Source organism: Pseudophryne corroboree, chromosome 2, assembly GCF_028390025.1.
Source record: "Pseudophryne corroboree isolate aPseCor3 chromosome 2, aPseCor3.hap2, whole genome shotgun sequence".
Taxonomy (NCBI): domain Eukaryota; kingdom Metazoa; phylum Chordata; class Amphibia; order Anura; family Myobatrachidae; genus Pseudophryne; species Pseudophryne corroboree.
Window position 1 is genome coordinate 38,950,299 of NC_086445.1, and position 268,511 is coordinate 39,218,809.

The 268,511-nt window shown below is 51.0% G+C and overlaps 2 protein-coding genes across 6 annotated transcripts; one reads left to right on the forward strand and one right to left on the reverse strand.

The window, feature by feature from the left end:
- Positions 1-1,016: 1,016 nt before the first annotated feature.
- Positions 1,017-210,132, forward strand: FAM168A (family with sequence similarity 168 member A). Of its 5 annotated transcripts, none has more exons than XM_063951189.1 (10): positions 1,017-1,163; positions 45,293-45,433; positions 152,679-152,766; positions 178,217-178,333; positions 185,864-185,944; positions 196,987-197,112; positions 198,205-198,347; positions 200,263-200,437; positions 200,779-200,909; positions 207,584-210,132. In XM_063951189.1, exons 3-9 carry the CDS (start codon positions 152,697-152,699, stop codon positions 200,889-200,891), a joined length of 825 nt encoding a protein of 274 aa, XP_063807259.1. In that variant the 5' UTR covers positions 1,017-1,163; positions 45,293-45,433; positions 152,679-152,696; the 3' UTR covers positions 200,892-200,909; positions 207,584-210,132. The 5 variants fall into 5 exon arrangements, with proteins under 5 accessions (XP_063807259.1, XP_063807260.1, XP_063807262.1 ...); XM_063951190.1 differs by having other exon boundaries at positions 1,017-1,158; XM_063951192.1 differs by lacking the exon at positions 178,217-178,333 and having other exon boundaries at positions 1,025-1,163.
- Positions 210,133-216,651: 6,519 nt separating this feature from the next.
- LOC134996423 (E3 ubiquitin-protein ligase TRIM11-like) lies at positions 216,652-220,009 on the reverse strand. The gene has a single exon (XM_063951188.1). It carries the CDS (start codon positions 220,007-220,009, stop codon positions 218,426-218,428), a length of 1,584 nt encoding a protein of 527 aa, XP_063807258.1. The 3' UTR covers positions 216,652-218,425.
- Between the last annotated feature and the right edge of the window lie 48,502 nt (positions 220,010-268,511).

A 268,511-nucleotide genomic window follows, 5' to 3' on the forward strand; every position in this document is an offset into this window, starting at 1 on the left:
TCTCTCTCAGTCAGTGTATGGCTCTGGGGGTCTCTCTATCTGTGTATGGGGTCTCTCTCTGTCAGTGTATGGCTGTGGGGGTCTCTCTCAGTCAGTGTATAGCTGTGGGGGTCTCTCACTCTGTGTATAGCTGTGGGGGTCTCTCTCTCTGTGTATGGGATCTCTCTCAGTCAGTATATGGCTGTGGGGGTCTCTCTCTCTCTGTGTATGGTGTCTATCTGTCAGTGTATGGCTGTGGCGGTCTTTCTGTGTATGGGATCTCTCTCAGTCAGTGTATAGCTGTGGGGGTCTCTCTCTCTGTGTATGGGATCTCTCTGTCAGTGTATGGCTGTGGGGGTCTCTCTCTCTCTGTGTATGGTGTCTCGCAGTCAGTGTATGGCTCTGGGGGTCTCTCTCAGTCAGTGTATGGCTGTGGGGGTCTCTCTCTGTGTATGGTGTCTCTCAGTCAGTGTATGGCTGTGGGGGTCTCTCTCTCTGTGTATGGGGTCTCTCTCAGTCAGTGAATGGCTCTGGGGGTCTCTCTCAGTCAGTGTATGGCTCTGGGGGTCTCTCTCAGTCAGTGTATAGCTGTGGGGGTCTCTCTGTCAGTGTATGGCTGTGGGGGTCTCTCTCTGTGTATGGTGTCTATCTGTCAGTGTATGGCTGTGGCGGTCTCTCTCTGTGTATGGGGTCTCTCTCAGTCAGTGTATGGCTCTGGGGGTCTCTATCTCTGTGTATGGGGTCTCTCTCAGTCAATGTATGGCTCTGGGGGTCTCTCTCAGTCAGTGTATGGCTCTGGGGGTCTCTCTCAGTCAGTGTATAGCTGTGGGGGTCTCTCTCTGTCAGTGTATGGCTGTGGGGGTCTCTCTCTGTGTATGGTGTCTATCTGTCAGTGTATGGCTGTGGCGGTCTCTCTCTGTGTATGGGGTCTCTCTCAGTCAGTGTATGGCTCTGGGGGTCTCTCTCCCCAGTCAGTCAGTGGCAGCAGCAGAGGGTCTCCCCCCGGCGGCCGGAGGTGATGTCACAGTGACAGCCGCCGCTCGGCAGCAGCAGCAGCGCCTCCTCCTCCTCTCCCTCCGCCGTCTCTCCTCCCCCTCCATCCACAGACACGGCGAGAGCACAGCAGCAGCGCTGACACAGCCCGGAGCACCGCAGCGGCTCAGCCAGGACGGAGACCCGGTCAGGTGAGGGTGACTCGGGGCCGGGGGGGATGCTCTAGGCCGTGGTGCGGGTTCCCGGGGGAGCTGCACGGGGCAGATGCGGGAGAACATGGGGGAGGGGCGGCGGATGCTTATATGGGGGTAGGGATATTTGGTGGGAAGGAGGGGGGACTGTGTGCGGGGACATGGGGGTGGGGGGGCGCTGCTGGCGGGTGTTGTTGTATGGGGGGGGACACTCCATGTGAGCATGCTCATTCCTAGGGTGGTGCCAGGTGTGTCTGTGTGGGGGTACTAAGGGACACTGTGGGGACAGAATTAGGTGCAGGATTAAGGACACTGGATGACAAATTTGTGGGCATGCACGTAGGTGGGGGGACGCTGCATGGGCAGATGCATGTAGGTGGGGGGCAGTGCATGGACAGACGCACGTAGGTGGGGGAGAATGCGTGGACAGACGCACGTAGGTGGGGGACAATGTGTGGACAGACGCACATAGATGGGCGGAATGCGTGGACAGACGCACGTAGGTATGGGGGGCAATACGTAGACAGACGCACTCAGGTGGGGGGGATGCGTGGACAGACGCACTCAGGTGGGGCGGATGCGTGGACAGATGTACGTAGGTGGTGGGCAATGCGTGGACAGATGCACGTAGTTGTGGGGGGGAATGCGTGGACAGACGTATGTAGTTGGGGGGGATGCGTGGACAGACGCACGTAGGTGTGGGGTAATGTATGGAAAGGCGCACGTAGGTGTGGGGGGGATACGTGGATAGACACACGGAGTTGTGGGTGGGGAATGCGTGGACAGACGCACAGAGTTGTGGGGGGGAATGCGTGGATAGACGCACGTAGTTGTGGGAGGTAATGCGTGGACAGAGACGCACGTAGGTGTTGGGGAATGCGTGGAGAGACGCACATAGATGGGTGGAATGCGTGGACAGATGCACGTAGTCGTGGGAGGTAATGCGTGGACAGACGCACGTAGGTGGGGGCGATGCGTGGACAGATGTACGTAGGTGGTGGGCAATGCGTGTACAGACGCACTAAGGTGGGGTCGATGCGTGGACAGATGCACGTAGTTGTGGGGGGGGGGAAATGCGTGGACAGACGCATGTAGTTGTGGGGGGGAATGCGTGGACAGACGCACGTAGGTGTGGGGTAATGCATGGAAAGGCGCACGTAGTTGTGAGAGGTAATGCGTGGACAGACGCACGTAGGTGTGGGGGGCAATGCATAGACAGACGCACTCAGGTGGGGGCGATGCGTGGACAGACGCACTCAGGTGGGGCGGATGCGTGGACAGATGTACGTAGGTGGTGGGCAATGCGTGTACAGACGCACTCAGGTGGGGTCGATGCGTGGACAGATGCACGTAGTTGTGGAGGGGGGAAATGCGTGGACAGACGCATGTAGTTGTGGGGGGGATGCGTGGACAGACACACGGAGTTGTGGGTGGGGAATGCGTGGACAGACGCACGGAGTTGAATGCGTGGACAGACGCACGGAGTTGTGTGGGGGGGGGGGATGCGTGGACAGACGCACGTAGTTGTGGGAGGTAATGGGTGGACAGATGCACGTAGGTGTGGGGGAATGCGTGGAGAGACGCACATAGATGGGCGGAATGCGTGGACAGACGCACGTAGTTGGAGGTAATGCGTGGACAGACGCACGTAGGTGTGGGGGGCAATGCGTAGACAAACGCACTCAGGTGGGGGCGATGCGTGGACAGACGCACTCAGGTGGGGCGGATGCGTGGACAGATGTACGTAGGTGGTGGGCAATGCGTGTACAGACGCACTCAGGTGGGGTCGATGCGTGGACAGCTGCACGTAATTGTGGGGGGGAAATGTGTGGACAGACGCATGTAGATGTGGGGGGAATGCGTGGACAGACGCACACAGGTGTGGGGTAATGCATGGAAAGGCGCACGTAGGTGTGGGGGGGATGCGTTGACAGACACGGAGTTGTGGGGGGGAATGCGTGGACAGACGCACGGAGTTGTGGGGGGGAATGCGTGGACAGACGCACGTAGGTGTGGGGTAATGTGTGGAAAGGCGCACGTAGGTGTGGGGGGAATGCGTGGACAGACGCACGTAGTTGGGGGGAATGCGCGGACAGACGCACGTAGTTGTGGGGGGGAATGCGTGGACAGACGCACGTAGGTGTGGGGTAATGTGTGGAAAGGAGCACGTAGGTGTGGGGGGAATGCGTGGACAGACGCACGTAGTTGGGGGGAATGCGCGGACAGACGCACGTAGTTGTGGGGGGGAATGCGTGGACAGACGCACGTAGGTGTGGGGTAATGTGTGGAAAGGAGCACGTAGGTGTGGGGGGAATGCGTGGACAGACGCACGTAGTTGGGGGGAATGCGCGGACAGACGCACGTAGTTGGGGGGAATGCGTGGACAGACGCACGTAGGTGGGGGGCAATGCGTGGACAGACGCACGTAGGTGGGGGGAATGCGTGGACAGACGCACGTAGGTGGGGGCAATGCGTGGACAGACTCACGTAGGTGGGGGGCAATGCGTGGACAGACTCACGTAGGTGGGGGGGCAATGCGTGGACAGATGCAAGTAGATGGGGGCAATGCGTGGATAGACGTACGTACAGTGGAGACACTGAGTAGACAGGCATGGATATTGGTTAAGGAGACACTGTATACAGACACTGTGGACAACCGTAGGTAGAGGGGACACTGCGTGGATAGATGTTTGTAGGTGGGGGGGACACTGTGTAGATATGCATGGATATTGATTGGGGAGACACTGTATACAGACACGGACCTAGGTGAAGGGACACTGCGTAGATAGCCAAGAACCTAGGTGTGGGGACACTGCGTGGGCAGATGTTTGTAGGTGGGGGGGGAACTGTAGACAGGCATGGCTATAGGTTGGCGAGACGCTGCGTGGACAGACATATGTAGGTGGGGGGACACTGCTTGGACAGACATATGTAGGTGGGGGGACACTGCGTGGACAGACATATGTAGGTGGGGGGACACTGCGTGGACAGACATATGTAGGTGGGAGGACACTGCGTGGACAGACATATGTAGGTGGGGGGACACTGCGTGGACAGACATATGTAGGTGGGAGGACACTGCGTGGACAGACATATGTAGGTGGGAGGACACTGCGTGGACAGACATATGTAGGTGGGGGGACACTGCGTGGACAGACATATGTAGGTGGGGGGACACTGCGTGGACAGACATATGTAGGTGGGGGGACACTGCGTGGACAGACATATGTAGGTGGGGGGACACTGCGTGGACAGACATATGTAGGTGGGGGGACACTGCGTGGACAGACATATGTAGGTGGGGGGACACTGCGTGGACAGACATATGTAGGTGGGGGGACACTGCGTGGACAGACATATGTAGGTGGGAGGACACTGCGTGGACAGACATATGTAGGTGGGGGGACACTGCGTGGACAGACATATGTAGGTGGGGGGACACTGCATGGACAGACATATGTAGGTGGGGGGACACTGCGTGGACAGACATATGTAGGTGGGGGGACACTGCGTGGACAGACATATGTAGGTGGGGGGACACTGCGTGGACAGACATATGTAGGTGGGAGGACACTACGTGGACAGACATATGTAGGTGGGAGGACACTACGTGGACAGACAGAATGAGCTGGGGAACACAGTGTGAACATCATGAATGGACATAAGTGGGGAAGCACAAGTCTACTGGCAAGGTCGCGTGTGGAGGGAAGCTGCACGGACAGAGATTTGGGACACTGAAGGTACAGATACAGACAAGGGTGTTGGACACTACATCGACAGGCCTGGGCATTGGTAGGGGTATACTGCATGGGCAGGAGACAGGCCAGAGCACAGATATGGGGACACTGCTGTACAGGCCTTGACCCAGGTGGTGGACAGGCCTGGGCATAGGTGTGTGTGTGTGGGGGCACTGTGTGGACAGGCCTGGGTGTAGGTGTGTGTGTGTGGGGGCACTGTGTGGACAGGCCTGGGTGTAGGTGTGTGTGTGTGTGTGTGTGTGTGTGTGTGGGCACTGTGTGGACAGGCCTGGGCATAGGTGTTTGTGTGTGGGGGCACTGTGTGGACAGGCCTGGGCGTAGGTGTGTGTGTGGGGGCACTGTGTGGACAGGCCTGGGCATATGTGTGTGTGGGGGTACTGTGGGGACAGGCCTGGGTGTAGGTGTGTGTGTGGGGGGGTGGCACTGTGTGGACAGGCCTGGGTGTAGGTGTGTGTGGGGGCACTGTGTGGACAGGCCTGGGTGTAGGTGTGTGTGGGGGCAGTGTGTGGACAGGCCTGGGCATATGTGTGTGTGGGGGTACTGTGGGGACAGGCCTGGGTGTAGGTGTGTGTGTGGGGGGGTGGCACTGTGTGGACAGGCCTGGGTGTAGGTGTGTGTGGGGGCACTGTGTGGACAGGCCTGGGTGTAGGTGTGTGTAGGGGCAGTGTGTGGGCAGGCCTGGGTGTAGATGTGTGTGAGGGCACTTTGTGGACAGATCTGGGTGTAGGTGCGTGTGGGGGCACTGTGTGGACAGGCCTTGGTGTAGGTGTGTGTGGGGACACTGTGTGGACAGGCCTGGGTGTAGGTGTGTGTGTGGGGACACTGTGTGGACAGGCCTGGGTGTAGGTGTGTGTGGGGACACTGTGTGGGCAGGCCTGGGATTAGGTGTGTGTGGGGACACTGTGTGGACAGGCCTGGGTGTAGGTGTGTGTGGGGGCACTGTGTGGGCAGGCCTGGGATTAGGTTGTGTGGGGCACCGTGTGGGCAGGCCTGGGTGTAGGTGTGTGTGGGGGCAGTGTGTGGGCAGGCCTGGGTGTAGATGTGTGTGGGGGCAGTGTGTGGACAGGCCTGGGTGTAGGTGTGTGTGGGGGCACTGTGTGGGCAGGCCTGGGTGTAGATGTATGTGTGGGGGCACTGTGTGGACAGGCCTGGGTGTAGGTGTGTGTGTGTGAGGGGGCACTGTGTGGGCAGGCCTGAGTGTAGGTGTGTTGTGGGGGGGCGCTGTGTGGACAGGCCTGGGTGTAGGTGTGTGTGTGTGTGGGGGGGGCACTGTGTGGGCAGGCCTGGGTGTAGATGTGTGTGGGGGCACTGTGTGGACAGGCCTGGGTGTAGGTGTGTGTGGGGGGGGGCACTGTGTGGACAGGCCTGGGATTAGTTGTGTCTGGGGACACTGTGGACAGGCCTGGGTGTAGGTCTGTGTGGGAGCAGTGTGTGGACAGGCCTGGGATTAGGTGTGTCTGGGGACACTGTGTGGACAGGCCTGGGTGTAGGTCTGTGTGGGGGCAGTGTGTGGACAGGCCTGGGATTAGGTGTGTGTGGGGGCACTGTGTGGACAGGTGTGTGTGTGTGTGTGAGCACTTTTTTTGGCAGGCGTATGTATAAGGGGGCACACTGCATGGAAAGCCCCATGTATGGATGGACATCAGTTTGATGGGTAAAAGGGGTTTCTTAAAACTTCTGACTGGGTCATGTGACCCTGTTCGGGCAATGAGTCTGGTTCTGTTTCTGGCCTGGTATATCTGGGGCTTCACCTCTCTGCCTGGACACCTAGTCATACAGTTCCTGACCACGATTTGTGGACAATACCATTAATGTTACGCTTGTAGTGTCTGCGCTGCACACCTTTCTATGGTACGATGTTTCCCATATATTATCCCTTCGCAGCGGATTGTTATTAGTACATAACGGTATCATTGCTGCATTGTGACTTTGCCAGCGATGAATAACAAAGCAGTTCCGGTTGTGTCTTTGGAAGAAGTACACAGTATGCTGCATTTATTTCAGTGTATGATATCTGTCCCGTTTGTTGGGAAATGGCCCATTGGGACGCTCCATTGCAGGATTGTCCGGTTACCCCATTTTATTATCGCTGCCTGGGTGACGTAGCAGAAGGTGACACCGATGCGAGTGTCTGATACCGCTGTGCTTTGGTTACATGACCAGATATTAGTAAGGAGATGTCTGTGCTTTATTGTCTCTATTGTGATTGGTTCACAGGTGGATTTTGGTGCAGTTGTGCAAGGTGTATTGCACCAACCTTACTATATATACACGTCATACATGATAACTAGCATACTGTACATACATACACGCATTCCGTACATGCCACTTTCTGCAAATCAGTATTTCGTGTATGATGTAATGTGGATGTTTTTTTTTTCCTTTTTTGTATTTTTAATGGGTGCACTTGCAGATATTTTTGGGACTAGTTAAAAAAAAAATAAAAAAATCTTGTTTTGCTGACTGGGAATCGGGAAGTGGCTGCGTCTGAGGAGTAGGATATTGATGGTTGGCACTTGCATTATTAATGAGCAATGCATAGCGGCTTCCTGAGCAGATGGGGGAACTGTCCCCGACTCGCACACACGCTGGGAGATCTCTTCCATGGAGGGGTATGCAGTGCGTCCCCTGCATGCAAGGTGTATATAGCTCGGGGGCCTATCGGCGGCCGGGTTAACCCTTTCTGTGCGGCATTGTGCTGTGATGGAAGCGTCTGAGGATTACTGGGGATTGTGTGTCTTGCTTTCAGCCCGAGCCTTTTGTTCTGGGTTTAGCGCCGCTGTGTTTTGCTTCTCTCTCACTCCTGGGGGCTGCAGTTTATCCACACATCGTGGGGTTTTTTTTTTTTTTCTTCGTCTGCTGCGATTCCCATACAGTACATTGAATTTCGCTCTACGCTCCTTTGTGTTTGAAGGGCATTCGACGTCTTCCAGCAGATTTGCCCTTGGTGGAAGGTTCTCCTGTGATTTTTCTGCTGCCTGCAAGCAGACATTTCTGCAGTTCAGCTCTCCTGATCCAAATACCTGTAATGTTCTGGATGGTTAAGCCCGTCATAATGTATGGTGTATGTACAAACATGAATACACATTCTGTAATCTGCGGCGCATTGCTGGGGAGACGGACAAGCTGCGCGTTCGCCTGCGGGATACGGCGCATATACAGAAGACTGAGCTTTCCTCAGTGCTTTTTTTTTTTTATTCCAACCAACAAATGCGTTTTGCGCTGGTATTAAAGATAAGGTGCCACAACTGGGCAAAACCATGTTGCGCTGCAGGTGGGGCAGATGTAACGTGTGCAGAGAGAGTTAGATTTGGGTGGGGTGTGTTTAAACTGAAATCTAAATTGCAGTGTAAATATAAAGCTGTTTAAGATTTGTGGGCTGCATGCAAAAGCAGCCAGTATTTACCATGCACAGAAAACATATAAATGTATTTGCTCCCCCTTGCATGGCAACATGGTTTGCTCCAGACACAACGTTACTTGCTTTTTTTGCTTTACTTGCAAACATCAATCAAGCCCATAGGGGTATATTCAATAAGAGTCGGGTCCGTTCCGACATGCAGTTGTCTGAATGGACCCGACAACCCCAATTCAAAGAGCGGCCAAATCCGACTGTCGGATTTGGCAGTTCCCGGTTTCCTGACCTGCTGCTGCTGACAGCGGCATTAGGGGGAGCTGTTAGCTGCACGGGGGGTGGGAGATGTCAGTGGCGCCTGTGGGGGAGGTGTCTGGGGCAGTGGGGGGAGCAGCAGGAGACGGAGTGGATGGGGGAGGAGAGGAGGAGACGGGGGTAGCAGCGGCTGCAGCAGCGTAAGTGGAGGCTCACGGCAGCACCCACCCAGCTCCAGCATCTCCCTCCGTCTCCTGCTCTCAGCTCCCTCATCTCAATCCGACTTTTTTTAAAGTCGGATTGAGATTGTCGGAAACGGGGCTAAAACCTGTCTGGTTTGGCCCCGCTTCCGTCAATGCACGCTGATCGGCGGCTGAAGCTGCCGATCAGCGTGCATTCCGACAAGTCAGGTTTCCCGGCTTGTCAGACAAAATGGGGTCGTAATGAATAGGTCGGAACCCCTTCCGACCTAAACCTGTCGGAAGTGCCGTCTTTCCAACAAGACGTCAGCTTCCGACAGTTATTGAATGATGGTAATCGGGCTTCCAAGGTGTGAGGTTCATTGTCCGTGTGGCCGGAGAGCCCCAGCCACGAGGGAAATGGCCGCCGCGGCACTGAAGGGGTTAACCCCTAGTGCCCGGCGCCATTTTAAGAGACAATGGGTGCTTGGCGCCATGTTTGAAAAGTAGTGGGCGCTAGGCGCTGTGTGTATAAAGTGTTTAAAACTGTGCAAAATTGTATTTTAAATGTGCCGTGGTCCCGGACCCCTCCGGAGACCACGGCAGTGAGGACAGCCCCGGCGCGCTCAGCAGTGTGTGCGCGCCGGGGGAGAGGGCAGCCGCTGACCGCCGGAGTCCGGGAGCTCCGCTCCCGGCAGCGGTCAGTGCAGCCCCGGGTGCACTGGAGTGTGCGCGCCGGGGAGAAGGGAGAGCCGCTGCTGGGGGCCGGGAGCTCTGCTCCCGGCGCCTCAGCCCAGCACGGGTGGCCAGCCGCGGCAGCCGGGACGAACGTCCCGGGCTGCCGGGCGGCAAGGGGGGTGCACCGCACACGGGGACCGGGCTAGCCGGCTCCCTAGCGGCGTGGGTGCAATTAGGCTGGCGAGCAGGCTGATGAGCGCTGGGGTCCGGGAGCTACGCTCCCGGCGCCTCAGCGCTGCAACAGAGCCAGAGTCACGGCGGCCGGGACAAGTGTCCCGGGCCGCCGGGCTTCAGTACAGGGGGGTGCGCCGCTGCGTGCGGCGAGGCCACAAAGCGAGTGCCCCACTGGGGGGACAGGGAGAGCCAGCTCCCTGGACCCCAGTGGCAGGCATTATAGGCAGGCTGGAGGATGGGGGGAAGCCAGCCCCATACCTCCAGCACTGAGAGAGCCCTAGCAGCCAGGCTGCAGGGCTAGGGGAGCCAGCACAGACAGGGTCCTAGCAGCCAGGCTGCAGGACTAGGACACAGTATTCCACAAACCAGACATTGTGTTAAATAATAGAAAGTACAGTGTGTTGTAAGGCACTGCAGTGCCTAGGTATGTGGAGCCTGTGCAGGCTCAGAGTGTATTTAAATGTATAACATGTACAGTGTGATTTAAATGTAATGTATTTAAAGGTAAATTGCACTTACTTGGTTGTGTGTCCCAGGAGGGGGGAATCCATGGCTGTGCAGGCTGATGGATTCTCCCAGACCTTTTCCCCAAAAACGGAATGCTTTCCCATCCAGCCTCACACTTCCAAGGGGCACAGGGAGAGAGAGAAGCAGCTCAGCTATGAAACAAGCTGAGTGGTTTCTTGGAGCTCCATGGAGATCACCCGTAGTGGCCAAGAGACCTGGACCGGGGAGCCAGGCTGCCCAGCTCTGGAGCCCAAATCCAGGCTGCAGCCAGTGGGCTGGGTCCCGGGCAGGTTTCTGGAAGTCAGTTTAGGAGGGAAAACTTTCCCCCAGCCAGACTGAACGGCACCGGGGAGTATCCTGATTCTCCAAGATGGGAGAGTCAAAGGAGACCGACCACTCCCCACTGTCCATAGGGGACAATGTTAGCTGTGCATGAGACCAAGGCATGCACAGCTCATGGGTAAACATTGATTGGTTGTGCACCACAGGGCGGGCTTACCCCCTGTGGTAAGGGGTCTTGGAGAGGGATAAAAGGAGGGCAGTTGGCCCATAGGAGGGTGTATTATTCCATCTTATTCTGCTGAAAACATCTGATTGTATGCTGTTAACCCTAGCAATAGGGAGGAGCCTTTTTAAAGGTTATTGAGCAATAAACATCTTTGCCTCAAGAAGACTGCTTCATCTTGTAACCAACAGGGTTAGGCCAAACCTAGCCCCGTCCTCCGGCTGTCCAGGGAAGTACCTAGCGTCTCCAAGCTCCGCCTTCCGCCAGCTACCGGTAGAGGCCTAGCAAGTGGCTAGTGGGGATTCGTCAGCACCACACAGCTGTGGTAAGGCAGTGTGTCAGCACATACAGAGCAGAACCGTGGTTCCAAACGCCACGGCAGGTTAGGAGTTTGGTGGTGGCAGCGAGAACCCGCCCACAGCGCAGTGGGTGGAGTCAGTAACAGGCAGTTACTGACGGTAAGCGGGAATCCCCTATGTGGTCAGGCCTCGTGCGGCTTGACCTTCCATTCTGTGCGCAGCCAACGGGACGCAAAAGCGACGAGTGCTTTCGTACGGTACCGTCCTGTCACAGAAATTGGTGGCATAGTGGTGGGATATTCCCAGGCGGCTTTTCATCACCCGATTGGAGAAGCCGAGTTACTCAGGAGAGGAGTAACTGCAGCGCAGGAGAACGCACAAGATGGCGGAATTCAGCGGAATGTCCAAGGATGATCTGGAGATCGTATGCCAGGAGAAGGGTGTGGATATCCCTTCCAATGCGTCCAGAAGCGTCATGAAGGCGGCGCTCAGGAGCTGGGAGGAGTCCCATCGGGCGGAGGTGGAAAGCACTGACGGCGTCAGCATTGCAGAGGACGGCCCAACAGTGGACCTTCGTAAGGAACCGGTGAGAACCACAAGCCCCGCCCTCTCTCACAGCAGCAATGTTTCCCAGCAATCCCTAGCAGGGCCAGGATCCCAACGTCCCAGGGGGGGGCGGCCCGGATACCCTAGCAGATCGGCTAGCGGAATTGGGGGAAAGGGCAACGGAGCAAGAGCGCTTGATCATCATCCAGATGTGGCGTGATGAGCGGGCACCACAGGCCGTGGTACCCCGGGAGCCGTTGTCAGCTGTTGTACACAGGTCAGGACGAGTTCAGTTTGCAGACAGTGATGGGGACATTGATGGACATTTACAAGTTTTTGAGAGGACTTGCAAACTACACGATCTACCCAAGTCAGAGTGGGTGAGACACCTTGTGCCCACTCTGCATGGAGAGGCCTTGGAGGCCTATCGAGGAGTGGCCACGGAGGACTGTGGGAACTACGACGAAGTCGCGAAGGCCCTCCTCCTGCGATTCTTCATCACTCCAGAGTCTTACAGGAAGAAGTTCAGAGACTTGCCCAAGAATCCTAGCAGCACCCATGAGCAGTTCGCCACCCAGCTGTGGCAGTACGTGGTGAAGTGGGTGAAGGATTCGGAAGCCACTACATGGGATGCACTGATCGACCTGATCTGCAGGGAGCAGTTCTACCGCAGGTGCGCCCAAGAAGTGAAGGAGTGGGTGCTAGATCGGGAGCCACCCAGCTTAAAGATGGCTGCCCAGTTAGCAGACAAGTATGTGGCAATTCGGCCCCAGGGACAGAAGCGCCCAGCCAGCAGCCAGCTTCAAAAGACTGCACCACCAAGGGGACCCCCCTCTTCAACTCATCACCCCCAAAGACAAGCATCTTCCAACCCGGGTGCTCTTGGCCAGCAACCGCACCGCAGAGTCCCTGCAACTGATCAGAGAACATCGGTGCCACGACTGGAGAAGAAGTGCTACGGCTGTGGGAAAATCGGACATCTGAGGATGAACTGTCCTGCATCCCAAGCACCCCAGACTCGTGCCCCAAATCCGAGTGCTGGAGCCCGGATCGCTTGTTTGACGAGAGGAGATGAGCCTATAGAGACTGTTCCCCCTCCAGTCAGTCCGATGGAGTGTGGCGAGAGACAGGTGCACTCTGCGGAGAGAGTCACCTGCATGGCCAAAAAGCCCCTACACAATATGTGGAGGCACCTGCAGCCGGTCCACGTGGGACCCCTGCAGGGGGAAGGCCTAAGAGACTCTGGGGCCTCAATCACTGTGGTGAGCCCCCACCTTATAGATCCTGCTGCAGTATTGCATGGTCGCACTGCCACGGTCACCCTGGCAGAAGGAACAGAGAAAGCGGTTCCCATGGCAAGAGTCTACCTGGACTGGGGAGCTGGGCCAGAGTTGCGAGAAGTTGCCGTCATGGATGGTCTCCCAACTGATGTGGTCCTAGGAAATGATCTGGGTGGTGGGATCGTCACTACGTTTGTTGGCGCCATTCCCCGGAGTCAAGTTCCAAACCCACCGTTGACATCCGCTACTCCAGCACAGCCCAGCCCAGAGGAAAAGACTACAGCGGCTAGATCAGCACATCGACCCCGCATGCCTTTTGCCTCTGGTATGCCCACGTCCACTAGCAACGCAGAGGATGTCGGTTCCAGCTCGTTTGATCCTGTGGGGGTGCCCAATGATGCTCCTGACCCAAGTGGTTTGCCAACTCCGGCGGTGAGTATGAGAAACCACACTGATTTTTCCATGACTGACCCCTACCAGACTGACCCTAGTAGTCCCCACCTAGATCCCCCTGTAGAGTGTCCCAATTTAGGAGAGATTGAGGGCCACAGGCAGGAGTTTAGGGAGGCTCAACTCTCTGACCCATCCCTGAAAGGCATGAGGCGCCACTCTGGCAGCGGCCTTGACAGGGTTGGGGCAGGAAGTTTGCCCTGGCGGGAAGGGTTAAGGTACAGGGTAGCCAGGAAAGTGGGAGGGGATAGACCAGATAGGGAATGTGTCCAACTGGTCCCCTCAGGGAACGTTCCTGCGCAACCGGTGTCGGTTGCCAGTGAAACCCCTTTGGACAGTAACCCGGGGACAGACCGTACCCTGAAGTGCCTGACACAGAACTTACCCTGGTCTGGAATGTCGGATGACGCCCAGACCAACTGTAAGGCTGGTGCCATGCGTTGGCAGCCGGGGCACTCCAGCGGTTGTGTTGTCTCTGGGCCTCTGCCCATAGGAGAACCCTTGCAGCAAGTTGCTGTGGACATAGCAGGTCCCCTGCCTGTGCGCAGTAGATCGGGGAAGACACGCAGCCTCCGTGTAGTGGATGCCACACAGGATCCAGAGGCTGGTGGTCTGGCCGCCATCACTGTGGCACAGGTAGCGGACGAGGAGGAAGGAGTAGGCCTAGGTGACAGGGTAGGTTTCCCGAGTCATAGGTCGACGGAGGAGGATTGGAGGGCAGGTCTGACAGTTAGGGCAGACAGTTGCCAGATAGTTATGACGGAGGTGCAGTGCCTGGGGCACCATGTGGGAGGAGACAGGGGTAGGCCCAAACCAGAGGGGGTGGAGGCAACCAGAGGCTATCCCCGACCCACATCACCAAGACAGGTACTGACCTTAGAACCTGTAAGGCCCTACGGACATGTTGTCATTGACTTTAGTCCTGTAGTGAACCCCTTGACAGAGATGGCTAGGAAGGGCATTCCCAAGTCAGTGGACTTTGCACCCGCTTGCGAGTTGGCATTCCAGTCATTGAAGGAGGCTCGGGTACCCGCTCCAGTGCTGATGGCGCACATTCTTGACCAGGACTGTGTGTTACGAACTATTGCGCCACTGCACGGACTGGGAGCAGTACCGAGCCAGAAAGAGCCATATGGGCAGGAGCACCCTGTGGCCTGGTTGAGCAGTATACTGCTATTGTGGGGGGTGGGGTATGCCACAGTTGGGACACCGTGGGTGGCTACTTGTTTGTAACCGGCCCCCCACCGTGGTGACTTACCACCTACCTGTTAGGTGGCTGCAACCTACCTTGGGGGAATTGGACAGACTTTTGTGGTGGAGCCTTGAACTTGGACTTCAGGTGGACTATTTGAACATTGTGCACCCACGAAGAGAGGCCCACTACACTATGGATGAACTGTCTAGGCCAGAGCCTACACCCCCCAGGTAGCGTCCCCTTAACCCCAACGGACTGCGGGACCAGGACCCAAATCGTTGGGACATGGGTCCCTGGTTGACCCGCTTGAATGGGGGGGGAGGAGTGTGGCCGGAGAGCCCCAGCCACGAGGGAAATGGCCGCCGCGGCACTGAAGGGGTTAACCCCTAGTGCCCGGCGCCATTTTAAGAGACAATGGGCGCTTGGCGCCATGTTTGAAAAGTAGTGGGCGCTAGGCGCCGTGTGTATAAAGTGTTTAAAACTGTGCAAAATTGTATTTTAAATGTGCCGTGGTCCCGGACCCCTCCGGAGACCACGGCAGTGAGGACAGCCCCCGGCGCGCTCAGCAGTGTGTGCACGCCGGGGGAGAGGGCAGCCGCTGACCGCCGGAGTCCGGGAGCTCCGCTCCCGGCAGCGGTCAGTGCAGCCCCGGGTGCACTGGAGTGTGCGCGCCGGGGAGAAGGGAGAGCCGCTGCTGGGGGCCGGGAGCTCTGCTCCCGGCGCCTCAGCCCAGCACGGGTGGCCAGCCGCGGCAGCCGGGACGAACGTCCCGGGCGGCAAGGGGGGTGCACCGCACACGGGGACCGGGCCAGCCGGCTCCCTAGCGGCGTGGGTGCAATTAGGCTGGCGAGCAGGCTGATGAGCGCTGGGGTCCGGGAGCTACGCTCCCGGCACCTCAGCGCTGCAACAGAGCCAGAGTCACGGCGGCCGGGACAAGTGTCCCGGGCCGCCGGGCTTCAGTACAGGGGGGTGCGCCGCTGCGTGCGGCGAGGCCACAAAGCGAGTGCCCCACTGGGGGGACAGGGAGTGCCAGCTCCCTGGACCCCAGTGGCAGGCATTACAGGCAGGCTGGAGGATGGGGGGAAGCCAGCCCCATACCTCCAGCACTGAGAGAGCCCTAGCAGCCAGGCTGCAGGGCTAGGGGAGCCAGCACAGACAGGGTCCTAGCAGCCAGGCTGCAGGACTAGGACACAGTATTCCACAAACCAGACATTGTGTTAAATAATAGAAAGTACAGTGTGTTGTAAGGCACTGCAGTGCCTAGGTATGTGGAGCCTGTGCAGGCTCAGAGTGTATTTAAATGTATAACATGTACAGTGTGATTTAAATGTAATGTATGAAACAAGCTGAGTGGTTTCTTAGAGCTCCATGGAGATCACCCGTAGTGGCCAAGAGACCTGGATCGGGGAGCCAGGCTGCCCAGCTCTGGAGCCCAAATCCAGGCTGCAGCCAGTGGGCTGGGTCCCGGGCAGGTTTCTGGAAGTCAGTTTAGGAGGGAAAACTTTCCCCCAGCCAGACTGAACGGCACCGGGGAGTATCCTGATTCTCCAAGATGGGAGAGTCAAAGGAGACCGACCACTCCCCACTGTCCATAGGGGACAATGTTAGCTGTGCATGAGACCAAGGCATGCACAGCTCATGGGTAAACATTGATTGGTTGTGCACCACAGGGCGGGCTTACCCCCTGTGGTAAGGGGTCTTGGAGAGGGATAAAAGAAGGGCAGTTGGCCCATAGGAGGGTGTATTATTCCATCTTATTCTGCTGAAAACATCTGATTGTATGCTGTTACCCCTAGCAATAGGGAGGAGCCTTTTTAAAGGTTATTGAGCAATAAACATCTTTGCCTCAAGAAGACTGCTTCATCTTGTGACCAACAGGGTTAGGCCAAACCTAGCCCCGACCTCCGGCTGTCCAGGGAAGTACCTAGCGTCTCCAAGCTCCGCCTTCCGCCAGCTACCGGTAGAGGCCTAGCAAGTGGCTAGTGGGGATTCGTCAGCACCACACAGCTGTGGTAAGGCAGTGCGTCGGCACATACAGAGCAGAACCGTGGTTCCAAACGCCACGGCAGGTTAGGAGTTTGGTGGTGGCAGCGAGAACCCGCCCACAGCGCAGTGGGTGGAGTCCGTAACAGGCAGTTACTGACGGTAAGCGGGAATCCCCTATGTGGTCAGGCCTCGTGCGGCTTGACCTTCCATTCTGTGCGCAGCCAACGGGACGCGAAAGCGACGAGTGCTTTCGTACGGTACCGTCCTGTCACAGTCCGCTTCTGTTTAAACTCCCCACAAGCACAGGTAACATGACTGGAATGTTCCTCTGGTTTTTTTGTTTTTGTCAACCAAGGAAATCCCAAGGGCAATTTGTTTTACAAAATCCAGGTCCATGACCATCACGGTATTTCAAGTGACCTCTGACATTATAGCAGCCCAGCGCGGTTGCCCCGTCATCGCCGCCTTGCAGATCTCCTCTTCTGTTTTCCAAGGACTATAAAGTAGCATTGTATGGTAAATGTGTCCTCGCGTCACCTTTCAAATGAGCAAAAAGTCACAATGACTGAAATGTAGAAATGCAGTTAGCTGTCCCCAGATATTGCCGTGAGTGTATGGCGGTGGTTCCCAAACGTCTTTGAATCACGGCACGCTAGAGTTTCCGAATTATTTTCATGGCACCCTCAGGCCAAAAGTTTCTTATTGACAAAAGTAGAAATAAATATTAAAGTAAGTAAATTGTGTTTATATGTCTTTCTTAAGCTGCGTACACACTAGATCAGTGGTTCTCAAACTCGGTCCTCAGGACCCCACACGGTTCATGTTTTCCATGTCACCCAGCAGCTGCACTGTGCATCACCAACTGTCACATTTTAAAAATCTACAGGTGACCTGCAAAACGTGGACCATGTGGGGTCCTGAGGACCTGTGCACTAGACGATAAATCGGACAGTTTGTCATTTTGAGCCGAATCGGAACTACAAATCTTCCATTAATGGTTAATGACCATACGACGCAAGATACATCTTTCGGTCGTTTGAAAGATTGGACAGTGCGTACGCATCGTGTGTATCATTTGTACCGTCTATTGCAGGCTTTCCCAACCACGGTCCTCAAGGCACACCAACAGTGCAGGTTTTAGTGATATCCAGGCTTGAACACAGGTGACTTAATTAGTAGCTCAGTTATTTTGATTTAACCATCTGTGCTGCAGCCTGGATATCCCTAAAACCTGCACTGTTGGTGTGCCTTGAGGACCGTGGTTGGGAATGCCTGGTCTATTGTGTACCCAGCTTTAGGCTCAGTTATGTGGTGAGGGATGAGATTTGCTTCTGTTTGTCCACATAGTTTATGACTAGAAGACGCAAGCGCTGGTTTTGCCCATTACCGTGACCATAAATAATTTGAATTGATTCTGGATCCCAACCCAGTGCCCCCTGCAAGCGCCCCGGGGCACCCAGTTTGAGAACCACTGGTTTATGGTCATTGGACGATTGCCCTAATGGATTCTCACTGATGTCTTTGTCTCATTATTATTATTAATAACTTTTATTTATGTGGCGCCACAAGGTGTCTGCAGCGCCATGCAATGAAAGCTAAATTACACACTGTATATATTGCATAAAATGCAGAGGATAAATATAATCCAAATAAACCAATGGGCGATGTGGGTAGAGGGTAGGATAGAGAGACTCGCTAAGCATTGAAAAAGCGGGCAATGTAATGTCACACGGTGGAGGGAGGGGGGAGCAAACCACAATCAGCTGCTGATTTAGGGTAAAGACAGAATCAGATGCAGCAATGGGAAAAATATAGACGGAAACAGATGAGCACTAGTGGCCGGGGTACTGCTAGGAGTTGAGAACGAAGAAAGTGGGCCCTGACCGTGAGGGCTTACAGCAGTGATTTCTTTTTCATCCACTAGGGGTCACTGGAGTACTCTTGGGATATGGACGGGCTTCCGTAGGAACACAGCACTGAATATTTAAATTTAGTAACACTCCACCCCTCCATATCCCTGAGCACTTACTCAGTGTTTTTTCTGTGCTGAACGTGGCAACACATGCTTAGCTGAAGTCACGGTTTTGTTGAAGAAACTTTTATTTATTTTTATTTTTATTTTTTCTACTGTTTGACCACATCCCTGTCCCCCTTCCAAAAGGCAGGGTCAGGGATAGTGCAGCTGCTGATTGCAGCACGGGCGTGTCGGGCCTCTCTGAAAGAGCTCCCTCACAGCCCTCACATCCTCCTGCACTGGCTGGCCGGCGCTTACTGAAAAGCCCCGTCGGAGCCTCCGCACGTCTGCAGGAGTGAGGTATGTGAAACGGGGCGGTCAGCTCCCGCTGCCGCCCCGACGTGTGGAGACATAGTGCTGGGTGACGGCAAGGAGCGGCTCTCCCCTCTCAGCCTCCGGCATCTTCCCGCTCAGGCGCCCGCCCATTCCACCCCGCTCAGGCGGCCGCACGTTCGTCCACAGACCTCCGTGCAGGCACCGCGGCTCTCTCCACTCAGGCGCCCGCACGTTCGTCACAGACCTCCGTGCAGGCGCAGCGGCTCTCCCCTCTCAGGCGCCCGCACGTTCGGCCACAGACCTCCGTGCAGGCGCAGCGGCTCTATCCACTCAGGCGCCCACACGTTCGGCCACAGACCTCCGTGCAGGCGCCGCGGCTCTCCCCGCTCAGGTACCCGCCCGTTAGGCCACAGCCTCCGGCCAGGCACCTCGGAACAGCAGCGCTACCTTGGTAGCTGACACGCTATATATAGGAGCCCACCGCTGGGACACACGTAGCGCTCTACGATACCCGCTGGGGGCCCACACGCTGCGCTGCCGCTGTAATAAGATAAACAGCCATTACAGGGGGGACATATCAGTGAAATACTGCAGCAGCAGAGGGATTGTTACAGTATAATCAGTGAATGCACTGTGATTATGTGTATAAGTATAGCAGGGCAGCCATTTTTAACAGCTTCCTGTGTCTTCCTCTGTGATTCCAGAACGTTCCTGTCCTACATCTCTTCTCCACCGGAGGCGCAGGGGTGTTCGTGGGAATTTGGGATCAAATTTCATAGTACTGGCCACGTGTATTGCACTGGGCCAGATATATATACAGAGCCACCTTATTGCTATTTTACTGAGTCGTGCAGGTGTCTGTGTTTTGTGTATTGTATTGTCTGTCGCCATAATGAGTAAGGCACCAGCAAAAACTAAAAAGCATATTTGCAAAGTATGTGGCAGTGTGTTACCGGTTGGATCTACCACATGTAACGTATGTTTTGTGGATTCCGTTCAGAATACCATTTCTGCTCCGGTTTTGCAACCAATTTCATCACCGGACCCTCCGTGGGGTATGTTAGTAAATGTACTGGAGAAATTTCAGACTGAAATGACCGCTGCTCGTCTGGAGCGAGAAACGCTAAGATCTGAGTCTAGGGTGAGACCGCCAGAACTACCGGAGGCGTCTCAGCCTTGCGTAGGGTCCAAATCCATTTTGGGCAAACGGGATAATTTTCATATGTCTTATGATTTTCCAGTGTCTGCTATGTTGCAGTCTGACGATTCCATCCCAGACCTCACGGAACACGATGAGGGGGAGGAGGGCGAAGTGGAGTCAGACGGCGAGGATGTTAACAGTTCCGGCATTGATGATCTCATCAGAGCGGTACGGCAGTCGCTAAGGTTTCCTGAAGCTGAGCAGCCTCTCACCAATGATCAGGTCATATTTACTAAACGACGGAAGACGCCAGTAAGTTTTCCTGTGTCGGATTCTCTAAATCAGATGTTAGTAGAATCCAGACAGAATCCAGATAAACGGTTTTCTATACCTCGCAGATTTAAGTCTAGTTATCCGTTTCCAGAATCGGTAACGGGTACATGGGAGAATCCACCAATAGTTGATTCTTCAGTGTCAAAGCTTACCAAGAAATTAACCATACCAGTGCCATCAGCTACTACGCTTAAAGATCCGTCAGATCGTAAGATAGAAACTATGCTTAAATCCATGTATGTAGCAGCAGGTGTGATGCTAAGACCTGGATTGGTTGGCATTTGGGTCACTAAGGCGCTCATAATATGGCTTACAGAACTCAAATCGGCTTTACATGACGAAAACCTGATAATTCAGGTGAATCAAATGATTGAGGCTGTAGAGTATCTCTGTACAGCGTCTACTGACGTCTGTCAGCTCACTTCTCGTATTTCATCTTCGCTAGTTACGGCACGAAGAGCACTCTACCTGCGTACTTATCAAGCGGAGGCAGAGGTCAAACGAAGTATAGAGGCGTTGCCTTACGATGGCAAGAAGTTGTTTGGTCCAGAATTGGACGCATGGATTAAGGAGGCTACGGGAGGTAAGTCTGTGTTCTTACCATTGCCTCCACCTGCGCCAAGAAGAAGGTACGCTGGACCTTCGTTCAAATCCTTTAGACCTCAGCCCTTTCGAGGACGTGGCAGAGGATCAGCCACGCCTGCTAGACGTGGTCGAGGACGTGGTTTCCATCAAACCAACACAACTCGCCAAGACGCTAAGGTTACCGACAAGCCAGTGGCATGACGGGTTACCAGCCCATCTCGGTTCTCCAATTGTGGGAGCACGCCTTCAGACGTTCCATGGGGCGTGGTTCCACACATCCGCGGAGGGCTGGATTCGCAATTTAGTGTTAAAAGGTTACAAAATAGAGTTCGACTGTCTGCCGCCTCTGCGGTTTTTCAAGACAGGATTGCCTCTGTCGGACGACAAGAGGAGAGTTTTGCAAATTGCCATTCAGTCCTTACTGGATTCGGCAGTGTTGATTCCGGTCCCTGTACACCAACAGGGTCAGGGTTATTATTCAAGCCTGTTTGTGGTCCCGAAGCCGGATGGCTCAGTCAGACCAATATTGAACTTAAAGGGCCTCAATCAGTACGTAACTTACTACAGATTCAAAATGGAGTCTCTACGGTCGGTGATTGCGGGGTTAGAGACCAAGGAATTTATGATTGCGCTAGACCTCAAGGATGCGTACTTACACATTCCAATTTGGCAGCCTCATCAGAAATTCTTACGATTTGCAATACGCCAGAACCATTACCAGTTTCAGGCTCTGCCGTTTGGCCTGTCATCAGCGCCTCGGGTATTCACCAAAGTAATGTCTGTGATGATAGCTCACCTCAGATCCCTGGGAGTGACGATAGTTCCGTATTTAGACGATCTGCTCATCAAAGCTCCGTCTCAACAGATACTTACCCAACATGCGCTGCTAACTTACAATGTATTGGTTCACCACGGTTGGATTGTCAATTTCAAGAAATCACATCTGATTCCGTCTCAACGCCTTCAGTTCCTAGGTATGATTCTCGATACGGTCAATCAAAGGATTTACCTACCACAACAGAAAGTACAAATGCTACGCCATCTAGTACAATTAGTACTCAAACCACGCACAGTGTCGGTACACTTGTGCATTCGCCTGTTAGGCACAATGGTGGCAGCTTTCGAGGCGCTTCAGTTCGGGAGATTTCACTCTCGTCCATTTCAGCTGAACGTGCTTGCCCAGTGGTCGGGCTCGCATCTGCAGATTCACCACAGAGTGAGGTTGTCACCAATAGCAAGAGTTTCTCTGCTATGGTGGCTCAAGGAACACAATTTAACCGCAGGAAGACGGTTCGGAGTTTGCAATTGGATAATTCTAACTACGGACGCCAGTCTCAGAGGTTGGGGAGCGGTAATTCAAAATTGTCAGCTCCAGGGTCTCTGGGCGGATCACGAAAAATTGCTGTCAATAAATGTTCTAGAACTCCGCGCGATTTTCAATGCGCTACGACAAGCGGTGCACATGGTTCGCTCTCAGCCTGTCCAAGTGCAGTCGGACAATGCGACAGCGGTCGCATACATCAACAAACAAGGAGGAACGAGAAGCCGCATGGCAATGCGGGAAGTAGCTCGAATCCTCAATTGGGCAGAATACCACCAGGTGATATTGTCGGCCGTGTTCATTCCGGGAGTGGACAACTGGGAAGCGGATTATCTCAGTCGTCGGGATCTTCACCCAGGCGAATGGTCATTAAATCCAGAAGTGTTTCACATGTTGGTTCAGCGATGGGGTTATCCTCAGGTGGACCTGATGGCATCTCGACACAATCATCAAACGCCCCAGTATGTGTCCAGAACAAGAGATCCAAAGGCAGTCGCGGTGGATGCTCTCACTGTCGCGTGGCCGTACAGTCTGGTGTATCTGTTTCCACCGTTTCCGCTGCTCCCTCTGGTGCTAAAACGGATCAAAGGAGAGTCGCTCACAGTCATACTAGTGGCGCCTCATTGGCCTCGGAGAGCTTGGTTCTCGGATCTTCGAGGATTACTCGCAGACGATCCGTGGCCGCTCCCGATACGTCCAGACCTGTTACAACAGGGTCCTTTTCTTTACCCCGATTTAGCGCGGCTGCGTTTGACGGGGTGGCTGTTGAGACCGCCCTCTTAAAAAGAGAGGGCATTCCAGATTCAGTTATACCAACCATGTTACGAGCTAGGAAGCCGGTTACGGCAGCTCATTATTACAGAATATGGCGTGCCTATATAGGTTGGTGTGAAGCTCGGAAATTTCCGACATCAGCTTTCAAGTTATGCCGCCTTTTGTTGTTTCTACAATCAGGCTTAGATGGAGGTTTGCGTTTATCTACACTAAAGGTGCAGGTATCTGCTTTGTCAATTTACTTTCAAAGACGATTGGCTCTATTGCCGTCTATACGCACCTTTCTCCAAGGTGTAATCAGGGTACAGCCTCCTTTCATTCCACCTACAGCGCCATGGGACTTGAATCTGGTTTTGGAGTTCTTACAGTCTTCATATTTTGAACCCTTACAACAAGTGGATATAAAGTTTCTCACTTGGAAAACAATTTTTCTCTTAGCCTTAGCTTCGGCAAGGCGTGTTTCGGATTTGGGTGCCTTGTCATGCAAGCCACCGTATTTGGTGTTTCATGATGACAGAGCGGAACTTCGGACGAATCCCGCCTTCTTACCAAAGGTAGTGTCATCTTTTCACATCAATCAACCAATAGTAGTTCCTGTGTTGACAGCACAGTCTGGAACTCTGGATGTGGTTCGTGCGTTACGCGTTTATGTAACCCGAACGTCTTCAGTTCGTAAGACGGATACGTTATTTGTTCTCTATGATGCTGCCAAGATGGGTTGGCCAGCATCTAAACAAACTTTATCCAGATGGATAAAACTGACCATACGCCAGGCTTACCTTCATGCTAGGTTACAACCGCCTACGTCAGTAACCGCTCATTCCACACGTTCTGTGGGAACTTCATGGGCAGCTGGTCGTGGGGCTTCTGCGACGCAGCTTTGCCGGGCGGCTACATGGTCTTCAGTGCACACGTTTGTGCGCTTTTACAAGTTTGATACTTTTGCGGCATCAGCATCTAGCTTTGGCCGCCTAGTGTTACAAGTGCCAAACTGCTCTCCCGCCCACGGGGGAAGCTTTGGTACGTCCCAAGAGTACTCCAGTGACCCCTAGTGGATGAAAAAGAAAATAGGATTTTGGTACTTACCAGGTAAATCCTTTTCTTTGAATCCATAGGGGTCACTGGACGCCCACCCAGAGCAGTTTACTTACTTGGGGTTAGTTCTGAGGATCTTATGGTAACACATTTTCACCGACTGGTTCAAGTTACAAGTGCTGGTTAGGGTGTCAACTGTTAGTTGTCAGTAACGTTATGGGTTAACTTCGTTATTGTCAGTTATGTTATATGTAATACTCCATTATTAACCTCTCTTAATTCCTGTTCGGCTCAGTAAAAAACACTGAGTAAGTGCTCAGGGATATGGAGGGGTGGAGTGTTACTAAATTTAAATATTCAGTGCTGTGTTCCTACGGAAGCCCGTCCATATCCCAAGAGTACTCCAGTGACCCCTATGGATTCAAAGAAAAGGATTTACCTGGTAAGTACCAAAATCCTATTTTTCAACCGTTTTTAACTCGGGGCACACTGAACAATATTTCAAATTGCCAAGGCACACCATCAGCTCGCCACGGAAAAAATAACACACATTGGCCCTCACAGTAAAAAAAATAATCCACACATTGGCCTACACAGAAAAAACAACCACATTGCTCCCCACATAAATCATGTTGCTCCCACATAAATAAATCACATTGCTCCCCACATAAATTATTCACATTGGCCCTCATTCCGAGTTGTTCGCTCGGTAAAAATCTTCGCATCGCAGCGATTTTCCGCTTAATGCGCATGCGCAATGTCCGCACTGCGACAAGTAAATTTGCTATGTAGTTAGGAATTTTACTCACGGCTTTTTCATCGTTCTGGCGATCGTAATGTGATTGACAGGAAATGGGTGTTTCTGGGCGGAAACAGGCCGTTTTATGGGTGTGTGGGAAAAAACGCTACCGTTTCCGGAAAAAACGCAGGAGTGGCCGGAGAAACGGGGGAGTGTCTGGGCGAACGCTGGGTGTGTTTGTGACGTCAAACCAGGAACGACAAGCACTGAACTGATCGCACTGGCAGAGTAAGTCTCGAGCTACTCAGAAACTGCTACGAGGTGTGTAATCGCAATATTGCGAATACATCGTTCGCAATTTTAAGATGCTAAGATTCACTCCCAGTAGGCGGCGGCTTAGCATGAGCAAATCTGCTAAAATCCGCTTGCGAGCGAACAACTCGGAATGAGGGCCATTGTTCCCCCCCATAAATCCTATTGCTCCCAACAGGAGAAATAAAATAACAAATATTAGCCCCCACCGGTCAGCTGTCCCTCAGTGGCGGGGGTTGTTCATAGTGGAGTGCTGCATAGTGGAGTGCTGCGAATACTGAGCAGCTCGCAGCGGGCGGTCGGACAAGTGTGGATGAGGGTGGGCAGGGAAAGTTGTGGATGTGGGTGGGAACTGAAAGATGTGTATGCAGGCGGGTGGGCTGGCTGGGTGGTGAGATGCGGTGGCCGTGACCTATGATGTCACACCGCTGCATCTTCAAGGCATCAGTCACAGGCAGGGCACGACTGATCCTCTAAGAAGAGCCTGGGCCACAGTTTGCTCTGAAGATGCAGGCAGCGACTCTGGCTCCACGGCACACCTTGCAACTGGTCGCGGCACACTGGTTGAAAAAGCCTGTCTTACAGTCTATGAGGAAGGAGGGTAACCAGATGGTTGACCTGGGGAAGATGGTTGGAGGATAGCCAGAGCTATGGAGTAGAGCAGGGGTGGGCAATGGTAATAAATAGAAGTTGGAGTCTGCAGTGCTAGATTGCAGGCAGCGATGTGTCGTGTGATTTATAATTGGTGCCAAATGCTACTCACACTTGCAGCAAAATACTGGGTAGTTCAGTCAGTATCCAAGCAGGTGTGGACGGTAAATGATGCCAGTATTCCATTGTCATCCAATTCATGTGGGTGGGATCCTGATTAGGAGTATAGGATATAGGGGCTGGTAAGTGGCTGCTCTCGGTGTATAGTCCAACATTTGACACTATGGGGATTGCCAAGCAGTGGGATTGACCAGCTTCATCCCTGGAGATAAGAGACGGGGGTGTTAGTAAGAAGTTATCAAGCAGCGGAGAAGTTGCCCATAGCGACCAATCAGGTTCTACCTATTATTTTTTTTAGAATGTACTTGATAAATACTACCTTGAAGCTGGTTGGTTGCTATGGGCAACTTTTCAACTTGTCCATTTCCTCACTATTTTCACTGCTTGATACATCTCGTCCTGGGGTTCAGTTGCATATAATATAGTGGTCCCTCCGTCTTACATATACAGTAGGGAGTGTAAAAATGAAGGGAAGTTTTATAGAACAAAGTCCCTGCTAATTGGGGTAGCAGCCAGGAGATACCGAGTAATGTGGCTGGATGCGTTTCCCGGTGGTGAGGACCATTTGTAGCAGCATGGAGTTGGACGACATTGGGGGGAAATGGGAGGCAATCACGAGACCACCTGGATCCCGCCATTCACAACGCCGACGCGGGAATCCCAACAGGCGGTGATATACCGCCGCCGGAATACCGGTGCCACAGGCTTCCCTCCCTCTATGGGTGTTCACGACAGCTATAGAGGGAGAATCAAACCTGTAGTGAGCGCAACGAGCCAAAATTGCCCGCTGTCGTGATCATAACAGCTGGGGTTCCGACCGGCGGTAATACACATGTATTCCGGGGAAAACTCCAGGAGGGCAGAACATGTGGCAGCTGGCAGTGTGGTAGTAGACGCAACCCCCCACCAAGTTTGTCCTTACCCTGCACAGAGGAGTAACGCATTACAATGGGGTCGATTCAATTCACCGACAGTTGAATAGCGCCGGGAATTAGCTCCCGGCGCTATTCAATACAGCGACAAGTGCCCCTCAATTGTCAGGAATTCTTCTCTCACCCCGGGGGGACGAGAGAAGAAACCCGACAAAAGTGATGCCGCGCGGCCGGCGCAAGGCTGATTCTGTCGGGAATCAGCATCGCGCCGGGGAGTTAAGTCGGAGAATGCCTGTTCTCCCGACAATTCAACCTGTTAAGTCGGCGAGAACGGGCCGTCGCCGACTTAACTGGAGCTGAATTGAATAGCGTCGGGAGCTAATTCCCGGCGCTATTCAACTGTTGCTGAATTGAATCGACCCCAATGCCTAGCATATATGCCCCTGTGTTCTGGGTAATTGTGGTAAGGAGACTTCTCAGAAGTCCCGGTCACACTATAAACGTGCCGGCGTTTGGCCCGTGCTGTGATCAGCGTTCATTGCAGGTACAATTATTTTCCTTCTACTGCCCTATACTGTGGGTAGATGGTTCCAACTACCTGTAAGAGGAACCCGCGCGTGGCTTTAGATTATCACAAGACGCGTATTCTATATTTGTTCTGTCTAGAAAACATTAAAGTCAAGTGTCAGAACCGGACTTGTTTTTCTATAAAATGTCCTAAAATAATTTCTCATCTCTGCAAAGGACCAGGTCCAGTGTGTCGTCCTATTAGTCGGCGAGGCCGTTTTACATCAGCGGCTCGCCGGGTACATAGGCGTGAAAAGGCCGCTTGTCCCAGTTATAATCCGATGTGTGACCGCGCGTGTCATTGTCGTCCTAGCGTGTTACCAGGGTTCTCTCTGCATATACATTCATGACCATTGCATGTTTCTGCTACATTCGCACGAAGCTGCCAATTTCATCCCATTTCATCATCCTGTTTTACATTGCTGACCGTTTATGTCCTCTGTACATCATTATTACTGACAGTCCTGCACTTTTATTTACTGACGTGTACAAATGTCTAGTAGTGCTTCAGCTATCAGCATGCGGCACTCCAGCTGTTGTAGAACTACACACCCCAGCATCCCCTGCCACAGGTTTTGCATGTACTAATGGCAAAAGTATGGCGGGACATGCTGGGATTTGTAGTACCACAGCAGCCGGAGGGCCTCGTGGAATAACCTTGATGTAAACCATGAAAGCCGTAACCATTTTCCCCCTGTGATGTCCCCTCTGTCACTACCTAATATATTCTCTTACTAATGATTTTATTCCGTGTCATCGCCCTCTTTGCAATTCCAGAGCAGGTCATGTGTACGAGTGTAAAAAAAATAATAATAATTTATATATATATATATATATATATATATATATATATATATATTATAATGCACGTATGTGTGAAATAAAATACCACATATAATAAAAAACAAACAAAAAAAACCCCTCATTCTGAAATGGTCACACAGAGACCCCTCCCTTTCCAGCCTTTACATTGCATTATCTCTCATTGCTACCCCCTGCGCGGTGTATATCGTGTCTATATTCAGCCGGCAGGTGATTGGTGACGTCTCCGGAGCTATATAAGGGGGTAGGTACAGCCGGAATGCCAGGAGATGTCCCTTTGTCCCATTGTGCCGCACAGCTGCCGTTTGACCTTCCCGCTGCATTGTTGTGTGTGATTGTCCGTGTATTGTAATCATCCTGCAGCTTCTGTGCTCTTGTTCTGCAATCAGCATTTACACTCTCTTCTCTCTTTATTTCAGCATTTAATTACCATTATTTTGTGTCAAGGGGGTTGTGTTACAGGCTTTGCTGAAAGCTTTTTGCATTTTTTTTTTTTTTAATGGTTTATTCATCCACTCTTGTTGGTTGTTTGGTCCCTCGATCGAGCTGTTTTCCAGATTGTGGAAATAACGTTAAAAAGGCCGTGATAGATCCGTTATGACTTAACACATTTGGCGGCAGAACGAATACAGCTCTGTAACGTGTATATATGTATTGTACACAGGCGACGGTGGCAGCCATTTTGAATTGGAAAGGCATGAGTACACTGGCTATCGATTGGCTAAGAAACCAGTGACATCACTGAGTGTTTTGTGTGGCGTCTCAAGTGTGATGTGTGCATTTTGTCAGCATAGATTCTTATGAGAGCTCCAGATCTACCTGCCCCCCACCCCCCATCTCATATTGCCCTTTCTATTTATGTCGTACCTGCGTTTAACGTATTGATATTTAGAATAATAAAATAAAAGGCATTTGCCGCATTGTATGGAACCAAACCCTCCTCACGCTGGTACACCAGTGGGCTCTCTATATATAGTCTGTCACTGGTGTTTAGGAGGTGAAGGGGTGGTGGTGGGGGGGGCTGGTAAATCATTCTAAAAATATATAAAGCATTTGCGAACATGGCGCTGAGTTAGAGAACATGGCTGAATCATGATGTGGTGACAGGATCGTTTTATTCCTACAAGAGTGAGGTGATGCCAGGCCTCGTCCAGCCAGCATGCGATTTATAGGGAGACTGGTCATACGGCTGTGAGCGGAGCACTGGAAAACGTGGGGGTAGAAGTTATGCCTGACTCAGTGTATTCCAGGTCCAGCCTCGCTGCATGCACTGGGAACATTGCACCACAGATACTTATTATAACACTCATATAACTGTATATAAGCACCAATGAGACGGAGATACAGAGAATTGACTTATTCCCGTGCCCCTTTAGGAGAAAACCCTGCGCTTTACCAGGTGACCGCATTTTGCACACAGAAAGGTTTTGGCAATTGCGCACCATAAATTTTGCAAAGAAAACCGCCTTGGTGGCTACGTCGGTGGATTCTTATTTGTGTCTAGCTTTGCATTGTAAATGAATGTAACATTTTGTTTAATAAATAGCTCCACTTATAATGTAGTAATAAAGGCGGCTAATTCAGATTTGATCGCTGCTGTTCGTTTTTGCCCAGCGGGCGACCAGGTCTGGCATCTCAGCCCAGTGATCACCTCTGCCTGATTGACAGGCAGAGGCGTTTGCTGGGTGGGTGGGAGGGGGCGGGCTGGGGGCGTTGGGCTGCCGTTTTGGGGGCACGGTTGGGGCAACGCAGGCGCTGCGCTGGCTGGGAGCTACTCCTCAGGTACAAAAGCATCGCCGCCATGCAATGCTTTTGTATCTGTGTGTGTGGGTGGGGAATCAGAACCAGACATGTGGACTAACCCTGTGCTGTGCATGTCCCCCCCCCCCCCCCCGCATGTCTGTGAAAGTGATCGTAGATGTACTAAATTTACCACATCTGCGATCAAGTCTGAATTACTCCCAATGTGTGGTTTAATATCTTAACATTAGAAGACCAGATTTAATGCACTGATCACACAGTCCTATAAGTCACTGCTTATTCTCCTCCTACACTGACCTTAGGTCAGGGGTGGGGAACCTTTGAACCTTTGGCCCTCCAGCTGTTCATGAACTACACATGCCAGCATGCCTTGCTACAGTTTTGCTATTTGGCAAAGCTAAAACTGTTGCAGGGCATGCTGGGATGTGTAGTTCAGCAACAGCTGGAGGGCCGAAGGTACCCCATCCCTGCCTTTGGTACACAGGCATTTCCAATGATGCGTAGCCCTACGCTGGAGTTGGAAAATGGTGCCCTTCATCTACATGGCTTGCTTCATACATGGTCTGTGCACTGAGCAGAGCCTGTAGGCAAGCCAGCCGGGTTTATTTTCATATATTTGCTTGTGTCATCAGGGAAATGTTTGCAGGTGCTGAGGCAGCACAATAGCTGCTGCAACGTAGGGTATTCAGGGTGCTGCTTTATTTTGTAGTGTGTCGCTGCGTGGGCTTAGCCCTTTATTTGTGACTGTGCAGTACATTCTGAGAACCGGATGGCACGCTTATAATTGGTTCAAGCCTCTGAAACATCTGGATTATTTAGAGGGCATGGAAGGTGTGGCTGGAGACCAGGCCCACATGGCCAAGATGGCAGCCCTGGCACTGAAGGGGTTAACCCTCGTTCTTCTGCATAATTTTGGAATGGACCAATCAGCCCATGGCAAGAGTCTGCCCGGACTGGGTATCTGGCCAAGAGTTACGAGATGTTGCCGTCATGGATGGCCTCCCAACCGATATAGTCCTGTGGGAATGATCTAGGTGGTGGAATTGTTTACTGCTTATGCTAACGCAATCACTAAGAGTATAGCTGCCAGGCTGCTGTCATCATCATCTACATCAGCACAAGACCACAGCTGTCTCAACAGGCGTCTGTGACGGATGTTACTAGCAGGTCCAGCAGACGTTACCAGGCTGTGGCCGGAGCACGGGGAGAAGGTAAGGCATCGGTTCCGCTTAGAGGAGGAATACGGACACAGCCGCACTGATTTGGGAGGAGACTACCATCACCACGGGTGCTCTAGCGCTAGGCTTTATGGATCAGAAGGCGCCAGGAATAGTTTGAGGCTGCGATCCCTAGGGTTGATGCCAGCAGTGGGGAGTCAGACACTTTCCTGGTCGCCCCTCCCCCCAGTTCATGACCAGTTACCGAGCGTCTCCCATCATGAACTGATTGCCTCACTTCTGCCTCAGACGCTACCACGAGGGGACTCGGTCGCAGCATGGCACTGCGTTTGTATACACTAAGGTTTGACCGCTAAGAGTCTGGGTCGCAGACAGGAGACTAACTCAAGCAGCGAGTGACCACATTGACTTCCCTGTGACTGACACCAACCAGACTGACCTTAGCAACCCTCAGCTAGACCCCTCTATAGAGTGTTCCAACTTAGGAGAAGTTGGGTGCTGCAGGCAGAACTTTAGGGATACAGACTATGGTCCGGGATGTCCTGAGGCCAGCCCAGGTGTCGGTTCATCAATGCATTCGCCTGTTGGGAAAGATGGTGGCCTGTTACGAGGCTCTCAAGTACGGGAGGTTCCACGCTCGGACCTTCCAACTGGATCTTCTGGACAAGTGGTCGGGATCTCATCTCCACATGCACCAGAGAATTCGTCTGTCGCCGAAGGCCAGGATTTCACTCCTCTGGTGGTTACAATTACCTCACCTTCTGGAGGGCCGCAGATTCAGGATTGGGTCCTTCTAACCACGGATGCGAGCCTTTGGGGCTGGGGAGCAGTCTCTCAAGGTGTAACTTTCCAAGGACGGTGGTCAAGCCTGGAAGCTGGCCTGCCCATCAACATCCTGGAACTAAGAGCCGTCTACAACTGTCTTCTTCACGCGGCCCCTCTTCTAAGAAATCAGGCCATTCAAGTGCAGTCGGACAACGTAACAACAGTGGCTTACATAAACCGACAGGGCGGAACGAAGAGCAGAGCGGCAATGTTAGAGGTGACAAGAATACTCCTCTGGACAGAAAAACACGCGTTGGCGCTGTCAGCCATCTTCATTCCGGGAGTAGACAACTGGGAAGCAGACTTCCTCAGCAGACACGATCTCCATCCAGGGGAGTGGGGTCTCCATCCGGAGGTATTCAAGGAAATAACAGACCTTTGGGGATTACCCCAAATAGACATGATGGCCTCTCGTCTCAACAAGAAGCTTTGGCGTTATTGTTTCAGGTTGAGGGATCCACAAGCAGTGGCAGTGGACGCCCTGGTGTCTCCGTGGGTGTTCCAGTCAGTGTACGTGTTTCCACCACTCCCACTCATCCCAAGAATCTTAAAGCTCATAAGGAGAACAAGGGTTAGAGCGATCCTCATTGCTCCAGACTGGCCAAGAAGGGCTTGGTACGCGGACCTTCTGAATCTACTGCAAGAAGAACCGAGGCCTCTTCCTCTTCGGGAGGACCTGCTGCAGCAGGGGCCGTTCGCCTATCAAGACTTACCGCGGCTACGTTTGACTGCATGGAAGTTGAGCGCCTGATTCTTTCTCATAAGGGCATTCCGAAGAAGGTCATTCCTACCCTGATACAGGCTAGGAAAGGGGTAACGTCTAAACATTACCATCGTATTTGGAAGAAATATGTCTCTTGGTGCGAATCCAAGAAGTTTCCTACGGTGGAGTTTCATCTCGGATGTTTTCTCCTCTTCCTGCAGGCAGGTGTGGATATGGGCCTGAGGTTGGGATCTGTGAAGGTCCAGATTTCATCCCTCTCCATCTTCTTCCAGAAACAATTGGCTGCCCTTCCTGAGGTTCAGACTTTTTTGAAGGGAGTTCTGCACATCCAACCTCCCTTTGTACTGCCTACGGTGCCTTGGGACCTTAACGTGGTGCTGCAGTTCCTCCAGTCGGATTGGTTTGAGCCTCTACAGGAGGTTGAGTTCAGATTTCTTACATGGAAGGTGGTGACGTTGTTGGCCTTAGCTTTTGCTAGACGCGTGTCCGAATTGGGGTCTTTATCCTGTAAAAGCCCTTACTTGATCTTCCACGAAGATAGAGCTGAGCTCCGGACACATCAGCAGTTTCTTCCGAAGGTTGTTTCGGCATTTCATATCAATCAACCTATTGTGGTGCCAGTGGCTACTGACTCCTTAATCACATCAAAGTCCTTGGATGTTGTAAGGGCTCTGAAGATATATGTGAAGAGAACTTCTCGTCACAGAAAGTCGGACTCTCTGTTTATCCTATTTGATCCCCAAAAAATTGGGTGTCCTGCTTCTAAGCAGACTTTCTCTCGCTGGATTCGGTTCACTATCCAGCATGCTAATTCTACGGAAGGACTGCCGTGTCCAAGATCTGTTAAGGCCCACTCTACTCGTAAGGGGCGGCTGCCAGGGGTGTCTCTGCAGTGCAACTTTGCCGAGCTGCAACTTGGTCTAGGTAGAACACCTTTGTAAAGTTTTAAAGTTCGATACTTTGACTGAATTTCAGATCATCAGAGGCCAATCAGTTCTGCAGGAGCCTCCGCGCACTCCCTCCCGTTCTGGGAGCTTTGGTACATCCCCATGGTACTAATGTGGACCCCAGCATCCTCTAGGATGTAAGAGAAAATAAGAATTTACTTACCGATAATTCTATTTCTCATAGTCCGTAGTGGATGCTGGGACTCCGTCAGGACCATGGGGAATAGCGGCTCCGCAGGAGACTGGGCACAAAGTAAAAGCTTTAGGACTAGCTGGTGTGCACTGGCTCCTCCCCCTATGACCCTCCTCCAAGCCTCAGTTAGGATACTGTGCCCGGACGAGCGTACACAATAAGGAAGGATTTTGAATCCCGGGTAAGACTCATACCAGCCACACCAATCACACTGTACAACTTGTGATCTGAACCCAGTTAACAGTATGATAACAGAAGGAGCCTCTGAAAAGATGGTTCACAACAACAATAACCCGATTTTTGTAACAATAACTATGTACAAGTAATGCAGACAATCCGCACTTGGGATGGGCGCCCAGCATCCACTACGGACTACGAGAAATAGAATTATCGGTAAGTAAATTCTTATTTTCTCTAACGTCCTAGTGGATGCTGGGGACTCCGTCAGGACCATGGGGATTATACCAAAGCTCCCAAACGGGCGGGAGAGTGCGGATGACTCTGCAGCACCGAATGAGAGAACTCCAGGTCCTCCTCAGCCAGGGTATCAAATTTGTAGAATTTAGCAAACGTGTTTGCCCCTGACCAAGTAGCTGCTCGGCAAAGTTGTAAAGCCGAGACCCCTCGGGCAGCCGCCCAAGATGAGCCCACTTTCCGTGTGGAATGGGCTTTTACAGATTTTGGCTGTGGCAGGCCTGCCACAGAATGTGCAAGCTGAATTGTACTACAAATCCAACGAGCAATCGTCTGCTTAGAAGCAGGAGCACCCAGCTTGTTGGGTGCATACAGGATAAACAGCGAGTCAGATTTTCTGACTCCAGCCGTCCTGGAAACATATATTTTCAGGGCCCTGACTACGTCCAGCAACTTGGAATCCTCCAAGTCCCTAGTAGCCGCAGGCACCACAATAGGTTGGTTTAAGTGAAATGCTGAAAACACCTTAGGGAGAAATTGAGGACGAGTCCTCAATTCCGCCCTGTCCGAATGGAAAATCAGATAAGGGCTTTTACAGGATAAAGCCGCCAATTCTGACACGCGCCTGGCCCAGGCCAGGGCCAACAGCATGACCACTTTCCATGTGAGATATTTTAACTCCACAGATTTAAGTGGTTCAAACCAATGTGACTTTTGGAACCCAAAAAACTACATTGAGATCCCAAGTGCCACTGGAGGCACAAAAGGAGGCTGTATATGCAGTACCCCTTTTACAAACGTCTGAACTTCAGGGACTGAAGCTAGTTCTTTTTGGAAGAAAATTGACAGGGCCGAAATTTGAACCTTAATGGACCCCAATTTCAGGCCCATAGACACTCCTGTTTGCAGGAAATGTAGGAATCGACCCAGTCGAATTTCCACCGTCGGGCCTTACTGGCCTCGCACCACGCAACATATTTTCGCCAATTGCGGTGATAATGTTTTTGCGGTTACATCCTTTGATCAGGATAAGGATGACTTCATCCGGAATGCCCTTTTTCCTTCAGGATCCGGCGTTCAACCGCCATGCCGTCAAACGCAGCCGCGGTAAGTCTTGGAACAGACAGGGTCCTTGCTGGAGCAGGTCCCTTCTTAGAGGTAGAGGCCACGGATCCTCCGTGAGCATCTCTTGAAGTTCCGGTTACCAAGTCCTTCTTGGCCAATCCGGAGCCACGAATATAGTGCTTACTCCTCACCATCTTATCAATCTCAGTACCTTGGGTATGAGAGGCAGAGGAGGGAACACATACCCTGACTGGTACACCCACGGTGTTACCAGAGCGTCTACAGCTATTGCCTGAGGGTCCCTGGACCTGGCGCAATACCTGTAGAGTTTTTCCCAACGGTTTATAATCCTGTGGAAGACTTCTGGGTGAAGTCCCCACTCTCCCCGGGTGGAGGTCGTGCTGAGGAAGTCTGCTTCCCAGTTGTCCACTCCCGGAATGAATACTGCTGACAGTGCTATCCCATGATTTTCCGCCCAGCGAAGAATCCTTGCAGCTTCTGTCATTGCCCTTCTGCTTCTTGTGCCACCCTGTCTGTTTACGTGGGTGACTGCCGTGATGTTGTCCGACTGGATCAACACCGGCTGTCCTTGAAGCAGAGGTCTTGCTAAGCTTAGAGCATTGTAAATGTCCCTTAGCTTCAGGATATTTATGTGAAGTGATGTCTCCAGGCTTGACCATAAGTCCTGGATATTCCTTCCCTGTGTGACTGCTCCCCAGCCTCGCAGGCTGGCATCCGTGGTTACCAGGACCCAGTCCTGAATGCCGAATCTGCGGCCCTCTAGAAGATGAGCACTCTGCAACCACCACAGGAGGGACACCCTTGTCCTTGGTGACAGGGTTATCCGCTGATGCATCTGAAGATGCGACCCGGACCATTTGTCCAGCAGGTCCCACTGGAAAGTTCTTGCGTGGAATCTGCCGAATGGGATTGCTTCGTAGGAAGCCCCCATTTTACCCAGAACCCTTGTGCATTGATGCACTGAGACTTGGCTCGGTTTGAGGAGGTTCCTGACTAGCTCGGATAACTCCCTGGCTTTCTCCTCCGGGAGAAACACCTTTTTCTGGACTGTGTCCAGGATCATCCCTAGGAACAGAAGACACGTCGACGGAAACAGCTGCGATTTTGGAATATTGAGAATCCAATCGTGCTGCCGCAACACTACCTGAGATAGTGCTACACCGACCTCCAACTGTTCCCTGGATCTTACCCTTATCAGGGAATCGTCCAAGTAAGGGATAACTAAAATTCCCTTCCTTCGAAGGAATATCATCATGTCGGCCATTACCTTGGTAAAGACCCGGGGTGCCGTGGACCATCCCTACGGCAGCGTCTGAACTGATAGTGACAGTTCTGTACCATAAACCTGAGGTACCCTTGGTGAGAAGGGTAAATTTTGACATGAAGGTAAGCATCCTTGATGTCCCGAGACATCATGTAGTCCCCTTCTTCCAGGTTCGCAATCACTGCTCTGAGTGACTCAATCTTGAATTTGAACCTCTGTATGTAAGTGTTCAAAGATTTTAGATTTTAGAATCGGTCTCACCGAGCCGTCTGGCTTCGGTACCACAATAGTGTGGAATAATACCCCGTTCCCTGTTGCAGGAGGGGTACCTTGATTATCACCTGCTGGGAATACAGCTTGTGAATGGCTTCCAAAACTGCCTCCCTGTCAGAGGGAGACGTCGGTAAAGTCGACTTTTGGAAACGGCGAGGGGGAGACGTCTCGAATTCCAATATGTACCCCTGAGATATTACCTGAAGGATCCAGGGGTCTACTTGCGAGTGAGCCCACTGCGCACTGAAATTCATTGAGAACGGGCCCCCACCGTGCCTGAGCTTGTAAAGCCCTAGCGTCATACTGAGGGCTTGGCAGAGGCTGGAAAGGGTTTCTGTTCCTGGGAACTGGCTGATCTCTGCAGCCTTTTTCCTCTCTCTCTGTCACGAGCAGAAAAGAGGAACCTTTTGTCCGCTTGCCAACAAAGGACTGCGCCTGATAATACGGCGTCTTATTTTGAGAGGCGACCTGGGGTACAAACGTGGATTTCCCAGCTGTTGCCGTGGCCACCAGGTCTAAAAGACCGACCCCAAATGTCCCCTTTCAAAGGCAATACTTCCAAATGCCGTTTGGAATCCGCATCACCTGACCATTTTACTGGTAGAATTGGACAACGCACTTATACTTGATGCCAGTCGGCAATTATTCCGCTGTGCATCATGCATATATAGAAATGCATCTTTTAAATGCTCTATAGGCAATAATATACTATCCTTATCTAGGATATCAATATTTCCAGTCAGGGAATCCGACCATGCCAACCCAGCACTGCACCTCCAGGCTGAGGCGATAGCTGGTCGCAGTATAACACCAGTATGTGTGTAAATACCTTTTTTTGGATACCCTCCTGCTTTCTATCAGCAGGATCCTTAAGGGCGGCCATCTCATGAGAGGGTAGAGCCCTTGTTCTTACAAGCGTGTGAGCGCCTTATCCCCCCTAGGGGGTGTTTCCCAATGCATCCTAACCTCTGGCGGGAAAGGGTATGCAGCCAATACTTTTTAAGAAATTATTATTGTTATCGGGGGGAAACCCACGCATCATCACACACCTCATTTTATTTCTCAGATTCAGGAAAACTACAGGTAGTTTTTCCCTCACCGAACATAATACCCCTTTTTTGGTGGTACTCGTATTATCAGAAATGTATAAAACATTTTCCATTGTCTCAATCATGTAACGTGTGGCCCTACTGGAAATCACGGTTGTCTCTTCACCGTCGACACAGGAGTCAGTATCCGTGTCGGCGTCTGTATCTGCCATCTGCCTGACGGCCTATGAGACGTCTGGACAGTCACAAGCTGAGTAGCCGGCTGTCTCATGTCAACCACTGTTTTTTTATATAGAGCTGACACTGTCACGTAATTTTCAACAGTACATCCACTCAGGTGTCGACCCCCTAGGGGGTGACATCACTGTTACAGACACTCTGCTCCGCCTCCACATCATTTTCCTCCTCATACATGTCGACACACACGTACCGACACCCAGCACACACACAGGGAATGCTCTGATAGAGGACAGGACCCACTTAGCCCCTTGGGGAGACAGAGGGAGAGTTTGCCAGCACACACCAGAGCGCTATATATGTATAGGGACAACCTTACAATAAGTGTCTATCCCTTATAGCTGCTTATATCTGTTATTTTGCCAAATAAGTGCCCCCCTCTCTTTTTTACCCTGTTTCTGTAGTTGCAGGATGCAGGGAAGATTCTGGGAGCCTTCCTACCAGCGGAGCTGTGTGGGGAAAAATGGCGCTGTGTGCTGAGGAGATAGGCCCCGCCCCCTTCACGGCGGGCTCTTCTCCCGCTTTTTTCTGGAAAACTGGCAGGGGTTAAATACATCCATATAGCCCAGGAGCTATATGTGATGTATTTTTTGCCAACTAAGGTAAATTCATTGCTTCCCAGGACGCCCCCCCCCAGCGTCCTGCACCCTCAGTGACCGGAGTGTGAAGTGTGCTGAGAGCAATGGCGCACAGCTGCAGTGCTGTGCGCTACCTTATGAAGACAGGAAAGTCTTCTGCCGCCGATTTATGGACCTCTTCTTGCTTCAGCATCTGTAAGGGGGCCGGCGGCGCGGCTCCGGGACCCATCCATGGCTGGGCCTGTGATCGTCCCTCTGGAGCTAATGTCCAGTAGCCTAAGAAACCCAATCCACTCTGCACGCAGGTGAGTTCGTTTCTCTCCCCTTAGTCCCTCGATGCAGTGAGCCTGTTGCCAGCAGGTCTCACTGAAAATAAAAAACCTATTTAAACTTTTACTCTAAGCAGCTCAGGAGAGCCACCTAGATTGCACCCTTCTCGTTCGGGCACAAAATCTTAACTGAGGCTTGGAGGAGGGTCATAGGGGGAGGAGCCAGTGCACACCAGCTAGTCCTAAAGCTTTTACTTTGTGCCCAGTCTCCTGCGGAGCCGCTATTCCCCATGGTCCTGACGGAGTCCCCAGCATCCACTAGGACGTTAGAGAAAATAGGATTTTGGTACCTACCGGTAAATCATTTTCTTGTAGTCTGTAGAGGATGCTGGGCGCCCGCCCAGCGCTTCATTTTCCTGCTATTATTATTTGGTTCAGTACAACTTTGTTTAGTTATGTACTGCATTGTTACTTGGTAAGTAATGTTTCAGCAGTTGCTGAGTTTTTCAAGCTAGTTAGCTTGATGTGCCTTGTATGTGTGAGCTGGTGTGAATCTCGGCACTATCTGTGTTTAAATCCTTCTCTCAAAGATGTCCGTCTCCTCGGGCACAGTTTCTAGACTGAGTCTGGTAGGAGGGGCATAGAGGGAGGAGCCAGCCCACACTCTCAAACTCTTAAAGTGCCAATGGCTCCTGGTGGACCCGTCTATACCCCATGGTACTAATGTGGACCCCAGCATCCTCTACGGACTACGAAAAAAGGATTTACCGGTATGTTTCCAAAATCCTATTATATCTATAATATTTTGCTGTAAAGCACTGCAGATCCACTGGTTTGTAAAGCCGAGTATATACTTCTATGACTTCAAGAAGTACTGTACTGCTGATGAACATCTGTATGCTGTACACTCTAAGCCAGCGGTGGCAAACCCATGGCTCTCGAGCCGCATGCGGCTCTTTCTACCTTCGCATGCGACTTCCCGACTGCAGTACCGGGCACTCCTCAGAACGAGCCAATAAGAGCTTGCGGACCGGCAGCCAATCAGGAGCCTTAGCTGTCGGTCTGCGAGCTCTGATTGGCTCACGGACCGGCGCCTAATTGGAGAGAGACAATGCCGCCGGAGACTGAGGGGCAGGAGAGGCACACGCTGCGCTCTCCTCCCCTCATAAACCGCAGAGCAGCAGTGCGGTGAGCAGCACTGGGGGGTGGAGATGCACTGGGGGGACATGTATATCTGGCACTGGGGGCATATCTGGCACTGGGGGGACATGTATATCTGGCACTGGGGGGACGTGTATCTGGCACTGGGGGCATTTCTGTCATATCTGGCACTGTGGGGCATTTATGTATCTGGCACTGTGGGGCGTATATATATCTGGCACTGTGGGGCATATATGTATCTGGCACTGTGAGGACATGTATACCTGGCACTGGGGGCATATATGTACCTGGCACTGGGGACATATATGTATCTGGCACTGTGAGGACATGTATACCTGGCACTGGGGGCATATATGTACCTGGCACTGGGGGCATATATGTATCTGGCACTGAGGGTGCATGTGTATCTGGAACTGGGGGCATATATATATATATATATATATATATATATGGCACTGTGGGGGCATATATGTATCTGGCACTGTGGGGACATATATGTATCTGGCACTGTGAGGACATGTATACCTGGCACTGGGGGCATATATGTATCTGGCACTGTGGGGGCATATATGTATCTGGCACTGTGAGGAGGACATGTATACCTGGCACTGGGGGCATATATGTACCTGGCACTGGGGGCATATATGTATCTGGCACTGTGGGGGCATATATGTTTCTGGCACTGTGGGGACATATATGTATCTGGCACTGTGGGGGCATATATGTATCTGGCACTGTGGGGGCATATATGTATCTGGCACTGTGGGGGCATATATGTATCTGGCACTGTGGGGGCATATATATATCTGGCACTGTGGGGGCATATATGTATCTGGCACTGTGGGGGCATATATGTATCTGGCACTGTGGGTGCATGTGTATCTTGAACTGAAGGCATATATGTATCTGGCACTGTGGAGGCACCCATTTTTTGGCGTTTTTATATGTATGTGGCACTGTACTGGGGCATTATTTGTATGTGGCACTGTACAACGTGACTAAAAACGGGGTTATGACGCAAGGTCATACTCATCCAAACGTCACACCGAAAGGTGTGCGCACAAAAATAGGGCGTGGCTTTGTGACAACTACGCCACGCCCCCATTTTTGCGTGCGCGCGCACGCACATGGTAGTGGCTCTTACACTTGACTACAGATCTTTTCTGTCTCTTTGCGTCTGACTGGTTGGCCACCCCCCCTGCTCTAAGCAATACATTTGTAAAGAGGAAGAGACTTTTTTTTTTTTTTTAAGACCAACAGGGATGCGACAAATCCAGCCCAGACGTTCTGGGTTGAGTCCAACGCCTCGATGCCCCACCCTCTGCTAGCTACCGTGCAGGGCCTGGTCCATGTGAGGGACCAGTGGGAATCAGCCGACGCCAATTAGGAGGCGTGTCAGCAGCGTGCCTACGCTTACACAGCAGTAAGCAGTTCCTGGTGGTGGCAGCAAAGATTGCGCAGTGGGTGGAGTAACAGGCGGTTACTGACTGTAAGAGGTATTCAGTCCCATGGGACCCAAGATTCCTGGACTCCACCTGTCTTGCATCTGCACAATGCAAAGTGGATCATCTTCTAGACATGGGGGTAAGCAACCTTCTTATGCACTCCAGCTGCTGTGGAACTACACATTACACAGTTTCGAAGTGTGGCATCTTGGGATATGTAGTTCCACAGTGGCTGGAGTGACTAAGATTGCGTGCCCCTGTTTTATACGCTACCCTACGATACCAACCCATTGCGGCCTGATAGTGACTACTTATTTCATAAGAAACACTATCGGTTGGCTTAATAAATGCAGGCGGGAGGTGACTGGTTGCGTGCGTGGCCGCTGACGTGTATTTTTAATTTTTTCAACTTTTTTCTGCCGCTTCTCTCCAGTTCAGCAGAAAACCCCTCTTTCCGTGTAGTCTTTGGTTACCGTTCATGCATGAAAATGCCGGGACACAGCCTGAAGGATATCTAAAGGTCATATGCCTTGTATTAATTCATATTGCAGAATGGCAAGGCATTTGCCGGCTGCGAAACATGAGAGATGTCTGCATGGGAGACTCATACACCTCTCCAGCACTTAACTACAACGTCTTCACATAGATCTCTGGATTAACGACCTCTAAAATGTCACAGGAAGAGCTCAGTCTTCTGCCACCGAGCCACGTGTGCCTGGTTTTATACATTGATTCCAGTCACGGTCACTGTACGCTGTCACCGGTAATGTCTGGGTTTCGCACAGCCCACCTCTGCCTACCTGAGTATGTAATGGTGGCATTATAGCAGGGACTCTGCTTTATGCTGTTGAGTTCTGTTGGGCATAGAAAAGGTGGTGAGGATGGCACTATAGCCCTCTGAGGTCTCACAAACATGACTACAATAAATATATTAAGGGAATTTACTGGTGGTCCCGGAACACCTGTTGTGGCTCTTTCTGCTAATAAGTTTGTTGCAGAGATTTGGAAGAGTTTTTTTTCTTTTCCGTCTAACCTTTCAGGATAAGGTCGATATAAAGGGGTTAGAGCATGACCTGGCTTTTCAGAGGTCAGTGCAGGGTTGGGTCATTGTGGGCCAGGTATGGCGCTGAACGCACATCGGCACTTTCCCTGAGCACTTTTGAGGTTATAAAAATGTTGGGGGTCAAGTCTCAAAGGGGTTGGGTCTGCTTGACCGCCGCTGGGTATTCCGGCTGCGCTCGCCACAGGTTAAAGTCCCACTCTATGGGTGGAAAATACCGTGCCATAAATTAGAAAATGTCAGGCTGCCTTCAAGTGCAGGTATTTGGTCCCTTTAAATGTCAGACGATTGTCATAGATTGCTTTCCTGGCTTGGGGTTTGTGATGTGTAGGGAGCAGGTCTTCTTCTCCCCGTGACTGCCTCAGTGATGTGCTTTTTGGAGGTGACTAAATATTCAGCTGATCTCCAGGAAAGAGCGATCTCCTATAAGTCTTACAGGCCCAAGGCCTAGCCCCCTCTGAAATCCGTTTAACAGGCGAGTGACGCCGTTAGCGCTCTGCAGTCTTCTGTATGGGGGACGAAGCCTGTCCCCCCCTTCCCCTCCGGCAACATGATGTCATTACCCCTGTGATGTGGTTACACCAGAGCAGAACATCTTTAAACAATCCTTCCAAACAAGGTTCAGGATTTCTCTGGTTTAATCTGCAGATGGCATCTGAAATATGCAAGAAGCATTTGCCGACTGACAGCTAGGCAGACGAGCCACCTCCGTCTGCTTTCCCGAGCTTAAAGGTGCAGCATCCTGTGTTTAGTCTTATTCTAAAGACGCAGCGTCCATCTTTAGGATTCCTTCATTTATTGGCATTATTTATTTATTTTTTTGTCTTGTCCGTGTCTCTTTATATTTCCATTTAGAGGTTTAGAGCCAACTTCAAATTTAGGGTATTACGGTTTATTTATAGGGGATCTCGTTGCTTGAGTATATTCAGCATGAAGGCAAAAGCTGTGTTCAATCTCAGCTTGACTTTCCTGTGCTGTTTTTTTATTTTATTTTATTTTTGTAAAAACAACGTGTGATGGAGTATTTCCTACCCTACATTAGAAACTGGAAATAAAAATACTTTATGATCACACAGCAGCCACAAAAGGTAAATCTGCCTTAAATGAACCACTCTTGGGCTGGCCGTGGTGTGTGTGTCCCACCAGTTGTCTTGTTACCTAGGGGACTGCAAGCCATACAGTCTGATCAGTGCTGCTCAAGCTTCTCAGCGTATACTCCACACCATAATTTAAAAATGATGCCCCTCACCCACAAACAGCCTTTTATGGGGACCCATTGCCTACTGAAAGTGGAGCCCGTGGTTTTGAGTCTGGAACACTACTGATGGAAATGCAGCCAATCGTGTCCGAGGGCACAAGTGACATCACTGAGGTCTGAGGCACGGAGTGATGTCATTGGTGAATATCAGGGAGAGTAAATTGCTCAGCCTCAAACTGTGCAGGTTTGGCAGAAAGGTGGCCTCCATTTTGTATAACCTTACCCCCCTATATATTGGGCCATTCATTTTTATTTCTTGCCAGTACCCATTGCCACATATCTACCATCGATTGTGAACTATCGGACCCCCACCATCGATGGTTGCTAGCCAATGACGGACACTACTAATCAAAACTCGCTTTATTACAGCAGGTGTAACTCTATCTCGTGTATAAAGAACAAAACAAAAGGTTGCTAAAACATGCAGACAAAAATATATTATATCACCGAATATCACACGTGTCACGCAGCGAAGAAAACGGCGTTATTGGTGCATTCGCATCAGCAAGTCACAAGCGCCCGTCGTCCTCCATTTACAACTGCCCCTCGCCAGCGCCACTACTACGGATTTCTCAGACGTACATATGTGCGTGTCCCGGCCTAAATATGTTCGCGTTTGCGCAAATACGCTCACTGTTCTTGCCCAATGTTAAAACTCCCCTTCCTCCCCCCATCCGGCTTCTCTAGGTGCACGTGGGTGTAAGTGCCACAGTCACCTGTGTCTGCCCGGGCCCATACGTGTACAGCCGCCTCTTGGGCATACACAGAGCTCTCTCTGCATTACACCCCTGTATGTGTAGATTAGGACGGACGTCCGGAGAACGCTGCAGGAGATCAGTCTGGCTAGTGACAGCCGGTCAGTGAGGACGGCTAGATCGGGGTGAGAGTGACAGGTCTCCGTAATAGTTTATTACAGTCTATTGATGATGGGTAGACGTCTTAATCCAGAGCATGGCTGTCGTCAGAAATTGTCGCATTGCAGAATACTAACCTTGCCTGCGATCCTGACAATCCTGGGGGAAGATAAATATACCGTGATTTACTCTACCTTTTAAACAACCTCATGTCTGCTGCGTTTCTGGCTCCTAAGGGGGGAACCTTCCGCGTACAGTACAGATATTTATAGCCAGGGATTGTGCAGGGTGCATTAGATCACGGGTCAGGAACAGGTTAGAGAAGTGGCGGAGAGCATTCATTTCCCTCATCTGGAGTATAAAATGTAGCTGCTCAATCAGATTAGTAATACCTCATCTGGAAAGTCCTTTTATCTGTTTGGTAAGAGAGGAGGTAGATGGGTAACCTGTGATCTCGCAGTGTTGTGCGGCAGCCACGGGTGAGGCTGGAGGGGAAAATCGGGGGCACGGCTGTAATAAGTGCAGAACATTTCCTGAGCTTTCTGTTGAATTCTTTCACAAAATTCTGGACAATTGTATTTGAGGCATAGGGATTTGTTTTATGAGCAATGTTAATATCCTAGTTGGCCGCAGACCGGCACCCCCCGCACCCCACTTTTTTATGGCATAAATTTTAGGTGTATGTCATCTTCTTACTGCGATGTACTCTCTATTCCATGCATTGTTGTTCCCTGTCTTACGGTCACGTTCTCTGTTCCCTGCAGGAGAAGCATTTCTAAGCCTTGGACTTCTGCAATGACTGCAATCTGAACGCTTTATAAACCCCTCACTCAGCTGTGGTCCCTCCTGAGCCTCCTGCATCCGATCGCGAGCGCTACCCAGGGACGGACAGCGTGCTAGAAGAGGTAAGCCGCACAGCTGTGATGTTGGGGTTCTTCTAGTAGACTAGAGAGCATTATTATATGACCCTAGTTACCAGCCCGTCAAAATTACGGAACAGTGCAACAGTAATATCAGCGCTGGCGGCTGTGCCTGCCCAAACGGAGCAACACTTCAATTACTCTGTCGGGCGCCATCTAGTGGCTGCTGGCACCCAAAACACTTTAATTCCCCCCATAGAGGTGAGGAGCAGCCTTTTATTATACAGCATAGACCTGGAACTGAGGGTTCAATGTAGATGTAGGCGGAGGCACGGGGGGCTAAGAGTGGAGGCGGGAGGAGACGTGGAGGCAGAGAGTGGCGGCGGGTGGGGACGCGGGGGCAGAGAGTGGCGGCGGGTGAGGACGCGGAGGTAGAGAGTGGTGGCGGGTGGGGACGCGGGGGCAGAGACTGGCGGCGGGTGGGTACGCTGGGGGCAGAGACTGGCGGCGGGTGGGGACGCTGGGGGCAGAGACTGGCGGCGGGTGGGGACGCTGGGGGCAGAGACTGGCGGCGGGTGGGGACGCTGGGGGCAGAGACTGGCGGCGGGTGGGGACGCTGGGGGCAGAGACTGGCGGCGGGTGGGGACGCTGGGGGGCAGAGTGTGGCGGGGACGTGGGGGGCAGAGAGTGGCGGCGGGCGGGGGCAGAGAGTGGCGGCGGGTGGGGATGTTATGGTTTCAGCAGATTGGATATGGCTTGTGAGTATAACTATGTAGACTTGGTTCTCAGCTTGGGGTATTAGTACACCCAGGGGTATTTGCTGTGACGTTCAGGGGGAGGGCATCACTCTTACTGCATTATTGTGGCATTTGTATTTATAGCACATGTATTGCTCTTCTGCATCGCGATACCTAAACCTTTATCTAATAGTAATTATACTCAGTGCTGATGTATTGCTCGGCCAGTGTTGGGGTCACAGCGCAGATGTGCTGCCAGGGGGCTCCCAGGTGGGAAGTGACTGAGATGCGCTGATGTTGGGGAGTGTAGCAGATATTGTGTGTGCGCGCTTGTATGTGGTGTCATGAGTGGAGCACGGGATGTGTGCGATTACTTGACTGGAGCACAGGACACGTGTGTTTATTTATGTGACTGGAAGATGGAATGCATGTGTGCTTATGTGACTAGAGTGTGTGATATTATGTGGCTGGAGCACGGGACACGTGTGTGATTATGTGACTAGTGCACAGGAAGTGTGTGATATTATGTGGCTGGAGCACGGGACACGTGTGTGATTATGTGACTAGTGCACAGGAATTGTGTGATATGTGGCTGGAGCACGAGACGCGTGTATGATTATGTGACTAGTGCACTGGAAGTGTGTGATATTATGTGGCTGGAGCACGGGACACGTGTGTGATTATGTGACTAGTGCACAGGAATTGTGTGATATGTGGCTGGAGCACGAGACGCGTGTATGATTATGTGACTAGTGCACTGGAAGTGTGTGATGTTATGTGGCTGGAGCACGGGACACGTGTGTGATTATGTGACTAGTGCACAGGAATTGTGTGATATGTGGCTGGAGCACGTGACGCGTGTATGATTATGTGACTAGTGCACTGGAAGTGTGTGATGTTATGTGGCTGGAGCACGAGACGTGTGTGTAGTTGTGTGGCTGGAGCACGGGAAGTGTGTGTAGTTATGTGACTGGAGCACAGAACCTGTGTCTATATGTAGCTAGAGGACGGGACATGTGGCTGTAATTATGTGGCTGAAGCACAGGACACGTGTACTATTATGTGGCTGGAGCACGGGACACGTGATATTATGTGGCTGGAGCATGGGACATGTGTGATATTATGTGGCAGGAGCACGGGACGTGTGTAATTATGTGGCTGGAGTACGGGAACCGTGTGTAATTATGTGGATGGAGCATGTCCTGTGGCTAGAACACAGGACATATGTGTGTACTTATGTGACTGGAGCATGGGACGTGCGTGTGTTATTATGTGGCTGGAGCACAGGACACGTGATATTGTCCCTCATTCCGAGTTGTTAGCTCGCTAGCTGCTTTTAGCAGCATTGCACACGCTAGGCCGCCGCCTACTGGGAGTGTATCTTAGCATAGCAGAATAGTGAACGAAAGATTAGCAGAACTGCTACTAAATAATTCCTTGCAGTTTCTGAGTAGCTCCAGACATACTCCTAGATTGCGATCACCTCAGTCCGTTCAGTTCCTGGATTGACGTCACAAACACGCCCTGCGTTCGGCCAGCCACTCCCCCGTTTCTCCAGACACTCCTGCGTTTTTACCTGGCACGCCTGCGTTTTTTAGCACACTCCCTGAAAATGGCCAGTTTCCGCCCAGAAACACCCACTTCCTGTCAATCACACTACGATCACTGGAGCGATGAAGAAACGTCGCTCGAGCTTGTGTAAATCTACAAAGTTTTGTGTGAAAGTACTTAGCGCATGTGCGCTGCGTACCATGTGCATGCACATTTTTGACGTTTTTTTACTTAATCGCTGCACTGCGAAAATCGACAGAGAGCGATCAACTCGGAGTGACCACCATTGTGTGGCTGGAGCCCAGGACATATGTGTCAGTAGCATGGGACGTGTGCGTAACTATGTGGCAGGAGCACAGGACGTGTGTGTGTAATCCTGTGGCTGGAGCATGGGATACGTGTGATGTTATGTGGCTGTAGAATGGAAAGTGTGTGTAATTATGTGGCTGGAGAACAGGATGCGTGTCTATATATGTGACTGACGCATGGCTGGAGAATAGGACATGTGTGATATGTGGTTGGAGAATGGGACACGTGTGTGATTATGTGGCTGTAGCATGGGACGTGTATATGTAGCTGGAGCACGGGACGCGTGTCTGTATATATGGCTGGAGCACGGGACGCGTGTCTATATATGGCTGGAGCACGGGACGCGTGTCTATATATGGCTGGAGCACGGGACGCGTGTCTATATATGGCTGGAGCACGGGACGCGTGTCTATATATGGCTGGAGCACGGGACGCGCGTCTATATATGGCTGGAGCACGGGACGCGTGTCTGTATATGTGACTGGATCACAGGACATTTGTCTGTATGCAGCTGGGACACGTGTGCTATTATGTAGAGTGTGTGAGAGAGCCTGAGATGGGAGGGCAGGGGTATCGAGAGATAGATGAGAGCGAGATGAGAGTGAGGCGGACAAGCGAGATGGGAGAGGCAGAGAGAGATGTGGGAGGGAGAGGGAAGATGGAGGGACGGCGAGGCATGGCAAGGAGGGTGAGTGGGAGTGAAAGATAGGAGGGGAAGGTGAGGGAGAGATAGGTGGAGTGAAGGTGATTGGAAGGTGAAGGAAAGCGAGATGGGCGGGAGTGAGAGATGGAAGGTGAGAAGGAGAATGTAGAGGAGAGAAGATGGGGAAGAAAGAAAAACATCAGGAACAGTGTGACCGGACGGCACAGAAAGCCCTCACCGCCTCTCTTCCCGCCCAGTCACAGAATGGAGTTTAGGTCATACGGGACCTGGCCGATTAGGGGATTCCCGCTTACCGTCAGTAACACCTGTTAAGTTACCCACTGCGTAGTGAGCGGGTACTGTGCTGCCACCACCAGACTCCTCCTTGCCATGGCGTCTGGAACCATGGTTCTGCTCTGTATGCGGCGACGCGCTGTCCTACCACACCTGTGTGGCTTCAGTTGTCCCCCACTCGTCGCAGACCTAGACCAGATCCAGTAAGGTAGCCTGGTAGAGGGTTCAACTTGGAGACGCTAGGTTTCCCTGGACAGATGAAGAACAGAACTATGATTGGCATAGTCTCAGGTCACAAGATGAAGCGGTCATCTTGAGGCAGAAGATGTTTATTTGCCCAAATAGTTCTAAAAAGAACTCTGCAATACAGCTGATGTTTACAGCAGAAAGTAGTTGGTATAATACACCTTTACACAGGGCAGTGGCCCTCCTTTTATCTTACTCCAATACACATACCACAGGGGGTGAGCCCACCCTGAGTCTTTTCCATTTAATCAGGATATATTACAAAATATAAATAAATAAATTACATTTTAAAAGGTATAAGTGCATAAAGCAATTTCCTCCTTCCTGTCACACACAAAGTTTGGTGTCCTTTAAACCGCATCCTTTACCACCTGGCAGTTTACAATTCGCCTTTGATACATTTATCACATAGCTTAAAAACACGGTTTGTATTTGATTTCTCAAACAAATGTTCCTCATCCTTTTCCTGCATACACCATGTAGGATTAGTATATCAATCAAACCAGCTATATAAATAAATAAATAAATAGATAAATACAGGTTTCAAACCCAGTCTGACACCTTACATATGGAATAAGGAAATCCCCTGTGATTAACACCTTTGTCTAAGGAACTCACACTCCCAGCACATTACCTGCCGTGCACTGCCTAACATCAAAAAGGTTTTGTCATTCACCAGATCTGCTAGGAGAGGGCAATTAGCATCCCATCTCCTTCACAGAAGATAGGGGATCCTTAGTCAGTCATATATGGGTCTGGGACTCAGGGTCGACAACAAAAAGGTCGACACACCTTAGGTCGACACCAATTGGTCGACACACCTTAGGTCGACATGGACAAAAGGTCGACAGGAAAAAGGTCGACATGAGTTTTTTATGTTTTTTGGGTGTCGTTTTCTTCGTAGAGTGACCGGGAACCCCAATTAGTGCACCGCGTCCCCTCGCATGGCTCGCTTCGCTCGCCATGCTTCGGGCATGGTGCCTTCGCTTCGCTCCGCTCCGCTCGGCACAGATTACCGTTCCAATCGTAGTCCACGTGGATCGTTAAGTATGAAAAGGTTCCAAAAAAGAAAAAAAACATAAAAAAACTAATGTCGACCTTTTTCCATGTCGACCTTGTTCCTGTCGACCTTTTGTCCATGTCGACCAAAGGTGGGTCGACCAATTGGTGTCGACCTTTTTGTTGTTGACCTGGAGTCCGGATACCGTCATATATAGTAAGTGCGTTGTTTCCCTTTAAAAATACAGGTGAGCACATCTTAAATATAAATACATTTAAACATGCAATCTTACAGCTGTGCACAGAGCGCTACATATGACATGTTAAAACCCATCATTTAAAAATTGGCACCAAGCACCCATTGCCTCTGTAACATGGCGCTGGGCAGGGAGGGTTAACCCCTTCAGCGCTGCGCCGCCATTAACCATGTGGCCGACGGGGTCTCCGGCCACAAACAGTTACTAGCGACCTGGCTTCTTATAATGGGTCCAAAATATTTGTGGCCTTACAAGCTGTTTGATTCTGACACTTGATGGAAGCTGTTCCTACAAAAGTGGCTGATGACTTAGAGATTTGTCCTTATTCACTTGCGTTTTTGTACTGTATGGCGCAAGAATCAAGGCGTGACATAAACGCTGCACCACAGATGACTAGTTTCGGGCTTTTGTATTGTCTTTTTCCCCCACCACATGGCGCGCGCGCGCGCACACACACACACACACACACACACACACACACACACACACACACACACACACACACACACACACACACCATTGTAGTGTACGGAGGGCTTAGAATTTGCACTTTTCTGACAGTTGTTGCAGTGTAACTTTGCACAGTGTTGCGCGGCGCGGCCACATTGACCCCCCTATACCATTAATAACCCCCGGGAGGCGCAGTAAGCCCATGCAGTCACAGCTGGGAACCTAACTCTTCTCACTACGTCCTTTAGTTATTTTCCTATTACAGTGTCACCAATGTCTTGTCGGCAGCTCCTCTCTTTTGCTAGGGGCTCCAGTATGCAAATGAGCGGAGAGAGAGAGATCCAGTAGCTTTCTAGTAGATTAAAAAATAAAGCTTGGCGTGTCTGGCGTTACGGGGTGTGTTCTAGAAGACCATGAAGAGGAACATTTGTGCTGTGAGCAATAAGATGATATTGCTAGGTTATCTCGCCTTAAATACTCTGTGCTCTCTTCCCTATCAGTAGGCGATGGAGTGCCGCTTTTATGGTGTTACTGATAAACAGGTGTAGCCCGGTCAGGGTTGGTGTAGGACAGGGTATTTATATAGGTTATGACCGGCATATAGCCGTCACAGTCTTGTGCAGGCCTCTATACACAGCACTCTGCCAGTAAAGCTGACAGCTGGTACCTGGTACACAGGATGACGGAGACTTGCCCCAGGTAACAGGCAGCTGTCAGTGCGGTTTAAATTGAGGCGCATCTGTCTCCTAAATGACATGCACAATGCCTGCGATCTAGGGACTAATTCAGACCAGATCGTTGTGCGAATTCGCAAGGCGTCGGACTATCGATCGACTTGCGCATGTGTACGGATCGTAGTGCGCACGAATGACCCCAAACTGCAAAAGAAATCGGCATCTTTTTTTGATAGCTAAGCATACGCAAGTTTGGGGGGTGGTAACTGGACGTTTTCTGGGAATGTCAGTGAAAACGCAGGCGTTCCCAAGCGTTTTCAGGGAGGGTGTGTGATGTCAGCTTCGGCCCCGATCAGCCGGATTCTTTCGCACTGTAGGAGTAGGTCCTGGGCTGCACACACACTGGAAAAATCATTCGATGGTGAGTGAGTTGCGAACGGATTTGCAGCTGACCAGCGTTTGCAAAGCTTTTCGCACGGCGTACGCAGACTTGCACGGGGCGGATTTTCACTCTGTCTGGGTGGCGACTATCCGTTCGCAGATCTTTGCAAATTCGCAAATAGAGTAACGTTGGTGTGGAGAGCCCCTTGCATTCTCTTGTGCATGGCAGGTTGTGTAGTGGAACATATTGCTGCTGTATGTAAGGCTCTTGTGTTCTAGCAGTGGAGGGTCTCGGCCACCAGCCCCCTGTAGCTCTTAGTGTGACATGATAAACCCTCCGCTCTCAGTCCCGTTGCTGCATTTTTCTCCGTCTCCTTCGCAATGAATGACGCTTCCTGTCAGAGCCCGTCTCTCTGTCACGCACCTTCTGTCTTCGCCACAAAGGATATTTTTTTGTTAATTAAAAAACTAGAAAACGTTTCTGATCTTGTTACCTTAAAATACACTCGCCGGCTTCTGGCGGCTCTAGATCTTCACCTGCTGGTTAATTAGGACATTTCTGATACAAGATTTAAGAACTTCCCGACAGAAAGCGATGGCTGTCAGATCTGTGGGTTTGTGATGCCTGCGCTGTAACCGCTTCACTGCCGAAATGGGTCACAAGCGCCCGTCGCTGCCACGTGAGGGAGCTAATCAGAAGCAGATAGCAGTCGGGGGGGCGTGGCTTGGCCGAGCATGGAGTAGGAAGCTAGGAGTTAGAGCTCCGTATATCCTGCCTTTTATATCCTGCTTTCCCCGCTAGTGGCTACCAATAACCCGGCTCAGACGTTGTGGCTTTTGACCCTGCTCACATTGAGGGGTCTGTGGGACGGTGTTTCTGCTCTGGGAAGCCGCTGGACGCATCGCGGCCTACACCGCTCGGCATCACTCCTTCCGCCCGGCGCCATCTTGGGAATCAGCGGCGGAGTCCGGAGCCGCGCTGGGACGGGGCTCCCTCCACTCGCACCATCTGCTGTTTTCGGCTGAACCGGAGATCGCTGTGTGCCCCTGTCTCCTTTCACCTTGCGTTTGGCGGACTGCAGGCCCCTCTGTGGCGGTGATAGCTGCTGGCGGTGCGGGGGTACATCTGCCTACACGGGCCGTCTCTCCTCACATCCCCTGCCTTCCTGCGCTGCTGATCGGAGCCTCCCAGCCTGCATTACTCTGCCTGCAGGGCTGCCTTGATACCTACAACTACCCTGCTCTACCCACACTGCTGGGTGACGTTTCCATATCTACACTACTCTCTGAGAGGGTCCACTCAAAAGCCTGCTGTTGATTATACTGCCTGACTGCTGACATTACAGATTTCCTTTCCCCTGCCTGGGTTTATTCAACTGCGTGAGACTCTGGAGTCCTGGGGATTTTACAACCTGTGGTGAGCACGTACTGTTTATTCTATATCATTGAATCTGCCCGTCTCCCATCATGGTACGTGGGGTCAGTGCTGCTGCTGCTACCGCTGCTGCTAAACTTGAAAAATATGCTAGAGGCTCTCAATCCTCCTCCCAACCCACCAGGGCTGCTGCTCCCCCATCCCCCTCTTCCCCTTCGGAATCACCACCTCGGGAAGACGACACGTCTCAGTCGACGCAGCAAATTCTCTTAGCCATATCCACATCCGAGCACAGAGTCATGGATAAAATTGGCCAAGTACAGGTGGATATTACTTTAATCAGGCATGACATGCAAAAGATTCGTGAACGGGTGGGGGAGGCGGAACACCGTATCTCCGACCTAGAAGACGTCACCAATCCTCTCAAAGACACAGTTTCCAGCCTCACAACCCAGATGTCGGCAGTTAAGGCGAAGCTCTCCGATATTGAAGGAAGACTGCGTCGTAATAACGTTCGCTTTGTGGGCCTCCCGGAGAGAGTGGAGGGCTCCTCCCCAGAATCCTTCCTTGAAACATGGCTTCTCCGTCTATTTCAACGCGATGACTTTGGTCCTCAGTTCTCTGTGGAGAGGGCCCATCGATTGCCTGCCAGGGCTCCTCCCCCGGGCGCACCTGCACGCACTTTCATAGCCCGTTTTCTACATTACAGGGACCGGGATGCAGTCCTACGGCTGGCCCGTACACAGGGTCCTTTGAAATTTGACAACCATGATATTGCTGTCTACCCAGATTTTGCCGTGGAAGTCCAGAAGTCGCGTACGCAGTTCCTACAGGTCAAGAGAAAGCTTCGTGATCATCAAATTCAATATGCCATGTTATTTCCGGCACGGTTGAGGGTGGTGTATGATGGCTCCACACACTTCTTCAATACCCCTCAAGAGGCGGAGGCCTGGCTTGAGCGCAGACCCAGGCCCCCTATTTAGGGACTGGTTCTCCCTCAGAGGACGCATTGACTGCTGGGTTCTGTACTCCTTCTAGTCCTATAGCGGGAATGATCTTTATTTCTAGGAGCTGAATGCTAGGATATAGCCTTTTTGTAGAGGCATTAGTTGTCTCTACTCCCTAGGGTTGTTATAGGTTCTCAGCCTTAGTTCAGTTAACGGTTTTTCTGGGATCCAGGCGTGTCTAGTTTGGGATGGATATGCAGGGAGGGGGGGGGTTTGGGTTGTTCTGGGTTTGTTCTTTTTTTTGTACATGTATTGTCTTATGTGTCACTGTGCTATTTTTTTTTCTCGAACTGTAATGTGTCCATGATTTCGTTTATGTATGCCTTCTGCTCTCCGTATGCTCCGCCTGTGTGCTGGCGGGGGGTCGTAGGGATCCCTTTGCTTCTCTCCCCTCTATGTTATGGGTTCCTCTCTTTTGCGCGCCTTGCTTGCCTTGGATTTTCTTCTTCCCCTCCCTCTCCGCATTTGCCCCTTGCCCTTTTTCTCCTCCTGTCCTTTCTCTTTTGTATCTATGGCTGCAGGGGTTGATGGGCTCCGCATACTCGGCTGGAATGTGAGGGGCCTGAATGACCGCATTAAGCGGGCGCTGGTTTTGTCTCAGGTGAGAAAATATAGGGCAGATATCATATGCCTTTCCGAAACGCATCTAGTTGGTACTAAAGCCTTGGCTCTCAGGAAGCCCTGGGTGGGTCTCTCCTATCACTCCACCTTCTCTGCTAACTCCAGGGGGGTTTCAGTTTTGGTGCGGAAGTCGGTTAATTTCCACTTGGTTCATAGCCAAATTGACCAATATGGCAGATATGTATTTCTTAGGGCCTATGTTAACCGTACACTTTTACACATACTTGCTGTCTACGTCCCTCCCCCCTACAATAATGAGGTACTCAGGCAGGCGATGTCGTTTCTTGCTACTTCTCCCTCGGCTCCGGTCCTTTGCATCGGTGACTTCAATAATGTTTTGGATAAAGTCTTAGATAGATGGACTGAGCTTCCCCCTTCCCTACCCTCTGCCTCCCCGTCCCCCACTCCGTTCGCAAGGTTGATTTCCGAGCTTGGACTCCTGGATATTTGGAGGTTGAGACACCCTAATCAACTCCAATACTCCTGCCACTCGGCCAGCTTTCACTCGTTTTCGAGAATAGATTTGGCCCTCGTCTCCCCTGATCTCACTGCTAGAATACTGGATGCCCAGTACCTTCAGAGAGGAATCTCGGATCACTCACCTGTGCTGGTGGTCCTGGATTCTGTTCCTCCCCGTGGGGCTAAGCTCTGGAAGTTGAATCCCTTCTGGTTGACCTTGCTAACTGACCACGAGGCCTTGCTTAACGAATGGAGTGATTTTGGGGTTCATAATGCGTCCTGTTCTGATCCACTGGTTAAACATGACGCATTTAAAGCTTCACTAAGGGGCTCCTTCATACGACAAATAGCTAATGTCAAGAAATCTAGTAGAGAAGAGGAGATGCGCCTGGAGCTTGCCTGTTCCCAATCCGAATCTACTTACCTCACTACTAGGACCCTTGATGATCGGGCAAGTTGGGATTTGGCCAGGAAAGCCTGGTCTGACCACTTGCTTGATAAATCAAAGCGCAAATTACTTTTCTCCCAGCACGCCCTGTATTCACAATCGGACACGGGGGGTAGTTACTTGGCATTTCTGGCTAGGGGAGAGAGAACGGGGGGTTCCATTCAGCAGATCTGTGATACTCAGGGCGAAATGGTATATGCCACTCCTGAAATAGCCCAGGTCTTCCAGTCCTTTTATTCCTCGCTATATGCCTCTAGAGTCGCCTATACCCCCACTCAACTACAGCAATATCTTTCAGACATTACCCTGCCACAACTATCTCAACAATCTGTAGATATTTTGGATGCTAATATTACCCCAGAGGAAGTTGAGGCTGCTATTGCCTCCTTCCCTAACAAAAAGGCCCCGGGTAGCGACGGTATACCGGTTGAAGTTTATAAACAATATCGTGCATACTTTGTCCCCTATCTTTTGACTCTCTTTAATACATTGCTGGAGGGCGCTCGTCTACCTCCCTCTATGTCTGAAGCTATTATCGTTGTGATCCTTAAACCGGGTAAAGACCCTACGGCCCCGGAATCCTACCGCCCGATCTCATTGCTACCTACTGATGTCAAAATTTTGGCCAAAATTCTGGCACTTAACACTATTGAGTCTATCACTTCGATCATACATGATGATCAGACAGGATTTATGCCAGGCAAGTCCACCCTCCAAAATTTGAGGCGACTGTTCTGTCACCTGCAGATGGGGGACCGCCCCGAGTCGGAGGCTGTGGTAGTTTCCTTGGATGCTGCCAAGGCCTTCGACTCTGTGGAGTGGGTGTATTTGTGGGAAGTACTTAGACGGTTTGCTTTTGGCCCCAAATTCATACGCTGGGTACAATTACTCTATTCCTCCCCCGTGGCTCGGATATCTGTCAATGGCTATGTGACCTCCCCGTTTGCCTTGTCCCGTGGTACCAGACAGGGCTGCCCACTCTCCCCTGCCCTTTTTGCCCTGGCTGTAGAGCCATTGGCATGTTTCATCAGAGCGTCCCCTGATGTTAGGGGCATCACCATTGACGGACATGAGGATGTCATTGCATTATATGCCGATGACATGCTCTTGTTCCTCAGAGACCCTGATGCTTCCCTGACCTCCCTTCTGGGTATTGTTGATACATTTGGTCTCTACTCCGGCCTGACTATCAACTGGAATAAGTCTAATGTCTTTCCCATCTCTGGTATTCTTCCTGACCCGTTGCCAGATGTGTCCTCCTTGACCTGGACCCTTCGCTTTCAGTATCTTGGTGTCTGGATCACTCCTAATGTTAAGTCTTTTGTACACCAAAACATTGACCAGGTCACGATGGATCTGAAGCGACGGGTTCATGTATGGAAGAAGCTTCCCCTTACTGTCACGGGTCGCATTAACCTTATTAAGATGGTGATGCAACCGAAGTATCTTTATTTATTGCAGCACTCTCCTACTTATATCCCCAAGAAAATATTCACTAATATTGATAGTGTACTTTCCTCCTTTGTTTGGGGCGACAAAACGCCTAGGGTTGCCCTGAGAGCTCTGGTTAAGGCTAAATCGGATGGAGGCTTGGGCTTTCCCAATCTCCGGGCTTATTATATAGCTGCTCAGCTTGCACACCTGTCTAATTGGATTCTCAACAGGGATAGTCTCACATTTGAGAGATTCTTTGCCGAGTGTGTGGGGTCTCATTTCTCCCCTCTCCAGTTTCTTCTTTCTGCCTCTTCTACTGCTGGTCTTCCTCCTTTGCTACGACAATCGCTACTTGTGTGGCGTCAGGCTCACTCCTATTACTCATGGCAGGGCACAGACTCTGACACGCCACTCTGGTTCAATCCAAGATATAGGGAGTTGTTGCAACTCTCACAGGACAACATATGGATTGGGGCAGGCCTTACCACAGTCTTGCAACTATTTGATAACGGTGTTCTCAAGTCTTTCGCACAACTGAAGGAGGAGCTTGAAATATCCAATAGATCCTTTTATCGCTATCTACAGCTCCGCCACGCGGTGCAGGCACAGTTTGGGGCCTCACCCCCGCCCATTTCTGACTCCCCGATTAAAGATATGGTTAGGAATTTAGGTGCAAGACACCAAGTTTCCATTCTATATAGTAGTCTGAATGCACACATCTGTCCGAATATATTTGATCAACTTAAACTCAAATGGGAACAAGACATTGGCCCAATTGCAGATGACCAATGGCTACAGGTGTTGAGCTCACTTAAATACTCCACTCAGTGTATCAAATATCAGCAGGTTTATTTTTATGTTCTACATAGGACATACAGAACTCCAGTTTCTATGTATAAAGCAGGCCTACGGCCTGATAGTACCTGCCCCAGATGTGGTGCCCCTGAATCTACTTTTTGGCACCTATTATGGCTGTGCCCCACTGTGTATGCCTTTTGGGCAGCAGTTTGGGCGGACGTTCTGCTCACTGAACTTACGCTCCCCCCCCTCTCTCCTACTATATGTATGTTTGCGCTAGACTTAGAGGAATCCTACTGCCCTGCACTATACAAATATGTTCTTTGCCTGACTACCTTAGCTAAGGTGATTATAGCGCGTAACTGGTTTGCTACCTCTTCCCCCAGTGTGTACAACTGGCGAGCCCTAGTAAATGAGGTGTCAGGACACGAGAGGTTTACACATAGATCTAGAGGGACCCTACCCCATTACTTTAGCAAGTGGGATAGGTGGAATACCTCCCGTCTGGCTACAACTGGAGCAATATTCTCTGACTGATTGAGGCTTCGTATTTGAATTTACAATGTTGCCGTGACGCTTATTCCATGTGACACTGTGACACAGATGGTATTAATTACTGTATTTTTTCTGCAATGTGTGTTTTTTTTTTTTTTCTTTCTCTTCTCTTTCTTTCTCCCTCTGTTTTGATTGTTGTTCTGGTTTTGTTCTGCATTTAATGTTGTTGTTTTTTTTACCTTGTCCCTGTGCAAAACTCTAATAAAAAATTACACAAGTAAAAGAAGCAGATAGCAGTCATTTGTCGTCTGTGCACCTTGTACGTATTCACTTAACCAACCGCATTTTAGAATTCATGCGCCGTTCAGACCCAATCAGAGATCAGATTTCCACCGGCCGCAGAGCATTCTGGTACGAGCTTGTGTTGGCTATTGTTCCTACAAATCTATGTAACGCGATTCAAGGTGGATCAGACTCTAAATGGTGATTAAAACGAGCAGCGCCCGCTGGATTGGACGCTGGTCTTATATATATCGGACACCTGGAGACCACTTGCGTAGTAAGTGGGTACACGGCTAAATAGGCGTAACTGCGGTGTACATAAAAATGTATACATGTAATCATAATGAGGAGCAAATCGTATCCTTTTCTTCCCCTGCGGGCATCCTTTTCTTCCCATGCGGGCATCCCTTTACTTCCCATGCGGGCATCCCTTTACTTCCCATGCGGGCATCCCTTTACTTCCCATGCGGGCATCCCTTTACTTCCCATGCGGGCATCCCTTTACTTCCCATGCGGGCATCCCTTTACTTCCCATGCGGGCATCCCTTTCTCCCATGCGGGCATCCCTTTTCTTCACATGCTGGCATCCATTTTTCTTCCCATGCGGGCATCCCTTTTCTTCCGACGCGGGCGTCCCTTTTCTTCCGACGCGGGCGTCCCTTTTCTTCCGACGCGGGCGTCCCTTTTCTTCCGACGCGGGCGTCCCTTTTCTTCCGACGCGGGCGTCCCTTTTCTTCCGACGCGGGCGTCCCTTTTCTTCCGACGCGGCCGTCCCTTTCTTCCGATGACTTCTCCCCGATCGAACGCATGTCCAATTTCAGCCGATCAAAACAGCCTCTATCTGGATACCACGATAAAGACCATTAATTAATGTCATTAATCGCATTATCTGCCTGTTTTCATTAGCCAAAAACGCATCGGTGGCTAATAGGATACCGCCGATAGTATCTTAGAATTGATAAGACTGATATCTCAGAGAGAAGATGAAATAAGGATTATTAGTAAAAATATGTAATGGAATAGATTTTCTTGTTTTGTTAATGTCTCATTATTCTGTCTCCTGTAAATCGCAGGCTTTCAGCTTAGCGCAGTGCTGGTCCGTATTAGCGCTGATGCCCTCATTGTGCCAACGTATGATTTTGCGTGCTGGCCCTTACACTGCGATTGCGCTGTGATCTATTTTAGTACAGCGGCCTAGTTTTAAAGCCCCGGTACGTCTACCGTGTAACCTGGTTATGTAATCTTCTGAATGTTTGTTATTTGTCTCATCGCGCTGTCAGCCCCGTGTCCTGCGCCCTTCGTTTTCTTTTGATGCAAATTAGAGCTGTTAGCTGTAAACATTAATTAAAGTGTAATTATCTTACCTTGTCAGGCTGTAAGGGAATGATGAAACGCTGTCAGCGATGTGTACTTCCGACACAGTTCACTACCCGTTATCTAGGACTTTTGGGCAGGAATATATTACCGGCCCTGGGGGGGAAGTGGCGGTCTGCTCAATGCGTCTCTGTAAATGTAATTATACGCACTATTACCGAGTATCATTTACCTAACGTTTGACTACCGCCGTTTTTCTCATTTTAAGCCGCCATGTCTGATACTTGGAGAATCAGTGGTGGAGAAAGTTAAAGGAACATTTAACGTTTCATTTACGAAGACTGCCGAAAAACAGAGCTGTGTGATCTGGCCGTTAGATTGGTATAATATCCCCATACCCACCCATCAGAAATTACTGTAACCAGGTGCCGCATTTCTGCGCACTGACGGCGCTATTTCTGCTCAAAAGTTATAATAAATCATACAGCCCTCGGGAGGTGCCACATTGATGTAATTGGGTCTTATAAAAATGCGATTTTCCTGGGATTTCTCCCACTTTTCCGCTACTGTGATCCTACAGCTTCCGTCACTCTCCTAGGTTCCCTGCCTAGTCTCCCAGTGCTCCATTGTGGATTGCATTGTCCCTAACTTCATTATTCTGCTCGTCTTTGTGTAAGTTTAGTTAGTTTGTCGGACAGATATGATTTTGCCCTCAGTGGGGTAGATAGATTTACTAAAGCTTCTAAAAAAGTAGCAACTAATCCGATTCTAGCCGTCATTTCTCTATTGCATTTTGGAAAATGAGAGAATCTGATTGGCTGCTTTTTGTTTGCGTTAGAAGCTTTAGTAAATCTACCCCCAATTCTCCCCAAAGCCTAGTTGAGCTGTTAGTAAACGCACAACTAGACTTGGAGGTTGCTATAATGTCAGCTCAACTAGACTTTGGGGTTGCTATAATGCACAGGTTCTCAAACTCTGTCCTCAGGACCCCACACGGTTCATGTTTTGCAGGTCACCTGTAGATTTTTTAAATGTGGCAGTTGGTGATACACAGTGCAGCTGCTGGGTGACATAGAAAACGTGAACCGTGTGGGGTCCTGAGGACCGAGTTTGAGAACCACTGCTATAATGTCCCTTTAATCAGGGACATATATGACTTACGCAGGTTCTGTGGCTGGCTGACTTAAAATCTGTATTTAACATGGTTTTATTCCGCCATAGAACCTGTGTAATTCATGTGTCCCTGATTAAAGGGACATTATAACAAGCTGTTATCCCACTCAGCGCTGCTAAACTGTTTCTCAATGCTGATGTGAGAACCCCACATGTGTTTATGCAGAGCAGGAACCATCACTGCTTCAGGGGGTGGATCTATGGGTCGACGGGGTCAAAAGGTGGACACACAAACTGTCAACAGGTTTTTTTTTGGCAAATCTTTTCATGCATACGGGGGAGAGAAGCCGGTTCTTACAGATCTCTTGCACTTAGCACGTGATCCCTCTGCAGAGCCGCTCTCATGGCTGGGGCCCGGTCTGCACGAGTGGCAGCGTTCCTGTAGTGTATGAACGTGCGCCTGCGGTGCCTTGGAAGTGATGCTATGTCAGTGACAGGGACATTCCTCCCCCCTCTCACTCTGATACTGAGCTCTAGCATCACCAGTCATACCCCCTCTCCCCAGGGCATTGCAGCATATGGGATTGTGCAGCCAGCAGCTCCCGCCGCCGCCGGTCCTGAGCCAATACTGCTGGTGACAGAACCTCGCTCACCTCCAGCTATACGTTCTGATAAAAGCGCACACACCATCCATCTTGCATGTCAGGACTCATTTATATCCTTCACGGTGTTGAAGGGACAACGCATTTCCAAACACACATCACTCAGCGCCTCGTAGGGTCATTTCTCATCTTGTTCCTACCTTGGAAAGAGATGTTCTGCGGGGAAATAGCGCAATCGAATATTGTTGTACCCCCCCCCCCCCCCCCCCAGCAATGTTTCAGGACCGATCTGAAGACCTGAGGCTGTGCTACGGTCGCTACAGTCCGGTTCAGCAGTCTGGCAGTGATCCGCCTTCATATAGTCTGAATTCCTCCTTGTATTTAGCAGCCTTGAAAGCCCTTTCTTTGTACGACAGCTGGTTTTGTTCTTTAAGGGTTGCCATAGCCTGTTATATGACGCACTGGAAGTGCCGGCAGTCAGGAGGTGCTTTGCTTTACATGAACATTTATTTTGGAATGTTCTGTATTATTAAAAAAAAAAAAAAAATCGATGTATTTCTGAATAAAGTGACAACGTCTCTTCCTGCTAATACAATCAGATGTTCCGCTATCTCACACCTACACATCGTGGCAGCTATTGTTTAGGCTGCAGCAATATTCAGTCTATGGATTCACTACTCCGATGTAGTGACATCACTGACTTCTGTCCCCCCCCCTTATCCTTAGAATAGAATGTCAGCCCGTCATCAGCTGATGACCCCTTCTCTCTCCGCAGTATAGCAGTCGTTGTCCCCTCCTCCTCCCTGCGTTATAACACCTAGTCCTCCTCTTTCCCTCAGTATAGTAGCCAGTCCACCCATCTCTGCATACAGTATGCAGTACGTGCCCCCCTCCTTTCCCCACAGTATAGCAGCCAGTATCCCCCCTGGATTGTGAGATAGGGAGCCAGTGAGGCAGGTTGCAGAGGGGGAGGCAGGTGCCTTATGGCTGGAGAGGAAAATGAGATGAGCAACAGAGTTAAGAATAGATTGATGTGGGAAGAGAAAGGGAGGGAGGCCAAATAGGAGGAGGTTACAGTAATCCAAGCGGGAAATGAATGTGAATGATACTTTTACAGGCAGATTCCACTAAGCAGTGTATCTGTTCCTTAGCCTGTGGAGGTGCAAGCTTTACCGTGAGATGCCAGTAGTAGCCAATACTTCATTGAATCTGCCCTTTGGTGGCTTTAGGGGAGAGTAATGGCCGGATTCTGGTGACTTTCTGGTGGAAGCAGCAGCATTGCGCAGTGGCCTATAGTAGCCAGTGTCCACCTGCCCCGTCCCCCATGTCCACAGTATAGCAGCCCCAGTGTCCCCCTCTCTCCACATTATCACTGCAAATGTTCCCCTCTCTCCACAGTATAGCTGCCAGTGTCCCCCCTCTCCCCGCAATATAGCAGTCAGTGCTCCCGTCTCCCCGCACTATAGCTGCCAGTGTCCCCTCACTCCCTGCAATATAGCAGTCAGTGCTCCCGTCTCCCCGCACTATAGCTGCCAGTGCCCCCTCTCTCCCTGCAATATAGCAGTCAGTGCTCCCGTCTCCCCGCACTATAGCTGCCAGTGTCCCCTCACTCCCTGCAATATAGCAGTCAGTGCTCCCGTCTTCCCGCAGTATAGCTGCCAGTGTCCCCCCTCTCCCTGCAATATAGCAGTCAGTGCTCCTGTCTCCCCGCACTATAGCTGCCAGTGTCCCCTCACTCCCTGCAATATAGCAGTCAGTGCTCCCGTCTCCCCGCACTATAGCTGCCACTGCCCCCTCTCTCCCTGCAATATAGCAGTCAGTGCTCCTGTCTCCCCGCACTATAGCTGCCAGTGTCCCCTCTCTCCCTGCAATATAGCAGTCAGTGCTCCCGTCTCCCCGCACTATAGCTGCCAGTGTCCCCTCACTCCCTGCAATATAGCAGTCAGTGCTCCCGTCTCCCCGCACTATAGCTGCCAGTGCCCCCTCTCTCCCTGCAATATAGCAGTCAGTGCTCCCGTCTCCCCGCACTATAGCTGCCAGTGCCCCCTCTCTCCCTGCAATATAGCTGCCAGTGCTCCCGTCTCCCCGCACTATAGCTGCCAGTGCCCCCGTCTCCCCGCACTTCCCCGCACTATAGCTGCCAGTGTCCCCTCTCTCCCTGCAATATAGCAGTCAGTGCTCCCGTCTCCCCGCACTATAGCTGCTAGTGCCCCCGTCTCCCCGCACTATAGCTGCCAGTGTCCCCTCTCTCCCTGCAATATAGCAGTCAGTGCTCCCGTCTCCCCGCACTATAGCTGCCAGTGCCCCCTCTCTCCCTGCAATATAGCAGTCAGTGCTCCCGTCTCCCCGCACTATAGCTGCCAGTGCCCCCCTCTCCCCGCAGTATAGCTGCCAGTGTCCCCCCTCTCCCCGCAGTATAGCTGCCAGTGCCCCCCTCTCCCCGCAGTATAGCTGCCAGTGTCGCCCCTCTCCCCGCACTATAGCTGCCAGTGCCCCCCTCTCCCCGCAGTATAGCTGCCAGTGTCCCCCCTCTCCCCGCAGTATAGCTGCCAGTGCCCCCTCTCTCCCTGCAATATAGCAGTCAGTGCTCCTGTCTCCCCGCACTATAGCTGCCAGTGCCCCCTCTCTCCCTGTAATATAGCTGCCAGTGCTCCCGTCTCCCCGCACTATAGCTGCCAGTGCCCCCGTCTCCCCGCACTATAGCTGCCAGTGTCCCCTCTCTCCCTGCAATATAGCAGTCAGTGCTCCCGTCTCCCCGCACTATAGCTGCCAGTGCCCCCGTCTCCCCGCACTATAGCTGCCAGTGCCCCCTCTCTCCCTGCAATATAGCTGCCAGTGCTCCCGTCTCCCCGCACTATAGCTGCTAGTGCCCCCGTCTCCCCGCACTATAGCTGCCAGTGTCCCCTCTCTCCCTGCAATATAGCAGTCAGTGCTTTCGTCTCCCCGCACTATAGCTGCCAGTGCCCCCTCTCTCCCTGCAATATAGCAGTCAGTGCTCCCGTCTCCCCGCACTATAGCTGCCAGTGCCCCCTCTCTCCCTGCAATATAGCAGTCAGTGCTCCCGTCTCCCCGCACTATAGCTGCCAGTGTCCCCCCTCTCCCCGCAGTATAGCTGCCAGTGTCCCCCCTCTCCCCGCAGTATAGCTGCCAGTGCCCCCCTCTCCCCGCAGTATAGCTGCCAGTGCTCCCCGCAGTATAGCAGTCAGTGCCCCCCTCTCCCCACAGTAAGGCAGTCAGTGCCCCCCTCTCCCCGCAGTATAGCAGTCAGTGCCCCCCTCTCCCTGCAGTAAAGCAGTCAGGGCCCCCCTCTCCCCGCAGTATAGCAGTCAGTGCCCCCCTCTCCCTGCAGTAAAGCAGTCAGGGCCCCCCTCTCCCCGCAGTATAGCAGTCAGTGCCCCCCTCTCCCCGCAGTATAGCTGCCAGTGCCCCCTCTCCCCACAGTATAGCAGTCAGTACCCCCCTCTCCCCACAGTAAAGCAGTCAGTGCCCCCCTCTCCCCGCAGTATAGCAGTCAGGGCCCCCCTCTCCCCGCAGTATAGCAGTCAGGGCCCCCTCTCCCCGCAGTATAGCAGTCAGGGCCCCCCTCTCCCCGCAGTATAGCAGTCAGGGCCCCCCTCTCCCCGCAGTATAGCAGTCAGTACCCCCCTCTCCCCGCAGTATAGCAGTCAGGGCCCCCCTCTCCCCGCAGTATAGCAGTCAGGGCCCCCCTCTCCCCGCAGTATAGCAGTCAGGGCCCCCCTCTCCCCGCAGTATAGCTGCCAGTGCCCCCTTCTCCCCGCAGTATAGCAGTCAGTGCCCCCTTCTCCCCGCAGTATAACTGCCAGTGCCCCCTTCTCCCCGCAGTATAGCAGTCAGGGCCCCCCTCTCCCCGCAGTATAGCAGTCAGGGCCCCCCTCTCCCCGCAGTATAGCAGTCAGGGCCCCCCTCTCCCCGCAGTATAGCAGTCAGGGCCCCCCTCTCCCCGCAGTATAGCAGTCAGGGCCCCCCTCTCCCCGCAGTATAGCAGTCAGTGCCCCCCTCTCCCCGCAGTATAGCAGTCAGGGCCCCCCTCTCCCCGCAGTATAGCAGTCAGTGCCCCCCTCTCCCCGCAGTATAGCAGTTAGGGCCCCCCTCTCCCCACAGTATAGCTGCAAGTGCCCCCTTCTCCCTACAGTATAGCTGCTAGTGCCCCCTTCTCCCTGCAGTATAGCAGTCAGGGCCCCCCTTTCCCCGCAGTATAGCAGTCAGGGCCCCCCTCTCCCCGCAGTATAGCAGTCAGGGCCCCCCTCTCCCCGCAGTATAGCAGTCAGTGCCCCCCTCTCCCCGCAGTATAGCAGTCAGGGCCCCCCTTTCCCCGCAGTATAGCAGTCAGGGCCCCCCTCTCCGTGCAGTATAGCAGCTAGTGTCCCCCCTCTTTCCCCGCAGTATAGCAGCCAGTGTCCCCCCTCTCCCCGCAGTATAGCAGCCAGTGTCCCCCCTCTCCCTGCGGTATTGCAGCCAGTGTCCCCCCTCTCCCTGCAGTATAGCAGCCAGTGTCCCCCCTCTGGAATAACCCAGCTGCCTGCGTCAGATATATGATGTGTGCCGGTAACGTACGCAGATCATACACCTGTCCGTTTTCCCCTTTCCCAGTTGTAAGTGGCCAACCCGATTTAATCAGCACCTCGTGTTCATCCATGCAGTGCTCCTGTCCCTATCTCTGCTGCAATACATAGCTAACCCTTTCCTTGTGTGCAGCTATGTATCTGTTCCCGAATGCTGTGCTCCTGTCCTTATCTGTCTGCTGCAATACATAGCTAACCCTCTCCTTGTGTGCAGCTATGTATCTGTTCCCGAATGCTGTGCTCCTGTCCCTATCTGTCTGCTGCAATACATAGCTAACCCTTTCCTTGTGCGCAGCTATGTATCTGTTCCCGAATGCTGTGCTCCTGTCCCTATCTGTCTGCTGCAATACACAGCTAACCCTCTCCTTGTGTGCAGCTATGTATCTGTTCCCGAATGCTGTGCTCCTGTCCCTATCTGTCTGCTGCAATACATAGCTAACCCTTTCCTTGTGTGCAGCTATGTATCTGTTCCCGAATGCAGTGCTCCTGTCCCTATCTGTCTGCTGCAATACATAGCTAACCCTCTCCTTGTGTGCAGCTATGTATCTGTTCCCGAATGCTGTGCTCCTGTCCCTATCTGTCTGCTGCAATACATAGCTAACCCTTTCCTTGTGTGCAGCTATGTATCTGTTCCCGAATGCAGTGCTCCTGTCCCTATCTGTCTGCTGCAATACATAGCTAACCCTCTCCTTGTGTGCAGCTATGTATCTGTTCCCGAATGCTGTGCTCCTGTCCCTATCTGTCTGCTGCAATACATAGCTAACCCTTTCCTTGTGTGCAGCTATGTATCTGTTCCCGAATGCAGTGCTCCTGTCCCTATCTGTCTGCTGCAATACATAGCTAACCCTTTCCTTGTGTGCAGCTATGTATCTGTTCCCGAATGCAGTGCTCCTGTCCCTATCTGTCTGCTGCAATACATAGCTAACCCTCTCCTTGTGTGCAGCTATGTATCTGTTCCCGAATGCAGTGCTCCTGTCCCTATCTGTCTGCTGCAATACATAGCTAACCCTCTCCTTGTGTGCAGCTATGTATCTGTTCCCGAATGCAGTGCTCCTGTCCCTATCTGTCTGCTGCAATACATAGCTAACCCTCTCCTTGTGTGCAGCTATGTATCTGTTCCCGAATGCAGTGCTCCTGTCCCTATCTGTCTGCTGCAATACATAGCTAACCCTCTCCTTGTGTGCAGCTATGTATCTGTTCCCGAATGCTGTGCTCCTGTCCCTATCTGTCTGCTGCAATACATAGCTAACCCTCTCCTTGTGTGCAGCTATGTATCTGTTCCCGAATGCTGTGCTCCTGTCCCTATCTGTCTGCTGCAATACATAGCTAACCCTTTCCTTGTGTGCAGCTATGTATCTGTTCCCGAATGCTGTGCTCCTGTCCCTATCTGTCTGCTGCAATACATAGCTAACCCTTTCCTTGTGTGCAGCTATGTATCTGTTCCCGAATGCTGTGCTCCTGTCCCTATCTGTCTGCTGCAATACATAGCTAACCCTTTCCTTGTGTGCAGCTATGTATCTGTTCCCGAATGCTGTGCATTGGTATTTCAGCCCACTCCCCCCTTCCTTGTTCCGTGTTACAAAACACAGCATGTCTGACTATTCCCAGGCTGCACGGAGAGGCCAGCTGTGCCCCGCATACAGGCTGCTCTGCTGCGTGCCGATTTGTCTTCTGTCGCATTATTTAATCATTCTTCACATTTTCCGGCAGCCAGGAGAAGTCTCCCCGGGACAGAAGGCTTATTTTTATCTCATTTGTTTTATCGGCTCTCCGTGTGGGGCGTAAGGTACTAAGGGGTGCTTGAGGGGAATGTGACGTCTGGTAATGTGTGCCCTGTATATGTGTGTGTGTGTGTGTGTGTGTGTGTATATATATATATATATATATATATATAGTACTCTGTATCCGCTGTGTGCTTTCCTCGTCAAGTCTGTAAGATCTGCAGCAGTCTCCTCCTTGTGTTAATCAGTATAAGTCCCCTTCCTGCCATACAGGAAAGACAATGACGAGGCAAGTAGACGTAGGGAAAGCAGATTTTATTCGGAAACTTGTACGGCTTTGTTTGAGAACCCTACACAGTTTGGGGATTGTTACTGTACCCTGCCCCTCCCACCCCTTCCCCCTTATGCTGCTACATGGGCACCTCTTGCTCATACATTTCCTATAGGTGATCTGTAGCCTGGTGCACCCTCTGACCATAGATGTATTCTTACACGTCCAGCCTCAGTACGCCGTGCAGTGCAAGACGCCTGGAGTGAGTGAGCCTGCAGGTTCAGCGAGACTTTGCTAGCGTCAGGCATCTTTTGTTGCCCGAAATGCTTCTTCGTCACAGCGTAATGCGACTAGGATGCACCAGGAGACTGTGCTGATTAATTTGATATGCAACACATGCATATCTGTGTGCGACTGAGTCTGTATATGAAGCAGAACAGAACTTGGCGTGGGAAATAGCACCGGCCATTGCACGGTAGCACTCCGTATACAGATGCAGAGACTCCGTCGAAAACCGATATACAAGTGTCCCACACTGTTTCCTGGTGCGTCCTAAAGGCATTGCGACTAAGACGCATTTTGGGGTAAAAAGTTGCGACACAAAACGTCTTGTGGGGCGTCTGCGGGCAGAGTCTCACGGGACCTGGCGCGCCAAAAAAGGCCGCAGCAACAATGCATGAGGACGCATCTGTATTTGCACGATGCTGCTTGAACGTCAATAAGACATAACTGTAAATTCCTGGTATTAAAAATGGATAGTTTAATGAATCGCTCATCCATTTGATTTGGAGTTTAAGTTGGAGCCCCTGAGGGGTACTTCCCTTGAGCATCCCTAATAGTGCTCCTCTGTCCTCCCTCCCCCTTCTCCCCTGTAGGCCAGCGTTCCCCTCTCAGATTGCGAGATGATTATGTGTCAACTCTTCACACCAGCTGACAGTGCGCCGTCGTAGTTACATCTCAACTTGATTGTAATCCTAAATTCAGTCAACGCATTGGATTTCAGATCAAGTCTATAAACATTGTTCCGTATTCTAATTAGGATCGCTAATTATTATTTGTTACAATAACTTTATTCTCTCATGAAGAAATGATTAACCTGTCACCGCACCGCAGGTATTGTAACCACCCCTTTAGCGCAAGGAATACGTAAAGGATATATTTTGCCTGGCCTTGAAAACGGAGCGTCGCAGCTTGAGTCCTAAAAACTGTTTGTAATGTTGTTTTATAATGAGACCAGATTACCGCTTTTACTTCGCTTTTGGGAGCCTTTATTTTGGTATCCGGTCTTTAGGTCACATCCGGTAGCTCTACAAGTATTGGTTGACCTGCATTAGGTCGACAGGGCAAAGGTCAACACATGAAAAGGTTGACACGAGTTTCTCACATTTTTTATTTCATTATTTGAACTTTTTCATACTTTGCGATCCACGTTGGCTACGAATTGGGAATAGTGATCTGTGCTGAGCGCGTCACCTTGCCCGAAGCATGGCGTGCAAACACGGTGCACTACTTGGGGTTCCCGGCCACTATACGAAGAAAAAGACACCATTTAAGAACTAAAAACTCACGTCGACCTTTTCTATGTCGATCTTATCCTTGTTGACCTAATGACTGTGTCAGCCTATTTCACGTGTTGACCTAGTCACTGTTGACCAATAGTGGTCGACCTAATGACCGTCGACCTAGTTACTGTCGACCCGACGATCCACACCCTTTATTTTGAGGTTGTTGGAGGAATATCTCTTCCTATGGCTGACTGACTCCAGGACAGTCCGTCACTTTGCCAGTGGTCGTTGGGGGCACTACATTGGGATCCGGTCAGAATGTCACCAGTACATTTTTGTGTTATTTTTAGGGTAAAATATGCAAAATCTTGTATATCAAAGTTGTGAACATGCCGGCATTTTATCTACGTCAACCTTGTGTCCGCGTTGACATTCAGAACCCGCATACCACACCCACTTTGTACTGATTTTGGGCCTAATTCAGACCTGAGCGTAGCTGTGCAACATTTTGCACGGCTACGATCAGGCACACTGACATGCGGGGGGACGCCCAGCACAGGGCTAGTCCGCCCCGCATGTCAGGCCCGGCCCCGTCGCACAAGTACAAAAGCATCGCACAGCGGCGATGCTTTGTACTTGTAGAGTAGCTCCCTACCTGCGCGCTGGCGGGGAGCTACTCGTCGCTGCTCGCTGCACGGTCCGGGCAAGCCTGCATGGCCGAAACCGCGCCCCCTATACGGCGGGTAAACGCCGCCGTCCCACCCCCTCCTACCCAACGACCGCCTCTGCCTGTCAATCAGGCAGAGGTGATCGCAGGGCTAAGACAGCCGTTGGCTGTCTGCCATGCGCTGGCGCACTGCGGCGCCGACGCTTGCGCAGTTCAGACCTGATCGGCTGCTGTGCGATAACGCACAGCACCGATCAGGTCTAAATTAGGCCCTTTGGCATATAGGAGGAAAGTGTGGCAAATTAATGTATTAAATGTGTGCCGCACTGGTCGTCGGGTGAGACCGAGCCCTGGGGTTTACCGCCATAAACAGTTGCCGAAATGGTGGGTCTTGTTGTCCTTTAAGAGCATCAAAATAACAGTTTGATGCTGTTATTTCCATCGTCTAAATCATCCCATTTCTTATCCTGCCAGCGTTTCTGAATGGCATTTATACTCCACATAACATGAAGGCTCCTGCTTCTATCTATAAATCTACCATTATTAAGCAGCGGCTTCAGCAGCCCCGTACACGCACAGTCCCGGGGGTGGGGTTGGCCGGTTTCCTCTAGTAAGTTATGGTGAGTGGTGCAGGTGAGCTGTCCGTGGTGCTGATGGCTCTATAGAGGTTGGCTTACCAGTGGTAGCATTGTCGTCCAGGTCAGTGGTTCTCAACCTCTGTCCTCAAGTACCCCCAACAGTTCGTGTTTTTCAGGTCACCTAGCAGTTGAACAGGTGTACTCATTACTCACGGACACATTTAAAAAGACCCACAGGTGGAGCTAATTATTTCACTTGCACTTCTGTGAGGAGACCTGGAAAACATGAACTGTTGGGGGTACTTGAGGACCGCGGTTGAGAACCACTGGTCCAGGTCACTCTGCCGGCTTAAAGTATTAATTCGGTCCCTCGTGATGAGACCAGGCTGTGCCCGTGTGTGGTAACCCTTTGTTCATATCGTTAAGTTGCTGATTTCCTGTTTGATTATTTGTTTATGTACTCTGTAATTGGGCGCTGCGGAACCCTTGTGGCACCATATAAATAAAGGATAATAATAATATCTCCAGCAGAGTGTCCCCAGTCACACAATACGATCAGTGTGACCATTTATTGTGTCTCACATCACGATTAGCGGTGAGTACTCATCAGTTGTATGACTTCACTGTTCTGTCCTTACTACAAAGACTGTGACATCGTTCTTGATGTTAGTTCAGTGTATGAAGACACCTCGAGAGCTGGAAACCATTCTCCTAATTTCAGACCATCATCATTGATTATTTTTCTGGTGCCGCAGTTTCGGTAGTGTTGGACCGTAGGCGTACGTAATCAATCATGTCAGTCCCTGCCCTATTGGAGACCGCAGTACAAGACACCTTGGTCAATTTTTGACAGAAGCCAAAGTGCCAGCCGGTGTGTTTTTGGACTGTGTTGGCCAAAACAGGAGATCGCGGAGGAAACCCATGCAAAAATGGGAAGGACATACAAACTCCCCACATCGCTAGCTGTCAGACCCAAGATGCCAGCATTGTGGTACAGCAGTTCTGACCTCTGCACTACCATGTGGCTGTTGGGATCTTAATGGCGTTTCGTAGCAACAGTAAATGCTGCCTGCTCCTGTATTTGCAGTAAGTTGGGTGCATTGGGGAATCCTAGGTGGCATCCGGTGAAACACGGTTAGCGACCACCTGTCTGACGTCTTTGGGTTTGGAGGGCCACACGTTGTTTATTTCTGGTCTAGAGAAAAGTGCTATTAGATACACAGAGGACTTAAAGGATTGGTTTAATGAATGTTGCTTTAGGTCAGAGGTAGCCAACCCTGGTCCTCGAGAGCTACCAACAGTTCATGCTTTCCAGCTCACCTGGCAGGTGCACATGTGCAGTCATTTCTAATGGTCACATTTTAAAAGATCCACAGGTGGAGCTAATCACTTAACTTGTGACTCTGTGAGGAGACCTGGAAAACATGCACTGTTGGTAGCTCTTGAGGACCAGGGTTGGCTACCCCCCGCTTTAGGTGGTCAGATACTCCCTAGTTAGAGTGCATCTGGTTGGTGCCTGGATCTGATCGAGGATGCTGGGAACAGACAGCATAGCAGGTGTCTGACCACCTCTGCCAGGCAAACAAAAGTAATGAGGGGTCTGCAGACCATGTCCTCAAAAAACGCTGATCCTATTCTTCTCTCATATCCTGCAGTGTGGGAGCAATTAGCAGCACTATCCGGAATGATCATGATTGACCATACAAAGGCTGTGCTAGCCCTTCATATCCTCATATTGTTGTACCCAGCGCATAGATCAGCCTGTATGGATGGTGAGATTGGAGCCCATCCCCCCCTCAGTCACTCCGTATTCCGGGTTCCCACAGCTTGAGGCAGACTTCCCGCTGAGCCGCCTTAGGGCTCCTTTAATACACAGTCCTGGAGCTACATAAACGTTTCAGAGCAAAGTAAACTAAATGCAGAGAAGAAAACGTTGATACTATTGTAACGGGTTTATAAATCGATTTGCGTTTGCTGATAAATGACATTACATGTGTGTAACATACAGGGTATTCAGACCATGGTTTCATTAGGACAGATTTGAAAAAAAGCTTGATGAATATTTTTGAGCATAGAGGACGCAGGTCCAATAATGGACACATCTAGGCGGAAATTTACTAAAGCTTCTAAAACAGAGAATTGGTGATGTTCCTCTTAGCAACCAATCAGACGCTGTCTCATTTCTCTATCGCCTTTTAGAAAATGATGATAGCATCGGATTGATTGCTCTTGGCAACATCACCAATTCTCTGTTTCAGAAGCTTTAGTAAATTTACTCCCCAGTGTGGTTTTTTTTTTTTTTTTTAAAGCAGACTGCCCTACCGTGCGTGCACACCTTATCAGAGTCACCGTGTGCAGGCGGGTCTCTGCATGAAATGTGCGTTTCTGGGTGTCAACTGGGGTGGCCGTCTTGCAAACGCGCGCATGAGATCTATTTGCTGAGAGTGGGGTGTGCAATTAGGAGTCGTGCCTGTGTTCTTCTAGATGCCCGTTTCTGGCTGGGTATTTCCCTCCCAGCATGGGGCAGGTGTAATGCTGGCTGTTATGGCTGCACGCTGAGAAACAGTAGGCCGTACAGATACTTGCGTTATCCTATAGCAGTAATCTGGACGCTGCGGCCATCTACACTTGAATCCGCTAGTGTCAATCTCCGAGTTGGGGTGGCAGTTTTCTTTCTAGTGTACTGTAGCCACAGGTGAATACCTCCAGTGTACCAATGTCTAAGTGATAGAATTCCGGATCTAATCGCTGTAGGACCTTAATGACCAGTAGAAGCAGGAAAATGTCATCGCTTAGAAGCTCATCGCCCCGTCTGACCATTTATATGCAGCTCACAGGATCGGCGATCCTCACTTCCCCCGCACATTGTCCCCGGTAAGAATAATAAGGTGCAAAAATAACTCCATAAGCAGAATATCTAAAAGTATGTGCATCCAAGAGGCGCAATATCCGATTACCTAAAGGGAGTCAGATTATTCCCATACCAGATACTGGGGAGGTAGGGGAACCTCATCTTTCATACCATCGCCACAGCCCCTACACCTACGTTCTTTACGTGAGGTTACCGTTCTGTTTTTTTCCACCTGTTTGCTCTGCAGGAAGCTTTGTTTCTTCCAGCCTAGTCTGCCCTTATGTATTCCAGTCACGTAGGAACGTTATACGACGGGATAGTTCCTGCACTACCTTAGCGTTTGGTGCCTCCTGTATATATGTTCTCTCTATGGTCAGTGTTGTTTCTAATGTCTGCATCACAGATTTTTTTTAATATACTCACAAAACAAATGGACCCAGGTACCTGGCTAATTCCCCGTCCTCTCTCATTCATACTTTTATGTCAATCACGGACTTTATTTAAGAAGTTGCAACATTACTCCAATCATCAGTAATTGCCTGTAATGACCTTCATTTATAGCAAAACCTCTTTCTATTTGGTTATAGCTCACACCCATTGCCTCCTCCATTTCTCAGTAATCGCGCCCAACCCCTTTACCCTACAGCAACCAGTGAGCCGGGGTCCCTTGTGTGGTGCTAGGATAGTGGAACTGGAGCTTCCTTGGAGTTATATGATTGCAATTAGTCTCCCATGTTTGGTCCATCTCCCTGTCATGACACTGTTTGGCGTTACCAGAGTTCGCTCGGTTCCACTAAACTACTAATCAGTTATCTCCAAATATGCTGCATTAATCCGTAATCTCCCAATATACTGCATTGATCCGTAATCTCCCAATATACTGCATTGATCCGTAATCTCCCAATATACTGCATTGATCCGTAATCTCCCAATATACTGCATTGATCCGTAATCTCCCAATATACTGCATTGATCCGTAATCTCCCAATATACTGCATTGATCCGTAATCTCCCAATATACTGCATTGATCCGTAATCTCCCAATATACTGCATTGATTCATAATCTCCCAATATGCTGCATTGATTCATAATCTCCCAATATACTGCATTGATTCATAATCTCCCAATATGCTGCATTGATCCATAATCTCCCAATATGCTGCATTGATTCATAATCTCCCAATATGCTGCATTGATCCATAATCTCCCAATATGCTGCATTGATTCATAATCTCCCAATATGCTGCATTGATTCATAATCTCCCAATATGCTGCATTGATCCATAATCTCCCAATATGCTGCATTGATTCATAATCTCCCAATATGCTGCATTGATTCATAATCTCCCAATATGCTGCATTGATTCATAATCTCCCAATTTACTGCATTGATCCATTATCTCCCAATATACCGCATTGATCCATTATCTCCCAATATACTGCATTGATCCATTATCTCCCAGTGTGCAGCATTGATCCATTATTATGCTGCAATGATCCATTATCCGAAAAATATGCTTTATTAACATTGATCCGTGTATCCTCCCCCCTCTCTCTTTGTTCACCCCAACTCCTTCCTCCACTCCTTACGTGACTCTGTATCGGCTTTACCTGCAGCCCCACACCCCTCATCCTTTCCTACCCAGCCGTGGTCACTCTGGTCCTTGTTCTGGCTGTCACCATCTCAGGCGGACCTCTTTACTAGAACCTACAAGTCTCGCTCTTCATAGACCACTCTACATTTGAAAACAACAGCAAAACTTGTTTGAGAGAGTGACTGAGAAATGGCAAAATAATTCTGTGATTCTCCATTCTCCACATTTCATGCGCTGATAACGATGGGGTGTTTATGTGAGAAGGCAGATTCTGCCAGTCACAAGAACATTTTCCTCCCAGCACACTGTAAAGAATCGGCAATGAGATTTGAATACTACAAGATAATAGAAATACAGAGATCTCAGATTGTATATATTTGCAAAGATATGATTAAGACGCCTGGCTGTGTCAAGGCGTCTCTGTACTTGTGGCCCCTGACGCTGTGTAATAATAGTACCCATTCTGGGTCATATAGTTGCATATTGTTATGCTATAGGAAAATAGTACCTGGAGGCACTCATTGGTCTGCACCTGCGCAGGGAGCCACTTTTGACCTGCTGGGAATTTCACTGTCTGGAAGGGACATTCCATTAATACTCTGGGAACATCACACTTGTCTTCGTTTGTAAAACCGTGGCGGTAAAATAAGGTTTCTTTTTACATCCGGTTCAGTTTGGAAGTATAGATTTGTAATGAAGCTCAGTAGTTAATGGCTAATTCTTTTAGTTGGGTAAAAAAAAAAAAAAAATGCATTTGAAAACAACAACATCATCTCGTTGATGGAGAAACCGCAAAATAATTCTGTGAAACTCCATTCTCTTTGGCTCCTGCGTTAATAATGATGGGACGTTTATGTGCGAAGGCAGACTCTGCCAAGGGGAAGTCTCTTTAGTTACCCCGTCATGTCTGAGTCTGCCGATTACCCCAATCTGAGCTCCCAGGTCCTCTAGCGATGTAATAATTGTGCGAGGAATGCTGTTATACATTGACTGTACTAAAATAAACCTGTGAATAGTAGGGCGCTGGAATTGCCTGTTAGGTGTCTGTACGCTTCTGAGAATGTGTGACGCTTCGTAGTGCACACTGACTGAGGGAAGATCTCACATGGAGGAGAGAGAAGAGATCTCACAGCACCACTGTAGTAAGGGGTGTGGTATTGAAAGTCGACAGTAACTAGGTCGACAATGTCTAGGTCGACCACTATTGGTCGCCAGTAACTAGGTCGACAGGGTCTTTAGGTCGACATGTTCTAGGTCGACAGGTCAAAAGGTCAACATGAGTTTTTAATGTTATTTTGGTGTCGTTTTCTTCGTAGAGTGACCGGTAACCCCAATTAGTGCACCGCGTCCCCTCGCATGGCTCGCTTTGCTCGCCAAGCTTTGGGCATGTTGCCTTCGCTCCGCTGCTGCTTCGCTCGGCACAGATTACCGTTCCAATCGTAGTCCACGTGGATCGTTAAGTATGAAAAGGTTCAAAAAAAGAAAAAAATTGTGAAAAACTCAGGTCGACCTTTTGACCTGTCGACCTAGAACATGTCGGCCTAAAGACCCTGTCGACCTAGACACCCTGTCGACCTAGTTACTGTCGACCAATAGTGGTCGACCTAGTTACTGTCGACTTTCAGTCCGGATCCCGTAGTAAGCTGGGCTGTCTGTGGGCTGGGGTTCTTTCTTCTTTCAATTATTATTTTTCTCTCTCTCATTTCAAATCTCTGTCTCTGAAAACAGATTTATTACAAGAGATGTAATTATGGAGGGCAGACAATTGATTATTTTTTTTTTCCCTCTTTTGTAATATTGGCTTTGTGAAATCTCTGATGAGACGCAGTCATTTCTGTGTGCAGAGGAAAATGATTGTCTCCTAGTAAAACAATAAAATATGCAGAGCTCTGCTTTCCTGGCTCTGCTGTTCTGCGGAGCCAAGGACTATACATAGGGGGTGTGAGCCAGGCACGCACCCTGAGAGGCACAGGCACACACAAAGACACAGAGCGAGAGGCACAGGGACACACAGAGATACAGAGCGAGAGGCTCAGGCATGCACAGAGACACAGAGCGAGAGGCACAGGCACGCATAAAGACTCAGAGCGAGAGGCACAGGGACACACAGAGATACAGAGCGAGAGGCACAGGCATGCACAGAGACACAGAGCGAGAGGTACAGGAACACACAGAGACACAGAGCGAGAGGTACAGGGACGCACAGAGACACCGAGCGAGAGGCACAGGGACACACAGACATACAGAGCGAGAGGTACAGGGACACACAGACATACAGAGCGAGAGGCACAGGCACGCACAGAGACACAGAGCGAGAGGCACAGGCACGCACAGAGACACAGAGCGAGAGGTACAGGCACGCACATAGACACAGAGCGAGAGGCACAGGCACGCACAGAGACACAGAGCGAGAGGTACAGGCACGCACAGAGATACAGAGCGAGAGGTACAGCACGCACAGAGATACAGAGCGAGAGGTACAGGCACACACACAGACACAGAGCAAGAGGTACAGAGATACAGAGCGAGAGGTACAGGCACACACAGAGATACAGAGCGAGAGGTACAGCACGCACAGAGATACAGAGCGAGAGGTACAGGCACACACACAGACACAGAGCAAGAGGTACAGAGATACAGAGCGAGAGGTACAGGCACACACAGAGATACAGAGCGAGAGGTACAGGCACGCACAGAGACACAGAGCGAGAGGCACAGGCACGCACAGAGACACAGAGCGAGAGGCACAGGCACGCACAGAGACACAGAGCGAGAGGTACAGGCACGCACAGAGATACAGAGCGAGAGGTACAGGCACGCACAGAGACACAGAGCAAGAGGTACAGAGATACAGAGCGAGAGGTACAGGCACACACAGAGATACAGAGCGAGAGGTACAGGCACGCACAGAGACACAGAGCGAGAGGCACAGGCACGCACAGAGACACAGAGCGAGAGGCACAGGCACGCACAGAGACACAGAGCGAGAGGTACAGGCACGCACAGAGATACAGAGCGAGAGGTACAGGCACGCACAGAGACACAGAGCGAGAGGCACAGGCACGCACAGAGACACAGAGCGAGAGGTACAGGCACGCACAGAGATACAGAGCGAGAGGTACAGGCACGCACATAGACACAGAGCGAGAGGCACAGGCACGCACAGAAACACAGAGCGAGAGGCACAGGCACGCACAGAGACACAGAGCGAGAGGTACAGGCACGCACAGAGACACAGAGCGAGAGGTACAGGCACGCACAGAGATACAGAGCGAGAGGTACAGGCACGCACAGAGATACAGAGCGAGAGGTACAGCACGCAGAGATACAGAGCGAGAGGTACAGGCACACACACAGACACAGAGCAGGAGGTACAGAGATACAGAGCGAGAGGTACAGGCACACACAGAGATACAGAGCGAGAGGTACAGGCACGCACAGAGATACAGAGCGAGAGGTACAGGCACGCACATAGACACAGAGCGAGAGGCACAGGCACGCACAGAGACACAGAGCGAGAGGTACAGGCACGCACAGAGATACAGAGCGAGAGGTACAGGCACGCACAGAGATACAGAGCGAGAGGTACAGGCACACACAGATACAGAGCGAGAGGTACAGGCACGCACAGAGATACAGAGCGAGAGGTACAGGCACGCACATAGACACAGAGCGAGAGGCACAGGCACGCACAGAGATACAGAGCGAGAGGTACAGGCACACACAGAGACACAGAGCGAGAGGTACAGGCACACACAGAGACACAGAGCGAGAGGTACAGGCACGCACATAGACACAGAGCGAGAGGCACAGGCACGCACAGAGACACAGAGCGAGAGGTACAGCACGCACAGAGACACAGAGCGAGAGGTACAGGCACACATAGAGATACAGAGCGAGAGGTACAGGCACGCACATAGACACAGAGCGAGAGGTACAGGCACGCACAGAGACACAGAGCGAGAGGTACAGGCACGCACAGAGATACAGAGCGAGAGGTACAGGCACGCACAAAGACACAGAGCGAGAGGTACAGGCACGCACAGAGACACAGAGCGAGAGGTACAGGCACACATAGAGACAGAGCGAGAGGTACAGGCATACACAGAGACAGAGCGAGAGGTACAGGCACGCACAGAGATACAGAGCGAGAGGTAAAGGCACGCACAGAGACACAGAGCGAGAGGTACAGCACGCACAGAGACACAGATCGAGAGGCACAGGCACACACAAAGACACAGAGCAAGAGGTACAGAGATACAGAGCGAGAGGTACAGGCAGGCACAGAGATACAGAGCGAGAGGTACAGGCACGCACAGAGACACAGAGCGAGAGGTACAGCACGCACAGAGACACAGAGCGAGAGGTACAGGCACACACAGAGATACAGAGCGAGAGGTACAGGCACGCACAGAGACACAGAGCGAGAGGTACAGGCACACACAGAGACACAGAGCGAGAGGTACAGGCACGCACAGAGAGACAGAGCGAGAGGTACAGGCATACACAGAGCGAGAGGTAAAGGCACGCACAGAGATACAGAGCGAGAGGTACAGGCACGCACAGATACATAGCGAGAGGTACAGGCACGCACAGAGATACAGAGCGAGAGGTACAGGCACGCACAGATACATAGCGAGAGGTACAGGCACGCACAGAGATACAGAGCGAGAGGTACAGGCACACACAGAGACACAGAGCGAGAGGTACAGGCACGCACAGAGACACAGAGCGAGAGGTACAGGCACGCACAGAGACACAGAGCGAGAGGTACAGGCACGCACAGAGACACAGAGCGAGAGGTACAGGCACGCACAGAGACACAGAGCGAGAGGTACAGGCACGCACAGAAACACAGAGCGAGAGGTACAGGCACACACAGCGAGAGGTACAGCACGCACAGAGACACAGAGCGAGAGGCACAGGCACACACAGAGACACAGAGCGAGAGGTACAGGCACACACAGAGACACAGAGCGAGAGGTACAGGCACACACAGAGCGAGAGGTACAGCACGCACAGAGACACAGAGCGAGAGGTACAGCACGCACAGAGACACAGAGCGAGAGGTACAGGCACACACAGAGACACAGAGCGAGAGGTACAGGCACACACAGAGCGAGAGGTACAGCACGCACAGAGAGACAGAGCGAGAGCCACAGGCACACACAGAGACACAGAGCGAGAGGTACAGGCACGCACAGAGACACAGAGCGAGAGGTACAGGCACGCATAGAGACACAGAGCGAGAGGTACAGGCACACATAGAGACACAGAGCGAGAGGTACAGCACGCACAGAGACACAGAGCGAGAGGTACAGGCACGCACAGAGACACAGAGCGAGAGGCACAGGCACGCACAGAGACACAGAGCGAGAGGTACAGGCACACACAGAGACACAGAGCGAGAAGTACAGGCACACACAGAGCGAGAGGTACAGGCACACGCAGAGACACAGAGCGAGAGGTACAGCACGCGCAGAGACACAGAGCGAGAGGTACAGCACGCACAGAGACACAGAGCGAGAGGTACAGCACGCATAGAGACACAGAGCGAGAGGTACAGGCACACACAGAGCGAGAGGTACAGCACGCACAGAGACACAGAGCGAGAGGTACAGGCACACACAGAGACACAGAGCGAGAGGTACAGCACGCACAGAGACACAGAGCGAGAGGTACAGCACGCACAGAGACACAGAGCGAGAGGTACAGCACGCACAGAGACACAGAGCGAGAGGTACAGCACGCACAGAGACACAGAGCGAGAGGTACAGCACGCACAGAGACACAGAGCGAGAGGTACAGCACGCACAGAGACAGAGCGAGAGGTACAGCACGCACAGAGACACAGAGCGAGAGGCACAGAGATACAGTGCGAGAGGTACAGGCACGCACAGAGACACAGAGCGAGAGGTACAGGCACGCACAGAGACACAGAGCGAGAGGCACAGGCACGCACAAAGATACAGAGCGAGAGGCACAGGCACGCACAGAGATACAGAGCGAGAGGTACAGGCACACACAGAGCGAGAGGTACAGGCACACGCAGAGACACAGAGCGAGAGGTACAGCACGCGCAGAGACACAGAGCGAGAGGTACAGCACGCACAGAGACTCAGAGCGAGAGGTACAGCACGCACAGAGACACAGAGCGAGAGGTACAGGCACACACAGAGCGAGAGGTACAGCACGCACAGAGACACAGAGCGAGAGGTACAGGCACACACAGAGACACAGAGCGAGAGGTACAGCACGCACAGAGACACAGAGCGAGAGGTACAGCACGCACAGAGACACAGAGCGAGAGGTACAGCACGCACAGAGACACAGAGCGAGAGGTACAGCACGCACAGAGACACAGAGCGAGAGGTACAGCACGCACAGAGACACAGAGCGAGAGGTACAGCACGCACAGAGACACAGAGCGAGAGGTACAGCACGCACAGAGACAGAGCGAGATGTACAGCACGCACAGAGACACAGAGCGAGAGGTACAGGCACGCACAGAGACACAGAGCGAGAGGTACAGGCACGCACAGAGACACAGAGCGAGAGGCACAGGCACGCACAAAGATACAGAGCGAGAGGCACAGGCACGCACAGAGATACAGAGCGAGAGGTACAGGCACGCACAGAGACAGAGCGAGAGGTACAGGCACACACAATGACACAGAGCGAGAGGTACAGGCACGCACAGAGATACAGAGCGAGAGGTACAGGCACGCACAGAGATACAGAGAGAGAGGTACAGGCACACACAGAGATACAGAGCGAGAGGTACAGGCACACACAGAGATACAGAGCGAGAGGTACAGGCACACACAGAGATACAGAGCGAGAGGTACAGACACGCACATAGACACAGAGCGAGAGGTACAGGCACAGACAGAGCGAGAGGTACAGGCACACACAGAGACACAGAGCGAGAGGTACAGGCACACACAGAGACAGAGCGAGAGGTACAGGCACGCACAGAGATACAGAGCGAGAGATACAGGCACGCACAGAGACACAGAGCGAGAGGTACAGGCACAGACAGAGCGAGAGGTACAGGCACAGACAGAGCGAGAGGTACAGGCACACACAGAGACACAGAGCGAGAGGTACAGGCACGCACAGAGACACAGAGCGAGAGGTACAGGCACGCACAGAGATACAGAGCGAGAGGTACAGGCACACACAGAGATACAGAGCGAGAGGCACATGCACGCACAGAGATACAGAGCGAGAGGCACAGGCACGCACAGAGATACAGAGCGAGAGGCACAGGCACGCACAGAGATACAGAGCGAGAGGTACAGGCACGCACAGAGATACAGAGCGAGAGGTACAGGCACGCACAGAGACAGAGCGAGAGGTACAGGCACACACAATGACACAGAGCGAGAGGTACAGCACGCACAGAGACACAGAGCGAGAGGCACAGGCACACACAGAGACACAGAGCGAGAGGTACAGGCACACACAGAGACACAGAGCGAGAGGTACAGGCACACACAGAGCGAGAGGTACAGCACGCACAGAGACACAGAGCGAGAGGTACAGGCACGTACAGAGATACAGAGCGAGAGGTACAGGCACACACAGACACAGAGCGAGAGGTACAGGCACGCACAGAGATACAGTGCGAGAGGTACAGGCACACACAATGACACAGAGCGAGAGGTACAGGCACGCACAGAGATACAGTGCGAGAGGTACAGGCACACACAATGACACAGAGCGAGAGGTACAGGCACGCACAGAGACACAGAGCGAGAGGTACAGGCACGCACAGAAATACATAGCGAGAGGTACAGGCACACACAGATACAGAGCGAGAGGCACAGACAGAGATACAGAGCGAGAGGTACAGCCACGCACAGAGACACAGAGCGAGAGGTACAGGCACGCACAGAGATACAGAGCGAGAGGTACAGGCACACACAGAGATACAGAGCGAGAGGTACAGGCACACACAGAGATACAGAGCGAGAGGTACAGGCACACACAGAGATACAGAGCGAGAGGTACAGGCACGCACTTAGACACAGAGCGAGAGGTACAGGCACAGACAGAGCGAGAGGTACAGGCACACACAGAGACACAGAGCGAGAGGTACAGGCACACACAGAGACAGAGCGAGAGGTACAGGCACGCACAGAGATACAGAGCGAGAGGTACAGGCACGCACAGAGACACAGAGCGAGAGGTACAGGCACAGACAGAGCGAGAGGTACAGGCGCACACAGACACAGAGCGAGAGGTACAGGCACACACAGAAACACAGAGCGAGAGGTACAGGCACACACAGAGACAGAGCGAGAGGTACAGGCACACACAGAGACACAGAGCGAGAGGTACAGGCACGCACAGAGACACAGAGCGAGAGGTACAGCATGCACAGAGATACAGAGCGAGAGGTACAGGCACGCACAGAGATACAGAGCGAGAGGCACATGCACGCACAGAGATACAGAGAGAGAGGTACAGGCACGCACAGAGATACAGAGCGAGAGTCACAGGCACGCACAGAGACACAGAACGAGAGGCACAGGCACATGCACAGAGATACAGAGCGAGAGGCACAGGCACGCACAGAGATACAGAGCGAGAGGCACAGGCACGCACAGAGATACAGAGCGAGAGGCACATGCACGCACAGAGATACAGAGAGAGAGGTACAGGCACGCACAGAGACACAGAGCGAGAGGTACAGGCACGTACAGAGATACAGAGCGAGAGGTACAGGCACACACAGAGCGAGAGGTACAGGCACACACAGAGACACAGAGCGAGAGGTAAAGGCACACACAGAGACACAGAGCGAGAGGTACAGGCACGCACAGAGACACAGAGCGAGAGGTACAGGCACGCACAGAGACACAGAGCGAGAGGTACAGGCACGCACAGAGACAGAGCGAGAGGTACAGGCACGCACAGAGACACAGAGCGAGAGGTACAGGCACGCACATAGACACAGAGCGAGAGGTACAGGCACAGACAGAGACACAGAGCGAGAGGTACATGCACACACAGAGACACAGAGCGAGAGGTACAGGCACACACAGAGACACAGAGCGAGAGGTACAGGCACACACAGAGACACAGAGCGAGAGGCACAGGCACATGCACAGAGATACAGAGCGAGAGGCACAGGCACGCACAGAGATACAGAGCGAGAGGCACAGGCACGCACAGAGATACAGAGCGAGAGGCACATGCACGCACAGAGATACAGAGAGAGAGGTACAGGCACGCACAGAGATACAGAGCGAGAGTCACAGGCACGCACAGAGATACAGAGCGAGAGATACAGGCACGCACAGAGATACAGAGCGAGAGGTACAGGCACACACAGAGACACAGAGCGAGAGGTACAGGCCCACACAGAGACACAGAGCGAGAGGTACAGGCACACACAGAGACACAGAGCGAGAGGTACAGGCACACACAGAGACACAGAGCGAGAGGCACAGGCACATGCACAGAGATACAGAGTGAGAGGCACAGGCACATGCACAGAGACACAGAGCGAGAGGCACAGGCACGCACAGAGATACAGAGCGAGAGGCACAGGGAGACACAGAGATACAGAGCGAGAGGCACAGGCATGCACAGAGACACAGAGCGAGAGGCACAGGCACGCACAGAGACACAGAGCGAGAGGCACAGGGACACACAGAGATACAGAGCGAGAGGCACAGGCACGCACAGAGACACAGAGCGAGAGGCACAGGCACGCACAGAGACACAGAGCGAGAGGTACAGGGACACACAGAGACACAGAGCGAGAGGCACAGGCACGCACAGAGATACAGAGCGAGAGGCACAGACACACACAGAGACACAGAGCGAGAGGCACAGGCACGCACAGAGACACAGAGCGAGAGGCACAGGCACGCACAGAGATACAGAGCGAGAGGCACAGGCACGCACAGAGACACAGAGCGAGTGGTACAGGCACACACAGAAATACAGGGCGAGAGGTACAGGCACGCACAGAGACACAGAGCGAGAGGCACAGGCACGCACAGAGATAGAGAGCGAGAGGCACAGGCACGCACAGAGAGACAGAGCGAGTGGTACAGGCACACACAGAGATACAGGGCGAGAGGTACAGGCACACACAGACACAGAGCGAGAGGTACAGGCACACACAAAGACACAGAGCGAGAGGTACAGGCACACACAGAGACACAGAGCGAGAGGTACAGGCACGCACAGAGATACAGAGCGAGAGGCACAGGCACACACAAAGACACAGGGCGAGAGGCACAGGCACGCACAGAGATACAGAGCGAGAGGCACAGGCACGCACAGAGACACAGAGCGAGAGGTACAGGCACACACAGAGACAAAGAGCGAGAGGCACAGGCACGCACAGAGATACAGAGCGAGAGGCACAGGCACGCACAGAGATACAGAGCGAGAGGCACAGGCACGCACAGAGATACATAGCGAGAGGTACAGGCACGCACAGAGATACAGAGCGAGAGGCACAGGCACGCACAAAGACACAGGGCGAGAGGCACAGGCACGCACAGAGATACAGAGCGAGAGGCACAGGCACGCACAGAGACACAGAGCGAGAGGTACAGGCACACACAGAGACACAGAGCGAGAGGTACAGCACACACAAAGACACAGGCCGAGAGGCACAGGCACGCACAGAGATACAGAGCGAGAGGCACAGGCACGCACAAAGACACAGGGCGAGAGGCACAGGCACGCACAGAGATGCAGAGCGAGAGGCACAGGCACGCACAGAGACACAGAGCGAGAGGTACAGGCACGCACAGAGATACAGAGCGAGAGGTACAGGGACGCACAGAGATACAGAGCGAGAGGTACAGGCACACACAAAGACACAGAGCGAGAGGTACAGCACACACAAAGACACAGGGCGAGAGGCACAGGCACGCACAGAGATACAGAGCGAGAGGTACAGGCACGCACAGAGATACAGAGCGAGAGGCACAGGCACGCACAGAGATACAGAGCGAGAGGTACAGCATGCACAGAGACACAGAGCGAGAGGCACAGAGACACAGAGCGAGAGGCACAGAGATACAGTGCGAGATGTACATGCACGCACAGAGACACAGAGCGAGAGGTACAGGCACGCACAGAGACACAGAGCGAGAGGTACAGGCACGTACAGAGATACAGAGCGAGAGGTACAGGCCCACACAGAGACACAGAGCGAGAGGTACAGGCCCACACACAGACACAGAGCGAGAGGTACAGGCACACACAGAGACACAGAGCGAGAGGCACAGGCACAGAGATACAGAGTGAGAGGCACAGGCACATGCACAGAGACACAGAGCGAGAGGTACAGGCACGAACAAAGACACAGAGCGAGAGGCACAGAGACACAGAGCGAGAGGTACAGGCATGCACAGAGACACAGAGCGAGAGGCACAGAGACACAGAGCGAGAGGCACAGAGACACAGAGCGAGAGGCACAGAGATACAGTGCGAGAGGTGCAGGCACGCACAGAGATACAGAGCGAGAGGCACAGGCACGCACAGAGATACAGAGCGAGAGGTACAGGCACACACAGAGATACAGAGCGAGAGTCACAGGCACGCACAGAGATACAGAGCGAGAGGTACAGGCACGCACAGAGACACAGAGCGAGAGGCACAGGCACGCACAAAGACACAGGGCGAGAGGCACAGGCACGCACAGAGATACAGAGCGAGAGGTACAGCACGCACAGAGACACAGAGCGAGAGGCACAGAGACACAGAGCGAGAGGCACAGAGACACAGAGCGAGAGGCACAGAGACACAGAGCGAGAGGCACAGAGATACAGTGCGAGAGGTACAGGCACGCACAGAGACACAGAGCGAGAGGTACAGGCACGCACAGAGACACAGAGCGAGAGGCACAGGCACGCACAAAGATACAGAGCGAGAGGCACAGGCACGCACAGAGATACAGAGCGAGAGGTACAGGCACGCACAGAGATACAGAGCGAGAGGTACAGGCACGCACAGAGACAGAGCGAGAGGTACAGGCACACACAATGACACAGAGCGAGAGGTACAGGCACGCACAGAGATACAGAGCGAGAGGTACAGGCACGCACAGAGATACAGAGAGAGAGGTACAGGCACACACAGAGATACAGAGCGAGAGGTACAGGCACACACAGAGATACAGAGCGAGAGGTACAGGCACACACAGAGATACAGAGCGAGAGGTACAGACACGCACATAGACACAGAGCGAGAGGTACAGGCACAGACAGAGCGAGAGGTACAGGCACACACAGAGACACAGAGCGAGAGGTACAGGCACACACAGAGACAGAGCGAGAGGTACAGGCACGCACAGAGATACAGAGCGAGAGATACAGGCACGCACAGAGACACAGAGCGAGAGGTACAGGCACAGACAGAGCGAGAGGTACAGGCACAGACAGAGCGAGAGGTACAGGCACACACAGAGACACAGAGCGAGAGGTACAGGCACGCACAGAGACACAGAGCGAGAGGTACAGGCACGCACAGAGATACAGAGCGAGAGGTACAGGCACACACAGAGATACAGAGCGAGAGGCACATGCACGCACAGAGATACAGAGCGAGAGGCACAGGCACGCACAGAGATACAGAGCGAGAGGCACAGGCACGCACAGAGATACAGAGCGAGAGGTACAGGCACGCACAGAGATACAGAGCGAGAGGTACAGGCACGCACAGAGACAGAGCGAGAGGTACAGGCACACACAATGACACAGAGCGAGAGGTACAGCACGCACAGAGACACAGAGCGAGAGGCACAGGCACACACAGAGACACAGAGCGAGAGGTACAGGCACACACAGAGACACAGAGCGAGAGGTACAGGCACACACAGAGCGAGAGGTACAGCACGCACAGAGACACAGAGCGAGAGGTACAGGCACGTACAGAGATACAGAGCGAGAGGTACAGGCACACACAGACACAGAGCGAGAGGTACAGGCACGCACAGAGATACAGTGCGAGAGGTACAGGCACACACAATGACACAGAGCGAGAGGTACAGGCACGCACAGAGATACAGTGCGAGAGGTACAGGCACACACAATGACACAGAGCGAGAGGTACAGGCACGCACAGAGACACAGAGCGAGAGGTACAGGCACGCACAGAAATACATAGCGAGAGGTACAGGCACACACAGATACAGAGCGAGAGGCACAGACAGAGATACAGAGCGAGAGGTACAGCCACGCACAGAGACACAGAGCGAGAGGTACAGGCACGCACAGAGATACAGAGCGAGAGGTACAGGCACACACAGAGATACAGAGCGAGAGGTACAGGCACACACAGAGATACAGAGCGAGAGGTACAGGCACACACAGAGATACAGAGCGAGAGGTACAGGCACGCACTTAGACACAGAGCGAGAGGTACAGGCACAGACAGAGCGAGAGGTACAGGCACACACAGAGACACAGAGCGAGAGGTACAGGCACACACAGAGACAGAGCGAGAGGTACAGGCACGCACAGAGATACAGAGCGAGAGGTACAGGCACGCACAGAGACACAGAGCGAGAGGTACAGGCACACACAGAGACAGAGCGAGAGGTACAGGCACACACAGAAACACAGAGCGAGAGGTACAGGCACACACAGAGACAGAGCGAGAGGTACAGGCACACACAGAGACACAGAGCGAGAGGTACAGGCACGCACAGAGACACAGAGCGAGAGGTACAGCATGCACAGAGATACAGAGCGAGAGGTACAGGCACGCACAGAGATACAGAGCGAGAGGCACATGCACGCACAGAGATACAGAGAGAGAGGTACAGGCACGCACAGAGATACAGAGCGAGAGTCACAGGCACGCACAGAGACACAGAACGAGAGGCACAGGCACATGCACAGAGATACAGAGCGAGAGGCACAGGCACGCACAGAGATACAGAGCGAGAGGCACAGGCACGCACAGAGATACAGAGCGAGAGGCACATGCACGCACAGAGATACAGAGCGAGAGGCACATGCACGCACAGAGATACAGAGAGAGAGGTACAGGCACGCACAGAGACACAGAGCGAGAGGTACAGGCACGTACAGAGATACAGAGCGAGAGGTACAGGCACACACAGAGCGAGAGGTACAGGCACACACAGAGACACAGAGCGAGAGGTAAAGGCACACACAGAGACACAGAGCGAGAGGTACAGGCACGCACAGAGACACAGAGCGAGAGGTACAGGCACGCACAGAGACACAGAGCGAGAGGTACAGGCACGCACAGAGACAGAGCGAGAGGTACAGGCACGCACAGAGACACAGAGCGAGAGGTACAGGCACGCACATAGACACAGAGCGAGAGGTACAGGCACAGACAGAGACACAGAGCGAGAGGTACATGCACACACAGAGACACAGAGCGAGAGGTACAGGCACACACAGAGACACAGAGCGAGAGGTACAGGCACACACAGAGACACAGAGCGAGAGGCACAGGCACATGCACAGAGATACAGAGCGAGAGGCACAGGCACGCACAGAGATACAGAGCGAGAGGCACAGGCACGCACAGAGATACAGAGCGAGAGGCACATGCACGCACAGAGATACAGAGAGAGAGGTACAGGCACGCACAGAGATACAGAGCGAGAGTCACAGGCACGCACAGAGATACAGAGCGAGAGATACAGGCACGCACAGAGACACAGAGCGAGAGGTACAGGCACGTACAGAGATACAGAGCGAGAGGTACAGGCACACACAGAGACACAGAGCGAGAGGTACAGGCCCACACAGAGACACAGAGCGAGAGGTACAGGCACACACAGAGACACAGAGCGAGAGGTACAGGCACACACAGAGACACAGAGCGAGAGGCACAGGCACATGCACAGAGATACAGAGTGAGAGGCACAGGCACATGCACAGAGACACAGAGCGAGAGGCACAGGCACGCACAGAGATACAGAGCGAGAGGCACAGGGACACACAGAGATACAGAGCGAGAGGCACAGGCATGCACAGAGACACAGAGCGAGAGGCACAGGCACGCACAGAGACACAGAGCGAGAGGCACAGGGACACACAGAGATACAGAGCGAGAGGCACAGGCACGCACAGAGACACAGAGCGAGAGGCACAGGCACGCACAGAGACACAGAGCGAGAGGTACAGGGACACACAGAGACACAGAGCGAGAGGCACAGGCACGCACAGAGATACAGAGCGAGAGGCACAGACACACACAGAGACACAGAGCGAGAGGCACAGGCACGCACAGAGACACAGAGCGAGAGGCACAGGCACGCACAGAGATACAGAGCGAGAGGCACAGGCACGCACAGAGACACAGAGCGAGTGGTACAGGCACACACAGAAATACAGGGCGAGAGGTACAGGCACGCACAGAGACACAGAGCGAGAGGCACAGGCACGCACAGAGATAGAGAGCGAGAGGCACAGGCACGCACAGAGAGACAGAGCGAGTGGTACAGGCACACACAGAGATACAGGGCGAGAGGTACAGGCACACACAGAGACACAGAGCGAGAGGTACAGGCACACACAAAGACACAGAGCGAGAGGTACAGGCACACACAGAGACACAGAGCGAGAGGTACAGGCACGCACAGAGATACAGAGCGAGAGGCACAGGCACACACAAAGACACAGGGCGAGAGGCACAGGCACGCACAGAGATACAGAGCGAGAGGCACAGGCACGCACAGAGACACAGAGCGAGAGGTACAGGCACACACAGAGACAAAGAGCGAGAGGCACAGGCACGCACAGAGATACAGAGCGAGAGGCACAGGCACGCACAGAGATACAGAGCGAGAGGCACAGGCACGCACAGAGATACATAGCGAGAGGTACAGGCACGCACAGAGATACAGAGCGAGAGGCACAGGCACGCACAAAGACACAGGGCGAGAGGCACAGGCACGCACAGAGATACAGAGCGAGAGGCACAGGCACGCACAGAGACACAGAGCGAGAGGTACAGGCACACACAGAGACACAGAGCGAGAGGTACAGCACACACAAAGACACAGGCCGAGAGGCACAGGCACGCACAGAGATACAGAGCGAGAGGCACAGGCACGCACAAAGACACAGGGCGAGAGGCACAGGCACGCACAGAGATGCAGAGCGAGAGGCACAGGCACGCACAGAGACACAGAGCGAGAGGTACAGGCACGCACAGAGATACAGAGCGAGAGGTACAGGGACGCACAGAGATACAGAGCGAGAGGTACAGGCACACACAAAGACACAGAGCGAGAGGTACAGCACACACAGAGACACAGAGCGAGAGGCACAGGCACACACAAAGACACAGGGCGAGAGGCACAGGCACGCACAGAGATACAGAGCGAGAGGTACAGGCACGCACAGAGATACAGAGCGAGAGGCACAGGCACGCACAGAGATACAGAGCGAGAGGTACAGCATGCACAGAGACACAGAGCGAGAGGCACAGAGACACAGAGCGAGAGGCACAGAGATACAGTGCGAGATGTACATGCACGCACAGAGACACAGAGCGAGAGGTACAGGCACGCACAGAGACACAGAGCGAGAGGTACAGGCACGTACAGAGATACAGAGCGAGAGGTACAGGCACACACAGAGACACAGAGCGAGAGGTACAGGCCCACACAGAGACACAGAGCGAGAGGTACAGGCACACACACAGACACAGAGCGAGAGGTACAGGCACACACAGAGACACAGAGCGAGAGGCACAGGCACATGCACAGAGATACAGAGTGAGAGGCACATGCACAGAGACACAGAGCGAGAGGTACAGGCACGAACAAAGACACAGAGCGAGAGGCACAGAGACACAGAGCGAGAGGTACAGGCATGCACAGAGACACAGAGCGAGAGGCACAGAGACACAGAGCGAGAGGCACAGAGACACAGAGCGAGAGGCACAGAGACACAGAGCGAGAGGCACAGAGATACAGTGCGAGAGGTACAGGCACGCACAGAGATACAGAGCGAGAGGCACAGGCACGCACAGAGATACAGAGCGAGAGGTACAGGCACACACAGAGATACAGAGCGAGAGGCACAGGCACGCACAGAGACACAGAGCGAGAGGTACAGGCACACACAGAGACACAGAGCGAGAGGCACAGGCACGCACAAAGACACAGGGCGAGAGGCACAGGCACGCACAGAGATACAGAGCGAGAGGTACAGCACGCACAGAGACACAGAGCGAGAGGCACAGAGACACAGAGCGAGAGGCACAGAGACACAGAGCGAGAGGCACAGAGATACAGTGCGAGATGTACATGCACGCACATAGACACAGAGCGAGAGGTACAGGCATGCACAGAGACACAGAGCGAGAGGCACAGAGACACAGAGCGAGAGGCACAGAGACGCAGAGCGAGAGGCACAGAGACACAGAGCGAGAGGCACAGAGATACAGTGCGAGAGGTACAGGCACGCACAGAGATACAGAGCGAGAGGCACAGGCACGCACAGAGATACAGAGCGAGAGGTACAGGCACACACAGAGATACAGAGCGAGAGTCACAGGCACGCACAGAGATACAGAGCGAGAGGTACAGGCACGCACAGAGACACAGAGCGAGAGGCACAGGCACGCACAAAGACACAGGGCGAGAGGCACAGGCACGCACAGAGATACAGAGCGAGAGGTACAGCACGCACAGAGACACAGAGCGAGAGGCACAGAGACACAGAGCGAGAGGCACATAGACACAGAGCGAGAGGTACAGGCACGCACATAGACACAGAGCGAGAGGTACAGGCACGCACAGAGACACAGATCGAGAGGTACAGGCACGCACAGAGACACAGAGCGAGAGGTACAGGCACGAACAAAGACACAGAGCGAGAGGCACAGAGACACAGAGCGAGAGGTACAGGCATGCACAGAGACACAGAGCGAGAGGCACAGAGACACAGAGCGAGAGGCACAGAGACACAGAGCGAGAGGCACAGAGACACAGAGCGAGAGGCACAGAGATACAGTGCGAGAGGTACAGGCACGCACAGAGATACAGAGCGAGAGGTACAGGCACACACAGAGATACAGAGCGAGAGGCACAGGCACGCACAGAGACACAGAGCGAGAGGTACAGGCACACACAGAGACACAGAGCGAGAGGCACAGGCACGCACAAAGACACAGGGCGAGAGGCACAGGCACGCACAGAGATACAGAGCGAGAGGTACAGCACGCACAGAGACACAGAGCGAGAGGCACAGAGACACAGAGCGAGAGGCACAGAGACACAGAGCGAGAGGCACAGAGACACAGAGCGAGAGGCACAGAGATACAGTGCGAGATGTACATGCACGCACATAGACACAGAGCGAGAGGTACAGGCATGCACAGAGACACAGAGCGAGAGGCACAGAGACACAGAGCGAGAGGCACAGAGACACAGAGCGAGAGGCACAGAGACACAGAGCGAGAGGCACAGAGACACAGAGCGAGAGGCACAGAGATACAGTGCGAGAGGTACAGGCACGCACAGAGATACAGAGCGAGAGGCACAGGCACGCACAGAGATACAGAGCGAGAGGTACAGGCACACACAGAGATACAGAGCGAGAGTCACAGGCACGCACAGAGATACAGAGCGAGAGGTACAGGCACGCACAGAGACAAAGAGCGAGAGGCACAGGCACGCACAGAGATACAGAGCGAGAGGCACAGGCACGCACAGAGATACATAGCGAGAGGTACAGGCACGCACAGAGATACAGAGCGAGAGGCACAGGCACGCACAAAGACACAGGGCGAGAGGCACAGGCACGCACAGAGATACAGAGCGAGAGGCACAGGCACGCACAGAGACACAGAGCGAGAGGTACAGGCACGCACAGAGACACAGAGCGAGAGGCACAGGCACGCACAAAGACACAGGGCGAGAGGCACAGGCACGCACAGAGATACAGAGCGAGAGGTACAGCACGCACAGAGACACAGAGCGAGAGGCACAGAGACACAGAGCGAGAGGCACAGAGATACAGTGCGACATGTACATGCACGCACATAGACACAGAGCGAGAGGTACAGGCACGCACATAGACACAGAGCGAGAGGTACAGGCACGCACAGAGACACAGATCGAGAGGTACAGGCACGCACAGAGACACAGAGCGAGAGGCACAGGCACGCACAGAGATACAGAGCGAGAGGTACAGGCACGCACAGAGACACAGAGCGAGAGGTACAGGCACGCACAGAGACACAGAGCGAGAGGTACAGGCACGCACAGAGCGAGAGGTACAGGCACGCACAGAGACACAGAGCGAGAGGTACAGGCACGAACAAAGACACAGAGCGAGAGGCACAGAGACACAGAGCGAGAGGTACAATCATGCACAGAGACACAGAGCGACAGGCACAGAGACACAGAGCGAGAGGCACAGAGACACAGAGCGAGAGACACAGAGCGAGAGGCACAGAGACACAGAGCGAGAGGCACAGAGACACAGAGCGAGAGGCACAGAGACACAGAGCGAGAGGCACAGAGATACAGTGCGAGAGGTACAGGCACGCACAGAGATACAGAGCGAGAGGCACAGGCACGCACAGAGATACAGAGCGAAAGGTACAGGCACACACAAAGATACAGAGCGAGAGGTACAGGCACGCACAGAGATACAGAACGAGAGGCACAGCCACACACAGAGATACAGAGCGAGAGGCACAGAGACACAGAGCGAGAGGCACAGAGACACAGAGCGAGAGGCACAGAGACACAGAGCGAGAGGCACAGAGACACAGAGCGAGAGGCACAGAGACACAGAGCGAGAGGCACAGAGACACAGAGCGAGAGGCACAGAGACACAGAGCGAGAGGCACAGAGACACAGAGCGAGAGGCACAGAGACACAGAGCGAGAGGCACAGAGATACAGTGCGAGAGGTACAGGCACGCACAGAGATACAGAGCGAGAGGTACAGGCACGCACATAGACACAGAGCGAGAGGTACAGGCACGCACAGAGATACAGAACGAGAGGCACAGGCACGCACAGAGATACAGAGCGAGAGGTACAGGCACGCACAGAGACACAGAGCGAGAGGTACAGGCACGTACAGAGATACAGAGCGAGAGGTACAGGCACACACAGAGACACAGAGCGAGAGGTACAGGCACACACAGAGACACAGAGCGAGAGGTACAGGCACACACAGAGACACAGAGCGAGAGGTACAGGCACGCACATAGACACAGAGCGAGAGGTACAGGCACAGACAGAGACACAGAGCGAGAGGTACAGGCACACACAGAGACACAGAGCGAGAGGTACAGGCACACACAGAGACACAGAGCGAGAGGCACAGGCACATGCACAGAGATACAGAGCGAGAGGCACAGGCACGCACAGAGATACAGAGCGAGAGGTACAGGCACGCACAGAGACACAGAGCGAGAGGTACAGGCACGCACAGAGACACAGAGCGAGAGGTACAGGCACACACAGAGATACAGAGCGAGAGGTACAGGCACGCACAGAGACACAGAGCGAGAGGTACAGGCACGCACAGAGACACAGAGCGAGAGGCACAGGCACGCACAGAGCGAGAGGTACAGGCACACACAGAGATACAGAGCGAGAGGTACAGGCACGCACAGAGACACAGAGCGAGAGGTACAGGCATACACAGAGACACAGAGCGAGAGGTACAGGCACGCACAGAAACACAGAGCGAGAGGTACAGGCACGCACAGAAACACAGAGCGAGAGGTACAGGCACAGACAGAGCGAGAGGTACAGGCACACACAGAGACACAGAGCGAGAGGTACAGGCACGCACATAGACACAGAGCGAGAGGTACAGGCACAGACAGAGACACAGAGCGAGAGGTACAGGCACACACAGAGACACAGAGCGAGAGGTACAGGCACACACAGAGACACAGAGCGAGAGGCACAGGCACATGCACAGAGATACAGAGCGAGAGGCACAGGCACGCACAGAGATACTGAGCGAGAGGCACAGGCACGCACAGAGATACAGAGCGAGAGGTACAGGCACGCACAGAGACAGAAAGCGAGAGGTACAGGCACGTACAGAGATACAGAGCGAGAGGTACAGGCACACACAGAGACACAGAGCGAGAGGTACAGGCACACACAGAGACACAGAGCGAGAGGTACAGGCACACACAGAGACACAGAGCGAGAGGTACAGGCACACACAGATACACAGAGCGAGAGGTACAGGCACACACAGAGACACAGAGCGAGAGGTACAGGCACACACAGAGACACAGAGCGAGAGGCACAGGCACGCACAGAGATACAGAGCGAGAGGCACAGGCACATGCACAGAGATACAGAGCGAGAGGCACATGCACAGAGACACAGAGCGAGAGGCACAGGCACGCACAGAGATACAGAGCGAGAGGCACAGGGACACACAGAGATACAGAGCGAGAGGCACAGGCACGCACAGAGACACAGAGCGAGAGGCACAGGCACGCACAGAGACACAGAGCGAGAGGCACAGGGACACACAGAGATACAGAGCGAGAGGCACAGAGACACAGAGCGAGAGGCACAGGCACGCACAGAGACACAGAGCGAGAGGTACAGGGACGCACAGAGACACAGAGCGAGAGGCACAGGCACGCACAGAGATACAGAGCGAGAGGCACAGGCACGCACAGAGACACAGAGCGAGAGGTACAGGCACACACAGAGACAAAGAGCGAGAGGCACAGGCACGCACAGAGATACAGAGCGAGAGGCACAGGCACGCACAGAGATACATAGCGAGAGGTACAGGCACGCACAGAGATACAGAGCGAGAGGCACAGGCACGCACAAAGACACAGGGCGAGAGGCACAGGCACGCACAGAGATACAGATCGAGAGGCACAGGCACGCACAGAGACACAGAGCGAGAGGTACAGGCACACACAGAGACACAGAGCAAGAGGTACAGCACACACAAAGACACAGGGCGAGAGGTACAGGCACGCACAGAGATACAGAGCGAGAGGCACAGGCACGCACAAAGACACAGGGCGAGAGGCACAGGCACGCACAGAGATACAGAGCGAGAGGCACAGGCACGCACAGAGACACAGAGCGAGAGGTACAGGCACGCACAGAGATACAGAGCGAGAGGTACAGGCACGCACAGAGATACAGAGCGAGAGGTACAGGGACGCACAGAGATACAGAGCGAGAGGTACAGGCACACACAAAGACACAGAGCGAGAGGTACAGCACAAACAGAGACACAGAGCGAGAGGCACAGGCACACACAAAGACACAGGGCGAGAGGCACAGGCACGCACAGAGATACAGAGCGAGAGGTACAGGCACGCACAGAGATACAGAGCGAGAGGCACAGGCACGCACAGAGATACAGAGCGAGAGGTACAGCATGCACAGAGACACAGAGCGAGAGGCACAGAGACACAGAGCGAGAGGCACAGAGACACAGAGCGAGAGGCACAGAGACACAGAGCGAGAGGCACAGAGACACAGAGCGAGAGGCACAGAGACACAGAGCGAGATGTACATGCACGCACATAGACACAGAGCGAGAGGTACAGGCACGCACATAGACACAGAGCGAGAGGTACAGGCACGCACAGAGACACAGAGCGAGAGGTACAGGCACGCACAGAGACACAGAGCGAGAGGTACAGGCACGCACAGAGACACAGAGCGAGAGGTACAGGCACGAACAAAGACACAGAGCGAGAGGCACAGAGACACAGAGCGAGAGGTACAGGCATGCACAGAGACACAGAGCGAGAGGCACAGAGACACAGAGCGAGAGGCACAGAGCGAGAGGCACAGAGACACAGAGCGAGAGGCACAGAGATACAGTGCGAGAGGTACAGGCACGCACAGAGATACAGAGCGAGAGGCACAGGCACGCACAGAGATACAGAGCGAGAGGTACAGGCACACACAGAGATACAGAGCGAGAGTCACAGGCACGCACAGAGATACAGAGCGAGAGGTACAGGCACACACAATGACAAAGAGCGAGAGGCACAGGCACGCACAGAGATACAGAGCGAGAGGCACAGGCACGCACAGAGATACATAGCGAGAGGTACAGGCACGCACAGAGATACAGAGCGAGAGGCACAGGCACGCACAAAGACACAGGGCGAGAGGCACAGGCACGCACAGAGATACAGAGCGAGAGGCACAGGCACGCACAGAGACACAGAGCGAGAGGTACAGGCACACACAGAGACACAGAGCGAGAGGCACAGGCACGCACAAAGACACAGGGCGAGAGGCACAGGCACGCACAGAGATACAGAGCGAGAGGTACAGCACGCACAGAGACACAGAGCGAGAGGCACAGAGACACAGAGCGAGAGGCACAGAGACACAGAGCGAGAGGCACAGAGATACAGTGCGAGATGTACATGCACGCACATAGACACAGAGCGAGAGGTACAGGCACGCACATAGACACAGAGCGAGAGGTACAGGCACGCACAGAGATACAGAGCGAGAGGCACAGGCACGCACAGAGATACAGAGCGAGAGGTACAGGCACGCACAGAGACACAGAGCGAGAGGTACAGGCACGCACAGAGACACAGAGCGAGAGGTACAGGCACGCACAGAGACAGAGCGAGAGGTACAGGCACGAACAAAGACACAGAGCGAGAGGCACAGAGACACAGAGCGAGAGGTACAGGCATGCACAGAGACACAGAGCGACAGGCACAGAGACACAGAGCGACAGGCACAGAGACACAGAGCGACAGGCACAGAGACACAGAGCGACAGGCACAGAGACACAGAGCGAGAGGCACAGAGACACAGAGCGAGAGGCACATAGATACAGTGCGAGAGGTACAGGCACGCACAGAGATACAGAGCGAGAGGCACAGGCACGCACAGAGATACAGAGCGAGAGGTACAGGCACACACAGAGATACAGAGCGAGAGGTACAGGCACGCACAGAGATACAGAACGAGAGGCACAGCCACACACAGAGACACAGAGCGAGAGGCACAGAGACACAGAGCGAGAGGCACAGAGACACAGAGCGAGAGGCACAGAGACACAGAGCGAGAGGCACAGAGATACAGTGCGAGAGGTACAGGCACACACAGAGATACAGAGCGAGAGGTACAGGCACGCACATAGACAGAGCGAGAGGTACAGGCACGCACAGAGATACAGAGCGAGAGGCACAGGCACGCACAGAGATACAGAGCGAGAGGTACAGGCACGCACAGAGACACAGAGCGAGAGGTACAGGCACGTACAGAGATACAGAGCGAGAGGTACAGGCACACACAGAGACACAGAGCGAGAGGTACAGGCACACACAGAGACACAGAGCGAGAGGTACAGGCACACACAGAGACACAGAGCGAGAGGTACAGGCACACACAGAGACACAGAGCGAGAGGTACAGGCACACACAGAGACACAGAGCGAGAGGTACAGGCACACACAGAGACACAGAGCGAGAGGTACAGGCACACACAGAGACACAGAGCGAGAGGTACAGGCACACACAGAGACACAGAGCGAGAGGTACAGGCACGCACAGAGACACAGAGCGAGAGGTACAGGCACGCACAGAGACACAGAGCGAGAGGTACAGGCACACACAGAGATACAGAGCGAGAGGTACAGGCACACACAGAGATACAGAGCGAGAGGTACAGGCACACACAGAGACACAGAGCGAGAGGTACAGGCACGCACAGAGACACAGAGCGAGAGGCACAGGCACGCACAGAGACACAGAGCGAGAGGTACAGGCATACACAGAGACACAGAGCGAGAGGCACAGGCACGCACAGAGACACAGAGCGAGAGGTACAGGCACGCACAGAGACACAGAGCGAGAGGTACAGGCACACACAGAGACACAGAGCGAGAGGTACAGGCATACACAGAGACACAGAGCGAGAGGCACAGGCACGCACAGAGACACAGAGCGAGAGGTACAGGCACGCACAGAGACACAGAGCGAGAGGTACAGGCACGCACAGAGACACAGAGCGAGAGGTACAGGCACGCACAGAGACACAGAGCGAGAGGCACAGGCACGCACAGAGATACAGAGCGAGAGGCACAGGCACGCACAGAGACACAGAGCGAGAGGTACAGGCACGCACAGAGACACAGAGCGAGAGGTACAGGCACGCACAGAGACACAGAGCGAGAGGTACAGGCACGAACAAAGACACAGAGCGAGAGGCACAGAGACACAGAGCGAGATGTACATGCACGCACATAGACACAGAGCGAGAGGTACAGGCACGCACATAGACACAGAGCGAGAGGTACAGGCACGCACAGAGACACAGATCGAGAGGTACAGGCACGCACAGAGATACAGAGCAAGAGGCACAGGCACGCACAGAGATACAGAGCGAGAGGTACAGGCACGCACAGAGACACAGAGCGAGAGGTACAGGCACGCACAGAGACACAGAGCGAGAGGTACAGGCACGCACAGAGACACAGAGCGAGAGGTACAGGCACGAACAAAGACACAGAGCGAGAGGCACAGAGACACAGAGCAAGAGGTACAGGCATGCACAGAGACACAGAGCGAGAGGCACAGAGACACAGAGCGAGAGGCACAGAGACACAGAGCGAGAGGCACAGAGATACAGTGCGAGAGGTACAGGCACGCACAGAGATACAGAGCGAGAGGCACAGGCACGCACAGAGATACAGAGCGAGAGGAACAGGCACACACAGAGATACAGAGCGAGAGTCACAGGCACGCACAGAGATACAGAGCGAGAGGTACAGGCACACACAATGACAAAGAGCGAGAGGCACAGGCACGCACAGAGATACAGAGCGAGAGGCACAGGCACGCACAGAGATACATAGCGAGAGGTACAGGCACGCACAGAGATACAGAGCGAGAGGCACAGGCACGCACAAAGACACAGGGCGAGAGGCACAGGCACGCACAGAGATACAGAGCGAGAGGCACAGGCACGCACAGAGACACAGAGCGAGAGGTACAGGCACACACAGAGACACAGAGCGAGAGGCACAGGCACGCACAAAGACACAGGGCGAGAGGCACAGGCACGCACAGAGATACAGAGCGAGAGGTACAGCACGCACAGAGACACAGAGCGAGAGGCACAGAGACACAGAGCGAGAGGCACAGAGACACAGAGCGAGAGGCACAGAGACACAGAGCGAGAGGCACAGAGATACAGTGCGAGATGTACATGCACGCACATAGACACAGAGCGAGAGGTACAGGCACGCACATAGACACAGAGCGAGAGGTACAGGCACGCACATAGACACAGAGCGAGAGGTACAGGCACGCACAGAGACACAGATCGAGAGGTACAGGCACGCACAGAGACACAGAGCGAGAGGTACAGGCACGTACAGAGATACAGAGCGAGAGGTACAGGCACACACAGAGACACAGAGCGAGAGGTACAGGCACACACAGAGACACAGAGCGAGAGGTACAGGCACACACAGAGACACAGAGCGAGAGGTACAGGCACACACAGAGACACAGAGCGAGAGGTACAGGCACACACAGAGACACAGAGCGAGAGGTACAGGCACACACAGAGACACAGAGCGAGAGGTACAGGCACACACAGAGACACAGAGCGAGAGGTACAGGCACACACAGAGACACAGAGCGAGAGGTACAGGCACACACAGAGACACAGAGCGAGAGGTACAGGCACGCACAGAGACACAGAGCGAGAGGTACAGGCACACACAGAGATACAGAGCGAGAGGTACAGGCACACACAGAGATACAGAGCGAGAGGTACAGGCACACACAGAGACACAGAGCGAGAGGCACAGGCACGCACAGAGACACAGAGCGAGAGGTACAGGCACGCACAGAGACACAGAGCGAGAGGCACAGGCACGCACAGAGACACAGAGCGAGAGGTACAGGCACGCACAGAGACACAGAGCGAGAGGTACAGGCACACACAGAGACACAGAGCGAGAGGTACAGGCATACACAGAGACACAGAGCGAGAGGCACAGGCACGCACAGAGACACAGAGCGAGAGGCACAGGCACGCACAGAGACACAGAGCGAGAGGTACAGGCACGCACAGAGACACAGAGCGAGAGGTACAGGCACGCACAGAGACACAGAGCAAGAGGCACAGGCACGCACAGAGATACAGAGCGAGAGGCACAGGCACGCACAGAGACACAGAGCGAGAGGTACAGGCACGCACAGAGACACAGAGCGAGAGGTACAGGCACGCACAGAGACACAGAGCGAGAGGTACAGGCACGAACAAAGACACAGAGCGAGAGGCACAGAGACACAGAGCGAGATGTACATGCACGCACATAGACACAGAGCGAGAGGTACAGGCACGCACATAGACACAGAGCGAGAGGTACAGGCACGCACAGAGACACAGAGCGAGAGGTACAGGCACACACAGAGACACAGAGCGAGAGGTACAGGCATACACAGAGACACAGAGCGAGAGGCACAGGCACGCACAGAGACACAGAGCGAGAGGTACAGGCACGCACAGAGACACAGAGCGAGAGGTACAGGCACGCACAGAGACACAGAGCGAGAGGTACAGGCACGCACAGAGACACAGAGCAAGAGGCACAGGCACGCACAGAGATACAGAGCGAGAGGCACAGGCACGCACAGAGACACAGAGCGAGAGGTACAGGCACGCACAGAGACACAGAGCGAGAGGTACAGGCACGCACAGAGACACAGAGCGAGAGGTACAGGCACGAACAAAGACACAGAGCGAGAGGCACAGAGACACAGAGCGAGATGTACATGCACGCACATAGACACAGAGCGAGAGGTACAGGCACGCACATAGACACAGAGCGAGAGGTACAGGCACGCACAGAGACACAGATCGAGAGGTACAGGCACGCACAGAGATACAGAGCAAGAGGCACAGGCACGCACAGAGATACAGAGCGAGAGGTACAGGCACGCACAGAGACACAGAGCGAGAGGTACAGGCACGCACAGAGACACAGAGCGAGAGGTACAGGCACGCACAGAGACACAGAGCGAGAGGTACAGGCACGAACAAAGACACAGAGCGAGAGGCACAGAGACACAGAGCAAGAGGTACAGGCATGCACAGAGACACAGAGCGAGAGGCACAGAGACACAGAGCGAGAGGCACAGAGACACAGAGCGAGAGGCACAGAGATACAGTGCGAGAGGTACAGGCACGCACAGAGATACAGAGCGAGAGGCACAGGCACGCACAGAGATACAGAGCGAGAGGTACAGGCACACACAGAGATACAGAGCGAGAGTCACAGGCACGCACAGAGATACAGAGCGAGAGGTACAGGCACACACAATGACAAAGAGCGAGAGGCACAGGCACGCACAGAGATACAGAGCGAGAGGCACAGGCACGCACAGAGATACATAGCGAGAGGTACAGGCACGCACAGAGATACAGAGCGAGAGGCACAGGCACGCACAAAGACACAGGGCGAGAGGCACAGGCACGCACAGAGATACAGAGCGAGAGGCACAGGCACGCACAGAGACACAGAGCGAGAGGTACAGGCACACACAGAGACACAGAGCGAGAGGCACAGGCACGCACAAAGACACAGGGCGAGAGGCACAGGCACGCACAGAGATACAGAGCGAGAGGCACAGAGACACAGAGCGAGAGGCACAGAGACACAGAGCGAGAGGCACAGAGACACAGAGCGAGAGGCACAGAGATACAGTGCGAGATGTACATGCACGCACATAGACACAGAGCGAGAGGTACAGGCACGCACATAGACACAGAGCGAGAGGTACAGGCACGCACAGAGACACAGATCGAGAGGTACAGGCACGCACAGAGATACAGAGCGAGAGGCACAGGCACGCACAGAGATACAGAGCGAGAGGTACAGGCACGCACAGAGACACAGAGCGAGAGGTACAGGCACGCACAGAGACACAGAGCGAGAGGTACAGGCACGCACAGAGACACAGAGCGAGAGGTACAGGCACGAACAAAGACACAGAGCGAGAGGCACAGAGACACAGAGCGAGAGGTACAGGCATGCACAGAGACACAGAGCGACAGGCACAGAGACACAGAGCGACAGGCACAGAGACACAGAGCGACAGGCACAGAGACACAGAGTGAGAGGCACAGAGACACAGAGCGAGAGGCACAGAGACACAGAGCGAGAGGCACAGAGACACAGAGCGAGAGGCACAGAGACACAGAGCGAGAGGCACAGAGACACAGAGCGAGAGGCACAGAGACACAGAGCGAGAGGCACAGAGACACAGAGCGAGAGGCACAGAGACACAGAGCGAGAGGCACAGAGATACAGTGCGAGAGGTACAGGCACGCACAGAGATACAGAGCGAGAGGCACAGGCACGCACAGAGACACAGAGCGAGAGGTACAGGCACGCACAGAGACACAGAGCGAGAGGTACAGGCACGCACAGAGACACAGAGCGAGAGGTACAGGCACGCACAGAGACACAGAGCGAGAGGCACAGGCACGCACAGAGATACAGAGCGAGAGGCACAGGCACGCACAGAGACACAGAGCGAGAGGTACAGGCACGCACAGAGACACAGAGCGAGAGGTACAGGCACGCACAGAGACACAGAGCGAGAGGTACAGGCACGAACAAAGACACAGAGCGAGAGGCACAGAGACACAGAGCGAGATGTACATGCACGCACATAGACACAGAGCGAGAGGTACAGGCACGCACATAGACACAGAGCGAGAGGTACAGGCACGCACAGAGACACAGATCGAGAGGTACTGGCACGCACAGAGACACAGAGCGAGAGGTACAGGCACGCACAGAGACACAGAGCGAGAGGTACAGGCACGAACAAAGACACAGAGCGAGAGGCACAGAGACACAGAGCGAGAGGTACAGGCATGCACAGAGACACAAAGCGAGAGGCACAGAGACACAGAGCGAGAGGCACAGAGATACAGTGCGAGAGGTACAGGCACGCACAGAGATACAGAGCGAGAGGCACAGGCACGCACAGAGATACAGAGCGAGAGGTACAGGCACACACAGAGATACAGAGCGAGAGTCACAGGCACGCACAGAGATACAGAGCGAGAGGTACAGGCACACACAATGACAAAGAGCGAGAGGCACAGGCACGCACAGAGATACAGAGCGAGAGGCACAGGCACGCACAGAGACACAGAGCGAGAGGTACAGGCACGCACAGAGACACAGAGCGAGAGGTACAGGCACGCACAGAGACACAGAGCGAGAGGTACAGGCACGCACAGAGACACAGAGCGAGAGGTACAGGCACGAACAAAGACACAGAGCGAGAGGCACAGAGACACAGAGCGAGAGGTACAGGCATGCACAGAGACACAGAGCGAGAGGCACAGAGACACAGAGCGAGAGGCACAGAGATACAGTGCGAGAGGTACAGGCACGCACAGAGATACAGAGCGAGAGGCACAGGCACGCACAGAGATACAGAGCGAGAGGTACAGGCACACACAGAGATACAGAGCGAGAGTCACAGGCACGCACAGAGATACAGAGCGAGAGGTACAGGCACACACAATGACAAAGAGCGAGAGGCACAGGCACGCACAGAGATACAGAGCGAGAGGCACAGGCACGCACAGAGATACATAGCGAGAGGTACAGGCACGCACAGAGATACATAGCGAGAGGTACAGGCACGCACAGAGACACAGAGCGAGAGGTACAGGCACGCACAGAGACACAGAGCGAGAGGCACAGGCACGCACAGAGATACAGAGCGAGAGGCACAGGCACGCACAGAGACACAGAGCGAGAGGTACAGGCACGCACAGAGACACAGAGCGAGAGGTACAGGCACGCACAGAGACACAGAGCGAGAGGTACAGGCACGAACAAAGACACAGAGCGAGAGGCACAGAGACACAGAGCGAGATGTACATGCACGCACATAGACACAGAGCGAGAGGTACAGGCACGCACATAGACACAGAGCGAGAGGTACAGGCACGCACAGAGACACAGATCGAGAGGTACAGGCACGCACAGAGATACAGAGCAAGAGGCACAGGCACGCACAGAGATACAGAGCGAGAGGTACAGGCACGCACAGAGACACAGAGCGAGAGGTACAGGCACGCACAGAGACACAGAGCGAGAGGTACAGGCACGCACAGAGACACAGAGCGAGAGGCACAGAGACACAGAGCGAGAGGTACAGGCATGCACAGAGACACAGAGCGAGAGGTACAGGCACGAACAAAGACACAGAGCGAGAGGCACAGAGACACAGAGCGAGAGGTACAGGCATGCACAGAGACACAGAGCGAGAGGCACAGAGACACAGAGCGAGAGGCACAGAGACACAGAGCGAGAGGCACAGAGATACAGTGCGAGAGGTACAGGCACGCACAGAGATACAGAGCGAGAGGCACAGGCACGCACAGAGATACAGAGCGAGAGGTACAGGCACACACAGAGATACAGAGCGAGAGTCACAGGCACGCACAGAGATACAGAGCGAGAGGCACAGGCACGCACAAAGACACAGGGCGAGAGGCACAGGCACGCACAGAGACACAGAGCGAGAGGTACAGGCACACACAGAGACACAGAGCGAGAGGCACAGGCACGCACAAAGACACAGGGCGAGAGGCACAGGCACGCACAGAGATACAGAGCGAGAGGTACAGCACGCACAGAGACACAGAGCGAGAGGCACAGAGACACAGAGCGAGAGGCACAGAGACACAGAGCGAGAGGCACAGAGATACAGTGCGAGATGTACATGCACGCACATAGACACAGAGCGAGAGGTACAGGCACGCACATAGACACAGAGCGAGAGGTACAGGCACGCACAGAGACACAGATCGAGAGGTACAGGCACGCACAGAGATACAGAGCGAGAGGCACAGGCACGCACAGAGATACAGAGCGAGAGGTACAGGCACGCACAGAGACACAGAGCGAGAGGTACAGGCACGCACAGAGACACAGAGCGAGAGGTACAGGCACGCACAGAGACACAGAGCGAGAGGTACAGGCACGAACAAAGACACAGAGCGAGAGGCACAGAGACACAGAGCGAGAGGTACAGGCATGCACAGAGACACAGAGCGACAGGCACAGAGACACAGAGCGACAGGCACAGAGACACAGAGCGACAGGCACAGAGACACAGAGCGACAGGCACAGAGACACAGAGCGACAGGCACAGAGACACAGAGCGAGAGGCACAGAGACACAGAGCGAGAGGCACAGAGACACAGAGCGAGAGGCACAGAGACACAGAGCGAGAGGCACAGAGACACAGAGCGAGAGGCACAGAGATACAGTGCGAGAGGTACAGGCACGCACAGAGATACAGAGCGAGAGGCACAGGCACGCACAGAGATACAGAGCGAGAGGTACAGGCACACACAGAGATACAGAGCGAGAGGTACAGGCACGCACAGAGATACAGAACGAGAGGCACAGCCACACACAGAGATACAGAGCGAGAGGCACAGAGACACAGAGCGAGAGGCACAGAGACACAGAGCGAGAGGCACAGAGATACAGAGCGAGAGGTACAGGCACACACAGAGATACAGAGCGAGAGGTACAGGCACGCACATAGACAGAGCGAGAGGTACAGGCACGCACAGAGATACAGAGCGAGAGGCACAGGCACGCACAGAGACACAGAGCGAGAGGCACAGAGACACAGAGCGGGAGGTACAGGCACGCACAGAGATACAGAGCGAGAGGTACAGGGACGCACAGAGATACAGAGCGAGAGGTACAGGCACACACAGAGACACAGAGCGAGAGGCACAGGCACGCACAGAGACACAGAGCGAGAGGCACAGGCACGCACAGAGACACAGAGCGAGAGGCACAGGCACGCACAGAGACACAGAGCGGGAGGTACAGGCACGCACAGAGATACAGAGCGAGAGGTACAGGGACGCACAGAGATACAGAGCGAGAGGTACAGGCACACACAAAGACACAGAGCGAGAGGTACAGCACACACAGAGACACAGAGCGAGAGGCACAGGCACACACAAAGACACAGGGCGAGAGGCACAGGCACGCACAGAGATACAGAGCGAGAGGTACAGGCACGCACAGAGATACAGAGCGAGAGGCACAGGCACGCACAGAGATACAGAGCGAGAGGTACAGCACGCACAGAGACACAGAGCGAGAGGCACAGAGACACAGAGCGAGAGGCACAGAGACACAGAGCGAGAGGCACAGAGACACAGAGCGAGAGGCACAGAGACACAGAGCGAGAGGCACAGAGACACAGAGCGAGAGGCACAGAGACACAGAGCGAGAGGCACAGAGACACAGAGCGAGAGGTACAGCACACACAGAGACACAGAGCGAGAGGCACAGGCACGCACAGAGATACAGAGCGAGAGGTACAGGCACGCACAGAGATACAGAGCGAGAGGCACAGGCACGCACAGAGATACAGAGCGAGAGGTACAGCACGCACAGAGACACAGAGCGAGAGGCACAGAGACACAGAGCGAGAGGCACAGAGACACAGAGCGAGAGGCACAGAGACACAGAGCGAGAGGCACAGAGACACAGTGCGAGATGTACATGCACGCACATAGACACAGAGCGAGAGGTACAGGCACGCACATAGACACAGAGCGAGAGGTACAGGCACGCACAGAGACACAGATCGAGAGGTACAGGCACGCACAGAGATACAGAGCGAGAGGCACAGGCACGCACAGAGACACAGAGCGAGAGGTACAGGCACGCACAGAGACACAGAGCGAGAGGTACAGGCACGCACAGAGACACAGAGCGAGAGGTACAGGCACGCACAGAGACACAGAGCGAGAGGTACAGGCACGAACAAAGACACAGAGCGAGAGGCACAGAGACACAGAGCGAGAGGTACAGGCACGCACAGAGACACAGAGCGAGAGGTACAGGCACGAACAAAGACACAGAGCGAGAGGCACAGAGATACAGTGCGAGAGGTACAGGCACGCACAGAGATACAGTGCGAGAGGCACAGGCACGCACAGAGATACAGAGCGAGAGGTACAGGCACACACAGAGATACAGAGCGAGAGGTACAGGCACGCACAGAGATACAGAGCAAGAGGCACAGGCACGCACAGAGATACAGAGCGAGAGGTACAGGCACGCACAGAGACACAGAGCGAGAGGTACAGGCACGCACAGAGACACAGAGCGAGAGGTACAGGCACGCACAGAGACACAGAGCGAGAGGTACAGGCACGAACAAAGACACAGAGCGAGAGGCACAGAGACACAGAGCAAGAGGTACAGGCATGCACAGAGACACAGAGCGAGAGGCACAGAGACACAGAGCGAGAGGCACAGAGACACAGAGCGAGAGGCACAGAGATACAGTGCGAGAGGTACAGGCACGCACAGAGATACAGAGCGAGAGGCACAGGCACGCACAGAGATACAGAGCGAGAGGTACAGGCACACACAGAGATACAGAGCGAGAGTCACAGGCACGCACAGAGATACAGAGCGAGAGGTACAGGCACACACAATGACAAAGAGCGAGAGGCACAGGCACGCACAGAGATACAGAGCGAGAGGCACAGGCACGCACAGAGATACATAGCGAGAGGTACAGGCACGCACAGAGATACAGAGCGAGAGGCACAGGCACGCACAAAGACACAGGGCGAGAGGCACAGGCACGCACAGAGATACAGAGCGAGAGGCACAGGCACGCACAGAGACACAGAGCGAGAGGTACAGGCACACACAGAGACACAGAGCGAGAGGCACAGGCACGCACAAAGACACAGGGCGAGAGGCACAGGCACGCACAGAGATACAGAGCGAGAGGCACAGAGACACAGAGCGAGAGGCACAGAGACACAGAGCGAGAGGCACAGAGACACAGAGCGAGAGGCACAGAGATACAGTGCGAGATGTACATGCACGCACATAGACACAGAGCGAGAGGTACAGGCACGCACATAGACACAGAGCGAGAGGTACAGGCACGCACAGAGACACAGATCGAGAGGTACAGGCACGCACAGAGATACAGAGCGAGAGGCACAGGCACGCACAGAGATACAGAGCGAGAGGTACAGGCACGCACAGAGACACAGAGCGAGAGGTACAGGCACGCACAGAGACACAGAGCGAGAGGTACAGGCACGCACAGAGACACAGAGCGAGAGGTACAGGCACGAACAAAGACACAGAGCGAGAGGCACAGAGACACAGAGCGAGAGGTACAGGCATGCACAGAGACACAGAGCGACAGGCACAGAGACACAGAGCGACAGGCACAGAGACACAGAGCGACAGGCACAGAGACACAGAGTGAGAGGCACAGAGACACAGAGCGAGAGGCACAGAGACACAGAGCGAGAGGCACAGAGACACAGAGCGAGAGGCACAGAGACACAGAGCGAGAGGCACAGAGACACAGAGCGAGAGGCACAGAGACACAGAGCGAGAGGCACAGAGACACAGAGCGAGAGGCACAGAGACACAGAGCGAGAGGCACAGAGATACAGTGCGAGAGGTACAGGCACGCACAGAGATACAGAGCGAGAGGTACAGGCACGCACAGAGACACAGAGCGAGAGGTACAGGCACGCACAGAGACACAGAGCGAGAGGTACAGGCACGCACAGAGACACAGAGCGAGAGGTACAGGCACGCACAGAGACACAGAGCGAGAGGTACAGGCACGCACAGAGACACAGAGCGAGAGGTACAGGCACGAACAAAGACACAGAGCGAGAGGCACAGAGACACAGAGCGAGATGTACATGCACGCACATAGACACAGAGCGAGAGGTACAGGCACGCACATAGACACAGAGCGAGAGGTACAGGCACGCACAGAGACACAGATCGAGAGGTACTGGCACGCACAGAGACACAGAGCGAGAGGTACAGGCACGCACAGAGACACAGAGCGAGAGGTACAGGCACGAACAAAGACACAGAGCGAGAGGCACAGAGACACAGAGCGAGAGGTACAGGCATGCACAGAGACACAGAGCGAGAGGCACAGAGACACAGAGCGAGAGGCACAGAGATACAGTGCGAGAGGTACAGGCACGCACAGAGATACAGAGCGAGAGGCACAGGCACGCACAGAGATACAGAGCGAGAGGTACAGGCACACACAGAGATACAGAGCGAGAGTCACAGGCACGCACAGAGATACAGAGCGAGAGGTACAGGCACACACAATGACAAAGAGCGAGAGGCACAGGCACGCACAGAGATACAGAGCGAGAGGCACAGGCACGCACAGAGACACAGAGCGAGAGGTACAGGCACGCACAGAGACACAGAGCGAGAGGTACAGGCACGCACAGAGACACAGAGCGAGAGGTACAGGCACGCACAGAGACACAGAGCGAGAGGTACAGGCACGAACAAAGACACAGAGCGAGAGGCACAGAGACACAGAGCGAGAGGTACAGGCATGCACAGAGACACAGAGCGAGAGGCACAGAGACACAGAGCGAGAGGCACAGAGATACAGTACGAGAAGGTACAGGCACGCACAGAGATACAGAGCGAGAGGCACAGGCACGCACAGAGATACAGAGCGAGAGGTACAGGCACACACAGAGATACAGAGCGAGAGTCACAGGCACGCACAGAGATACAGAGCGAGAGGTACAGGCACACACAATGACAAAGAGCGAGAGGCACAGGCACGCACAGAGATACAGAGCGAGAGGCACAGGCACGCACAGAGATACATAGCGAGAGGTACAGGCACGCACAGAGATACATAGCGAGAGGTACAGGCACGCACAGAGACACAGAGCGAGAGGTACAGGCACGCACAGAGACACAGAGCGAGAGGCACAGGCACGCACAGAGATACAGAGCGAGAGGCACAGGCACGCACAGAGACACAGAGCGAGAGGTACAGGCACGCACAGAGACACAGAGCGAGAGGTACAGGCACGCACAGAGACACAGAGCGAGAGGTACAGGCACGAACAAAGACACAGAGCGAGAGGCACAGAGACACAGAGCGAGATGTACATGCACGCACATAGACACAGAGCGAGAGGTACAGGCACGCACATAGACACAGAGCGAGAGGTACAGGCACGCACAGAGACACAGATCGAGAGGTACAGGCACGCACAGAGATACAGAGCAAGAGGCACAGGCACGCACAGAGATACAGAGCGAGAGGTACAGGCACGCACAGAGACACAGAGCGAGAGGTACAGGCACGCACAGAGACACAGAGCGAGAGGTACAGGCACGCACAGAGACACAGAGCGAGAGGCACAGAGACACAGAGCGAGAGGTACAGGCATGCACAGAGACACAGAGCGAGAGGTACAGGCACGAACAAAGACACAGAGCGAGAGGCACAGAGACACAGAGCGAGAGGTACAGGCATGCACAGAGACACAGAGCGAGAGGCACAGAGACACAGAGCGAGAGGCACAGAGACACAGAGCGAGAGGCACAGAGATACAGTGCGAGAGGTACAGGCACGCACAGAGATACAGAGCGAGAGGCACAGGCACGCACAGAGATACAGAGCGAGAGGTACAGGCACACACAGAGATACAGAGCGAGAGTCACAGGCACGCACAGAGATACAGAGCGAGAGGCACAGGCACGCACAAAGACACAGGGCGAGAGGCACAGGCACGCACAGAGACACAGAGCGAGAGGTACAGGCACACACAGAGACACAGAGCGAGAGGCACAGGCACGCACAAAGACACAGGGCGAGAGGCACAGGCACGCACAGAGATACAGAGCGAGAGGTACAGCACGCACAGAGACACAGAGCGAGAGGCACAGAGACACAGAGCGAGAGGCACAGAGACACAGAGCGAGAGGCACAGAGATACAGTGCGAGATGTACATGCACGCACATAGACACAGAGCGAGAGGTACAGGCACGCACATAGACACAGAGCGAGAGGTACAGGCACGCACAGAGACACAGATCGAGAGGTACAGGCACGCACAGAGATACAGAGCGAGAGGCACAGGCACGCACAGAGATACAGAGCGAGAGGTACAGGCACGCACAGAGACACAGAGCGAGAGGTACAGGCACGCACAGAGACACAGAGCGAGAGGTACAGGCACGCACAGAGACACAGAGCGAGAGGTACAGGCACGAACAAAGACACAGAGCGAGAGGCACAGAGACACAGAGCGAGAGGTACAGGCATGCACAGAGACACAGAGCGACAGGCACAGAGACACAGAGCGACAGGCACAGAGACACAGAGCGACAGGCACAGAGACACAGAGCGACAGGCACAGAGACACAGAGCGACAGGCACAGAGACACAGAGCGAGAGGCACAGAGACACAGAGCGAGAGGCACAGAGACACAGAGCGAGAGGCACAGAGACACAGAGCGAGAGGCACAGAGACACAGAGCGAGAGGCACAGAGATACAGTGCGAGAGGTACAGGCACGCACAGAGATACAGAGCGAGAGGCACAGGCACGCACAGAGATACAGAGCGAGAGGTACAGGCACACACAGAGATACAGAGCGAGAGGTACAGGCACGCACAGAGATACAGAACGAGAGGCACAGCCACACACAGAGATACAGAGCGAGAGGCACAGAGACACAGAGCGAGAGGCACAGAGACACAGAGCGAGAGGCACAGAGATACAGAGCGAGAGGTACAGGCACACACAGAGATACAGAGCGAGAGGTACAGGCACGCACATAGACAGAGCGAGAGGTACAGGCACGCACAGAGATACAGAGCGAGAGGCACAGGCACGCACAGAGACACAGAGCGAGAGGCACAGAGACACAGAGCGGGAGGTACAGGCACGCACAGAGATACAGAGCGAGAGGTACAGGGACGCACAGAGATACAGAGCGAGAGGTACAGGCACACACAGAGACACAGAGCGAGAGGCACAGGCACGCACAGAGACACAGAGCGAGAGGCACAGGCACGCACAGAGATACAGAGCGAGAGGCACAGGCACGCACAGAGACACAGAGCGGGAGGTACAGGCACGCACAGAGATACAGAGCGAGAGGTACAGGGACGCACAGAGATACAGAGCGAGAGGTACAGGCACACACAAAGACACAGAGCGAGAGGTACAGCACACACAGAGACACAGAGCGAGAGGCACAGGCACACACAAAGACACAGGGCGAGAGGCACAGGCACGCACAGAGATACAGAGCGAGAGGTACAGGCACGCACAGAGATACAGAGCGAGAGGCACAGGCACGCACAGAGATACAGAGCGAGAGGTACAGCACGCACAGAGACACAGAGCGAGAGGCACAGAGACACAGAGCGAGAGGCACAGAGACACAGAGCGAGAGGCACAGAGACACAGAGCGAGAGGCACAGAGACACAGAGCGAGAGGCACAGAGACACAGAGCGAGAGGCACAGAGACACAGAGCGAGAGGCACAGAGACACAGAGCGAGAGGTACAGCACACACAGAGACACAGAGCGAGAGGCACAGGCACGCACAGAGATACAGAGCGAGAGGTACAGGCACGCACAGAGATACAGAGCGAGAGGCACAGGCACGCACAGAGATACAGAGCGAGAGGTACAGCACGCACAGAGACACAGAGCGAGAGGCACAGAGACACAGAGCGAGAGGCACAGAGACACAGAGCGAGAGGCACAGAGACACAGAGCGAGAGGCACAGAGACACAGAGCGAGAGGCACAGAGACACAGTGCGAGATGTACATGCACGCACATAGACACAGAGCGAGAGGTACAGGCACGCACATAGACACAGAGCGAGAGGTACAGGCACGCACAGAGACACAGATCGAGAGGTACAGGCACGCACAGAGATACAGAGCGAGAGGCACAGGCACGCACAGAGACACAGAGCGAGAGGTACAGGCACGCACAGAGACACAGAGCGAGAGGTACAGGCACGCACAGAGACACAGAGCGAGAGGTACAGGCACGCACAGAGACACAGAGCGAGAGGTACAGGCACGAACAAAGACACAGAGCGAGAGGCACAGAGACACAGAGCGAGAGGTACAGGCACGCACAGAGACACAGAGCGAGAGGTACAGGCACGAACAAAGACACAGAGCGAGAGGCACAGAGATACAGTGCGAGAGGTACAGGCACGCACAGAGATACAGTGCGAGAGGCACAGGCACGCACAGAGATACAGAGCGAGAGGTACAGGCACACACAGAGATACAGAGCGAGAGGTACAGGCACGCACAGAGATACAGAGCGAGAGGCACAGCCACACACAGAGACACAGAGGGAGAGGCACAGAGATACAGTGCGAGAGGTACAGGCACGCACAGAGACACAGAGCGAGAGGCACAGGGACACAGAGCGAGAGGCACAGAGACACAGAGCGAGAGGTACAGGCACACACAGAGATACAGACCGAGAGGTACAGGCACGCACATAGACACAGAGCGAGAGGTACAGGCACGCACAGAGATACAGAGCGAGAGGCACAGGCACGCACAGAGATACAGAGCAAGAGGTACAGGCACGCACAGAGATACAGAGCGAGAGGCACAGAGATACAGCGCGAGAGGCACAGAGATACAGAGCGAGAGGTACAGGGACGCACAGAGACACAGAGCGAGAGGTACAGGCACACACAGAGATACAGAGCGAGAGGTACAGGCACACAGAGACACAGAGCGAGAGGTACAGGCACACACAGAGATACAGAGCGAGAGTTACAGGCACACACAGAGCGAGAGGTACAGGGACGCACAGATACAGAGCGAGAGGTACAGGCACGCACAGAGACACAGAGCGAGAGGTACAGGCACACACAGAGACACAGAGCGAGAGGTACAGGCACACACAGAGACACAGAGCGAGAGGTACAGGCACACACAGAGACACAGAGCGAGAGGCACAGGCACGCAGAAAGACACAGAGCGAGAGGCACAGGCACACACAGAGACAGAGCGAGAGGTACAGGCACGCACAGATACAGAGCGAGAGGCACAGGCACACAGAGATACAGAGCGAGAGGTACAGGCATGCACAGAGACACAGAGCGAGAGGCACAGAGACACAGAGCGAGAGGTACAGGCACGCACAGAGACACAGAGCGAGAGGTACAGGCACGCACAGAGACACAGAGCGAGAGGTACAGGCACGCATAGAGACACAGAGCGAGAGGTACAGGCACGAACAGAGACACAGAGCGAGAGGCACAGAGACACAGAGCGAGAGGTACAGGCATGCACAGAGACACAGAGCGAGAGGCACAGAGACACAGAGCGAGAGGCACAGAGACACAGAGCGAGAGGCACAGAGACACAGAGCGAGAGGCACAGAGACACAGAGCGAGAGGCACAGAGAATCAGAGCGAGAGGCACAGAGAATCAGAGCGAGAGGCACAGAGAATCAGAGCGAGAGGCACAGAGAATCAGAGCGAGAGGCACAGAGATACAGTGCGAGAGGTACAGGCACACACAGAGATACAGAGCGAGAGGCACAGGCACGCACAGAGATACAGAGCTAGAGTCACAGGCACACACAGAGACACAGAGCGAGAGGCACAGAGACACAGAGCGAGAGGCAGAGAGATACAGTGCGAGAGGTACAGGCACGCACAGAGACACAGAGCGAGAAGCACAGAGACACAGAGCGAGAAGCACAGAGACACAGAGCGAGAAGCACAGAGACACAGAGCGAGAAGCACAGAGACACAGAGCGAGAGGCACAGAGATACAGTGCGAGAGGTACAGGCACACACATAGACACAGAGCGAGAGGTACAGGCACGCACATAGACACAGAGCGAGAGGTACAGGCACGCACATAGACACAGAGCGAGAGGTACAGGCACGCACAGAGATACAGAGCGAGAGGCACAGGCACGCACAGAGATACAGCGCGAGAGGCACAGAGATGCAGCGCGAGAGGCACAGAGATACAGCGCGAGAGGCACAGAGAGGCACAGAGATACAGCGCGAGAGGCACAGAGATACAGCGCGAGAGGCACAGAGATACAGCGCGAGAGGCACAGAGATACAGCGCGAGAGGCACAGAGATACAGCGCGAGAGGCACAGAGATACAGAGCGAGAGGCACAGAGATACAGTGCGAGAGGTACAGGCACGCACAGAGACACAGAGCGAGAGGTACAGGCACGGACAGAGACACAGAGCGAGAGGCACAGGCGCGCACAGAGATACAGAGCGAGAGGCACAGGCACACACAGAGACACAGAGCGAGAGGTACAGGCACACACAGAGACACAGAGCGAGAAGTACAGGGACGCACAGATATAGAGCGAGAGGTACTGGCACGCACAGAGATACAGAGCGAGAGGCACAGGCACGCACAGAGACACAGAGTGAGAGGTACTGGCACGCACAGAGATAAAGAGCGAGAGGCACAAAGACACAGAGCGAGAGGTACAGGGACGCACAAAGACACAGAGCGAGAGGTACAGGCACGCACAGAGACACAGAGCGAGAGGTACAGGCACACACAGATACAGAGCGAGAGGTACAGGCACACAGAGACACAGAGCGAGAGGCACAGGCACGCACAAAGATACAGAGCGAGAGGTACAGGTACACACAGAGCGAGAGGCACAGGCACACACAGAGACACAGAGCGAGAGGTACAGGGACGCACAGATACAGAGCGAGAGGTACAGGCACGCACAGAGACACAGAGCGAGAGGTAAAGGCACACACAGAGCGAGAGGTACAGGCACGCACATAGACACAGAGCGAGAGGCACAGGCACGCACAGAGACACAGAGCGAGAGGTACAGGCACGCACAGAGACACAGAGCGAGAGGTACAGGCACGCACAGAGACACAGAGCGAGAGGTACAGGCACGCACAGAGATACAGAGCGAGAGGTACAGGCACGCACAGAGACACAGAGCGAGAGGTACAGGCACACACAGAGACACAGAGCGAGAGGTACAGGCGCACACAGAGACACAGAGCGAGAGGCACAGGCACGCAGAAAGACACAGAGCGAGAGGCACAGGGACACACAGAGATACAGAGCGAGAGGCACAGGCATGCACAGAGACACAGCGAGAGGCACAGGCACATACAGAGCGAGAGGTACAGGGACACAGAGATACAGAACGAGAGGCACAGGCATGCACAGAGACACAGAGCGAGAGGCACAGGCACGCACAAAGACACAGCGAGAGGCACAGGGACACACAGAGATACAGAGCGAGAGGCACAGGCATGCACAGAGACACAGCGAGAGGCACAGGCACATACAGAGCGAGAGGTACAGGGACACAGAGATACAGAGCGAGAGGCACAGGCATGCACAGAGACACAGAGCGAGAGGCACAGGCACGCACAGAGACACAGAGCGAGAGGTACAGGCAGGCACAAAGACACAGAGCGAGAGGCACAGGGACACACAGAGATACAGAGCCAGAGACACAGAGCGAGAGGCACAGGCACGCACAAAGACACAGAGCGAGAGGCAGAGGGACACACAGAGATACAGAGCGAGAGGCACAGGCATGCACAGAGACAGAGCGAGAGGCACAGGCACGCACAGAGACACAGAGCGAGAGGCACAGGCACACAGAGAGACACAGAGCGAGAGGTACAGGCACGCAGAGACACAGAGCGAGAGGTACAGGCACGCACAGAGACACAGAGCGAGAGGTACAGGCACGCACAGAGACACAGAGCGAGAGGTACAGGGACACACAGAGATATAGAGCGAGAGGCACAGAGATACTGTGCGAGAGGTACAGGCACGCACAGAGACACAGAGCGAGAGGTACAGGCACGCACAGAGACACAGAGCGAGAGGCACAGAGACACAGAGCGAGAGGTACAGGCATGCACAGAGACACAGAGCGAGAGGTACAGGCACGAACAAAGACACAGAGCGAGAGGCACAGAGACACAGAGCGAGAGGTACAGGCATGCACAGAGACACAGAGCGAGAGGCACAGAGACACAGAGCGAGAGGCACAGAGACACAGAGCGAGAGGCACAGAGATACAGTGCGAGAGGTACAGGCACGCACAGAGATACAGAGCGAGAGGCACAGGCACGCACAGAGATACAGAGCGAGAGGTACAGGCACACACAGAGATACAGAGCGAGAGTCACAGGCACGCACAGAGATACAGAGCGAGAGGCACAGGCACGCACAAAGACACAGGGCGAGAGGCACAGGCACGCACAGAGACACAGAGCGAGAGGTACAGGCACACACAGAGACACAGAGCGAGAGGCACAGGCACGCACAAAGACACAGGGCGAGAGGCACAGGCACGCACAGAGATACAGAGCGAGAGGTACAGCACGCACAGAGACACAGAGCGAGAGGCACAGAGACACAGAGCGAGAGGCACAGAGACACAGAGCGAGAGGCACAGAGATACAGTGCGAGATGTACATGCACGCACATAGACACAGAGCGAGAGGTACAGGCACGCACATAGACACAGAGCGAGAGGTACAGGCACGCACAGAGACACAGATCGAGAGGTACAGGCACGCACAGAGATACAGAGCGAGAGGCACAGGCACGCACAGAGATACAGAGCGAGAGGTACAGGCACGCACAGAGACACAGAGCGAGAGGTACAGGCACGCACAGAGACACAGAGCGAGAGGTACAGGCACGCACAGAGACACAGAGCGAGAGGTACAGGCACGAACAAAGACACAGAGCGAGAGGCACAGAGACACAGAGCGAGAGGTACAGGCATGCACAGAGACACAGAGCGACAGGCACAGAGACACAGAGCGACAGGCACAGAGACACAGAGCGAGAGGCACAGAGACACAGAGCGAGAGGCACAGAGACACAGAGCGAGAGGCACAGAGACACAGAGCGAGAGGCACAGAGACACAGAGCGAGAGGCACAGAGATACAGTGCGAGAGGTACAGGCACGCACAGAGATACAGAGCGAGAGGCACAGGCACGCACAGAGATACAGAGCGAGAGGTACAGGCACACACAGAGATACAGAGCGAGAGGTACAGGCACGCACAGAGATACAGAACGAGAGGCACAGCCACACACAGAGATACAGAGCGAGAGGCACAGAGACACAGAGCGAGAGGCACAGAGACACAGAGCGAGAGGCACAGAGATACAGAGCGAGAGGTACAGGCACACACAGAGATACAGAGCGAGAGGTACAGGCACGCACATAGACAGAGCGAGAGGTACAGGCACGCACAGAGATACAGAGCGAGAGGCACAGGCACGCACAGAGATACAGAGCGAGAGGTACAGGCACGCACAGAGACACAGAGCGAGAGGTACAGGCACGTACAGAGATACAGAGCGAGAGGTACAGGCACACACAGAGACACAGAGCGAGAGGTACAGGCACACACAGAGACACAGAGCGAGAGGTACAGGCACACACAGAGACACAGAGCGAGAGGTACAGGCACACACAGAGCGAGAGGTACAGGCACACACAGAGACACAGAGCGAGAGGTACAGGCACGCACAGAGACACAGAGCGAGAGGTACAGGCACACACAGAGATACAGAGCGAGAGGTACAGGCACACACAGAGACACAGAGCGAGAGGTACAGGCATACACAGAGACACAGAGCGAGAGGCACAGGCACGCACAGAGACACAGAGCGAGAGGTACAGGCACACACAGAGATACAGAGCGAGAGGTACAGGCACGCACAGAGACACAGAGCGAGAGGTACAGGCACACACAGAGACACAGAGCGAGAGGTACAGGCACGCACAGAAACACAGAGCGAGAGGTACAGGCACGCACAGAAACACAGAGCGAGAGGTACAGGCACGCACAGAAACACAGAGCGAGAGGTACAGGCACAGACAGAGCGAGAGGTACAGGCACACACAGAGACACAGAGCGAGAGGTACAGGCACGCACATAGACACAGAGCATACAGAGCGAGAGGTACAGCACGCACAGAGACACAGAGCGAGAGGCACAGAGACACAGAGCGAGAGGCACAGAGACACAGAGCGAGAGGCACAGAGACACAGAGCGAGAGGCACAGAGACACAGAGCGAGAGGCACAGAGACACAGTGCGAGATGTACATGCACGCACATAGACACAGAGCGAGAGGTACAGGCACGCACATAGACACAGAGCGAGAGGTACAGGCACGCACAGAGACACAGATCGAGAGGTACAGGCACGCACAGAGATACAGAGCGAGAGGCACAGGCACGCACAGAGACACAGAGCGAGAGGTACAGGCACGCACAGAGACACAGAGCGAGAGGTACAGGCACGCACAGAGACACAGAGCGAGAGGTACAGGCACGCACAGAGACACAGAGCGAGAGGTACAGGCACGAACAAAGACACAGAGCGAGAGGCACAGAGACACAGAGCGAGAGGTACAGGCACGCACAGAGACACAGAGCGAGAGGTACAGGCACGAACAAAGACACAGAGCGAGAGGCACAGAGATACAGTGCGAGAGGTACAGGCACGCACAGAGATACAGTGCGAGAGGCACAGGCACGCACAGAGATACAGAGCGAGAGGTACAGGCACACACAGAGATACAGAGCGAGAGGTACAGGCACGCACAGAGATACAGAGCGAGAGGCACAGCCACACACAGAGACACAGAGGGAGAGGCACAGAGATACAGTGCGAGAGGTACAGGCACGCACAGAGACACAGAGCGAGAGGCACAGGGACACAGAGCGAGAGGCACAGAGACACAGAGCGAGAGGTACAGGCACACACAGAGATACAGACCGAGAGGTACAGGCACGCACATAGACACAGAGCGAGAGGTACAGGCACGCACAGAGATACAGAGCGAGAGGTACAGGCATACACAGAGACACAGAGCGAGAGGCACAGGCACGCACAGAGACACAGAGCGAGAGGTACAGGCACACACAGAGATACAGAGCGAGAGGTACAGGCACGCACAGAGACACAGAGCGAGAGGTACAGGCACACACAGAGACACAGAGCGAGAGGTACAGGCACGCACAGAAACACAGAGCGAGAGGTACAGGCACGCACAGAAACACAGAGCGAGAGGTACAGGCACGCACAGAAACACAGAGCGAGAGGTACAGGCACAGACAGAGCGAGAGGTACAGGCACACACAGAGACACAGAGCGAGAGGTACAGGCACGCACATAGACACAGAGCATACAGAGCGAGAGGTACAGCACGCACAGAGACACAGAGCGAGAGGCACAGAGACACAGAGCGAGAGGCACAGAGACACAGAGCGAGAGGCACAGAGACACAGAGCGAGAGGCACAGAGACACAGAGCGAGAGGCACAGAGACACAGTGCGAGATGTACATGCACGCACATAGACACAGAGCGAGAGGTACAGGCACGCACATAGACACAGAGCGAGAGGTACAGGCACGCACAGAGACACAGATCGAGAGGTACAGGCACGCACAGAGATACAGAGCGAGAGGCACAGGCACGCACAGAGACACAGAGCGAGAGGTACAGGCACGCACAGAGACACAGAGCGAGAGGTACAGGCACGCACAGAGACACAGAGCGAGAGGTACAGGCACGCACAGAGACACAGAGCGAGAGGTACAGGCACGAACAAAGACACAGAGCGAGAGGCACAGAGACACAGAGCGAGAGGTACAGGCACGCACAGAGACACAGAGCGAGAGGTACAGGCACGAACAAAGACACAGAGCGAGAGGCACAGAGATACAGTGCGAGAGGTACAGGCACGCACAGAGATACAGTGCGAGAGGCACAGGCACGCACAGAGATACAGAGCGAGAGGTACAGGCACACACAGAGATACAGAGCGAGAGGTACAGGCACGCACAGAGATACAGAGCGAGAGGCACAGCCACACACAGAGACACAGAGGGAGAGGCACAGAGATACAGTGCGAGAGGTACAGGCACGCACAGAGACACAGAGCGAGAGGCACAGGGACACAGAGCGAGAGGCACAGAGACACAGAGCGAGAGGTACAGGCACACACAGAGATACAGACCGAGAGGTACAGGCACGCACATAGACACAGAGCGAGAGGTACAGGCACGCACAGAGATACAGAGCGAGAGGCACAGGCACGCACAGAGATACAGAGCAAGAGGTACAGGCACGCACAGAGATACAGAGCGAGAGGCACAGAGATACAGCGCGAGAGGCACAGAGATACAGAGCGAGAGGTACAGGGACGCACAGAGACACAGAGCGAGAGGTACAGGCACACACAGAGATACAGAGCGAGAGGTACAGGCACACAGAGACACAGAGCGAGAGGTACAGGCACACACAGAGATACAGAGCGAGAGTTACAGGCACACACAGAGCGAGAGGTACAGGGACGCACAGATACAGAGCGAGAGGTACAGGCACGCACAGAGACACAGAGCGAGAGGTACAGGCACACACAGAGACACAGAGCGAGAGGTACAGGCACACACAGAGACACAGAGCGAGAGGTACAGGCACACACAGAGACACAGAGCGAGAGGCACAGGCACGCAGAAAGACACAGAGCGAGAGGCACAGGCACACACAGAGACAGAGCGAGAGGTACAGGCACGCACAGATACAGAGCGAGAGGCACAGGCACACAGAGATACAGAGCGAGAGGTACAGGCATGCACAGAGACACAGAGCGAGAGGCACAGAGACACAGAGCGAGAGGTACAGGCACGCACAGAGACACAGAGCGAGAGGTACAGGCACGCACAGAGACACAGAGCGAGAGGTACAGGCACGCATAGAGACACAGAGCGAGAGGTACAGGCACGAACAGAGACACAGAGCGAGAGGCACAGAGACACAGAGCGAGAGGTACAGGCATGCACAGAGACACAGAGCGAGAGGCACAGAGACACAGAGCGAGAGGCACAGAGACACAGAGCGAGAGGCACAGAGACACAGAGCGAGAGGCACAGAGACACAGAGCGAGAGGCACAGAGAATCAGAGCGAGAGGCACAGAGAATCAGAGCGAGAGGCACAGAGAATCAGAGCGAGAGGCACAGAGAATCAGAGCGAGAGGCACAGAGATACAGTGCGAGAGGTACAGGCACACACAGAGATACAGAGCGAGAGGCACAGGCACGCACAGAGATACAGAGCTAGAGTCACAGGCACACACAGAGACACAGAGCGAGAGGCACAGAGACACAGAGCGAGAGGCAGAGAGATACAGTGCGAGAGGTACAGGCACGCACAGAGACACAGAGCGAGAAGCACAGAGACACAGAGCGAGAAGCACAGAGACACAGAGCGAGAAGCACAGAGACACAGAGCGAGAAGCACAGAGACACAGAGCGAGAGGCACAGAGATACAGTGCGAGAGGTACAGGCACACACATAGACACAGAGCGAGAGGTACAGGCACGCACATAGACACAGAGCGAGAGGTACAGGCACGCACATAGACACAGAGCGAGAGGTACAGGCACGCACAGAGATACAGAGCGAGAGGCACAGGCACGCACAGAGATACAGCGCGAGAGGCACAGAGATGCAGCGCGAGAGGCACAGAGATACAGCGCGAGAGGCACAGAGAGGCACAGAGATACAGCGCGAGAGGCACAGAGATACAGCGCGAGAGGCACAGAGATACAGCGCGAGAGGCACAGAGATACAGCGCGAGAGGCACAGAGATACAGCGCGAGAGGCACAGAGATACAGAGCGAGAGGCACAGAGATACAGTGCGAGAGGTACAGGCACGCACAGAGACACAGAGCGAGAGGTACAGGCACGGACAGAGACACAGAGCGAGAGGCACAGGCGCGCACAGAGATACAGAGCGAGAGGCACAGGCACACACAGAGACACAGAGCGAGAGGTACAGGCACACACAGAGACACAGAGCGAGAAGTACAGGGACGCACAGATATAGAGCGAGAGGTACTGGCACGCACAGAGATACAGAGCGAGAGGCACAGGCACGCACAGAGACACAGAGTGAGAGGTACTGGCACGCACAGAGATAAAGAGCGAGAGGCACAAAGACACAGAGCGAGAGGTACAGGGACGCACAAAGACACAGAGCGAGAGGTACAGGCACGCACAGAGACACAGAGCGAGAGGTACAGGCACACACAGATACAGAGCGAGAGGTACAGGCACACAGAGACACAGAGCGAGAGGCACAGGCACGCACAAAGATACAGAGCGAGAGGTACAGGTACACACAGAGCGAGAGGCACAGGCACACACAGAGACACAGAGCGAGAGGTACAGGGACGCACAGATACAGAGCGAGAGGTACAGGCACGCACAGAGACACAGAGCGAGAGGTAAAGGCACACACAGAGCGAGAGGTACAGGCACGCACATAGACACAGAGCGAGAGGCACAGGCACGCACAGAGACACAGAGCGAGAGGTACAGGCACGCACAGAGACACAGAGCGAGAGGTACAGGCACGCACAGAGACACAGAGCGAGAGGTACAGGCACGCACAGAGATACAGAGCGAGAGGTACAGGCACGCACAGAGACACAGAGCGAGAGGTACAGGCACACACAGAGACACAGAGCGAGAGGTACAGGCGCACACAGAGACACAGAGCGAGAGGCACAGGCACGCAGAAAGACACAGAGCGAGAGGCACAGGGACACACAGAGATACAGAGCGAGAGGCACAGGCATGCACAGAGACACAGCGAGAGGCACAGGCACATACAGAGCGAGAGGTACAGGGACACAGAGATACAGAACGAGAGGCACAGGCATGCACAGAGACACAGAGCGAGAGGCACAGGCACGCACAAAGACACAGCGAGAGGCACAGGGACACACAGAGATACAGAGCGAGAGGCACAGGCATGCACAGAGACACAGCGAGAGGCACAGGCACATACAGAGCGAGAGGTACAGGGACACAGAGATACAGAGCGAGAGGCACAGGCATGCACAGAGACACAGAGCGAGAGGCACAGGCACGCACAGAGACACAGAGCGAGAGGTACAGGCAGGCACAAAGACACAGAGCGAGAGGCACAGGGACACACAGAGATACAGAGCCAGAGACACAGAGCGAGAGGCACAGGCACGCACAAAGACACAGAGCGAGAGGCAGAGGGACACACAGAGATACAGAGCGAGAGGCACAGGCATGCACAGAGACAGAGCGAGAGGCACAGGCACGCACAGAGACACAGAGCGAGAGGCACAGGCACACAGAGAGACACAGAGCGAGAGGTACAGGCACGCAGAGACACAGAGCGAGAGGTACAGGCACGCACAGAGACACAGAGCGAGAGGTACAGGCACGCACAGAGACACAGAGCGAGAGGTACAGGGACACACAGAGATATAGAGCGAGAGGCACAGAGATACTGTGCGAGAGGTACAGGCACGCACAGAGACACAGAGCGAGAGGTACAGGCACGCACAGAGACACAGAGCGAGAGGCACAGAGACACAGAGCGAGAGGTACAGGCATGCACAGAGACACAGAGCGAGAGGTACAGGCACGAACAAAGACACAGAGCGAGAGGCACAGAGACACAGAGCGAGAGGTACAGGCATGCACAGAGACACAGAGCGAGAGGCACAGAGACACAGAGCGAGAGGCACAGAGACACAGAGCGAGAGGCACAGAGACACAGAGCGAGAGGCACAGAGATACAGTGCGAGAGGTACAGGCACGCACAGAGATACAGAGCGAGAGGCACAGGCACGCACAGAGATACAGAGCGAGAGGTACAGGCACACACAGAGATACAGAGCGAGAGTCACAGGCACGCACAGAGATACAGAGCGAGAGGCACAGGCACGCACAAAGACACAGGGCGAGAGGCACAGGCACGCACAGAGACACAGAGCGAGAGGTACAGGCACACACAGAGACACAGAGCGAGAGGCACAGGCACGCACAAAGACACAGGGCGAGAGGCACAGGCACGCACAGAGATACAGAGCGAGAGGTACAGCACGCACAGAGACACAGAGCGAGAGGCACAGAGACACAGAGCGAGAGGCACAGAGACACAGAGCGAGAGGCACAGAGATACAGTGCGAGATGTACATGCACGCACATAGACACAGAGCGAGAGGTACAGGCACGCACATAGACACAGAGCGAGAGGTACAGGCACGCACAGAGACACAGATCGAGAGGTACAGGCACGCACAGAGATACAGAGCGAGAGGCACAGGCACGCACAGAGATACAGAGCGAGAGGTACAGGCACGCACAGAGACACAGAGCGAGAGGTACAGGCACGCACAGAGACACAGAGCGAGAGGTACAGGCACGCACAGAGACACAGAGCGAGAGGTACAGGCACGAACAAAGACACAGAGCGAGAGGCACAGAGACACAGAGCGAGAGGTACAGGCATGCACAGAGACACAGAGCGACAGGCACAGAGACACAGAGCGACAGGCACAGAGACACAGAGCGAGAGGCACAGAGACACAGAGCGAGAGGCACAGAGACACAGAGCGAGAGGCACAGAGACACAGAGCGAGAGGCACAGAGACACAGAGCGAGAGGCACAGAGATACAGTGCGAGAGGTACAGGCACGCACAGAGATACAGAGCGAGAGGCACAGGCACGCACAGAGATACAGAGCGAGAGGTACAGGCACACACAGAGATACAGAGCGAGAGGTACAGGCACGCACAGAGATACAGAACGAGAGGCACAGCCACACACAGAGATACAGAGCGAGAGGCACAGAGACACAGAGCGAGAGGCACAGAGACACAGAGCGAGAGGCACAGAGATACAGAGCGAGAGGTACAGGCACACACAGAGATACAGAGCGAGAGGTACAGGCACGCACATAGACAGAGCGAGAGGTACAGGCACGCACAGAGATACAGAGCGAGAGGCACAGGCACGCACAGAGATACAGAGCGAGAGGTACAGGCACGCACAGAGACACAGAGCGAGAGGTACAGGCACGTACAGAGATACAGAGCGAGAGGTACAGGCACACACAGAGACACAGAGCGAGAGGTACAGGCACACACAGAGACACAGAGCGAGAGGTACAGGCACACACAGAGACACAGAGCGAGAGGTACAGGCACACACAGAGCGAGAGGTACAGGCACACACAGAGACACAGAGCGAGAGGTACAGGCACGCACAGAGACACAGAGCGAGAGGTACAGGCACACACAGAGATACAGAGCGAGAGGTACAGGCACACACAGAGACACAGAGCGAGAGGTACAGGCATACACAGAGACACAGAGCGAGAGGCACAGGCACGCACAGAGACACAGAGCGAGAGGTACAGGCACACACAGAGATACAGAGCGAGAGGTACAGGCACGCACAGAGACACAGAGCGAGAGGTACAGGCACACACAGAGACACAGAGCGAGAGGTACAGGCACGCACAGAAACACAGAGCGAGAGGTACAGGCACGCACAGAAACACAGAGCGAGAGGTACAGGCACGCACAGAAACACAGAGCGAGAGGTACAGGCACAGACAGAGCGAGAGGTACAGGCACACACAGAGACACAGAGCGAGAGGTACAGGCACGCACATAGACACAGAGCGAGAGGTACAGGCACAGACAGAGACACAGAGCGAGAGGTACATGCACACACAGAGACACAGAGCGAGAGGTACAGGCACACACAGAGACACAGAGCGAGAGGTACAGGCACACACAGAGACACAGAGCGAGAGGCACATGCACAGAGATACAGAGCGAGAGGCACAGGCACGCACAGAGATACAGAGCGAGAGGCACAGGCACGCACAGAGATACAGAGCGAGAGGCACAGGCACGCACAGAGATACACAGAGAGAGGTACAGGCACGCACAGAGATACAGAGCGAGAGTCACAGGCACGCACAGAGATACAGAGCGAGAGGTACAGGCACGTACAGAGATACAGAGCGAGAGGTACAGGCACACACAGACACAGAGCGAGAGGTACAGGCACACACAGAGACACAGAGCGAGAGGTACAGGCACACACAGAAACACAGAGCGAGAGGCACAGGCACGCACAGAGATACAGAGCGAGAGGCACAGGCACATGCACAGAGATACAGAGCGAGAGGCACAGGCACATGCACAGACACAGAGCGAGAGGCACAGGCACGCACAGAGATACAGAGCGAGAGGCACAGGGACACACAGAGATACAGAGCGAGAGGCACAGGGACGCACAGAGATACAGAGCGAGAGGCACAGGCACGCACAGAGACACAGAGCGAGAGGCACAGGGACACACCGAGATACAGAGCGAGAGGCACAGGCACGCACAGAGACACAGAGCGAGAGGTACAGGGACACACAGAGACACAGAGCGAGAGGCACAGGCACGCACAGAGACACAGAGCGAGAGGCACAGGCACGCACAGAGATACAGAGCGAGAGGCACAGGCACGCACAGAGACACAGAGCGAGTGGTACAGGCACGCACAGAGATACAGGGCGAGAGGTACAGGCACGCACAGAGACACAGAGCGAGAGGCACAGGCACGCACAGAGATACAGAGCGAGAGGCACAGGCACGCACAGAGACACAGAGCGAGTGGTACAGGCACACACAGAGATACAGGGCGAGAGGTACAGGCACACACAGAGACACAGAGCGAGAGGTACAGGCACACACAAAGACACAGAGCGAGAGGTACAGGCACACACAGAGACACAGAGCGAGAGGTACAGGCACGCACAGAGATACAGAGCGAGAGGCACAGGCACGCACAGAGACACAGAGCGAGAGGTACAGGCACACACAAAGACACAGGGCGAGAGGCACAGGCACGCACAGAGATACAGAGCGAGAGGCACAGGCACGCACAGAGACACAGAGCGAGAGGTACAGGCACACACAGAGACAAAGAGCGAGAGGCACAGGCACGCACAGAGATACAGAGCGAGAGGCACAGGCACGCACAGAGATACATAGCGAGAGGTACAGGCACGCACAGAGATACAGAGCGAGAGGCACAGGCACGCACAAAGACACAGGGCGAGAGGCACAGGCACGCACAGAGATACAGAGCGAGAGGCACAGGCACGCACAGAGACACAGAGCGAGAGGTACAGGCACACACAGAGACACAGAGCGAGAGGCACAGGCACGCACAGAGATACAGAGCGAGAGGCACAGGCACGCACAGAGATACAGAGCGAGAGGCACAGGCACGCACAGAGACACAGAGCGGGAGGTACAGGCACGCACAGAGATACAGAGCGAGAGGTACAGGGACGCACAGAGATACAGAGCGAGAGGTACAGGCACACACAAAGACACAGAGCGAGAGGTACAGCACACACAGAGACACAGAGCGAGAGGCACAGGCACACACAAAGACACAGGGCGAGAGGCACAGGCACGCACAGAGATACAGAGCGAGAGGTACAGGCACGCACAGAGATACAGAGCGAGAGGCACAGGCACACACAGAGATACAGAGCGAGAGGTACAGCACGCACAGAGACACAGAGCGAGAGGCACAGAGACACAGAGCGAGAGGCACAGAGACACAGAGCGAGAGGCACAGAGACACAGAGCGAGAGGCACAGAGACACAGAGCGAGAGGCACAGAGACACAGAGCGAGAGGCACAGAGACACAGAGCGAGAGGTACAGCACACACAGAGACACAGAGCGAGAGGCACAGGCACACACAAAGACACAGGGCGAGAGGCACAGGCACGCACAGAGATACAGAGCGAGAGGTACAGGCACGCACAGAGATACAGAGCGAGAGGTACAGGCACGCACAGAGATACAGAGCGAGAGGCACAGGCACGCACAGAGATACAGAGCGAGAGGTACAGCACGCACAGAGACACAGAGCGAGAGGCACAGAGACACAGAGCGAGAGGCACAGAGACACAGAGCGAGAGGCACAGAGACACAGAGCGAGAGGCACAGAGACACAGTGCGAGATGTACATGCACGCACATAGACACAGAGCGAGAGGTACAGGCACGCACATAGACACAGAGCGAGAGGTACAGGCACGCACAGAGACACAGATCGAGAGGTACAGGCACGCACAGAGATACAGAGCGAGAGGCACAGGCACGCACAGAGACACAGAGCGAGAGGTACAGGCACGCACAGAGACACAGAGCGAGAGGTACAGGCACGCACAGAGACACAGAGCGAGAGGTACAGGCACGCACAGAGACACAGAGCGAGAGGTACAGGCACGCACAGAGACACAGAGCGAGAGGTACAGGCACGAACAAAGACACAGAGCGAGAGGCACAGAGACACAGAGCGAGAGGTACAGGCATGCACAGAGACACAGAGCGAGAGGCACAGAGCGAGAGGCACAGAGACACAGAGCGAGAGGCACAGAGATACAGTGCGAGAGGTACAGGCACGCACAGAGATACAGTGCGAGAGGCACAGGCACGCACAGAGATACAGAGCGAGAGGTACAGGCACACACAGAGATACAGAGCGAGAGGTACAGGCACGCACAGAGATACAGAGCGAGAGGCACAGCCACACACAGAGATACAGAGCGAGAGGCACAGAGACACAGAGGGAGAGGCACAGAGATACAGTGCGAGAGGTACAGGCACGCACAGAGACACAGAGCGAGAGGCACAGGGACACAGAGCGAGAGGCACAGAGACACAGAGCGAGAGGCACAGAGATACAGTGCGAGAGGTACAGGCACACACAGAGATACAGACCGAGAGGTACAGGCACGCACATAGACACAGAGCGAGAGGTACAGGCACGCACAGAGATACAGAGCGAGAGGCACAGGCACGCACAGAGATACAGAGCAAGAGGTACAGGCACGCACAGAGATACAGAGCGAGAGGCACAGAGATACAGCGCGAGAGGCACAGAGATACAGAGCGAGAGGTACAGGGACGCACAGAGACACAGAGCGAGAGGTACAGGCACACACAGAGATACAGAGCGAGAGGTACAGGCACACAGAGACACAGAGCGAGAGGTACAGGCACACACAGAGATACAGAGCGAGAGTTACAGGCACACACAGAGCGAGAGGTACAGGGACGCACAGATACAGAGCGAGAGGTACAGGCACGCACAGAGACACAGAGCGAGAGGTACAGGCACACACAGAGACACAGAGCGAGAGGTACAGGCACACACAGAGACACAGAGCGAGAGGTACAGGCACACACAGAGACACAGAGCGAGAGGCACAGGCACGCAGAAAGACACAGAGCGAGAGGCACAGGCACACACAGAGACAGAGCGAGAGGTACAGGCACGCACAGATACAGAGCGAGAGGCACAGGCACACAGAGATACAGAGCGAGAGGTACAGGCATGCACAGAGACACAGAGCGAGAGGCACAGAGACACAGAGCGAGAGGTACAGGCACGCACAGAGACACAGAGCGAGAGGTACAGGCACGCACAGAGACACAGAGCGAGAGGTACAGGCACGCATAGAGACACAGAGCGAGAGGTACAGGCACGAACAGAGACACAGAGCGAGAGGCACAGAGACACAGAGCGAGAGGTACAGGCATGCACAGAGACACAGAGCGAGAGGCACAGAGACACAGAGCGAGAGGCACAGAGACACAGAGCGAGAGGCACAGAGACACAGAGCGAGAGGCACAGAGACACAGAGCGAGAGGCACAGAGAATCAGAGCGAGAGGCACAGAGAATCAGAGCGAGAGGCACAGAGAATCAGAGCGAGAGGCACAGAGATACAGTGCGAGAGGTACAGGCACACACAGAGATACAGAGCGAGAGGCACAGGCACGCACAGAGATACAGAGCTAGAGATACAGAGCGAGAGGCACAGGCACGCACAGAGATACAGAGCGAGAGTCACAGGCACACACAGAGACACAGAGCGAGAGGCACAGAGACACAGAGCGAGAGGCAGAGAGATACAGTGCGAGAGGTACAGGCACGCACAGAGACACAGAGCGAGAAGCACAGAGAGACAGAGCGAGAAGCACAGAGACACAGAGCGAGAGGCACAGAGATACAGTGCGAGAGGTACAGGCACACACATAGACACAGAGCGAGAGGTACAGGCACGCACATAGACACAGAGCGAGAGGTACAGGCACGCACATAGACACAGAGCGAGAGGTACAGGCACGCACAGAGATACAGAGCGAGAGGCACAGGCACGCACAGAGATACAGCGCGAGAGGCACAGAGATGCAGCGCGAGAGGCACAGAGATACAGCGCGAGAGGCACAGAGAGGCACAGAGATACAGCGCGAGAGGCACAGAGATACAGCGCGAGAGGCACAGAGATACAGCGCGAGAGGCACAGAGATACAGCGCGAGAGGCACAGAGATACAGCGCGAGAGGCACAGAGATACAGAGCGAGAGGCACAGAGATACAGAGCGAGAGGCACAGAGATACAGTGCGAGAGGTACAGGCACGCACAGAGACACAGAGCGAGAGGTACAGGCACGGACAGAGACACAGAGCGAGAGGCACAGGCGCGCACAGAGATACAGAGCGAGAGGCACAGGCACACACAGAGACACAGAGCGAGAGGTACAGGCACACACAGAGACACAGAGCGAGAAGTACAGGGACGCACAGATATAGAGCGAGAGGTACTGGCACGCACAGAGATACAGAGCGAGAGGCACAGGCACGCACAGAGACACAGAGTGAGAGGTACTGGCACGCACAGAGATAAAGAGCGAGAGGCACAAAGACACAGAGCGAGAGGTACAGGGACGCACAAAGACACAGAGCGAGAGGTACAGGCACGCACAGAGACACAGAGCGAGAGGTACAGGCACACACAGATACAGAGCGAGAGGTACAGGCACACAGAGACACAGAGCGAGAGGCACAGGCACGCACAAAGATACAGAGCGAGAGGTACAGGTACACACAGAGCGAGAGGCACAGGCACACACAGAGACACAGAGCGAGAGGTACAGGGACGCACAGATACAGAGCGAGAGGTACAGGCACGCACAGAGACACAGAGCGAGAGGTAAAGGCACACACAGAGCGAGAGGTACAGGCACGCACATAGACACAGAGCGAGAGGCACAGGCACGCACAGAGACACAGAGCGAGAGGTACAGGCACGCACAGAGACACAGAGCGAGAGGTACAGGCACGCACAGAGACACAGAGCGAGAGGTACAGGCACGCACAGAGATACAGAGCGAGAGGTACAGGCACGCACAGAGACACAGAGCGAGAGGTACAGGCACACACAGAGACACAGAGCGAGAGGTACAGGCGCACACAGAGACACAGAGCGAGAGGCACAGGCACGCAGAAAGACACAGAGCGAGAGGCACAGGGACACACAGAGATACAGAGCGAGAGGCACAGGCATGCACAGAGACACAGCGAGAGGCACAGGCACATACAGAGCGAGAGGTACAGGGACACAGAGATACAGAACGAGAGGCACAGGCATGCACAGAGACACAGAGCGAGAGGCACAGGCACGCACAAAGACACAGCGAGAGGCACAGGGACACACAGAGATACAGAGCGAGAGGCACAGGCATGCACAGAGACACAGCGAGAGGCACAGGCACATACAGAGCGAGAGGTACAGGGACACAGAGATACAGAGCGAGAGGCACAGGCATGCACAGAGACACAGAGCGAGAGGCACAGGCACGCACAGAGACACAGAGCGAGAGGTACAGGCAGGCACAAAGACACAGAGCGAGAGGCACAGGGACACACAGAGATACAGAGCCAGAGACACAGAGCGAGAGGCACAGGCACGCACAAAGACACAGAGCGAGAGGCAGAGGGACACACAGAGATACAGAGCGAGAGGCACAGGCATGCACAGAGACAGAGCGAGAGGCACAGGCACGCACAGAGACACAGAGCGAGAGGCACAGGCACACAGAGAGACACAGAGCGAGAGGTACAGGCACGCAGAGACACAGAGCGAGAGGTACAGGCACGCACAGAGACACAGAGCGAGAGGTACAGGCACGCACAGAGACACAGAGCGAGAGGTACAGGGACACACAGAGATATAGAGCGAGAGGCACAGAGATACTGTGCGAGAGGTACAGGCACGCACAGAGACACAGAGCGAGAGGTACAGGCACGCACAGAGACACAGAGCGAGAGGCACAGAGACACAGAGCGAGAGGCACAGAGATACAGTGCGAGAGGCACAGGCACGAACATAGACACAGAGCGAGAGGCACAGGCACGAACATAGACACAGAGCGAGAGGCACAGGCACGCACAGAGATACAGAGCGAGAGGTACAGGCACGCACAGAGATACAGAGCGAGAGGCACAGAGACACAGATCGAGAGGTACAGGCACGCACAGAGACACAGAGCGAGAGGCACAGGCACGCACAGAGACACAGAGCGAGAGGCACAGAGACACAGAGCGAGAGGCACAGAGACACAGAGCGAGAGACACAGAGCGAGAGGCATAGAGATACAGTGCGAGAGGTACAGGCACGCACATAGACACAGAGCGAGAGGTACAGGCACGCACAGAGATACAGAGGGAGAGGCACATGCACGCACAGAGACACAGAGCGAGAGGTACAGGCACACAGAGAGACACAGAGCGAGAGGTACAGGCACGCAGAGACACAGAGCGAGAGGTACAGGCACGCACAGAGACACCGAGCGAGAGGTACAGGCACGCAGAGACACAGAGCGAGAGGTATAGGCACGCACAGAGACACAGAGCGAGAGGTACAGGCACGCAGAGACACAGAGCGAGAGGTACAGGCACGCACAGAGACACAGAGCGAGAGGTACAGGCACACACAGAGATACAGAGCGAGAGGTACAGGCACACAGAGAGACACAGAGCGAGAGGTACAGGCACGCAGAGACACAGAGCGAGAGGTACAGGCACGCACAGAGACACAGAGCGAGAGGTACAGGCACGCACAGAGACACAGAGCGAGAGGTACAGGCACGCAGAGACACAGAGCGAGAGGCACAGGCATGCTCATAGATACAGAGCGAGAGGCACAGGCGCACACAGAGAGACAGAGCGAGAGGTACAGGCATACACTGAGATACAGAGCGAGAGGTACAGGCACGCAGAGAGACAGAGCGAGAGGCACAGGCACGCAGAGATACAGAGCGAGAGGCACAGGCGCGCACAGAGATACAGAGCGAGAGGCACAGGCGCGCACAGAGATACAGAGCGAGAGGCACAGGCGCGCACAGAGATACAGAGTGAGAGGAGGTACAGGCACGCACAGAGCGAGAGGTACAGGCACGCACAGAGATACAGAGCGAGAGGCACAGGCACACACAGACACAGAGCGAGAGGTACAGGCACGCACAGAGACACAGAGCGAGAGGTACAGGCACGCACAGAGACACAGAGCGAGAGGTACAGGCACACAGAGAGACACAGAGCGAGAGGTACAGGCACGCAGAGACACAGAGCGAGAGGTACAGGCACACAGACACAGAGCGAGAGGTACAGGCACGCAGAGACACAGAGCGAGAGGTACAGGCACGCACAGAGACACAGAGCGAGAGGTACAGGCACACACAGAGACACAGAGCGAGAGGCACAGGCACGCACAGAGATACAGAGCGAGAGGCACAGGCACGCACAGAGATACAGAGCGAGAGGCACAGGCACGCACAGAGACACAGAGCGGGAGGTACAGGCACGCACAGAGATACAGAGCGAGAGGTACAGGGACGCACAGAGATACAGAGCGAGAGGTACAGGCACACACAAAGACACAGAGCGAGAGGTACAGCACACACAGAGACACAGAGCGAGAGGCACAGGCACACACAAAGACACAGGGCGAGAGGCACAGGCACGCACAGAGATACAGAGCGAGAGGTACAGGCACGCACAGAGATACAGAGCGAGAGGCACAGGCACGCACAGAGATACAGAGCGAGAGGTACAGCACGCACAGAGACACAGAGCGAGAGGCACAGAGACACAGAGCGAGAGGCACAGAGACACAGAGCGAGAGGCACAGAGACACAGAGCGAGAGGCACAGAGACACAGAGCGAGAGGCACAGAGACACAGAGCGAGAGGCACAGAGACACAGAGCGAGAGGCACAGAGACACAGAGCGAGAGGCACAGCACACACAGAGACACAGAGCGAGAGGCACAGGCACACACAAAGACACAGGGCGAGAGGCACAGGCACGCACAGAGATACAGAGCGAGAGGTACAGGCACGCACAGAGATACAGAGCGAGAGGCACAGGCACGCACAGAGATACAGAGCGAGAGGTACAGCACGCACAGAGACACAGAGCGAGAGGCACAGAGACACAGAGCGAGAGGCACAGAGACACAGAGCGAGAGGCACAGAGACACAGAGCGAGAGGCACAGAGACACAGTGCGAGATGTACATGCACGCACATAGACACAGAGCGAGAGGTACAGGCACGCACATAGACACAGAGCGAGAGGTACAGGCACGCACAGAGACACAGATCGAGAGGTACAGGCACGCACAGAGATACAGAGCGAGAGGCACAGGCACGCACAGAGACACAGAGCGAGAGGTACAGGCACGCACAGAGACACAGAGCGAGAGGTACAGGCACGCACAGAGACACAGAGCGAGAGGTACAGGCACGCACAGAGACACAGAGCGAGAGGTACAGGCACGCACAGAGACACAGAGCGAGAGGTACAGGCACGAACAAAGACACAGAGCGAGAGGCACAGAGACACAGAGCGAGAGGTACAGGCATGCACAGAGACACAGAGCGAGAGGCACAGAGCGAGAGGCACAGAGACACAGAGCGAGAGGCACAGAGATACAGTGCGAGAGGTACAGGCACGCACAGAGATACAGTGCGAGAGGCACAGGCACGCACAGAGATACAGAGCGAGAGGTACAGGCACACACAGAGATACAGAGCGAGAGGTACAGGCACGCACAGAGATACAGAGCGAGAGGCACAGCCACACACAGAGATACAGAGCGAGAGGCACAGAGACACAGAGGGAGAGGCACAGAGATACAGTGCGAGAGGTACAGGCACGCACAGAGACACAGAGCGAGAGGCACAGGGACACAGAGCGAGAGGCACAGAGACACAGAGCGAGAGGCACAGAGATACAGTGCGAGAGGTACAGGCACACACAGAGATACAGACCGAGAGGTACAGGCACGCACATAGACACAGAGCGAGAGGTACAGGCACGCACAGAGATACAGAGCGAGAGGCACAGGCACGCACAGAGATACAGAGCAAGAGGTACAGGCACGCACAGAGATACAGAGCGAGAGGCACAGAGATACAGCGCGAGAGGCACAGAGATACAGAGCGAGAGGTACAGGGACGCACAGAGACACAGAGCGAGAGGTACAGGCACACACAGAGATACAGAGCGAGAGGTACAGGCACACAGAGACACAGAGCGAGAGGTACAGGCACACACAGAGATACAGAGCGAGAGTTACAGGCACACACAGAGCGAGAGGTACAGGGACGCACAGATACAGAGCGAGAGGTACAGGCACGCACAGAGACACAGAGCGAGAGGTACAGGCACACACAGAGACACAGAGCGAGAGGTACAGACACACACAGAGACACAGAGCGAGAGGTACAGGCACACACAGAGACACAGAGCGAGAGGCACAGGCACGCAGAAAGACACAGAGCGAGAGGCACAGGCACACACAGAGACAGAGCGAGAGGTACAGGCACGCACAGATACAGAGCGAGAGGCACAGGCACACAGAGATACAGAGCGAGAGGTACAGGCATGCACAGAGACACAGAGCGAGAGGCACAGAGACACAGAGCGAGAGGTACAGGCACGCACAGAGACACAGAGCGAGAGGTACAGGCACGCACAGAGACACAGAGCGAGAGGTACAGGCACGCATAGAGACACAGAGCGAGAGGTACAGGCACGAACAGAGACACAGAGCGAGAGGCACAGAGACACAGAGCGAGAGGTACAGGCATGCACAGAGACACAGAGCGAGAGGCACAGAGACACAGAGCGAGAGGCACAGAGACACAGAGCGAGAGGCACAGAGACACAGAGCGAGAGGCACAGAGACACAGAGCGAGAGGCACAGAGAATCAGAGCGAGAGGCACAGAGAATCAGAGCGAGAGGCACAGAGAATCAGAGCGAGAGGCACAGAGAATCAGAGCGAGAGGCACAGAGATACAGTGCGAGAGGTACAGGCACACACAGAGATACAGAGCGAGAGGCACAGGCACGCACAGAGATACAGAGCTAGAGATACAGAGCGAGAGGCACAGGCACGCACAGAGATACAGAGCGAGAGTCACAGGCACACACAGAGACACAGAGCGAGAGGCACAGAGACACAGAGCGAGAGGCAGAGAGATACAGTGCGAGAGGTACAGGCACGCACAGAGACACAGAGCGAGAAGCACAGAGACACAGAGCGAGAAGCACAGAGACACAGAGCGAGAGGCACAGAGATACAGTGCGAGAGGTACAGGCACACACATAGACACAGAGCGAGAGGTACAGGCACGCACATAGACACAGAGCGAGAGGTACAGGCACGCACATAGACACAGAGCGAGAGGTACAGGCACGCACAGAGATACAGAGCGAGAGGCACAGGCACGCACAGAGATACAGCGCGAGAGGCACAGAGATGCAGCGCGAGAGGCACAGAGAGGCACAGAGATACAGCGCGAGAGGCACAGAGATACAGCGCGAGAGGCACAGAGATACAGCGCGAGAGGCACAGAGATACAGCGCGAGAGGCACAGAGATACAGCGCGAGAGGCACAGAGATACAGAGCGAGAGGCACAGAGATACAGTGCGAGAGGTACAGGCACGCACAGAGACACAGAGCGAGAGGTACAGGCACGGACAGAGACACAGAGCGAGAGGCACAGAGACACAGAGCGAGAGGCACAGAGATACAGTGCGAGAGGTACAGGCACACACATAGACACAGAGCGAGAGGTACAGGCACGCACATAGACACAGAGCGAGAGGTACAGGCACGCACATAGACACAGAGCGAGAGGTACAGGCACGCACAGAGATACAGAGCGAGAGGCACAGGCACGCACAGAGATACAGCGCGAGAGGCACAGAGATGCAGCGCGAGAGGCACAGAGATACAGCGCGAGAGGCACAGAGAGGCACAGAGATACAGCGCGAGAGGCACAGAGATACAGCGCGAGAGGCACAGAGATACAGCGCGAGAGGCACAGAGATACAGCGCGAGAGGCACAGAGATACAGCGCGAGAGGCACAGAGATACAGCGCGAGAGGCACAGAGATACAGCGCGAGAGGCACAGAGATACAGCGCGAGAGGCACAGAGATACAGCGCGAGAGGCACAGAGATACAGCGCGAGAGGCACAGAGATACAGAGCGAGAGGCACAGAGATACAGTGCGAGAGGTACAGGCACGCACAGAGACACAGAGCGAGAGGTACAGGCACGGACAGAGACACAGAGCGAGAGGCACAGGCGCGCACAGAGATACAGAGCGAGAGGCACAGGCACACACAGAGACACAGAGCGAGAGGTACAGGCACACACAGAGACACAGAGCGAGAAGTACAGGGACGCACAGATATAGAGCGAGAGGTACTGGCACGCACAGAGATACAGAGCGAGAGGCACAGGCACGCACAGAGACACAGAGTGAGAGGTACTGGCACGCACAGAGATAAAGAGCGAGAGGCACAAAGACACAGAGCGAGAGGTACAGGGACGCACAAAGACACAGAGCGAGAGGTACAGGCACGCACAGATACAGAGCGAGAGGTACAGGCACACAGAGACACAGAGCGAGAGGCACAGGCACGCACAAAGATACAGAGCGAGAGGTACAGGTACACACAGAGCGAGAGGCACAGGCACACACAGAGACACAGAGCGAGAGGTACAGGGACGCACAGATACAGAGCGAGAGGTACAGGCACACACAGAGACACAGAGCGAGAGGTAAAGGCACACACAGAGCGAGAGGTACAGGCACGCACATAGACACAGAGCGAGAGGCACAGGCACGCACAGAGACACAGAGCGAGAGGTACAGGCACGCACAGAGACACAGAGCGAGAGGTACAGGCACGCACAGAGACACAGAGCGAGAGGTACAGGCACGCACAGAGATACAGAGCGAGAGGTACAGGCACGCACAGAGACACAGAGCGAGAGGTACAGGCACACACAGAGACACAGAGCGAGAGGTACAGGCGCACACAGAGACACAGAGCGAGAGGCACAGGCACGCAGAAAGACACAGAGCGAGAGGCACAGGGACACACAGAGATACAGAGCGAGAGGCACAGGCATGCACAGAGACACAGCGAGAGGCACAGGCACATACAGAGCGAGAGGTACAGGGACACAGAGATACAGAACGAGAGGCACAGGCATGCACAGAGACACAGAGCGAGAGGCACAGGCACGCACAAAGACACAGCGAGAGGCACAGGGACACACAGAGATACAGAGCGAGAGGCACAGGCATGCACAGAGACACAGCGAGAGGCACAGGCACATACAGAGCGAGAGGTACAGGGACACAGAGATACAGAGCGAGAGGCACAGGCATGCACAGAGACACAGAGCGAGAGGCACAGGCACGCACAGAGACACAGAGCGAGAGGTACAGGCAGGCACAAAGACACAGAGCGAGAGGCACAGGGACACACAGAGATACAGAGCCAGAGACACAGAGCGAGAGGCACAGGCACGCACAAAGACACAGAGCGAGAGGCAGAGGGACACACAGAGATACAGAGCGAGAGGCACAGGCATGCACAGAGACAGAGCGAGAGGCACAGGCACGCACAGAGACACAGAGCGAGAGGCACAGGCACACAGAGAGACACAGAGCGAGAGGTACAGGCACGCAGAGACACAGAGCGAGAGGTACAGGCACGCACAGAGACACAGAGCGAGAGGTACAGGCACGCACAGAGACACAGAGCGAGAGGTACAGGGACACACAGAGATATAGAGCGAGAGGCACAGAGATACTGTGCGAGAGGTACAGGCACGCACAGAGACACAGAGCGAGAGGTACAGGCACGCACAGAGACACAGAGCGAGAGGCACAGAGACACAGAGCGAGAGGCACAGAGATACAGTGCGAGAGGCACAGGCACGAACATAGACACAGAGCGAGAGGCACAGGCACGAACATAGACACAGAGCGAGAGGCACAGGCACGCACAGAGATACAGAGCGAGAGGTACAGGCACGCACAGAGATACAGAGCGAGAGGCACAGAGACACAGATCGAGAGGTACAGGCACGCACAGAGACACAGAGCGAGAGGCACAGGCACGCACAGAGACACAGAGCGAGAGGCACAGAGACACAGAGCGAGAGGCACAGAGACACAGAGCGAGAGACACAGAGCGAGAGGCATAGAGATACAGTGCGAGAGGTACAGGCACGCACATAGACACAGAGCGAGAGGTACAGGCACGCACAGAGATACAGAGCGAGAGGCACATGCACGCACAGAGACACAGAGCGAGAGGTACAGGCACACAGAGAGACACAGAGCGAGAGGTACAGGCACGCAGAGACACAGAGCGAGAGGTACAGGCACGCACAGAGACACCGAGCGAGAGGTACAGGCACGCAGAGACACAGAGCGAGAGGTATAGGCACGCACAGAGACACAGAGCGAGAGGTACAGGCACGCAGAGACACAGAGCGAGAGGTACAGGCACGCACAGAGACACAGAGCGAGAGGTACAGGCACACACAGAGATACAGAGCGAGAGGTACAGGCACACAGAGAGACACAGAGCGAGAGGTACAGGCACGCAGAGACACAGAGCGAGAGGTACAGGCACGCACAGAGACACAGAGCGAGAGGTACAGGCACGCACAGAGACACAGAGCGAGAGGTACAGGCACGCAGAGACACAGAGCGAGAGGCACAGGCATGCTCATAGATACAGAGCGAGAGGCACAGGCGCACACAGAGAGACAGAGCGAGAGGTACAGGCATACACTGAGATACAGAGCGAGAGGTACAGGCACGCAGAGAGACAGAGCGAGAGGCACAGGCACGCAGAGATACAGAGCGAGAGGCACAGGCGCGCACAGAGATACAGAGCGAGAGGCACAGGCGCGCACATAGATACAGAGCGAGAGGCACAGGCGCGCACAGAGATACAGAGTGAGAGGAGGTACAGGCACGCACAGAGCGAGAGGTACAGGCACGCACAGAGATACAGAGCGAGAGGCACAGGCACACACAGACACAGAGCGAGAGGTACAGGCACGCACAGAGACACAGAGCGAGAGGTACAGGCACGCACAGAGACACAGAGCGAGAGGTACAGGCACACAGAGAGACACAGAGCGAGAGGTACAGGCACGCAGAGACACAGAGCGAGAGGTACAGGCACACAGACACAGAGCGAGAGGTACAGGCACGCAGAGACACAGAGCGAGAGGTACAGGCACGCACAGAGACACAGAGCGAGAGGTACAGGCACACACAGAGACACAGAGGGAGAGGTACAGGCACGCAGAGACACAGAGCAAGAGGTACAGGCACGCAGAGATACAGAGCGAGAGGCACAGGCGCACACAGAGAGACAGAGCGAGAGGTACAGGCACGCAGAGACACAGAGCGAGAGGCACAGGCATGCTCATAGATACAGAGCGAGAGGCACAGGCGCACACAGAGAGACAGAGCGAGAGGTACAGGCATACACTGAGATACAGAGCGAGAGGTACAGGCACGCAGAGACAGAGCGAGAGGCACAGGCGCACACAGAGATACATAGCGAAAGGTACAGGCACACACAGAGATACATAGCGAGAGGTACAGGCACACACAGAGACACAGAGCGAGAGGCACAGGCACGCACAGATACACAGAGCGAGAGGTACAGGCACGCACAGAGACACAGAGCAAGAGGTACAGGCACACGCAGAGATACAGAGCGAGAGGCACAGGCACACACAGAGATACAGAGCGAGAGGTACAGGCTCGCACAGAGACACAGAGCGAGAGGTACAGGCACACACAGAGACACAGAGCGAGAGGTACAGGCACACACAATGACACAGAGCGAGAGGTACAGACACACACAGAGACACAGAGCGAGAGGTACAGGCACACACAGAGACACAGAGCGAGAGGTACAGACACACACAGAGACACAGAGCGAGAGGTACAGGCACACACAGACACAGAGCGAGAGGCACAGGCACGCACAGAGATACAGAGCGAGAGGCACAGGCACGCACAGAGATACAGAGCGAGAGGTACAGGCACGCACAGAGATACATAGCGAGAGGTACAGGCACACACAGAGATACATAGCGAGAGGTACAGGCACACACAGAGACAGAGCGAGAGGCACAGGCACGCACAGATACATAGCGAGAGGTACAGGCACACACAGAGACACAGAGCGAGAGGTACAGGCACGCACAGAGATACAGAGCGAGAGGTACAGGCACACAGAGACACAGAGCGAGAGATACAGGCACATACAGAGACACAGAGCGAGAGGTACAGGCACACACAGAGACACAGAGCGAGAGGTACAGGCACGCACAGAGATACAGAGCGAGAGGTACAGGCACGCACAGAGACACAGAGCGAGAGGTACAGGCACACACAATGACACAGAGCGAGAGGTACAGAGACACAGAGCGAGAGGTACAGGCACACACAATGACACAGAGCGAGAGGTACAGGCACGCACAGATACAGAGCGAGAGGTACAGGCACACACAGAGACACAGAGCGAGAGGTACAGGCACGCACAGATACATAGCGAGAGGTACAGGCACACACAGAGACACAGAGCGAGAGGTACAGGCACGCACAGAGAGACAGAGCGAGAGGTACAGCACGCACAGAGACACAGAGCGAGAGGTACAGGCACGCACAGAGACACAGGGCGAGAGGTACAGGCACGCACAGAGACACAGAGCGAGAGGCACAGGCACGCACAGAGATACAGAGCGAGAGGTACAGGCACGCACAGAGATACAGAGCGAGAGGTACAGCACGCACAGAGACACAGAGCGAGAGGTACAGGCACACACAGAGACACAGAGCGAGAGGTACAGGCACGCACAGAGACACAGAGCGAGAGGTACAGGCACGCACAATGACACAGAGCGAGAGGTACAGACACACACAGAGACACAGAGCGAGAGGTACAGGCACACACAGAGACACAGAGCGAGAGGTACAGACACACACAGAGACACAGAGCGAGAGGTACAGGCACACACAGACACAGAGCGAGAGGCACAGGCACGCACAGAGATACAGAGCGAGAGGCACAGGCACGCACAGAGATACAGAGCGAGAGGTACAGGCACGCACAGAGATACATAGCGAGAGGTACAGGCACACACAGAGATACATAGCGAGAGGTACAGGCACACACAGAGACAGAGCGAGAGGCACAGGCACGCACAGATACATAGCGAGAGGTACAGGCACGCACAGAGACACAGAGCGAGAGGTACAGGCACACACAGATACAGAGCGAGAGGTACAGGCACACACAGAGACACAGAGCGAGAGGTACAGCACGCACAGAGATACAGAGCGAGAGGTACAGGCACACAGAGACACAGAGCGAGAGATACAGGCACATACAGAGACACAGAGCGAGAGGTACAGGCACACACAGAGACACAGAGCGAGAGGTACAGGCACGCACAGAGATACAGAGCGAGAGGTACAGGCACGCACAGAGACACAGAGCGAGAGGTACAGGCACACACAGAGACACAGAGCGAGAGGTACAGGCACGCACAGAGACACAGAGCGAGAGGTACAGGCACACACAATGACACAGAGCGAGAGGTACAGAGACACAGAGCGAGAGGTACAGGCACACACAATGACACAGAGCGAGAGGTACAGGCACGCACAGATACAGAGCGAGAGGTACAGGCACGCACAGATACAGAGCGAGAGGTACAGGCACACACAGAGACACAGAGCGAGAGGTACAGGCACGCACAGATACATAGCGAGAGGTACAGGCACACACAGAGACACAGAGCGAGAGGTACAGGCACGCACAGAGAGACAGAGCGAGAGGTACAGGCACACACAGAGACACAGAGCGAGAGGTACAGGGAGACACAGAGCGAGAGGTACAGGCACACACAGAGCGAGAGGTACAGGCACGCACAGATACATAGCGAGAGGTATAGGCACGCACAGAGACACAGAGCGAGAGGTACAGGCACACATAGAGACAGAGCGAGAGGTACAGGCACGCACAGAGACACAGAGCGAGAGGTACAGGCACACATAGAGATACAGAGCGAGAGGTACAGGCACACACAGAGACACAGAGCGAGAGGTACAGGCACGCACAGAGACACAGAGCGAGAGGTACAGGCACACATAGAGATACAGAGCGAGAGGTACAGCACGCACAGAGATACAGAGCGAGAGGTACAGGTACGCACAGAGATACAGAGCGAGAGGTACAGGCACACATAAAGACACAGTGCGAGAGGTACAGGCAGGCACAGAGATACATAGCGAGAGGTACAGGCACACACAGAGACACAGAGCGAGAGGTACAGGCACGCACAGAGACACAGAGCGAGAGGTACAGGCACGCACAGAGACACAGAGCGAGAGGTACAGGCACACACAGACACAGAGCGAGAGGTACAGGCACGCACAGAGAGACAGAGCGAGAGGTACAGGCACACACAGAGCGAGAGGCACAGGCATGTTGACCTAGTACATGTCGACCTACTTTCTGTCGACCAATAGTGGTTGACCTAGACACTGTCGACCTAAGTCTAATCGACCTAACATACTACACCCGTGTCACCTATCCAGGCAGTTGTCCCTTTCAGACGTTGACTTATCAAAATAGCTGATGTATTCTCTATAAAGTGCTACAGAATATGCGTGCGCTATATAAATAACTGTTCATAAATAGATAATATATAGCTCCGCGCAGCAGCGAGAGAATGCTATAAAGCCAGGGGACCCGGGATCAGCTGTTGGATGAAGTTGTCTGAATGCGTATATCTTATGATGAAGTCACGCAATACTTGTGGGTGGGTTCCTGCCTGGTTGGCCTTACAGGACAGTCCTAATTCATTGTGCCAAGTGGCTGTCCCTTCCCCAACCAAAATCTCCATCATTGGGGGAAATTTACTAAGATGGGAGTTCTATTTAAGATGGGATGTTGCCCATAGCAACCAATCAGATTCCAGGTATTATCTTCTAGAAGGTGCTAGATAAATGAGAAGTAGAAGCTGATTGGTTTCTATGGGCAACATCCCATCCTAAATAGAACTGCCATCTTAGTAAATTTACCACATTGTCTGTACATTTCCTTATCCACTAACCATTCATTCTCTCTCTGTACAATAAAAGCACCTTCAACACGGTTGTCACCAGCCCTTGACTTCTAAGGACAGTCCCAAGTCTCAGAGATTTGTCCAGGGAAATGTCCAATGTCTGCACTGAACAAGCTGCAGCGTGCACTTCCTCTTATCCCGCCGGCTGCGCGTGTTTCTTACCATCTCTTTATTCTCTCCACTTTTCTTATAGCTACAGTACTGAGTGATTCAGATAGATTCTCCATGTCCTTTATATATAGATCTGTGACATACTCTGCAGTGCCGTATGATAAGGGGGCAACGTAGACTGAGGCTGGCGCTATTAAGAGGCGTGCAGATGTGCGGCCTCATTATGCATGTCAGGCTATTTGTATATGAAGATTCAGTCTCTCTCTGCCGGTATCTGTAACTAGGACTGCAGTAATTGGTAAGGGAGAGGAAGCCGGCCTGAGGAACCCTCTGTGATAGCGCAGGAAGGCGATATTTTGGGAGATAAGCGTGAGAGCAGACGGCTGCCTCCTGCGGAATGATGAAGAGCCTGCGTCTTATCTCTCCTCTCATACTACAGGCGGTATTAAGACATGTTTTAGATGTCGCTGCAGATATTGTCTTATCGGCGGACCTCAGGCCACAGCTGCAGCAAACGCTTCTGTGCTTCAACTCTCCTTAGTTAAGATAACCCATAAATCTCATGTGGCGAGGAGTGCTTAAATGAGTGTCGGGATTAATGGAGAAATGTCAGGGTATTTTTTATTTTAATTTTATTATCATTAACTCGGAACCTGTGTTCCAACATTACTGTATTAGATGCATTGGAATAAATGCAGGAATCCCGTTGTTTGGGCAAAAAAGGAAGTGACATCGTAATACAGACCTAATAACTGTGCAGATCAATGGCTTCTGTAACAGTCACCGCATTGCAGAGAGACCCTTCAGAATGTGGCCGCGGTGACCCTTGGTTCTCTGCCGTCGCTGTGTCCTGGCTGTTGATATTATGGCTACGGATGGAATTTGGGCTTTACAGATTGGAAACAGATTAACTTAATGGTAGATGGTTACACGATACAGCTGCACTGAGAGAAGCAGACTACGGAATTGTGATAACTGGAACCTTAAGCCTCATGGCCAAAATCACCGGTGTTCCCCTAGTACCGAGCCCCCCCCACCTACCTAGTTATTATGCAGCCAGTGTGAGTGGTTTGCACCGTCCCTCAGAGTGGCACCTGGTGGGTCTAGAGTAGGCCGATCACAGCAGTTGTGGGGGTGTTAGTTCATTCATCTCCTGGGGTCCCACTGCCTCACCTGAAGGACACTGGCTCCTCTCTGGGTATATTAGCTGTTGGGGTTAGGGGGAGGAGGGCTTACTGTTTACTGGCGTTGCTATATCTGCTAAATTAATATACCGCAGACCGGTGCATCACTGAAAGGGTTTTCTTGTTATGACCCTTTCTCCTGACTCTTCAGGAGCACTAACCAGAAACACATGGACAGCAGGACGGGAATGCGGATGTGGGATGTTTTGTAAAATAGTTCTCTCAGAAATGCATTATGTAATGAGGCAGGTCACCCCGGGCCTTACATACTAGCGCAATCTAATGGGGGTGGGGGCGCTGACCGAGCTCTGCAAATGAAATCGGCGTGTGTTTGGTTTTATACTCCTTTTCCGCTCTCCTGTTCTCCTAAATGTGCTGGTGACCCGAGACCTGGTAATGACGGGCCTGTCATGGGTTCTACTGAACTGTGGGCCCGATTCAGACCTGATCGCCGCTGTACGTTTTTGCAGAGGGCTGCGATCAGATAGCCGCTTGCCAATGGAGAGTGAAAACCCGCCCCGTGCCAGTGTGCGATCGCATGTGTGCGCCGTGCGAAAATTCCGCCAGACAGCGGACAGCTGCGAATCCGTTCGCAACTCACTCACCAACTAATGGTTTTTCCAGTCTGTGTGCAGCCCAGGACCTAATCCTACAGCGCGATACACACAGGCTGATCGGTCCCGGAGCTGACGTCACACACCCGCCCTGAAAACGCTTGGGAACGCCTGCGTTTACTCAGACACTCCCAGAAAACAGGCAGTTACCACCCACAAGCGTCCGCTTCCTGTCAATCACCCTGCGAACGCCCGTGCGATCCAAATTTTTCGCACCATCCTGTCACTGTTTGGCGACACGCCTGCGCATTGCGGTGCACACGCAGTCATTTGATAATCGGCCACTGTGCTTTTTCACACAACATCTATCAGGTCTGAATCGGGTCCTGTGTGGCAAGAGCCCCATCCAGCTCATGCCAAAGCACCAGAAGAGGAACAATTGTGGTGGCGAGAGGGTTAACGACACCAGGGGTCTAAAAATGTAGATTCTTGCGCACAACTTGTCCTGTAGCTGCAGCTCCGCAGGGTATAGGCACGGCAGCTGTGAAGTTATGCCCTGGTAGAAGTACCAGCAGGGTTAAGTCCCTGCCCCCTTACTGGCTGGGATAAAAAGTACAAGTACAGTATAAAAAGTCTACATATAAAAATGGGGTGGTCTTCAGTATGCCGACTGTCGGGATCCCGGCGCACAGTATACCGGCGCTGGAATCCCGACAGCCGGCATACCGACACTTTTTCTCCCTCGTGGGAGTCCACGACCCCCCTGGAGGGAGAATAAAATAGCGTGGCGCGCGTAGTGCGCCACCGTGAGCCCGCAAGGGGCTCATTTGCGCTCGCCACGCTGTCGGTATGCCGGCGGTCAGGCTCCCGGCGCCGGTATGCTGGTCGCCGGGAGCCCGGCCGCCGGCATACCATACTACACATATAAAAATGTATGTTTATTTAGATCAGTAAGTCCCGAGCTGTTTAGCAGTAACGGCGATTCCCGGTCCATAACGCCCGGTATAGGGGGACGTGGTGGGCAAATAATGCTTTATAAAAGCCCACCAGGTGGATGCACAGGGGTGTGGATCAATGGGCCCATCAGAAATAGGTTGACAAGTCAATAGGTCGACAGGCTAAGTAAGTCAACATGAAAAAGGAAGACACCACAAAAGGTCAACAGTCAAAATGTTGACATGGGAATGGTTGACGCAAGGATTTTTTTTGTGTCATTTTGTATGTTTAACTACATGTATGCCAAGTTAGTGGAAACATGTACCCTCGTGGGCTCACTTCGCTCTCCACGCTTTGGGCAAGGCACCTCACTCCACTACCTCTCAGCTCAGCACAGGTTACTATTCCCAATCGTAGTCCACATGGATGGTAAATGATGAAAAAGTTGGAAAAAACAAACTTGTTGCCCATTGTCATGTCGGCCATTTGAACCTGTTGACCTTAAGAACTGTCGACCTTTTACATGTCGACCTTTGACCATGTTGACCTTTTGTACCTAGTGCATTATGGACCTAATGACTGTCCACCTATCATCTGGAACCTGATGCACAGTGCATGTATCTATATGGGGACAGGGGCTGCAGTGGCCTGTTTCAGAGGAGACCGCCGTGTCCATGTTCACGCATCTGAGCAGTTATTTGCTACTGCGCATGCATTACCCTGAGTGTACATGTGGTGGCGCTGTTCCGGAATCGCCAGCGGTGGTACGGTGCGCTGAGATGCAGAAAGTGGCTGTGTCAGGGCTCGCACATTCAGGCGTGCACTAATACACCAGGGGAGGGCTAAAACTGGCGTTTGCGTATTATCGCTCTCACCATTCCGCCAACAGACGCTAGAGCAGACGCAGCAGCGCACACCTGTGTATCAGGCCCTCTGTGAGCCCGGGAAAGATACACCGTCTGCACTTGGGAAGAACCTTGGGCCTGATTCCGATACGCAACACATTGCAGAGCCGCAGGGAAGCGACTGTGCAATAACGTACAAATAAAATGCCGATACAGCAGGAGGTGGCTGTAGGAGATAAGACGTCTCCTGTCATCATCATTTGCAATCCGAGTGCTGTGTCCGAAGACACGGCATTGGATCACCATAGCGACCGACGGTAAGCCGGAGCTTACCCAAGTTCTGCCGGGTCCAGGAAGTCTGTGTCCGCCAACGCAGGCCCTGGTCTCGGCCTACAAAAGTGGGAACAGCACCGCTGCAGAACAGCCCTAGTCGCCAAACACCGCAGCTTGCTGCAGCTATGGGGGGTACTGCGAGCGCGCATGACTCGTCCTGCACACGGGTGGTAGCGTTAGTCCACTCAGATCACCAGAAATCAGTGACCCGCCGGTACCGGGCGGCAGAGTAATCCGGTCATCCTTCTCTTTACCCCTACGTGTTGTATGTTGCACATATCTATTACATGCACTCCATATATGTGCTATGGGAGGCAGGGAATGGTTAATGTGGACCTTGTGCTACGTTGGAGGTTTTGCAATCGCTTGTCCTCCAGTTCACAGATAGGTGGCGCCATTCATCATTAATGTTATCAGAACTCTCCTAAGCATACAGCTCAGGGTGGGTATATACTGTACAGCAGTCAGGGCGGTGATATATACAACTCTCTGTGATACATATTTGCTTGTGTTGTATCATTTGTGCAGTACGAATTGTGTAATGGTTAGCATTACTTCCTCACCGCACTGAGGTCATGGGTTCAATTCCCACCATGGCCCTAACTGTGTGGAGTTTTTATATTCTCCCCGTACTTGCGTGGGTTTCCTCCGGGTCGCCGATTTCCTACCACAATCCAAAAATATACAGGTAAGTTAATTGGCTCCTGACAAAAATTGAGGCGTGAATGTGTCTGTGTATACATGTGGTAGGGAATATAGATTGTAAGCTCCACTGGGGCAGGGACCGATGTGAATGGCCAAATATTCTCTGTACAGTGCTGCGGAATTTGTGTGCGCTATATAAATAACTGGTAGTAGTAATAATAATAATAATAATAATAATTTGTGCTGATTGCCCTTTTCTTTGTGATTTCTTGCAGAAATCTCCGTCTTCCACAATGAATCCTGTTTACAGCCCTGTGCAGCCGGGGGCTCCCTATGGAAATCCGAAGAATATGGCCTACGCAGGTATGGATGAAATGATAACTCCGCTATAAATGTAGATTGGGACCAGAATCCTCGGATTCATCCGTTACTGCTGTAATAGATGTCTTTACTACTAGCCAACTACGCAGCAATAAAACACTTACTCCCTGAACTGAGAGAGGGCCTGGTTCAGTGCGTGTATACAGATCTCTGATCCGGCAATATATAGGCATGCTATAGGGTGTATGGCTGTCCCGTATAGACAGGAAACGGGCTGTTCTGTGACAGTAGAGAACAGTGGGGGGGTGCCGCCTTCTGTGGCTGACTGATACAATGCCGTGGGAGGCCCTGCAATAGGAAATATAACAAAATAATATTGCGTATATCCTCTACACCCAAATGTTCTCCCATCTGCTCAGACCCTGATTCATTCCCTCAGTGGAAAGACATTTAGGAACTATGTGGAAACATTAGGAACCAGTCAGATGGTTGCTCTCATTGTCTAAGGGCCAAGCTACGTTGTGAATTTGGGGAAATGAGCTAGTGGGCAGTGAGGCCATTTCTGCTAGGGGCAGTAGGTCACGTGACTGGCTCAGTAAGATGCACGGCGACCTGATTGGACAGCGATTGTGATTTGCGCTCGTCCAGGCTGGGACATACAGTAGCAAGCGGTCGCAGTTCTTGGAGAGGGAAGCTGCCATTAGTGACTTCTATCTCTCCTCTATATAACCTAGATGAGCCAGAAACGCGCAGTGTCAGTGTACACCGACTGTCTCTCCATTTTGATAGCGAAGTACAGCTCTAAAATCTGATGTCATTTTACACCGAGCCCTAGCGCGACAGTAGTGCAAAGTTACATCCACCCACCAGTAGCTGCATACAGTAAGTCCCTCCCCTGTACAGCCACTGGCAGTATACTTCTGATGCGGCCGCTGGAAGCACACAATGGCAAATCATCACTGTCTGCACTCTGCTTATTAGCAAATTCTGACTGGTAGGAGAGCTGGACCATATGGCACAGTCCTATTCTTTGTACGCATGACTGACGCGTGTCTGACCTGGGGGGAGAGGAGCCCGTGGCCTCCAATGCTGATAGCGCAGCGCGAGGAAAGTGTCTGTTCTGCACACGCATCACGTCGGACCCTTTGCAGAATGTTGCTGATTAATTGCACAGCTCCGCTTTAGTGTATACTGACTGCGTGCTCCGCCAGTGACGCTATATCAGTCAACTTCCCATTCCCGTACTGCGCCCGTCCCCACTGCACTGTTACTGTAACCGGGCAACTGGTGCACTAACGTGATGCGCCACCTGCTGCAGGGTAGTACCATGCTGTGATATGCAGTGCCTGCTCTCCGTATGGCTCAGGGGTAATAACAGCTGTTACTATTATTACTATTTATTCTGTGTATACAGTTCCATTCTGCTTGTTAGATTATGTAGGTTGGCTCTTTATTCACAAATACATCTGCAGTGTTCATGGAAAGAAGAAGCTTCAGATTCGTAGCCCGTTCTAGCGTCGCGTACTTGGCCTGGATCCGCCCGTGCAGATTTACGTAATTTTGTCTGCGTCTAGCGGATGGGTATAGGTCAGGGTCGTCCTAATGTAAGCCTAGTACAGTAAGGTGGCGTGACACTTTTGATCAGCTCCCCTGACGGGATGCAGTCAATTTACCTCCGGTCAAAATCCCGACATGGACAAAATACCGACAAGGTCAAAATACAGACATGTAAACATGCCGACAGGTCAAAATGCCGACATGAGTTTTTCATGATTTTTTTCATTGAAACCGACTTGTTCATACTTTACCATCCCAGTGGACCTGGAGGGGTAATATAATAGTGTGCCGAGCACAGCATGGCGAGCGCAGCGGTACACTTATATGGTGTCCATGTCGACCTATGTCGACATACACACACACACAAAAAAAAGAAAGAAAAACTCATGTTGGTATTTTGACCTTGTCGGTATTTTAAATAACTGGATTTTGTCCATGTTGGGATTTTGACCGTCGGTCAATTGCTGGTGTGGATTTCGACCGTCGGGATTTTGATTGGAGGTATTTCATACCAATCCCCCCCTGACAGTAGCTGGTGCGTTTTTGTCACTCGGGTGTGTATTAGGCTTCTAGGAGCGTGTTTCTGCCCCTTAGCCCCTGCACTAATTATCGTGCCGTTAGCATTCCTTGTCAGAAAGGTATGCAATCCATTTTGTTTCATCACCAACTTACAGCTTTACCCCTCTGGCTGATGGTCCCATCTCAGCATTGACCTATGGCATATTTTATATATAGTATTTAGGACGCCTTTTTCCCAACGCAAAGGGCATCAGACCGCTCTCTCTGACGCTTTGGTCCGGTGGTCAACGTTAAAGGGGAAATAGTTGCGCATGACCCCGGTTATACCTGCTGTCGACACTTACGGACCCTGCAGGACACACCTACTTATCAGCGTACTGATCCCTTACCTGCCTCTCCGGCTATACAGTCCGCACGAGACGTAGGTGTCCTATGTATGTCATTGTCTCTCCAGTCAGTAACGGTACTCACTGTTACATGCTGACAGATTTGCTGCTCCTTTCACACACTGCATTGCGGAGAACGTTGTGTTCTGTGTAAGGTCAGCAGACATACGACGTGCCGGGCTCCCGCCATCACTCTCCTATACACGAAGAACACGGCGTTCCCCAGTGATGGCAGCAGGACGGACGGGTCTCGGCGGATGTGTGATGTATGGGGGCGGAATACTAATGCATCCGGGTTGTATCTCTGTACGACCTTTCTGTGCGCCTGTGATGATGACAATTCAGCGTCGTTCTGCCTGTCTGGTGACAAGGACAGCCGCGTATCGCTGGGAATTATAATTTCTCTAACGTCCTAGTGGATGCTGGGGACTCCGTAAGGACCATGGGGAATAGACGGGCTCCGCAGGAGACATGGGCACTTTAAGAAAGAATTTAGATTCTGGTGTGCTCTGGCTCCTCCCTCTATGTCCCTCCTCCAGACCTCAGTTTGAATCTGTGCCCGGATGAGCTGGGTGCTACTTAGTGAGCTCTCCTGAGCTTGCTATAAAAGAAAGTATTTTGTTAGGTTTTTTTTTATTTTCAGAGAGATCTGCTGGCAACAGACTCTCTGCTACGTGGGACTGAGGGGAGAGAAGCAGCCCTACTCTCTGAAGATAGGTCCTGCTTCTTAGGCTACTGGACACCATTAGCTCCAGAGGGATCGTACACAGGATCTCACCCTTTGTCGTCCGATCCCGGAGCCGCGCCGCCGTCCCCCTCGCAGAGCCGGAAGACAGAAGCCGGTGAAAGAAGCAAGAAGACTTCGAAATCGGCGGCAGAAGACTCCAGTCTTCATACTGAGGTAGCGCACAGCACTGCAGCTGTGCGCCATTGCTCCCACACTACACCCACATTATCTGGTTACTGTAGGGTGCAGGGCGCAGGGGGGGGCGCCCTGGGCAGCAATTAGAGACCTCTTGGCAAAAGTGGGCATATATACAGTTGGGCACTGTATATATGCATGGGCCCCCGCCATATTTTTACACAGAAACGCGGGACAGAAGCCCGCCGCTGAGGGCACTGTCCTCAGCACTCACCAGCGCCATTTTCTCTCCACAGCTCCGCTGAGAGGAAGCTCCCCAGGCTCTCCCCTGCAGAAACACGGTAGAAGAGGGTAAAAAGAGAGGGGGGGGCACATAAATTAGGCGCAAAAACAGTATATACAGCAGCTACTGGGTTAACACTAAGTTACTGTGTGATTCCTGGGACATATAGCGCTGGGGTGTGTGCTGGCATACTCTCTCTCTGTCTCTCCAAAAGGCCTTGTGGGGGAACTGTCTTCAAAAAGAGCATCCCCTGTGTGTGTGGTTTGTCGGTACGCTTGTGTCGGCATGTTTGACGAGGAAGGCTATGTGGAAGCAGAGCGGGAACAAATGAATGTGGGGTCGTCGCCGACACCCGATTGGATGGATATGTGGAAGGTTTTAAATGATAATGTTACTTCCTTGCATAAAAGGTTGGATAAAGCTGAAGCCTTAGGACAGCCGGGGTCTCAGCCCATGCCTGATCCTATGTCGCAGAGGCCGTCAGGGTCTCAGAAGCGCCCACTATCCCAAATTGTTGACACAGATATCGACACGGATTCTGACTCCAGTGTCGATGGCGATGATGCAAAGTTACAGCCTAAATTGGCTAAAGCCATCCGTTATATGATTATAGCAATGAAGGATGTGTTGCACATCACAGAGGAAACCCCAGTTCCTGACAAGAGGGTTTATATGTATGGGGAAAAAAGGCAAGAGGTGACCTTTCCCCCTTCACATGAGCTAAATGAGTTATGTGAAAAGGCTTGGGAATCTCCAGATAAACTGCAGATTTCCAAACGGATGCTTTATGGCGTATCCTTTCCCGCCAACGGACAGGTTACGCTGGGAATCCTCCCCTAGGGTAGACAAAGCTTTAACACGCTTATCCAAGAGGGTAGCCCTGCCGTCACAGGATACGGCCACCCTAAAAGATGCTGCGGATAGAAAGCAGGAGGGTACCCTGAAGTCCATTTATACACATTCAGGTACCTTACTAAGGCCGGCGATTGCGTCGGCCTGGATGTGTAGTGCTGTAGCAGCATGGACGGATACCTTATCTGAGGAACTTGATACCTTGGACAAGGATACTATATTACTGACCCTGGGGCATATAAAAGACGCTGTCCTATATATGAGAGATGCTCAAAGAGACATTAGCCTACTGGGCTCTAGAATAAATGCAATGTCGATTTCTGCCAGAAGGGTCCTGTGGACTCGGCAATGGACAGGCGATGCCGACTCAAAAAGGCACATGGAGGTTTTACCCTACAAGGGTGAGGAGTTGTTTGGGGAGGGTCTCTCGGACCTGGTCTCCACAGCTACGGCTGGAAAGTCAAATTTTTTGCCATATGTTCCCTCACAACCTAAGAAAGCACCGTATTACCAAATGCAGTCCTTTCGATCACAAAAAGGAAAGAAAGTTCGAGGTGCGTCCTTTCTTGCCAGAGGCAGGGGTAGAGGAAAGAAGCTGCACCATACAGCTAGTTCCCAGGAACAGAAGCTCCTTCCCGGCTTCCACTAAAACCACCGCATGACGCTGGGGCTCCACAGGTGGAGCCGGGAGCGGTGGGGGCGCGTCTCCGAAAATGTCAGCCACAAGTGGGTTCACTCCCAGGTGGATCCCTGGGCTATAGAGATTGTGTCTCAAGGATACAAGCTGGAATTCGAAGAGATGCCCCCTCACCGTTACCTCAAATCGGCCCTGCCAGCTTCCCCCTTAGAGAGGGAAATAGTGTTAGCTGCAATTCACAAATTGTATCTTCAGCAGGTGGTGGTCAAGGTTCCTCTCCTTCAACAAGGAAAAAGTTACTATTCGACCATGTTTGTGGTACCGAAACCGGACGGTTCGGTCAGACCCATATTGAATTTAAAATCCCTGAACATATACCTGAAAAGGTTCAAGTTCAAGATGGAATCGCTCAGAGCAGTCATCGCAAGCCTGGAAGGGGGGGATTTTATGGTGTCTCTGGACATAAAGGATGCTTACCTTCATGTCCCCATTTATCCACCTCATCAGGAGTACCTCAGATTTGTGGTACAGGATTGTCATTACCAATTCCAGACGTTGCCGTTTGGTCTCTCCACGGCACCGAGAATATTTACCAAGGTAATGGCGGAAATGATGGTGCTCCTGTGACGGCAAGGAGTCACAATTATCCCATACTTGGACGATCTCCTCATAAAGGCGAGGTCCAGAGAGCAGTTGCTGATCAGCGTAGCATGCTCTCGGGAAGTGTTACAACAGCACGGCTGGATTCTAAATATTCCAAAGTCGCAGTTGATTCCTACGACTCGTCTGCCCTTCCTGGGCATGATTCTGGACATAGGCCAGAAGAGGGTTTATCTCCCGATGGAGAAGGCTCAGGAGCTCATGACACTGGTCAGAGACCTATTAAAACCAAAACAGGTGTCGGTGCATCACTGCACGCGAGTCCTGGGAAAGATGGTGGCATCATACGAGGCCATTCCCTTCGGCAGGTTCCATGCGAGGACCTTTCAATGGGATCTGTTGGACAAGTGGTCCGGATCACATCTACAAATGCATCGGCTGATCACCCTATCCCCCAGGGCCAGGGTGTCTCTCCTGTGGTGGCTGCAGAGTGCTCACCTTCTCGGGGGCCGCAGATTCGGCATTCAGGACTGGGTCCTGGTGACCACGGACGCAAGCCTCCGAGGGTGGGGAGCAGTCACACAGGGAAGAAATTTCCAAGGTCTGTGGTCAAGTCAGGAGACTTGCCTTCACATCAATGTCCTGGAGCTAAGGGCCATATACAACGCCCTACGTCAAGCGGAGACCCTGCTTCGCGACTAATCGGTGCTGATTCAGTCAGACAACATCACCGCAGTGGCTCATGTAAACCGCCAAGGCGGCACAAGGAGCAGGGTGGCGATGGCGGAAGCCACCAGAATTCTTCGCTGGGCGGAGAATCACGTGCAAGCACTGTCAGCAGTGTTCATTCCGGGAGTGGACAACTGGGAAGCAGACTTCCTCAGCAGGCACGACCTCCACCCGGTAGAGTGGGGACTTCATCAAGAAGGCTTCACGCAGATTGCAAGCCGGTGGGAACTGCCACAAGTAGACATGATGGCATCCCACCTTAACAAAAAGCTACAGAGGTATTGTGCCAGGTCAAGAGACCCTCAGGCGATAGCTGTAGACGCATTAGTGACACCGTGGGTGTTCCAGCCGGTTTATGTATTTCCTCCTCTTCCTCTCATACCAAAGGTGCTGAGAATTGTGAGAAAAAGAGGAGTGAGAACAATACTCATTGTTCCGGATTGGCCAAGAAGGACTTGGTATCCAGAGCTGCAAGAAATGCTCACAGAGGACCCATGGCCTCTGCCTCTAAGACAGGACTTGTTGCAACAGGGGCCCTGTCTATTCCAAGACTTACCGTGGCTGCGTTTGACGGCATGGCTGTTGAACGCCGGATCCTAGCAGAAAAAGGCATTCCGGACGAGGTTATTCCTACGCTGATAAAGGCTAGGAAGGACGTGACGGCTAAACATTATCACCGTATATGGCGAAAATATGTTGCTTGGTGTGAGGCCAGGAATGCCCCTACGGAGGAATTCCAGCTGGGCCGTTTCCTTCTCTTCCTACAGTCGGGAGTGACTTTGGGCCTAAAATTGGGTTCCATTAAGGTCCAGATTTCGGCTCTATCCATTTTCTTTCAAAAAGAACTGGCTTCTCTACCTGAAGTACAGACGTTTGTTAATGGAGTGCTGCATATTCAGCCCCCTTTTGTGCCTCCAGTGGCACCTTGGGATCTTAACGTGGTGTTGAGTTTCCTGAAGTCACACTGGTTTGAGCCACTTAAAACCGTAGAGTTAAAATTTCTCACGTGGAAGGTGGTCATGCTTTTAGCCCTGGCTTCAGCTAGGCGTGTGTCAGAATTAGCGGCTTTGTCACATAAAAGCCCTTATCTGGTTTTCCATATGGACAGGGCAATTTCTGCCAAAAGTGGTGTCATCTTTTCATATGAACCAACCTATTGTGGTGCCTGTGGCTACTCGTGACTTGGAGGATTCCGAGTTACTAGATGTGGTCAGGGCTTTGAAGGTTTATGTAGCCAGAACGGCTAGGGTCAGGAAAACTGAGTCGCTGTTTATCCTGTATGCACCCAACAAGCTGGGTGCTCCTGCTTCAAAGCAAACTATTGCTCGCTGGATCTGTAACACGATTCAGCAGGCTCATTCTGCGGCTGGATTGCCGCTGCCAAAATCAGTAAAAGCCCATTCCACAAGGAAGGTGGGCTCTTCTTGGGCGGCTGCCCGAGGGGTCTCTGCATTACAGCTTTGCCGAGCGGCTACTTGGTCGGGTTCAAACACTTTTGCAAAGTTCTACAAGTTTGATACCCTGGCTGAGGAGGACCTTGTGTTTGCTCATTCGGTGCTGCAGAGTCATCCGCACTCTCCCGCCCGTTTGGGAGCTTTGGTATAATCCCCATGGTCCTTACGGAGTCCCCAGCATCCACTAGGACGTTAGAGAAAATAAGATTTTACTTACCGGTAAATCTATTTCTCGTAGTCCGTAGTGGATGCTGGGCGCCCGTCCCAAGTGCGGACTTTTTCTGCAATGCTTGTATATAGTTATTGCTTAAATAAGGGTTATGTTATAGTTGCTTCAGAGTTTATCTGATGCTCTGTGATTGTTAATACCGTTAACTGGGTAAAGTTATCACAAGTTATACGATGTGATTGGTGTGGCTGGTATGAGTCTTGCCCTAGATTTCCAAAATCCTTTCCTTGTACTGTCAGCTCTTCCGGGTACAGTTTCTCTAACTGAGGTCTGGAGGAGGGACATAGAGGGAGGAGCCAGAGCACACCAGAATCTAAATTCTTTCTTAAAGTGCCCATGTCTCCTGCGGAGCCCGTCTATTCCACATGGTCCTTACGGAGTCCCCAGCATCCACTACGGACTACGAGAAATAGATTTACCGGTAAGTAAAATCTTATTTTAATAGGGCGGTATAGGGAACTCCGTATCAGACTTATTGACCCATTCAGAGGAAGGCGAGAAGTCTATAAAGCAAGACCAAGGGACTAAGCTTGGCACAACATTGCTGTCTGACGCTGCTAATGACATGGTTTTGATTCTAACCAGGGCCCGTAGACATACCCCGAGTACTCCCGTGTCCACGGAGGCACATCCCACATGCCCTGGACCCATACTTACCTCTCCTCCAAGCACTACAGAGATCACTGGGAAAATGCCACCAGCAGCGTTCTCCCGGAGCTATGCACAGGGCATGCGAGGGGGAGGGGCCTCCTCTATTCACCCGTCCCTGTACGGAGGGCAGGGACCTCGGAGTATTAGTATCGGATGATAGGAAGGTCAGTGTAGTCTGTAGTATACCTGATGATGTAGGAAGAAGAGGGAGGTCATACTGTCACGTTGTAGGTCGAAGGTAAGAACACACCTAAACTACTGTGACATAGGAAACACTGGGGCCACTGAAATGGGCCTTATGTATTACTCAGCGCTGTGCAGAAATTATCCTTCATTCCCACCAGGGCGTAGGCCGCAATATCCAAACTTACTGAGAATTTCAGAGGAGAGAATGGACAGAGATGGTAACCCGGGACCCCCGAATGTGTGGGTGTGGGTTAAAAGATTGACACAACATAGACAGACAGTCAATAGGTCAACACCAGATAGTCGACAGGGTCGCAAGGTCGACATAGATTTAGGTTGACTGGGTCAAAAGGTCATGCGCAATTGGTCGACACAGAACACATGGTTGTTTTTGTTATTTTGTTTGTTTTGTTCATTAACCCTAAACCTAACCCCCCCCCCCCCCCCCCCCCCCCCCTCCGGGGCCTATGCCTAACTGTCCCCTTCCACAGCCTAACCCTAACCCAATGCCAAGTTCCTGACTCTAACTGACCCCTCTGGCTGGCTAACCCTAGCCCTAACCCTAAAAATCATGAAAAACCACGTGTCTACCTTTTCTGTGTTGGCCACTTGCATTTCGACCTTTTGATCTATTGACCATTGACCCATGGTGTCAACCTGATGACTGTCTGTATCACAAATGTATCACAGGTTCAGCAGCAAAGTGTAAGAGGATTTCTAGAACCAGGGAACAAACGTTGGGTGGAAGGGAGACATAAGGAGGATTATCTTACAGAAAGGGGGACAGATCGGTGGGGTGGTCTCATCAATTGTGGTGCTGACCGCAAAGTAATTTCACATTGCAGCGCGTGCAGCCGGCGCTGTATGCATTTACCTGCGCACCATTTGTGATTGTTGTAAAGAGGTGTGAGGCACTGGGATAGAGGTGTGAGGCACGGTGGTAGTGTGCTCGGGGAAACACAAGAGGGCTGCCAGTGTGAGGGCTGGATGGGTCCTGCATTACGGGGGTGGGGAACACGAGGGGGCTGCCGGTGTGAGGGCTGAGTGGGTCCCGCATTACAGGGGTGGGGAACACGAGGGGGCTGCCGGTGTGAGGGCTGGATGGGTCCTGCATTACGGGGGGTGAGGAACACGAGGGGCTGCCGGTGTGAGGGCTGGATGGGTCCTGCATTACAGGGGTGAGGAACACGAGGGGCTGCCGGTGTGAGGGCTGGATGGGGTGCTGCATTACAGGGGTGGGGAACACGAGGGGCTGCCGGTGTGAGGGCTGGATGGGTCCTGCATTACGGGGGGTGAGGAACACGAGGGGCTGCCGGTGTGAGGGCTGGATGGGTCCTGCATTACAGGGGTGGAGAACACGAGGGGCTGCCGGTGTGAGGGCTGGATGGGTCCTGCATTACAGGGTTGGGGAGCAGTCTGTATTGGGGAATTTTCCCTATAGTGTTGGTAAAGCTGTGACGTGTACTGCGCAGTCTCCAGCCCAGCGGTGATGCGGTGATTATGGGTTTCTCTTGCAGTCTCTGGCTGGCAGTCATCCCCCTTTCATCTAGACGGAGGGCTAGTCTAGAATGTTAATGTGGCTGCAGCTAGAAGTGATTGATTAGATCCCACAGTCCTGGCTCAGAGCACAGGAAGAACATATTGCACCAGTGATTTTCTCTGCCTGCTCCTATAAATTAGACTTCTCCGCTGTGCCGGCTGGTCTCTCTCCGGTCTCCCCCTTCTGGCCTCTCTCCGGTCTCCCCCCTTCTGGCCTCTCTCCGGTCTCCCCCCTTCTGGCCTCTCTCTGGTCTCCCCCCTTCTGGCCTCTCTCTGGTCTCCCCCTTCTGGTCTCTCTCCGGTCTCCCCCTTCTGGTCTCTCTCCGGTCTCCCCCTTCTGGTCTCTCTCCGGGGTCTCCCCCCTTCTGGTCTCTCTCCGGTCTCCCCCCTTCTGGTCTCTCTCCGGTCTCCCCCCTTCTGGCCTCTCTCCAGTCTTCCCTCTTCTGGCCTCTCTCCGGTCTCCGCCCTTCTGGTCTCTCTCCGGGGTCTCCCCCTTCTGGTCTCTCTCCGGGGTCTCCCCCCTTCTGGTCTCTCTCCGGGGTCTCCCCCCTTCTGGCCCCTCTCCGGTCTCCCCCCTTCTGGCCCCTCTCCGGTCTCCCCCTTCTGGCCCCTCTCCGGTCTCCCCCCTTCTGGCCCCTCTCCGGTCTCCCCCCTTCTGGCCCCTCTCCGGTCTCCCCTTTCTGGCCCCTCTCCGGTCTCCCCTTTCTGGCCCCTCTCCGGTCTCCCCCTTCTGGCCTCTCTCCGGTCTCCCCCCTTCTGGCCTCTCTCCGGTCTCCCCCCTTCTGGCCTCTCTCCGGTCTCCCCCTTCTGGCCTCTCTCCGGTCTCCCCCTTCTGGCCTCTCTCCGGTCTCCCCCCTTCTGGCCTCTCTCCGGTCTCCCCCTTATGGTCTCTCTCTGGCCTCCCCCTCCCCCCCCCCCTCCAGGTCTCTCTCCGGGCTCCCCCTTCTGGTCTCTCTCCGGTCTCCCCCTTCTGGTCTCTCTCCGGTCTCCCCCTTCTGGTCTCTCTCCGGTCTCCCCCTTCTGGTCTCTCTCCGGTCTCCCCCTTCTGGTCTCTCTCCGGTCTCCCCCTTCTGGTCTCTCTCCGGTCTCCCCCTTCTGGTCTCTCTCCGGTCTCCCCCTTCTGGTCTCTCTCCGGTCTCCCCCTTCTGGTCTCTCTCTGGTCTCCCCCTTCTGGTCTCTCCCTTCTGGTCTCTCTCCGGTCTCCTTCTTCTGGTCTCTCTCCGGTCTCCTCCTTCTGGTCTCTCTCCGGTCTCCCCCCTTCTGGTCTCCCTCTGGGCTGCACACAACCGTGGAGCTTGGAGTGATTTTATCCCCATACTGCCCGCTTCACTGAGTAATGCGGGAGAGTCTCCTACACTTCCAGGGGCTGTGGGAGACTAACCAGAAAATTGAGAGTCTCCCGCGGCTGGCGGGAGGGTAGGCAGATATGCAGCACATTGGCTTTTAAAGGTGAGACAGTCACCAAGCACACCTGTTGTAAAGTAGCTAGGAAAACGTCAGACAACGAGGTTCATGAGGAGATGTGTATCACTGACAGATTAATGACAAAATGTATCAAATACACAGAAGGAATTAGTGCAGTGTACTCTCCATTCCTAGATGTGGGGTGCAAATATCTCATCATAATAATATATATATATATATATATATATATATATATATGTTTGGAATTTAGTGCAGGAAATCTAATTGAGCTGTCAGTGATGTGTTCAGATTCAGTCTAAGATTAAACCTCTGTTTCCATGACGACGGGATAAACTCTGCTCCGTCACCATCGATACATCCAGCTGTCAGTAGTTGGATCGTTGCCATGGAAACGCACATTCCACGCAGCCCGGGACATTGCTATATTACACCCCGCCACGGAGCCGGTTGTCATTCCTACACGCACACTGTAGCAGACGTGGGCCGCCCGCCGAACTGCCTGACTGGGCATGCTGAGACTTGTAGTTCAACAGCTGGAGAACCACACGTATACCTCAGGCTGAGCTGTAGTAGCTACATTTTAAACACCAAGCCCTAGAAGTGGTCTTCAGTGGAGCCGAGCGCAGTGGCTTGTCTATAATGGGTGCACACTGGGGGGGGACCCACACCGCACACATATTTTAATACTTAACCTCTCCGGAGTCCAGCGTCGGGCGCTGCAGCCGCAGTGAAAATCTCAGCCAAAATGGCAACAGCGCATGCGCGGTAGTGAATTTGGTCTCCGGGACATGGCGGGCGCCATTTTTCCAGAGACCTGCACAGGGACTCCCTCCCCTGGATTTGCTCATTGGCTGAAGTTTCAACCAGTCATCGTTGGCGAATGCTCATTAGGATGCAGGAGCCGCAGTTAGACCGCTCCGCAATTGCTGGTGGAAGCTACAGGTGACCTACAGCTAGATAAATGGTCCAGTAATAAGCGCAGTCTTCTGGATCGGATGTATAAGTCTTCTCTTAATTCGGATGTCCCTGCTGATGGAAATTCATCCCTCAGAGCAGACAGGATTACTTCAGTATACATATTCGAACCATCTAATATAGGTGAGATGTGTACACATAAAGGTATCTTTAGGTCTTCAATTACCCCAGTGTCTAAGTCTCGGGTTGGACTCGGTATAAACCAGTATGGCTCCCCTTTGGATTTGAAGTCACCTGGGTACAGGTCTAGTCGTTCCTCCAAAGGTATATTTAAACCATGAGGTCACACCTCCACACCCGATTCACCGTCACCGAGGTAAGTAAACACCGGTAACGTCCACAGGTTGGATGTCTTCCAAACAGATATTTATTCCAAATGCAAGATAAAATAGTCCCCAAGCCGAACCCTCCGTAGCAGTATGGACCCACAGACAGGCCTCCTCCTTCTCACCCAGGATGAGTGGATCTGGTAATGTCCTTAATAGACGGAAGTCCACAGTCGGAGAGAGTCCTCTTTCACAATCAACGCTTTTCTGACCAGAAAGGTCCTTCCTCAGGGTGTCTAGGTTGACATGTTCTGAATGTGAGCATACCTTTTTGGAATATTTCAACCTAAATATAAAATGTACGGTCAACATTCTGACCGGCTACCTACCGAAGTGTTACCGGGAAACAGGTTATTAATGCCGCGGAGCTGTTTAGCTGGCCATTGCGTCCTCTGCGGTAAGTTGGCCGTAGTGTTGGGATAACGTAATTCCTGCAAAACAAATGCCCTAATCAGTGTAATTCTCTTTGCCCTGATTTGACTGAGACCGGCCCAATTAGTGTTATTGGAATCTAGAACATAACGGAAGAATTTTTATTGATGTAACCGTGCAGATCACCATCTTCTGGGTATTGCAGTTCGTTCAGGCGTACAGTGCACCAGGTCGTTCTTCATACGCGATCATTGATCTGCCAACGTGCCACACACTCGCTGCTACATGCCGCCCCCACGCCAGTGTCTTGGAACATGCCGCTGTTTGGTTGAGAAGCATTTTGGTAAAATACCAGTGATCACGGCAGCGCCTGTCTGTAGTGACGCAGTTGTCTGATGATAAACCAAACCACTGCCGGAAGGAAACGTGCCGGTAACACACCGCCGTACTTGTGGGAGCCAGTATCAGTCTTCATTCTTCTTCCGTCACTTAATCGCAACTTGGTTCGTCGCCAGGTGCCTGTAACACCGCGCCCTCACTTATCGTACCACTGCGGAGTGGAAAATAACTAACGATTCGGTTTCTTACTGCTAATGAGTAGCTCTATTACAGATGGAGCCCTGCTCATCTATCTCTTTTAATAGGATTAATTGAGCCAGGGCAGTCAGAATTAATCCCCTGCTGTATTGTTCTCTCTGTATTGTATTGCATATGCGAACAATAGATGAAAGGCTTATGCTAATAAGCATTGGTGCACCTAGGTGCAGCAGAGATGGCTAGATGAGCAAGGCTCCATCTGTAGTTTTTATTATTTCGGGTGTACGACTTAAAAATCTGAACAGCAGTGTTACCTGGAAATGTCCCCGATTGGCATGCGCGCTCGAGCGCCCGAGACTTGGATCCATAACCTCAGTATAAGTCGTGTCACGTTCCGGTACTGCTGAGACGGGCAGAAAGGCCGCAGTATCAATTTCTGCTAATTGTGAATGACATAACTTCATTATCCAATCTGCCAGACACTGCAAAATCTAATGAGCTTTTATGGCCACTAAATTTAATTTGAGACTACTTGTGCAGCAATCTAAATTTGATAAAGGAGATTTCTGGAATCGTGCGTTCTTTCGCCTCCGCTGCTGTAATTGGAAAGTTTAGGGTTTTTTTTGCTTTCTGTCTTTCATCGTCCTGGTAATGTCAGGGGAGCGCAGCAGTTTCATTGAATGTGTCTTGCTTTTTGTTTGGCGATTATTATTTAAATTGCTGCTGTATCAATATCCGGTCTCCTGAGACGCCGGCTGGGGGATCGTCCCCACCACCGCGCAATTCGTGTATTGATCCTCTGGTCATCAAAGCCGCTGAAATGCCGCAATTTGACCACGGATATCCAGCCAGAGAGCAGAAAAAATGTCACACACACACACACACACACACACACACACACACACACACACGTGTGTATCTCTCTCTCTCTCTCTATATATATATATATATATATATTTCTCTATCGTCCTAGTGGATGCTGGGGTTCCTGAAAGGACCATGGGGAATAGCGGCTCCGCAGGAGACAGGGCACAAAAAGTAAAGCTTTTCCAGATCAGGTGGTGTGCACTGGCTCCTCCCCCCATGACCCTCCTCCAGACTCCAGTTAGATTTTTGTGCCCGGCCGAGAAGGGTGCAATCTAGGTGGCTCTCCTAAAGAGCTGCTTAGAAAAAGTTTAGCTTAGGTTTTTTATTTTACAGTGAGTCCTGCTGGCAACAGGATCACTGCAACGAGGGACTGAGGGGAGAAGAAGTGAACTCACCTGCGTGCAGGATGGATTGGCTTCTTGGCTACTGGACATCAGCTCCAGAGGGACGATCACAGGTACAGCCTGGATGGTCACCGGAGCCGCGCCGCCGGCCCCCTTGCAGATGCTGAAGTCAGAAGAGGTCCAGAATCGGCGGCTGAAGACTCCTGCAGTCTTCTAAAGGTAGCGCACAGCACTGCAGCTGTGCGCCATTTTCCTCTCAGCACACTTCACACGCAGTCACTGAGGGTGCAGGGCGCTGGGGGGGGGGGCGCCCTGGGAGGCAAATGTAACCTATATAAAGGCTAAAAATACCTCACATATAGCCCCCAGAGGCTATATGGAGATATTTAACCCCTGCCTGGATTCACTAAATAGCGGGAGACGAGCCCGCCGGAAAAGGGGCGGGGCCTATCTCCTCAGCACACGGCGCCATTTCCTCTCACAGCTCCGCTGGTCAGGACGGCTCCCAGGTCTCTCCCCTGCACTGCACTACAGAAACAGGGTAAAACAGAGAGGGGGGGCAAATTTATGGCGATATTTTGATATATATAAAGCAGCTATAAGGGAGCACTTATTATAAGGCTATCCCTGTTATATATAGCGCTTTTGGTGTGTGCTGGCAAACTCTCCCTCTGTCTCCCCAAAGGGCTAGTGGGTCCTGTCTTCGTTAGGAGCATTCCCTGTGTGTCTGCTGTGTGTCGGTACGTGTGTGTCGACATGTATGAGGACGATATTGGTGTGGAGGCGGAGCAATTGCCAAATATGAGGATGTCACCCCCTAGGGAGTCGACACCAGAATGGATGCCTTTATTTATGGAACTACGGGATAGTGTCAACACACTAAAGCAGTCGTTTGACGACATGAGACGGCCGGACAATCAATTAGTGCCTGTCCAGGCGACTCAAACACCGTCAGGGGCTGTGAAACGCCCTTTGCCTCAGTCGGTCGACACAGACCCAGACACAGGCACTGACTCCAGTGGTGACGGTGACGAATCAACCGTATTTTCCAGTAGGGCCACACGTTATATGATTTTGGCAATGAAGGAGGCGTTACATTTAGCTGATACTACAGGTACCACTAAACAGGGTATTATGTGGGGAGTGAAAAAACTACCTATAGTTTTTCCTGAATCAGAAGAATTAAATGACGTGTGTAATGAAGCGTGGGTTGCCCCTGATAAAAAGCTGATAATTTCAAAGAAATTATTGGCATTATACCCTTTCCCGCCAGAGGTTAGGGAGCGCTGGGAAACACCTCCTAGGGTGGACAAGGCGCTAACACGCTTATCTAAACAAGTGGCGTTACCCTCTCCTGAGACGGCCGCACTTAAAGATCCATCAGATAGGAGGATGGAAAATATCCAAAAAAGTATATACACACATGCAGGTGTTATACTATGACCAGCTATAGCGACTGCCTGGATGTGCAGTGCTGGGGTAGTTTGGTCAGAGTCCCTGATTGAAAATATTGATACCCTGGACAGGGACAATATTTTACTGTCGTTAGAACAAATAAAGGATGCATTTCTTTATATGCGTGATGCACAGAGGGATATCTGCACACTGGCATCACGGGTAAGTGCTATGTCCATTTCGGCCAGAAGAGCTTTATGGACGCGACAGTGGACAGGCGATGCGGATTCAAAACGACATATGGAAGTTTTGCCGTATAAAGGGGAGGAGTTATTTGGAGTCGGTCTATCAGATTTGGTGGCCACGGCTACAGCCGGGAAATCCACCTTTCTACCTCAAGTCACTCCCCAACAGAAAAAGGCACCGACTTTTCAACCGCAGCCCTTTCGTTCCTTTAAAAATAAGAGAGCAAAGGGCTATTCATATCTGCCACGAGGCAGAGGTCGAGGGAAGAGACAGCAACAGGCAGCTCCTTCAAAGGGACAGAAGCCTTCCCCGGCTTCTACAAAAGCCACAGCATGACGCTGGGGCTTCTCAAGCGGACTCGGGGACGGTGGGTGGTCGTCTCAAAAATTACAGCGCGCAGTGGGCTCACTCGCAGGTAGATCCCTGGATCCTGCAGATAATATCTCAGAGGTACAGGTTGGAATTAGAGACAGATCCACCTCGCCGTTTCCTGAAGTCTGCTTTACCAACGTCCCCCTCCGAAAGGGAGACGGTTTTGGAAGCCATTCACAAGCTGTACTCTCAGCAGGTGATAGTCAAGGTACCTCTTCTACAACAAGGGAAGGGGTATTATTCCACTCTTTTTGTGGTACCGAAGCCGGATGGCTCGGTAAGGCCTATTCTAAATCTGAAGTCCTTGAACCTGTACATAAAGAAGTTCAAGTTCAAGATGGAGTCACTCAGAGCAGTGATAGCGAACCTGGAAGAGGGGGACTTTATGGTATCCTTGGACATCAAGGATGCGTATCTCCACGTTCCAATTTACCCCTCACACCAGGGGTACCTCAGGTTCGTTGTACAAAACTGTCACTATCAGTTTCAGACGCTGCCGTTCGGATTGTCCACGGCACCTCGGGTCTTTACAAAGGTAATGGCCGAGATGATGATTCTTCTTCGAAGAAAAGGCATATTAATTATCCCATACTTGGACGATCTCCTAATAAGGGCAAGGTCCAGAGAACAGCTAGAGATGGGATTAGCACTGTCTCAAGAAGTGCTAAAACAGCACGGGTGGATTCTGAATATTCCAAAATCCCAGTTAATGCCGACAACTCGTCTGCTGTTCCTAGGGATGATTCTGGACACGGTTCAGAAAAAGGTTTTTCTCCCGGAGGAAAAAGCCAAGGAGTTATCCGAGCTTGTCAGGAACCTCCTAAAACCAGGAAAGGTGTCTGTACATCAATGCACAAGAGTCCTGGGAAAAATGGTGGCTTCTTACGAAGCAATTCCATTCGGCAGATTCCACGCAAGAATTTTCCAAAGGGATCTGTTGGACAAATGGTCAGGGTCGCATCTTCAGATGCACCTGCGGATAACCCTGTCTCCAAGGACAAGGGTGTCTCTTCTGTGGTGGTTGCAGAGTGCTCATCTATTGGAGGGCCGCAGATTCGGCATACAGGATTGGATCCTGGTGACCACGGACGCCAGCCTGAGAGGCTGGGGAGCAGTCACACAAGGAAGAAACTTCCAGGGAGTATGGACGAGCCTGGAAACGTCTCTTCACATAAACATTCTGGAACTAAGAGCAATATACAATGCTCTAAGCCAGGCAGAACCTCTGCTTCAGGGAAAACCGGTGTTGATCCAGTCGGACAACATCACGGCAGTCGCCCATGTGAACAGACAGGGCGGCACAAGAAGCAGGAGTGCAATGGCAGAAGCTGCAAGGATTCTTCGCTGGGCAGAGAATCATGTGATAGCACTGTCAGCAGTGTTCATCCCGGGAGTGGACAACTGGGAAGCAGACTTCCTCAGCAGACACGATCTTCACCCGGGAGAGTGGGGACTTCATCCAGAAGTCTTCCACTTGCTGGTAACCCGTTGGGAAAGACCAATGGTGGACATGATGGCGTCTCGCCTCAACAAAAAACTGGACAGGTATTGCGCCAGGTCAAGAGATCCGCAGGCAATAGCTGTGGACGCGCTGGTAACGCCTTGGGTGTACCAGTCGGTGTATGTGTTTCCTCCTCTGCCTCTCATACCAAAAGTATTGAGAATTATACGGCAAAGAGGCGTAAGGACGATACTAGTGGTTCCGGATTGGCCAAGAAGGACTTGGTACCCGGAACTTCAAGAGATGATCACGGAAGATCCGTGGCCTCTACCTCTAAGGAGGGACTTGCTTCAGCAGGGTCCCTGTCTGTTTCAAGACTTACCGCGGCTGCGTTTGACGGCATGGCGGTTGAACGCCGGATCCTAAAGGAAAAAGGCATGCCGGAAGAAGTCATTCCTACTTTGATTAAAGCAAGGAAGGAAGTAACCGTGCAACATTATCACCGAATTTGGCGAAAATATGTTGCGTGGTGCGAAGATCGGAGTGCTCCGACGGAGGAATTTCAACTGGGTCGATTCCTACATTTCCTGCAATCAGGATTGTCTATGGGTCTCAAATTGGGATCTATTAAGGTTCAAATTTCGGCCCTGTCGATTTTCTTTCAAAAAGAATTGGCTTCAGTCCCTGAAGTCCAGACCTTTGTTAAGGGAGTGCTACATATACAGCCTCCTGTGGTGCCTCCAGTGGCACCGTGGGATCTCAATGTGGTTTTGGACTTTCTAAAATCTCATTGGTTTGAACCACTAAAGAAGGTGGATTTGAAATATCTCACATGGAAAGTGACCATGCTTCTAGCCCTGGCTTCGGCCAGGAGAGTGTCAGAACTGGCAGCTTTATCTTACAAAAGCCCATATCTGATTTTCCATTCGGACAGGGCAGAACTGCGGACTCGTCCGCATTTTCTCCCTAAGGTGGTGTCAGCATTTCATCTGAACCAGCCTATTGTAGTGCCTGCGGCTACAAGTGACTTGGAGGACTCCAAGTTACTGGACGTTGTCAGAGCATTAAAAATATATATTGCAAGGACAGCTGGAGTCAGAAAATCTGACTCGTTGTTTATATTGTATGCACCCAACAAGATGGGTGCTCCTGCGTCTAAGCAGACGATTGCTCGTTGGATCTGTAGCACAATCCAACTTGCACATTCTGTGGCAGGCCTGCCACAGCCTAAATCTGTAAAGGCCCACTCCACAAGGAAGGTGGGCTCATCTTGGGCGGCTGCCCGAGGGGTCTCGGCATTACAACTTTGCCGAGCAGCTACGTGGTCAGGGGAGAACACGTTTGTAAAATTTTACAAATTTGATACTCTGGCTAAGGAGGACCTGGAGTTCTCTCATTCGGTGCTGCAGAGTCATCCGCACTCTCCCGCCCGTTTGGGAGCTTTGGTATAATCCCCATGGTCCTTTCAGGAACCCCAGCATCCACTAGGACGATAGAGAAAATAAGATTTTACTTACCGATAAATCTATTTCTCGGAGTCCGTAGTGGATGCTGGGCGCCCATCCCAAGTGCGGATTATCGGCAATAATTGTACATAGTTATTGTTAACTAATTCGGGTTATTGTTGAAGGAAGCCATCTTTCAGAGGCTCCGCTGTTATCATACTGTTAACTGGGTTTAGATCACAAGTTGTACGGTGTGATTGGTGTGGCTGGTATGAGTCTTACCCGGGATTCAAAATCCTCCCTTATTGTGTACGCTCGTCCGGGCACAGTACCTAACTGGAGTCTGGAGGAGGGTCATGGGGGGAGGAGCCAGTGCACACCACCTGATCTGGAAAAGCTTTACTTTTTGTGCCCTGTCTCCTGCGGAGCCGCTATTCCCCATGGTCCTTTCAGGAACCCCAGCATCCACTACGGACTCCGAGAAATAGATTTATCGGTAAGTAAAATCTTATTATAAATATATATATATTTATATCTATATATATATACTGTATGTATAGCTAGAGATATATATAGAGATAGATATATGTATAGATATGTATGTGTATAGTTGTGTGCGTGTTTATATATTATGGACCAAATTTAATGAGTGATATTTTTGTTATCACCTGATACGGATGATGCATGATGATCCAGCCAATCAGCACCTAACTGTCATTCTTTCAAACACACAACAGTTAGGAGCTGACTGGCTGGAGCACCGTTTATCATTCGTAACAAGTGATAAAAAGAATACCACCTGTTGTTAAATCTACCCCTCTGTGTTTTTAATCCTGGTGGGCTATTTTATGTTCCCCTATACAGATATGGGATCCTAGAAGATCCTTTTGGACAATTTCCGTTCGGTGTGCAGCACTTTATTACATCGCCACTTTTACCTGCCCCCACCTAGCAGACGCTGACGTAGCCGCGCATGATCCCCCCCCCCCCCCCCCCCATATATCTCCTCTGCCAGTTTATATTCCACCTATCTATATTTCTGTATGTATCAGTTTGCTGAATTGCACAGCCGTGTTAATTTTAGACCCCCCTCCGCAATGACACCACGCGGACATGTGGCTTTGTATTGGATGGGGCGAGCTATATTTAGCTGTGTCCCCTGAGAACAGGCAGCGGATGCAGATCAGCAGATATACATTGGCTCATATTGCAGTCTCCTGTACTCCTACATAACCTTTATAATTGTATTATTGTATGTCTGTATAGGAGTAGGGACAGTTACGTCACTCGCGCCATTAATTCTGGAAATTGGTGTAGGCCGTACCCCTTATAAGTGATCCCAGCCTTTGTATGTATAGGAACGGCTTTTTTAAACCCAGACCCGATGTTTTATAGGCCAGTTCAGATTTTCAGGATTGACTGACAGATGTGATTCTTCTCGGCAATCTGGGCAGTGGCGATGGTAAATGTGGCCTGCGTCGGGGCTTGCGGACAGGCCAATGTCACAAGATTTTTCTGACTCTGGGATATTATGACTTTAGGAAGTTCTATCCGCTGCGCACAGATGTCCTCACATCGCACCCCATAGCCACGTTTCGGCGTGCCACGGACTTTTTCCTAAAGCATCGTCTTAATCTGCTGCTTTTATTATGACAGAAATACTGATCTTAAACTGTCGGTACTCTATTAGCGCATTAATACGCACGATTCAGAACAAAGTGCGCAATCTGGATTAGAAGGCAAACGGCTGAGGTTCTGTGTGAGTGACTTGCGCCATGCGTCGTCGTGCATTATCTGCTGCATTATACCAATAACAAATGCTGATCCTACGTAGCTACTACACTTATGGCAAATTAAGATGGAAATAAGTACTTAAGCTCCGGAATTGCTGCCTGCGGGAGAGCACCTAGGTCGCCCCAAGTGTCTCGCCCCATGTGGTGCAGAAAGAATAGGTTTCTGAGGACACAGCTGTAATTACCGGTCCTGTAATGCACGCGTACATTTCACATTTTCTGCCATACTAAAAGTGACGGAACCCGTTGCTATGGGTTACATTACTCTGTCATATGTTGGCCAGGATATTATTTAAATGGCAGTGCAACACGGGCCCTAATCCTATTATCTGGCTGAGCTACGGCAGTCAGTGTGTATGAGGTGCAAGGTGTGAAGCCTCCTTGCCAGGGAATGTCAGGATGCGTTTATTCACCAGTAAGAGCCAGTCAGTGACCGTCCTGGGAAATGGAGATACATTTGGTCTGTCTCTGGCCCACAGTCACTGTGTCTCTGCGCTCTCTCCTGTCTGTCATGTGACATGAAATATTCCACGTCAGTGATTCTATACCTAACAGGGGAAAGCTGCATGGAAACAGAGAGGCGCTTACCCACTGAGCCAGCTGCAGCAGTGACACTGCTACCCGAATACAGCTGTACTGCGGCTCTGAGTATCATGGGCACCAAGGGCACAATTTCTAGTCTTGCTTCTGATATTGTTCCCTTGTGACGCGCTGCTTGTTGTGTTTTGTGAAGGAAAAGTATTTATGTGAAATTTCTAAGTATCATGTATGAATATGAAAGTTCCAATAACATGGCAGGACGGGTGCGGTATATTTTGTTGACATTCATCATGCTCGGCATGTCGACATTGGCCACATCGACATTCACCATCTCAACACTGATGAAATGTTGACAGGTTTAGAATGTTCCTCCCCTCCCGTTAGTGACTAACCTTAACCCTTCCTTCCTGTATCCTAACCCTCCCTTCCCATAGCCTAGCCCTCCCCTTAGTAGCTAACCTTAACCCTTCCTTCCTGTATCCTACCCCTCCCTTCCCATAGCCAAGCCCTCCCCTTAGTGCCTAACCTTAACCCTTCCTTCCTATAGCCTAACCCTCCCTTCCCATAGCCTAGCCCTCCCCTTAGTGCCTAACCTTAACCTTTCCTTCCTATAGCCTAACCCTCCCTTCCCATAGACTAGCCCTCCCCTTAGTGCCTAACCTTAACCTTTCCTTCCTATAGCCTAACCCTCCCTTCCCATAGCCAAGCCCTCCCCTTAGTGCCTAACCTTAACCCTTCCTTCCTATAGCCTAACCCTCCCTTCCCATAGACTAGCCCTCCCCTTAGTGCCTAACCTTAACCTTTCCTTCCTATAGCCTAACCCTCCCTTCCCATAGACTAGCCCTCCCCTTAGTGCCTAACCTTAACCTTTCCTTCCTATAGCCTAACCCTCCCTTCCCATAGCCAAGCCCTCCCCTTAGTGCCTAACCTTAACCCTTCCTTCCTATAGCCTAACCCTCGCTTCCCATAGCCTAGCCCTCCCCTTAGTGCCTAACCTTAACCCTTTATAGCCTAACCCTCCCTTCCCATAGCCTAGCCCTCCCCTTAGTGCCTAACCTTAACCCTTCCTTCCTATAGCCTAACCCTCGCTTCCCATAGCCTAGCCCTTCCCTTAGTGCCTAACCTTAACCCTTGCTTCCTATAACCTAACCCTCCCTTCCCATAGCCTAGCCCTCCCCTCGTGCCTAACCTTAACCCTTCCTTCCTATAGCCTAACCCTCGCTTCCCATAGCCTAGCCCTCCCCTTAGTGCCTAACCTTAACCCTTTATAGCCTAACCCTCCCTTCCCATAGCCTAGCCCTACCCTCGTGCCTAACCCTGTCCTTCGTGCCTAACCCTAACCTTGCCTGTAGCACCTACCAATAACTTTCCCCTTAGTGCCTAGCCCGGGATCAGTATGATATACCTACAATAAAAATCCCGATGGTCAAAATCCCGATAAGGCCAAAATACAGACATTTTAAAATACTGACAAGGTCAAAATACCAACATTTAAAATATCGATAAGTCAACCAGAGTTTTTCATTGTTTTTTGGTGTGTATGTCGACATAGGTCAACATGGACACCGTATAAGTGTATTACGTCCCCTCGCATGGCTCGCTGCGCTCGGCACACTATTATATTCCCCCTCCAGGTCCACTGGGATGGTAAAGTATGAACATGTCGGTTTCAATGGAAAAACTCATGTCGACTTTTTGAACTGTCGAAATTTTAAATGTCGGTATTATGACCTTGTTGGTATTTTAAATGTTGGTATTTTGACCTTGTCTGGATTTTGACCATTGGTCAATGGTTGTCGATATTTTGACCGCCGGGATTTTGATTGTAGGTAAATTGACCGCATCCACCTAAACCTAACTTTCCCCTTAGTGCCTAACCGTCCCCTTAGTGCCCAACAATATCTTTCCCCTTAGTGCCTTACCCTAACCGTCCCCTTAGCGTTCCCCCCCCTTAGTGCCTTACCCTAACCGTCCCCTTAGTTCCTAACAATAACTTTCCCCTTAGTGCCTAACAATAACTTTCCCCTTAGTGCCTAACAATAACTTTCCACTTAGTGCCTAACAATAACTTTCCCCTTAGTGCCTAACAATAACTTTCCCCTTAGTGCCTAACAATAACTTTCCCCTTAGTGCCTAACAATAACTTTCCCCTTAGTGCCTAACAATAACTTTCCCCTTAGTGCCTAACAATAACTTTCCCCTTAGTGCCTTACCCTAACCGCCTCCTTAGTGACTAACAATAACTTTACCCTTAGTGACTAGCTAACTTTCCCCTTAGTGCCTTACCCTAACCGTCCCCTTAGCGTTCCCCCCTTAGTGCCTTACCCTAAACCTCCCCCTAGTGCCTAACCCCAAGCCCTCCCCGACTGCCTAACCCTGACTTCCTCTCCCGTAGCCTAACCGTCCTCATAGGGCCTAACCCTGCCCTTAGTGCCTAACCCTAACCTCCCCTAATGCCTAAACTTCCCCCTAGTACCTAACCCCCCCCCCCCCCCCCCCCCCTTCCCCCAGTGCCTAACTCTGAAGCTGTATACACACTGTAAGATTATCTGTCCAATCTTTCTGGTTAGAAGGAAAATCTGGTAATGACTGGGAGTAAAAGACCATTTGCTCCCAAACACTGGAAAACTGACAGAAATGGTCAGTCAGACAAATCTGTTAAATCTGTTTGATTTAACCAATTTTTCTGAAGAAACGTTTTTGTGATTGTCATTTGCTCCCGTACAGTACAGCCAGCCAGACTGGACAACTAACTCTTCCCCTCCTGTAGCCTAATCTTCCCCTAGTGCCTGGGTCAGTGGGTCGACAGCCAAAAGGTTGACAATGTATAAGTTGACGCCAAGTGGTCGACATGCACAAGATCGGCCTGGTCAAAAGGTCGACATGAGTTTTTGATGTGTTTTTTTTTGGTGTCAAATTTTACCTTGCAGCACGTGAAACCCCATTTAGTGTATCGCTCCGCTCGTCATGCTTCGGGCAAGGTGCCTCCCTCCACTACTGCTGCGCTCCGCACAGGTTACCGTTCCCCATTCTAGTCAACTTGGATGGTAAAGTATGAAAGAGTTGAAAAAAATGTCCAAAAAGCTGTTATCGACCGTATGCTGTGTCGATCATTGTCACGTAGACCATTTAACTGTCGACCTTTTGACCATATCGACCTTTAAACTGTTGACCTATCATCCGGAGACATACCTTCCCGTAGCCTAACCTTCAACTCCCCCCCCCCCCTATCCCCCCTGTTGCCTAGCCCCTCCTCCTCCTCCGTGCAAATGCCGGCATTTCACATGTTCCGTGTCGGCATCGTACTGTAACTGTAGACATTAGGACTACTGGAACGTTCCATTCATTCATTTATTGGTCTCTGTTTTCTCCTAAGTATTGCTGGAATTCTCTTCATCTATGTTTAGGTAAGTACCCTTCTGTAGGGATGGTCAGGCAGTAGCCCCTGGAGAGACCTTCTGCTCCGTCACCCAAACAAATGTCAGATAAGAAAGTGACGTCAGTGTAGAAGTGGACAGCTGTAGTTACAGGTTGGAGTATTTAGCACATGGGGATACAGCCATTCACCAATCCCATGCATGGCACAAGAGGCAACTTAGACGCTCCGCCATTGGGTAACTATTCCTGGAATTTCATACTTCTTTCCTAAACGTTGCACCTTATTCACTAAGTAGCCCCATACAAAGTCACATATACTGTTCTGGGCATCTAGGGTTAATGTCTTTGTCACAAAGGAACTGGAAGAAAGTTGCGGATTAAGCACAACGCTGCGTGGTGTGAAGCATGGCGCCGGTCACTAGTATCGGCTATCAGGCTATAACCTAGGAGATGCAGGGGTGTACCAGTCTGAGCAGGGGGCGCTGTGCCTTGGGGTGGGTGTTTAATCGTCCAGGCTCATCGCCCGTGTGGCTCTTAAGGATGTAATACGGGGGGAAGGAGTAAATTGGTTTTAATTACCGTTGCTGTCTATTTCTGGGAGTCACTGTATGGGGAGATTCAAAAGTCGCAGTACACCCTTTTGTTTCAAAAACTGTGCTGGAAATGGGAAAACTGACTTAGATTCAAGATGGCCGATTTCAAGATGGCGTCCATGTTTGTTACATACCCTAAAAGATAGCCCACCTCACCCATACATTACTGGAGTATTCAGTTTTCCCATTTCCTGCACAGTTTTTGAAACAAAAGGGGGTGTACTGCGACTCTTGAATCACCCTGTACTTGAGAGAAAGATGTCGCATAATGAGTCCTGTTTTAGTATAAGGGGTGAATTCAGTTTGGAGTGATGGCCTCTCAGCACCTGACAATAGCACCCTGCATTGTGCGTACATACATTGTGTATTTTGTTTTTGCAGCCCCACACGGAAGCGCAGTAAAATACGCAGATTAAGCCAACCGGACGTGCGCACATCACGCAGCAACAAGTGATTTTTCATCGCTGCAAATTGAATGGACCTCTGGGTGTTTGATGTGATGGAGGCACAGAGGTCCTCTGTAAGTCTAATGCAGTGACGCAGGAGGGGGGATATCTGAGGGGCACAGCGGTGTTATGTCAGAGCTGCAACGTACCCGACAGGGAGAGTAATCAATCACAGCCAGGACGATTCTTTGCTTTTACATGGAAACGGGTCCCAGGCTTTTGCTGAGGAATGCTGATTACTGATGGCTTACACCCGCAGCTACGGCTGTGGACGGACGCGGGAGATCATTAGCACACGTGCGTCATACATGATATGGGGAGATGTATCTGTTCGCTACACTTCCCCCTGAGCCGCCTGCAGTGTCAGATACCTGCTAATCAGCCCTCCGGCCTTGTGTCATTGTGCAGTTATATGGACAAGGGTCCTCTCACCTTTACCCTTTATTCTGCTGTCTCTGTAATGTGCGGATAAAAAGCAGAACGTCCCTTATTGCTGGTCTGCAGCTGCCTCGGCAACTCATGGCTTTCTAGCTGTGGAACTACAAGTCCCAGTATGTACCACCAGTCCTGGCGTTCTCTCTGTGAAAGAAGTGGGCAATACTGTGCTGTATATGAGTGGGCCGACACATTATTACTTTTATTATCCACTTTCAGTAGCACATACAGTAGGCGGTCATTCCGAGTTGATCACAGCCAGCAACTTTTTGCTGCTGCTGCGATCAACTAGTCCACGCCTATGGGGGAGTGTATGTTAGCTTAGCAGGGCTGCGATCGCTTGTGCAGTCCTGCTAAGCTAAAAAAATTTCAAGCAGAACAAGACCAGCCCTATACCTACTTACCCTGTGCGATGGATCCAGCGATGCTGGAGCCGGCTCTGATGTCCGACATCCGCCCTCCGTTCTCCTGGACACGCCTGCGTTTTCCTTACCACTCCCCGAAAACGGCAGCCAACGGTCCGGATCCGCCCAGGAACGCCGCCTTCTTGTCAATCTTCTTGCGGTCGGCTCTGCGACCGCTTCCATCGTAGGACACGACGTAACCCGGCGACCCTGGTCGCCGGGCTACGTCGCACCGCGCATTGCGGCTGCCTCGCATGCGCATTGCAGACCCGTTCGTACCGCAGCGATAAACCGCTGCGTGCGAACGGGTCGGAATGACCCCCATAAACCGCACAGGTGGGTAACATTATGTGATGAAGGAACGGCCTTAAACTACCAGGTTAACATACATTTACACACTTGAGACGTGGGATGGATGTTTTCAGAGATATGGCAGCATTCTGTGATCAACGTCAGCATTAAATTTCAGAAATCAGAGCAAATGTAGGACAGTTATGACTATATTCCTCTGCAGATGATAGAAATGACAGATATGGGATCTATTACCTTTATCTGCAGAGTCCTGAAACCTGAGAGGTGGAAGAAAATAATGGCTGCAGTTCCAGGTATACATGTGTGATCATCACGTGTCTCCTCGTACAGCTAATGTGAGGAGCGCTGCTACACAACGCACAGATCAGGAACACCATAGGCAGCGTACGGAAAAGCAGGACCTATAATGTAACCTATTTTGGAGATGTCACGGGGCCAGTCACACCTTTCTCATGGCCGGAATAAATATCTCATGTTGATGTACGTGTGAGTTGGGTTCTCCGAGTATAGTGAGACGCGTCTCTCACGGAGAGATGGGGAAGCGCACGGAGGACAACATTCTCTTTCTAATCCTCTTCCGTCTTACTGCCGGCTGAATAATTTACGGCGCGGTGTTACATTAATGATGTCTCTGTGCGATCCTGTTACTATCAGTACACACGGATGTACGCCAGGGAAGGGATTGTAGCGGTACTGGCATAAAGTGGCGGACCTGTGACCAGCAAAAGAGACACAGACGCTCACCCCCCACCCCTCTTCTTCCATAATTGTAACGTGGAGCCAGCAGAGCTGCTTAGAACTACAGCTGCATGAAGTGTCAGCTCACTGGCCGAACTCATTCCGGTACCTGCAGTGATATAAGGCAGTAGTCCCCGTGTTTCCGTCAGTGTGACCCTAAACTGACAGCGTAATCCCCTGCATTACTATTGGCCATGTACGTAAGTGCAGCTAGAGGATAATCACTAACCGCTCGTGTCCGGTCATCTTATGCCCACGCTAACAGGCCCTAGATTATACAGGTGGCTCTTGGCCAGAAGCAGTGGCACTGCCGCTTGGCTCCCGGCCTGGGCAGAGGAGGAGGTGGGTACCCGTCATGCCACTTCTGGTTCCTCCTTACAGGACTGTGTGTAGAACACAGCATGCTGGCTCCTTTGCACGTCATTGTGTCAGAGTGAGAGTTGTAGGTGGCACAGATATGAAAGGAGACACAGATAAACTCTACACCCGACTGATCTATCTTTATCCTGCAAATCTCGCTCAGCCAGGTCCTGTAATCCTGAGTTACAATTTTTATAATGGTGTTTTTTATATTACTCTATTGCAATGGGGGGAAAGCGATGTCTCTCACTCTGGCAGTAGCGCAGATTTATAATAACCGTAAAATAGTAAAAGTGCTGTGCTCGTGTTTCTGTTGCACCATCTGTTCCTCGCACCAGGATTTCAGCGGCACATTGCACTGCCAGCCTCCTAATGACACGGTGGTCGGCCTCCTAATGATACGGCGGCCCGTAAAGAGCGGTGTCACATTGGCGCTTTAGGCGTTGGCGGTTTTCAGCATTTAGTTTGTGCATATAAGGATAATCTAATTTTAACAACTTTAAAGCTGCGTTTTCCATTTGGCCCAGAGCAATCGGCGACTCCCGCTGGCTCGAGATGCCTTGAGTTTGACGTGGGCCAATCCCATTGCCCGAATGTTCACAGAAGCACAAATGATTTCAGGAGAAGAGGATTTTGTCACAGGCGGAAAGGGCAGTGTGTGATATGAGGAGGAAGGGAATGGCAGTCATTGAAAAGCCACAGGCCTACAGGGAAAATGAGCACACGTGTGTGACCGCAATCCGTGCGCAGAGAACCTTTCACCCCTGTCCGTCCCCCATTGTTGGTGTGTTGCAAATAACGCGGCTGTATAAAGAGCAATGTGCAGAAGTCTATTGAGCTGCGGAACGTAATGGGCAAGTCTGCATCCACTTTCACTTAGCAGGAACGTCCTAGCGGTCCGGGGTAATCTGCGCTGGGCTCTCTGTAATAAGTGAAGTGACTTGGAGCTCTTTATACTGTGTAAAGTAATATTGATCTCGCAGACGCCAGCCGGATTCAGTGACCTGTAAGTGCTCAGAAAGGCAGCTTGTGTATAATGAAGATCTTATCTGAGCCGCACCGGGCCCTAGGCTGCTATTTAGCCATTGCCGAGTAATAACCTCTCTCTCCCGTAGCTTATAGCGCTGGCAGCGGCTGGTCATGCCATCTGTGCCACATGACACCAGCACATAGGACGGATGTGGTTTCTCGTGTAAGCTTTTCATTACAGGTCACCTGAAGAACATTTCATTATATACGTGCCGCCGCGTCGTCATGACGCTGTCACTCTGCACAATGTTGTGTTGGAAATTACTTTTTATTCATAATGCAGGTGTCAGGGCTGACCTTTTGGGGAGCAGAAATGAATATACAGGGTGATTCAAAAGTCGCAGTACCCTTTTTGTTTCAAAAACTGTACAGGAAATGGGAAAACTGAATACTCCAGTAACGAATGGGTGAGGTGGGCTATCTTTTAGGGTTTGTACTGAACATGAGCGCCATCTTGAAATCGGCCATCTTGAATCTAAGTCAGTTTTCCCATTTCCTGCACAGTTTTTTAAACAAAAGGGTGTACTGCGACTTTTGAGTCACCCTGTAGAAGGTGTGACACAGTACATATTGTCTCCTATCTATTTTCTGCTATATCATGTTCTGCAGCAGCCGCGTTCCCAGTTCCGGTGTGTTCCGTAGGTTTTACCCACCGCAGAGCCTGAAATTTGAGTCGTTTAAAACTAATCGAACCCAATCATTAAACATCCGGATGTAGCCTGTGATAATTATTTATTCCTAAAATATTCCTTATGAAACTGCCTATAGATGTCACAATGTTAGGAAGAATAATTATTGTAGTTTAATTGAATAAATCTTGTTTTGGAAGGGGCTGTACACCTACACAACCGGCTAAATAGGGTCTGCCTGAAATGTGACGCGTGCACAGATAAAATATCTGCATTATATTCCTTCAACCTGCACAACGGCGCTGCAAGCCGGATTCATCATCTCCGATATTTAGTGTGCTTTTCATGCCCAGGACCCGGCCTGCCCGGGTGCCGACCCCTGTGTCATTGGACTGATTGACAGGCTGCGGCTGTTTGGTTGCAGGGAATGGGCGGGGACAGCCAGCGTCCCTGAAATCGGGGGTGCGCCACTGTCTGCGTCTTCCAACACAGCTGAGACGGCCATTGTAAGTAGCTTTCTGTGCCCCATATACGTTAATTCCCCCGTTCTGCCAACATCCGGGAAATCCAACATTTTAAGCAAAATTTGTTCGAGTTCGGTGATTTGGTGATCTTCAACCTGCAAAATCTGCCCAATTCCCATATGAACTCCTCATTACCGCCTCCTATTGGAGAAAGATGGTGGTACCTGACCCGCCGGCCCAGCTGCTTGGTGTTTGTTGCTGCAGTCCTGTCCTTCCATCTTCCATAAAATGACTGATTAAACCTCCGTCCTCTGGGCCTAATTCAGACCTATCACATACCCTCCAACTGTACCTTTTTAATAGGTACAGTACCTTTTTTTCATGGTCTGTACCGATTTTTGCCTCTCCAAACTTCCATTGAAAGTATAGGAAAAGGGGCGTGACCACGCCCCCTTTACACACGGCCACGCCCCTTTTTCGGATTTGTACTGATTTTTCTGTGTAAAATGTTGGAGGGTATGCTATCGCTGTTGTGCGAATTCGCAAGGCAGACAGTTACGTGTGTACGGATCGTAGTGCGCACGCATGAGGCCAAACTGCTAAAGAAATCTGCGGGTTTTTTTTATCGCTAGGCGAGTGCAGGCTGATTGACAGGAAGAGGATGTTTGTGGGTGGTAACTGCCCGTTTTCTGGGAGTGTCAGGAAAAACACAGGCGTTCCGAAGCGTTTTCAGGGCGGGTGTGTGTCGTCAGCTCCGGCCCCGATCAGCCTGTGTGTATCGCACTGTAGGAGTAAGTCCTGGGCTGCGCACAGACTGGAAAAATCATTAGATGGTGAGTGAGTTGCAAACGGATTTGCAGATGACCGGTGTTCCTAGAGATTTTCGCACGGCGTCTGCAGACTTGCACGGGGTGGATTTTCACTCTGTTTGGGCGGTGACTATCCGATCGCAGACCTCTGCAACTTCATAGAGGAGCCCTGTGGGCCTAATTCATACCTGATCGCTAGCAGGGGGAGTGGATTTTAGCTGTGCAAGTGTGCGAACGCCTGCGTAGCCAGGACCGGAATTGACGTCAGGAACCCCCCTGCTAACACACGGACACGCCTGCGTTTTTCCAGACACTCCCTGAAAACGCTCAGTTGACACCCACAAACGCTCTCTTCCTGTCCATCTTGCGATCGCCCGTGCGAATGGATCCTTTGCACAAACCCATCGCTGAGCGGGCGATCCGCTTTGTACCCGCGTGACACACCTGCGCATTGCTGTGCACATGCACGCGCAGTTTGTGCCTGATCGCCCGCTGCCCGACAATGCACAGCAGCGATACGGTTTGAATGACCCCCTATGTCCTTACTTATGTAACTGACATTTATCGTGTATATGATGCGGTCTGACCCCTTGCTTTGTGCGTTTGCCCCGTATTCCTCCAGGCACCTATTTTGTACTGTTTATGCTGCGTTTTGCTTTCCGTTGTATGTGCGTCCTGGAGGCCTGTAATAAATATCTCGCGGGCGCAGGCAGCAGAGGTTGGGAGAGTAAGTGAATGTAATGAAAAGCACTTGAGATAGAGATCAGGCTCTTGTTAGCGTGCGCAGAGCATCAGATAGGGTGCGGGCAGGCTCGTGGCGTTTAATATTATCTGTCATCGCCGGTTACACGTCGCAGGCAATTAAATATTCTGCTATACAGAACATTTTTGGTGTTGATTGCTTTTCCCCTTATCTGCTGCTTTTTCCCTGGTAGTGTTTCTGATGCTGCATTCTCACCATCTTTTCCTTTCGCCCCCAGGTTACCCCGCCGGATACCCCGCAGCCGCTCCTACTTATAATCCCAACATGTATGCAGCCAGCAGCCAAGGCTATGCCCCAGGTAAGAGAACCTCCCGGAGCCCTGGAGGACAGGCACTTAAGCACCTAGCCTCCAGCGTTGCCGTGCTTTTATTTCCTTCAGTCTCCTTCATGTTTATTTCATGTCTATTGTTTGTGTGAGACTGCAGAAGCCGCACGCGTGGTGCTAGAGATTTGCTCGTTACCGGCCGTCTCAGAAGGGAGGACTGGAAGCCGACAAAGCGAGAGGGGATGCTGGGTTTTTAAGGATATATACCCTCAGCTGTTCCGCACGGTGTTGCGTCTTTAAATCCTAAACTAAAATTAGAATTTCGTTTCAATCTGTGATTGCCCGTCCGCATCGGCTGGCAGCAAATAATTCCAGTGCGCGAGACCTTTACATTTTCTTACATTTAATATTTCATGAAAGCCGTTTCCACATGACGGCACGTGAAGTAATTGAAGGAGGTTGCGTCTTCTTACATTGAGGCTGAGGTTTTCCACTCTGCTGCAGACACCATTATACATCAGCGTCCGCTGGTTTGCAAAGTGCGATACCCCCAAACCGTGACGCGTGTCCTCCTGCAGCTCTTATTCACTGATCATGACACGTAAAGTGGGCCTGTTTCATTGAATTAAAATCCTGGAACGAAAGGGTTGAGATTGCCTAAAGGATAAAAAAAAAAGGGGCAGACTAGATGGGCCAAGTGGTTCTTATCTGCCGTCACATTCTATGTTTAAAGTGTACTTCATATCCCGCTGACCCACCTGTTTATATAAAGACCAGGAGCTGGTACCATATGCAGTAAGAATATACCTTCACCTCTGCAATCTACCGGGATTTCTGGCTGGACTACCACAGCCCTGTACAACATCTCTGACTATGACATCATAGCGCCACCTACTGGCTTTATATGAGGACTAGGAATTTGAGCAATTTGAGGGATACCTTGGGGAGATGTAACCGGGGGATGGGGCAAAACTTAATTCGCTGTCTGAATCCACCCAGGAGGTCACTGAGATTCTCCAGTAAACGGCGAGTATTCGGCTGGACGTCCGTCGCTGCCTGCTGCTGAAACAGTACCAGTTTGCCGCAGTGGGAGGGTGGAGATGGATTCAGCTGGAATTGCGTCCAAATGTTAGCGCTCTTCGTTAAGTCGCCCATGGTGATCTATGGGGCTTGCAGGCCAGCTGGGCCACAAAAACGTTTTGGGTGCGATATCTGCAATAGCCCCCTATTAGTGTAGGCGGGGAGGTGGAGTATATGTAAGATGGGCACCATATCGGCTTTATCTGATCGCCTATCTGTATGTTTTGTTGCTGTAAAGCAAATAACACATTTAGTTGTCTTTTAGTTTAGTTACGGCTGGAAGAGACCTTTTCTGTTTTGTTATTATAACTTCGGTGATGGCGGAGTACATAGGAGAGAGTACATTATGTCTGTGCGCTAGTTACCCTGCAGTGACAGCGCTGAGCAGCTGGCTGTACGTCACAGTCGTGTTTCTGCTGTTCCACATCTATTCAGCGTTATTTATATTCTACTGCAGGAGTTATGGATGGACCGGTTCTGCGTGTGCAGTTTCGCTGCTGGTGTGGCGTTCAGCCTGGTGGGGGTGGTGGGGGTGTCAGAGTGTTATACTTGCACTTTAGGATTCTGGATGTCTGCTGTATTGTATACTTAGGTGATATCCATTCCATTGTGCTGGGCAGGGCCCTCCCACGTTTCCCACCCTGCGCTATCCTTGTCTCCAGTGTGCCCCCTACTCACTCGGCAGCTCTGACCCCCCCCCCCCTCCCCCCCTCATTTACTGTCTTATCTGATTATATTGTTTGTGTGTTTTATCGTCATTTTACCTGTACCGCCCTACATGCATTTTGCGGTGCCATATAAATATATGTAATGATAATAACATTCAGCATGACATATTTAATATTTCTCTAAATTTACTTATATTTATCTTCAGGGTCCATAGAGATCCACAGGGGTACCTTGGGGTATAGGTGGTGGGAAAATATTTTTGCTGGGGACTCAAGCTTATCAGGATAACTTGAAGCAGGACTCCTGCCTGAAATCCCCCTGTCGAGAACTCTGAAACACACTGTCGCTGCCTTCTGTCATAAATTGTCTGTATACCTTAGGGTGTGTACAAACGGTGGGATCCTTGCTATGCCCGATTTTCACTTGCGATTTCCCTTGAACTCCCCGGAGCCCAGATAGCACAGATTTTGACTAACTTTTCTTGAGATATGGACTATGTGTGCTTACGATTTTGGCTTATGTGAGATGTCATTGACATGTGAGATGAACTAGATAGTACACCGATCTAACAAGGATTGACTTGCCTGCACAGTCTATCTTTTCTTGCGATGCCGACCTGGCGGGACCGCGCATCGGGATCGAATCGGGATCTACACTAACTTTTCTTGCGATTTTGCCTATATAGTTAAAATCTAAAGAAAACATCTCACCGTGTGTACACACCCTAACCTTGCTTTGCGACACCTGTAACCATGGAAACCATGAAACCCACACTTTGTTTCCGTGGTTACCGGTGTTGCTAAGGCGGGTTAGTAATTCACAACATATTCAGCCCTGTTTCAGGCATCACCACGTAAATTAGACTATGTCCTTTCTGAGTGGTTACCTTTTAAGAATTTTAAAATGTAGAAGGAAATATAATAAGATAGAGATATGATTGGTCATTATGTTAGAAGTGTATTTGAACGTACCTATAGAATCTGTACGCGCCAGCCATGGGGCAATTCCTCCGTACGGGAAGCCCCTAGATGTGGGTAAAAATATTATTGAAATTATGAAAGTGTTTTTCCAAAGTTTTATTCTCTAGAAAATCTGCGGCGGAGCTTGATAAGGAGCGCGTGTTGCGATACATTGTGAGTAATATTACACACCACCGCATGAGACTGTTCCCTGGAAATGTCAGCCCAGCAGGGTACGTGTTCCAGTAAATGTTCCACCGCGCCGTGCAGGCTGGGGAACCGGGAGCAGTGCGGGGGGTGAGAGGGGCACGCCAGGCATGGCAGTCCATTAGGTACCAGCACGTACACCTAAGTGGCACACCGTACTGCCAGTAATGACAGCTGGTCCCTCAGGGGGTGGTCCTCCAGTTACTAGGTAGCTGTAATGGGACCATGCTGAATTCAGCAAACTGTGCGAGAGCTCACTTGAGAAATGTGTGGTCCTGATCGATTTAGTTTCCATATTTACCAACGTTGTCTTCATGTACAGTAACACCCTAATAAGAGAGTCCTCTTATGTAATATGTCGTGACGGGCGCTTCTGCTGCTTCCTAGTGAATGTAATATTGTTTATCCCCACAAAATAGAGGGCGCTGGGTTTATTACGTGCATTGGTAATGCCGTTCTTTAACGACACGCGTGTAAATTTGCAGGCTGCTGTGTGTTAGACGTGACTGTCAGCACCGTGTGATAAGAGGCCCTGAATTATGGTAATACCTTTCTCTATCGTCCTAGTGGATGCTGGGGTTCCTGAAAGGACCATGGGGAATAGCGGCTCCGCAGGAGGCAGGGCACAAAAAGTAAAGCTTTAGGATCAGGTGGTGTGCACTGGCTCCTCCCCCTATGACCCTCCTCCAAGCCTCAGTTAGATTTTTGTGCCCGGCCGAGAAGGGTGCAATCTAGGTGGCTCTCCTAAAGAGCTGCTTAGAAAAGTTTAGCTTAGGTTTTTTATTTTACAGTGAGTCCTGCTGGCAACAGGATCACTGCAACGAGGGACTTAGGGGAGAAGAAGTGAACTCACCTGCGTGCAGGATGGATTGGCTTCTTTGGCTACTGGACATTAGCTCCAGAGGGACGATCACAGGTACAGCCTGGATGGTCACCGGAGCCTCGCCGCCGGCCCCCTTGCAGATGCTGAAACGAGAAGAGGTCCAGAATCGGCGGCAGAAGACTCCTCAGTCTTCTTAAGGTAGCGCACAGCACTGCAGCTGTGCGCCATTTCCTCTCAGCACACTTCACACGGCAGTCACTGAGGGTGCAGGGCGCTGGGAGGGGGGCGCCCTGGGAGGCAAATGAAAACCTTTTTTGGCTAAAAATACCTCACATATAGCCTCCGGGGGCTATATGGAGATATTTAACCCCTGCCAGAATCCATTAAAGAGCGGGAGACGAGCCCGCCGAAAAAGGGGCGGGGCCTATCTCCTCAGCACACAGCGCCATTTTCCCTCACAGAAAGGCTGGAGGGAAGGCTCCCAGGCTCTCCCCTGCACTGCACTACAGAAACAGGGTTAAAACAGAGAGGGGGGGCACTAATTTGGCGTTAGAAATATATAAAAGATGCTATAAGGGAAAACACTTATATAAGGTTGTCCCTATATAATTATAGCGTTTTTGGTGTGTGCTGGCAAACTCTCCCTCTGTCTCTCCAAAGGGCTAGTGGGTCCTGTCCTCTATCAGAGCATTCCCTGTGTGTGTGCTGTGTGTCGGTACGTGTGTGTCGACATGTATGAGGACGATGTTGGTGAGGAGGCGGAGCAATTGCCTGTAATGGTGATGTCACTCTCTAGGGAGTCGACACCGGAATGGATGGCTTATTTAGGGAATTACGTGATAATGTCAACACGCTGCAAGGTCGGTTGACGACATGAGACGGCCGACAAACAATTAGTACCGGTCCAGACGTCTCAGAAACACCGTCAGGGGTTTTAAAACGCCCGTTTACTTTAGTCGGTCGACACAGACACAGACACGGACACTGAATCCAGTGTCGACGGTGAATAAACAAACGTATTCCTTATTAGGGCCACACGTTAAGGGCAATGAAGGAGGTGTTACATATTTCTGATACTACAAGTACCACAAAAGAGGGTATTATGTGGGATCTGAAAAAACTACCGTAGTTTTTCCTGAATCAGATAAATTAAATGAAGTGTGTGATGATGCGTGGGTTCCCCCCGATAGAAAATTATGGGCGGTATACCCTTTCCCGCCAGAAGTTAGGGCGCGTTGGGAAACACCCCTTAGGGTGGATAAGGCGCTCACACGCTTATCAAAACAAGTGGCGGTACCGTCTATAGATAGGGCCGTCCTAAAGGAGCCAGCTGACAGGAGGCTGGAAAATATCATAAAAAGTATATACACACATACTGGTGTTATACTGCGACCAGCGATCGCCTCAGCCTGGATGTGCAGAGCTGGGGTGGCTTGGTCGGATTCCCTGACTAAAAATATTGATACCCTTGACAGGGACAGTATTTTATTGACTATAGAGCATTTAAAGGATGCATTTTCTATATATGCGAGATGCACAGAGGGATATTTGCACTCTGGCATCAAGAGTAAGTGCGATGTCCATATCTGCCAGAAGATGTTTATGGACACGACAGTGGTCAGGTGATGCAGATTCCAAACGGCACAAAGGTGTATTGCCGTATAAAGGAAGAGGAGTTATTTGGGGTCGGTCCATCGGACCTGGTGGCCACGGCAACTGCTGGAAAATCCACCGTTTTTACCCTAAGTCACATCTCTGCAGAAAAAGACACCGTCTGTTCAGCCTCAGTCCTTTCGTCCCTATAAGAGTCATATCTGCCCAGGGATAGAGGAAAGGGAAGAAGACTGCAGCAGGCAGCCCATTCCCAGGAACAGAAGCGTTCCACCGCTTCTGCCAAGCTCTCAGCATGACGCTGGGACCGTACAGGACCCCTGGATCCTACATGTAGTATCCCAGGGGTACAGATTGGAATGTCGAGACGTTTCCCCTTCGCAGGCTCCTGAAGTCTGGTTTACCAAGGTCTCCCTCCGACAAGGAGGCAGTATGGGAAACAATTCACAAGCTGTATTCCCAGCAGGTGATAATCAAATTACCCCTCCTACAACAAGAAAAGGGGTATTATTCCACATTATATTGTGGTACTGAAGCCAGAAGGCTAGGTGAGACCTATTCTAAATCTAAAAAAATTTGAACACTTACAAAGGTTCAAATCAAGATGGAGTCACTCAGAGCAGTGATAACGAACCAGGAAGAAGGGGACTATATAGTGTCCCGAGACATCAGGGATGCTTACCTCCATGTCCAAAATTTGCCCTTCTCACTAAGGGTACCTCAGGTTCGTGGTACAGAACTGTCACTATCCGTTTCAGACGCTGCCGTTTGGATTGTCCACTGCACCCCGGGTCTTTACCAAGGTAATGGCCGAAATGATGATTCTTCTTCGAAGAAAAGGCGTCTTAATTATCCCTTACTTGGACGATCTCCTGATAAGGGCAAAGTCCAGGGAACAGTTGGAGGTCGGAGTAGCACTATCTCGGATACTGCTACAACAGCACGGGTGGATTCTAAATATTCCAAAATCGCAGCTGATCCCGACGACAAGTCTGCTGTGCCTAGGGATGATTCTGGACACAGTCCAGAAAAAGGTGTTTCTCCCGGAAGAGAAAGCCAGGGAGTTATCCGAGCTAGTCAGGAACCTCCTAAAATCAGTGCATCATTGCACAAGGGTCCTGGTAAAGATGGTGACTTCCTACGAAGCAATTCCATTCGGCAGATTTCACGCAAGAATTTTTCAGTGGGATCTGCTGGACAAATGGTCCGGATCGCATCTTCAGATGCATCAGCGGATAACCCTATATCCAAGGACAAGGGTGTCTCTCCTGTGGTGGTTACAGAGTGCTCATCTTCTAGAGGGCCGCAGATTCGGCATTTAGGATTGGATGCTGGTGACCACGGAGGCCAGCCCGAGAGGCTGGGGAGCAGTCACACAAGGAAAAAATTTCCAGGGAGTGTGATCAAGTCTGGAGACTTTTCTCCACATAAATATACTGGAGCTAAGGGTAAATTTATAATACTCTAAGCTTAGCAAGACCTCTGCTTCAAGGTCAGCCGGTATTGATCCAGTGGGAAAAACATCACGGCAGTCGCCCACGTAAATAGACAGGGCGGCACAAGAAGCAGGAGGGCAATGGCAAAAACTGCAAGGACTTTTCGCTGGGCGGAAAATCATGTGATAGCACTGTCAGCAGTGTTTCATTCCGGGAATGGAAACTGGGAAGCAGACTTCCTCAGCAGGCACGACCTCCACCCGGCAGAATGGAAACTTCATCGGGAAGTTTTCCACATGATTGTAAACCGTTGGGAAATACCAAAGGTGGACATGATGGCGTCCCGTCTGAACAAAAAACGGGACAGGTATTGCGCCAGGTTAAGAGACCCTCAGGCAATAGCTGTGGACGTTCTGGTAACACCATGGATGTACCAGTCGGTGTATGTGTTCCATCCTCTGCTTCTCATACCTAAGGTACTGAGACTTATAAGACGTAGAGGAGTAAGAACTATACTCATGGCTCCGGATTGGCCAAGAAGGATTTGGTACCCGGAACTTCAAGAGATGCTCACAGAGGACTTGTGGCCTCTGCCGCTAAGAAGGGACTTGTTTCAGCAAGTACCATGTCTGTTCCAAGACTTACCGCAGCTGCGTTTGACGGCATGGCGGTGGAACGCCGGATCCTAAGGGAAAAAGGCATTCCGGAAGAGGTCATTCCTACCCTGGTCAAAGCCAGAAAGGAGGTGACCGCACAACATTATCACCACATGTGGCAAAAATATGTTGCGTGGTGTGAGGCCAGAAAGGCCCCACGAAGAAATTTCAACTCGGTCGATTCCTGCATTTCCTGCAAACGGGAGTGTCTATGGGCCTCAAATTGGGGTCCATTAAGGTTCAAATTTCGGCCCTGTCGATTTTCTTCCAGAAAGAAGTGGCTTCAGTTCCTGAAGTCCAGAAGTTTGTCAAGGGAGTATTGCATATACAACCCCCTTTTGTGCCTCCAGTGGCACTGTGGGATCTCAACGTAGTTCTGGGATTCTTCAAATCACATTGGTTTAAAACCAGTCAAATCTGTGGATTTGAAGCATCTCACATGAAAAGTGACCATGCTCTTGGCCCTGGCCTGGACCAGGCGAGTGTCAAATTGGTGGTTTTTTTCTCAAAAAAGCCCATATCTGGTTGTCCATTTGGACAGGGCAGAGCTGCGGACTCGTCCCCAGTTCTCTCCCTAAGGTGGTGTCAGTGTTTCACCTGAACCAGCTTATTTTGGTGCCTTGCGCCTACTAGGGACTTGGAGGACTCCAGGTTGCTAGATGTTGTCAGGGCCCTGTAAATATAGGTTCCAGGACGGCTGGAGTCAGGAAAACTGACTTGCTGTTATCCTGTATGCACCCAACAAACTGGGTGCTCTTGCTTCTAAGCAGACTATTGCTAGTTGGATGTGTAATACAATTCAGCTTGCACATTCTGTGGCAGGCCTGCCACAGCCAAAATATGTAAATGCCCATTCCACAAGGAAGGTGGGCTTATCTTGGGCGGCTGCCCGAGGGGTCTCGGCTTTACAACTTTGCCGAGCGGCTATTTAGTCAGGGGCAAACACGTTGGTAAAATCCTACAAATTTGATACCCTGGCTAAGGAGGACCTGGAGTTCTCTCATTCGGTGCTGCAGAGTCATCCGCACTCTCCCGCCCGTTTGGGAGCTTTGGTATTATCCCCATGGTCCTTTCAGGAACCCCAGCATCCACTAGGACGATAGAGAAAATAAGAATTTACTTACCGATAATTCTATTTCTCGGAGTCCGTAGTGGATGCTGGGCGCCCATCCCAAGTGCGGATTATCTGCAATACTTGTACATAGTTACAAAAATCGGGTTATTATTGTTGTGAGCCATCTTTTCAGAGGCTCCGCTGTTATCATACTGTTAACTGGGTTCAGATCACAGGTTGTACAGTGTGATTGGTGTGGCTGGTATGAGTCTTACCCGGGATTCAAAATCCTTCCTTATTGTGTACGCTCGTCCGGGCACAGTATCCTAACTGAGGCTTGGAGGAGGGTCATAGGGGGAGGAGCCAGTGCACACCACCTGATCCTAAAGCTTTACTTTTTGTGCCCTGTCTCCTGCGGAGCCGCTATTCCCCATGGTCCTTTCAGGAACCCCAGCATCCACTACGGACTCCGAGAAATAGAATTATCGGTAAGTAAATTCTTATTTTTACACAAGTGTTTATGGGTGTGGGAGGGATCATTACATGGACGATCGGAGAGAACAGGTTATATCAGCCAACCATTAATATGGCTTCATTGGCCTGATCAGCACTGCAGGAGACCTGGGATTATTAGCTCACACCTGGTGCATCCAGGTATTATACAGATATGAGCCCCGTCACATGCCTCCACGCCCGACCAATTTACCAGATGTACATTTTATAGAGCCATGGAACCACAACCAGGCTTATGTATGGCAAAGCATTGTGTTACATTACAGAGAAGATTGACCGCTGCGCTGAAAAACATCAGACGTAGGGGGGCCTTGGAGAGAGGTAAAGTACTGACCATTCAGTGCCTGTCAGCCAATCAGCTCTTAGCTGCAGTGTAACAGGCTGTGTTTGAAAAATGGCAAGAGCGGATTGGCACTTTATCTCTCTCCCCATAGTACTGTCCTGCACACACAACCCGGAGGAGGGCAGACTGCTGTCACACTGGGCGCTGCTCCTATATAATTGTTACCGTATTGCTCGCAACCTTCAGCGTCTTATGAGTATATTATAACCTGTAATAGTCCTACATACGTAGAGGCTGTATCATTGGTGCAGTTACAGGGTTTCGTACAGGTTCCATGTCTAGTTAATTTTTATATTTATCAGCCGTTATTTATATAGCGCTCACACACGCAGCGCTGTACAGAGAGTATTCAGTCATTCCCAGCAGTTTACAATCTATATTCCTTATCATATGGACACACACATGCACTAGTGTTAATTTTATATTGCATACCTGTACCAATGAACTTACCAGTATGTTTATTGAAGTTTGGGAGGAAACCGGAGCACCCTGAGGAAACCCATGCAAGCAAACGGAGAACATACAAACTCCACACATTCGGTGGCTTGGTCAAGAATTTCAGTCATGACCTCAGGGCTGTGTGACAGTAATGCTAGCCACACACCAACCGTGGGGCCGCATATTACTAACAGCCAGAGGCAAAACTATTGCAAGAGCATTCCATGTGGTGGCCGGAGAGACGGCCAACAATCAGTCTTCCCTAACCCAATCAAAATTAGGCTATTGGCACAACCCCAGCCACCTGTCTGATAGAGCAGGCTTAATCACTATTACTGCCCTCTACACCTACTCCAACTAGGTGCAAGACTTACCACTGAAGCAGGTGTCCCCTCGGCATATGGTGTCATTCTGGGTATGTGCCCCGGAGACTGCCCTCTTACCTATGTGTTGCCATTTTGCCACCAGTTTCACAGAAGGATAGATGACAGCGAGATGTGCCGGCTCGGAGGCAGGCAATGATGCGTCTGTTCCCTGCTACCTATGTGCAGTCTGCAGATGTGGCCTGCGACTTAGTATAAGGCCTTTAGAGGCCTTCATGCCTAAAATATACTACATGCCATCGATTATTCCCCAAACTTCTCATTAGTGGTCCGCGCAGTTACTGCAGGCAGCCGCGCTTGGTCGTCATTCCTTATTAGGTTTTAGCAGCGCTACTAGCAGTGAGTAAGAAGGGAAGTCCTGTAAGTAACGTTAGTGACAGATAGAGATGAGACAAAGGTGACTGCGTTGCTTAGAGGACTAGGCAGGGCCACAGGGCATCACAGCAAAGTAATATTCCATTCTACAGCACCTGAAAGTTCCCGGGTTACCCAAGTGAAGGGCTGACCTTGGCTCGGAGAAGTGCTGCGGCATCAGTAGACCTTGAACGTGGGGCAAGCGCACTACATGGCTCAGGCATGCCAAACTGGGTTTTAATTGCATTTGCAGATTACATTGGTCCATCATTCGTAACTAATGCTCTGCTACAAGTCACTGGGTGTAACTAACGTTACCAACTGTTTTGTAGGAAACTGTTGTATAACTGTTGTATTAAACTACATTTGGACACCAAGATAAAAGTACACGGGTAATATTTGCAATGTTTGTTGGTTTGTTTTTTTGAAGTGTTTTAATGCACAATAAGTGTTTGAGGCTTCATCTGTCGCCCCAGGCTGCACTCTGAGTTACATCTCGTGCGCCCCGTGCGCCCACCGTGTAACCCTCTTCTCTGTTTTGTCTTTAAGCAACGCTGCTGATGAAGCAAGGCTGGCCGCAGACGTCCACCTCCTGTGCCAACGAGGGCACTTTCCACCTCCCTGTGGATTCCGGGACCGAGAACAGGACCTACCAAGCCTCTTCGGCCGCATTCAGTAAGTAACTCCTTTTCTCCATTACTGTTTTTCATTTATTTTTTATTTTCCATGTAATTGTGGAGGAAGTTGCCGACTCAAGTGACCGCAGAGCATTCCAGGTTCAGAGTTATTCTCTGCCGAAGCGGAAGTTAGAGAGGCGGTTACCAGCTGTTTAACGCCTAAGAGGTCTTTGTACTAAGCCTTGGAGAGAGAGATAAAGTGGACAGAAATAAAGTACAGACAAAGAGGAAGGGGGGTGCAAATCCCCACCCCCAAATTCCCTTCCGCACACTGAAAATTACCTGTAACCATCCCTGAACCGATCTGGTAATGAAATTCAGAGAATTCGTCACAAATGTTTGCAAACACATGTTTAGCTGCTGAGCCACGTCACGGCTTCTCTGATACAGCAGTCATAACTCTACTTGATAGCAGTGCCCACATAGGGCCATGTAATTTGTCACAGTAGGCCTCATGATAAAGGCTATTACTAAAACACTTCCAGACAGAGAGCTAACTTACCCGGGATCCTGGGGGTGGCTCCCCGGGTAAGTTAGCTCTCTGTCTGGAAGTGTTTTAGTAATAGCCTTTATCATGAGGCCTACTGTGACAAATTACATGGCCCTATGTGGGCACTGCTATCAAGTAGTGTTAGGACTGCTGTATCAGAGAAGCCGTGAAGTGGCTCAGCAGCTAAACATGTGTTTGCAAACATTTGTGACGAATTCTCTGAATTTTATTACCAGATCGGTTCAGGGATGGTTACAGGTTATTTTTAGTGTGCGGAAGGGAATTTGGGGGTGGGGATTTGCACCCCCCTTCCTCTTTGTCTGTTGTTTGTCTGTGACCCCTCCCCCTTCCAGCACCTGATATATAATTACCTCCAGGTATGATTGAGCAGCTTCCAAATTGTTTGACAGAAATAAAGTGCCAGCTCCTAACTGCCATGTTACAGACTGTGTTTGAAAAATGACAGCAGCTGGTTGGCTGGTACTTTTTCTCCTCCCACTTTATCACTCTCTGAGGTTTATTACATAGACCCCTGATTATTCATCTTGGTGATCCACGCACTTACTCATTATCTTCCTGTGTCTTTTCCTTTCTTCCCAGGGTACACTGCTGGGACTCCGTACAAGGTCCCCCCTACCCAGAGTAACAGTGCACCGCCGCCATACTCTCCCTCCCCAAACCCCTACCAAACAGCGATGTACCCCATCAGAAGTGCCTACCCCCAACAAAACCTGTATGCCCAGGTAAGCTTGTGCCAGCAGGCCGATACCAGGTTCTTTGGCGGGCGTCATCAGATACAAGTGGTCTTTCTGTCCGATAGGAGTCAGCACCAGGTGTGGTCGGGTTTCACAGGTCTTGGGGGACATTAGGGGAAAGGTCATTTCATGGCCAGTTATATTTCTAGGTGCACGTTGGGTCCTGAGAGACTCACCTTACATGGACATCACATTGATGATTCAATGCGTGCATAGTATGTCCTATCCCGCTTCATACATTCTGTTGGATCGGGCACCGTAGTCGTCTGATTGGCCATACCTCTTTGATTGTGACTGGATTTACAAAGCCCTTTATAATAACCCCTATCCCCGAGCCAACCTCCAACCCCCCCGTCCTTCCAGTATGTAGACTGGACGTCCTAACTATAGGCCTAACATTTCACAGTTTCTTACCTACCAGGAGAGAACAACGCACCTCACTGTGTACAGCTGGGACAGAGCGATAGGGTACACGGTATCAAATTTAGCAAAGGCTCCAATAAGAGACATGGGGAACCACTCTACAGAGCCAGGGTAAAATGATAGAACAAGGGGTAATAACATTATAGGGTAGTTGAAGGGCAACTAAAATGGTGCATGGCCTACATTACAAAACATACCCAGAAAGACTAAGAAATCTCAATATGTATAGTGTGGAGAAGAGAAGGGAAAGGGGGGACATGATAGAAACTTTCACATATATCAAGGGTTTTACCAAGGTCCAGGAGGGAAATATTCTCCAAATGAAGAGAAGTAATAAGACACGAGGACATGCACTGAGACTGGAGGGGGGGAGGTTCAGGGGAAATACGAGGAAAAATTACTTCACAGAAAGGGTAGTGGACAAGTGGAGTAGCCTCCCATCAGAGGTGGTAGAGGCTAAGACAGTAGAGCAATTTAAACATGCATGGGATAGACATAAGGATATCCTTACAAAGAAATAAGGATCAAATAAGGTGTGAGATAAAAATATGGTTAAAAAAAAGAAAAGGGGGGGCAGACTAGATGGGCCAAGTGGTTCTTATCTGCCATCACATTCTATGTTTCTATGTTTGATGTAGGGGAATTTGATTTAAATGGACTTTACCCATACCTCCCAACTTGTGGCTGTAAGAAAGCCGGACTCGCGCCGACCCGAAAGGGGGGGCGTGGCCTCGCCAAACGGCCCGTTTTCTGCCTTTTGGGGGCGTGTCCAGCGCTCCCCGAGCAGCTGGGCAGCCCCCGCTCCCCTCCTAGCTCTGAATACATGCCGTGCGCACAGCATGTATTCAGTGATCACCGGCTGCTTTGCAGAGCAGCGGGTGATCAAAGCCTCCCCCCAACTGCCCCCCCACCCGCGGGACACTGCTGCCCGCGGGTGGGACAGCGGGACAGGGCCCGAATAGCGGGACTGTCCAGCTGAAAGCGGGACAGTTGGGAGGTATGCTTTACCTAACTGGTAGTGGATAGGCGGAATAGCGGACAAACAAGTGGTAGTGGCTGATCGGCAACCTGGGAATGTATATCCGCCTGGGGCCACTGATATCTGAATAGCCATAAATAAGAGGTTATTGTATGGTTCTGTATCTGTTGGAAGGGCTTTCAGAGTGGATGCTTTGTGTAATGTAAGCCCTGAGCGCCACCTACAGTCATTTAGTATGTACTGCGCCCCAACGAAGCTGTAAAAATGAATAATTTTGGTAAACTACATATGAATAACTTACCAGAGCCTTTCCCCATTACTACTACGTGTAGACACAGTGTATGGACAGGTCGCTGGTGTAATGTGGTATTATTATGTAAGGCATTGCAGCTCAGTGGTAGTCTGCTAGACGTGATAGCCATCCGGCTCTTCCTCTTTCTGTCTTGTAATGGTCCTGCACGGCCTCGTGTCTCTAACCAACCTGTCGTGTCTGTTCCGCAGGGTGCTTACTATACTCAGCCCGTCTACGCGGCTCAGCCACACGTCATCCATCACACCACTGTGGTACAACCAAACAGCATTCCTTCTGCCATCTACCCAGCTCCGGTAGCGGCACCACGAACCAACAGTGTTGCGATGGGCATGGTCGCTGGGACCACCATGGCTATGTCTGCAGGTAAGCTTGCAGCCGTGTACAGACCACGGGCCTCAGAGTGCTGGTTTCTGATAGTGGAAGACGCACTATATTACATTTCTGTATCATTTCATTGAACCTAGCCCTAACACCTATGACCACTAGAGGGCGGCAGTATACCAACCACTAGGACGTATAGTGTGAGTGAGATCTGCTGCCTTGCCTTATTATTTATCACTTCTGTGAAGGATTTCCTAGTAATGAGCTTGGAACCATAAGTCCCAGCATTCTGTCCTGCGGAGATGATGTGTTTCCAGCGTTTGGGTATTTATAGGTCCAGTCAGCTTGTTATGGTCATATAACACCCTCCTTTGTCCTGACAGGTACGCTGCTGTCTACACCACAGCACACTGCTATCGGAGCACACCCAGTCTCTGTGCCAACATACAGAGCTCAAGGCACCCCAACGTACAGCTATGTACCCCCCCACTGGTAAACTCTGCCACCTGTCGATGTAAGTATTGGAACAACAAGGTGCAATAGTTATGCTAGGGAGACCTCTTGTGGACGTTCAGGGAATAGCGAGCTTGGTCTGTTTTGTCCCGATTCTTCCTCTCAAGCATTGTGCTTAATACACATCTTGGCTCCAAGGAATATGAGGAAAATGAAGATAATATATGGTGTAGTATGTTTAAAACACATTTTCTCTTACGTCCTAGAGGATGCTGGGGACTCCGTAAGGACCATGGGGTATAGACGGGCTCCGCAGGAGACATGGGCACTATAAAGAACTTTTAGTATGGGTGTGCACTGGCTCCTCCCTCTCTGCCCCTCCTCCAGACCTCAGTTAGATCCTGTGCCCAGAGGAGACTGGGTGCATTACAGGGAGCTCTCCTGAGTTTTCTCTGATAAAAGAATTTTGTTAGTTTTTTTATTTTCAGGGAGCACTGCTGGCAACAGGCTCCCTGCATCGTGGGACAGAGGGGAGAGAAGCAGACCTACATAAATGATAGGCTCTGCTTCTTAGGCTAGTGGACACCATTAGCTCCAGAGGGAGTCGGAACGCAGGTCTCACCCTGCCGTTCGTCCCGGAGCCGCGCCGCCATCCTCCTCACAGAGCCGGAAAAGAGAAGCCGGGTGAGTATGAGAAGAAAAGAAGACTTCAGCTCTTCACTGAGGTAAGCGCGCAGCGGTAACGCGGTGCGCGATTGCTCCCACACAACACACAGAGCAGGCACAGATGGGTGCAGGGCGCAAGGGGGGGCGCCCTGGGCAGCAATAAACCTCTGGACTGGCGATTTGGGGTGCATTAGGCTGCGGAGGCAGTAAATACACAGACCCCCGCCATTTTTTGCAGATTGAAGCGGGACCAAAGCCCGCCGCTGGAGGGGGCGGAGCTTGATCCTCAGCACTAACCAGTGCTATTTTCTCCACAGAAGCTGCAGAGACACTGGCTCCCCGGACTCTCCCCTGCTGAACACAGATCAGAGGGCTGAAAAAGAGGAGGGGGGCACAATTATTGGCGCAGTGAGTGGGGAAGTTATTAATTATAACATAAAAGCGCTATCTGGTGGTTTTCCAGTATAAGTGGCGCTGGGTGTGTGCGGGCATACTCTCTCTCTGTCTCTCCAAAGGGCCTGGTTGGGGAGGTGTCCCCTTATAGTTATATCCCGGTGTGTGTGGGGTGTCGGTACGTGCGTGTCAGCATGTTTGAAGTGGAAGGCTCTTCCAAGGAGGAGGTGGAGCAGATGAGTGGTGAGTCCCCGTCGGTGGTGCCGACTCAAGAGTGGATGGATATGTGCATATGTAAAATGCAAGTGTGGCATCACTACATAAGAGACTGGACAAAGCAGAGTCCAGGGAGACAACAGGGGCTCAATCCACGGATTGGACCGACTCACAGGGCCCTTCAGGGTCTCAGAAACAACCCTTGTCACAAATAGTAGACACAGATACCGACACGGAGTCTGACTCCAGTGTCGACTACGATGAAGCTAGATTGCACCCTAGGGTGACAAAAAGTATTCAGTGTATGATTATTGCAATAAAGGATGTTTTGCATATCACTGATGAACCCTCTGTTCCCGACACGAGGGTACACATGTTTAAGGGGAAGAAGCAGGTAGTAACATTTCACCCATCTCATGAACTTAACGAGTTATTTGAAAAAGCTTGGGAAACTCCAGATAAGAAACTGCAGATTCCCATAAGGGTTCTTATGGCGTACCCTTTCCCTACGCAGGACAGGGTACGTTGGGAATCCTCTCCCAGAGTGGACAAGGCTTTAACACGCCTGTCCAAAAAGGTGGCGCTGCCGCCTCCAGACACAGCGGCCCTCAAGGACCCTGCAGACAGGAGACTATGTTAAAGTCTATTTATACTCATACTGGAGCTTTGCTCAGACCGGCAATTGCGTCGGCATGGGTATGTAGCGCAGTTGCAGCTTGGACAGATTCCTTGTCAGCTGACCTTGATACCCTAGATAGGGATACCGTTTTATTAACTTTAGCCCATATTAAGGACGCGGTCTTATATATGAGAGACGCTCAAAGAGACATTGGTTTGCTGGGTTCCAGAGCCAATGCCATGGCTATTTCTGCAAGACGAGCATTATGGACCCGCCAATGGACGGGTGATGCGGACTCAAAAAAACATATGGAGGCTTTACCTTACAAGGGTGAAGTGTTGTTTGGGGAGGGGCTCACGGACCTGGTTTCCACAGCTACAGTGGGTAAATCTACTTTTTTACCTTTTGTTCCCCAACAGCAAAAGAAAACTCCACAGTATCAGATGCAGTCCTTTCAGTCGCAAAAGTCCAGAAGAGGTCGGGGCTCCTCCTTCCTTGCCAGAGGTAAGGGTAGAGGAAAAAGAGCACCTGCTTCGGCTGGTTCCCAGGAGCAGAAGTCCTCCCCGGCTTCTACAAAATCCACCGCATGACGCTGGGGCTCCCCTAAGGGAGTCCGCACCGGTGGGGGCACGCCTTCGACTCTTCAGCCAAGTCTGGGTTCGGTCAGACGTGGATCCTTGGGCCAATGGAAATTATTTCCCAAGGCTACAAGCTGGAATTCGAAGAGGTGCCCCCGCGCCGATTTTTCAAGTCGGCCTTACCAGCTTCTCCCCCAGAGAGGGAAGTAGTGTTAACTGCAATTCAAACGCTGTGTCAACAGCAAGTGATTGTCAGTGATTGTCAGGACTGGGTTCTGGTAACCACGGACGCGAGCCTCCGAGGATGGGGAGCAGTCACGCAAGGAAGAAATTTTCAGGGACTATGGTCAAGCCAGGAGTCTTGCCTGCACATCAACGTGCTGGAATTAAGGGCCATATACAACGGCCTTCGACAAGCGGAGAGTCTTCTTCGCAACCTACCGGTTCTGATTCAATCAGACAATGTCACAGCCGTGGCTCATGTGAACCGCCAAGGCGGGACAAGGAGCAGAGTCGCGATGGCGGAAGCCACCAGGATTCTTCGCTGGGCGGAAAATCACGTAAGCGCTCTGTCAGCTGTCTTCATTCCGTGAGTGGACAACTGGGAAGCAGATTTCCTCAGCAGGCACGATCTCCATCCAGGAGAGTGGGGACTTCATCAAGAAGTCTTTGCAGATATAACGGGTCTCTGGGGAATTCCTCAAATAGACATGATGGCGTCACGCCTCAACAAGAAGCTTCGAAGGTATTGTGCCAGGTCCCGGGACCCTCAGGCAATAGCAGTAGACGCCCTGGTAACACCATGGGTGTTTCAGTCGTTCTATGTGTTTCCTCCTCTTCCTCTCATCGCAAAAATTTTGAGGATCATAAGACAAAAAAGAGTATAGACAATACCCATTGTTCCAGATTGGCCTCGAAGGGCCTGGTACTCAGATATTCAGGAAATGCTCACAGAAGATCCTTGGCCTCTTCCTCTCAGGGAGGACCTGTTGCAGCAGGGGCCCTGCGTGGTCCAAGACTTACCGCGGTTACGTTTGACGGCATGGCGGTTGAACGCCAGATCCTAGCTGGGAAAGGTATTCTGGAGGAGGTCATACCTAATCTAATAAAGGCTAGGAAGGAGGTGACGGCGAGACATTATCACCGTATCTGGAGGAAGTATGTCTCTTGGTGTGAAACCTGGAATGCTTCTATGGAAGATTTCCATCTGGGCCGTTTTCTCCACTTCCTACAGACAGGAGTGGATATGGGCCTGAAGTTAGGCTCCATTAAGGTACAGATTTCGGCCCTATCTATATTCTTTCAGAAGGAATTGGCTTCTCTCCCAGAAGTCCAAACTTTTGTGAAGGGAGTGCCTCATATCCAGCCCCCTTTTGTGCCCCCAGTGGCAACATGGGACCTGAACGTGGTGTTACAGTTCCTTAAATCTCACTGATTTGAACCCCTTCAAACGGTTGAATTTAAATTTCTCACCTGGAAGGTGGTCATGTTATTAGCCTTGGCTTCGGCAAGGCGGGTGTCAGAATTGGCGGCCTTATCTCACAAGAGCCCCTACTTGATTTTTCATGTGGATAGAGCAGAGTTGAGGACTCGTCCTCAATTTTTACCTAAGTTGGTTTCTTCATTCCATATAACCAACCTATCGTGGTGCCTGTAGCTACGAGTGACTTGGAGGACTCCAAGTCCCTGGATGTAGTCAGGGCATTAAAGATTTATGTAGCCAGGACGGCTAGGGTTAGGAAAACAGAGGCACTGTTTGTCCTGTATGCAGCCAACAAGATTAGCGCGCCTGCTTTGAAGCAGACTATTGCTCGCTGGATCTGTAACACGATTCAGCAGGCTTCTTCTACGGCTGGATTGCCGTTACCAAATTCTGTAAAGGCCAATTCCACTAGGAAGGTGGGCTCTTCTTGGGCGGCTGCCCGAGGCCTCTCGGCTTTGCAATTATGCCGAGCAGCTACTTGGTTGGGTTCAAACATTTTTTGCAAAATTCTACAAGTTTGATACCCTGGGTGATGAGGACCTCGCATTTGCTCAATCGGTGCTACAGAGTCATCCGCACTCTCCCGCCCGGTTTGGAGCTTTGGTATAAACCCCATGGTCCTTACGGAGTCCCCAGCATCCTCTAGGACGTAAGAGAAAATAAGATTTTAAACCTACCGGTAAATCTTTTTCTCCTAGTCCATAGAGGATGCTGGGCGCCCGTCCCAGTGCGGACTTACTCTGCAAGACTTGTATATAGTTGTTGCTTACATAAGGGTTATGTTACAGTGGGAATCGGTCTTTGACTGATGCTGTTTTTTTGTTCATACTGTTAATTGGTTGCATATTTCCAGGTTATATGGTATACTTGGTGTGGGCTGGTATGAATCTTGCCCTTAGATTAACAAAATCCTTTCCTCGTATTGTCCATCTCCTCTGGGCACAGTTTCTCTAACTGAGGTCTGAAGGAGGGGCATAGAGGGAGGAGCCAGTGCACACCCATACTAAAAGTTCTTTATAGTGCCCATGTCTCCTGCGGAGCCCGTCTATACCCCATGGTCCTTACAGAGTCCCCAGCATCCTCTACGGACTAGGAGAAAAAGATTTACCGGTAGGTTTAAAATCTTATTTATTACACACACACAGCGTATATTACAAACTTCTCTGAGTAGCTGGAACAAGATAGCTGTTCAGGGGGGGGGGGGGGGGGGGGGTCAACCAATCGGAGAACACCAGACTCCATGAGTTATTCCAGACTTCATGAGGAGTCCAGAATGCCAGAATTAGACGAAACGCGTTGAGGTTTCCTCCTATTGGTTGACTCCATCTTGAACTGCTGTCTTGTTCCTGTCACTCAGATAAATGTGTTTTAAACTTATTGCACCACATATTTTCTTAATTTTCCTCATATTCTGGTCAAATGATGTAAGCAATATAAGTAGTACATGCCAATAGTGGACCTATATACATCGGCAATATCCATGTCAGTAATAAAGAAAATGAATAAGTATACATACAAGATGCAGTATGACAAATAACTCGTATACAGTGACGCCCTGTTTACCAAAACCTCAAATCGTTACAGACACAGGCAGGGTGTATTCAGACTGCAATAAGAAAAGCAAAGTCACCAAAACCGTTAGTTTAGGCTTATAAAGGAACACACACATCACGATTAAGTTCACAATTTTGCTTGAGTTATACAACACTATTTCAGTGAGTATATTCCCATAAGTGATACAATTTCATTTGCATGGACGGAAGATTGGATGATCTGAAAACTTTTTGTTCTGTCCGAGGTAAATGGAAATCCATTTACCTTTGTGGGATAATATTTTACTTCTATGTAGTCAGTTAGATGCAATCTTTTTTTTTTTTTCTAAATAAATGCTAATAAAGAAAAAACATAATTATACTGTGTGTGGTTAAATTGCATGGAGATTGATGCAACTTAGTCAAAACACAATTGGTTTGTAGAAGAGTGCATTGGCCTACAGATATAGGTGCACCAACCCCAGAACATACAATGGAGAAGTGATAAAGCAGTGATAAGGGGAAGGGGATCCGGACTGAAAGTCGACAGTAACTAGGTCGAGAATGTCTAGGTCGACCACTATTGGTCAACAGTAACTAGGTCGACAGGGTCTTTAGGTCGACATGTTCTAGGTCGACAGGTCAAAAGGTCGACATGAGTTTTTCACAATTTTTTTCTTTTTTTGAACTTTTTCATACTTAACGATCCACGTGGACTACGATTGGAACGGTAATCTGTGCCGAGCGAAGCGGTAGCGGAGCGAAGGCACCATGCCCGAAGCATGGCGAGCGAAGCGGTGCACTAATTGGGGTTCCCGGTCACTCTACGAAGAAAACGACCCCAAAATAACATTCAAAACTCATGTCGACCTTTTGACCTGTCGACCTAGAACAAGTCGACATAAAGACCCTGTCGACCTAGTTACTGTCGACCAATAGTGGTCGACCTAGTTACTGTCGACTTTCAATACCACACCCAAGTGGAAGGTGATAACGCACCAGCCAATCAGCTCCTAACTGTCATTTTTCAAACCCGTAATGATTGGCTGGTGTGTTATCACCTTGCACTTATCACTGCTTTATCACTTCTCCAGGCTTAATACATCTCAATGATTGTTAATGTAGGAAACCCCATATGTACAAATGGGCACAGGACGAGACTCGATGTTCCGGTGCAGACGTGAATGCATTCTACAGTATAACCTACTCTGTCCCCGCTTCATTGGTTTGAGAATGTTTCTCTTGCAGGTCTGGAGTAAAACGTTGTATGCAAACGCTCAAGTCTTACATCGGTGCCGCAACATCCGGACGACGGCACCAAGTTTGTCTACAAGAACAAAACAACGAAACACGAAAGTGCAACGGTCACTTTAATAATCTTTAGTGTTTTTGTTAAAGCTGCTTTTTCTTTAACCTCCTACCGGTTTTTTTTTTTACATGTGTTATGCGTTTGCTGTCACCGGGCGCAGGGGCCGCCACAGCGTTCCCTTGAACGGCCGGTTTCTCTGCTTTAACCATCATTGCAATATTGTTTTTCAACTTTTTTTTTTTTTTTTTCATGAATGGGTTGTTTTAGAAATTTTGCTAAACGTTGAACATTTTTTAGTTTACGTTTTTTTTTCCCGTGTTCCCAGAAATGTTTAGTTTTTTTTTGTTTTTTAGGTAAAATTTTTCATAAAAGCAGTTTAAAAAAAAAAAAAAGGTGTCTTCCAAAATTATAATTATGTTTTAAAATAGCATTAGAACAATCTCTAGAAAATCAAAGCCGTAATGGTACACCGGTCATCGGAAAACTGCAGAATTCGATTAACTTTTGATTTGTTTTTTTTGTTTTTTTTTGTTTTTTAGTTTTAACTTGCGTTGAAATTCAAGGCTGCTAAACTCGTTTTTCATGGGAAAACTAGTGGTATTATAAGACGTGACGTTCTGTAATAGCAAAAAATAATTTCTGTAAAAGCACAAAACACCTACGTGTCTGTTTATTCCCTTGTTTTGTATATTGTTTTTTTTTTCTCTCACATTGAAGGGCATAATTCAGCCATTGCAGACCTTGCCTGCCGCCGAAGACTAGACACTACCACAAACGTGCTGGGCAACCAGACAATCACAGATTCGCCACTAAACGTACCTGTACTCTGGCCGGCGTACGCGACCCCAATCGGCCAGGTTTTATTCTAGTTCATGACGTTGTATTTGTGAGACAGTGTTACAGTAGAAAGCCTCAGTGTTCCGTAGGTAGAACCAGTACAAGTCTGCATGTGTGTTTAGGCGTTTTAAGGTGATTCAGTCCAGTAGCGTCTGAATAACGATTGCCCGAGTGTAGATCCAGATCGCAGATATCGGGGGACAGTCTGCTTAGTCACACGTTATAATATTTGCCTCCGCGCAGCAGATATGCAAATATACGAAGCCTTATACGGTATTAGCTGTAAATGTCGTCGTTTTCTTATGGCAGACACATTTTCCCGTATTTGTTCAGCTGTTTGGTTCGTAAACGTGACGCCCCCTCCCCCTGCGACGTTAGTACCTCAGCTTTGCACTGAATTCTAAAGTAAGAGTAATACCCCCTGACTCGCGGTCGCAGAACATCCGATTCAGAATCCGCAACCGGAACTTCTGCTACGTCTTTCTTCTGAGTTTCAGCTCTCAGCAAAGGAATATCTGTTTCCCATTGTGGTGATATTCCAGGGATAATGCGCACATTGTTATTACACTATCAGACGCATTTACGGATATACTCTGTATACTGACCGCTACTTGAGAGGGAAGGATCTATCTTTATTCGTGACCCATAGGCTTAGGCTATATGTATACTTCCACTGCAAACAGCCCAGTAAGATGACTTACGTAGGCTAAGTCTATTGGAAGTATATGTAACCTCCCCCCCAAAATGAACATAGAGATGAAAAAAGTGCGCCGGAATCGCGCCATGAGGAAGTGGGGTATATTTAATTTGTATGCTTGGCCCAAAAATACAAATAAAAAGTTATAATGTTGCACCTTTTCCACCAAAAAATGGGTATCCGGATGATAGATCGACACTGCCTAGTTATATAGTCAATCGGTCGACACCATATGGTCGACAGGTTCAAAAGGCTAACACGATAACGGTCGACGCATGTTTCCCCCCCCCCCCTCCATATGGTTTCATGGACTGCGATTGGGAATAGTAACCCGTGGTGGTCACAGAACATGAAATATAGAAGGTGTGGGCCAAAAAATTGTCACGTCGAACTTTTGTCCCTGTTGACCTCTTTTTACCTGTCGACTGTTTATCTGTGCATGTTACCAGTAGCTTCTCCATATAAGCCGCTCTGTATGCTAGTCATTATAGATTTACCGGTCCTTATTATAATAATTGAAAGCTCTTCAGTATACTGTACACAACAAAACCAATCCTTCCCTTTACACACACACACGTTTCTGCCTCTCTACGGAGCGATGTTGTACAAGTCCCCCCGTTGTCAGCCGTAGTAGCGTTGTGTGTAGGGGCCGTCAATGGTCATATGTTTGTGTTGAAGGTTGTCAGGCAATGCCTGCTCTTACCAGTGCCGGTGGGGAAGGAAACAGCCGCTGAGACGTCATTAAAAATGAATAAGATCTTCTCACATACGCAATCCTCCTATACCCCAGCTGCACGATTACGGCTGATGTCATTAGAACATGTGACACCATCTTGTTTTACTAATGGTGCTTTGATGTATTAATAAAAATGCATTATAGTGATATATAATCGGAGAGAGTAGGATGAAGGAATGTGTCTTGTGAGCATGAAAAATAAAAATCTTTCCTTTTTTGTTTTGTTTTTGTTTGTGTAATGTAATTGGGTTTTAATTGGTATTATAAAGTCTAGATAGCTTGTAATGTAACTATACAGATTCACCTTCTGTGACTAAATTCACTGCAATTTAATAACGAACATTAAATATGGCTGCCTGACTCACTCTGAATGCGCTACCAGAATACATGCCTCCTGTATTACACCTGCCGTTAGCTGGCAGTTTCCCATTACAGGCATTGACATCCATTTTTGAAGAAGTGGGTACAGCCATTTTGTTGGTTGACCAAAAGCCAGCCTGCCTGTGATGTCACTGGGAACTAGTGACGCCATTGAGGCACGAGACAAATTGATCATTTGCATCAGCTATTTAAAAAAGCAAAATGGCTGCCTCTGGTTTTTCATGTGTGGTGGCCATGACACTGTACTTTCCCAACATGTATTTGGTTCTGTGCATTTAACACATGGGCATCTGTATATAACCTGTTTGTGCTTTACCTGTCACACACACAGCGGTGGCAGCCATTTTGTGGACTGAACCAATATGCGGTACAAGGCAGCCAATCATGTCACTAGGATCAGTCATGTTACTGGTTCATTGTGAATTGATTGGAAGGCTGTGATATCCTCATTCATCTTATAAAATGGCTACCAGAACTGTGTAGTCCCCAGGTAGACGTACACGCTAAGCAGAGGTTTTGGAACGCACTAGACTAGTATTAATATCTGTCTGCTTATAGAAACGTGTGTATTTCTTTCACAACTTTGCACATTTTATATATACAATGGTACGGATCTTGTTTTTGCACTGTCTGCTTCACTGACACTAAAGCATATAAATCTGTGTCGTCCGACATGTCTGTGTTGTGTATCCTATGGTTGTATCTATAATAAAGACAAAATTGTTTGTTCTGCAGATGTGCCAACACCAGCTTTACCGACGGCCTCAAGACCCCAGAGCAGTCCAGGTGTTAGGGATAGCCATGGTTGAATACTGATGGTTAAATCATAGTGACTGAGGTACTAATTTAGTCGCCTGTGCCCACGCATGGATATCCTTAAAACATGGACTGTTTTCGTAACTGCTGGAGGGCTAATAGGCGGCAGCTAGTACATTGCAATAATTGTGCTGCCTGAGAGAGGCAGCCGGTGGCTTGCATCTCCTGTGGGACCACAAGTCCCAGTATGCTCTCCCAGCCTCTTATAAGCACAATATGGAACACAGGGCACTTACTGCTTATGATGGCGTATTAGGGGGGCTCATCTTAGTTCTGGGAATGGCGTCAGTATACAGGAATGAAGGTAGTATTAACCATCTCCCATTCTAGAAAACAAAGTTGTGTGATGACGCAGTGGGGCATGCAGTGTTGCAGAATGGTACAATATAATCAGGTCACAGCAGCTACTGCATAAAGTATGTTCCTCTCATACATTACTCTATAATATACTAGTAATCCAGAACCATTATACTACATTGTATTGGTACAGTAAGTATGTGCTATTTGTGGCGTGTTTTTTTTTTTTGGGGGGGGTGGGGTTAGTAACCGTCCCCATATGTACTCGTTTTGGGGGACATTTTATTACAACTGGTGCTAGGTTACTCTTATCCGCAAATCCCATCTTGTTTCCATACTCTAATCATCAAGAAGATAAAAACGGAAAAGGTATTTGCCCCTGTAGCAGCGCTGCCTCTCGTGCACCGGATCCCATGCGTGTCCCTGATTGGTTCTGAGCCAGGCCCGCCACACGCGTGACTAATATTGCACCGTATTAGGCAGTCGGCCTAAAAACATTTGCAACATGGTCCTGATGAGACGGTTTGTGGCCTATTTCCAGCCTTGTAATTAGTGGTCATTAATCCGCTACATTAAATTGTCTTCTTCCGTCAGTACAACAAAAAGGATTTGACTTGTGAATTATTAAAGTGAATAACGACGAGGTCTGACCGGCTACAGAGTTGGTCGCTGAGTGCGATGTGGTAAGTAACGCTGTATTGTAGTGGCGCAGGCCATGGAGGCCCAGGGACGGAATGTTGTTACAGGGGTAGGTTACTGTTGTAGGTAGCAGTGTCCGATGCACCACATTGTCTTATCAATGCTGTGGCGGCCATTTGGATAATGGAATGGGAGGTTCCGTGTATCGTGATTTGAGGGTTACGTGACGGATGATTGGCGGTTACTATCTGTCGCAGCGCTTGTTTATGGCAGTATGTATAGTTTGTGATGTGACTGGAGGGTAAGAGAAAGAACACATCCATTGGTTTCTCGTGCCCATTTCACAGTGTTTGGCATAGACGTAGTACATAGATCGGTATGAGTACCCCGTAGTGCAGCTTTATTATGCAGCGTCTTGGGAGTGATATTGTAGATGATCTGTCAGGCCTAAATCCTAATTAGTTTTGCCTGGGATGATGAAAAATCAAGTTGCCCTATGACCTCCATTTTGTATTTGAGGTCACCCTATGACCTCGGTTTGTTTGTCTCCGATCCCATTGTTTGGTCTCCATTGGTATGTTTTAAGATTGGCTTGTGACCTCTGTTGGTATGTTTCCGGTCACCCTATGACCTTCATTGGTGTGTCGCCATTGGTGTGTTTCAGGTCAGCCCGTGACCTCCGTTGGTGCGTCTCAGATTGGCTGGTGACCTCTGTTGGTGTATCTCAGGTCGGCTGGTGACCTCCGTTGGTGTGTCTCGGGTCGGTCGTTGACCTCTGTGTCTGGCTCTGAAGTAATAATGAACATGTGTGGCCAAATTCACATTGTGGTCAACCAATCCACAGAACCACACCAATCCTGTGTAATCGTCCTTTCCTAGTGTGCGACCAAATGACTCTCAAACCTTTGTGATTGCCCAGATTGCTCCATGATGCACTGATCCACATTAATACCCTGGTTATTGAACATGACACTGTATCTGCAGCCCAGCTTGTATAATAAGCTATAATTACTATTACTTGTGATACTGCACCCATAGCAATTGCTGTATCTGTGCAGACCAGGCTCAGTTGGGGGGATAGCGTAGCAGCTGCAATGTGTATGTTCTGCGTTATCTGCAGGATACTATTATGCGTTATGGGAGTAACCGGTGGTGCACTGATTCTGCAATTACCCCAAAGGGGTCACATGTCCGGTGCTGCTGCCCTGACCCACCTGAAGCACAGAGTTCAAGCAGTCCTGGGTCTATAGCGGATAACTCACAGGATCGCCACCCCGCGGGATGATCCTCCATTCATTGTGACTTCTCCCAAAATGTACCCTCATGTTTTTGAATGGACATCGTTATTAATACTTTAGCATATTATAATTAGTGAGCTCCGCTCCTCCCCCTAAGGCTGTCAGCTGAGAGCCAGAAACTAATCACAAAGCCGCTGCACAGCGTGTTTCACATAATCCTCCTACTTGCACTTCTGTAGCTGCCGTCTTGTGATTCCCGTTCTGTATGTAGCAATAGGTTTTTTTTATTTTTATTTTATTTTTTGTTATCCGTAAAGTTGGATTGAAAAGCAGAGACCGTTTCCTTCCATTAAATGCATCATCGGTCTTAAAATCTATGAACGGAGCTTTATCAAGGGTAATATAAGGCAGTTATAATGGTTTTAGCACTGCAGATTATACCATAATTACACAAGCCCTTATATCTATATATACATATAAAATATATCTTTGCTTTGAACATGCTGTAATGCAAGACTTGAAAAAAAAAAAAAATGCATATTAATAGTTTTCTTGGCCCAAATGTCAGTGTCTTGGAGACCAAACAAACCCTTCAAGAGGCTGATCTGTGTGTGTGAGTATTTGCTCTGGTACTTTATGAATGATTAGTCATTTTACATTTCTTATTTTATATTTTTGCAGTTCTGTTATGTAATTTAAGACACTTTTTATACCACAAGTGTTATTTAGGTTTTGTTCCAACAGTTGATGTTTATTATACTTAAGTAGAGGAAATTTATGGTTATGGATCATTTCAGAACACAAGGCCGGGAGCTTGTATTTTGTAATTGTGACTATTTTTGAAAAAAAAATTGTTCAAATGTTTTTTGTTTTGCTTTTTTAAGCAAAACACTGCTAGGATGATGTGGACGTATCTTGGCAGTATAGCCACTAAGCATGACCAGTAGAACACTGCACATCGGGCTTAGGACATGCGGCGGTTCATCTGATGCTCGAACTACACAACCTAGATAACGTCACATGTGGCCGGGACATGTTGCCAACCTCTGCTCTGCGTATTGTATTCATACCTCTTCCACAGGTACCGTAGTAAGTTTAAGCCACTTCCTATGTGCAAACTCCCCCATACCATTGTTATTAGGTATTGCAAACATCCTAACAAATTATTAAAATATAATACTGAAATAAGCTTTGATTCTCAGAATTCTGTCCTATGAACAAAGGATTATGAGAACAGAATAGGGAGCCTTAAGTAGATTAAATATACATCCAACTGCATAGCTATCTTATATACACTGTCAGTAATATTCAGACCCCATATACATATGGAACATGATTACGCTTTATATGGGATACATTTGTAAGTCCTGATAAACTAAGTTTTATGTTCTGATTGAAGTTCAGTAAAATACACAGTTCGAAGAAGCTGATCTCTCCACGTTACCACAACTCTGTGAATTTCCCGTTATCAAAGACCAGTTTTCCAAGAGTCCTTCTTTCAGTGCTCTCAAGACCAGTCATTAGTAGCCTTGTCTATTGGTCATGGCTTTAGTTGTGCTGTAAATTCTCACAGTTCTGCTACAGATGTATAACTAACTTTCTGCACATTCAGCCGTAAACCGCCTGCATGTGTCATGTGTTTCCTTGTCCAGCAGAGGGCAGCAGTGTACATTCAACCGCAGACTGCCTGAATGTGCGGTGTGTTTACACATTGTCCAGCAGGGGGAGGTGTTGCTCCTCACCGATAATGGTCCTGCTGTGGAAATTCTACAGATTTTTTTTCTCTCTAACCTTAAATTTGAGTTCTCATTCCCTATCCCACTATATTTATTGATCAGGCATTGATTTTTTTTTTTTTAGCAGTGGTCATTAAATTTAAAAACTACAGCTTGGACTTCTTGATTTATCAGCTTTATTGGGTAATAATGGTGGGATATAAAAAAACAAAATAAGCAAAGTAAGCAAGTCTTCCAAGCAGTAACTTCAAGCCCCTGGCTGCATAGAATCTGTGAAAGCCCCACAGCTCTCGCTTGTGAATATGAAATGTAAAATCTGTTTCTATTTTTTTTTTAAAGATCTCCCTGAAACATTTAAGCCAAGAGTTTGTAACTGTATATTTACTGTAAGATGTAGAACATTCAATAACTATTAAAATGTTTCCAAAAAACAAAGTCTTTGATTTTAAATGAATTAATCGTTCTACCAGAATCCAGCGGAAATTGTGTCCTGGCAGAAAAGCAAACTGGTGTCTCCCAAACGTCAGTAATGGAGGTGTCTGGTGTAGGAACGCTTCTGATTATTAATGTCCCCACGTTATACTATAGGGCCTGATAGAGATGTACGTAGGCCCAGCCACATGTAGCCAGATGTCACCATCGTGCTCATGTGTCACATGCTGTATACACATTGCTGAGAACGCCAAATAAGAACCACATGGCCCAGCTAGTCTGCTACTGTACACAGATATGAGAGAGAGACATATAGAGGAGATCTGTATATATAGGAGATGCCCCCACACTCCTTACTGTACTAGATGCATAGTTACATGGCTGCTGTATGATGGTGTGTCATTGTGTGTTATAGACTGTCTACACATGTTACACCCCCCACCACACACTCACACATTTCTGTACCTCCCAGGACACTGAGAAATGAATATAAAGAGAGAGAATGAGACATTTATTGATGCTTCGTTGTATGTAGTACACAATACACAGCAGTAACACAGCAGCACAATACCCGTCACACAACCAGAATGACACAACACAGGGTAAGGAGGGAACATACGCTGACTGTGATAGGTTACACCTCATGATGTGTCGCACTCTATTGATGGGGTCAGAGGGGAGGACGCTGGGAGTTGTCACATGGCAGCCATGATGATATGTGGTAGCCGGGGTATTGTGTGGCTGGTAAGTGACACATCAGGGTGGGTGTAGGGTAATGGGGGGGGGGGGGGGGGGGGGAAAGCTTGCCATAGGAATATAACAGCGACACATCTAAACAGTAATGAAATATGGTAACATGAGCAATTTACAGTGAGTAAATAATGTATCTGTGTAATATATGATGATGTCACTGTATGGACTGAGGAATATAGGGATCTATTTACTAAGTCTTGGGGAGAGATAAAGTACCGGCCAATCAGCTCCTACCTGCCATGTTACAGGCTGTTTTTAAAAAAACCATAGGAAGGAATAGTAGACCCCATAATACGTAATACACATAATAACTGGATCACTAAAAGCATTGGTATTTTAGTAGTAGTAGTGGGGTCCGCAGTCACCCACTTGACCTATATCTGGGCCTTTTGAATCACTCAATTGACACATTCCCCCCTCCCCCCCCCCCCCCCCCCCCAAAAAAAAAACAAAAACAAATTCTAGGATTTTTTTAATTTTAGGTACTGAGGGTGTTCATTTACATTTCCCAGGCTGCTGCTCCTCTCTGCAGCTGCTGCTTGGGGGGGATCTTCCGTGCTGACTGATCAGTAATGATCGGCAGACATTTGGGCAGGAATGCATTCGGGGATGGGAGGTCGCTTGTGAATGGTGGCTGCTAGAAGATTATCTTCCGGCAGCCGACTACTCTTCATTTCTGACATTGTTTGCGACCATGTAAGATAACACATCGCCTGGTGTGGTCGCATATGATGCAATCACACAAGGCAAGTGGTTAAACAATTTTTGGGACGTGATACAAAAGAAAAAAGTTTGCAAAACTTTATATATATATATATATTTTAGGGGGGGTTATATTGTGTGGATGAATTATATAAAATAATGTTCTTCTAAGTGTTATTGGTTGGTTAGATACAGTCTATATAACAGCTGCCATGACATCTGTATAAGGTGGAGACTGTATAATGAGTATTTCTGTCATAGAGAAATAATAATGATATTTTATGAATGTGACAAATGTCCAGTCAGTAAAGATTATGGGGCCATTTATAATTACATAATTTCGGTTTATTCCCAGAAAACACCTGTGTTCTAGGGGTAAACGCAAATATTTAGTATCACCAGCATGTATTATGGATATATCTGCTGCAGTCCTTCCATTCCCGCCAGTACCTGCAGCCACATAGGTTTCTATGGGGGATGCGATGCTGCCAGACTTACCAAGCTCCGGAATGTGATGCACCCCACAGGTTGGTCCCTGTAGCTGCCGCCATCTGAAGATGGCATTATACTGCTGTAGCCTATGGGCTACAGATCGCAGAAAGCAGCGGAACCCTCCCTGGCAATAGCTGCCTCACATGCGTGGTCAGCGGAACGCACATGTACAGGAGTGCCGGCTCTGATGTGAAAGCATCGCACGGACAGGATCCTTACAGATCCCCTGACCCTGCATGTGCCGCATCACACTGTACATCCGAGTGGTGCAATCACATTCTCCAATACGAGTCTGGTGCTAACATCACACCCAAATAGCATTGCAAATGTGCTTGATAAATGAGCCCCTAGAGAGACATGCTGGGATTTGTAGTCCATTCTATCTTGTGTTATGTAAGAAACACATGGAACCCCCCAATAGGTGGAACTTTACAGGGACAACACCATCTTCATACACTGCAGCCAATAGGAGCAAGCATAGAGCTGACTAGTCATAGGGTATACACTGACTGACAGTTACTGCAGCCAATCACAGCTCTAATGCTGGGTACACACTTGTAGATACAACTGCAGATCAATGGATCTGTAGATATATCTATAGCCGGATCGGGCAGTGTGCTGTGCATACATACTGCCCGATCCGTTGTGAATGGTGTCACAAACTGGGCGGACATTTGCATGTGCCCGCCCAGTTTAGCAGCCAATCACCATCGGCTGCTGCGGCATGTTTTCTGGCAGTTGGCGGAATGCCCGTACACACAATGATGCACCAATTTATCTGTAGATATACTGGTCATCGTGTGTGCTGCAGGGCCGACGCAATATGTCTTTGAACGACTGTGTTCACAGACATATTGTTGGTACACACAGTGCTATATCGGCCATTCAGTAGAACGCCCAATATATTGGTCTGTGTGTACGCAGCATTAGTGAGACAGACATAAATCACCATCACTCTATTGGCTAAGTGTTTCATCAGTCAGATCCCCTCCCCCTGTGACGTCACCAGTCTCTGGGCAGATTTCTTATCTCTCCCAGCTCCTGACTCCCCCAGATATAGTTATACACCCATCCCCTACCCATAATGCAGCATGTAGGGGCTTAGTGAAGGTGGCATTTAAGGTTTGTAAGTGTATGATGGGGTCACACAGAGAATAAAAGGACAGCTGTCCTGCCTCATAATCCAGACATATCCTCACTCTATAACAGTGGATATTGCCAGCAATCCGGATCTCGTACCTGTCATGTAGCAATAAGTACGGATAGTACCAAACCTCCTTACACCTACACAGACACCAGGACTTCTTATTATCTCCAATGATTGAGTGATTTCGTCTGCTTATACTGGGGTAACACATCCCCACCCTCCACTCATCTGATTTACTGACATCCACCTCCCAGTAATGTCGCCCTGAGGAGAATCCCCTGGTGCTTATTACCTGAGGACTCTGAAATCTCTCTGGTGTTACTGGACGATTCTGGTGTATATCTGACCTGGATGCAGTTTTCTTGTCATATGATATCTGTATATCATTACCAGCTGTGGCTACATCTAATAATAGATCTGTAGGTTCCGGCACATAGATCCCTCTATTTATCCCTGCTATTATATCAAATAATATATGTAATTTCCCTGAGATGAGACTCGCATCCAGATCTCCTGCACCACGGACCTGGGTATCATGTCTCTCTGTGTCCTCAGAATCACACACATCACTTGTGTCTGGTTCCTGTAAGACAGTCACTGGATCAGACATGTTATACAGCTCCTCAATGTGACGCATCTTCCCGGACAGCTCGTCCTTCTTTATTTCCAGCTGCTGGATCAGATCAGGGACTAAGAGTGAAACGCGCTGTTCCTGCCTGGAGATCTCACTCAGGACTCTCTTCTCCAGGTCTTCCAGCTGTCTCCTGATGTCCCTAAACAGGGCAGTGACACTCTCTGTTATACCAGCTGCTTTTACTGGATCTTCTCTCCTGCGCTCCTGCAGACTCTGCACTCTTTTCTCAGTCTCCGCACTCTTTATGGTCAGTTTCTGCAGAACATCTCTCAGCTTCTCTTTCTTCTTCTCGAAGGCCTCATCCAGGATCTCCACCTGGTGTCCCCGATGTTCTCCAGCTGAACAGTACACACAGATACAGGCAGAGTCCTTAGTGCAGTAATATTTGAAGAGCTCCTTATGGACGGAGCATTTCCTGTTCTCCAGGGCAGTGGTGGGATCACATAAGACGTGTTCTGCTGACTTGCTGTGTACTCTCAGGTGATTATCACACAGATGAGCCTCACAATGCAGACAGGATTTAGCAGCAGGTACAGGAGAGTGAATACAGTAAGTGCAGAAGATCCCAGTCTCCTCCTGATCTGGCCGAGTAGACAGGAAACTCCCCACTATGTTACACAGCGTTATGTTCCTCTGCAGTGCAGGACGCTCCTGACACTCTGTTCTGCATTCAGGACAGGTATAAACTCCACACCCCTCCTGTGTATCCAGCACACGATCAATACAGACCCGGCAGAAGTTGTGACCGCATCTCAGATTTACAGGATCTGTATAAATGCTCAGGCAGATGGAACAGTCCAGCTCCTGTCTCAGATCAGCAGACGCCATTGCTGGCAGCAGGAAAGGGAAATAAAAGTAAAAGTCTCTGACACACAGAAACCAGTGAGGTGACATTCCGCACACAGGGCGAGGCTGAGCTGTCACTCAGGTTATAGCTGTAATTATAGATATACTATGTGTGGCCGGGTCCCTGTCCCGATGCCGGTTCCCAGCACATGGCTAATGCATACTTGCCTACCCTCCCGGAATGGCCAGGAGGCTCCCGAAAATCGGGTGACCCTCCCGCCCCCCCGGAAAGGTGGGCAAACCTCCCGCTGAATCGCGTCATCGTAGCTCCGCCCCCGCTATGCAACGCCTCGTTTCTCTGCACAGCGGGGGGTGGAGTCATGATGACGCGACCATGATGCCACACCCCCGGACCGCCCATCCTGCTGCCGGCCACGCCCCAAACCGCCTATTCTGCTGCCGGCCACGCCCCCCATAAACCTACAACGCTGCCTCCCCCCGGAGGAGGAGGCAGCAAAGTAGGTAAGTATGGGCTAATGGTGGCCACTGAACTGAAGGGGTTAACCCTTGTGCCACACGCCATTTTTTAAATGGCTTTATCGGCGCTAGCTGCCATTTTTTAAATGTATTCCTTGTGCTCAGAGCTGGCCATAGGCAAACTAGGCAATTGCCTAGGGCATTTGATATGCCTAGGGGCATTAGCAGCTTCTGCTGATTAAAATGATATGTGGCATGCCTATATTCTATGTGTAGCATTTCATATGCAGATGCAGCCACAGTCTCACACAGTATATAGGCATGCTGCATATCATTTTAATCAGCAGAAGCAGCTTGTGCATCCTAGCCACATAGCAATGCAAATAAGATGCATTTTCATTAAAATAATGTGCCCGACGTTAGCATTGAGGCAAGATTTATGAGGACACATCTGTTTTCAAGCAGAGGCAGAGGTCACAGTGTTAGTGGCAGTGTGAGTGTTATGTTCAAGTGAGTAGGTTTGTTGTGCAGTTGTGTTCGAAATATGTGTAAGGAGCATTATGTGTGTCATGTGAAAATGCATTAATAATGTGCAACATATGTGTAAGCGGCACTATGTGTGTCATTATGTGTATAAGGGCATTAATAATGTGCAGCATATGTGTAACAGGGTACTACTGTATGTGTGTCATGTGTATAGGGGCACTAATAATGTGCAGCAAATGTGTAGGGGGCACTATGTGTGTCATTATGTGTAAAAGAGCATTAATATTGTGCGGCATATGTGTAAGGGACATTACGTGTAAAAGGGCATTAATAAAGGTTGTGATAATGTGTAAGATGCATTATGTTTATAAGGACATTAATGTGTCTCATATGTGTAAGGGGCATTACTGTGTGGCATTATGTGTATAAGGTGTTCTACTATGTGGCGTTGCATATAGAAAGGGCACTACTGTTGTCTAATGTGAATAAAGAACAATAGGGTGTCGTGTAATGTGAATAAGGAGCAATTCAGTGTGATGTAATGTGAATAAGGGGCCCTACTGTGAGGAGTAACATTTATAAGGTAAAGTGATACTACTGTGGGATGTAATATGAATTATGGACACTATCGCATGATCAAATGTGAATAAAGTTGCAGTACTGTGTGGCGTAATTGGAATTGGGGTTACTATTGTGTGGCCATGCCCCTTGCCAGCAAAAACACACCCCTCTTTGGGCTGTGTGCCAAATGTGCGAACTGTTCCTGTTTAAAATATAGGGGGTACAAACCCCAAAATAAGGACTGCTATGGGTGAGGAATGATGGTGCTGGGAAAGAGGTGCAAGGTGAGAGGCCGATTCAGCGGTGGTGCTAGGGGGCACCAGCCAAAATCTTGCCTAGGGCATCATATTGGTTAGGGCCGGCTCTGCTTGTGCTGGGTGTTTAAAAATGTTTATTTTGATTTTATTGTGCCTTCAGCGGCCGCCGTAGGGTTGTCACCTCATCTCTTTATTTCTGGACACATTAATTACACAGGTTCTGTGGGTGATTAAAACCAGGTGAAATGGAGTCTTGAAGTCAGCCAGCCACAGAACCTGTGTAATTAATGTGTCGAGAATTAAAGGGATGAGGTGGCAACCCTAGGCCGTGGCAATGCTATGTGCGCTAGGTAGCAGGGTGCCGCTGCAGCCGGGATGATATTACCATGCTGTGTGGCTGTGAGGGAAACATAGCCCCATCCCCCACTGGGGGACTGGTAGAGCAGGATCCCAGCACGGTGATGCTGATGTTAACTCCCGGAGCGCTGCACTGGGGGATGGTGTATAGAGAGTAGCTGCAGAACACTGGAGACCGAGAGCTTAGCTCCCATCGCCCCAGCAGTTTAAGGGTAAAGTCCTGCTGCTCCATTCTGACCAATGCCAGGCAGCGGAGTGTCCCAGGGCTGTAGAGCGGTGTGGCTGCACACTGGGGGACAGGGAGAGACGGCTCCTCAGACCCCAGCACGTATATGAGATCCAGAGTATAAGTGAGATTACGGGTGTGAGTGGGAGAACACTGGTGATAAAACCCACTCTGAGGGGCAGATGTACCCACAGACATGCAGGTAAAATCAAAAGCACAAAATGAGTCTACTGTCTATTAGCGTATGTACAATGCATTGAGATAAACAGTGTCCTCAAGATCCACAAGGTAACTCATATGAAACAGTGCAACTTACCCCACTCTATGTAGGGGAGAGTGAGGTAAGTCGACCCACCCCTGTATCTAGGCAACTGTGCACTGTTGTTGTCATGTGACCATAAGCTTAGGAAGCTCCTGTCATTTCTCTCTGGCTGTGATGGGGGAAAGTATATTTCTCTTTCATCCACTAGGGGACACTGGAAGCTCAAGCTGGGTGTATAGAGCAGGGGTGAGGAACCTCCGGCCCACGGGCCGTATAAGGCTCGCAAAGCCGTTTGGTCCGGCCCACCAGCTTGTGTCAGTGAGACACGCTGCCGCTCAGTCCGGCGGCAGCGTGTCTCAGCTGTCAGAACAGGGAGGAGAGCGCGGCTGTCGGGTGGGAGCGGCGGCGTGTATAACTTGAAACCAGCCGCCGCTTCGTGAGCCAATCAGAGCTCGCGGACCGGCAGCCAATCAGAAGCCGTGGCTGCCGGTCCGCAAGCTCTGATTGGCTCTCGAACCGGCGGCCGGTTTCAAGTCCTACATGCCGCCGCCGCCCAACATAACCGCACTCTCCTCCGTGTCCCGCCGAAAGCAGCACGGTAAGCAGCACGGAGGGGAGGGGGGGGGGGCAGAGCACCTGTATACCTGGCACTGTGGGGGGCATCTGTATACCTGGCACTGTGGGGACATCTGTATACCTGGCACTGTGAGGGGCATTTGTATACCTGGCACTGTGGGGGGCATCTGTATACCTGGCACTGTGAGGGGCATTTGTATACCTGACACTGTGGGGGCATCTGTATACCTGACACTGTGGGGGCATCTGTATACCTGGCACTGTGGGGGGCATCTGTATACCTGGCACTGTGAGGGGCATCTGTATACCTGGCACTGTAGGGGCAATTGTGGATCTGGCACCGCACTATTGGGGGCATATGTGTATCATGTCCCATTTTAACTGGCCACACCCAGGGGCAGACCTACTGGGGGCAGGGTCATTTTTTAAGTTGAGAATTTTTGTATGGCCCCCGAAGGATTTTATAAATATTCAAATGACCCTCGGTAGAAAAAAGGTTCTCCACCCCTGGTATAGAGGCTTGGTTAGTGGGAGCTGGCACATTACTAATTTAGAAAAGTGTGAAGCTCCACCCCCTCTATTACCCATCATCCCCCAATGTGCCTAGGGAGCTGGTCACACTGGATCTAGCTCCAGTATTCTGTTAGGTATTTTCCTTCATTTATTTTTATCTTCTTTTCCTTCTACAAAAAGCTTCCCTGCTTCTCTTACAGCAGGGATCTGGGCTCTCGACTTTCTGACTCAGACGGGTTACCAGGGCTCAAAAAAATCCGTTGCTATACCCTACTGTAATGCTTGCAGCACCTTCCTAAAAGTGGTAACAGCTCCATGAGAGAGTTGAGCCGCCAGAGCTGTAAGTACAGCTGCCGCTTACATACGGCGGGAACCGCTTATCCGGCTGCTTGTTTAGGCATCTAGGGACCGGCGGTCACATGCAGTGCGCACTGTAGAGAGTGGAGACGTCTAAATCGACAGCTTGAACGGCTCCGCTTCTCTATGGTACATTGACGGCGGCAGTTCCCGGCCGTCAGAGGTCTCTATAGCTGCGATGACAGGTGTGTGTACCGCGTCCAGGGACTTCACTCAGTTACGGCATCAGCGGCCATTACACACTATAGCATTCAGTAGGCGGGATAGAGCTTCACAGTGGCGCCATTTCCTCTGCCTCATCCAGCTGCAGTGTAATTCACTGCCAGCCATATACCTCTCCTCAATACAGGCTGAGCACACGTGAACAGGCTTCTACAGAGACCTACACTGCTTCCACAGCTGCAGTGACATTGAAGTCTCCTACCAACAGCAGACAAGACTGCACATCCCAGCCTTTCCATACAAGGTCGTGTGTACTGTTAAGCTGATTGGTAGAGACTGGAAACTCAGGGGTGGGTGGTGTGATCCCCTCCTCTACTTCCACGTCATTTTCTGGTCTCTGTGAACACCTTTACGTGTGTCCTAAAGCATGACAAGAAGGTCAAACACAAAAGGTTCTCAGAAGTTCTTTTCCTGTACTCAGAGCAACACTAAATTTACTCTCACAAATCCACAGGGTAACTCTACCTTGTGAGAGACTTGTTCCATAGCAGACTCGGATAAAACTGATGACGCTTCTAACACTCCAGCTTGGGCATCGTTTCTGGCTGGATCTGCGGCTGCTTTATCATCCAAATTGGCCAAGTCCCGTAGGACAAAAGCAGCCTGGGCAAAGGGCTTAGCTAAGTCCATGGAAGTTCTCGTAACTGCTATGGGGTCTTCTAGCAGACCTTCTCTTACTTCTTCCTTTGGCAGAAACGTCCACTTCCGGCAATTCTTCAGTCTGATGAATCAGACGATGAGCAACTTCATCATGAGGATGTGGAGGAAGGTGAATGGGAAGAACTTCCGGAGGAGCCTGTACAGGAATCTGACTCCAGTGCGCATGGAGTGGAACCATTGATTTTGGCAGTGAAGAAGGTCTTTAATTTTCCAGAGCACTCTGTACCCGAACCTAAAGAATTTCAGTTGTTTGGTGAACAACAAATTTCTTCTGTTGTTTTTCCATTTTCTCTTACGTCCTAGGGGATGCTGGGGACTCCAAGAGGACCATGGGGTATAGACGGGATCCGCAGGAGACATGGGCACACTATAAGACTTTGAATGGGTGCGAACTGGCTCCTCCCTCTATGCTCCTCCTCCAGACCTCGGTTAGATTCTGTGCCCAGAGAGACTGGACACACACTAGGGGAGCTCTCCTGAGTTTCTCTGAAAAGACTTATGTTAGGTTTATTATTTTCAGGGAGACCTGCTGGCTACAGGCTCCCTGCTTCATGGGACTGAGGGGAGAGACTGAGGCTACTGGACACCATTAGCTCCAGAGGGTTCGATCACTTGGTGCGCCTAGCTGCTTGTTCCCAGGCCGCGCCGTTAACCCCCTCTCAGAAGCCAGAAGAGAGAAGACGGATGAGTATAAAGAAGTACAGAAGACTTCAGTGATGGCAGAAGACTTCAGTAACGAGGTACCGCGCAGCAGTCGCGCTGCGCGCCATGCTTCAACGCACAGATGGCACTTGCAGGGCGCAGGGGGGGCGCCCTGGGCAGCATGTTACTGGAGGATAAAACTGGCACAAGTATATATGTTATAAGTGCCTAGGCACTAAATTATAGCCCCCGCCAGCATAAATATTGAAATTTTGAGCAGGACAACAGCGCGCCGGTGAGGGGGCGTGGCTTAGCCCTCACAGCTTACCAGCGCCATTTTCTCTTCACAGGCTGCAGAGAACGCTGGCCCAGACCTCCACTCTCCTGAACAAGTAACAGGGAGCAAAACGGGGGGAGGCACAGTAATTTGGTGCCATTAACCCTTTTATGAACAGCGCAGACATCTGATATTTGATTTCAGTACTGAAATAGGCGCTGGGGTGTGAGCTGGTAAACGCCCTCTGTGTTTCTCTAACAGGCTTCCCTGTGGGTCTGTCCCCTATAGCCAGTGTGTTTGTGTGTGTCGGTACGTGTGTATCGACATGTCTGAGGCTGAGTGCTCCTCCCCGGAGGAAGTTGCTGGGGGTGCAGAAAAGGAGTTGGGAGGGACTCTGTCGGCACCGCCGACTGCTGATTGGGTGAATGTGTTGAGTACATTGAATGCAAATGTGGCTTTGTTGACTAAAAGACTGGATAAATCCGATTCTCAGACACAAACATGAAGAAAATCCATGGAGGACGCCTTGTCTCAGGTACAGGCCCCCTCAGGGTCACAAAAGCGTTCATTTACCCAGATTGCGGATACGGATACCGACACGGACTCTGATTCCAGTGTCGACTATAGTGAGGCCAGTTTACATCCAAAATTGGTTAAGAGTATTCAGTACATGATTGTGGCAATTATATTTCTGAAGTGCCTGCTGTTCCAGATACAAGGGTTTGTTTGTATAAGGGAAAGAAGCCTGAGGTGACATTTCCCCCCTCTCATAAACTGACCGCTCTTTGTGAAAAAGCTTGGGAATCTCCTGATAAAAGGTGGCAGATTCCCGAGAGAATTCTAATGGCTTATCGTTTCCCCTCTGACGATAGGGAAAGTGGGAGTCATCTCCCAATGTGGATAAGGCTCTATCAAGGCTGTACAAGCAGGTGGCACTTCCGTCTCCCGACACTGCTGCCCTTAAGGACCCTGCGGATCGTAAGCAGGAAACGACCTTAAAGTCCATTTATGTCACTACGGGTGCTCTACTCAGACCTGCCGTGTCGTCGGCCTGGGTGAGTAGTGCTATTGGTAAGTGGGCTGATAATTTGGCATCTGACATGGATACCCTGGATAGGGATAACATTCTTTTGACTCTCGTTTATATCAGGGATGCTGCAGCTTACCTAAAGGATGCGGCGAGGGATATTGGCCTCTTGGGATCAAGGGCCAATGCCATGGCAGTCTCGGCCAGGAGAGCGCTGTGGATTCATCAATGGAATGCTGATGCCGATTCTAAGAAAGCTATGGAAGCTCTCCCATATAAAGGTAGTGTCTTGCTTGGTGACGGCCTCGCTGACCTGGTGTCTACGGCTACAGCGGGTAAGTCATCCTTTCTTCCTTATGTTCCTGCACAACAGAAAAAGGCACTAATAAATACAAAAAAGGAAGAGGGTCGTCCTTCCTTGCCTCTAAAGGTAGAGGAAGGGGAAAAAGGTCGCCTGCTGCGCCAGGCTCCCAGGACCAGAAGTCTTCCCCGGCTTCTGCCAAGTCCACCGCATGACGCTGGGGCTCCGACTCCTCAGTCAGGTCTGGTTTCACTTGGGCCTGGATCCTTGGTTGTTAGACATAGTGTCCCAAGCGTACAAACTGGAGTTCCAGGAGGTGCCCCCCCCCAGAAAGGGAAGTAGTGAGTGCTGCGATACATAAGCTGTGTCAACAGCGTGTCATTGTCACGGTACCCCCGTCTCAACGGGGAGAAGGGTTTTATTCAAGCCTTTTCTCTATCGTCCTAGTGGATGCTGGGGTTCCTGAAAGGACCATGGGGAATAGCGGCTCCGCAGGAGACAGGGCACAAAAAGTAAAGCTTTAGGATCAGGTGGTGTGCACTGGCTCCTCCCCCTATGACCCTCCTCCAAGCCAGTTAGATTTTTGTGCCCGGCCGAGAAGGGTGCAATCTAGGTGGCTCTCCTAAAGAGCTGCTTAGGAAAGTTTAGCTTAGGTTTTTTATTTTACAGTGAGTCCTGCTGGCAACAGGATCACTGCAACGAGGGACTTAGGGGAGAAGAAGTGAACTCACCTGCGTGCAGGATGGATTGGCTTCTTGGCTACTGGACATCAGCTCCAGAGGGACGATCACAGGTACAGCCTGGATGGTCACCGGAGCCTTGCCGCCGGCCCCCTTGCAGATGCTGAAGTAAGAAGAGGTCCAGAATCGGCGGCAGAAGACTCCTCAGTCTTCTAAAGGTAGCGCACAGCACTGCAGCTGTGCGCCATTTTCCTCTCAGCACACTTCACACGGCAGTCACTGAGGGTGCAGGGCGCTGGGAGGGGGGCGCCCTGGGAGGCAAATGAATACCTATTTTGGCTAAAAATACCTCACATATAGCCTCCGGAGGCTATATGGAGATATTTAACCCCTGCCAGAATCCGTTAAGAGCGGGAGACGAGGCCGCCGAAAAAGGGGCGGGGCCTATCTCCTCAGCACACAGCGCCATTTTCCCTCACAGAAAGGCTGGAGGGAAGGCTCCCAGGCTCTCCCCTGCACTGCACTACAGAAACAGGGTTAAAACAGAGAGGGGGGGCACTAATTTGGCGATATGCTTATATATATATTAAGATGCTATAAGGGAAAACACTTATATAAGGTTGTCCCTATATAATTATAGCGTTTTTGGTGTGTGCTGGCAAACTCTCCCTCTGTCTCTCCAAAGGGCTAGTGGGTCCTGTCCTCTATCAGAGCATTCCCTGTGTGTGTGCTGTGTGTCGGTACGTGTGTGTCGACAGGTAGGAGGACGATGTTGGTGAGGAGGCGGAGCAATTGCCTGTAATGGTGATGTCACTCTCTAGGGAGTCGACACCGGAATGGATGGCTTATTTAGGAAATTACGTGATAATGTCAACACGCTGCAAGGTCGGTTGACGACATGAGACGGCCGACAAACAATTAGTACGGTCCAGACGTCTCAAAAACACCGTCAAGGGTTTTAAAACGCCCGTTTACTTTAGTCGGTCGACACAGACACAGACAGGGACACTGAATCCAGTGTCGACGGTGAATAAACAAACGTATTCCTTATTAGGGCCACACGTTAAAGGCAATGAAGGAGGTGTTACGTATTTCTGATACTACAAGTACCACAAAAGAGGGTATTATGTGGGATGTGAAAAAACTACCATAGTTTTTCCTGAATCAGATAAATTAAATAAAGTGTGTGATGATGCGTGGGTTCCCCCCGATAGAAAATTATGGGCGGTATACCCTTTCCCGCCAGAAGTTAGGGCGCGTTGGGAAACACCCTTTAAGGTGGATAAGGCGCTCACACGCTTATCAAAACAAGTGGCGGTACCGTCTATAGATAGGGCCGTCCTCAAGGACCAGCTGACAAGGCTGGAAAATATAATAAAAAGTATATACACACATACTGGTGTTATACTGCGGCCAGCGATCGCCTCAGCCTGGATGTGCAGAGCTAGGGTGGCTTGGTCGGATTCCCTGACTAAAAATATTGATACCCTTGACAGGGACAGTATTTTATTGACTATAGAGCATTTCTATATATGCGAGATGCACAGAGGGATATTTGCACTCTGGCATCATGAATAAACGCGATGTCCATAACTGCCAGAAGATGTTATGGACACGACAGTGGTCAGGTGATGCAGATTCCAAACGGCACAGTATGGCCGTATACAGGAAGAGGACTTGTTTGGGGTCGGTCCATCGGACCTGGTGGTCACGGCAACTGCTGGAAAATCCACCGTTTTTTACCCTAAGTCACATCTCTGCAGAAAAAGACACCGTCTTTTCAGCCTCAGTCCTCTCGTCCCTATAAGATCATATCTGCCCAGGGATAGAGGAAAGGGAAGAAGACTGCAGCAGGCAGCCCATTCCCAGGAACAGAAGCGTTCCACCGCGTCTGACAAGTTCTCAGCATGGCGCTGAGACCGTACAGGACCCCTGGATCCTACAAGTAGTATCCCGGGGGTACAGATGGGAATGTCGAGACGTTTCCCCTTCGCAGGCTCCTGAAGTCTGCTTTACCAAGTCTCCCTCCGACAAGGAGGTAGTATGGGAAAAAATTCACAAGCTGTATTCCCAGCAGGTGATAATTAAATTACCCCTCCTACTACAGAAAAGGGGTATTATTCCACACTATATTGTGGTACTGAAGCCAGAAGGCTAGGTGAGACTTATTCTAAAAATTTGTTTTTGAACACTTACAAAGGTTCAAATTAAGATGAAGTCACTCAGAGCAGTGATAACGAACCAGGAATAAGGGGACTATATAGTGTCCCGGGACATCAGGGATGCTTACCTCTATGTCCCAAATTTGCCCTTCTCACTAAGGGTACCTCAGGTTCGTGGTGCAGAACTGTCACTATCAGTTTCAGACGCTGCCGTTTGGATTGTCCACGGCACCCTGGGGTCTTTACCAAGGTAATGGCCGAATTGATGATTCTTCTTCGAAGAAAAGGCGTCTTAATTATCCCTTACTTGGACGATCTCCTGATAGGGGCATAGTCCAGGGAACAGTTGGAGGTCGGAGTAGCACTATCTCGGATACTGCTACAATCAGCACGGGTGGATTCTAAATATTCCAAAATCGCAGCTGATCCCGACGACACGTCTGCTGTGCCTAGGGATGATTCTGGACACAGTCCAGAAAAAGGTGTTTCTCCCGGAAGAGAAAGCCAGGGAGTTATCCGAGCAAGTCAGGAACCTCCTAAAAACAGTGCATCATTGCACAAGGGTCCTGGTAAAAATGGTGGCTTCCTACGAAGCAATTCCATTCGGCAGATTTCACGTAAGAACTTTTCAGTGGGATCTGCTGGACAAATGGTCCGGATCGCATCTTCAGATGCATCAGCGGATAACCCAATATCCAAGGACAAGGGTGTCTCTCCTGTGGTGGTTATAGAGTGCTCATCTTCTAGAGGGCAGCAGATTCGGCATTCAGGATTGGATGCTGGTAACCACGGAGCCCAGCCTGAGAGGCTGGGGAGCAGTCACACAAGGAAAAAATTTCCAGGGAGTGTGATCAAGTATGGAGACTTTTCTCCACATAAATATACTGGAGCTAAGGGTAAATTTATAATGCTCTAAGCTTAGCAAGACCTCTGCTTCAAGGTCAGCCGGTATTGATCCAGTGGGAAAAACATCACGGCAGTCGCCCACGTAAACAGACAGGGCGACACAAGAAGCAGGAGGGCAATGGCAGAAACTGCAAGGACTTTTCGCTGGGCGGAAAATCATGTGATAACACTGTCAGCAGTTTTTCATCCCGGGAATGGAAACTGGGAAGCAGACTTCCTCAGCACGACCTCCACCCGGGAGAGTGGAAACTTCATTGAGAAGTTTTTTCCACATGATTGTAAACCGTTGGGAAATACCAAAGGTGGACATGATGGCGTCCCGTCTGAACAAAAAACGGGACAGGTATTGCGCCAGGTCAAGAGACCCTCAGGCAATAGATGTGGACGTTCTGGTAACACCGTGGGTGTACCAGTCGGTGTATGTGTTCCCTCCTCTGCTTCTCATACCTAAGGTGCTGAGAATTATAAGACGTAGAGGAGTAAGAACTATACTCATGGCTCCGGATTGGCCAAGAAGGACTTGGTACCCGGAACTTCAAGAGATGCTTACAGAGGTCTTATGGCCTCTGCCGCTAAGAAGGGACTTGCTTCAGCAAGTACCATGTCTGTTCCAAGACTTACCGCAGCTGCGTTTGTCGGCATGGCGATGGAAAGCCGGATCCTAAGGGAAAAAAGGCATTCCGGAAGAGGTCATTCCTACCCTGGTCAAAGCCAGAAAGGAGGTGACCGCACAACATTATCACCACGTGTGGCGAAAATATGTTGCGTGGTGTGAGGCCAGGAAGGCCCCACAAAGAAATTTCAACTCGGTCGTTTCCTGCATTTCCTGCAAACAGGAGTGTCTATGGGCCTCAAATTGGGGTCCATTAAGGTTCAAATTCGGCCCTGTAAATTTTCTTCCAGAAAGAATTGGCTTCAGTTCCTGAAGTCCAGAAGTTTGTCAAGGGAGTATTGCATATACAAACCCCTTTTTTGTGCCTCCAGTGGCACTGTGGGATCTCAACGTAGTTCTGGGATTCCTCAAATCACATTGGTTTAAAACCAGTCAAATATGTGGATTTGAAGCATCTCACATAAAAAGTGACCATGCTCTTGGCCCTGGCCTGGACCAGGCGAGTGTCAAATTGGTGGTTTTTTCTCAAAAAAGCCCATATCTGTTTGTCCATTCGGACAGGGCAGAGCTGCGGACTCGTCCCCAGTTCTCTCCCTAAGGTGGTGTCAGTGTTTCACCTGAACCAGCTTATTGTGGTGCCTTGCACCTACTAGGGACTTGGAGGACTCCAAGTTGCTAGGAGTTGTCAGGGCCCTGAAAATATGTTCCAGGACAGCTGGAGTCAGAAAATCTGACTCGCTGTTTATACTGTATGCACCCAACAAGTTGGGTGCGCCTGCTTCTAAGCAGGCGATTGCTCGTTGGATTTGTAACACAATTCAACTTGCACATTCTGAGGCAGGCCTGCCACAGTCTAAATCGGTTAAGGCCCATTCCACAAGGAAGGTGGGCTCATCTTGGGCGGCTGCCCGAGAGGTCTCGGCATTACAACTCTGCCGAGCAGCTACGTGGTCAGGGGAGAACACGTTTGTAAAATTCTACAAATTTGATATCCTGGCAAAAGAGGACCTGGAGTTCTCTCATTCGGTGCTGCAGAGTCATCCGCACTCTCCCGCCCGTTTGGGAGCTTTGGTATAATCCCCATGGTCCTTTCAGGAACCCCAGCATCCACTAGGACGATAGAGAAAATAAGAATTTACTTACCGATAATTCTATTTCTCGGAGTCCGTAGTGGATGCTGGGCGCCCATCCCAAGTGCGGATTATCTGCAATACTTGTACATAGTTACAAAAATCGGGTTATTATTGTTGTGAGCCATCTTTTCAGAGGCTCCGCTGTTATCATACTGTTAACTGGGTTTAGATCACAAGTTGTACGGTGTGATTAGTGTGGCTGGTATGAGTCTTACCCGGGATTCATAATTCCTCCCTTATTGTGTACGCTCGTCCGGGCACAGTACCTAACTGGCTTGGAGGAGGGTCATAGGGGGAGGAGCCAGTGCACACCACCTGATCCTAAAGCTTTACTTTTTGTGCCCTGTCTCCTGCGGAGCCGCTATTCCCCATGGTCCTTTCAGGAACCCCAGCATCCACTACGGACTCCGAGAAATAGAATTATCGGTAAGTAAATTCTTATTTTTGTCGTACCAAAGCCGGATGGCTCAGTCAGCCCGATCCTGAACCTAAAATCCCTCAATCTGTTTTTGAAAACTTTCAAGTTCAAGATGGAATCTCTTCGAGCAGTGATCTCCAGTCTGGAAGGGGGGGATTTTATGGCGTCAGTCGACATAAAAGATGCCTACTTGCATGTCCCAATATATCCTCCACATCAGGCTTTCCTGAGGTTTGTGGTGCAGGATTGTCATTACCAATTTCAGACATTGCCGTTTGGTCTTTCCACGGCCCGAGGGTCTTCACCAAAGTATTGGCAGAAATGTTGGTACTCCTACTCAAGCAGGGTGTCACAATTATTACGTCAAAGGAGCAGTTGCTAAGAAATGTGGCACTCTCCCTGACGATTCTGCAACAACATGGTTGGATTCTAAATTTTCCAAAATCACAGTTGATTCCGACAACTCAACTGTCTTTCCTGGGCATGATTCTGGACACGGAACTGCAGAAAGTATTTCTCCCAGCGGAAAAAGCTCTGGAAATCCAGACCATGGTCAAGGAGATTCTGAAACCGGCAAGGGTATCGATTCATCAATGCACTCGGGTGCTGGGCAAGATGGTGGCAGCTTACGAAGCCATTCCGTTTGGAAGGTTTCATTCCCGGGTATTTCAGTGGGACCTGTTGGACAAGTGGTGCGGGTCTCACCTGCACATGCACCGGAAAATAAGTCTATCTTCCAGGACCAGAATATCTCTTCTGTGGTGGCTTCAAAGTTCTCACCTCCTAGAGGGACGCAGGTTCGGGATCCAGGATTGGGTCCTGTTGAACACGGATGCAAGTCTCCGAGGCTGAGTAGCAGTCACAGATAAAATGGTCAAGCCAGGAAGCTTGTCTGCACATAAACGTTCTGGAATTGAGAGCCATTTACATCGGCCTTCTGCAAGCGGAACACTTTCTTCGAGGTCTACCTGTCCTGATTCAGTCGGACAACATAACAGCGGTGGCATACAAAAACCGCTAGGGTGGAACAAAGAGCAGAGCGGCAATGGCGGAGGCCACAAAAGTTCTCCGCTGGACGGAAAAGCACGTGAGCGCTCTGTCAGCGGTCTTCCTTCCAGGCATGGACAGCTGGGAAGCAGACTTCCTCAGCAGACACGATCTCCATCCAGGATAGTGGGGTCTTCATCAAGAGGTTTTTGCAGAAGAGACAAGTCGTTGGGGAATTCCTCAAATAGACATGATGGCGTCTCGACTCAACAAGAAGCTTCCGAGATATTGTTCCAGGTCAAGGGACCCTCAAGCCAGTGCAGTGGACGCCCTGGTAATTCCGTGGGTGTTTCAGACGGCGTGTGTCGGTATCCTGACCACCGGGATCCTGACAGGCGGTCAATTGACTGCCTCCCACCCTAGCATGTCACTCTCAGTCTCTTCCTCTAGTGCAGACATTCCCAACATCGGTCCTCAAGGCACACCAACAGTCCTGGTTTTAGTGATATCCAGGCTTGAACACAGGTGACTTAATTAGTACCTCACTTATTTTGATTTAACCATCTGTGCTGAAGCCTGGATATCACTAAAACCTGCACTGTTGGTGTGCCTTGAGTACCGTGGTTGGGAATGCCTGCTCTAGTGGGATAGATAGTAGCAGGGGCGGGCAAGCATTGTAAGAGTTCTGCAACCCTGAGGCTATTACTGGCACTTGGAAAGTAATGGCTGCTGGCTGGGTTAAGGTTCTCCTTCCCTGTTCTATTAGCAATTGCAGGGTGCAACCAGAGTTGCATGCTTACCCCTCCGTGGCTGATGCTTTGGTGACCCAGAAGCAGTTGGCCGGACCTCCGCTATACTATGGTTCTCAGGAATGATTTGCGTCCTCCTCCGGCTTGTCAGGAGTGCTGCACTTTCAATTGTTCTCTGTGGCAGGACACGGCCCTCTGTCACGGTTGTGTGCCGGCTCTCCCACAGTGCTGAATACCGCTCCACGTCTCCTCCTGTGACATACATGCCGGACTGCCGCTGCAATCTCCGCCAGGCACTCCACAGGCCACTGAATACTCCTCACCACAAGACAAAACACTCTCTTCTGCACACCACGCTGGCTTCCTCTCTTTAGCTCCTGCCCTGTGCAGGAGCTATATAAGCCCTCCCCTGCTCCAGGGTAAAATTCTATAAATCCAGGGTAACATTCCATATCTGGACTTCCCGCCCTGAGAGCACCCAATCAGCTGCAGGCAAGAGCTTCTGCAGCTAACAACATTGCATAACCCTTGTATCTGCAGCCTCTGGTCTGCTGGCTGTGACTTGCATTAACCCTTTCTTGGGCTGGTTAGTTGTGGCCTGCATGTCCCAGTGTCTGTGATTACGGGCATGCTGGTACTTGTGGTGCGACAACTTGTCTGAAGGTATCACATATGATATATATATATATATAAATAAATAAAATCATACATGTTGGTGATTTGCCAATGTATAAACCTATGTGAGTTATTCAGCAAAATACAGTATTGGCCTGAATTACTAATCTCTACTATTGTAGTATCAGAAAATAAGTATTCTATAATTATTGATTAAATTAGTAAAATGTTTTCTTCTTCGGGGTCCATAGCATCCACAGGGATGACCTTGGGGGTATGATGGTGGAGACCAGGAACAGGGCACAAGTTAAGCTTTTTCCTCCCAGGATGCACTGGTCCTTCTCCCTCATACCCCGCCCACATCTCAGGCTCATCAGTTTTTGGTTTAGTGCCAGCAGAAGCTGCACCTTTTGTAATAGTGAGGCTGCTTTTAAGCAGCCAAGCTTTATGTTTATGATTTAAACTTTTATTTTTCCTACAATGAGCAGGCAGCGCTAGGCAGTCCTTTGGACGCCAGCGCTGCTTCTCCAACACCCCCACTGGTGCCAAAACTCCAGCACTGGCTTGGGGACTTTCGACGGGTGCCTGGCGCTCTTGCTAGCAGGGACAATCCGGTGACCCAGGACTGCAGCAGGACACACGGGGGCAGGTAAGGCGGGCTGCCGCTTGCAGGACCCGCGTGCTGGCAGTCCATACATTCAGTCCAGGGAGATGGACCGGAGGTGCTGATGTGTACCTGGGCCACGTCAGCGGACTGCACTAGACCACCAGGGCACAATTATACTGGTGCTGGAGACCCATTTACACATGCCAGGGAACCGTTGGCTTATGTTAGCAAGTGAAAGTAAGCTCTTCCCCAGCTGCCTCTCCCCCAGCCCAGGGTGCAATTCCTTAGCGGTCATCCCGCCTCTGAGCTGCTCCTCCTCTACCCTCTGTTATATAAATGGCAGCCATCTTCACTGCACAGGTCTCTAGGAATGCTGGGTCCAGTCACCCTGTATACCTCTCCCGGGAGTAAGGTTATACAGCGCTATTTCCTACCAGCCACTGTGGTTGAGTGTCACGCTAGGCGAAGTTGGGGTTCTGACCACCGAGTTTTGGCTGAAGGGACAGCTACCTGTGAGGAGAGAAAATGAGATGGCTGAATGTAATTCCTCCTCATGGGGTGGAGGCCAAACTAAGTGTTAACGTTGGCCGGAGGGTGTAAAGAAAAGGAGGATAACTGTAGTTTTAATGAATAACAAGCTGTACACAAATATTGGAGAAATTGAAGAAACTTGAAGAATTAGAGTCTATGGTTAAAAGACTTGAAGAGTGAAGCTGAAGAACTTCGGTAAAGAAGAACTGAAGACTGTGTTTTATGGTTAAAAGATGAGGCTGAAGAGCTTGGGCTTTGAAGAAATGAAGACTGTGGTTTGTGATTGAAAGATGAGGCTGAAGAACTTGGGCTTTGAAGAAATGAAGACTGTGGTTTGTGATTGAAAGACGAGGCTGAAGTACTTGGACTTTGAAGAAGTGAAGACGTCTGCGAGAACCGCCGTTAGCACCTGGAGCTCCTCTATGACCTGGGACCACGTGAGCGCTTCCACGAGTGGCAACGGACTTGGACAGCAGGACTGCAGCAGCGTTTAGGTTACCGATAGATGAGAGCAACCAGGACCAGGGTACCAGAAGTAACCTGGGAGCACAGAGCTGGAGAACCTTTCACAAGGAGGTAACTTGAAGCACTGGCACTCTCCCTTTGAGCCAGCCCCCTTTTGTAAGGGGAGAAAATGGAGGATTGGCTGGACACAGAATGGGAACTTCATTGGTAATGCTCTGGTCTCCAACATGGCTGCATTCACATAAAAGGGTGTGGAATGGGTAGCGGAATGGTAAAAATTATTATGAGCAAATTCAGCAAATGGAAGATAGTCCAGCCAATCGTCCTGAGAAGAAAACATGAAGAGTCGTAGGAAAGTCTCTAAGTCTTGGTTCACTCTCTCAGTCTGGCCATCTGATTGGGGATGGTATGCAGAGGAGAAACTTAATTCCATTCCAAGGGCTAGAGTCAGTGCTCTCCAGAATTTAGCCACAAGTTGAAGCCCTCGATCGGAAACTATTTCTTGTGGAAGTACATGTAACCGGAAGATGTCTGATATGAACAATTTCGATAGCTGTGGAGTGGTTGGAAGACCTGTGAGTGGGACAAAGTGCGCCATCTTGGAAAATCGGTCCACAATAGCCCAAATGGTGTTTCGTCCTCTGGAGACATGCAGGTCAGTTATAAAATCCATGGAGATGTGTGTCCAGGGATTTTGTGGAACCGATAGCGGATAAAGAAGACCAGATGGTGATCCTCTTGGACTTTTATGTTGGGCACACTTTGGGCAGGCAGCTATGAAATCCAAAACATCCGTCTTCAGATGAGGCCGTTGGATGAACTTAAGAGTATTGAGGCTACCTGCATGTCCCAATACAAGGTGAGGTATGAGACCACGTGAGCAGTTTTTTTTCGGAGTTCTGGTGCAACGAAGGTTCTTCCCGGTGGAGGAAGTGAAGTAGTGCGAGTTGCAGCAAAAGAGGCAGGATCTAGGATGAATTGTCTGTCCGGAAAATCTGTGGACTCATCTGAATACAATGAACGAGAAAGTGCGTCTGCTTTCCGATTAAGGGACCCTGGACGATAACTGAGCTTGAAAGAAAAACGGGAGAAGAAGAGATGCCTTGACCAATCTCTTATTGCTTGGACTTTGGCAGGATCCATCTGTAATTCCGCCCCAGAAATGATGTTACCTAAGAAGGGGATGGAGGAAACCTCAAACGTGCACTTCTCCAGTTTACAAAAGAGTCGATTTTCCCTTAGATAACTCAAGACTTCTCTGACCTGTTCCCGATGGACCTTCAGATTTTTGGAAAATATTAGAATATTGTCCAGATACACAACCAGACACTTATAAAGGAGAAATAATTTGTTGACATCATTCTGGAAGACTGCTGGAGCATTGCATAAGCCAAAGGGCATCACCAGATATTCGTAATGCCCGTCACAAGTATGCAGTCTTCCACTCATCTCCCGTGCGAATGCGCATAAGGTTATAAGCTCCACGCAGGTCCAATTTGGTGCAAATGGTAGCCCCCTTTACTCGGTCAAATAGTTCAGGAATCAAGGACAAGGGGTATCTGTTCTTAACTGTAACTTCGTTGAGGCCCCGGTAGTCAATGCAAGGCCGTAGGCTCTCGTCCTTCTTAAAAAAACAAAAACCCTGCCCCAGCTGGAGAAGAGGAAGGGCGAAGGAACCCTTTGGATAAATTCTCCTGTATATACTCAGACATCGCTTGGGTTTCTGGGAGAGATAAAGGGTATGGCCTCTGGGAGGTGTTTTACAAGGCAGTAAATCGATAGGGCAGTCCCAACTTCAGTGGGGAGGCAAGGTATCCGCCCCCTGCTTACTGAAGACGTCCAGAAAGGGCTGATAGGCATCCGAGAGATCAGTGGAGTGTAGGGTAAGGAATGGCTTGAAGGTGGATAAACAGCTTCGAGAACACGACTCCCCCCAAGCGAGTACATCCATAGTTTGCCAATCCAAGCGGGGGTTGTGCTCCTGTAACCATGGGAATCCTAGCAACTTTCATCTTCAGAGGAACCGTATGGTAGGTGATGATCCCTTCAGGGATATAACTTCCATCAACCGCGGTGATGGAAATAGCTCGCTCTAAACGAATGTTTGGTATTTCAGACTGTCGGACTAAGGCGGAAGTGATGAAACTTTCTGCAGCTCCAGAATCCAAAAGTGCTGCAACATGAAGGGAGGTAGAGGGAATTTCCAGACATACAGCCAACAGTGATTCCTTCCTGATAAATTGGTTGGGGAATGCTCCTAGCTTAACCTCTTCTGCGTAAGCTAGGAGCGGGAGTTTCCCGGTTGCTGAATACAAGACTTAACGAAGTGGTCGGCCGCCTCACAATACATGCAGAGGTTGCCCTGTCTTTGACGTTTCTTATTGGTGAGATGACAGCGGTAGAGGTGGTCCGGCCTGGATCGTCAAAGATTTTACGAAAAGTTGCCACAAATTCCGGGAAGTTCCAGAGTATGCGATCAGCTCTCTCCCACAAGGGTGAAGCTCAATCCAGAGCCTGTCCAGTGTGAAATGATGTATGCAATTTTGGTCCGATCAGATGGAAAGTTAGCTGACTGAAGCTCAAACTGGATCTCGCGTTGATTGAGAACCCTCAGCATTGCTTTGGACTACTGTCAAATTTGCTGGGTGGTGGTAGGTGTAAACAAGGAACTGGAATCGACACAGGAGGATTAGGTGCTGGCGGATTGGAAGCTGGAGCCGGAGTCCGAGATGTGGATATGGTTGCGTGAAGAGAATCCAAACGAGTGGACATATTCTGCATGAACTGTAAAATATGTGCCTGCATGGCCTCCTGTCTATTTAGACGAGTCAGAATATCCACAGAGGCATCGCCCCCCGGTAGCCTGCTCACTTGCCGGATCCATTGGGCCAGTGCTTACTGTCAAGCTCGGCGTAAGTTGGGGTTCCAACAACCTAGTTTTGGCTGAAGGGACAGCTACCTGTGAGGATAGTAAACAAGATGGCTGAATGTAATTCCTCCTCTTGAGGTGGAGGCCAAACTAAGTTTTAACGTTGGCCAGAGGGCGTAAAGAAAAGGAGGACTCCGTAGGAAGATAACTGTAGTTTTAATGAATAACAGGCTGTACACGAATATTGGAGAAATTGAAGAAACTGGAAGAATTAGAGTCTGGTTAAAAGACTTGAAGAGTGAAGCTGAAGAACTACGGTAAAGAAGAACTGAAGACTGTGTTTTATGATTAAAAGACGAGGCTGAAGAACTTGGACTTTGCAGAAATGAAGACTATGATTTGTGATTGAAAGACGAGGCTGAAGAACTTGGACTTTGAAGAAATGCAGATTGTGATTTGTGATTGAAAGCTGAGGCTGAAGAACTTGGACTTTGAAGAAGTGAAGACATCTGGGAGATCCGCCGTTAGCACCTGGAGCTCCTCTACGACCTGGGACCCAGTGAGCGTTTCCACGCGTGGTGACGGACTTAGACAGCAGGACTGCAGCAGCATTTAGGTAACCAATAGATGAGAGTAACCAGGACCAGGGCACCAGAAGTAACTTGGGAGCACAGAGCTGGAGAACCTTTCACAAGGAGGTAACTTGATTAGCACTGGCACTCTCCCTCTGAGCCAGCCCCCTTTTGTAAGGGGAGAACACGCAGGATTGGCTGGACACAGAATGGGAACTTCATTGGTAATGCTCTGGTCTCCAACATGGCTGCCCCCAGCACAGGAGACATACTCAGCTGTTACCACACGGCTTTACCCAGCTTCTGCCTCTGACACACTATACTGTGTCACCACTAGAGGACCTTACCGCAGCGATCCCCACCGCAGCGCCCGGCTCTCCAGACCCCCGGCCCTCGGCAGCCGCATATCCGTACAGGAGGACCCGCCGCAGCCGCACCAACTAGCGGGACGGCAACCCCCAGGAGCACCCGCCGGAGGTAAGGCTCCGGAGCCTGACAGTTGAGTAGTTAAATTTAGTGCTCATTGCAGTTTTATTGCATATTCTGCATTGTATGCAAATTATGCTACCTCTGCTGTCTGCCTTTTCTGTCAGATTATAGCTTTCCCTCCTTTTTCACTGTAACCCTTTGGATGCTGGTGTGTACAGGGTTTGCTGTTCTCCACATTTTCCTGACTTTATGGTACTTTATTGTCACATACATATACCTGCATACTTGTACTGTTACACACTGCATATTGCCATATTGTGTTGTATCTTCCTGCAGCTATTTCTAGCAAAGGCAAGGGAACTAAACAGGCTCTAGCCCCTACATTAGTGTCCTGCAGGTCCTGCTCAGCAGGTTTGTTACTGCAGGACATGTTACAAGATAGTCAGTGTGCCTCTTGTTGGCCAGTCAGCCTGTCCAATTCCAGTACAAGAGCTGCTGGACTTCTTTATCTCAATGTTGGCTAAGATTGCAGACTACATTGAAGCCCGGCAATAGCTCCTCCTATGGGTGTTCCCCATCAGGTACCTCAACAGGTACATCAGACTATACCAGTCACACCAGTCCCTCCCCGATGGATAGACATGATCTCTGCCTCTGTACAGAGTCTGGCTGCCTCTTCTGCTGCCTTTCACCATATGTTGGGCCAGGGACCCTTGCCTAGTACCACTGCAAAGCGTGCTGTGCCATCCTCACAGTCTATGCCAGTTTCGGATTTGGAGGAATCCTCTGATGAAGCAGAGAATACGGTCCTCTCAGATGTTGAATTTCCCTCAGGGGAGGATGAATTCCATTCTTAATTTAATGTGGCTGCTTTAGTGAGAGCTGTTAAATTTACTCTCCAGTTGGAAAATGAGGAACCAGCACCTAAGGCAAAGGATCCACTTTGCAAACGCCAGCAGGTAGTGCTGACTGAATTTCCCCAGTCAGATCACTTTTGTGAGATCATGGCTGGCGCATACAAAACTCCCAGCAAAGCGTTCCATGTTCCTTTTACTCACTTCCAGTAGAAGATTGTACTAAGGTGGTCATTCCGAGTTGTTCGCTCGGTAATTTTCTTCGCATCGCAGCTATTTTCCGCTAATTGAGCATGCGCAATGTTCGCACTGCGACTGCGCCAAGTAAATTTGCTATGAAGTTTGGTATTTTACTCACGGCATTACGAGGTTTTTTCTTCGTTCTGGTGATCGTAATGTGATTGACAGGAAGTGGGTGTTTCTGGGCGGAAACTGGCCGTTTTATGGGAGTGTGTGTAAAAACGCTACCGTTTCTGGGAAAAACGCGGGAGTGGCTGGAGAAACGGAGGAGTGTCTGGGCGAACGCTGGGTGTGTTTGTGACGTCAAACCAGGAACGACAAGCACGGAACTGATCGCACTGGAAGAGTAAGTCTCGAGCTACTCAGAAACTGCACAGAGAAGTCTTTGCGCAATATTGCGAATCTTTCGTTCGCAATTTTGATAAGCTAAGATTCACACCCAGTAGGCGGCTGCTTAGCGTGTGCAATGCTGCTAAAAGCAGCTTGCGAGCGAACAACTTGGAATGAGGGCCTAAGTGGGAAAATCCAACGGCAGTGCATTCCCATGTCACATATTTGGTAAAAAGCTCTACATTACTTATCCCTACGGCTACTACATCTAAAGGAGTCTACGGGTGGATGCATGTCTCAAATCAACATATTCTCTCACTGGAGCTATTTCTCGCCCTGCGGCACCTGCCTGGGAAGCTAAGGCTGCCTTAGAGAACAGCTTCCCCTCAGATGCGTCATGGGAACAACTGTCCTTTAATGCCAACATTGCTCATTGAAAGCTGATGTACATTCCAAGAAAGTCCTTGAGGCATTCCCTTATACCAGGGAAATTCTTTTTGGACCTGAGCTGGACAAGATTATCACTACTCGTGCGGCCTCTCAAACAGCTTTCCTGCCCTCAGCTTCCTCTTCCCGGCATCGGACTTCCTCCTTTTGGTCCTTTCACCACAGGGCAAGGCCAGAGGGCTAGCCTTTCCTCATCTGTCCCACTCTGTTAAGGCCTCTAAGCCCAAACCCAAGCAGACCTGGGCAGCCAGATGCCCAGCTACAAAGCCCGAGGATAAACCCTCCCAGACAGTACTTTCACACAGGCCTTCCTGCAGAGCCAAGCAAAGCTCAGGCTCTTCAGATGGCTATCCACTCCTTACTCAATCAGACATGATCATTCCTGTCTCAATGAGGCAAGGGTCTTTTACTCAACACTGTTCTTTGTTCAGAAACACCAATGGGTCCCATCGGCTCAACCTCAAGCTTTTGAACAAATATCTCAGAGTGCCCAGATTTCGTATGGAAACCCTCCATTCTATTGTCCTAGCTATGTAGCCTAGGGACTTTATGGTCTCTCTGGACATCCAGGATGCTTACCTACATGTGCTTATGGCACCCTCTCATCAGCAATACCTTTAGTTTGCTGTCCTACACCAGCATTTCCAATTTCAGGCACTGCCTTTTGGATTTTCTATGGCCCCGAGACTTTTTACCAAACTCATGGCTGTCATGGCAGCTCAGCTTCTTCATCAGGGTATCAGAATACTCCCTTACCCGGATGACCTGCTGATTCTGGAACACTCTCTGGAGTCCTCAACTGCCATCTTCAAATTACCATAGCCTTCCTGCAGAGACACGGTTGGCTCATCAACTGGAAAAACTCTTCTCTGATCCCCTCTCAGAGGATGGTGCATCTGGGAGCTCTTCTAGATGCTCATGTACAGAGAATCTTCCTCCTGCAGGACAAGATCGCAGCTCTGCAACTATGGGTATGCAGATTGCTCCACAGTCACAGGTTGTCCATTTACAGAGCAATGCAGACATTGGGATCCATGGTTTCCACCTGCGACAGGGTGTAATATGCTCAGTTCCACTCCTGGACCCTACAATGCCTGATCCTGTCCAGGCAGAATGGACACCCCAAGCAGAAAAAATCCCGAACAGTGCTCCTCCGGACGTTCAGACATCCCTCTCCTGGTGGTTACAGACCTTCTACCTAGACAAGGTTCAGCCATTCTGGATCATGGATTGTGACCTACTCACCAGACACCAGCCTCTGTGGGTGGGGCGCTGTCAACGGAAGTCGCACCTTTCAGGGCTGCTGGACTCCAGCCGAAAGGGGCTTACCTATCAATGTTGTGGAGCTTTGGGCTGTCTACTGAGCCCTCACTCCTGCTCAGGACATTCTTCAGAATTGTCCTGTCTAAGTCCAGCCAGACAACACTACAGCAGTGGATTATTTCAATCATCAGGGAGGCACTCGCAGTGTCTCCGCAATGACAAAAGTGGCACAAATTTTCCAATGGGCAAAACACTATCTCCAGTCATCTCTGCAGTCTTCATCCTTGGGATTCTCAACTGGGAGGCAGGCTTCCTCAGTCGCCAGGATGTGCACGCCAGAAAGTGTTCTCTGCATCCAGAAGTCTTCCACCTTCTAGTGGACAAATGGGGTCTCCCAGAAGTGGACCTCATGGCACAACTGCAAGCTTCCACTGTAAGGGTCCAGGACAAGAGACCACAATGCAATCTTCATGGACGCATTGGCAGTCAACTGGCCCTTCCATCTGGCATACCTCTTCCGTCTGGTCTCCCGTCTTCCCAGGGTGCTTTGCAAATTCAAGCAGGAAGGCGGCACTATGATCTTAGTAGCCCCAGATTGGCCCAGGCACCATTGGCTCACAGATTTCCACAGTCCATCCATAGATGTTCCCCTTTCCACTTTTTCTATGACCAGACCTCTTGTCTCAAGGTCTCTGTCTGCATCCAGACTTGGCCCGACTGTCTTTGACGGCATGGCTCTTGAGTCATCCCTCTTAAGATCTAAAAGATTCTCCTGTTCTGTTGTTTAGACGATGCTCCAGGCCTGTGTATCTATTAGAGTGTGGCATACATACTTCCAGTGGTGTGCTCAACGACACTATGATTCTTTGGTTTTTTGGATTTCCAGTATTCTTGCCTTTCTCAAGGTGCATTTGGATCTCGGCCTCCACCTTACTTCTCTTAAGGTAAAGGTTTTGGCTCTGCCAGTTTGGTTCCAGAAGCAGATTGCTCTGATGCCTGATGTGCATATTCGGATTCAACCTCCCTTTGTCCCTCTACAGTAGCCCCGTGGTGTCAGGAATCGACTCACCAAGCTGACATCCGTCCGCCGCTGCGGACTCCGTCCTGGCTCCCTGCGGTCACCTGTCGTCTGTGTCCCTGCCATGGGACGCCATCACGGGCCTGGGAGCGCTCCTGTGACAGCGGGCGTGTAGCGCGCCGCGTTCCCGCTAGGCCGCGGCGTGGGCGCCGCCATGACAGTTTACAGCAACCAGCATACAGCGGCCAATCCGGTGCTTGGCCGCACCCACTTTCCTTCACTCACCCAATGCCTGTGAACCAAGGGGTACATAAGAGACTGCAGGATCAGTCTGCAGGCATCCTGGACTTTGTGTCACTCCTGCGACCCATGTGAAAGGATCTGTTCCTGTTCCTTCCGTGTTCCTGGCTCTCTGCTTAAAGACTTGTACTCCTGGTTACTCTGCACAGCTCCGTGGAACTTCAAGGCCCAGCAATACCTGCAATCTTCAAACAGGCTTCACACTCATCACCATCTTGTGTGCTTCAGCCTTGCAGTTGAGACTGACTCCAGGTGTGTTCCATTCCTCCACCTGTGATACAGCTTGCTGCTGTCAGTGCTTCACCACCTGCACTGTGGATAGTCAGACTCCTGCCTCTGCTACCAGGTTTGCCATTCAACATCTCACTGCCAAGTTTCATGTTTTAAACCTGCACTGGTTTCCAAACCAGAATCATCTTTACAAGCACCTGTTCTTCTGTTTATCATATTACCGGTTATTATTTCTCCAGTCATCTGTCATCCTGTTGCCATAGACTTTCAGCTATTACGCTGTGTGATTGACATTTCCATTTGTTATTATTATTTCTGCTGCCATTCTGTTTATATCATCTGCTAATAAATATCATTGCGCTCATGCGCAGGAACGTTATCCAGCCTCCTCGTTTTCTCCCAGCTACCTCCACTGACCCACTAGCGCCCCCTCCGGGGACACAGCCAAAACACAATCTGACAGTAAGTCCAGGATCGATGGACTCGGATGGTGGACGGAGTGTGGGGTCAGAGGCCTTGCAAAATCTGGTCTCCCGTCTGGATGGTCAAGAGGCTGCGCAGCAGCAGATGTTTCAATTCCTGCAAGGGATGTCCTCCCGGATAGATACACTACAGCAATCCCTGCCTAGTGTACTCACTCCTACTGTTCCTGTTACTCCAGCACCTGCCAGTGCTGTGAGTTCCTCTATGCCGGCTGCATCAGCTCCAGTGTCACGTCTGCACCTGCCCGTGCCAAGCAAGTATGATGGCAGTCCAAAGTTATGTCGCGGGTTTCTCAACCAATGTGAAATCCAGTTTGAGTTGTTGCCACATAATTTCCCCACGCCAAGATCCAAGGTTGCCTACATCATCTCCTTACTTTCTGGATCTGCTCTGAGCTGGGTGTCTCCTCTGTGGGAACGTGCTGACCCTCTGATTAACAACTACACAGACTTCGTGTCAACCTTCAGACGGATCTTTGACGAGCCGGGTCGTGCAACATCAGCTTCCGCTGACCTGATTCAACTTCGTCAAGGTACCCGTAGCATGGGACAATATGTCATTCAGTTCCAGACGTTGGCCGCAGAGATTCAGTGGAATAATCAGGCCCTGGTAGCAGCTTTCTGGCATGGACTTTCTGACCGGATCAAAGATGAACTGGCGACCCGCGACCTTCCTGTACAATTGTCTGAATTGATTTCCTTGTGCATTAAGTTGGACTCTCGCATCCGCGAACGCAATAATGAACGCGCTCGGAGTGAGCCACGCAGATCAAGGATGATACCTTCAGTACAGTTCCAGTCTCCTTCTTCTGACGAGCCTATGCAGGTAAATAGGTCCCGCCTAACTCCTGAAGAGCGGGCAAGAAGAATGCGTGAGAGACTCTGTCTGTACTGTGCGGCTGCGGGCCATCAGATTAACTCCTGCACAGTGCGTTCGGGAAACGCCAGATCCTGACTTGTAAAGGAGGAGTCAAGTTGGGATCTTTTAGTCAAACTCCTTCTAATCAAGACCTTATCCTTCCTGTGACGTTAGAGACTTCAGTTGGGCTCCAGTCCGCATCAGCATTAGTGGACTGTGGAGCTGCAGGTAACTTCATCACCCAAGCTGCGGTAAATAAATTTTGCTTACCTATATGTGAACTTTCCTGTCCAGTTTATATTACCGCCGTGGATGGTAGTCGAATCTCCAAGGGGAATATTTCTCATCAAACTGCCCCAGTGGTTCTGGGAGTTGGATTCCTACACTCTGAACTGATTAAGTTCTTAGTCATCCCTCAAGCCACTCAGGAGATCGTCTTGGGCATGCCCTGGCTCCAGCTACATAATCCACAGTTTGACTGGTCAACGTTGCAGCTTACCTCATGGGGTTCACATTGCCATCAGTCCTGTTTAGCCCAAGTGTGTCCCATAAAGTCTACCGAAGTTAAGACACAGTCAAGTCTCCCAGCAGTTTATCAAGATTTCTCAGATGTCTTCAGTGAGAAGGCCGCTGATGTCCTACCGCCCCATAGGGAATGGGATTGTCCCATCGATCTCCTTCCTGGCAAGAAGCCACCTAGGGGGCGCACCTACCCGTTGTCTGTTCCTGAAACCGAGGCGATGAGTGAATATATCAGGGAGAATCTACAAAAGGGATTCATCCGCCCTTCATCATCACCCGCTGGTGCAGGTTTCTTCTTTGTTAAAAAGAAGGATGGAGGACTGCGTCCATGCATTGACTACCGGGGTCTCAATGACATTACCATTAAAAATAGTTATCCATTACCACTCATTACCGAATTATTTGACAGAGTTAAAGGAGCCCGCATCTTCACCAAGTTAGATCTCCGCGGTGCCTACAATCTCATCAGAATCCGGAGTGGTGACGAGTGGAAGACAGCTTTTAACACTCGAGATGGCCATTACGAATACCTGGTAATGCCATTTGGGTTGAGTAATGCTCCAGCAGTGTTCCAACACTTTGTGAACGAAATCTTTCGTGATGTCCTGTATAAGTACCTCGTTGTTTACTTGGATGATATCCTCATCTTCTCCCAAGACCTTCCATCTCATCGTCTACAAGTTCGTGAAGTCCTCCGACGTCTTCGTGAGAACCGGCTCTACGGTAAACTTTCTAAATGCACCTTTGAAGTTCCCTCTATACCCTTCCTGGGTTATATAATTTCCGGATCGGATCTTCAGATGGACCCGACAAAATTGGAAGCTATTGCCAATTGGTCCATTCCAAATTCTCTCAAGTCTATCCAGCGGTTCCTGGGTTTTGCCAACTACTATAGGAAATTTATTCGGGGATTCTCCACTCTCATCGCTCCTATTACCAACCTGACTCGGAAAGGGGCAAACCATTCCAACTGGTCAGAAGAAGCCTTAGCAGCCTTCCAGAAGATCAAGCTGGCCTTTATGTCTGCTCCAGTTCTGTCTCAGCCAGATGTAAACAGACCGTTCGAGTTGGAGGTGGACGCCTCTACAGTTGGGGTTGGAGCTGTTCTCTCCCAGAAGGGAACCGATGGGAAAGTCCACCCTTGTGGATTTTATTCTCGCAAATTCCTTCCTGCAGAAGCTAACTACTCCGTTGGAGATCAAGAACTACTGGCGATCAAGCTGGCTCTCGAGGAATGGAGATACCTCCTAGAAGGGGCCAAACATCCGTTCAACATCTACACGGATCATAAAAACCTGCTATACTTAAAGGCAGCTCAGTGCCTTAATCCTCGCCAGTCCAGGTGGGCTATGTTTTTCTCACGTTTTAATTTTAAGCTTCATTTCCGCCCAGGTTCGCAGAATGTTAAAGCTGACGCTTTATCCCGATCTAAGGAATCCGAAGAGGAAACGCCTGACTCAGTGCCTCATTCCATCCTGAGTCCAGTGGTGTTCGCTGCATCTCAAGTCTCCCCAGCTCCTCCTCCTGGTAAGACTTTTGTTTCCCCAGAACTCCGTCCCAAGTTGCTATCTTGGGCTCATCAATCCAAGTTCACCGGTCATCCTGGTGTCCTGAAGACCTTCAAGTTTCTCTCCGAGACGTACTGGTGGCCTAAGATGAAGGCTGACATCAAGGATTTCGTGGCATCCTGTCCTAAGTGTGTGCAGCATAAGACTCCTCGTCAGTCTCCAGCAGGTCAGTTACAACCATTGTCTGTTCCTAGTCGTCCCTGGTCACACCTGTCCATGGATTTTATCACCGACCTTCCTCCTTCTCAAGGATACAATACCATCTGGGTTGTAGTGGACAGATTCACCAAGATGGCTCATTTTGTTCCTCTCCAGGGTCTCCCTTCTGCCCCGAAACTTGCCCAAATCTTCCTACGGGAGATTTTCCGCTTACATGGTCTACCCTCGGAAATAATATCCGACCGGGGGGTACAGTTTGTAGCGAGGTTTTGGAGGGCCCTCTGTTCTGCCATGCAAGTCAAGCTGAAGTTTTCATCATCGTACCATCCTCAGACGAATGGGCAGACAGAGAGGGTTAATCAAGAACTTGAGACGTTTTTAAGATTGTATGTTTCATCTTCCCAGGATGACTGGTTCGATCTGCTCCCATGGGCCGAGTTTGCCCACAACTTCCGCTATCATACTGCTACTGAAACAACACCATTCTTCGCAGTATATGGGCAACATCCCCGTGTTCCAGATTTCCAAGAACTCCCTCATATGGATGTTCCTGCTGCCACTACTGCTCTGACTCAGTTCTCATTAATTTGGAGAAAGATTCACGTGTCTCTCAAAAAGGCCTCCAGCCGGTACAAGTACTTTGCCGACCGCAAGAGACGTGCGGTTCCTAACCTGAAACCTGGGGACAAGGTTTGGCTGTCAACCCGTAACCTCCGTCTTAGGGTTCCGTCCATGAAGTTTGCACCCCGTTTCATTGGTCCTTTCCCTGTCGAAAGAGTCATCAACCCTGTGGCCTACAAACTGAAGTTACCATCTTCCCTTCGAATACCTAACGCTTTTCATGTTTCTCTCCTCAGACCTCTAGTCCTGAACCGTTTTCAGAGTGCTCTTCCAGTTGGCCCCAAAATTCGAACTCAGCGGGGCGTGGAATTCGAGATTGGCAAAATTCTGGACTCTCGTTGCCGGTATGGACGTCTCCAGTACCTGGTCGATTGGTCCGGTTATGGCCCAGAGGAGAGAAGTTGGGTAAATTCATCGGATGTCCATGCTCCAAGGTTGGTCCGTGTCTTCCACAGCACTCATCCATCCAAGCCACGTGGGTGTTCGGTGTCCACCCTTAAAGGGGGGGGTACTGTCAGGAATCGACTCACCAAGCTGACATCCGTCCGCCGCTGCGGACTCCGTCCTGGCTCCCTGCGGTCACCTGTCGTCTGTGTCCCTGCCATGGGACGCCATCACGGGCCTGGGAGCGCTCCTGTGACAGCGGGCGTGTAGCGCGCCGCGTTCCCGCTAGGCCGCGGCGTGGGCGCCGCCATGACAGTTTACAGCAACCAGCATACAGCGGCCAATCCGGTGCTTGGCCGCACCCACTTTCCTTCACTCACCCAATGCCTGTGAACCAAGGGGTACATAAGAGACTGCAGGATCAGTCTGCAGGCATCCTGGACTTTGTGTCACTCCTGCGACCCATGTGAAAGGATCTGTTCCTGTTCCTTCCGTGTTCCTGGCTCTCTGCTTAAAGACTTGTACTCCTGGTTACTCTGCACAGCTCCGTGGAACTTCAAGGCCCAGCAATACCTGCAATCTTCAAACAGGCTTCACACTCATCACCATCTTGTGTGCTTCAGCCTTGCAGTTGAGACTGACTCCAGGTGTGTTCCATTCCTCCACCTGTGATACAGCTTGCTGCTGTCAGTGCTTCACCACCTGCACTGTGGATAGTCAGACTCCTGCCTCTGCTACCAGGTTTGCCATTCAACATCTCACTGCCAAGTTTCATGTTTTAAACCTGCACTGGTTTTCAAACCAGAATCATCTTTACAAGCACCTGTTCTTCTGTTTATCATATTACCGGTTATTATTTCTCCAGTCATCTGTCATCCTGTTGCCATAGACTTTCAGCTATTACGCTGTGTGATTGACATTTCCATTTGTTATTATTATTTCTGCTGCCATTCTGTTTATATCATCTGCTAATAAATATCATTGCGCTCATGCGCAGGAACGTTATCCAGCCTCCTCGTTTTCTCCCAGCTACCTCCACTGACCCACTAGCGCCCCCTCCGGGGACACAGCCAAAACACAATCTGACACGTGGGAATTGTCTCTAGTTCTCCATACCTTACAGCAGTCACTGTTTGAACCACTGGATTCTGTTGACCTCAAATGGCTTAAAGACTCTTTCTCTTACGTCTTAGAGGATACTGGGGTCCACATTAGTGCCATGGGGTATAGACGGGTCCACTAGGAGCCATGGGCACTATAAGAAATTAATAGTGTGGGCTGGCTCCTTCCTCTATGCCGCTCCTACCAGACTCAGTTTAGAAAATGTGCCCGGAGGAGCCGGTTACGCTTTGGAGAGCTCCTGAAGAGTTTTCTACTTTTATTTTAATGTTTGTTATTTTCAGTCAGTGCTGTTTAGGCAACAGCCTGACTGCTTTGTGGGACTTAGAGGGGAGAACGGCCCAACTTCCTAGAGAGTTAATGGTCCCGTTTCTCTGCTGACAGGACACTGAGCTCCTGAGGGAGCTATTCGCAAGCCACACCATGGTGCAGCATACCCTTCCGCAGCAAGCCACCACCCCTTAACAGAGCCTGAAGAACGAAGAGTGGCGAGTACAGTGCCGGCGCCCGGGTAGCGGGTCGCTGGCGTGTATGGCGGCACTAGGGTAGGAGCGCAGCTCTCATTACAGGCTGTACTCAGGGAAAGGCTCAGATGGGCCGCGCTGCGGCATGTCCCGCTATGAGGGGCGCACTGGGCTTTTCTGATTACCCACACTGGCCAACGCTGCTACCAGCTATGTTGTGTTTGTTAGCACTTTCTCCTCAAAATCCTCAGGGCGCATCATTTAAGGGGGCGGGACTTCCCACTGAGCGGATCCAGCGGCTTTTCAGCGGTCATTTCCCTCTGCAGCTCTCACACAGCAGCACTAACAGGGACGCGCAGCTCCACGGACAGGACCCCAAGTCTCCTCAGCGGTACCAGGGGGTTTTAGTGAGAGGGGGGAGCAGTTAACAAGGCACTATTAGGTGTTTGTTATAGCACCCAGCTCAGTTTTTACTACTGCTGAAGCGATGATGTGTGGCTGTCTCTGAACTCTGTGTCTCTTTGAGGCTCTGCCTACATATAACTGTGTTTTCATCTATTTGTGTGTGGAAGTGTGTAGGTGTCCCTGCTATCATGTCCAGGGACTGTGTTTCATGTACAGCAGAATGTCTTTCATCTCCTGGGGAATCTCTACCCTGTACTCAGGATAGTGTGCGCTCCCAGTCCAGTGGGGCTGAACCCCTGTGGTTGTCTTCCATTACAGGGATGATTTCTAATATTTCAAATAAGCTGTCCAATACTGAAAAGGAGACACAATTCTTGATGCAGTCTATGGATGGCCTGCTACATAGGGATTGAACTCCCATACCTTCACCCCAAGCTCTCGCCATTTGCCCACAAAAGTGTACACTGGCCCAGTTCATGCAGGGTGATACGGATCCTGATACATCAGATCATGAGGAGGGTGAAATAGATGCAAGTGGGGGGGATGCAGTCCTGTCACAGGGTATTCAGGCCCTCATTGAGGCTATCAGAACTGTCCTGCATATTCCTACATAGAGGTAGCTGAAGAGGAATCTTATTTTAATACTAAAAAGAAATCCTCAGCTACTTTTCCAGCTTCAAAGGAATTAAATGCCCTCTGTCGAATACTGTGACTGAGACAACCTGCTGAAGGCCTAACAGTTATGTGTGTGCACTACGGGATAGTACGTATATTATGTATACATCCAATAAGCAAAGGGTTCTCATATTCACTAGTATAATATGAAAGCATAACAGAATCCATTTTGATTCTAGCTAGATGATATTGCAAATTCATATTGAACTTTATACACACCCTGAGAGAAAAACAACTTTGTTGGCTGAGTATTAATTCCACATACGCACTTTCTAAAAGCTCAGAGTCCAGATGTAATTCCTAATATGGACACAGTTCAATATCACGAGTATCATTTTAGTATTCTTGATAATTGTCCCAATATTGCATAACTCTATTGCCTAACATTGTATTCCAGAAGTATGAAATCATAGGGGAGGGATATACAAAATGGGCGTTACTTTGTATTATATAAAACTCATTGTTGATATGTGTATGTTGTTGTTAAATGATTTGACACAGGACGAGAGGATGTCCCTCTTCCCTGTATACGGGCGTGGCCCTTTGAATAAATAATAATTGATTTTTATAAATCCATTTTCAATTCATTAATTTTACCTAACAACCCAAACAGCAACAAGATGGTTAATTTAGTTATCCTCACAAGGAGAATTCAACAAGATGGGGGCTATGTCCTTGGAACTATAGATCTCAATCTCTTCATCAAATTCTCAAAGGGGTGTGCCAGCCAGCAGCTGATGATGGAAGGAACATCCAAAGTCATTACAGCACTGGTAAGTATAGAATACCATGGTATGTGCTATATTCCAGTACATGCTGTTTCTATACCTGCCAGCTGTCTGTGTGATTGTATTTTTTATAATATGAGAATTATAAGTGGAGAGATTGACAAACTAGTACAATAACTCAGGGACCTGTTTGTTTGTTGTTGCTTGTTTGTAAAATTAATACCAAAATTATGTCCAAATCGGTTGAAGGACCAAGTAACTCGGAAATTATGATTGACAGATGCTGTTGCATGTAAATAAGAATACCAAAATTAATTCAAAGATTTGAGCAAAGAAACAGTGACCTGTGTTTTTCACTCTATGAATGATTGCGTGAATAAGTGCTTTGGACCAAGAGCCAAATAAAATAAAGTAAAAAGCACATAGATCACCTCCCCTTGTTAGTCAGCTACACATGTATAAGAAGAGTACTTTAAATAAATAGAGTGAACAACCAGAGGTTATAGGGATCATATGTAATTGAGTGTAATAATATATTGCAATACTGAGCTACTAAGATCTGCTGGTTGTTTTAAGCATAACCTAAGCATGTTGCGTTGTGATTGTAGTCTGTGATAAGAGGATCTACTGCAGCTTCCCAGATGACAGACGTGTCGCGTGTGTGAAAAATTGCAGGGATTGCGAATTTTTCCAGCGTATGGGAAGGGCAGGGAGGATTAACCCTAAGTGTGCATATCATGTATGGAAGAAATATTCCATAGAAGCACAAATTTTGTATAAGACTGTGACAAAGGGTACAGTCTATGTTTTGCATTTCAATCATGCTGTATAATATTGGCCTGATCAACCAATACTAAGCGTATTTTGAAATCGGCAAAACTGTTGAAATCTGCAAGAAATTGAAGTTTGCAAACTATATTTAAATTTTTGTGTTATGATTTTGTGTGTGGGACATAATGTTCAGTTAAGTATATTCTCAGATATGTGTCTAATGGAGTATATTCTCAGATCTGTGTCTAATAGAAACCTTCTGTCTGTGATTGGCATGGTTACAAGTTTTGAAATAATAAAGTTTATATATATATATATATATATATATATATTTGTGAACGGAGGAAACAAAGGTTGATGTCCGTGTTCAAATGGCTTTTGGCAGATCTGTAGTTAAAAATATGTGTTTATCTAATGTTACTATCTAACTATGAAGTGAAGTTTCCATATGGTATTGTTTAACACGTAAATATTCTTTAATGCAATATATTGTGAGGAGGTCTGCCAGCAGAAAGAAAAAAAAAAGAAAAGAAAACCCCTTCAGTTTCCAATGCTGTTTAAAAGCACTGAGAGCTGTGTAACAACGCAGAAACGTGCCCACACCTTTCCAGCAGCAGTGTAAGCCATGACGCAGTAAAGAAAAAAAAAGTGTTCAGTGAGCTTTAATTTTTTCATCTAACAAGATGGATCATAATAAGCATAAGTCAGTGGTTCCCAAATTTTTTTTAATCGTGTAGCCCTAGAATATCAGAATTTTTTTCACAACACCCCTAGGAAGAAATGTAAAAAAAGGAGTAGATGGCGTTTATATGCCATCCTTAGAATCAGTTGTGTGGTGAGGGATATTTGCTTCTGTTTGGCCACATATTTTATGACTGGCAGCCACCAGCACTGAATAATTTGAATTGGTACTAGACCATCAACCCAGGGCACCCCTACAAGTGTCCTAGGCACCCCAGGTAGCTACGGCACACAGTTTGGGAACCTCTGCATAAGCAATACTCTAGAAATGTTTGTTATACAAACTATCTACTCCAGTTTAATATAAGAACTAATATCTTAACCAGATAACCTGTAGAGAAGGCTGCCAATTTCTTTCTACAGCATAACTGTAATCAGAAAATATAAGAACAAAAAAATCCCAGCAACAGATATGGGCTAGAGATGTCAGCGCTAACAGCGTTATCGCTGACAGATCTGCATCTGGCAGACAGTCAAGAAGACAACGCCCTAACTCTGGTGAACTAGACGGGGAAAAGCAGTAAAAACAGCAGCTAAAATCATAGGAAAAGATAAAGGAATACGCATTCTTTAATGTATATGTAAATCAAACATTGCGACACGCAATTAATCACTACGATTCCAGTATTAACATACTTTTAGACAATTCTTCAAAGTTATTTGGAAGAATCCTAATGTAAAAGTTACCCTGGGTATTTCTAAAGATTCCAGGAAGAATAAAGTAAGAACAGATTAAGTTGGATGCATAGCATATCTATATATCACTTACCCTGGGTTCGTGAGGTAAAAAAATATGCTTGCTAAAATCCATCTCATTGTATAGGCATCGATACAATACATTGCAAAAGTTCTTAGTGGACTGCACAATATGCGGTGATGAACCAGGTTCCGTAGCCAGGAAGTGTGGGGATATGATTGTATAGAATAGTTATACAGATAGAAATGTGAGCAGGAGCGTTGTTCAGTTTTGTAAGTGATTTTTCAGTGAATATGTATATGTGCCAAAACATCCATGGGATGGACACAGTCCAAGAAAAGTTTGCTTAGAAGCACAGGAAGGGATGGGTGTGCATGAGAAACGTACAGTTTGTGTGGACTGGCCAGTCTGAATGATATGTTGAGAAATGTAACCAGTATGTGGATGATATACCTTTGTGCTATAAATTATTTGAAGTATTGGTGTCAGATACTAAACAGTTGTGTTTTCTTACAGAAAAGGACACACGGTGTCGAAAGACAAAAAGTCAACTGTGTGCTGACATAGTTAACTACCTAGATGATTTTTTTTGGCGCTAGGCCAAAGATAGTTAAAACCCTTAGAGGGTGGAGCCTTGGTATACATTTATTGATAGATAGATATGTATGACCAGATGATAAATCTCTAGATACAGTAATTTTTTTTTTTGGGAAATGCTATATGCATACATTTAAGGTCATAACCAAAGAAATTATAGAAGGTAATACAATATTACACTTTATCATAAATAAAACATTATGAATACACAGTCAGAGCTAAACCATCCACTTATGCATCAGCAAGAACATATATGTTTAATACTGAGTATATAGGTTTAATACTGAGGTTAAGCAGTAGATTTTATATGATGTGTACATTTTACCTATAACAGTATACAACTTAAATATAAAATGCAATAGTGTAGCTCACGGAGAGATTTCAGATTTAAAGATATATCCCTTCACTCAATAGGGGATATATGAACCAACAGGGAAATTGTAACAAATGATTTGTTCCATGAAAAATGTGTTTATTAGGACACATAAACTCACTGACATACTACATACATAAAGTGCATGGGTGAATCTGGACCAGTTAAAGTGACCGTGTGATAGATGTAAATCTCTCACCATATAATGGGATTGCGGTGGGCTAGCTTAAAGAAGCAACATGGGTCCGAGGCTGAAAATAGCCTAGGCACCACCGCAGATGGTTTATTCAGCGTATCAGTCCTTTTACTTGCTTCACTGACCCTCGTCACCCGATTCCCCTGTCCAAGAACCTATCCTGGTAGGGTTTCCTCTGGTGGCACAGTGATGCCCAGCTCAGAGTGTTTCCCGATTCACAGGATCCACCACAACTTAGATACAGCTGCATACTTGTCTTCCTCACCCCCAAAAGTGGGGAGTATAAGGAATATAATGTGGATGAGTAAGACAATTATAATGATTACATCGCATTTTACATTGCATTTAAAGGAATTGAAAAAAAAAAGCATCTCGAGCATCCATAGGGGATAATGGGATGGTGAATTAGTGAATTAGTATTATTAATAATAAAGTGTTGTTGCCAATTTTCATTAAGGGGAAATGTCATGAAATAGATTCACAAGCTTTCTATAATGAAGTTTAATGGAGAAGTGTACATTGTGTTTTGGCATGGGACCAAAATAACAAATTATGTGATAATAAGAGGGATCGTGATGGTGATAAAGAAAGCTATAGCATGTTTACTGCAGATGATTGGGTTGATTAAAAACAACATTGTTTTAATACAACATAGTGTAATGCTAAAAAGGAACTATAGTATGTGTAACAGGTGTTATAGGGGTTATTTGAGAAATGAATAATAAGGCCAGAGGTGTGAGCTATTGTTTCAAAAGACAGTAAAGTTTCTTTACTGATAGAGTTTATAGGAGTTTGAAAAAGATTTTGTGTTTAATATGTGTAATGTTGAGAATAAAAAGTCATGTGACAAGGAAAGTTTAAAGAATTAAGCATTATTAATCTACAAAAGAGACAGGAAAGGCAGAATTTGAATCATGGCATGGTCCAATTGTTGGTTCAATAGTGGTAGAATTACACCTAAGCCTCTGCTTAGTCTCTCTTCTATATCATTTTTTGTTATTCTTTTTGGAATCCAGCAAAGATATGTTGTCCCGCAAGGATATATTATCCAGAGACTGATTCAAAACTACTAAATGATTTGACGATTCAAATGTGTCACACAAATTATTTAAACAGTTACAAGAATATCAAAAGCTGCAAGAACCTTGGAAAGATATTTAACCAACACGAAAACGCACAGTCCTGCACAGGACAATCACTAAGAGAGTGAAGACGGTGTTATGGTGAGAAGTTGCTTATGTTTTGGTTCCATTACAGATCGCATAGGATGGTCCTGGGCAAGTACCGCTGACTCTGATACAGCCGTTGCAAAGGCTGCAGAAGAAGGACACCTAGATCCATGAGCTTGCAATGAAATGAAAAGGTCAGAGACCAGAGCTTAAAGGAACCTAACACTAAAAACAATTGTATGGAGATACAATACAGAGACTGTTACTACTGTTACTACCACAGAGTTGTATTTGAATGAACCCTTCAATCAAGATAGAGATGATTATGATCATTGATAATAGACTATGTGCTTATAAGCTAATATCCTACAGAACTTTTAACATTTCTGAAAGTATACGGGAGCGACGTTATTTATAACAGCATTAGGACTTAATTTATTTATTTTTCTTTGAAGAGAGAGCGAGCAAACGTGTGGTGTAGGTATGAGTACTCATCCATTATTGTGGATGGGAATTATTTCAATAAGACCCTTCCTTCCTCTTTTCTTTCTAAGCAGGAAATCCAGAGGGATTTATGACCGGTGTAACGAACACACACTTTGAAAAACGTGGTTGTGAGTATTATACTCCACTTGAAGACAGATGTATAGATTAATGCATGGATAATTTAAATAATTTAGGATATTATTCTGAGGAGTATCCAGTCCAGCAATACCATTAATTGTTGGAAAGATTTTAAGTACTGCAGCTATATAAATTGTATTGCTAATAATTATTTAAGAATATTATAATTGTTAGATATGTATACATAGATAATAGCAGGCCAAAGTTCTCTATGCAAGTTACATTTGATGTGATTACCAAAACTTTATAGAGTCGTGATAATAGTGAAACACAGTACATGTGTATAGATACAATAGTATCTCAAGAAAGAACCACTGGTGATAATATTAGTTACACATGTCAGGTGTATTTCAGTTAGTGGAAATAAAATAGGTCAATAATACAGGGAAATAAAAAAATTATCTTATGTAGATAGAAAAGGTTGATTTAAGGGAATGTGAAAGGATTGTTACAATATACTAACCTAAGGTTTCTAGATGTGCTAGATATAATGAGTTAGGTATATATATATATAGTAATGGTTACATATGATGTTCATTAAGGTTTATGATGTAATATGTATTTTACTAGGAGTAGATTCAAAGGTTAAAAGAAGATATCATACATAACGGGGAATGGTAGTTGTCACCATGTCCTTAGGATATGATATATAATTGTTTACCTATTAATTCTAAAAAAATGTTTGTTATTTAAGAAGATTGATTTAGCAATGTTATACAAAAACATATATTAACTTGAGAAAAGTTTTCTTGCAGGATGAACTATTCCTAAGAAAGAGTAATTGACTCAGTAATCAGGAAACATGTTCCTGCCACCAGAGTATCAATAAAACCTCGAAGTGGTAAAGGTGGCTAATAAGTTCTCCTATGGCTAATGAAGTCGTATGATTAATCAACTGGAAGTTGACGTTTTATTTCAATTAAATTATTGATAACATGATTGAACTTTATGATAGGATATTCCAGAACTGTGGACATTTGTGATGATTCCAGGACATTGGACATGAACTATTACGATACCATATTGTTCTACATTTTTTAATACCACAAATTGGAGGATATTGTTGATTTCCGGAAACAGCACTTTGAGCTCACTACTGTGCTTATTTGACCAAAGACATTACGGATCCTGATACGTGTAATGCCAAGTATATAAAGGAGGCCCATGATAAAAAAAAGAACTTTAATCAAGGCATTATTATATGGACTGGAAAAGATAAATGTTTAAATCCTAGTATTCAATTTCAGGATTAGGAAAACGTTTTTTAAATATATTGTATGTGATTGTATGTGATGATGTATTCTGTGATGAGGTTTATTCTTTGGCAACCCCGATGTGATTATAGACATTCATTTGATGTTCACCGCATACAGGTGCGGCATATGTTGTAGTTAGAAGGCTACTGTCAAACGCAGAATAGCAATACTACATGAAAAGATTATTAGTGAACTATACGTTCCCAGAAATTCTCCTGAGATGACAGGGTACATGGATAATGTCCCTGATCAAAGGGTGGAGCTGTCGAATACTGTGACTGAGACAACCTGCTGAAGGCCTAACAGTTATGTGTGTGCACTACGGGATAGTACGTATATTATGTATACATCCAATAAGCAAAGGGTTCTCATATTCACTAGTATAATATGAAAGCATAACAGAATCCATTTTGATTCTAGCTAGATGATATTGCAAATTCATATTGAACTTTATACACACCCTGAGAGAAAAACAACTTTGTTGGCTGAGTATTAATTCCACATACGCACTTTCTAAAAGCTCAGAGTCCAGATGTAATTCCTAATATGGACACAGTTCAATATCACGAGTATCATTTTAGTATTCTTGATAATTGTCCCAATATTGCATAACTCTATTGCCTAACATTGTATTCCAGAAGTATGAAATCATAGGGGAGGGATATACAAAATGGGCGTTACTTTGTATTATATAAAACTCATTGTTGATATGTGTATGTTGTTGTTAAATGATTTGACACAGGACGAGAGGATGTCCCTCTTCCCTGTATACGGGCGTGGCCCTTTGAATAAATAATAATTGATTTTTATAAATCCATTTTCAATTCATTAATTTTACCTAACAACCCAAACAGCAACAAGATGGTTAATTTAGTTATCCTCACAAGGAGAATTCAACACCTCTTTGAAGAGACTTGGGTAAACCCTGACAAAAAGTTTCAGATCCCTAAAAGGTTAATTTCTTCCTTTCCCTTCCCTTTGGAGGATAGGAAGAAATGGGAAAACCTGCCGATTGTGGACGCTTCAGTCTCCAGGTTGACGAGTAAGATAGTATTACCGGCTCCTGGGGCGGCATCCTTGAAGGACGCGGCTGACCGCAAGATTGAGACCACGCTCAAATCTTTATACACGTCGGCTGGGCTAGCCCAGAGACCTACTATTGCCTGGGCATGGATCACTAAGACAATTGCTAAATGGTCAAGTAATCTTTTGGATGATACAGATACCTTAACCAGGGACTATGGAGGTCATTCCGACCCATTCGCTCGCTGCGTTTTCACGCAGCAGAGCGAATGGGTCCCTGCTGCGCCGGCGCCTTTTTGCGACAGCCGTAGCAGGACAGCAATCGCCTCTGCCTGATTGATAGGCAGAGGCGATCGATGGGCGGGAGGGGGCGAAACGGCTGTGTTTAGCCGCCATTTCGTAGGCGCAGACCGGCCAACGCAGGCGTGGCCGGACCGAATGGGGGGCGGGCCGCAGTGGCTGCGTGACGTACGCAGCCGCTGCGGGCCAGGGAGCGAGGAGTAGCAACCGGCCAGCACGCTAAAGCTGCGCTGGCCGGGAGTTACTCCTGAAGTGCAAAGGCATCGCCGCTGTGCGATGCCTTTGCACTTCTGCGAGGGGGGCTGGACTGACATGCGGAGCGAACTAGCCCTGTGCTGGGCGTTCCCTCCGCATGTCAGGAAATTTGAACATAGCTGTGCAAAATTTTGGAATGACCCCCAATGTTATTTTAATCCTACAGCATATCCAGGATTCTGCAACCTTTATGGTGGAAGCCATAAAAGAAATTGGTTTACTCAACACACGCAACACGGCCATGGCAGTATCAGCACGCAGGGGCTTGTGGCTGCGCCAGTGGACTGCGGATGCAGATTCCAGAAAGCGCGTGGAGAGCCTTCCGTTCACGGGCGAGGCTCTGTTCGGGGATGAACTGGATGCTTGGATATCCAAGGCCATCCTTCCGCAGCGGCCCCGGTCAGGAAAACCCACACTGCTCCAATGTTGCAGTCCTTTCGGACAGCAAAATTTAAGGGCAAATCCAAGGGTTCTTCTGCCACCTTCAAAGGGAATAGAAGTAAACCCAGAAAACCCGCAGCTGCAGGTTCTCAGGAACAGACCTCAGGGTCTGCTTCCTCAAAGCCTTCAGCATGATGGTGAAACGCACTGCCTGGAAGACAGGCAGGTGGGAGCCCGGTTACGTTATTTCAGTCATGTTTGGGCAACATCATGCCAGGATCCCTTGGTCAAGGACCTTGTCACACAGGGATACAGACTGGAGTTTCAGTAACTCCCACCTCCAGATTCTTCAAATCAAGTTTGCCAGCTTCTCCAGAAGCAAGTTTGATTCTACTGGCAGCAAGTCAAAAACTGGTACAAACTCAGGTCATTGTTCCAGTTCCTCTACATCTATGAAACTAGGGTTATTGGGGTTCATTCCGAGTTGAGCGCTAGCTGCCGTTGTTCGCTGCGTAGCGATCAGTGAAAAAAATGGCTAAGTTGCGCATGCGTATACACCGCAATGCGAACGCTCGTCGTACGATGTCCTTTGTGGTTTTGCACTGGTTCTAGCGACGATTCCAATCGCACAGCCAAACTCAAGGAGATTGACAGGAAGAGGGTGTTTCTGGGTGTCAACTGACCGTTTTCTGGGAGTGTTTGGAAAAATGCAGGCGTGGCCGGGTGTTTGTTGGGCGGGTATCCGATGTCATTACCGTGTCACTCGTCGCAGCAATCATTGCACAGGATAAGTAACTACAGGGCTGGTCTTGTTTTGCACAAAATGTGTTTGCAGGCGCTCTGCTGCACAGGCGTTTGCACTCCTGCAAAGCGAATATACACTCCCCCGTGGGCGGCGACTATGCCTTTGCATGGCTGCTAAAAACTGCTAGCAAGCAATCAACTCGGAACCAACCTGTTTGTGGTACCAAAACCGGACGGTTCAGTATGGGCCATTTTAAACCTCAAGTCTCTGAACCCGTTCTTATGTGTATTCAAGTTCAAGATGGAGTCTCAGAGAGCGGTGATCTCAGGTCTGGAAGAAGGGGAATTCCTCGTGTCTCTGGACATCAAGGATGAATACCTTCATGTACCAATTTGTCCGCCTCATCAGGCTTATCTCAGGTTTGCATTACAGGACTGTCACTACCAGTTCCAAGCCCTGCCAGTTGGCTCTCCACGGCACCGAGGGTGTTCACCAAGGTAATTGCAGAGATGATGTTTCTCCTCCGCATGCAGGAAGTGAACAGTACCTGGACGACTTACTGATCAAAGCACCGTCAAGGGAAAAGTTGACCAGCATTGCCCTGTCTACGAGATTACTCCAGGATCACGGAAGGATTCTAAACCTGCCAAATTCTCACCTGGAACCAACACGGAGGCTTCCGTTCTTCGGGATGATTCTGGACATGGAAGCACAGAAGGTGTTCCCTCCGATGGAAAAGGCATTGGTGATCCCGTAGTTGGTATGGGACGTTCTAAAGCCGACCCGGGCTTCGGTGAATCTCTGCATTCGCCTCCTGGGAAAGATGGTAGCCTCTTACGAGGCACTGCAGTACGGAAGGTTTCATGCAAGGCCCTTCCAGCTGGATCTCCCGGACAAATGGTCTGGATCGTATCTTCACATGCAACAGAGGATACGTCTGTCGCCAAAAGCCAGAATTTCTCTTTTGTGGTGGCTTCAGACTTCTCACCTGACCGAAGCCCGAAGGTTCGGTATTCACAACTGGATTCTGCTAACCACCGACGCAAGCCTCAGAGGTTGGGGAGCAGTCACCCAAGGGGGACAGTTCCAAGGAAAATGGTCAAGTGAGGAGTCCATTCTTTCAATCAACATTCTGGAACTAAGGGCCATGTACAATGCCCTTCTACAGGCATCCCATCTTCTTCAAGATCGTGCCATCCAAGTTCAGTCGGACAATGTGACGGCAGTATCGTACATAAACCAACAGGGCCGAACGAAGAACAGAGCAGCAATGTCAGAGGATTCTCCTCTGGACAGAAAGACACGCGGTAGCGTTGTCCACAATCTCCATTCCGGGAGTAGACAACTGGGATGCAGACTTCCTCAGCAGACACGAACTCCATCCAGGAGAGAGGGGCCTTCACCCGCAGGTGTTCGAGTCCCTGACATGTGGGTGGGGTATTCCACAAATCGACATGATGGCCTCTCGTCTCAACAAGAAGCTCAAGCGGTATTGTTCCAGGTCAAGGGACCCACAAGCAGTGGCGGTGGACACTCTGGTGACGCCATGGGTCTACCAGATTGTTTACATATTTCCACCTTTTCCACTGATCCCAAGAATAAAAAGGGAAAAGGTTCAAGCAATTCTCAGTGCTCCGGATTCGCCAAGAAGGGCCTTGCAGGCGGATCTACTGGAAATGCTCCTGGAAGACTCGTGGCCTCTACCTCTTTGAGAGGATCTGCTACAACAGGGGCCGTTCGTCTATCAAGACTTACCACGGCTACGTTTGACAGCATGGAATTTGAGCGTCAAATTTTAGCCCGAAATGGCATTCCGGACAAGGTTATTCCAAACCTGATCCAGGCCAGGAAAGGGGTAACGTCTAAACATTACCACCGTATTTGGAAAAAATACGTCTCTTGGTGTGAAAACAGGAAATTTTCTGCAGTGGAATTTCAGCCGGGACGTTTTCTCCTTTTTCTACAGTCAGGTGTGGATGTGGCCTACATCTGGGCTCCTTGAAGGTCCAGATTTTGGCCTTATCCATTTTCTACCAGAAACAATTGGCTTCCCTCCCGGAGGTTCAGACGTTCTTGAAAGGGGCTCTACACATCCAATCGCCCTTTGTGCCTCCCACGGCACCTTGGGATCTTAATGTGGTATTGCAGGTCTTACAATCAGATTGGTTTGAGCCTTTACAGGTGGTTGACGTAAAGTTTCTTACGTGGAAGACCGTTACACTGTTGGCCTTGGCTTCTGCGAGGCGTGTGTCGGAACTGGGGGCATTGTCTCACAAGAGCCCCTATTTGATTTTTCATGAGGATAGAGCTGAACTCAGAACGTATCAGTAATTTCTTCCTAAGGTGGTGTCTGCGTTTCATATCAACCAACCTATTGTGGTTCCGGTGTTTACAGACACCTCTGCTACCTCAAAATCCTTGGATGTTGTAAGGGCTTTGAAGATCTGCGTAAACAGGACAGCCTGTCACAGGAAATCTGAGTCGCTGTTTGTTCTCTATGATCCCAAAAAAATTGGATGTCCTGCTTCCAAGCAGTCTATTGCTCGCTGGATCAGGTGTACTGTCCAGCAGGCTTATTCTACGGCAGGTTTGCCAGGTCCTAACGTACAGGCCCACTCGACTAGAGCGGTGGGTTCTTCCTGGGTGGCTGCCCGGGGTGTCTCGGCTTTACAGCTCTGCCGAGCAGCTACTTGGTCAGGTTCAAACACGTTTGCTAAGTTCTACAAGTTCGATACTTTGGCCGCTGAGGACCTTCAGTTTGGTCAATCAGTTCTGCAGGAACCTCAGCACTCTCCCGCCCGGTTTGGGAGCTTTGGTACATCCCTGTGGTACTAATGTGGATCCCAGTATCCTCTAGGACGTAAGAGAAAATAGGATTTTAATTACCTACCGGTAAATCCTTTTCTCGTAGACCGTAGAGGATACTGGGCGCCCGCCAGGTGCTTCATTTTTCTGCACTGTTGCTTGGTTAAGCTTTTTTGTTGGATCAGCCATTGCTGTTCCTGTTCAAGTTTGGTTAGCATGGCTTTCCTCTTGTTTGTGTGCTGATTCGAATCTTACCACTATTCAGTTAAATCCTTCTTTCGAAGTATGTCCGTCTCCTCGGGCACAGTTTCTAGTCTGGTAGGAGGGGCATAGAGGGAGAAGCCAGCCCACACTATTAATTTCTTAAAGTGCCACTGGCTCCTAGTGGACCCATCTATACCCCATGGTACTAATGCGGACCCCAGTATCCTCTACGGACTACGATAAAAGGATTTACCGGTAGGTAATTAAAATCCTATTTTTTCTTTTGGCTATAGCCTCAGCAAGAAGGGTGTCAGACTTAGGAGTGCTTTCCTGCCGCTCTCCATTTCTGATCTTTCATCATGACAAAGCAATCCTGTGGACCAAACGTGGTTACCTCTTAAAGGTGGTTTCCAGCTTTCATCTGAACAAGGAAATAGTAGTTCTGGTCTTCCAATCTCCAGACCTCTTGGCAGGGGTGGCCTCCTTGTATGTAGTCCATGCTCTGACTCTACGTGGACCGTACTAGTTCCATCAGGAAAATGGATTCGCTCTTCGTCCTGTATGGATTCCACAAGCGGGACTGGCCAGCTAACAAACAGATTCTGGCCAGATGGCTACGCATGACTATCTCACAGGCTTACTCGCAAGCTGGCCTCCCTCTGCCAGATACAGTCTCTGCTCACTCTGTGGGACTTTTGTGGTCAGCCCATTGTTGTGCATCTGCTGAACAACTATGCAGGACAGCCACGTAGTCTTCCGTGCACACATTAGATTCTATGCCTTTGATACGTTTGCCTCTCAAGATGCCTCATTTGGCTGCAATGTTCTCCTCTCAGCTTAGGAGAATCCCCTCCCTGGTTCAACTGCTTTGGGTCATCCCTGTGGATGCCTATGGACCCTGAAGAAGAAAATAAGAGTTATGGTAAAACTAAGCCTTGTTAACTCTTTTTCTTTGTTATCCATAGGATCCACAGGGCAACCACCCGGACGCACCTAGCTTCAATAGGTTACTCTTCTTGGTCATCAGTTCCCATCTCCTGGGGTGTTTCCTGTGTGTACCATTCTTTCTTCTCCTCTCCAGCTCCTGCTTTGTTCTTGTTAACAAAAATTGAGTAGCCTAAGCTGTGGGTGGGATATGAGGGAGAAGGACCAGTGCATCTTGGAAGCAAAAAGCTTCCCTGGTGCCCTGTTCTTGGTCTCCACCATCATACCCATCCATGTGGATCCTATGGACTTTGAAGAAAAAGAGTTAACAAGGGTAAGTTTTACCATAACTCTTATTCTTGTATATCATTTTGTTGTCACAGTATGTCATCTGCAGCTCTTCTGCTGTTGTGGAATTAAAAGTTCCAGCAAGCATCTACCACCCAGGATTCTACAACAGCTTAGACTCAAGCTCCCTACCTCTGCAATAAGGTAAAATGTTTCTAATTGTTGCTATTGTCTTTACGTCCATCAGAGGGCAGCTTTTGCCTTTGATACAGTTCTCTAGAATTTACAATATTATACACAATGGAAAGTTTCACAATCATGTTACAACCCACAACCACCCCTCAGACAAGAGACTGAGTCAGAAAATAAAACATCAGATATCTAGAAATCCCTGCACTTCGGAGCGTTGGGAGGTCCAAGGTTAGGGCAGAATGCTCACATTCAGAAAATGTTTCAGCAATCAAAAACTAATTTCCCTGTACAAAATAATTACCATGAAATATATACAGCACATGCTTCATCTACTATATGTAGAAGTTTTATCATTTTTGTCCTGTGTATCTGCCAGGCCTGAGGTTTATGTGGTTATTTGTGGGTTCTGTAGCAAAACGCTCCCCTATGAACATGAAGCAATTTTCCAGCTTACTGAAGCTCCCTCTGCCGCTGCAGTTATCATGGCCTGATCTCTACAGGGAGCTTCAGTAAGCTACAAATTGTCTGAAACACAAAACCTGCTACATGGATATTTGTTGGTGGAGCCTTGTTATAGTGTCAGCAACACCATTCAGGGGGCAATTTAGCTGCATCATCCGACCTCCTTTCCTCTTGTCCAAAAAAACAAAATTAGACTAAAAAAGTGACATGAATTTGTGAGCTCCTTTGAAAGTGTCTGTGACTACGCTGATGACCAATTCCACAAATACGCCAATTTGAGAAATGCCACACGCGACGTGTGGGGTCACTTTTGACACATGGGATTACTTAAATACCTTCAGCTGCCACCAGCAAAGACTTTTCAACATATTACGGACGTTGCAGGCGTCTTTAGCTTTACCTGTCACACACACATTGCAACACTTAGAAAAATAGGTAGACGTGAGCCACACAGGCCTTGAGTTCAAAAGAACAACAGAATCAAAACTAAAATTTTAATTTTAATTTCAAGAATACTTCAGAGCTTTAGTTACAAAAATTACAAAGATTATTAAGAATATTTTAAAAACACACACAGAATACAGCAATCTCAATAAATGATAAGAAATAAAAAATACAGAAACCCTAATTCACTTACGCAAATTAATTTTAGGTATTTATACTGTGGAGGATTTCACAGAATAAATCAGGTCATCTCCAAAGTATTGTTGAGTCACCAAGAGATCACACCTTCTGTTTTAATGAGGGAGACAGATATAGTCTCCAGCTTCATCTGGCCCCCTCCCTTGGGATTTTTAACTACTTCCCTGCTGGACACTACACATACACCAGGTTTACATACTTGGTGCTTGGCAACAGCCAAGGTGGGAGGTAAGGGGTGTAGCCCAAAGGTATGCTGTATGAATCTCTTTCAAAGAAAGTGAGGTTTATGACAT

Bases quoted from the DNA above. Each gene is read 5' to 3' on its own strand.
- LOC134996423 (XM_063951188.1), bottom strand. From the start codon at position 220,009: ATGGCGTCTGCTGATCTGAGACAGGAGCTGGACTGTTCCATCTGCCTG.
- FAM168A (XM_063951189.1), top strand. From the start codon at position 152,697: ATGAATCCTGTTTACAGCCCTGTGCAGCCGGGGGCTCCCTATGGAAAT. The intron at 178,334-185,863 runs GTAAAGTATGAA...TTTCGCCCCCAG, and splicing joins CATTCTAGTCAACTTGGATG to GTTACCCCGCCGGATACCCC. The intron at 185,945-196,986 runs GTAAGAGAACCT...TTTGTCTTTAAG, and splicing joins CAGCCAAGGCTATGCCCCAG to CAACGCTGCTGATGAAGCAA.